This window comes from Oncorhynchus nerka, linkage group LG28 (assembly GCF_034236695.1).
Source record: "Oncorhynchus nerka isolate Pitt River linkage group LG28, Oner_Uvic_2.0, whole genome shotgun sequence".
Classification (NCBI taxonomy): Eukaryota; Metazoa; Chordata; class Actinopteri; order Salmoniformes; family Salmonidae; genus Oncorhynchus; species Oncorhynchus nerka.
In genome coordinates this window covers 66,934,624-67,221,395 of record NC_088423.1, presented here as the reverse complement: position 1 = coordinate 67,221,395, position 286,772 = coordinate 66,934,624, and the positions used below count along the sequence as shown (strand labels likewise).

At 45.6% G+C, this 286,772-nt stretch overlaps 11 protein-coding genes and 2 long non-coding RNA genes across 19 annotated transcripts; 7 read left to right on the top strand and 6 right to left on the bottom strand.

Moving 5' to 3' along the window:
* Positions 1–52,013: 52,013 nt before the first annotated feature.
* Positions 52,014–111,199, top strand: LOC115113575 (protein CBFA2T3-like). The gene is given in 14 exon segments (XM_065013027.1): positions 52,014–52,849; positions 81,827–81,969; positions 92,575–92,825; positions 93,006–93,095; positions 95,071–95,252; positions 95,779–95,800; positions 97,252–97,513; positions 97,853–97,938; positions 99,359–99,511; positions 99,514–99,598; positions 99,960–100,028; positions 100,779–100,832; positions 102,658–102,848; positions 105,338–111,199. Coding segments are annotated over 14 exon segments (2,166 nt in total). The 5' UTR covers positions 52,014–52,622; the 3' UTR covers positions 105,689–111,199.
* A 2,253-nt stretch (positions 111,200–113,452) lies between these two features.
* LOC115113576 (embryonic polyadenylate-binding protein 2-B-like) lies at positions 113,453–116,496 on the top strand. 3 transcript variants are annotated; one of them, XM_029641363.2, is made up of 7 exons: positions 113,453–113,526; positions 113,647–113,840; positions 114,377–114,470; positions 114,809–114,879; positions 115,029–115,135; positions 115,301–115,388; positions 115,543–116,496. In XM_029641363.2, the coding sequence occupies exons 2-7, from the start codon at positions 113,772–113,774 to the stop codon at positions 115,861–115,863; spliced, it is 750 nt and encodes a 249-aa protein (XP_029497223.1). In that variant the 5' UTR covers positions 113,453–113,526; positions 113,647–113,771; the 3' UTR covers positions 115,864–116,496. The 3 variants fall into 3 exon arrangements, with proteins under 3 accessions (XP_029497223.1, XP_029497224.1, XP_029497222.1); XM_029641364.1 differs by lacking the exon at positions 113,453–113,526 and having other exon boundaries at positions 113,533–113,840; positions 114,812–114,879; XM_029641362.1 differs by lacking the exon at positions 113,453–113,526 and having other exon boundaries at positions 113,533–113,840.
* A 32-nt stretch (positions 116,497–116,528) lies between these two features.
* Positions 116,529–117,998, bottom strand: LOC115113577 (trafficking protein particle complex subunit 2-like protein). The gene is made up of 5 exons (XM_029641365.2): positions 117,898–117,998; positions 117,117–117,289; positions 116,939–117,026; positions 116,741–116,820; positions 116,529–116,652 (listed from the first exon to the last, which is right to left on the bottom strand). Exons 1-5 carry the CDS (start codon positions 117,928–117,930, stop codon positions 116,607–116,609), a joined length of 420 nt encoding a protein of 139 aa, XP_029497225.1. The 5' UTR covers positions 117,931–117,998; the 3' UTR covers positions 116,529–116,606.
* A 3,712-nt stretch (positions 117,999–121,710) lies between these two features.
* LOC135565596 (uncharacterized) lies at positions 121,711–124,982 on the top strand. Its single transcript, XR_010461727.1, has 4 exons — positions 121,711–121,808; positions 121,908–122,051; positions 122,761–122,898; positions 124,744–124,982. It is a non-coding gene; the product is annotated as an uncharacterized LOC135565596 (long non-coding RNA).
* A 930-nt stretch (positions 124,983–125,912) lies between these two features.
* On the top strand, positions 125,913–143,949 carry LOC135565516 (N-acetylgalactosamine-6-sulfatase-like). The gene is made up of 7 exons (XM_065012563.1): positions 125,913–126,014; positions 126,264–126,395; positions 132,791–132,927; positions 133,187–133,289; positions 135,508–135,629; positions 142,217–142,339; positions 142,984–143,949. Coding segments are annotated over exons 1-7 (720 nt in total). The 3' UTR covers positions 142,985–143,949.
* Positions 143,950–144,427: 478 nt separating this feature from the next.
* Positions 144,428–147,325, top strand: LOC115113572 (adenine phosphoribosyltransferase-like). Its single transcript, XM_029641358.2, has 5 exons — positions 144,428–144,564; positions 144,816–144,919; positions 145,283–145,416; positions 145,564–145,642; positions 145,838–147,325. The coding sequence occupies exons 1-5, from the start codon at positions 144,473–144,475 to the stop codon at positions 145,975–145,977; spliced, it is 549 nt and encodes a 182-aa protein (XP_029497218.1). The 5' UTR covers positions 144,428–144,472; the 3' UTR covers positions 145,978–147,325.
* Positions 146,465–152,428, bottom strand: LOC115113569 (DNA replication factor Cdt1-like). Its single transcript, XM_029641354.2, has 10 exons — positions 150,851–152,428; positions 150,222–150,374; positions 149,781–150,013; positions 149,404–149,598; positions 149,170–149,315; positions 148,970–149,064; positions 148,691–148,882; positions 148,258–148,401; positions 147,953–148,154; positions 146,465–147,847 (listed from the first exon to the last, which is right to left on the bottom strand). The coding sequence occupies exons 1-10, from the start codon at positions 151,463–151,465 to the stop codon at positions 147,684–147,686; spliced, it is 2,139 nt and encodes a 712-aa protein (XP_029497214.2). The 5' UTR covers positions 151,466–152,428; the 3' UTR covers positions 146,465–147,683.
* An 843-nt stretch (positions 152,429–153,271) lies between these two features.
* On the top strand, positions 153,272–232,197 carry LOC115113573 (piezo-type mechanosensitive ion channel component 1-like). Of its 3 annotated transcripts, XM_065013022.1 has the most exons (50): positions 153,272–154,165; positions 176,530–176,625; positions 194,927–195,049; positions 195,899–195,941; positions 196,248–196,404; positions 206,777–206,975; positions 207,818–208,031; positions 208,906–209,080; positions 209,173–209,277; positions 209,403–209,579; positions 209,786–210,046; positions 210,452–210,557; positions 210,845–211,026; positions 211,374–211,522; positions 211,802–211,960; positions 212,178–212,284; positions 212,473–212,636; positions 213,190–213,366; positions 213,969–214,094; positions 214,414–214,614; positions 214,733–214,937; positions 216,025–216,129; positions 216,331–216,487; positions 216,709–216,952; positions 217,085–217,181; positions 217,327–217,492; positions 219,184–219,273; positions 219,614–219,693; positions 219,907–219,978; positions 220,955–221,055; positions 221,201–221,330; positions 221,415–221,498; positions 221,632–221,804; positions 221,907–222,028; positions 224,957–225,130; positions 225,296–225,554; positions 225,988–226,176; positions 226,306–226,621; positions 226,747–226,870; positions 227,088–227,235; positions 227,509–227,723; positions 227,905–228,063; positions 228,202–228,349; positions 228,457–228,645; positions 228,844–228,936; positions 229,167–229,339; positions 229,474–229,596; positions 229,706–229,785; positions 230,295–230,493; positions 230,655–232,197. In XM_065013022.1, the coding sequence occupies exons 1-50, from the start codon at positions 154,102–154,104 to the stop codon at positions 230,917–230,919; spliced, it is 7,665 nt and encodes a 2,554-aa protein (XP_064869094.1). In that variant the 5' UTR covers positions 153,272–154,101; the 3' UTR covers positions 230,920–232,197. The 3 variants fall into 3 exon arrangements, with proteins under 3 accessions (XP_064869094.1, XP_064869095.1, XP_064869096.1); XM_065013023.1 differs by lacking the exon at positions 209,173–209,277; XM_065013024.1 differs by lacking the exon at positions 213,190–213,366.
* LOC115113574 (uncharacterized) lies at positions 169,251–171,158 on the bottom strand. Its single transcript, XR_003861119.2, has 2 exons — positions 170,946–171,158; positions 169,251–169,651 (listed from the first exon to the last, which is right to left on the bottom strand). It is a non-coding gene; the product is annotated as an uncharacterized LOC115113574 (long non-coding RNA).
* Positions 232,198–232,281: 84 nt separating the features above from the next.
* On the bottom strand, positions 232,282–238,992 carry LOC115113570 (cytoplasmic tRNA 2-thiolation protein 2-like). Of its 2 annotated transcripts, XM_029641355.2 has the most exons (15): positions 238,621–238,992; positions 238,407–238,481; positions 238,120–238,198; positions 237,979–238,038; positions 237,748–237,808; positions 237,515–237,624; positions 235,634–235,923; positions 235,359–235,494; positions 235,054–235,185; positions 234,849–234,940; positions 234,044–234,144; positions 233,655–233,853; positions 232,865–232,931; positions 232,707–232,759; positions 232,282–232,547 (listed from the first exon to the last, which is right to left on the bottom strand). In XM_029641355.2, the coding sequence occupies exons 1-15, from the start codon at positions 238,674–238,676 to the stop codon at positions 232,466–232,468; spliced, it is 1,593 nt and encodes a 530-aa protein (XP_029497215.1). In that variant the 5' UTR covers positions 238,677–238,992; the 3' UTR covers positions 232,282–232,465. The 2 variants fall into 2 exon arrangements, 1 of the variants encoding a protein (XP_029497215.1); XR_010461726.1 differs by lacking the exon at positions 232,282–232,547 and having other exon boundaries at positions 232,728–232,759; positions 232,865–233,853.
* Positions 238,993–239,240: 248 nt separating this feature from the next.
* Positions 239,241–256,975, top strand: LOC115113571 (E3 ubiquitin-protein ligase RNF166-like). Of its 2 annotated transcripts, none has more exons than XM_029641357.2 (6): positions 239,241–239,787; positions 248,624–248,780; positions 250,145–250,257; positions 251,405–251,519; positions 251,774–251,881; positions 253,128–256,975. In XM_029641357.2, exons 1-6 carry the CDS (start codon positions 239,540–239,542, stop codon positions 253,191–253,193), a joined length of 807 nt encoding a protein of 268 aa, XP_029497217.1. In that variant the 5' UTR covers positions 239,241–239,539; the 3' UTR covers positions 253,194–256,975. The 2 variants fall into 2 exon arrangements, with proteins under 2 accessions (XP_029497217.1, XP_029497216.1); XM_029641356.2 differs by having other exon boundaries at positions 253,028–256,975.
* Positions 256,976–262,405: 5,430 nt separating this feature from the next.
* Positions 262,406–264,927, bottom strand: LOC115112806 (zinc finger protein SNAI2-like). The gene is made up of 3 exons (XM_029639805.2): positions 264,728–264,927; positions 263,211–263,822; positions 262,406–263,077 (listed from the first exon to the last, which is right to left on the bottom strand). The coding sequence occupies exons 1-3, from the start codon at positions 264,924–264,926 to the stop codon at positions 262,896–262,898; spliced, it is 993 nt and encodes a 330-aa protein (XP_029495665.1). The 5' UTR covers position 264,927; the 3' UTR covers positions 262,406–262,895.
* A 4,493-nt stretch (positions 264,928–269,420) lies between these two features.
* Positions 269,421–283,439, bottom strand: LOC115113568 (B-cadherin-like). The gene is made up of 16 exons (XM_029641353.2): positions 283,210–283,439; positions 282,672–282,786; positions 276,065–276,303; positions 275,727–275,867; positions 275,473–275,628; positions 275,237–275,381; positions 274,963–275,135; positions 274,731–274,859; positions 274,439–274,624; positions 272,808–273,052; positions 272,543–272,685; positions 272,203–272,427; positions 271,898–272,116; positions 271,637–271,767; positions 270,449–270,589; positions 269,421–270,261 (listed from the first exon to the last, which is right to left on the bottom strand). The coding sequence occupies exons 1-16, from the start codon at positions 283,258–283,260 to the stop codon at positions 270,055–270,057; spliced, it is 2,646 nt and encodes an 881-aa protein (XP_029497213.2). The 5' UTR covers positions 283,261–283,439; the 3' UTR covers positions 269,421–270,054.
* Positions 283,440–286,772: the final 3,333 nt, after the last annotated feature.

The window sequence follows — 286,772 nt, the reverse complement described above, 5'->3', positions numbered from 1 at the left end:
AAGCCTGGTGAGGAACACTTGCAGTGATGTTTATAGTAAGCCTGGTGAGGAACACTGCAGTGATGTTTTAAAGTAAGCCTGGTGAGGAACACTGCAGTTGATGTTTTACTGTAGTTTTTTTCTTTTTTTGTAGCTAATTATTTTTGCTTTGATTCAAGGAAACCTATGTTGTGATTTTATTGTATTCCATCAATAAATGTCATATTTTGTCCAATGATTCCACTGTGTCTGTAGTATTCTCTCTACTAGTCCTTTTACAGTGATGTATTTACGTGTGGTAGCATAATGAAACATGTATCACATATTTTGTACTACAATATTTAATGATTGTACGAACAACGACACAGTGAAACTATCGGTATCTTGTGTGTGGGTGATCTAAATGAATGTTCCGATGGTATTTCATGATAAATGATTTGAACCAATGATTCTGCAAATGCAAGGTTTCTTTAAAGATATGAATGCACAATGCAATGTTTTGAACATTGGACAGCCTGTGTGTGATGACCGTTTTGAGTTTTGTGTCGAGAGTTTTGAAAAATGACCACAAGGTTCTGAAATTAGTGCCAAAGTGATTGTAAAAAACTGTACTTACCGTACCCCTTTGTGAACACACCCCTACAAAACTGCCTACACACCCCCCTACAAAACTGCCTACACACACCTCTACAAAACTGCCTACACACCCCCCTACAAAACTGCCTACACACCCCCCTACAAAACTGCCTACACACCCCCCTAAAAAACTGCCTACACACCCCCCTAAAAAACTGCCTACACACCCCCTACAAAACTGCCTACAAAACTGCCTACACACCCCCCTACAAAACTGCCTATACACCCCCCTAAAAAACTGCCTACACACCCCCCTACAAAACTGCCTACACAGTCACGAAAGTGAAAGAAGTGAAAGTCACGAAAGTGATTGGTCCAGCCAAAGAGACTGCCTGTCCAAGTCCACTTTCCAGAAGACCTAGCTGTTACATCCACTCATCCATCTTTATGTCAGCCGTTTCATCATCTAAGGGAGGCAAAGTGCCAATAATACAAGAGTACTACCTGTCTGTAGTGGAGGAACGCATGTTTCTTACAAGGTTGTGAAGCACCTTTGAATAACACATCGCCAACAGAAGTCTGGGGAGGAAAATAATGTGTGTGAATGCTGTCTGCTCGCTGTTATGTTCACTCAATAAAATGTTGGGTTAAAAACAACCCAATTTGAGCTATTTGGTAACCCAGCGCTGGGTAAATATTGGACAGAACACACACTGGGTTATTTTGACCCAGTCAGTTGGGCTGTATGAATAACCCAACATGTTGGGTTGATGGAATTCCTTTAACCATCAGTTGGGTTGTTATGTACTTTCATGCTGGGTTGACCTAGCAGCTGGGTCTTTTTGAATGTAATCCTTAGGCGTGCCTTATTAGGGACTTAGCTTTCAGGTAGTTATTTTTGCCCACCCGTGAGAGTAAATGTAATTCCTATTCATCATGTTAAGTTTGTGCATTACAAATTTAAAAAAATATTGCATTTTTCTACACATCACATATTCTAATATAATTCTAACATTATTATTTACATATTGTAACAAAGTGTTAATTATCCCAACATTGGGATTTACACATGTTTTCAAGGAACTCAAACACTTGAGTAAGCCTCATTGAAGCTTCAAAACTGTCAGTGTTCAAACTTAACATATGTTAACAATACAACAGAACAGGTGAACAGGAATGACACTGAAGGATCTGAACTATCTAGAGATAGAGAGAGAGAGACGTGGGTGGTTTGGTTCATCTACTGTATGTGAAGGTCTCAGGTGGAGAGTGTGTGTGTATGTGTGTATGTGTGTTAGTGTGTGTGTGTGTGTGTGTGTGTGTGTGTGTGTGTGTGTGTGTGTGTGTGTGTGTGTGTGTGCGTGCGTGCTTGCGTGCGCGCGCGCGTGTGTGTGTGTGCGTGTGTGTGTGTGCATGGAGGGAGGTTGGATGATGGATGGAGTGATCTCATGTGGTCTCTCACCACAGATTCTCAAATACCTTATCCATCGCTGTGTTTTACAGCAGGGGATTCTTACACACGGATCAATTTCTCTGTACAGTACAGATCAGCATGCTCTACTGAGTCCTCTTACATAGACCAAATATCTCATCTACATCGAAATAACTAAAACAGCTAATGCATTCAAACACACAGCTAGAAATTGCTGTTATATACTCACAAGCAGCTGTTTCAGGGAGACCCTCGGATGCATGGTATTGTCTGTATTAGGAGCTCTTTAAACACACACAGGTGTCAGCTACTTATAGATGCCTGCCAATGAATTCACACCGAGTCCCTGAAAAACCTGGCAATAGCGTGACACCGGGAGAGATACCCACACATTACACATCTCATGTTGCAGCTGCGTCTGCTGAATTGGGTCTCCCAGAGTCACGTCCGTACACATCAACCGCCTACCGTTTTATCAGAGGACGCCGAATAATGTTTTCAGTGAAACACAGACTGCATAAATGAGCGTTTGGATTAGCGGGACGGGATATGACACGAGAGTGAAATGGAAAAGGAATGTTGTCGTTCTTACAGATAGTGTGTCTGTGTGTGTTGCTATATGACAAACTGCTTTAGAATCAGCATTGTGCATAGGGACCAAGCTACATCCAGAGGGACTATTGGGTAGGTGCACGCGTGTGCACTCAACTGTGCCTGTGCCTGTGCCTGTGCCTGTGCCCGTGCCCGTGCCCGTGCCCGTGCCTGTGCCTGTGCACATTGCCTCCAGAGGAGCTGGGCTCTGTGTTCAGCGTGGATGACGGATGGGCAGCAGCTGTGTGGAGGAGAGAAGAGGAGAGTGGTGCTCAGGTGGTGGGTAGTGCAGGCTGATCATCACACCGTTGGGTCTGCCTAATGAGGGGACCTCTGTGAGCACACATGCAGGACAGGCTGCCCTGACCTCCCATGCCCAAAGCAATCCTTACCCCAGGCTTTCAGCAGCACCTAGGCCCCTCTAGCACAGACAGAGCAACCAGGGCAGTCTAAGTGAGAGATTGGCTAGCCACGGTAAGATCCATTTTATGGACATAGATGACCCCACTGAACTCAGAAAATAGCCCCAAATACTGCACCACTACCTCTGTCACTTTATATAATATACTCACAAACAGGGCTATTACTCTTCATATAAAGATTGTACTGTATCATTTTCCATGGACACCAATTAACCAATCTAGATAAAACATCTTCCACTTTATGAAAGCATTCCCCAAGAGTACAATGTTGCCAACTTTGTTTTAACATGAATCATGACATTATTGTGTTATTTGGCGGGGAAAGTGGCTGACTGAAGCGTACTGCAGGCCTTGAGATGCTACTTACAACACAAGAAGGGCTCCGTTTAAAAGCTCTCTGACACAAACCTCACAAGGCTTGAAGATCTGTGCAGAAATGGGTGTGCAGAACGGGTGTGCAGAAATGGGTGTGCAGAACGGGTGTGCAGAAATGGGTGTGCAGAACGGGTGTGCAGAACGGGTGTGCAGAAATGGGTGTGCAGAACGGGTGTGCAGAAATGGGTGTGCAGAACGGGTGTGCAGAAATGGGTGTGCAGAACGGGTGTGCAGAAATGGGTGTGCAGAACGGGTGTGCAGAAATGGGTGTGCAGAACGGGTGTGCAGAAATGGGTGTGCAGAACGGGTGTGCAGAAATGGGTGTGCAGAAATGGGTGTGCAGAAATGGGTGTGCAGAACGGGTGTGCAGAAATGGGTGAAGACAAGAACAAAATGGGTGAAGACAAGAACAAAAAACAATTGGTCTTTGAAGAACAGAAGAATTCCACTGACAGGAGAAGACAAAACATCATTTGCTTAAGCAAATCCAATGCTTTTTAATGAGAGTGTAAAAAAATATTTGGAAATAGCCCCACAAAAACACTTTCTCCGATCCTCAAGCGGAAAACATTTTAAATAAACATTTCACCAAGTCAGACTAATTGCACATGCCCGCCGGCTGTATCTCAGTGTTTCAAAACAACCCTCTCTCCTGCTCCTATGAAGTTTATCTAAACTAACAAGCATCCCAACAACAGAACATGTTTGCATATGCTATCCCAACTCAAAGACTGTGCCAAGAAAGAAAGGGAAAGGCAATGATATTTGGTCAGCCTCCCATATGTAACATTCAGGCATTCAAATTAACATTAGACCAAATATCTTTTGCAATTTCAATCTATCGGAAATAATGAGAGATAGGTAGAGAGAGAAAGAGAGAGAGATAGAGAGAGGGAGGGAGGGAGGGAGGGAGGGAGGGGGGAGGGAGGGAGGGAGGGAGGGAGGGAGGGAGGGAGGGAGGGAGGGAGGGAGGGGTAGGCACTGACAGCTGTGTGATTCTCATCCCTTGGCTCTTGGCAAATAGAAGGTCATAGATTGAGGTGGCCAGGGAGCCACTCCACACGCCCTCCATACACAAACAGCTCCATGCCTATATAACAATATCCCACTCTACATCTGTGCTGTCACCAGTCAACAGGATGGGAGGGGTGAACAAGGAGTGAGAGTGAGAGAGGGAAAAAGAGAGAGACAGCAGTGCAGAAACAAAGAGAGGTGGAGGGAAATAGAAAATAAAAGATGCTTGGTTAGATTATGGTATGGGAGAAACAGAGAAGATGATTGGTTAGATTATGGTATGGAGAAAGAGAGAAGATGATTGGTTAGATTATGGTATGGGAAAAACAGAGAAGATGATTGGTTAGATTATGGTATGGGAGAAACAGAGAAGATGATTGGTTAGATTATGGTATGGAGAAACAGAGAAGATGATTGGTTAGATGATGGTATGGGAGAAACAGAGAAGATGATTGGTTAGATGATGGTATGGGAGAAACAAAGAAGATGATTGGTTAGATTATGGTATGGGAGAAACAGAGAAGATGATTGGTTAGATTATGGTATGGAGAAACAAAGAAGATGATTGGTTAGATTAAGGTATGGGAGAAACAGAGAAGATGATTGGTTAGATTATGGTATGGGAGAAACAGAGAAGATGATTGGTTAGATTATGGTATGGAGAAACAGAGAAGATGATTGGTTAGATGATGGTATGGGAGAAACAGAGAAGATGATTGGTTAGATTATGCTATGGGAGAAACAGAGAAGATGATTGGTTAGATTATGCTATGGGAGAAACAGAGAAGATGATTGGTTAGATTATGGTATGGGAGAAACAGAGAAGATGATTGGTTAGATTATGGTATGGAGAAACAGAGAAGATGATTGGTTAGATGATGGTATGGGAGAAACAGAGAAGATGATTGGTTAGATGATGGTATGGGAGAAACAAAGAAGATGATTGGTTAGATGATGGTATGGGAGAAACAGAGAAGATGATTGGTTAGATGATGGTATGGGAGAAACAGAGACAGAACGAATGCAACATATAAGGGTGCAGGTTTTTTGAGAAGAGTGTCCTTCCATCGTGTTGACAGGGAACAAAATTCTAGTACTGACGGAAAAACTGCTGCTGTACCTTTTTCTGATCATTACAGCTCCATCCATTTGTTTAACAAGGTAGTCACGCTCTTATTGATCAAATCAAATGGAAATCAATAGCCTCAACGACTACCATTGTGCTCTCTGATTCTGCCCATGGCTGTGTTGTGCGTGAGATTGAAACATCAGAAGACACCATCCACAAAGTCAACCTCTTCCTCACCTCATATCCCTCCTTTTATCTCCCACTTTAAAGATGAAGACTTTGCCGGGATATAGGTGTGCTGTTCAGAGCATTTTGTCTTTAAATGGATGACCCTTGACTTCTGTCATCAATAGCCTGAGTTGCACCCACCCCTCTGAAACAGTCATTGAACCTTGACACATTACTCCAATACAGGTGAACATGATGACGCCAGCTGGTCAGAAACTCAATGGCCAACGACCAATAAATGTCCAGTCAGACCCCGGGGTCCCAATTTAATCAGAGACAGAATGTTGAGATAATAGAAGCAGAATGAATTGATACTGTAAAATGTAGATTTTGTTGCAGAGGTAGACTATTTGCTGGCTGAACGAAGTACCTGAATACTGAGCACAGTTCTACCTTTTAGTGATTATTAGGGCCCCCTTAAACGTTCCACCTCGAGTCATAGAAATGTAGGGAGAGTGCTCTCAGCATGCAATACAGTGTACAGCATCTGAAAGCAAGTAGTGTTGACTAAAAAATGAAGCAAAAAAGGACACATCTTCTTCACCTTGATGCACTCTGTCCCACTGATGGGTACTCAGATAAATGAGAAATCTTTCATGATCCAGTGCAATTATTCCATACTGCAGTGACGTGTATTCATGGATGCCAAGGGAATCCAGGCTTCTCCCAAAAATGTACAAACAGAAAAACATACAAAATGATATATCTTTCGTCTCTCTGGGTTTCGTAAATTTCCTTCAATTCGCACGAGGCTGAATGTAAATGTATCTCCCTGAAGAAAACATCAGAGCGAATGAAACAGCGCCCCTCTGTCTCAGTATGTGTAGCGTATCTATCTGATGCTGTCTGGTCAGAAAGAGTATGACATTGTTGCCGCCCTAGCATTGAATGCAAGGGAAGCCAGCAAGCATTTGACCTCCCTTGACACATTTTTTTTTTAATAATAGCCCATCAGCGTTGAGATAAACTGAGTCAACTTAGCTGTGAATGGTCCTGAATGGTCCTGGCGCACCAACAAAAAAAGTGTCACCGGAAGCCAGTTTGTATTAGGCTTCAGACCAATCACATCAATAGCCAAACGTCATTATTGACAGAAAATATCTCGTTGTGTTGTTGTCTTCTGGTGGCTAGCTAGCTAGCTAAAATCGTCCCTTTCCTAAATTAGCCATCGATGGAGATAAGATTTGGACTTGTGGTTTTACTTCATTCTCCAAACTGGCCAATGATTATAACAGCGGTCCAACCGTAAATTCATAGATTATGCCCCTGGCCTGAGAGGATGGAAGTTCAACATGTAGCTAGATGTAGTATGCTAATGTTAACTAGCTGGCCTGGCGTATCGTTTCCCATGAAAGGAAGTTAGGCTAGCGTGCAAGTATTTTAGCCAGGTAGCCTAGGACGACAAAAACAAAAAGCGTGTACTGTATGACAACATGTTTTGGTGTTTCTCTACAAGTAGGGTGAGTCAACATGTAAGAGGAGGATGGCATTGGTGTTTCTCTACAAGTAGGGTGAGTCAACATGTAAGAGGAGGATGGCATTGGTGTTTCTCTACAAGTAGGGTGAGGTAACATGTAAGAGGAGGATGGCATTGGTGTTTCTCTACAAGTAGGGTGAGTCAACATGTAAGAGGAGGATGGCATTGGTGTTTCTCTACAAGTAGGGTGAGTCAACATGTAAGAGTAGGATGGCATTGGTGTTTCTCTACAAGTAGGGTGAGTCAACATGTAAGAGTAGGATGGCATTGGTGTTTCTCTACAAGTAGGGTGAGGTAACATGTAAGAGGAGGATGGCATTGGTGTTTCTCTACAAGTAGGGTGAGTCAACATGTAAGAGGAGGATGGCATTGGTGTTTCTCTACAAGTAGGGTGAGTCAACATGTAAGAGGAGGATGGCATTGGTGTTTCTCTACAAGTAGGGTGAGGTAACATGTAAGAGTAGGATGGCATTGGTGTTTCTCTACAAGTAGGGTGAGTCAACATGTAAGAGGAGGATGGCGTTGGTGTTTCTCTACAAGTAGGGTGAGGTAACATGTAAGAGGAGGATGGCATTGGTGTTTCTCTACAAGTAGGGTGAGGTAACATGTAAGAGGATGATGGCATTGGTGTTTCTCTACAAGTAGGGTGAGTCAACATGTAAGAGGAGGATGGCATTGGTGTTTCTCTACAAGTAGGGTGAGGTAACATGTAAGAGGAGGATGGCATTGGTGTTTCTCTACAAGTAGGGTGAGTCAACATGTAAGAGGAGGATGGCATTGGTGTTTCTCTACAAGTAGGGTGAGTCAACATGTAAGAGGAGGATGGCATTGGTGTTTCTCTACAAGTAGGGTGAGGTAACATGTAAGAGGAGGATGGCATTGGTGTTTCTCTACAAGTAGGGTGAGTCAACATGTAAGAGGAGGATGGCATTGGTGTTTCTCTACAAGTAGGGTGAGTCAACATGTAAGAGGAGGATGGCATTGGTGTTTCTCTACAAGTAGGGTAAGTCAACATGTAAGAGGAGGATGGCATTGGTGTTTCTCTACAAGTAGGGTGAGTCAACATGTAAGAGGAGGATGGCATTGGTGTTTCTCTACAAGTAGGGTGAGTCAACATGTAAGAGGAGGATGGCATTGGTGTTTCTCTACAAGTAGGGTGAGTCAGCATGTAAGAGGAGGATGGCATTGGTGTTTCTCTACAAGTAGGGTGAGGTAACATGTAAGAGTAGGATGGCATTGGTGTTTCTCTACAAGTAGGGTGAGTCAACATGTAAGAGTAGGATGGCATTGGTGTTTCTCTACAAGTAGGGTGAGGTAACATGTAAGAGGAGGATGGCATTGGTGTTTCTCTACAAGTAGGGTGAGGTAACATGTAAGAGGAGGATGGCATTGGTGTTTCTCTACAAGTAGTGTGAGTCAACATGTAAGAGTAGGATGGCATTGGTGTTTCTCTACAAGTAGGGTGAGTCAACATGTAAGAGTAGGATGGCATTGGTGTTTCTCTACAAGTAGGGTGAGTCAACATGTAAGAGGAGGATGGCATTGGTGTTTCTCTACAAGTAGGGTGAGTCAACATGTAAGAGGAGGATGGCATTGGTGTTTCTCTACAAGTAGGGTGAGTCAACATGTCTTTTCTACTTGCACTGGTGCTGGAATAGTGGAGGCAGCTCCTGTTTTCTTTGCGACTTGCGGTAACTCTGGTTCTAAGTCAATAGTTGTTTAGTAGTCTGACAATGTACGAAACATTACCTTGCTTGACCATGCTGTAAGTCGTGTAACTGTTTGTTACGTGCAATATGCTTTGTGTAGTTCACCGGACAGAGGTTGCTCTCGGGTTTTGTAATGAAACAAAGGTGTGGTTGAATTTGTCCTGCCACTGTGTCTTCTTATTGTCTCGGCCTTAGGCCTATATTTCACGGTGCCAAGGCATATGAACTAACAGGTTATAGAGCAAACAACGCAATTATCACAACACAGGTTATAATATAGGTTTTTGTTTCTGGGTTGGCTAACCCAGTGATTTTACCCAAGCACCACTACTGACTATAGTAAGTGTGAATATGTCCCTGCAGTGTGCATGTGTAAGCTTTAGTGTGAGATGGGAAGGGGTGTGTCTTTTGGTTCAATCACACCCTGCTTTAAAGCTCCAGGGCTTGGCACTGGCCGGTTACAATGGGCCAGGTCTGTCTCCACACAGTAGCAGAAGCACAAGGCCGCTGTCATTGTACACCGGTGCACTCTGCTGCATTCTGCCACCATCATTATGCTGATGACAGTCCCATTCTTACCCTTCTCTCCCTTTCACTGTCTCTTTCTCTCCCTTTCTCTCTCTTTCTCCCACTTTCTCTGCTAACAGCGCTCCTCACACCTGAGTCAAGGCTATTGAGCTCCCTCATCGCAGTTTCGACACTGCCATCTCGGTCTCCCACACAAACTCTGTGGAGGTGGACAATAAAGCCATTCAGCCATGGACTCCCATTACTCATACACTCATTCAATATGCCCATTCAATATGGCCCCTTGAGAAAGGCGGCAAAAACTCAATAAACCATTAAATAGGCACCTTACGACTCCACACTTAAACCAGAAATGTAAACCTACTTCTCAAAAACACCAATAATATGATTACGAAGCTGATTTTAAAGAAGTAATGAAGCCCACACAAAATGTTTTACCTCGTCAAAAATGTACCAACACATACCTAAATAACAATAGCATCCGTCGTTTTTATCAGCTTTTATCGTGGCTAGTGGTGTTAAAATCAAATTAGCAAAACAAATCAGCCATATGATGCAAAGGTCTGCTCATAGTTCTTTTTATTGGCAGTTTTCTTCTCCCGAAGTTGAAGCTTTCTCGCCACAAGGGTCCCTGTGGACCACACCAGATGTTCCAGGCAGCACACTTCCCCACTCGCCTCCTAATGTAATATTCATGGGCAACCAGGCACTGACTTATTTATTTATTTTGTCATTCTGCACAACAACAGGCCACGTACAAAGCATTTTCTCTCCCTCCTCTCACTTCCTCCTCTCTCTCTCACCCTCTTTGCATCCCCATCTATTTTTTTCCCTGACATTATCCTAGCTTTTTTTTTCTAATTTCTTATTCCGTATCTGTAGCCTAGCCATCTCTCTCTCTCTCTCTCTCCTCTCTGTTTTCCTCAGTGTTTTATTAGAAAGATGGGTGGGGAGTGAATGGGAGTGTTGACTAACTGATTTCTGTCTGTGAAACTTAATGGTGGCTCTTAAATACATTGAGGCATAATTTACTACCTTCTCTAATGCATTGGAACACTTCACATTCTTTGTTTGGTCTTGATAATTGGGCTGGATGTTGTAATGCATTTCTACACACATCCTGTTTGGGTGCCAGCATTTCTATGACAGATTGGCTTGTTGTTTTGTTTAGTGTTGAAGCCTATTTCTTCTCAGACACAGTCTGGAATGGGGCGGTATAGTATGTGTCAGTTGATAGGTCAGACCCTTTCCTACTCACCCACTCAAACCCCTCAGGGTTCCACGTGTCTTCCTCTCGCTCTGTCCATAAATGGATCAAATACGGCCAAGGAAGCACAGACCCTCATGTTAGTGCCTGGCAAGAGCGAGGAGGTAGTATGTAAATGACATTTCTCAAACATAACATCCTTGATGACGCTCTACCACGACAGATCTATAGGTAAACAAGAGCACCTTGTAAGTCCTCAGGGGGGTCGAGGGCTGACAGTGAGATTATGTCACGTTGTCTCTGAGCAGAGACCCGACCCAGCCTGGCTGTCTACTCCACAGAGAGAAGAGGGCCGGTCCCCCTACGGACACACAGAGCCCTGCAGGGAGCTGAAACAAACAGCGTTGGCACTGAGGGAAACACACAGGGAAACACGGAGGCACAGAGCCACGCTGCTCTCCTGCTCCACTTGACAACGGTCCAAGCCGACAGCTGATGGCAGCGGCGCTGAGCTCACATCGTGGAAGCAGATGTGGGGGCAGCTTTCCAAGTGCAGCAGCACCGCCATCCGCCACCACTCGCTTCCTCCCTCCACTTTGTAAACTATCTCCATACCATCGCCATTCACTCTGTACAGGGTTGGAGTCCATTTGGAATATCTGAAGTGACTGAAATTCAAACAATTAACTGAAATTTCATTTGAATTGGCCACACCCCACGGGAAGCAGAATTTGAAATTCATTTGAGTTGAAGGAAGTAGAATTTAATTCAAACCAATTCAACTGAGACATGAAACATTAGAGTCTCATTCATTTGAAAATGACTTTATTTAAATTATGTGCCAATTATTAATGCAAAGAATACACACATTTCAAAATGAGTTTGATTATCACTCAAATATGTCAAACAGTATTTTTCTTCGTTGTGAAACGTTAGATCAGATGTTCCCACACTTTTATTGCACACGACCCTAAATTGAATATGCAGGGGACCCAACTTGTAAAAATGAAATCCCCTTGTTAATGCTGTGCTCATATTCACAACATTTTAGGTCCCGCCGGCTGTCCAGACACATAATAATGACATGAAAGCGCATTCGAATATTGTAAGAGGTCCTTAGTTGACACTAAAAGGTTGTATTCTATACCCATTTGAAAAGAAACAAGTTCTTCATTTGTTTCATATGATTTTACAGATTTTCACAAGTTTGGGAACCACTGCGTTAGATTGTTCCCTTCCATACTGCAGTGTTTGATCGAATGCTTTCTGGGACATGTCTTTTTTCAGATATTTAGAAACATTAAGGGAATCATGAAATATTAACAATATTGACAACCTACAACCTGATCTTAGAATATTTCCAGACCACTATAATTATTACTATAATTATTACAAATTATTTTAGGAGAATGAATTTAAAAATGTAATGATTCAACCTCATGCTATTGGTTATTGGTAACCAAACATTTCTATGGTGATGTTGAGAATAAATAATCCATTTGAATTTTGTTGAATTTAATTTGACTTCCTTTCATTCAAATGCAATTCAAATTCAAATGACATTGGAATTAAAGAGCAATTTGCAACACAATTCAGAATTGACCCCAACACTAACACTATACTTACATGACTCTCTCGTATTCTCCTTTCAACCAACCCTGTTCCTGTCTCACCACCTTCCTCCTCTCACCTTGCCACTCTCCACTCCGTACACTACTTCCTCCATCACTTCCTACCTCACTTCCTACCTCACTCGTTCCCTTCTACCCTCCAGTATCTGTGTCAGTGTTCCTTCCAAAATATGGCTTATATTTGGCTCAGAGACGGTCTCCTCCCTGTCTCTCTCTCCCCTCCACCTGCTGCAGTACAGTGCCTCCTCTCCTCAGCCAGCCAGACAGTCTTCCAGTCTTCTCCCACCTGAGAAGCACCTGATTACACTGTAGTCCACATCCCACTCTAATCCTCTCTAATCACATTCACTTTAAATTACCAGCTAATTAGAAACTAATAAGTAATTACTCCTCATACGGATTGGGAATTGTGGGGTCCTGGTTGTCTCATTTTTTATCTTGGCACCAACCTCCTATCTGGATAGTTTATAGTTATGGCGGTATGCTCATTCTGTATGAGTGTATTGAATGTGCATACCCGAGTAGAGTATGTACATGAAAAAAAGAATGCACACAATTTACAGTGTGTGTGTGTGTGTGTGTGTGCGTGTGCGTGTGTGTGTGTGTGTGTGTGTGTGTGTGTGTGTGTGTGTGTGTGTGTGTGTGTGTGTGTGTGTGTGTGTGTGTGTGTGTGTGTGTGTGTGTGTGTGTGTATGCATGCATGTCGTGTCTGAGTGAGTGCTGCATTCCCATCACACTCTGTTTGTCCTTAGCTGTAACCCTGGAGACAGTAATCTCCATACAGGCAGGGGGGGAGGGAGGACTCTCAGTGGGACGAGTATATCAGGTGTCTAGGTCAACTGGGCCAGTTAATATGGCTGTTATCTGAGCTGGAGGGTGGAGGAGGGAGGAGAAATCAGCTGGTGGTACAAAGGGAGCTCTGCCCAGAGAGAGTGAGTCCTGTTGGGCCTGCAGCGGAAAGGCCAGGTGGTGCTGCCAGGTGGAGGGGAGGAGGTGGTGGTGGGGGCAGACTGATATCTGTCTCACTCCTACCTCCCCCTTGCCCAACACAACAACACAGCTATGCAAGGCCTGCCATCTTCAATATTCCAGTCAGCCAACTGCAAGAATACCAAAACAACCTGTCTGGGAGGCTGCAGATGCTCCTCTCCTCCTCTCCTCTCGCTGCTGCGTTCATCCCTCTTCTATTCTCTCACATATGCTCCTGTGTCTTTACTCCTCTCCTCCTCTCCTCTCGCTGCTGTGTTCATCCCTCTTCTATTCTCTCACATATGCTCCTGTGTCTTTACTCCTCTCCATCTGATCCCAAAACAAAACAGATTTTTTTCCCAATGTGAATTTGATGGCTTATAAAATATTTAGTTTTCATATTTAGTTTTCATGGTGCTCTGGTCATTGTGTGCTCGGGCAGATTTACCTGAGCCTACTCCATTGTACAGCGTCAGTTTTGCTAATTCAAGTATAATGTCTAAGCAGGTTCTACACTGTAGTTGAAAGAATTTTGGCAAATAGCTTCCGCATTGGATCCTTGAAAGGGCCAGTAAACAGAGGAGAGAGATACCATAGGATATACAGTAGCTACAGGCACTACTGTACCTTGCACAGACAAAAGAAATGGGGACTGCACCATTTAAAAAGGAAAGAAATTCAAATCGCCTAACTCAATTTGAAATATTTTTCAGGCTGCGGATAGAGCTCATGTCTTTTCATTTTCCGTTTGTTTCTTCTTCCCTTTCTCACATTTAGACAAACATCAAGCAATAAGATATGCGTGTAGTGTTGAGAAGAAGGCATGCTCCGCAGAACAAATGGTGTTAATTTGCCGCACGTCTCTGAAGCTGCACATTAGAGAGAAGCCTTCAGGGAGAGAGAAAGGGAGGGAGGGAGGGAGGAAGGGAGAGAGATGGAGGAGGGGGATGGGGAGGAGAGAGAGGAGGCAGCAGCTGTGCTGGAATTAATGTCTGCATGCCAAATTAGAAACACCATGCATCTCCGTCAGAACCACCGGGGGAAAAGATACGAGAAGGGGGGGAAGGAGGGAGAAGCTCAGACAGAGAGACAGACGGACAGAGATACAGACAGACAGAGATACAGACAGACAGAGATACAGAGATACAGACAGACAGACAGACAGACAGACAGACAGACAGACAGACAGACAGACAGACAGACAGACAGACAGACAGACAGACAGATAGATAGATAGATAGATAGATAGATAGATAGATAGATAGATAGATAGATAGATAGATACTCTAGTAGATACAGGGACGTTGATAGATAGAGCTAAATATTCAGTCAACCTTGTGAACAATAAATACTTGCTACTAGGAAACCATTTCCTTATCAGTGGCGTGTATTCATGGGTGCAAAGAGAAGGCTTGTTGTTGAATGTATCTCACCAGAGAAAACATCAGAGGGAATGAAACAGTGCCTCTCCGTTGAATTCAATAGCAAGGGAAGCCAGCAAGCATTTGGCATACCTTGATATTTTTTTGTTGTAAAGAATAGCCAATCAGCGTTGAACTAAACTGAACGAGGTCAACTGCAAATGGTCCTGGTGCACCAAAAAAAGGTCAAGGGAAGCCAGTTTGGATTTGGCTTCACACCAATCACATCACATCAAAAGCAAAATGTCATTGACAAAAGCAAAATGTCATTGACAGAAAAAACGTGAATTGTTGCATCTCATTGTATCATTGTCCTCCTATTGCTAGCTAATTAGCTAAAATCATCCCTTTCCTAAATTAGCCTTGGATGGAGATAGGGATTTAGACTGCCGGCCAATGATTGTAAAGGCGATTCTGATCCAACCATAAATTCATACATTGTGCCCCTGGCCTGAGAGGATGGAAGTTCAACATGTAGCTAGATGTAGTAGGCTAACATTAACTAGCTAGCTGGCTTCTTGTTGTCCATGAAAGCAAGTTAGGCTAGTTAGTCTAGTCTAGGACAACAAAAACTAAAAGCTGGTAGGCAACATGAAAGAGAGGATGGTATTGGCGTTCCTCCACAAGTAGGGGGAGTCAACATGTTTTTTCTACTTGCGCACGTGCGCGCGCGCACACACACACACACACACACACACACACACACACACACACACACACACACACACACACACACACACACACACACACACACACACACACACACACACACACACACACACACAAATAAATCAGTACCATAGACAGCCACATGATCCTTAGCTTACATTGATTGAACTAAATTGTCCTTGGTTGGTATCTTTAAGTTGCCACTGTATTAGACTAAGGCACAGGTGATTTTATGATGTTGAAGTGTTGAAGTGTAAATGGTGCTGGAATGAAGTTAGTGGAGGAAGCTCCTGTTTTCTTTGCAACTTGCGTTTAACTCTCCGTGGTTATAAATCAATAGTTGTTTAGTAGTTCGAAAATGTCGGAAACATTAACTTGCTTGACCTTGCTGTAGGTCATGTAACTGTTTGTTACAGGCGATATGCTTTGTCCACTGTGTGACTGTCGTCTTCTCGTTGTCTCGGTCTTATATATCAACGTTATAGAGAAAACAACGCAATTATCACAACACATGTAATATGGCTTTTTGCCTGGCTTGGCTTCCCCATTGATTCTACCCACACACCGTTACTTTAATCTTGCCCGCCCTCTCTCTCGTTCTCTCTCTCTCCCTCCCTCTCCCTCCCTCCCTCCCTCCCTCCCTCCCTCCTCTCTCTCTCTCTCTCTCTCTCTCTCTCTCTCTCTCTCTCTCTCTCTCTCTCTCTCTCTCTCCCTACCTCTCCCTCCCTCCCTCCCTCCCTCTCTCTCTCCCTCCCTCCCTCCCTCCCTCCCTCCCCTCCCTCTCCCTCTCCCTCTCTCTCTCTCTCTCTCTCTCTCTCTCTCTCTCTCTCTCTCTCTCTCTCTCTCTCTCCCTCCTCCCTCCCTCCCTCCCTCCCTCCCTCCCCCTCCCTCCCTCCCTCCCTCCCTCCCTCCCTCCCTCCCTCTCCCTCCCCTGTCTCTGTGTCTCTGTCTCTGTCTCTGTCTCTCTGTCTCTGTCTGTCTCTCTCTCTCTCTCTCTCTCTCTCTCTCTCTCTCTCTCTCTCTCTCTCTCTCTCTCGAGCGTGGACCGCTCCTTTATGAGTGATGAAAGTTCTGATGCGCTCAATCAACAAGCCTCATCCCTCTTTCTCACCACTCCGTTCCACGGCTCATCCTGCTATTACTTTAGGGAGGAAGAGAGGGGCCATGTCTCATGTCTGTAGGGTGGCTTTAAGTTTAGGTATGTGCGGCGCAGAGGAGGCTGGTGGGAGGAGCTATAGGAGGAAGGGCTCATTGTAATGGCTGGAATGGTATTAATGGAACAGAGTTTAACGCATGGTTTTGATGTGTTTGATACAATTGATTCCAATCCAGCCATTACAATGAGCCCATCCTCCTTTTGCTCCTCCTACAAGCCTTCTCTGCGTGGCACATTCCTTAACTTAAAGCCACCCCACAGACATGAGACATGGGCAAAGTTCCTATAGCTCCTCCCACCAGCCTCCTCTGGTGCGACGTCACACGGCTGTAGTAGCCCGTGGGGAGGCATGATGTGACACAGTGATGGAACACCCTCATTGCAGAGGTGCAGGGGCCACCAGCCTCAGCCCCGCCCCCTGGGGACGGTCACGCATAACATTAGCAGGCAGGGGATCAATAATGACTTTACAGGCCCACTGTGATGATACCTGCAGGGCAGGAGGGCAGGGGCCTGGGGGCATGGAGCTGGGAGTACAGCACTCATGAATACACAATGAGACAGTGTGTGTGTGTGTGTGTGTGTGTGTGTGTGTGTGTGTGTGTGTGTGTGTGTGTGTGTGTGTGTGTGTGTGTGTGTGTGTGTGTGTGTGTGTGTGCGCATGCGTGCGTGTGTGTTTGTAGGCCTATGTGTATCTATCTGCATATATTTGTGTGTATATATGATTCAGTATGTGTGTGTATGTGTGCGTGCGTGCATGTGTGCTTGTATTTGAGGGAGTATGTGTGTATGTGAGCGTGTGTGAATGTGAATGTGCATGCCTGTGTTTTTGCATGCATGTGTGTGTGTGAGTCAGTGTGTGTGTGTGTGTGTGTGTTCTTCCACTCATGTGTGAGTGAGCTTGTATATGTATGTGTAAGTGAGCTTGTATATGTATGTGTGAGTGTGTGCTGGGAGGACAGAGCAGAGCGGGTGAGGAGGATGTCAGATGAAGGACACAGAGCAGATGGTGGAGCGGGTTCATCTGAATGCCTTGCAGTGTTTCTGCTTCTCCAGGCCGTTGTTTTTCCACTGCAGCAGGGCCAGCCAGACAGCAAGGCAGGATCCCTCACAGCTCGGCTCCCTGACACAAACCTCCACAGGACCACGAACCACAGTAAGATCCAGTCAGCTTACATACCGTAGTGCCAGAAGCCTCTAGTCATATGTAGATTCATACAGCTATGTTCCACACAGACATAAACACTAGGAAGAATCGCGGTGGCTGCTATCATTTAATCTGTAGCTGCTATCTATTTAGGCCATGCAAGTAAACAGCTGAACACATGCTATCATCATATATAACACTGGTATAATGAGCAAATGTGTAGCTCTGCAGACGATCTCAACCCAATTACACACAATCCTTGCACACAAATACTCACATTGTTTCCTGCAGTTCACAGTAAACACACCCCTACAGACACACAGAGTAGTCATACATAACTGGTGTCTGATGGTGGATGACTGTAGACACATGCTGTAGCAGGTCACAGCGTTAGAATACCCATTGACTCCATAGAGAGGAAAAACAAAAATGTTCTGTTCATTAGCCGTTTAATCTTCCATCTTTTTTCCCCTGCAAAGCTAAATTAGGCGTGCCATTCTTTGTGTCCTCTGCAGAGACAAAGCACTGCCCCCCCTCCTCTCCTCCCTCCTTCCTGTCATTGTGAGGTGTGCATCTCCTGTCTGACCAACGGACCCCCTCCCTCGCTGCGCCCCCTTCCCTACACCCCCCCCGGGAGGTGACATCTGCCGGGACGCGCTCCGCTGGTTCCAGATGCACTGCCGCCAACACCGGAGCGCTCATTTCAATTCCATCATCCTCTCCCAATCATCTCCACTCTCCCCTGTGCAACATTAACGAGCCTCTTTCATTTGAATACATAATTAGCCGCCCGAGCACTCTGCTTCACTAATTTTGAGACAAAAGGATCGAGGAGACGAGAGAGTGAGGGAGAGAGTGGGGGTGTAGGGTGGGGAGAGAGTGAGGGAGGGAGAGAGAGGGGGTGTAGGGTGGGGAGAGAGTGAGTGAGGGAGGGAGATAGAGGGGGTGTAGGGTGGGGAGAGAGTGAGGGAGGGAGATAGAGGGGGTGTAGGGTGGGGAGAGAGTGAGGGAGGGAGATAGAGGGGGTGTATGGAGGGGATGAGGCAAAGAAAAAAGAAAAAATTTGCATTCTAATTCGGAGGAGAGGGGACAGAGGGAGGAGAGGGGACAGAGGGAGGAGAGGGGACAGAGGGAGGAGAGGGGACAGAGGGAGGAGAGGGAGGAGAGGGGACAGAGGGAGGAGAGGGGACAGAGGGAGGATTTTCCATGTGCAGTTTGGTGCATCTCCTCCTCTCCTTTGTCTCCCCTCTTTCTTCTTCTGTTCTATTCTCTTTCTGTCTTTCTTTCTGTTTTCAGGCACATACTGTAGCTAACTGTGTCAAGGAGGAGATGTGAGTAGGGTTGTCCAGGCCTTTTCTGGTCAACACACCCGGGCCTCTCATCTCAGATTGTGTGTTTAGTGGATCTGTACTGCAGCCCTTGGGGGCATTTGTGCACCCCAGCCAAAATAAAACACTTCAGGACAATAAATCACTACTCTCAATGAGCTGCAGCCAGCTGAGACACTGCACTTACCACACACACACACACACACACACACACACACACACACACACACACACACACACACACACACACACACACACACACACACACACACACACACACACACACACACACACACACACGTACACACGTACACACACACACACACACACACACACACACACACACACACAAACACACACACACACACACAGTACAGCACACACAGACAAAGGCAGCAGTTCATAGTACTTTAATATCTATAAATCGGCTCTTCAATATTACTTTGCCATTTCATATTTGAATGTGTTTATTATACTTTAAAAAATGAATAATTATATGGTTGCACATCATTTTACAGATGACAAGGATTGAAAGGTTATTTTTATTTGTAGCACCTGAAAGCATCTTGTCATCTCTAGTGTTTACTTATTTCATATGAATATGAGGAATGACTGCAGTCGGTAGCTGTCACATACACAACTCTAACGTTTTATGGAAACACTTTCTACCAGTTCTGACTCATTTTGATTAGAAGGTTTATATGGAGCCCTCACACAGTATATGGATCAGCATGTTCAAGAGAAACATAGAATCAAGTACTGTCCATGTGTCTTCAGCACCGCATTCCTGTATCCTAAAGATGTGGTATATCTAATGAAGTACTTCTGTGTTAAAGAGTGAGAACCTCTGCTGTGTAAGTATTTCCACCAACTGTGTGTGTGTGTGTGTGTGTGTGTGTGTGTGTGTGTGTGTGTGTGTGTGTGTGTGTGTGTGTGTGTGTGTGTGTGTGTGTGTGTGTGTGTGTGTGTGTGTGTATGCATGCATGTCGTGTCTGAGTGAGTGCTGCATTCCCATCACACTCTGTGTGTGTAGGTGTGTGTGTGGGTGTGTCTGTGTGCTCGTCTCACTTCCTCTCTGGTCTCCTGCCAACCCTACACCGCTGTCAGTCAGCCGGGAGCCAATTGGGCGCTTTGATCCTATTAGGGCGCGTGCCAAATCAACACTTTCCTTCATTAAGGTGCCGCACACTATAGCTAAACACGTGCCCGCCCGCCCAGCTCAGAGCTGTGCCAGTCAAGCCCTACAGGTGCCCACCTCACTTGCCACTATCCCCAAGTGGCACCTCTGCCCTCTGTGTGATATGGGGCGGATCCAGCATCAACATTACCAAGTCCTATAGGCCCTCTCTCTCAGTGATAACAGTATAATTACAACAACATGCACAGTGTAATCCACAACCCCCATGAAACATGATTACATGTCCTAACCCCCACTCCCATCACATCACGTCTCAGGCCTCATTCCACTGCACAGTATGTACAGTAATGAGCATGACTGTCGCATTCTGTACATTGGCAACGTAGACACCAATCACAGTCAGACATGCTGATGAGTTGAATACTGTGGGTAGGTAGAGCCACCTTGATGTGTGGGGAATGTTCAACATGAATATAGTACTACCAGAAAGTCCAGCAGTGTTTCTCATTGTTTCTCAATGATTGAGTTGAGCAGGGTTTCAGGGAGGATCGGCCGTTACCATTCCAGCTCATTTATCATGTATTGATTGGGTGGTATCTACGGAGCATAGTATTCTGACAGTTTTGACTCTGCCCTGTGTATGAATGCAAAAGCCCTGTCTACATTGGCAGGTCACAGGGGTCGGCAGGGGTCGGCAGGGGTCACCGGGTCAGGGCCGTGGCTCAGGCGGAAGGTCCTCCTGGGATAAGTCAGCACAGAGAGGAGATCAAAGCTCAGCTCCATCTTATTTACTGCACCTACATGACCTCTCCACATGACCCCTGACCCCTAGTCTGTGGATGGCTATGGATCTACAGGAAGCCAGTTTCACTACACTGCACTGTCTGGCTTATTGAGCTGTGGACATCACTGCCAAACGAGGGATTCTCAATGGCTTAGTTCACTTCACATTCACCCATCCATGCACACTGATTGTTAGCTGTCATTCAAATGTTGTTTTTGTTTGCTTGTTGTCGTCGTGGTCTCAACTTAGTGTTGCATATTCGAACAGTAGAATACACAAGGTGAAATGTCTAAATGTGGTTGTGCATCAGCAGTTTTTATCTTGTTATGTCAGTCACTGTTAGTCACTCAATTAGCCCAGATCAGATTTTTGGGGGAGGGATTGGTAAATTAGTCTAGCAGCAGATGTAGATACGCAGATTCACGAGAAACTTCAGCTCCTCATGATGACTTCAGATCCCTATGAAAGTTGCCCATCCCTGCTATGGTTGGTAAGACTGGGTCATTATGAATCCGTATAACAGTAAACTACTAAGTGGCATTTAAGAGTTCGGTCATATGGTGAGATACTCCCGTTTAAAACAAAATGTGCTTTTCTGCAAATAATAAAAGACCTGAACAAATTCAGTCATGGAAATCAGCAGGGAATGTCAAAGGCATCCGTTTTTCAGACAGTAGACATAGTCCACTTATCAACAAACAGGCTATTCCACGTATTCCATGTTGCTTTGGCTTCTTTGTTCTTATTTAATGATGCCAGGCTTTGAGGAGGCAGACACAACACAATAAAGTCACAGAGGTGGAAGTTAATTCAGCATGCCAAATCACCAGAGAGGCCTAGCAGTGACATATCAGTTCCATCTCTCAGATGATCTCCGGCATCAAGCAGAGCTAAGCAACTGGATGATGTTATTGTAGATTTGATGAACAGCGCCTTTTCCATATTGTGGTTGTGTAGACCGTCAGGCAGACCTTTTTATTTACACAACATTGGCTCGGTTTCTCCCTCAGTCAGGGAAGGGTTAAGTCCTCTTCCGGTGTGATGTCTCCGCATCGATGTACATTATGTACTCCTCATTTGCATACTGCAGCGCGAGCTCAATTAAAATGAACTTTTAATTTCTTACAAGTAAATTAGTTTTGCATGTGATGCGTGCAAATGTCGGGATAATGGGTGCATTTTAATGAGCTCCGAAGCTGAGCGCATCCGATAAACTCCCGGGGAAGAGGAGGGAAGGGGGAGTGGCACGGCACAGCACAGAGCGACCAGGGACACAGCACCCTGCCAGCCAGCCTCTCGCTCTCACCCCTTCACTCCCTCCAGCTCTCTCCCCCTCTGTCCTCTGTCTACGCCTCTCTCTCTCGACATCTCTCTACCTCCCTCTTTCTCTCCCTCTATCCCTCCATCCTCCTCCACTCCAGGGGCCAGAGGTGGTCTTTGTGTAGTGTGTCTGTGTGTGCTGGTGATGTCAGGGACTGGGAACAGGTGTGCTGACAGAAAGAGGCCCGTTGTTGTAAGGCAGCGGCTGCGTAAACAAACTCACCGGTGGCTGGTCGCCTGCGCCACCATCGTCACCCCCCTGACAAACGCAGGTTAGAGATGCTCAGCACTACATAGGGCGGATCACAGGAGTCACACACACACACGCTGTACAGACACACACACACATACAGCTGGCTAACGTCTCTATTCTGAGTGCGTAGGGGCAGAGCAGTGTGTGAGGTGGTGGAGGACGTGGCATGCTGGACCCCCATGACAAACAGACAGTCAGACACAGACACACACACCATTAGAGCAGAAACCCACGTTCACTCTGCTGCAGGTGTTCCCAGCATGAGTTGCCATGGGCCAGGGAGCCAGGGAAGGATTATCTGAGGGAGAGATGGGGCCACTGCCGCACTCTAGTCCTTACTACCACCCACACACAAACAACACACAATACAGTCAAACTCACATATTACCTACTATATGGCTGTTTGTGGGGTTTTTCTGCATGTTTCGCTATCTTAGTACTGTGTGTGTGATTGTATTTACGTGGTGCCATATGCTAGTTCCTGTTGTGTTGTGTGTGTGTGTAGGAGGGCCGCTGCCATGGTGAAGGGCTGGTCATGGGGACTGACATCTCTTTCGCTCTCTCTTTCCTCCTCTTCTCTCCACCTCTCCCTAACCCCTCTCCCAACACAGCTGCACAGCCCCAGATTAACGTGGCTGTACCTGAGAGGCAGAGAGAGGCACGGCAAGCTGCATGCTAAAACCCAATCAGCTAATGTTGATAAAGGAGGCGGGGTGCGGACATCTGTTCACACAACACAAAACTCATTTGAATCACAAGATTAAATGACTCACATCTGGTGAATTGGGAAATATCTTTTTGGCCTCCTCATTTTAATTTGGGTGGTGGAGGTGGGCAGGCAGACTCCAGATGTCCAGACCTTACGAGTGGTGGGGTCTTGTAGCGAGAGAGGGAGGTATGTGGGCGAGGCTGATGTTAACCTGAGCCACTGTCTGTGATTCTCAGCCATTAGTTTAACAGACGGAAGCAGGATCAACTGGATTTAGCCCAAGCCTTGGCGTAAATGAAACAGTCCCTGGTTGTAACCCTCCGAGCCACCTGCTTCCTCTCCCATGAACAGGGAATGGCAGCAGCTGCTGGAAGGAAACAGGCAGCCGCTCTGATAAAGGTGCCCACTGACATGCCATGACCGTGTTATGGCTCCACTAACAACACAAACACACTCTTGACACTTAACCTACGACCTGAAAACCACTAGGAGACACTCAACAGCGACGTTGATTGAACCAGGAAAGGGGGACAACTGAATGCATTCAACTTAAATGTGTCCACACTTCCACATTTAACCCAACCCCTTTTAATCAGAGAGGTGCAGAGTAGCTGTTCGGGTTAACTGCCTTGCTCAAGGGCAGAACGGCAAATATTTCCACCTTAACGGCTCGTGGATTCAAACCAGCAACCTTTTGGTTACTGGCTCAACACTCTTAACCACTAGGCTACCTGCCACCAGGTAGTGATGAGGAGAATGAATACAAGTCTGACTTATTCATTAGAACTTTAGAGAACTAGAGATAAAGGACCAAGATTCCAGTAGTTTTAGACATGATGACCTATTTCATGTTCCATCATTGAGCACCTCAAACATTTAAAAATGCTTTGTCCTTTTGTTGTGACAGTAGAATAGAAATTGGCTGAGGGAGAGAGACTGGGCAGAAGGGGTCAAGGCCCTGAAGGCAAGAAGCTGAGAATTCTATTGTGCTGCCATTTTTTCTGCTTCCAAAACACATGCACGCACGCACACACACACACACACACACACACACACACACACACACACACACACACACACACACGCCAAGCCCTCTGCTCTCTTTTGCTTGAGTGAGTTTGGAGCAGGGTTGCTGGGGGGGCTGTGAGAGGCATGACAGCCGTGTTCAGGGCGGCAGAGGGCTATGGCCACGCTGGAGTAATCAACCACTATACCGCTACTGGGCTACAACCACAGTGAAGGAGACACTTACTGTACCGTACACACAACAAGGCTGCCCCACTCCACTCCCTCAACAACACTGATTCAATTCATTTCTATCAACAACAGGAAAAACGAAACAAAACCAGGTTCAATAATGACCCCGTTGTGTTGTTTCTCATTGCCATTTCTTTTTGTACATCCAGTATATAAACAGTAGTCCTGGTGTGGTGTGGCTTTCTCTTCTCTCACCACGTTATGTGGACATACATACAGGACATCATGTATGTACCTAATGCTGTATGTGTCTGTGGGGATTCCATATGTGCTGAGCCAGTGAAGTGGACAGGAACTCAGGTAAAGGGACAGGTGTGTACTGTAGCAGGAAGGATCTCTCTATCCTTCCCCAGGCTGTTCTGTTTCTGCCTCCCTGGGTGGACTACTTCCCTACTACTGCTCCTGTGATGATCCGAGCTCCTATGTGGAAGGAGGCTTTATGAATTATGAATGGCCCAGGCAGGCAAGCTCTGTTTTAGTTTTAAAACAACTCTCTTCTCCCTCCCCCTCCCCCCTCCTATCTTCTCCTCCTCTCCTCCTCCTCCTTTCCTCGGGCGGCAGATCTGGGCAGCCCAGTATAATTGCATCCTGGACAGCTGGTGTGTGGTGCAAGAGGGAGTTTGTCTCCATCTGTGACGACGGGACTACTGGGTACATGTGCGAGGATGCTCAGCTGAGGAGAGAGGTGTGTGGAAGGGTGGTGCTATAGGAACACACACAAATATACAATTTACACACTAATATATGCACACATTTACACTGAGTGTACAAAACATTAGGAACTGCTCTGACAACGACATAGACTGACCAGGTGAAAGCTATGATCCCTTATTGATGTTACTTGTTCAATCCACTTCAATCAGTGTAGATGAAGGGGAGGAGACAGGTTAAAGAAGAGTCCACGCCCTGACGAATTGAGGCTGTTCTGAGGGCAGAAGGTGTTCCTAATGTTTGGTATGCTCAGTGTACATACGCATGCCGTGCCAAAGAACAGCATTATGTCAGGATTGGAAGATGGCTACGGGGAATTAAAATAGCATGTTTGTCTGAACATGGTTATTTATGTACGGAACTGATATATAAACAACCTATTCGGCCACCGCTGGGGATCTGTGGGTTTAAATAAGCGGAATATGGATTCATGTTATCTTAGAATTGATTTTATACTATGTGCTTGTATGGTTAGTGCTGGTGTTAAAATGGCACTGTTTTACAAGTAGGTGTTTGTGAATGCGACTGTCAGTGTCAGTGCACCTGGTAACTGTGTGTCTGTTGACTGTATGTGTACGTGTCAGTAAGTGTGTGTGTGCGAGGCTGCATGTGTGTGTTTGTGTGTGTGTTAGTGTGTGTGCATGCTCGGGGCATGCATATTTTCTTTGTACATGAGTGGTGATTAGCACAGCTCTGCCAATCACTGAAATTTACATTAAACCTGAAATTAATTTCAGACTTTTTTCCTCTCTTTAATTATGCCAACATCTGCTGTGAAGCCGAGCTGCACACATGAATTTTAATAACTCTGTTTTTTTTTCTTATTCCCTCTGAACTCTGGGGAAAAACAGCTTTGTGGCAATTTTTTTCTCTCCCATAAACCACAAAGAATTGTTGGTGGAGAGAATAGACTTGATCAATTAGTGTCCTCTGGCTCTATTTCTCACTGCTGTTGTCACAGCCCCTCAAATGAATACATTACCCAGAAACACTGTGCCCTTCCTCTTTGTTAGAGAGCACACAGACACAAAGTCAATCTTAATGTCTGGGAGGGCTCCATTTTATGATTAGAAATGATACATAAATCCTCAACCAAACCAATGAAGCTAATAATAAAAGGACTACATGTGCCCAGTGCAGTTCAATAACACCCTTCAGGATTATTGCACCAATTACCCCATTTAAAATCACTGCGATACAATAACAGCTCGTAATATCTTTAACTCCATTGTAAACACTCAGCCGGCATGTCATATCATTTATCATCATGGTGCGTCAAGCAGAGAGCGGAGGCTTTGCCGACTGCTGTCTGTGATGTTTTCCTCTTTATATCCATGTCATCTCCTAACAAGTGTTTAAAGGGGGCACCTGCCAGTCCAGCCGCTGCAGTGTTTTAACAAACCTCCTCCAACCAGCAGTGGCCCTCCATGAGACCTCCACCCCCGCTGGGTAGGTAGTCATTCATCAAAGGCCCAGAGAGGGAGCAGGGCCTGGGGTCAGGGCTGGGCCAATAGAGCAGCCGCCTGCCGACTCTACTCCACACAGCAGGACACTGAGCCATCAGCCCTCACACACTGGAGCACGAGCCCTGCAATTACACAGCCATTCAGACCCAGTCCACAGCCCTAGTAACCACCAGCAATCAATGAGCAGGCACAAGTGCACAATATCAACACTGATAAATAGTGATTGTTGAAATGACTTTCAAATATCTCGTATGTCACACTCCTGACATTCCCAATGAATTAAAAAATGCAAAGTCTGGTAACTCAAGACTCCTTTCTGAGAGACTCATCAAAGACAACTGGTGTGAGTGCACATCCACTATGCAGCCTGAGGTGGCGCTGTGTGCTGTGCTGTGGTGTGATGGAGGGATGGGGATAGGGATGCCATGAGACAGCACTATGTAATGTCTCCTCAATAAGAGGCTCAAGACTGAGGGGTCCCACCACACACTGGTCCTGCGGTGTGTGAAGTCTATGGGCTCACCTGGATGTGTGCTGTCTGCATGCTGTGGGATGGGCGAGGGGTGGAGGGGGAGGGAAGGAGGGACAGAGTGGGAGGGGAGAGAGAAGAGGGGGGGCAGTGGTAGCAGTAATTGGGATTTGCGAGAGGTAGAGTGGGAGTGTGTGTGTGTGTGGCAGGGGGTATGGAGGGAAAGAGAGAGGGGTTGTAGGGCTGCTTGTCAGTGGGGTGTCTGTAAATACGTTTCAGTTCACGGTGGGGAGCTCTGGATGAGCTACACCCCCCCCCCCCCCACCCTTCCACCCCAACAACACACTATAATTAATCCCTCTGAAGACAGATGAAAGAATCGACTGCACAAAAAGAATAGCAGCCCTGGTACCGCACGGCAAAACAATCTTATCTCACCTCAGACTGTGGCGGTGGCTCAACTCAGAGAGCAGGGAGGGACAGATAGAGAGACAGTGGAGCAGAGAGAGAGAGAGAGCGAGAGCAGGGTAGAGCAGGTCTCAATGGTCCCAACTAGACCCTCTCAGATTGGTGTGTTTTAAAAGACTCGTCCTAAAAGGATGATGCAGAGAGGGAGGGAGAGAGGGAGGAGGGAGATGCTTGCGTGCATGTGTGTGTGTGTGTGTGTGTGTGTGTGTGTGTGTGTGTGTGTGTGTGTGTGTGTGTGTGTGTGTGTGTGTGTGTGTGTGTGTGTGTGTGTGTGTGAGAGAGAGAAAGCTGGTGATGGGGGGGGTTGATGGGAGTTTGATGATGAATTCAGCAGGTCCCCACAGCGTGAGCCTGCCTGCCTACCGCTGACGGCTCAATCGTATCCAATCACACAAAGGATCTATTGATTAGTGGGGTAAGAAAATGAGCTCTCCCCTGTGCACGTCGGGCTCGGCAGGCCGCCTCATGTGGACTAAGCCCAGGTGATAATGAGTGGCCCTGCTCTCTCCTCTCTCACTTTATTCAAATTTCCCCTGGCTCTATCGTCTCGTTGTCTCCCCCCCCATGCCCTTCCTCCCCCACCATGCTCCCCCACACTGCAGCCTCTCTACCGCGCACCTCCCCCACCACCCTCCCCCACACTGCTTTCGGCCGCCCTCCTCCCCCTCCCCCCATTAGTTACACTTATTTTCACAGAAATAATGCATCAAGAACAATGATGTGTTCCCATTTATAGCAGGGTGCTTGTTTTCTGACAATAGACAAATCATGTTGCCAGCCAAGTGCAGGAGCAGGGAAGACTCTGTATAGCTGATCTCCATGTGTAATTGTTGCCATATAAAGGGTATCGTTGAAGAGTGCAATGGAGGTGAAAGGAATGGAGCTCCAGGGATGCTTTTGTTAGATGGTGTTTATAGCGTCTAAAAGCACCTCTTAGCTAATTCTCCAAGTTTGATGTGCATTTGAATGAGATACCGCATAAAAAGACAAAAAAAACACAAATACCCAAGGACAATCTGACCAGAACATTACCTGCGCCATCTCCTCAATAGCTCCTTATGACAAGAAACACTTTTCCTTTCTCTAGAAAGGGACTATGAAATACTCTGCATTTTGAACACAGGGTAGTGTTGCCAGGATTATAACCTCCCTGTCAATGTCAACAAAATGAAGGAGCTGATCTTGGACTTCAGGAGACAACAGAGAGAGCACACCCCCATCCACATCAATGGGGCCACAGTGGAGACGGTGAAAATATTTAGGTTCCTCGGCGTGAACATCACTGACAACCTGAAATGGTCCAGCCACACAGACAATGTGGTGAAGAAAGTGCAACAGCGCCTCTTCAATCTCAGGAGGCTGAAGTCATTCGGCTTGGCACCTAAGACCCTCACAAACATCTACAGATGCACCAATGAGAGCATCCTGTCAGGCTGTATCACTGCATAGTATGGAAATTGCACCGTCCTCAACTGCTGGGCTTTGTAATCTATCACCGGGAGCACAATGCCTGCCCTACAGGACATCTACAGCACCCGGTGTCCCAGGAAGGCCAAGAAGATCATCAAGGCCCTCAGCCACCTGAGCATCGGCCTGTTCACCCCACAACCATCTAGAGGGCGGGGACAGTACATGTGAATCAAAGCTGGGACCGAGAGAAAAACAGGCCATCAAACTGTTAAATAGTCACCACTAGCCGGCCTCCGCCCAGTACCCTGCTCTGAACTTAGTCACTGTTACTAGCCGGCTACCACCCGGTACTCCCTGCACCTTAGAGACTGCTGCCCTATCTATGTACTATACATAGTCATTGAACACGGATCACTTGAATAATGTTTACATACTGTTCTACCCACTTCATGTAAATACCGTATTCTAGTCCAGGCTCATTCACAATAACTACCACTGTACAGACGTTTTCCATTCATATACTGTCTATACACACCATCCTACACATATATCATTCTGATATTTCTTCATTTCTTTCTTTTTCTTTTTGGGATTTGTGTGTATTGTGTGTTTTGTTAGCTATTACTGCACTGTTGGAGCTAGAAACACCAGGATTTACCTGCACCTGCGATAACATCTGCAAAATATGTCTCTGCGACAAATAACATTTGAACATTTTTAAATAAATAAATATCATAGATTTAAATACCATAGATTTAAAATAGATTTTCTTTTTAAAGCAATATTTATGTCATAGAATCTAAGCAGTATTATGACTGTAGGTCAAATAACAATGTAGATGGCAGTACCACATAGGTATTCACAGACAGGACACTCGTGGTTCATCAATTCAGTACAGCTGGTTTTCTTGGAGATGGACTTCTTGAGTACTGGCATTTTCCATTACCTTATTTGCAACAAAAGCCTTTGCTTGTAACTGTCAGTCCCTCAAAGACATATGGGCCTCTACATGGATGGAATCACTTTCTACAAGTTTAAGGGGTTGTTGGAATGCTTTTAGAGGTACTTTTGGAAAGAGGGATGTAGTGTTGGTTAAAAGCTATTTTACGAATTGATGTAGGCATGCACATCACACTGTCTCTGTGTGGTGCTCCGAATGTAATGGCGTCAAAATAACCGACAAGATACTTAAATTCACCCCTTAGAGTGGGTATATACGTACTCGCACACATACGCACGCACGGAGAGAGAGATGGGAAGAGAGAGAGAGGCACGAGCTTCATTTTCTCATTAGCTCATTCAGGCGAAATCCCTCGCTGCTCGCTGGCCTTTTCACATCCACCTGTCTCCATTGTGAGTCCCTGTGCCCCCCCCCCCCCCTCCCTCCTCTTTCCCAGAGCCCCAGACACTCTGCAGGCCACCTGATCCTAAGGTTGTCAGCATTCCGCCACACACAATTAAACCCATTCCTGCTCTCCATACGCCGTCACTACACACACACACACACACACACACACACACGCACACACACACACACACACACTCACACTCACTCACACTCAATCACACACATTCACACACGCACGCCCACAAGGACACACGCACACAGACAAACGCTGCACACAGACACACACAGGGCTTAGACTAGGGGTGAGACATCAGCCCTGCAGGTAGCCAGATGAGGGGGTTCAAATACCACTCAACCTCACAGGGGAGCATGACGACCTTTAACACAGTACCGTCACTCCTCCTCTTCCCTCCATCCCTCCCTCCCTTCCTCCCTCTCTCCAGGCTGCCCGTCACACAGACATAGGGGCCTTTATCTGCGCATCCGTCTGTGTCTCTCTCTCAGATCAGCAGGAGATTATGGGGCCGTGTCACCAGGCCTGATGGATCCTCTAGCACACAGCAGGGACCAGTTCTGTCTGTCAGGGGACGCCCAACGCTCCTCCTCTCGATCTGGGGATGGGAGAGCTTCAAACACAACCATTCCTCATCCAATCTAACGCGAGTATCAAGTGCTGCTTTTGTCTCCAACACCATCAAACCAAAACATCACACCCCAACACCCCGGACACTATATTATATTATAATTTATTCATAAAGATGACACAATGGAATCTGTTTCCTAAAGACCCAGGGAGACCTGAGAGGAGCAGTGTGATAAACCCCATACGGGTGTTTCTCAGTGTGAGCTCCAGTCAGATAATAACCCTGGCCCTCCTGAAGCCTAAAACACACACACACACTATTCATGAGCTGAAGAGGGGCGAAGCCAGGGGAGGTGAGAGAGGGAGAGTTCCACCTGGTGTACTTTACAACCAAGTAGGGGGGAAAAAACGACAAAATAATCATAAAACGTAGTCGCACTGCCTTCTGTTCCTGACAGGAGCTGTGTCTGTGCCCTCCGTGTGCGAGTGTGTGTGATGAATAATGCATGGGTGTTCATTAAGCTGAGTGTGTGTGGTGTGTGTGTGCTCCCCTCCTCGCGCTGTGCCGCGCCGCCTGCCTTGTGGCTGCCATCTGGATTCACGCCATCGACTGCCAGCCTTCAGAGCCCCAGCTCCAGCAAACATGGGGGGAGAGGGGAGAGAGAGAGGAGAGAGAGAGAGGGGAGAGAGAGAGAGGGGAGACGTCAACTAAACCATTTCCAAGTGACGCGGTGTGAAGACATCCACAGAGTACTGTGTAGAGTTAAGAGGTGGAATGAGGGGAATCAAGAGGATGCACTAAACTGGATTGAACATCGTTCATTAAACCACATTCGGAATATTTCTAATATACTAAATGACTTGCCAGTTATCCCATATGTAAAGCAGTACTTAAGCACCGGTCGTACACACTCCTCCACAAATGAAGGAGCCACGTGACTTGGAACATCTCCTGTGTGTATCCGCAGTGTCCACCGCTGCAGAGATGTCTACTAGCACAGCATGAACTATCCCACCGCCTGAGGTCTGGGTGGGATGCATTCAAATAGAGCACTGTACCATAACATGTGTAGAGGTTATATGTAGTAGTAACTATATGCAGGGCAGGGGACTTACTGGATGGGGGGGGGGGTCTTCGTTTGATGGGCCTTCGTTTGGGGGCCTTCGTTTGATGGCTTCAGCATGAAGACATTTTGACAACATGACACAATATGTTATGAATTGCAACAATGCTTTAAATAGCGACAAACACCCACTACATCACACTATAGACTATTATAGCAAATACAGTGCATCCGTTTCAATGGGCCTTGATAAACGTGTGATCTTCGGAGAAACACATTACAAGTGTGTTGCTTTCCAACCAGTCCTGTTCCATGATGTCATTTCTCTTTCTCGCTTTCCAACCAGTCAGCTTCCCCCGGTCATGACGACAGTCTATGGTAGTAGATTACCCATGACCGCCAAACCAGAGAATGGCTATAAAACATTAACGGTGGAGAGTGGGCACACCAATAAATCTCCCACATCACTCGTCAGCTTCATGGTGCTCGCTGTGCCCGCACTGCATGCGCTCACTCTGTAAACCGCTCCTCTGAGGAGGTCCGCTAGCATTGGACCATGCAGAACCGCGGTCGGTCACCATGCAGACGTTCCGCCACCGGTCTCATCTGAGACTATACTGAGGTGCAGAGGAGAAATGGAAAGGGCGGCTGTTATTCCCTGGCTAACGCTTTCTATTTATGGGACACAATCGGATTATTTCGCTTTTGTCAGCATTTTGTGTTTCACTGAGGATTCGAGGCCTTTGTATATCTGTGTTTCTCTTCATCTCCAGAGTTGTAAGCATGTCAAGTTGAACCTCCAGCTCCATCTCTCTGGGACAAAAACACACTTGCTTCATTTCGATTATCGAGCCCTTTGTATGAATCAACCACAGAGGTTGAATCTTGACAGTTATTTTGCCTGTGGGCACTTTTACCCATTAACCTTTTACTGCAGTGGGCTAAATCAGAGTCACACAGAGTGTTCCTTGGTAGTCTTAAACAAATCTACTTTGAAACAAAAGTATACACCTCACACACATGGTTATGCGCTTAAAAAAAAGAAGAGCTCTGTACCATGTCAGATATAGAGTTTACATCTCAATATTACACTTTATATACATGACTGAAATATATATCACTGAAATATAACAAAACCGTTTGACATAGAAACACCGGATTCTCAGAATATTTTTTTGAAATAATGTTTATTCATTATATGAATAACATTCCAAGGGGCTACACTATCTGCCTGCCTGTAGCACAGCCAGCTCTGAGACACATAGCAGGGAGTGAGTCAGAGTGACAGAGCCGGTTGGCAGGGTGGGTGGCTGGCAGAGACAGTGTGAGGGGTAAATGAGTGGGTGGGTTGTGTGTGGGCCGCTTCATTAACACCCCTGCTGTTGAAGGTACAGCTACACACACATTCCTCTAGTGAAATGTTCACCTCCTGCTCCCCCTCCAGCTGTCTACTGCTGCTGCAGCTCCCCCCCACGCACTGCCCCCTCTCCTCCCTACTGCCTCCTCTGAGATGGCAAAGGAGATAGGCACAAAGGAATGTGTGCGTGTGCGTGTGCGTGTGCGTGTGCGTGTGTGTGTGTGTGTGTGTGTGTGTGTGTGTGTGTGTGTGTGTGTGTGTGTGCGCGTTGTGTGTACATCCCTGTGTGTGTATAACCTAACCAAAGAGCGGCATGGTAATAATGAAGCTCCTTAAAAGGAGTTAGCCGGCTGGGAGAGTGTCCATCTGGAGGGGGGCTGCAGGTCACAGTAATCTGGCACCGCCCGTTCCCACCATAACGATCTCACCGCTGAGCAGGTAGGCTGCAGGGAGAAAAGTTTGAATACATTTTCAACTTTCCAGGAGGAGGCTACTGATCCATAGAGTTATATGAACAGTGTTGGTACGTAGATGGAGAAAGGGATTTATTCTACACATGTATCTACATTCCTTAACACTTGTTTACGGTTAAGTAGATCAACACGGCAGACATGATTTGGCTGAATGAGTGACTGTGGAACTGTACTCACATCCTGTTGACACGTTAGTCACCACTAGTACATCGAGTTTCAGTGTCAACAAGATCTCACAGTCTCGGGTCTTGACGTCCTTGGACAAACGTCTATTTTTGACTAGTAAACTGACTTCCTCTCCAGACGTCCTGTATTTAGACACACGGCTCTCCCACATGAGCTCCAGACGATTTAGGCTCACAGAAACAACTCTACGGTTAAGGCATTCACTCTGACTGGGTTAAGGTTTGGGATAGGGTTATAACACAAAGGGTTTAGTTCAGGCATTCATTCCGATTGGTTATCAGTTCAGGCATTAATTGCGATTGGTTAAGTTAAGGAGTAAGGTTTAGGATAGGGTTAATTAAGTTTGGGCATTCATTCTGATTGGTTAAGTTATGTATTCTCCCTGGTTCCTGTTTCTACTACAGGGAAGTAGTATCCAGAGCTCAATAGCATGGCTATTTTAAGAAATCTAGCTCTTATCATTCCACAGATGGATAATGAACTTGTAGATTGTATGCATGTGTGTGTGCATTTGTATGTGTGTGTGTGTGTGTGTGTGTGTGTGCATTTGTATGTATGTGTGTGTGTGTGTGTGTGTGTGTGTGTGTGTGCATTTGTATGTATGTATGTGTGTGTGTGTGTGTGCATTTGTATGTATGTGTGTGTGTGTGTGTGCATTTGTATGTATGTATGTATGTGTGTGTGTGTGTGTGTGTGTGTGTGTGTGTGTGTGTGTGTGTGTGTGTGTGCGAATGCGAGTGCGTGTGTGTTCCTGTTTTAACTCAAGAGGACAGGCTGTACTTGGCTCCATAGTGACGAAGGATGTTTGGCTATCTCTACCTGGCACCTTTATCACATCAGCACATGTGACACCTTTCAATAACCCCCTCTCCATCTCCCTCTCTTCATCACCAGGGTTCAGACAGTCCGTGTGTGTGTGTGTGTGTGTGTGTGTGTGTGTGTGTGTGTGTGTGTGTGTGTGTGTGTGTGTGTGTGTGTGTGTGTGTGTGTGTGTGTGTGTGTGTGTGTGTGTGTGTGTGTGTGTGTGTTTGTGTGTGTGTGTGACAGTAAAGAAGAGAAGGGAGTGCAATGTTAAAAGAAAAAGTCAGGAGAGGGGAGAAAGGGAGACAGGAAGGCTAAAGAGATAAAAATAGAGAGAGAGAAAGAGAGTTAGAGAGATAGGGAGAAGGGTGTGAATGCAGGAGAGAGCGATAGAGCACGGGTGGGAGAGAGAGAAAGGGGAACAGAAGTGTGAATGGGCATCAGGGCTGGCAGGCCTCCTGGCCAAGAGCCAGTGGAGGATTGTGGGTGTCCCTCTGCCAGCTGGCAAGCCGTTCCTCCCATCTGTGGAGGTGCGGAGAGTGTGCAGTAATCTCAATAAGAGCGTGGCTCAGCCCTGGACAGATTTAAAGAGATATGGCCAGCTGGCCGGGCAGGTCTGAGCCAGGCAGAGCAGGAAAGGACTGGGCCGAGTGCGGCTAACCTGCCAGCCTTAGCAGTCCATACCACCACCTCCACCACAGATCCTCTCAGCTACTGCCACAGCTGACTAACCTGCTGCCAGCTACAGCTGGAGGCAGCTAATGCCATGCCAACACTCTTCTGGATCATCATAAAACAAAAGCAGAGCTTGGGAGATTCTTTTGTCAAGGTATGGGGAAAAAGCAGTTTGTACTCGGCTTCTGTTAACCCTGTAGACTCACACAGTTCTATAATACGAAAAAAACTGCAACTATCCTGAACCATTTTAGATCCCTCCCTCCCTCTCCAAGAGTGAGCCTGGGATCGAGAGAATCAGCACAATGAATAGGTTTAGCTCACCTCAGCCACAGAGATGAGCTGGCCTTCAGGCAGGGGTTAGAGAGCTGTCTGTCCTCAGGGTGGCTCCTGCTGCTGCAGATGGCCAGTAATCAGAGGCCAGGCTGGCCCAGGCAGGCCACACACAGCTGGTCAGCAGCAGCAGCATCAGCAGCCAGGAGGCCTGGGGAGCCAGGTGAGAGAGGAGGGGATGTTGGGGAGAGAGAAAGAGAGGGATTCAGGTTAACAGCTGTGGCCTGCCCCTGGTGCACACACACACACACACACACACACACACACACACACACACACACACACACACACACACACACACACACACACACACACACACACACATATATATTTAGAGACATACTGTACATATATTCACACAAGCACCCCCCCCCCCCCTCGCACCCTCAGCAGACAGGGGGGAGGAGAGGGGGGAGGAGAGGGGGTATGAGGCTGGAGGGGGGGCAGGGGGAGCAGGAGGAAAAGAGGGGGGTGTTTACCGCTGTTTAAAAGGCAGTGGATGCTGGGAGATTAATAAACAGGAGGTAATAGCAGAAGGATTCTATATTTATTTTTTATCTTAAATGGTGCTTGTTTGTCAGGCTGGATGAATATTGACTGTGAAATTGGGATCAGGGGCGACACATGCCAGTGCTCTGCCTTATCTCTGGGATGCAGGCAGCCAGAGGGGCGTTATCGCGCCGCCACAGGAGCGTGCCAGCACTCCAGCGCTCTCAAAGCCGCCACATTCCCTTTGTATCAGTCTGGAGAAGCCTGTTTACCTTTCAGTGGCTTGATATTCCTATTAGAGCTGCTTCTATTTACTTGTTTCCTCTCTACCATGTGCAGCCCCTCATCTCTCATCCCTCTCTCTCTTTCTGACCTTCCCTCGTACCACGGGGTGGCTTATTTCTCTCTCTCTCTCTCTCTGTCTCTCTCTCTCTCTCTCTCTCTCTCGCTCTCTCTCTCTCTGTCTCTGTCTCTGTCTCTGTCTCTGTCTCTGTCTCTCTGTCTCTCTCTCTCTCTCTGTCTCTCTCTCTCTAGCTCAAACAGCAATGTGACTTTAAAAACTCATAGTCACCGCCGTTCATCAACCTCCACCTCCTCCCTTTGTCAAAGCCTGTTAGAATCTATTAGAAAACAACACAATTCACAACCTCTCTCCTTTGTTATCGTTTTCAATTAACTCCAGAGAGCTGTGCAGCACATCCAGGCCAAACCAACATAATCAGAGGTGACATTTTAAAGGGAAGCTTTACTTCCCAACAGATTTGAGGATTTCAACCCTATAAAAGTGATCTTATCTCCAAAGAGATGAGACTAGTGCAAAACACACAACACAGTGCTCTCTCCCCAGAGAATGGACCAGGCTCTTTCAACACAGTGCCCTCTCCAGAGAATGGACCGGGCCCTTTCATGGGCCAACCCCAGGCCCCAGGCCCCCAGAGAGTGACCACAGAGCACACAGCCCCAGGACAGGCTCACCAGGGGGGCTTTGAGCATCTCTCTCTGTCTCGCCATCACTACATTCCCCTGCCCTTTGAACCAAAAGAGAGAGGGAGGAAGAGAGAGAGAGAGGGAGGAAGAGAGAGAGGGGGAGGAAGAGAGAGAGAGGGATACAGAGGCAAAAAAAGATAAAGAGCATGATAGAAAACAAGAGAAAAGGAGGGAGAAAGAGCGCTCAATAAAATATCTATCAGGGAGAGGATGAAAAAGCAACACTTGTCTTTTAGTTCATTTTTGCCTGTAATTGAATAAGGCGGATGGGACTGGGACTGCCTTTAAATGTGCATCAAAAAAAGGTGTGCTGTGTGTGTGTTGCACTCTCTTGCCCTCTACAGTTCCCCTTCAAGTCCCCAGAGGGAAGGGCACTCAGATTCCTTGGGCGACATTTCCTCTCCTCTCACTGCCAACTCTGTAGCTGTTGTTTTTTATCAGCCTCCTTCACAGGGCTTGGCTCAGGGCACAGGGGATAAGGCAAACAAACACATGGGCAGCGCATAGCAACCCAGATCAGAGTGCCTGTGAGGGGTCTGATAACCAGAAAGGCACAAGTGGGGGCGCCGTGCAGGGGCTCCGGAGGGGCAAAGCTGCCACTGGAGTGCTGCCTGACAGAAGAGGAACTGGGACTGGAGGAAGGAGCCATGGAGACCCTGTTGGACTGGACTGTCATCCAGGAGATACTCTGACCCCAAACCCGGACCCGTAGGGTCTCGCAGCACAACGGTCCAATATCATTCCATGCTGCAGTAAGCTACAGGGTTGGAGTCAATTCCATTTAAATTCAGGAGGTAAACTGAGTGTAAATGGAATTGACCCCAACACTTGTACAGTAGGTCACATACCGCACATCCTCAGTCCAGATGTTTTGCTCTTCACACCCATCCGTCATCTCTGCAGGTGGCACCAGACAGACGGTGTGAACTTCCTTCAGGCCAGGAGACACCATTATCTGCTGAAGTGGCATTGTTGCCGTGCAGAGTGTGCTGCACATGTGCAGTATCACCTGCCAAGACACGGCCATCTGATAGGCTTGGCCGGGGAACAGTGCCAGAGTGTTGCCCTGAGAGGAAAAGAGAAACACATAGGCATATATGTGAGATGAACCTCAGGAAGATTACATAGGTACTGTATATTAACCCTACTGTCTGCTGTTAATCATCCCCCCCCCCCCCCCCCCGTTCCTCAATACTGTCTGTCACACTAAGTATCATGATCTCAAAATGTTTATGAAACCTATGCACAGACTAGGCAGGCAGAGGAGGTCAACTTAACCGCTCATACTAAAGCCCATTAGGATTTAACCTTTGTCTACAAGAGACAACCTCATCACTGGGTACATCGTGTGCCTTGATTTGTCTGCCTGCTTGCCTGCCTGTCTCTGCCTGTCTGTCTCTGTCTCTGCCCGTCTGCCAGGCATAGGGGGCATGTTGTCCCAGCTTGTGTCCTCTGCTGGGCGGGCAGAGCGGGGAGGTCCCTGGCACAGCTGGTCCTGGCCAGGGGGAGAGAGAGAGAGGAGGGAGAGAGAGAGGAGGGAGAGAGAGAGAGGAGGGAGAGCCCCTTGAACAGGTGGCCATTTCTACAAGGCAGGACCTGGGAGAGGAGAGCAGCCCCAGATCTACTTCCTGCTTGGCGGCTTGGCTGGCCGTGGGGCTACAGCAGACGGCCCCACAGAACTCTCTCTCTCTATCTCTTTCCTTGACAGTACACCACATCATGCAGGCACAGAGAAGAGTGGAAGAGAAAATAGAAAGAATGAGAGGATGGATGTGAAGGGGAAGGCTGAGGGAGGTTATGGTGAAATGCAATCTTCTGTCATAGAGCTACTACTGGGGCAAGGGGAGTCTTTTGACCCCATAGTTCACCATCATACCTCTGTGCAACTACTTTAATAAGAAACAAAGCCATTTACTATAATGAATGTGCTTCATCTCTGTTAAGCCTTTCAACTAAAGCACTTTACCCCTCCTTTATCATAGTGTTATTAATGAGATCAAGGTCTCATCTCTCCCTTCCTCATAGTGTTGTTGTTTACAGATAGGATCCCCTTCCTTCTAATTGCCCTTGTCGGCTCCACTTCAAGGCTCTCACAGAAGGAGACACAGTGTGCAGTGCACATTATGGACCTCCGGCTCATATATCCCACACTGCAATATTTAGACCTCCTCTCCAAAAATCAATTCAATGAGATGGTCTTTGGCTTCATTTCTTATTTCAGTATTGATTAGTGTTACAGTTATGTGCGCAAAGTCAGGCCAATTAAGGAGAGTTAATAGATTTTTTTTCGTCACAAAGGATGGATTGAATTGGATTATGCAAAGCAGATCAAATAAAAGGACTCCCTAGCCTCACCTCTATGTCTAAAATACTGTTTTTAATGAGAAGGAGGGTACTACAAAGGAAATACACACACCGCCACTCCTGCTACTGTAGTCCAATGTGGTATTATTGCCTCTGATTTAAATGTAATGCTTATAAATAATATCCACAGAGAGGTCCCAATACAAATCTAAAACACTGGCTTTCATGTGTGGTAATAATGTTAAATAGAAAACACATAGTAACATAGCATATTTCAATAGACATACTGTATGTAAGACTAGAAATAGTAGCCTTTAGAAAACTCCTACTGTGTGTGCAGCTGAGTTCCTAGTGGATAAAAGTAATTTGTCAAATACTTTTAGAATACTTGAATCAAAAGGTAGGGTTGCAATGCTAGCGGTAAATTACCAAAGTTACCAGACCATTCAGTAATTTTGGTCAGTCAATCTATGGCAATCTATTGTAACTTTGGTCATTTAGACTCAGCAAATCTTCCAACTATTGACTTTTCTTCATAACTACCACCAGTTTGACACCAAAACATTGACAACAAATACATAGACGTAGTAAAATAAATATTAAGGATATTATTAAAGACAGTACAGTATGAAGGCTATAAATGCTTCTCCAATAGAAATCCCCGATCACACTTATAGGCAATGTTATGGCGACGTTGGCTAGCTAAGCTCATGCGTAGAATCACATCATCAGGTTTAACATGCTGACCACACCGCTCTCGTCGCGTGCTCGAGCGTTGCAAAATACGTGTACACATGTTATTCAATCATTGCACCCGCCAACCAGTATCTGCGTTGCCAAGCTTTAAAATAGAAGTCAGGGCTATTTGTGACGCTGAACGCGGTGCAAGTCCTGCCTCTCCCATCTACTTATTGGTATATAGAAGCATATATCCACGTGCCATCTCCTCATTGGTTATACACACGTAGGTGATTGAAAGATGAACTGAGGTCGGTCGGTCGGTTGTGGTAATACACCTTATTATGAAAGTTAAGATGCCAGTCGCCATATAAAGTCCAAAGAAGAAAAAGCCTGGAAGGAGGAGAGATGACTAGAAACGACTCGGTTGACTGTTTTATGTGTGGATTAATTGTGGGAGTAGAGGACCATGTGCATTTCAGGTAAAAAAAGAACTCAGTGTTTATATCCCAGGACAAATTAGGTAGCAACAGCAAGCTAGCTAAATAGGACAAATTAAATAGCAACAGCAAGCTAGCTAAATAGGACAAATTAGCTAGCAAGTGCAAGCTAGCTAGCCAAATTACCATAAATGTTTAATGCTTTTCGACCTGTAACCAAATTAATATAATTGGTTATATTTGGTTCAGAGTATATTAGGTATATTAGGTTCAGAGTTTGTTTTGATATTTCAACCTGCGTGTCGTGATCGCGTTTGGTGTGGGGGGACAAAATCAACTTGCGAACGATGGCGCACGCAGATACATGTGCCCGGTTTGGGCATGGTGTAAAACTGCTTCTCCAATAGAAATCCCCGATCACACTTGTAGGCGATGTCATGGCGACGTTGGCTAGCTAAGCTCATGCATAGAATCAAGTCATCGGGTCTAATAGTCGCCAAACTGCACATGTGCAGGCCATCAAATCAAAGCCACTCCTTCAATATGAAGTTGTTTTTTGACAAAAATGAAAACGTGTCAAACTTTAACAAGGTTGGAGTAATAACATGTTCATTAGTTCAAATCTTGGTTATGCCTTTAGATTTTTCAAAAATGAAGAACTAAGGAAGAATTTCAATGACTTCAATGACTTCTCAAAGCCCAAACCCTGGCCCCAACTCTGTATCGCAAAGTTGTGCCTCTAGGTTTAGAAACTGTGATAAACAGTGCACTTGGAAAGTATTCAGACACCTTGACATTTTCGACATTTTCTTACGTTACAGCCTTATTCTAAAATGTATTAAATAGTCAATCTACAAACAATACACCATAATGACAAAGCAAAAACAAATACGTGTTCAGACCCTTTAATCAGTACTTTGTTGAAGCACCTTTGGCAGCAATTATAGTCTCAAGTCTTCTTGGGTACCTGTATTTGGAGAGATTCTCCCATTCTTCTCTGCAGATCCTCTCAAGCTCTGTCAGGTTGGATGGGGGGTATTGCTGCACAGCTATTTTCAGGTCTCTCCAGAGATGTTCAATCGGGTTCAAGTCCGGGCTCTGGCTGGGCCACTCAGGGACATTAAGAGATTTGTCCACGAAGCCACTCCTGCGTTGTCTTGGCTGTGCTTAGGGTTGTTGTCCTGTTGAAAGATGAACCTTTGCCCCAGTCTGAGGTCCTGAGCACCCGGATCTCTCTCTACTTTGCTCCGTTCATCTTTGCCTCAATCCTGACTAGTCTTCCAGTCCCTGCCGCTGAAAAACATACCCACAGCATGATGCTGCCACCACCATGCTTCACAGTAGGGATGGTGCCAGGTTTTCTCCAGATGTGACGCTCGGCATTCAGGCCAAATAGTTTAATCTTGGTTTCATCAGACCAGAGAATCTTGTTTCTCATGGTCTGAGAGTCTTTCAGTTACTTATGGCAAACTCTAAGCGGGCTGTCATGTGCCTTTTACTGAGGAGTAGCTTCCGTCTGGTCACTCTACCATAAAGGCCTGATTGGTGGAGTGCTATCGAGCATGGTGGTCCTTCTGGAAGGTTCTCCTGTCTCCACAGAGGAACTCTAGATCTATGTCACAGTGACCATTGGGTTCTTGGTCACCTCCCTGACCAAGACCCTTCTCCACTGATTGCTCAGTTTGGCCGGACAGCCAGCTCAAGGAAGAGTCTTGGTGGTTCCAAACTTCTTCCATTTAAGAATGAGGGAGGCCACTGTGTTCTTGGGGACCTTCAATGCTGCAGAAATGTTTTGGTACCCTTCCCCAGATCTGTGCCTCGACACAATTCGGTCTCTGAGCTCTGCGGACAATTCGTTTGACCTCAAGGATTGTTTTTTTTGCTCTGACATGCACTGTCAACTGTGGGACCTTAAATAGACAGGTGTGTGCCTTTCCAAATCATGGAAACAGGATGCACCTGAGCTCAATTTCGAGTCTCATAGCAAAAAAACTATTTTTGCTTCTTCACTCTGGGGTATTGCATTCTACAGATTGCTGAGGATTTCCTTTTTTAAAATCCATTTTAGAGTAAGGCTGTAACGTAACAAAAAGTCAAGGGGTCTGAATACTTTCCAAAGGCACTATATGCTGAAACTCTCCTAGTGAACACCAATGGTATTCACTAAGTTGATTACTTGTATTTAGGATCATGTTTAACAGCTTTGTCATTCTATTTTAAAATCATCTTCTTTAATTATTTCATATATTTTACATTTAAAATACCCAAATGCGGGACAACGGGATGATTTTGTGGGACAGTGTAGCCTACTTTAATAAAAATCCCCCTCCTGCTGCACCGTACAAGCTAATTGAAGCGTGCCTATAGGCTACGCAATTGCCTTGACAACATTGGGTCATGCAGAAAACAGATCAAATGGGTGTCTGTTTTCTGAAAATCTGGGAATACTTGGCCAAGGAAACATTTCTGGTTGGTAAAACAATTAAGGAATGTACAACCATTAAGAAAGGAGAATTTGGAAACCGGATTGAGTGAAGTAGCAGCAAATATGTTAGGTGAGCCACTAATGAGCATGGAGGGCCTTACAAGTTTGACAAAATCACCTTACATCTTTTCAGTTTGATCAACTTATATACACTGAACAAAAATATAAACACAACATGCAACAATTTCAAAGGTTTTACTGAGTTACAGTTCATTTATGGTAATCTGTCAATTTAAATCAATTCATTAGGCCCTAATCTATGGATTTCAGAAAACCAGTCAGTATCTGGTGTGACCACCATTTTCCTCATGCAGTGCGACACATCTCCTTCACATTGAGTTGATCAGGCTGTTGATTGTGGCCTGTGGAATGTTGTCCCACTCCTCTTCAATGGCTGTGTACAGTTTCTGGATATTGGTGGAACTGAAACACACTGTCGTACAAGTCGATCCAGAGCATCCCATCAGCTTCCAGGAATTGTGTACAGATCCTTGCAACATGGGGTTGTGCATTATCGTGCAGAAACATGAGGCGATGGCGTCGGATGAATGGCATGACAATGGGCCTCACGATCTCGTCACAGTATCTCTGTGCATTCAAATTGTCATTGATAAAATGCAATTGTGTTCGTGGTGCGTAGCTTATGCCTGCCCATACCATAACCCCACTGCCACCATGGGGCACTCTGTTCACAACGTTAACATTAGCAAACTTCTCGCCTACACGATGCGAAACAAGCTGGCTGCTTTCTGCCCGGTACAGTTGAAACCGGGATTAATCCGTGAAGAGCACACTTCTCCAGTGAACCAGTGGCCATTGAAGGTGAGCATTTGCCCACAGAACTGAAGTCAGTTACGACGCCGAACTGCAGTCACGTCAAGACTCTTGTGAGGATGATGAGCACGCAGATGAGCATCCCTGAGATGGTTTCTGACAGTTTGTGCAGAAATTCTTTGGTTGTGCAAACCCACAATTTCATCAGCTGTCCGGGTGGCTGGTCTCAGACGATCCTGCAGGTGAAGATGCCGGATGTGGAGGTCCTGGACTGGCACGCTTACACATGGTCTGCGGTTGTGGTGTCGGCTGGACGTACTGCCAAATTCTGCCAAGCAACGTTGGAGGCGGTTTATGGTAGAGAAATGAACATTAAATTATCTGGCAACAGCTCTAGTAGACATTCCAGCAGTCAGCCAGCCAATTGCACGTTCCCTCAAAACTTGCAACATCTGTGGCTTTGAGTTGTATGACAAAACTGCACATTTTAGAGTGGCCTTTTATTGTCCCCAGCACAAGGTGCACCTGTGTAATGATCATGCCGTTTAATCAGCTTCTTGATATGCCACACCTGTCAGGTGGATGGATTATCTTGGCAAAGAAGAAATGCTCACAAACAGGGATGAAAACTAATTTGTGAGAGATATAATATTTTTGTGCGTATGGAACATTTTGTGGATCTTTTATTTCAGCTCATTAAACATGGGACCAACACTTTACATGTAGTGATTATATTTTTGTTCAGTGTACTTACTTTTGTAGCTCTTGATAAGAAGTTCACGTTCAGTTGGAAGTTAGACCGAAAGGATTTGACAAATGTGATTGGTTGACAATATGACATTAGCCCTGCTCTGCACAGAATATCAGATCTCAACAACGGTTGGAGAAGTGTTTAACATCACCAGTACCACATCCTAATGATATACATCTTGTCAAAAGCGCACCGTGACTGCAAACAGAGATCTGTATATAATGACGAGATGCTTATGTCTCCACCCTAACAATGGGAGTCAGGCAAAAAGCTTAGATCCCGCATTGGGCTTATTTTGGACAGATTTTGGCGAGTGAAACCTCTCGCTTCACCTCTTCCTCTCTGCTGCAAAATTGACAGGTTGGAATGCCTGACTGAAATACGGAACAAATCAACCTTTTTAGTAAATTACTTGTGTTAGAATTTCTTTTAGAAAATGAGGGACATGATTGTTTGGTTGCGGGACAAAGGGCCATGTGGTCACCCTAGTGATAAGGCCAGACGGTGGTCCAGAGATGATTACAGACACCTGTGATAATCTGAAGTACCCAAAAGGGCCACTAGATGTCTGATAGATTACATAAAATCCCTGAGAGATACCAACATTCTTGTGGTTTACTGGTAAAATGAGAAGGTTTCCAGTAATATACCCTCCCTTTGCAACCCTAATTAATAGGCTGTCAGACTTTGAGGGAAGACTTTCATACCAGTAACCTGAATGTGAAAGTGTTAATACCTGGGCAACGAGAAAGAGAGAGAGGGCATAATTCATTCAGCCCTGTCTTTAAAATAAAAACAGGTGTCTCTCTGTTTGGAAATACTACAATGACCTTTATGGAGAATCTCCTCTGATGAAATATTCATGGAGCCGGTACACAATATGTCATAGAGGCTAGCGGCCTAATTGGCTGCAGTTACATTCTGACTGGGGGTGTCTCTTTTCTCTCTGTCTCATTGTCTGCCGTCTGCACCGAGCTGGGTCCTGCTCTCCTGTCTAAGTGGTCTGGTCTCTGTGAAAAGCACATCTGAGGACTAGCGTGGGTTTATATCCTGCAGACAGACAGATTCTCTCTTTTAATGACAGCCACGTAAGAAAAAATTATCAAAAGTAAGTCTTTCAAGCGTCTGGTCATGTCATGACAACCAAGTCCAAATAAATGAATGTGACAATGAGTGTGTAAATATATGTATCCATGTTTCATTTTCATGTTTCATTTGTTTCACAGGTATACATTGTGATGGGTGCCGTAGTCAAAATGTTCTCTTGCCCGACCCAAGCCTCTGTGTCCCTGTAGGGCGTTGTTCGGGGATCAAATCAAATCAAATGTTATTTGTCACATGCCCCGAATACAACAGGTGTACACTTACAGTGAAATGCTTACTTACAAACCCTTAACCAACAATGCAGTTATATGAAAAATAAGTGTTAAGAAAGTATTTACAAAATAATTTTAAAAAATAAAGAAAAGAAAAAATAGAAAAAGAAAATAGAAAAATGACAAATAATTAAATATCAGCAGTAAATAACAGTAGCGGGGCTATATGCAGGGGGTACCCGTACAGAGTCAATGTACGGGGGCACAGGTTAGTCCAGATAATTGAGGTAATATGTACATGTACGTAGGTGGAGGTATAGTGACTATGCATAGATAATAATCAGAGAGTAGTAGCAGTGTAAAAATTTGGGGGTGGGGCGGGGGTCAATGCAAATAGTCCGGGTAGCCATTTCATTAGCTGTTCAGAAGTCTCATGGCTTGGGGGTAGAAACTGTTGGCGCTCCGGTACCGCTGGCCGTGCGGTAGCAGAGAGAACAGTCTATGACTAGGGTGGCTTTTTAGGGCCTTCCTGACACCGCCTGGTATATAGATCCTAGATGGTAGCTTGGCCCCAGTGATGTATTCATCCGTACACACCACCCTCTGTAGTGTCTTGCGGTCAGAGGCCGAGCAGTTTCCATATCAGGCGGTGATGCAACCAGTCAGCTCTCGATGGTGCAGCTGTAGAACTTTTTGAGGATCTGAGGACCCATGACAAATCTTTTCAGTCTCCTGAGGGGGAACAGGCATTGTCGTGCCCTCTTCACGACTGTCTTGCTGTGTTTGGACCACGATAGTTTGTTGGTGATGTGGACACCAAGGAACTTGAAGCTCTCAACCTGCTCCACTACAGCCCCGTCTATGAGAATGGGGGCGTGCTTGGCCCTCCTTTTCCTGTAGTCCACGATCATCTCCTTGATCACGTTGAGGGAAATTTGTTATCCTTACACCACACTGCCAGGTCTCTGACCACCTCCCTATAGGCTGTCGGAGTCGTGCTTGGCCATACAGTCATGGGTGAACAGAGTACAAGAAGGGACTGAGCACGCACCCCTGAGGGGCCCCTGTGTTGAGGATCAGTGTGGCAGATGTGTTGTTACCTACCCTTACCACCTGGGGATGGCCCGTCTGGAAGTTCAGGATCCAGTTGCAGAGGGAGGTGTTTAGTCCTAGGGTCCATAGCTTAGTGATGAGCTTGGAGGGCACGATGGTGTTGAATACTGAGCTGTAGTCAATGAATAGCAATCTCACATAGGTGTCCAGGTGGGAAAGGGCCGTGTGGAGTGCAATAGAGATTGTGTCATTTGTGGATCTGTGGGGGCGGTATGCAAATTGGAGTGGGTCTAGGGTTTCTGGGATAATGGTGTTGATGTGAGCCATGACCAGCATTTCAAAGCACTTCATGGCTACAGATGTTAGTGCTTGGTGGTCTTGGGCACAGGGACTTTGGTGGTCTGCTTGAAACATTTTGTTATTACAGACTTGGTCAGGGACAGGTTGAAAATGTCAGTGAAGACACTTGCCAGTTGATCAGCGCATGCTCGGAGTACAGGTCCTGGTAATCCCGTCTGTGAATGTTGACCTGTTTAAAGGTCTTACTCATATTGGCTACCTTTAAACAGGTCAACATTCACAAGGGGTTAACCTACCTCCTCCTCCCTCCCTGCCAGTCGTTCCTGGCATTGTGAGTGAGCGTGATGGCACACAGAACGTGTGTCTCCGTGTGTCTCTATGCCCCTTGGTGGGCTGTCATCACTCCCTGGCATTGGGAACACAGCACAGCTGCAGGGGAACCGCTCAGCGGGGGACCTTCGTTTCCATCTGTCTCCTATTCAGGGTGGCACCTATTTAGAGCAGCTCAGCGGCTGTGCATGCCATGAGCCATGAGAGGCAGGGAGGGAGGGAGCGCTCAAGAGTGATGGAGAGAGAGACAGGGAGAGAGGGAGAAAGGAGGAGAAAAGAGGGGAAGGAACTATGGGAGACTACACCTGTGGTAGTTGTGGTTTTACTCCCACCGCATGTCAGGTTGTCTATAAAAGCAACACTATGAAGTTGTCAGTACTGTTAGATGTCAGGTTGTCTATAAAAGCAACACTATGAAGTTGTTTGCCAACTGGGGCACTTGGTTTATGGCAAACAGACATAATGAGCAAAATAAAAACACTGAACATTGAATCGAAATGTTTCCTCTGCACATTACACTCTTAGAAAAAAAGGTGCCATCTAGAACCTAAAACGGTTCTTCGGCTGTCCCCATAGGAGAACCCTTTGAAGAACCCTCGTTGGTTCCAGGTAGAACCGTTTTGGGTTCCATGAATAACCCTGTCCACAGAGGGTTCTATATGTAACCCAAAATGGTTCTACCTGGAACCAAAAAGGGATCTACCTGGAACCTAAAGGGTTATCCTATGGGTACAGCAGAAGAACCCCTTTGGAACCCTTTTTTTCTAAGAGTGTAGGCTAGAATAAGTAAATGCCAATATCACAGTTTAATTGCTATTTGTCTTGTAGTGCTGCTTTTTTTATGGAAATTGTCACTCAGAAAATAGTATATGGGATAAACATCTGTTATCTATAACATGTTAACATTTACGGTATGTTTGCATATAATAACATGGTCACCATAACATTCTCTGCAAATATACATCAGTGGCTGCATGTGCTTGTGTGGTGAGTGGGTATGTGTGTATGAGAACGCGCTTAATTTAGCAGGTGCTCTTTGACAGTTCTTGAATGTGCGCCAAGTCTGCTGTAAGAAAAATAAAAAAAACTCAGCATGCATCTGTGTGGGGCTGCGCTGTGACAGATGGGGACGGTTTAACTTATAGAGTTCGGTTAAGATCCGGAGGTTTCTGGGGCTGTCTGTGCCAAGCAGGTGCACATAAACACACCACAGAGAGGATGGAGGAGCCTCAGCTGCCATATTTCGAGGGGCTATTTAGGAGATGTCCATAGACTACTGTATATACACTGCCAAGGCTATAAGCTCAGGGAAATCCTTTTCTATCGCTCTCTGTGTCCCCGACAAACACTCTCACAATATCCTCCCATACTGTACAAGACAGAAAGATATGCCATCATAGTGGAATCATACCTCCAAGCTGACAATTAACTGACGAGAACTAATATGCACCATCTGTCAAACCTACAGAGAACATAAAATAGAGAAAATTATTTTGCTGTATGTTTACGTTATACGGACCTTGAAAAAATCTGGGGAATCCCTAACCTTTCACCAACAGTGTCACGGATATGAACACCTAAAAACAAACATTGTGACGTAGTACAGAAACAGAATCAGTGTTCCCAGAGTCCCCAGCCAGCCACAGTGTTCCGTACAGTGTGTACCTGCGGCAGGAAAAACCCAAGTAAGGACTTGGTAAAGGTGAGCGATTCATCCACTCTGAAGTGACCAGGTGTCTGGCAGGAGGACTTTCCACCATCTGGCTGCTTCCCTCTCTCTTTATCTCTCTCTCCCTGCAGTCATGAGGCTTGTTAGACTTTCTCCTGATGCAAAAGGTGAAAAGTTCCTCTCGGCTTGTCTATATTTTATTTTACCCCATTTTCTCCCCAATTGGTAGTTACAGTCTTGTCCCATCGCTGCAACTCCCTTATGGACTCGGGAGAGGCTAAGGTCGAGAGCCATGCGTCCTCCGAAACACAACCCTGCCAAGCAGCACTGCTTCTTGACACACTTCTTGCTGGTGGCCAAAGTCAGCGTGCATGCGTCCTGCCCGCCACAAGAAGTCGCTAGAGCGTGATGGGACAAGGACATCCCGGCCGGCCAAACCCTGCCCTAACCCGGGCGACGCTGGGCCAATTGTGCGCTGCCCCATGGGTCTCCCGGTCGCAGCCGGCTGCGACACAGCCCGGGATCAAACCCAGCTCTGTAGTGGCGCCTTAGACTGCTGCGCCACTCAGGAGGGCCCCTCTCTGCCTCTTTTTAAAGCGACAGGACAGATTTTTGAGGATGAGCACGCATTACCAGAGATGAGACCACAACTCCGGTTTCAGAAAATGAGAAGGGAAATGTAAACAAAAATAGAAAGAGAGAATCTTTCATCTGAAATAAGGCTGGTATATTTAATGACTTTCCACCAGATTTGTTATCAAAAGTCCTACTTTACCCTTCTGATGATTCATGGGTAAAGTGATAATTAGGGCTTGTCCGTCCTCCTGCTGTGTTTTAATTTGGGGAGAGAGGCCTGCGTGTCGCTGATAGAAGGATCTATCTGACACGGCTAGTCTAGCCTGCTACATCTGTGAGCTGCGAGCAACAGCCGCTGCGGAAGATAAGGCCAGACTAGCCGCTCGCCCAACACTCCACGCAGCGCTCCACCATCTCCTCGCTCCGGTCCCCTCCCCAGTCCCATGACCTTATCTGCGGAGAGAAAGCACCGCTCGGTCACGATAGCACCTGCCAGGGCCAGAACTGGGCCAAAGTGATTATGTGGGAATCATTATCTCACTCCCCCCCCAAAAAAATATTTTATACCTGCCAACATCTGAGAGTAGGGGAGGCAGGCAGGGGCCTCCTCAGCTTAACACACAGGAGCATGCACATACACACTAATCCAATTGGGGCCATCTTCTCCTTCTCAGAAGGCAATCCCAGGGTTTGATTTGAGGACATACTATTACTCAGCGATTTCCTTTGGTCTTCACATGTTAACTCGCTGCACTGACATGTAGCCATGGAGAGGGTCAGTATGATGAGAGGTTTAGGAGCGAGAAATGCTGGACACACCTACATACAGTACCTATAAGCAAGAAACAATTCCAACTTCGGTACATGTATTCATTCCACTGAATACTACATGGAGGCAGATTCGATCAGATTGGATGATGTCATTGGGAGAAGCTTGAATATTCTAACAAATTATTTTTGATGCTGTATTTTTACCCCAAATAATCTTCAATCTTAGTGCACAGTTGAGGCAGGGAAGGCTCTCTAACATAGAAAGCACCTAGAATACAAAAAGGAAATGAAACCAACTGACTGTCAAGCTATAATTTCATAGTTTCCAAAGTCCCAAATGTGTCACATGATTGAACACTGCCCTTCACCCCACACACCCGTTACTCTCACATCCACTCTGCTGTCCACCATCTGTGTGCTGGTTTCACTCTGACAGACAGATGGACGGCACATCTGTGTGCTCACATCCCCTCTCACTTCTGTCCCAACTACAACACCCCGTGTGATCTGCTCTGTGGGTCAGAGGGGTCCCAGCTGTACCCTCTCTGTCGTTTCACAGAGGAACCCCTGTTACTGATTTTACCTCACCCGGCCCTGCTGGAGCACACACACACACACACACGCACGCACGCACACACACACACACACACACACACACGCACGAACGCGTACACACGCACGCACGCACGCACACACACAGACAGACAGACAGACAGACGCACGCACGCACACACACACACACACACGCACGCACGCACGCACACACACACACCACTGGGACACCAGAGCTGAGAGGGCAGGGCAGGGGGACACTTGACGTCTGGACTGACAGAACCACAGTAAGGGAGGACAGGACCCTCGGTATCTAACCAGGGGGTGAAACAACACCCCTAAGGACAGCGTCAGGGGGGCAGAGCTATCCATAGGGTTCAAAGTTGGGGGTAGGGCTGGCTGGGCGGAGGGAAGGAGAGGTGGAGTGAAGGGTGTAGGGAGGAAGTGTTAGGAACAGGAGGAGCCCTGTCTGTGTCCGGAGGGAAAGGGAAGACAGCGCTGCCCGGCCCGGCCACAGACACAGCTGGTTCCTGCCAGAGGAAGCCCCAACGGAGGCCGAGGCCTGGTGTCTACCGCTATCACAACCCAGCAGCACTGTTTACCTTCCCCTGGGGAACCACCCCTTTCACACGGCGGGGTCAGGACACACAGACACACACCCAGACTGTTACAGTTGCACTCAGTCCCGGCTCACACGGGCGCCACTGCTCTGCTTTCACTGTGTGGACTAGAGGAGGGTTCAGGCCAGTGCACTGCCCCTCAGCCGGAACAACGAGGAAACGAGGAGCCACGAGGCTAGCTGCCACTCCCACACACACACACACACACACACACACACACACACACACACACACACACACTGTTACCTCACACACTCCTGTTGAGTGAGTCGGAGAAAGAGAAGGGGAGAGAGAGACTACTGGGTGGAGAGAAAGAGTATCGGACACAGATAATTACACAAGTCTGGTGGCGCTGCGATCCATCTGATGTGACGTGTCGTGGACGGGAAGAAAGTACGAGGTAAAGGAAGAGTCATTTGAAGACTGTTAGCTGCATAAAGTAAAAAGGAAGGGGAACTTTAAAGAAAGTCTTGTTCGAGTGGGAGGAAGAAGAAGTCGAGTACAAAAAGAAAATCTCTCTGTCTGGCAGCCATGTGATCTGGGCTCATGTTCTAATCATGAGAGCAAGAGGACTCACTCTGTGATCTCCCCAGGCCTGGACGAGTCAGTCAGTCTGTCAGTCAGTCTGTCAGTCGGTAAGCACCCTAAGCACACAGGAGAAAGGACATCAACCCTCCGGTCTACACACAGAGAAAGTGACTTGTGTGGTTTAGTGTGTCCCCTGTCCAGTCGAGAGTTCTAGAAACAGACAGAGGACAGGACAACGTTGTGGATTACTGCTGTGGGGAGGGGGGATGCAGAGTATGGCCGCCGAGGTCCACCTGGAGCGGCAGAGGAGGTCTGACCTACGGAGAGCCTCAACCTCAGCCTCCACCTCGGCCAATTTGACCGCTCCTCCCAGGGTTCCCACGGTGATGCTGACCAGTCACAGGGGGACGCTGTGCAGACGGAACCCTCACATGCTGGAATCTGGCAACCCCAACCTGGCAACCAGGAGCCACCGCACAGCCAACCAAGGTAGGTGGGGATCCTTTTCTGTGTTATGAGAAGTACTACAGGCTGTGCCTCTGTTGGCAGCATGCTACAGTGACGAGTGATTGTGGAGAAACTCCTGCTGTCACTTCTCCTCATTACGTTGGAGTGATTGATGTGTAATCAGGTTGCGTTGAGTTAGCGCCACATGCTCCAGACAAGACATGGAAATTATCTTCCTACTGTAGCTCCTGTAACTATGGTGAAACGTATAAAAAGAAATTGTCATTTGATTTTCAAGGTCAAAGCAGACCCCAACTTGTTTTCATTACTGAAAGCATAGTTTGCTGTCAAAACCCTACACTGTAAAGACATTAGAAGTCAGTGGCACGTGTCCAAGTGGACAGGGGAGGGAAAGGGGTTCAGGCTGGTGAGGACCTGAGGATGGGGACTTCCCTCTGGGCTTCCCCTGGTAGTTGGAGGAGCACACTTCCCTTTATTGTGTTTCTGAGGGGCTAGGGGGAGGGTGGAAGGGTAGGGGAGGGTGGAAGGAGAGGGGGAGGATGGAAGGGTAGGGGGGGAGGGTGGAAGGGGAGGATGGAAGGGTAGGGGGAGGGGGAGGGTGGAAGTAGGGGGAGGATGGAAGGGGGAGGGTGGAAGGGTAGGGGGAGGATGGAAGGGTAGGTGGAGGGTGGAAGGGTAGGGGGAGGTTGGAAGGGTAGGGGGAGGATGGAAGGGTAGGGGGAGGGTGGAGGGGGAGGGTAGGGGGAGGATGGAAGGGTAGGGGGAGGATGGAAGGGGGAGGGTGGAGGGTGGAAGGGGAGGGGGAGGGTGGGGGTAGGGGGAGGGTGGAAGGAGGGGGAGGATGGAAGGGTAGGGGAGGGTGGAAGGGGAGGATGGAAGGGAGGGGAGGGTGGAAGGGTAGGGGAGGGTGGAAGGGGAGGGGAGGGTGGAGGGGAGGGGGAAGGGTAGGGGGAGGGTGGAAGGGGGGGGAGGGTGGAAGGGTAGGGGGAGGGTGGAAGGAGAGGAGGAGGATGGAAGGGTAGGGGGAGGGTGGAAGGGAGGGGGTGGAAGGGTAGGGGGGGTGGAAGGGTAGCATAGTTTGCTGTCAAAACCCTACACTGTAAAGACATTAGAAGTCAGTGGCACGTGTCCATGTGGACAGGGGAGGGAAAGGGGTTCAGGCTGGTGAGGACCTGAGGATGGGGACTTCCCTCTGTGCTTCCCCTGGTAGTTGGAGGAGCACACTTCCCTTTATTGTGTTTCTGAGGGGCTAGGGGGAGGGTGGAAGGGTAGGGGGAGGGTGGAAGGGTAGGGGGAGGGTGGAAGGGGGGGAGGATGGAAGGGTAGGGGGAGGGTGGGGGAGGGGGATGGAAGGGTAGGGGGAGGGTGGAAGGGTAGGGGGAGGGTGGAAGGGGAGGGGAGGGTAGGGGGAGGGTGGAAGGGGGGGGAGGATGGAAGGGTAGGGGGAGGGTGGAAGGGTAGGGGGTGGAAGGGTAGGGAGGGTGGAAGGGTAGAGGGGGTGGAAGGGGAGGGGGAGGATGGAAGGGTAGGGGGAGGGTGGAAGGGGGGGGAGGATGGGAAGGGTAGGGGGAGGGTGGAAGGGTGGGGGGGGGGGAAGGGTGGAAGGGTAGGGGGAGGGTGGAAGGGGAGGGGGAGGGTGGAAGGGGAGGGGGAGGATGGAAGGGAGGGGAGGGTGGAAGGGTAGGGGAGGGTGGAAGGGGAGGGGGAGGATGGAAGGGTAGGGGGAGGGTGGAAGGGTAGGGGGAGGGTGGAAGGGTAGGGGGAGGGTGGAAGGTGGAGGGTTGAGCGAGGCTCATTCATTGTCAAGACCAGGTCAGGACCCCGAGAAACACTACTGACCCTATCAGGGCTGTTAGTTAGGTTACTGGGGTCCCCTCCCTTCCCCATCCCTCTCCTGTCTGTTAGCTTCTTGCCATCTGACCAGCACACTCAACAGCATCACTGGCTAAGGGAGAAATATGGTATAACACTAAGGAAATGGGAGTGTCCTTGTTATCTTAGTCTCATACTTTCTTCCTTTCTCAAATCCCCTCTTTCAACACTGAGAGGACTGTTTTCAAGCACACGCTGTCAACAATGAAAATCTGGTAACTGATTCTTAAAGTGGTGTAAAAACTGGAGTAGTATCTTTAGGTAAAAACTTCACAAATCAGTGAGGCCAGTAGCAGAGAAACACATGAAAAGCATCAGACATTAAAGCTGTACTTTATAGACTCTAAATATTTAAAAGGGGTGCCGTCTTAGAGGAGGACTAATACCCAACATAGTGAATTACCTGCGGCAGCTCCCATTTCATGGCAGTAATGAGCTTTGTGGACATTTCAGTGATAAGCACTCTATAATTAGGCTTAGTCATAAGCGTCCCCTGTAATTCTCTGATAAAAACTCAGCAGAACTGAGGTAAACGCTGGCCCCATCCGTCAGGCTTGCCTCATGTTCCAGGGAGGAACCCATGTCCCTATAAACAACACTCTTTGTCTGATCAGGTAGTTTACCTATTGGGGGGGTACCGTTCAGGCATCATAATGATAATGGCCTTGTGATATTTTCTATGTGTGTGTGTGTCTGTGTTAGTCTGTGTGTGTGTGTGTGTGTGTCTGTCTGTGTGTGTGTGTGTGTGTGTGTGTGTGTGTGTGTGTGTGTGTGTGTGTGTGTGTGTGTGTGTGTGTGTGTGAGGCGTTATGAGACGCGGCGCAGGCTTCCTGTGAGGGAGCAGATGTCGCAGGGCTCAGGCACAGCTGCGGCGGCTGATAACCGCAGTGGCAGGGATATGTCGGCACGCTGGCTCCTCTCCCTGTGTCTTATCACCGCGCACACAGCACACAGCACACAGCACACCACAATGAGGAACTGCCGCCCGCCAACACCAGCACACCCTCACAGCCGGCCCTGAGAGAGGGGAGGGCAGGGGAAGAGGGGGGGGGGATGGAAGGGTGGACGGAATCTAGACAGAGACTTTGAGGGAAAAGGTGGAATGAAATCACAACGAAGCTTTGGATTATTCCTATCATAGGTTTCATAAAAGCTCAGCTCTTCCTAATCCTCCATGGCTAGAGAAAGGCATATGCTTTATGTGCATGAGAGACATTTATGTATTTACAGTGCACACGCTTCAATGGCAACTCCTGTGTTGAGGACATCTGGCTCGAAGGTTGACATATATTCTCCTCTACCTCTCTGTCTTCATCAACAACCTTATCATCCTCCGTCACACAACTGGATTGTAGTACATGTTAGTTCTCTTAACAGAGAGGGGTATAAAACAAGGATGATGGGGGATGGGTCTGTGAGGGATATCATCATGAGAAAGAGAGAATTAGAGGGAGCGAGAGAATGTGAGAGAGAAAGGAGGGGGAGATGGGGGATAGAGAGAGAGACAGGGGAAAGAGAGAGACAGGGGATAGAGAGAGACGGGGTAGAGAGAGACAGGGGTAGAGAGACAGGGGATAGAGAGAGACAGTGGTAGAGAGAGACAGTGGTAGAGAGAGACAGGGGTAGAGAGAGACAGGGGTAGAGAGAGACAGGGGTAGAGAGAGACAGGGGATAGAGAGAGACAGGGGTTGAGAGAGACAGTGGATAGAGAGAGACAGGGATAGAGAGAGACAAGGGAAAGAGAGACGGTGGATAGAGACAGACAGGGATAGAAAGAGACAGGGATAGAGAGAGACAGGGGATAGAGAGAGACAGTGGATAGAGACAGACAGGGGTAGAGAGAGACAGGGGTAGAGAGAGACAGGTGTAGAGAGAGACAGGGGTAGAGAGAGACAGGGGTGGAGAGAGACAGTGGTAGAGAGAAACAGGGATAGAGAGAGACAGGGATAGAAAGAGACAGGGGACAAAGAGAGACAGGGGTTGAGAGAGACAGGGGTGGAGAGAGACAGTGGTAGAGAGAAACAGGGGTAGAGAGAGACAGGGGTAGAGAGAGACAGTGGGAGAGAGAGACAGGGGACAAAGAGAGACAGGGGTTGAGAGAGACAGGGATAGAGAGAGACAGTGGATAGAGAGAGACAGCGGATAGAGAGAGACAGGGGTTGAGAGAGACAGTGGATAGAGAGAGACAGGGATAGAGAGAGACAGGGGACAGAGAGACGGTGGATAGAGACAGACAGGGGTAGAGAGAGACAGGGATAGAGAGAGACAGGGGATAGAGACAGACTGGGATAGAGAGAGACAGGAGATAGAGAGAGACAGGGATAGAGACAGACAGGGATAGAGAGAGACAGGGGATAGAGAGAGACAGGGGATAGAGAGAGACAGGGGTAGAGAGAGACAGGGGTAGAGAGAGACAGGGACAGAGAGAGACAGGGGTAGAGAGAGACAGTGGATAGAGAGAGATAGGGGATAGAGAGAGACAGTGGATAGAGACAGACAGGGGTAGAGAGAGACAGGGAGCAGTTATCCTCTCTATTTCATCTGCACCAGCTTTGCGGTTTCTGTGAAGAACAGATGTTCGCTACTTGATACAGTGCACCATGCCCCTCTCCTTGCTATCTTCAGTCCCAGCACTACCAACTGTCTGCACACACACACATTCTCCCTCTCTTTCTCTTGCATGCCAATGTGGACACAATTGCTTGCCTGAATACATGCGGATGTATTCAGGTGAAAACAGGGTAAATGGAGAACTTTCTACTGCTGCCCAATTGACTTTCTCTCCTGCTCCTACATCCCGCTCTTTAGTAAACATTTCACTTTTAACGAGGTGCTATTTCCTGATCCTTTAGCAGGGCTGGTCACCAGCCACCGCTGACCTCGGGGTCTCCTCTTTCACAGACGCTGAGCTAAACAGTGTGTGTGTGTGTGTGTGTGTGTGTGTGTGTGTGTGTGTGTGTCCTTTGGCCCTGCTACGAATATAAAAATCATGTAAGAGAATTACTGTTTAAAACGAAGAGAGCGTCATTTTGAGTTCAAATTCCCATCGTGCTTCAGAACGGCCACTTTACTGCACGACTGCAGATAGAATGTCAGAAGGTCTATATGGATGCAATTTGTAAAACCAGCGTCAAACGTGTGCTTGACTAGACGGAGCAATGATCCGTTGCTACATTATAGCAGAGGAGCTCTCTGTCCGTCTCTCTCTCATCCTGTGTTTTATATTCCTTGGCATCGTCTGGTGACTTTAAAGATGTTCACGACGCTGATATGAAAGCTGTCAGATAGCACACGGCTTCCACGGTCATACCACCTCAAAATAGCAAACTTCAACGTGAGTGTCAAAAACAACCATGGGAATGTTTCTATAGCGACAAGCTTTCGCTACACCCGCGGTAACATCTGCGAAATATGTGTATGTGGCCCATTCAAATTGAATCTGATTTGATTTCGCGTTTACTTTGCCGCACCAGTGCCGTGGGTTGCATCAGAAAGTGTAGCAACGAACACACAGTATAATCCTGAGCACGATACGTTTTCCATTTAGAGAGAAAGAGATGATTTTGTGTTAACCGCTTCTCCCCCAAAATAATGTACTTTTACACTGCTGCCTTTAATGGCAACTCAATAACAGCGTCCACTGAATGTGGATCCAAGCAGCAGAGCACAATGGAGCTGCGTTCCTTTCAGACGAGAGGCACAGCGGCCCTTATCTCTTTTCAACACGCCAGCCAGCCTGCGACTGGAGCGAGAGGAAAGGATTTACAATGTGTGAGTGGAGGAAATGCTCCAGTCCAGACCTCGGTGAGTTCTCTCCCCGTAGAGCCACCACTGTCCCGTGTGTCCCCGGTCTGTCACAGAGACCTTCATTACCATACCTACACAATGATCAGCCCCTCAATCTACCCCTGCGCATCTCAGACCAGTCCTCCACCACCATCAGATACAGGCAACGCAACGAGGTGGAGAGAACAAAAGAAAGACAGGGAAGAAAGAAAGAGAGAAAGAGAGAGAGAGAGGAGACAAAGCCAGGTCATTTGTGTTCATTAATGCCATCAAAGGGAAGTCAGGGTCTGAGGATGAGTGTCGGGAAAGGAGGGAGTTTCAGTTCATTGAGGGAGATCAATTTAGTTCCCACCTTGTGTTTCTGTTGTGGGGAGGAGTTATCAGACGCGCCACATGGAGGGTCATCTCATCCAACACATCACCCGACAAAAGACAAAATTAAGAAAAGAATGAGGGGCTGTCATTTGGGGAACTGACAAGCCGCCTGCCCGTATTCCCAGAGGAGAATAGCACGCCGTCAATCATAATGCTATCATGGTGACAGGAATCCTTTTTGGTTTCACCCCATGCCCCACACACTGTCACTCACGGTCCCCCTTACCCACCCATCACCTCTCCAACATCCAGTATTATTTACTCTAATTAAACCAAAGGACCCAGGTAAACATAAAACATAAGGATATTCAATCTAAAACATACCTTTACGTTCAGTTTTACACACACACACACACACAAACACACACACACACACGCAGTGTGTGTGGCTCTCAGATGGACCTGCAGGGCCAGGACATGCAAGGCTATAACTCCCCAGCAGGAGAGAGAGGGGCTTTTACCACTCCATCAAGTCCTGGGACGATCCACCATCCATCTCTCTGACAACCCAAATCCCAGGATGCCACATGGAAACCCTGATAGGATGGGTTACTTGCATTGGGGAGTGTGTGAGGGTGTGTACGCGTGTCTGGGTGTGTCTTTAATTCTCCCACCATTCTAAGCCCAATGCAGCACAGTAGCCAGTTATAGTGTTGGTGTCTGAATAATTAAAACAGCCACGGTAAGTATGGAGAAATTGTTTATCTTCGGAAATGCATGGATTGGTGTGTAAACAACACACAACTAGCTCTCTTTCTCGAGAAAACTCTGAGTGAGGCAGACAGAGCTGTAGAATATCTGATTCATCTTGCGACTGCTCACTGGATGGATCAGACTTTGATATGGTAGAGAGAGAATTGTGGCAGCTGTCATAAAGAGAAGAACAAATTGCAATGGCAGGTACAACACAATATACCTTATCAGTTCTCCCTCCAACTGAGAGCAATAATTTTAGGCCACAACTCACTCACTCCAGTTCCGTATGCTTGGTTATAATGGCGGATAGAGATCCCTGTTCCTACTGGTTTGCTTATGGGTCTGTGGCCATTCACTAATCATATCAATAATCATACAGATTATAAATATGATGGATTACCTCCAAACTGCATAACCTGTTTGACATCTGAGATGGTCAGTAATACACAGAAACAACTCATCCCCTTTAAACAGTTCCCCTTACCTGTATCTGAGAGAACACCTCACACCCCAGACACCTGACTGGTGAGACAGGACACACTGGATAGCAGCTGTCTCTGTGTACTCTTGACTGACTTTGTTAGTTCTATAGACACAGTAGAGGTGAGGAGGAGAGTGTTTGTTTTGTCTTCAGTAGGCTACCCCTTTTCCTCCGTGTCTGCAACAAAGCGTAAAGGGCACACGGGTGTAGAATTCTCAGCTAGTGAAACCAGATGAACAGTGGTGCGCGACGGTTCAATGCATCAATAAATGAGCACCGTTTACTTTTAGAATTTTTTAAATTTCCGGCGTCTAATGCAAACAGTCACACACACACACACAGCGCGCACACGCAGCATTCACTCAAACACATACACACACTATGAGGATGTAGGATGGAATAACGGTAGAACAGTCGCACTATGGTGTTTGCCTGCAGATTCTGGAGGTGCAAATCCAACCACTATATTGTTTACAGACACCTTTCAGCCAAAATCACCTTTTGTGATAGCTACTGCACACCGGTATTTTTAAAAACATATGATTTCATCTATATTGTTGCCTATCACTTGTTTTCTTTGGTGCAGATAAATAAATGCGCCTTGACCATGGGCGAAAGTGTCAGGTGAACAAGATTAGGCCTCCCTAGGCTAAAGCAGACATTGTGTATTTATTTTCTACCATTGTCTATTGAGAAGTAAGAGGAAAATGTTCACTGATTGTCAAGTGTCTGAACGAGCAGTTAATTGGGTGGCCATTGGTAGAAATGATGAGATGATGTTGAGGGCATTGCACTGGGAGATTGCCTAGGCGACGAGTGAGGTGGTTTTCGAGCTGCTGTCTGCTGATGTGAGGAAACAGCGGCCCCCATGGGTAGACTTTGGGAAATGATTCTCTATGGGGAAAATGTCAGACAATACAGAATGCATAGAGAATGGTATTAATACTAGAGAATGGTATTATAGCTACTGTAGACGCCCGTATTTACACTTTATCAACCCCCTCTGACCATTTGATGTCGGCTATATATCCTAAACTAAATTATGGAATTAGGCTCATTTAACACTAGGCTACAAATATTCGTTGTTTCTTTGCACATAAAATAGGCCTAAACCAGTGAAGAGAGTTAATAAATCCAATCGGGCTGAAGAAGTAAAAACCTCACCTGGGTGAAAACATTGCATTTCTAGAATTTACTGAGGAACATGATGTAAACTTCTGTACTTGTTTCAAGTATAAATCAATATCCTAGATTTGTGCACAGTGTGTGTCTGTGTGTGTGTGCGTGAGGTCATAGTTTCATGAGTTTTATTATGCGAGAAAAAAAAATGGACAATATGGAGATTAGACGCGTGCTGTCAATTGTCAATGCTATTGCAGAATCGAGCAGCAAGGAGGCTGTCAACTCGTAGATCTGATGAGGAGAGAGGAGGAGAGGGAGAGAGAGAGAGAGAGAGAGAGAGAGAGGTTAGGAGCTCCGTACGCATCCTGCTCCAGATGGCGATTTAAACGCAGACAGACGGCTACAGAGGGATAGAGAGAATCACAAGACTGCACACAAGACCCGCGAGCTCAAAAATAATCGAAAACTACAAAAATGAACCAAAACACGAAATGAGCGACAACAAAGATAACCATTTAAGCGCTCGAAATATGATGAATGTTTTTTATTGACTGGAATTGACAGCATCTCAAGCCAATTGTTTCAGTGGAATGAGCGGTCCTCGATGCCTGAACAGTTGGATTCGGTGGACAAATGACGGTCTGAGAAGCGCGGTGTCTGCTGAGCAAAAACCGAGTGTTTTCACTCAGCTTCGACATTATCAAACAAAGGGAGACTCATTTTACGGATGTATAAAGACTTGATATTGTAAACTAATTTGCACGATTGTTTCAAAGTCGTCTACCGAGGAGTAGCATTTGGAACAAGAGGATCCATATGCCCAGATGAATTTCATATTTTTACATTGGATGTAAACCCACGGCGCGCATCGGACACGGATTTGTGAAGTAGCCTATTTTCTCTTGACAATTTTAAGATTACACAAAATATTGATATTTTGTATCGGTTTGCTGACGGTGAGCACAAATGTTAATACTTAGCTAAATCAACTATCTATGTGGTTTCTGTACTGTATTATCCTATCCTTGCTAACAGAACATGAGATCTAAAGAAACAGCTCACATTTAGATAACGGAGAGAAGTTGTGATTTTTCCCCCCATCTAAATCCAGATAAACTGTTGTTTTTTACCATCATAAACGGGACCGTAAACCAAAGACGTCTATGTACTAAAGAATCGCACAGCTCTGTCTAGCTTTGCGAAATAGTTTTCAATTTATATATAAGAAGTGAATTACCTCATCATTTATTGAACCCGAAAAGTCAACAACACCGCTTTGAATCCAAAGGAAACAAAAACATTTTTTTGTTTGACTGTAAAAGTGTCGAATTTATCTTTTTTTTCTCCTCTCTCTCTCTCTCAATACCTTTCATTATCAGAGAGAAGGAATAACACCTTAATGAATGGTGTTCAATATATCCGAAGGCTTTATCCTTTCTTCCAAATAATGAGGATCGGGGCGTTATAATCGTCATTCTTTGGTCTGGATTATTTTCGCTGCAATTACCTGAACCTGAACCCGACCTTCACAAAGTAAGTCACACTATTAGGCTACATGTTTATTGCAAATGATAAATTATAGCCTACTGATTGTGTGCTTGTTCGATGCGAGAGAGACGTTTGGACACGGTTGCTTCTGGCATAAAGCACAAATTGCATTTTATTGTGTAGCCTATTTTGTACCCTTGAATTTGTACACCTATTTTATGAACTATAGGCGAGGCTAGATGGTGAGGTTGGGTGATAATCACTATTTAGCTAGGTAGCATAGCATAGTAAAGACGTGATTGTACATGTCCCTGGTGTTAATATAACTGCAGACATTATTATGCAGATCTTAAATTACAACCAATGCTCTTCCTATATTATGTCAAATAGCATGTCAAAAGTTGTATTTTCAAGGGCAATAAAATAATTCCCTTAATTCGATTAGAAATCACGTGTTATTATACCGTTTTTCTTGACTTGTTGTTGTTGTTGCCTAAAGCCTGTCAGCTATTTTTTACGGGAACTTTCATTCATGTTCTTAAACTGTAAACATTAGTGTTCAGTATAGTTTCAGTGCTTCCCCATTGATGGCGTTGAATCAAATTGTTCCCCTATTAATGGTTTCATTTTGACACAGACACACTGGAGTCGCAGTGGATGATGGTTCTCTTATTTGGAGAGAAAAAAAACATACAATTACAGGTTAAAACAATTGTGCTGATGTAGAATTTGTGATGAAGAGGCAACAATGTATCAGCCAAATTGAAAGCATTTGTAGCTTCGATAAGCCATATCAGACACTTGACAAGACAACTTTTCATTGGCCTGTAATATTAATGGTAGACTAGTATCAATAACTAGTAGGCCTTTTTCATCGCAAACAACAGAGAAGATAATACATCTTTACGTCGACATAAATATGTATTTGACCACTTTTCCCAGCAATGTTTGTTCATAGCAATTGTGGGGGGCCATAAGGCATCTGCCTTCCTCTGGATACAGGTGGTCTTAATATAAATGCGCTCTTCTAGGTATAGTTGGCCCACACAAATGAAGCTAACGGCACGTGATGTGGTGTCTCTGCTGGTGGAGAGCTCCTTGTGTGATGGAACATGGAGGCGTAAATATACAGTTGTTCGGTCAAGGTTGTGGTTTCTAGGGCTTTGTGTGCTCTCGCATCTGTCGTGTCTTCCTTCCTGTGGCGGTACCTGTACCTCACCACAACTCCCACATCAAAGTATCGACTGAAAGTAGTCCCACATCTAGAGGCCTTGGTTTTGTTTTGATATCTTGTGGCCGCCGTCCTTGAGTGATACGTGATTGAAGGAAGGATGCATGTTCAAAGTATTCAGACCAGGCTCTGCCCTGTTGTCACAAATCTGTTATATATATTTACAAGATATCATCATGTGTTACAGAGGCATGGTAGATGATGTATTTCGCACACCAACTGAACGGGCCAAACTGTTTCTAGAAGCCTAGGCTAACATGTGCACATAACCTGGAATAACCTGATCATCTCCCATGGTGTGAACTTCTGGAATAGGTGGCCTGGAATTGAAAGGCCTCTCTCACCTCTCTTTTCCCCTTTAGCGGTGTACAGGTGAAAGACAGCTGCCCGCCCGTGAACCCCCCCCCCCCCTCCCATGCACTTACTCCGATCTCTCATCTCATGGGTGTGATGATCAGACTCCACAGTGGGTCAATTGCCAGATATTCAATTCACAAAACGGCGCCTCTCAGTTTCAAGGCCAGAAAATGCAATATGGAGCTGGTGTCTGTGCCAGCCAGGATAATGAGTGAGCAGAGCTGTATTGGGCGTCAGAGAGTAGAAGAAGAAGCACATCGGTGAGACAGCCTATTGGCATCGCTGCCAGACAGACAAAGTAACAACGTTGCTCTAGCCTAGTGAAAGACAGAAGGAATTGGGTTGGAAGCAATAGTATTTAATGAAACATCTCAAACTAAATAGGATTAGAAGACATTCTAAACTAGATACACACTCGGTATGCCGAACATTAGGAACACCTTCCTAATATTCGAGTTGCACCCCTCCCCTTTTTGCCCTCAGAACAGCCTCAATTCGTCGGGGCATGGACTCTACAAGGTGTCGAAAGCGTTCCACAGGGATACTGGCCCGTGTTGACTGCAATGCTTCCCACAGTTGTGTCAAGTTGGCCGGATGTCCTTTGAGTGGTGGACCATTCTTGATAAACACGGGAAACTGTTGGGCGTGAAAACCCAGCAGAGTTGCAGTTCTTGACACAAACCGGTGTGGCTTGCACCTACTACCATACCCCGTTCAAAGGCTCTTAAATCCTTCGTCTTGCCCATACACCCATTCAATTGAAACGTACACAATCCATGTCTCAATTTTCTCCTACCGTTCATCTACAGTGGTTGAAGTGGATTTAATGAATTGCATCAAGAAGGGAGCATAGCTTTCACCTGGATTCACCTGGTCAGTCTATGCCATGGAAAGAGCAGGTGTTCCTAATGTTTTGTATACACCGTGTATAAAAGACAAATAAATGTAACTTAAAGAAAGATTACTCTGTGTGGATGACTCATCATGGCCAAAAAGTCACTCACTTGAGCCTCCACGAACTCTGATATCCGTCAGTGGATTCTTCTCTAAATGCATCTGTAAAAACTGAGGACATTTTCTCTGCAGGACATCACATGAATTGACTATTCAATTGGCCCTGGTGGTAAAGATCAGCTGATAATAGACAGACAATAGATGGAGAGATCCAAAGGTGAAACCACACTACAGCCGTTCAGCATTACCGCACATTACCACCAAACATCCCCACCGCCCGCCACTCTTCTCCAAAGGCAGATGTCCCCTCTTAAAGAAAACCATTCATTACCCCACTGGAGTTTATTCCATCTCTGCTACTAACACACTCATATGGATGTCTCCCTCCCGTTTAATGGGCAGACAGAAAAATACCACAGGAGAAGGACTGTGGCCAAAGCCACATGCCAATAGAGAGATGTTATAGTGCAGGGATGGAGTCTCACCGGCCTCCTCTGTGGAAAGAAGCAGAGAGGCAGACCATGCAGTGCGTAGCTCGCAGGCTGCTGCCTGACAAACACCAGTCCTCATAGACACTAAGAGCCCCACTTTGAGGCGTCATAACTCAGCCCACAGTGGTAGCAGAAACATACTGAAGGTATGACCAGGGGGTTGTATACTATTGTAAACTGGGTGGTTCGAGCCCTGAATGCCGATTGGCTGAAAGCCGTGGTATATCAGACAGTATATCACAGGTATGACAAAACATTTTGTTTTTACTGATTTAATTACGTTGGTAACCAGTAGGAGAGTGTCCTTATTGGTCACTCATGGCAGGGTAGGCCATGCTGTTGGTTGAAGGTGATAGTGTCTGTTGCCTGGTCCCCCTGCTGGTTGGTTCGCCAGGTGACAATGTCACAGCACAGTGACCTGCAGCCGGAGTGTGCTGGGCAGCGGGGTGGGGAGCGGGGTGGCGGGCTTGTGCATGTGAGAGGTAATTATTGTAATTTGAGTGCGGGCGGTGCAGGTGAAGTTGGCCATCTTCTAATTAATGAGAGGAGCAGATGGCAGTGGGCGGGAGCACGCAGCCGGCCAGCCGGCAGAGTGTGTGTATGTGTGTGTGTGTGTTTGTGCAGAGGAGAGGAGAGGAGAGAAGGTCAGCTGGTCAGCAGAACACACAGACACCTGGACACACAGGCCAAACGACAATTGCCGGAGCCATCATCCCTGGATATGGCATATACTGTACTGTGCACCATAGCAACACTCACTACCATGACAACAGGATGACTAGATTCTCATCTGTGTAAAAAATAATGCATTTCATATGCGTGTATGTAAATATAGTATAATGTAGTTCTGAGTAACCTATTATAGACAGTAGAGACAATAGTGTATACTAAAAGCAAGTAGGAGATTGGTCAGCATAAGTATATGGGAGGCATTGAGTATAGCAGTGTACTAAGAACACAGCAACTCTGCGTGGGCTGATTAGCCCAGTGCGCAGAGGCTGCGGTTTGTAAGCCATCTGTGTGTTGTGTGCAACAGTGGACTTACCGTGAATGTTCCACTGTCCTGGAATCCCAACCTGTAAGCAGCCGGCAGATTACCCTGTGAACCTAATTCCTATAATGCATTAATACTATTGTGCAATTACATGACCAGGGTTCCACCCGGAGAAGCTACGCACCAAGAGACTGCACACAGGTCAGAGCTGTCAGGGTGTGAGCACCCAACTGTTTCCATGTATCTGTCTGGTATCTCACGCACAGCTCCAGGGTTCTGTCCTCTCCCATGATTTGAACATTAGCAGCCAAAGAGCGCGTTCAAGGGCCAGTTACGTTCCCAGGGAGACCAACTTCATCTCAAACAGAGAAATGCTTTCTTTGGATGAGCTTTTTTTCTCTTTTGTTTATCTGGCAGCGTCTGGCCGTGATGAAAAGTGCAGCAGCTGAGAAATCCATAATCTTAGATAACGTGTGTGTGTGTGTGGGGGGGGGGTGAGTGTGTGTGTGGGTGTGTGGGTGAAGAGAGGTGCAGACCGAGACATTGACACGGAGATAGTGTTTTGGACAGGATCATATCTCAAATCACTGGGTTCTGAGATTGACAGTGAAGTCTTGTTCTCTGGTAACAGTGATAATGGAGAAGCCCATTGTTCACATATTTGTTGATCACCTCACATGTTTATTAAATGACACTGTACATATAGTTCTGCAATGTGTATGGAATCATTTCAAAACCCCATGGAGGCATGCCGAGACATGTTTGCGGGCCTCTGTGGGTATCTCTTATTGCCCATTGAAGTGGCCAGGCTCCAGCCCATTGAAGGGGGCAGACTCCAGCCCATTGAAGGGGGCAGGCTCCAGCCCATTGAAGGGGGCAGACTCCAGCCCATTAAAGGGGGCAGACTCCAGCCCATTGAAGGGGGCAGGCTCCAGCCCATTGAAGGGGGCAGACTCCAGCCCATTGAAGGGGGCAGACTCCAGCCCATTGAAGGGGGCAGGCTCCAGCCCATTGAAGGGGGCAGACTCCAGCCCATTGAAGGGGGCAGACTCCAGCCCATTGAAGGGGGCAGGCTCCAGCCCATTGAAGGGGGCAGGCTCCAGCCCATTGAAGGGGGCAGGCTCCAGCCCATTGAAGGGGGCAGGCTCCAGCCCATTGAAGGGGGCAGGCTCCAGCCTTGGGAACCCAAGCTGCCTGTTGGGGTGCCAGTGAGCCCATAGTGATGGGTTCAGGCGCAGGCAGACCAGTGGTCGATCGCTATGGTTCCCTCCCTGTTTATCCGTCCAAACAGTGGGAAAGACTTTGGCGTTGGGAGCCCCAGTGTGCTCCACATGTGTTTGACATTACTGTGACATGGCCGCCTCTCAGGGGAGAATGAGAATGTCAGAGAGCAGAGGAGCCGTCCAGCTCCCAAACATCTGGAGTAACGACGAACACATTGGCACCGCAGTGTGGGAGCGGAGAGTTACATCTAAACCACATGCACACACACTATACACACACTATACACACACTATACACACACTATACACCCACTATACACACACTATACACACACTATACACACACTATACACACACTATACACACACTATACACACACTATACACACACCATACACACACCATACACACACTATACACACATCATACACACACCATACACACACCATACACACACTATACACACACTATACACACACACTATACACACACTATACACACACCATACACACACCATACACACACTATACACACACTATACACACACCATACACACACTATACACACACCATACACACACTATACACACACTATACACACACCATACACACACTATACACACACTATACACAGACTATACACACACTATACACACACTATACACACACCATACACACACTATACACACACCATGGACACACACACACACACACATATATATATATATATATATACACACACAGACACACACCATGGACACACACACACACACACATATATATATATATACACACATATATATATATACACACACACACATATATATATATATATATACACACACATATATATATATATATATATATATACACACGCATATATATATATATATACACAGCACCCACATGCACGCACACTATACACACACTATGGACACACACACATATATATATATATACACACACATATATATATATATACACACACACATATATATACACACACACACAGCACCCACATGCACGCACACTATACACACACCATGGACACACACATATATATATATATATACACACACACACACAGCACCCACATGGACACACACTCTCACTTGTTACAGAACAAACATATGCTGTACTATACTGCACTTTCACTCAAAACAAGATCTTCTGTGCTTACATTTCCTTTGTGTTGTTATTACACAGAAAAGTGGCCTCTCTTATTTCCCAGGGTACGGAGTGCAGCGCTACAAGACCCATATCACATTTTCTAAGAATTGTTTTACTTTGAGAGAAGATATAAATCTAATCTTACACGTATTATTTGAACCTGTCATGTCTCCGCAGGATAAACGCTTGCAGTAAATTGCCCTCTGATTGTTTTGCTGGTCTCAGGTGTCAGAGCTGAGACTTCCTGTTTTTGAAGAGGACTCAATCAAAAGTGATTATTGTTGTGTTTTCTATGAAATTAGCACTCAACAACATTAGTAAAATAGAGAACACATTAACAACCCATTGACTTAAACCTTGCACCTCAGACACAATATTCTCTTTTGTGACATTGAATAACCAAGGGGTGCAGTCTGTGGACGCATTGTGTCACTGACACCGACTTCATTATGAGAACTGAGCCTGTGAACTGGCGAAAGCTACAACCAAAACACTCATGACAGAGAGAGAGAGAGAGAGAGAGAGAGAGACACTTCATGTTAACCCTCCCTCCCTCCCACTTCCCAACTTCCCATGGGATATGCAGATTAGAGACAGACACAGGAAACACGCTGGAATAATCTGCTGTAGCACTGAACAATTTTTAATCAAACGTACAGCGGGGAAGTTCATATCGCTGCTCCTCACTCGGATATAATGAGTTCCTCCCTTTTCTCCCACCTCGCCCTCAGCCAGCCCCTTATCACACAGAGAGAGAGAGAGAGAGAAACGCTGACTGGAGATAGAGTTATTAAGTGTTCACACACACTCCTCTCCACAATGACTTCTGAGGCGTCTGGAAGGGGGCTGATGGGGGCTGTGGGCTCAGGCTGGGATTGGGGAAGGAAGGCAAGACAGACGATCAGGGGGGTATGGCCTCCTCACATATTTGTGAAATTAGAAAGCTGTTATCTCGTGGAAACAGAAGCTTTGCCACAGATGGTTCCGTCACTCTTCAAGTGGGTTTGAGCCGAGTGCTAAGGATGTGAGGTACTGTATTGTAACTATACTGTTCCCACACAGATCAGGGATTTAATATGAAAAGGGGAGAGATTTCATTGATGTCAGAATTTTTGGAGAAAAAAAACAAAAGTGCTTTGAGGAGGGCCTATCTTCCCAGGGAAACTTTAGGGCTGAATCCCTGTAGGGCGACTTTGATTTGGGGGCGGCTAAAGTTTTCCAGCAGTCTCTGAAATATCCGGAGAGAGTACAGACGACAAGGTGGTGATGCCAGTGAACAAAGGAGGTAGATGGGCAGAAGGGGGGGGGATAACAAAGCGAGAGCGGAAGTGAGGAAGACATTTACAAGTTGGAGAGAGAGCCAGAGAGACTGGGGGATAAACAAAGACATATGAGGACACTTTCCTCAGAGCAGAGGGACAGCGTTCTGAAGGAGCAGAGGGACAGCGTTCTGAAGGAGCAGAGGGACAGCGTTCTGAAGGAGCAGAGGAGACAGCGTTCTGAAGGAGCAGAGGGACAGCGTTCTGAAGGAGCAGAGGAGACAGCGTTCTGGAGGAGCAGAGGGACAGCGTTCTGAAGGAGCAGAGGGACAGCGTTCTGAAGGAGCAGAGGGACAGCGTTCTGAAGGAGCAGAGGGACAGCGTTCTGAAGGAGCAGAGGGACAGCGTTCTGAAGGAGCAGAGGGACAGCGTTCTGAAGGAGCAGATGAGACAGCGTTCTGAAGGAGCAGAGGGACAGCGTTCTGAAGGAGCAGAGGGACAGCGTTCTGAAGGAGCAGAGGGACAGCGTTCTGAAGGAGCAGAGGAGACAGCGTTCTGAAGGAGCAGAGGGACAGCGTTCTGAAGGAGCAGAGGGACAGCGTTCTGAAGGAGCAGAGGGACATCGTTCTGAAGGAGCAGAGGGACAGCGTTCTGAAGGACAGCGTTCTGAAGGAGCAGAGGGACAGCGTTCTGAAGGAGCAGAGGGACAGCGTTCTGAAGGAGCAGAGGGACAGCGTTCTGAAGGAGCAGAGGGACAGCGTTCTGAAGGAGCAGAGGGACAGCGTTCTGAAGGAGCAGAGGAGACAGCGTTCTGAAGGAGCAGAGGGACAGTGGTGAGGGAAACCTGGACAGACACCGACAGACAGAGTCAGGAGTTAACCCTGCAGTTGCCGTAGACTAGAAGATACACCGGCACGAGGATCATGTCTGTGTGGATTCTCTGTCTGTACATGACGGTCAGCTAGGGGCTAGGCCTGTTTAACCACTGTGTGAATGGCAGCAGGCTACTTTAATTAGCCTATTAGCAAACACTATTACCCTGCCAATTATAGGGCCATCTATATGACTGCTCCCTCTCACTGTTTTTTTGGGGGGGGGATAGGCCCTAGTTTGAATGGTGGATTCCAGCCGTCAGTCTGGTCCCAGAGGAAACGCGGGTATTTATTTCAGCAGCTTCCAGTGCTGCAGGCTTCGTGCTAAATGGAGATTTGCAGGGGGAGAAGCCGTCAAAGCTTCTGTTTAACTGGTCACATGACTCCCCTGATTGGAGTCCCTACGCAGGCGGGTTGCGGCCTATGGGGTGCTGGGGATGGAGAATAGCAGAGACACATCACCCACTATGTGACTGCCTCCTCGCTAATGTCATGAGCTATTGTGCATGTGCCTGGGGCATGTGAAGGGGTATGAGATAGGGAGTCACAGCCCGGGGGAGCCGTTAACAGGGATGCAGATGGTGTCAGTGGTGACAGACAGAACAGCTGTTTAACGCTGTGTGAAATACATGGTTCCAGTTCTCAACATTGCCGACTGAGAGGAGGTGAGAACAGCAAGACTCGGTGTTGTTTAATTTGGTCACTTCGGTGCAGGTGTCAATTGGCTGTTTGTGCTCGCCGGTCACAGACACAGAATGAGAGAGAGGAAAGAGACAATAGGCCTTCACACATCCACTGATTCAAAAACGGTCCAACATTTCAAAAAACACACACACATTGTGTTCGAGGGAGATGGACAGGCGATGTGTGGTCAGTCAGGAGGTGTGTGTGTCAGGGGGGGTTAGGTTGAAGTCAGTTTGTGCTCCATAAATCAGGAGTAATGATGTAAGAGGCAGAGCAAACACAGCAGGTCTGGGCTGCAGCTGGCCGTGGGGCTGATCTGGCCAGAGAGAGAGGAGAGAGAGAAACACACAGAGAGCAGAGACGGCAGCTGTCAGACCCCGGTCCCCGTCCTCCTTCCCATCGCACACCTGTCACACAGGAAGTCCGGGCCTGCCACTGTTTCCTGGATACGCCTCCTCAGCCAAACACACTCTCCTGCCTCCTGCTGCAGCCTCTAGACTCTAGAGTCTAGAGCCTCTAACACAGAGATTGAGCTGGGAGCTGAGAGAGAGAGAGAGAGAGAGAGAGAGAGAGAGCATTGTGACGGCTCTGAATGCATCATTCATAACAGGCAAACAAAGTAAATAAGGCCCAGGGAAAACAGATCTATATTTGTGTCTGGCGCAAACGTTTCCCATGTACTCTCAGTGACATGGCTCTGATGTTTATGCTAGTGCTCTATGACAGACAGAGAACAGATCACTGGACAGTTTGGACTTCTTCTCTAACTCTCCCACAGAGACAATGGCCCACATGCCCACACTCATGTGAGGAATATTCCCACGCTTACTCACCCTTCCCCTTCCCCTTCCCATGACCAATCTGAACTAATCCAGATGTACAGCTCGCAGATGGACTCACACTCTCACTACATGCCTCTCTCTCTCTCTCTCTCTCTCTCTCTCTCTCTCGCTCTCTCTATCTCTCTCTCTCTCTTTCTCTCTCTCTCTCTGCTCCCAGTTTGGCTCAGTCAGAAATGCTAGAGTGCTGTACAGGAAGTGATGTCACACAGCCCTGTGGCAGACGGTTGATGGGCGATGACGATGAGGCAGCCAGGCTGTTAACAGCAGCCGGAGCATCAATGTTGTCATTGGCAAAGTTCTTCTTTGTTTTTGTCAGGATTGTCAAGGCGGGCCCTCAGGAGGGCTCCTCGCCCTATTCCCAAGCCGCCCTTCATGCTGCCTGTATGCAATTAACAGAGTAATTAAAAGCCTGATGAGCTAATTGGTGTTTGGTGAAGCTGCAGGTGTTTTGATAGGGGAGCTTGTTTGTGTAAGTGCACAGTATAAACAGATTCCGATCGAGGGTAATTTTTGGCACGGTTTCCCCCCATAATTTGAATAATATGGGTGTTTAGGGGAAAGCAGGTCCATTACCGTTACTGTTAAATAGGCCAAAGTTAATCCAATTGTCATAAATCTTAATCATAAGAGAAATAAACACTTTTATTCAAAGTTGTTCTGGAAAGGTATTAAGTATAAACTCAATTTGGGGAGAAATGACATCATGTGAGGTCAGGTCTGATGGGGTCTTGTTGAACTGTGACCTCATTGTTGTCCAGAGAAGGTGGAAGAGAGAAATGACTTTCATTTAAACTTTTTTCAAGCTCAAATTAAATGTTGTTGTACCCTGAGGCAGAGCTCTCAGCTGGCAGGAGAGAGAGAGAGCGAGAGACAGAGAGAGGCTGAGGCTGCCTCTGTGAGAAGGAGCAAAGGAAGAGAATTGCTCTGAGGAACTGGGCCAAATAAGTCCCCCTCTCCTCCCTGCACCCCCCTCTCCTCCCTGCACCCCCCTCTACTCCCTGCATCTCTCTCTCTTGTTCCATGTCTTCTTTTTTGCTTCCCCTCCCTCTACCCAACCCTTTCCTCTCCACCTCTCTTCATCTCTCTCTCTTTCTATGTCTTTATAGTGTACTTTATATATCCCTGTACCTTCCCCCACTCTCTTCTCTCTCTACCCGCCATGTTTGAGTGTTTTCTCTGTTCTGTTCTGCTCTGTGCCCTCCCTCCCTCCCTCTCTCAGCGTTGGCAGATGTGCTGGTGACGGCTGTGTGCCCATGGCGCTGGCGGTCCCCAGGTGGCAGAGATGACAGTTATTGATGTTCAGGTGTGAGCTTTTTACAGTGGGCCTGGAGCCTCTAGCCAGCCAGCTCCACGCACTCTGAGCACGCTCTCCTGCTGAATGGGTCTGATAGAACAGCAGCAGCAAGAACACAAACAACACAGCAACAAGTCCACCTGAGAATTAGGGCTTTAGCTGCTTGTGAGCACACAGCTGTGGACTTGTCTGATACGATTGGAAGTCCAGCTTTTCTTCCCTTTGGTTGTGTTGCCAGTATGAGTAGAATCTTGGTGCAAACTGCAGAGGCCATATTTTCTTTGCTGAAATTAGGATGTTGACGGATCCAAACAACGGGCCAGTTAGTTCTTGTTGGTATGTGTATGTGTGTGAGATCCCCAGAGTGGCCGCACACTCGTCTCTGTGTCTCGGCCGGTGCCAGTGCCCAGTGCCAGTGCCCAGTGCCGTCCTAACACACTCCAGATGTGCCAGGCCGGGGAGTTGTTCTTGGCACGGCCCGCCTCGGCAGAATGTCACAAATACTTTCCTTTATTTAGGAATGGCTCTGGGTTAGCGGCTGGGGAGAACGGTAGGGGAGGAGGGGAAGGAGAGAGGAAGGGAGCAGAAGGAGAGAGGAAGGGAGGAAAAAGAGAGCTAGAGGGAGGGTGGGAGCAAAAGGAGAAAGGGGGGGGGGGGGTGGAGGAGAAACAGAGCTCCATGGAACATCTGGATTTTATTAGCAGCCATTGGGAAAATGTGAAAAGGACGTTTTTTTTTCTGTGAGTAGCGATATGCTCCATGTAACCACTTCACTGCCGAGCGACGCCCTCCCTGAAGAGAACAGATGGCCGCTAGACTTCAATACAATTATATCAATAACAGTCATCACAGCCGTCAGCGCCACATGACAAGCACACTAAAGTACAGAGAAGCAGGGAACCGAAACTTGTCTCACAAGTGCTGTTGTGTTGGGTGGGGAAGGAAGCCGACACTGAAACGCAGGTCCCTCGTCAGGGCGTTTTCGTCACCATCACCATGAAGTCTCCCTCTCCCTCACAGCTCAAATCAAGAGCTGGCTTTTCCACCAGCCCGCCACTAACATTACCCAGAAACAGCAAACAGAGGGGGGATGGAGAGAGGTGGAGGAATAAACTGTTATGTAGTCGGTAAATGAATAAACACAAAGACGTAAGGGAATACACACTGCTGCACTGAACAACGCAGAGACTGAGAGTCCTATTTAAACATAAACAGAGAAGTAGAGAGTAGAGAGTAGGGAGTAGAGAGTAGAGAGAGAGTAGGGAGTAGAGAGTAGAGAGTAGGGAGTAGGGAGTAGAGAGTAGAGAGTAGCAGTATTGGTTCCTTGTTTTCCATGTTGTTCTACCTTTCTCCCTGGCCATGCCTCATGTCTCAGACATCTGAGTACTGTATCCGCTGTCTCTGACTGGTGCAGACGAGGAGAGAGCTGATCTCTCCTGTGTATTAGACCGTTTTACACTGACCTTGTCCTGGTCTGTCCTGGTCAGCTCGTGTCCTCTGCCCAGTAACTCAGTGGTAACTAGGTCAGCCCAGGAACCAGTGTGTCTGGCCTCATCCCTCTCTCCTCCTCCTCAAATGGATGGAGTGTCTGAGGACCCCCTCCTCCTCCTCCTCCACACAGCTGGGGTCTCAGCAGTTACACACCACATGGGTCACCGCTGCACTGCCGCCACACCCTAAATGGTTTTAACATATATTCTGTGAGTTATTACTGTATGTGCTGTGAGGCTCCTGCTGCGCCCAGTCTAACTTTCCCTATGTTGTCTATCTTTCATTCTACACACACACACACACACACACACACACACAGACACGTTCACACACATGCATTTTCTCCCTGGGCCTTTCAGTTCTCCATTATTAAACAGAAATGTATTCCCCACTGAATGTTTGTTTTCACTAAACATATTTGTTCAACCCAGTCTGTGTAGTATCGCAGTGATTCTCAAGTAACAGGGTAACGTGTATATTTGTTTCTGCTTGTTCCGTGCTTGTACATTTCTGTGGAGGGAGCTGGGGGTGCTCTCTCTCCAAGGCTCTCTCACACCCTGTCATTAGTGAACCTAAAGCTGAACTCTAAATCAGCTCAAGATGATCCCCAGTCTGGTTTCTAACACAAAGAGAGATAAAGACAGAGAGAGACAGAGAGACACAGAGAGAGAGAGACCGGGAGAGTGACCGAGAGACAAAGAGAGAGACACAGGGAGAGAGAGAGAGAGAGAGAGAGAGACCGAGAGACAAAGAGAGAGACACAGGGAGAGAGAGAGAGGCACAGAGAGAGAGAGTGAGACACAGAGAGAGGAGAGAGAGAGTCTGCCATTCAGACAGGTTGACTGAGTTCTCCCAGGCAGGAGGACCTTTACATCATCATCAATGCCAGGTTCATCCATCCAGCATGTCTGATCACTATCTAACCCACTATCCCTCTGCTCCAACATCTCCCTCCCGTCAGACCTAGTCTATTCTTTATGGTGCCTCCACCCACTCCCATGCTAAGGGGTCTCTGTCAATCCCTGGGTCAGGAGAGGGGCGATGGGGATGGGGAGTCAGGGAGTCTGGAGGGGGCTAGGGAGAGGGGTGCGGGGGTCCCTGGGTGCGGGGTCCTGGGGCCGAGGCGCAGGGCTCTAATCCCCATGTTTTGATGTGAGGCCTGTGTTTGTGTGGACTACTCGGCGGCCTGATGGGGAGCAGATGTGGGAAGGCAGGCGGGCGGGCACCGAGCCAGAGCAGCTGGGAGAAATTAAAAACAACAGCATTCCTGGAGACTGGGGGAATTACAGAGAGAGGGAGAGAGAGAGAGACAGGGAGAGAGGGAACGCGCTAGAGACAGGGAGAGATTTAGGGGTATGTGTCCCAGAGAGGAGCCCATTTGGAGAGAGGGAGAGCGACAGAGGTGCAAGAGAAGATCTCTAGAGACCACCTCAGAGTCTGTCTGCGTCTAAGGCACAGTTACAGTAGCTCTGTTATAATGTGAAGGATAGGCCATGTGATAACAGAGACACTACCAGCAGCCAACCAGCCTCTTAATGGCCTGTCATTACATGATGGTTTCTTGTGTGTTTGGTGGTTTTAGTGAAAGCGTATGTCCTGAAATCTATCAAGAGACCCAGAAATAGCTCCAGAATAACAAACTGGAGTGTGATCTCGCACGGAATAGTTTTTCATCTTATTTGTAGCACAATAGGACTGAACTGAAACCCTTTTTAGAACACAGATTGCTGACTGACCGTTCCTTCCCTGAAAGCCATTTTTAGGCGTGATTACGGGAAACATACAGCTGTGTACAGGAGAGACTGACAGCAGTGTAATCAGCAAAAGCTTTTGACTGCATACTGTGGGCTGCAGCTAAGGCCAGAGCCAGCGCCGGGCTCCCAAATCCTCAGGGAGTCTATGAGGCAGCATTGTATCCTGGGTAAGAATCTATTTTCTGTATTGATTACTGTGTAGATCCACTTCGAGTGGGAGATAAAAGGGCTGCGTGGAAGGAAGAAGAGGAAGGCTCAGAACGTCCTGTACCACTCCCCTGAACAGGATCCACTGTGGTGCTCCGGTGCCATGGTTCCTTAATTAGACAGAGGAAACACAGTGAAAGCAACAGGACACACGCTGTGGTCAGATGGACATGCTGGGGGATTGACAGCTCTACCCAGGAAGTCTGTTGAGGTGTGGACCATCAACTCTGTTTCTCTCTCTCTCTCTCTTACCAGTCTCTCCATCTCACTCTGTCTTTCCCTCTCTGTTTTTCCCTTGGCACGAGTCCTTCCTGTCCTTCAGCACAATGGGAGCACAGATGGCCACAGATGGGGGGGGGGGGGTTTGGACAGAGCAGACTTTCTAATGTATTAAAAATGAAATCCAGAGTTGTGTGTGAGTGTGTGTGTGTGTGTGCATCCTTTAGCTGGTCAGATTAAACAGCTGTGAGTAATCCCACAGCAGTTGCAGACAGGCCAGGAGGGCAGGACTCCTCTCCTCCTCTCTCCCCCTCGCCCCAGGAGTCTCGGCCCTCCCAGCCAGGCCGTCCCAGAACCCCTCGGGAGCCCTAGCAGCAGTTGCCATGTGAAGGAACTCTCCCCGAGGAGTAAATTAACAGCCCTGATTGAGGCATGCTTTCTGTCAAAATGGTCACTGTTTCAATCAAATCACAGTCAGAGGGTGGGTCAAGATTGTTCAGTCGTCATGGAAATAGAGTGCGTGTACATTATGGGATTCGAGTGAAATGACCAATCAGGTCAGTCAGTCTGCCTGCATTTTTTTAAACCAAAAAAGTGACAAGAACCCAGGCCTCAAAGAGTGTGTGTGCGGTCCTCTTTAGTTGTTTTGTTGTTGTCGAAGTCAGTCAGTATAGCTACAATAGCTCCTGAACAGGAATACTCTTTGTTGATTGTGGTGACTGATGGACGAGCCCTGCCCTGCCTGCCTCCTCTTCTCTCTGACAGACAGACACCCAGGCAGACCAGAGAGGAGAGCAGCCCAGCCATGCAGCACAGGGCCAGGCAGGGTACCTGTCTACATTTGTCCATGGCTGGGAGCGGGGACATTGCAGTCCTACTAGCAGGAGCCACCAGCTCAATATACCAGTATTGATGCAGGGACTGGTTTGCGTTTTTACTTTACCTTCTATACCGGTATTTGCATGTTTGGTTTGTTAAATGTGATACGCCATGTGTAATGTCACTTTTTATAGTTGACTTCGCTACTTGAGTCATCTCTCTCCGCACTTTCTCTCCGTGACACTTTCCACACAGACCTAGCCACGCCCCCTGTCACTCAAGGAGCGCATTTAATGTTCCTCGACCACAAGACACTTGCGTTCAGTCGGCATGGTCAATGTAGCATATACAACAACGATACTGATGACAACAATGCTGTTTTCACTTTGCTTCTTAACATAAATCCACTAGCGTTCTATAGTGACACTATTAGTTTGTGTTTCTTACATCAGCAAACAGCTAGTTTGTCTTTTCTTAGCAAGTTGCCCTAAATCTTGTTAGCCGCTAAAGCTAATAGCTAGCTAATAAGTGTACTGAGTAAGAGCAAACGTAGCTGATGGTGTGGACCTAAATCAGCATGTTGTTTGTGCAATAGTATCTTCTAAATCAGAGAAATATGCGAAGCAAGAATATGTTGGCTACATGAAGTAGCTAAGAGAAAACATTCAATGTAGCCAAAGCTGATAGGGTCCCCTAGAAAACACTTATCAACACTAGTTCCTACCCTGTCAAAATAACTCCTCCCTGGCGTTTTAATTCGTTGTCATCTCAAACAACACTGTATTCAAAGTGCCCACTATTATATTCTAACTATAGAATTAGAATAGTCTTTATATTTATGATACTGCCCAATCCTTTCACTGGTTATTTTGTCTTACCCTGTCCATAGATTCGTTTTATATTTCCATGATTCCATTTTTTTTGCTCTAATTCGCAATTCAAATCGCAATTGCAACATTTGGTTAAAAATAAATCCTAGATTATATGCCCACATCATGCAGCACTGTGGAAATGATCTCCAAAACAAAAAATACCATCCAATTTTTTTAAAAATACAGTGGTATAATATTTTGGCCATATCGCCCAGCCTTAGCAGGGTTTCAATACTAACACCTTGTGTTTAGGGGGATCGGAGTGGTGTCCTGGCGAGCGCCCCTTGTGTTTGAGAGGACCACAGTCAGATTTTCAATGGCCATTGTAGCTTCTAGAATCTAGAATAACACTCTTGAAAATCAGAGCCTAACTTTTTGGGAGTTCTACATGCAAATATGGAAATAGCCCAGAGAAGAGAAGAGTTTAAAAGAGAATGTTAACTGTGGCAGGAATTACTGTGGAAGGGTTCCATTCATTAACCATTGCTCTGGAACACAGTGTGCCCTGCATATTTTTTTCATAGTCAGAAGCAGAGGATCTGAGTTTAGTAGTTCAGTAGTAGAGAGAAGAGCAGTAAAGGAGCTGCGCCTGTCCGTCCTGGCTGCAGAGGTGACTTCTCCCTGCCACCCCAGAAACACTTTAACCCTGAGGACCGCGGCACCCTCCTGCAGCTGCTCTCCCTGGAGGTCAAGACCTAATTATCCTCCTGTTGCTTGTGTGGCAGTGACCCGATGTGTTTGGTTATTTTTGCACTTGACAGTGGAGGCGGCAGCGGCTGCAGCTTAGCGGGTGGGTTGGGGTGGAGGTCTGTTCCAAACATGGCCAGGAGTACTAGTACTACATGCTAGTGGGGTGCCTGTAGGTCTATGAGGCTCCCTGCGTGGCCGACATGATCCTGCTGTCCGAGTGGAGTGAACTCCGAGACAGCTGATAGAGAGGCCTGGCTTAAACCTTCCTCCTCAGCACATGCCTCTGTACTGGTCTAATGCAGATACTGGGTTCAGGGCTTGCAGGGTATAAACACTATATAAGAGTGGTAGGTACACACACACATGGTCTCACACACTGTAAAGCTATCTTCTCTGTGGCTGTGAAAGACATCACACTCGGCAGCTCATGTTTTTGTAGGAGAAGGATCTCATTCCACCCACATCCCTCTGACGGCTGCAGCTTCCCGTTACACTCAGTGTTTACCATGGAGCATTTAATACTGAATACTCCAACACTGAGCCAGGGCTGATTACTCTCACTGGATAATGTGTATGCATGGCCCCCGAAAAATATATTAGAAAGATTAATACATTTTATCCACATTATTTCAAAGAACAAAATATTATTTTGAATGAAAAATGATGTGATTATGTGTAAACAATGTAGTTGAGATTGCAATCGATAGACCTTTTAATACATCAAAAAGAAACCGACATTTACAGCCTTCTCTCTGCAGCTTTGCATAAGAAACTACAAGAGTTGTGGTCGTAGTAGGAGGCAGAAAGAATGCCAGTGTGGAGACTGGGCAGTGACAAGCCAGTGTGTCCCGGTGTATGTGGAAGGCGGCAGGGCACGGCAGAGGAATAGCAGCCCTTGTCCTATCTCCTGGTAAAGGCGATGCCACCTGACCGCTCCAGGCCGTCCCGTCCCTCCTGTCCCCGACTGGAGCAGCCCTGCCTTTCCTTGTTTGGTCCCAGCTGGGGGCCTCATTCCAGCCTCGTAGAAGTGTCTCTGTGATGGACAGCGGCAGATCCAGCTGCACTTGTCACTGACTGTCACGCGCCTGTCCATATGGAGGACAAGAAGGGACAGGCGGGGAGTATCAGTGGGACTGGGGCGGAGGGGTGGGAAGGGAGAGTGGGGGGTGGGGGGGGTGGAGGACACTGATAGGGATGTCAGTACTACGGGGGCGTTGGTGTGTGGGGGGGGTCCCGTCAACAGCAGCTGAGCGGACCAGCAGGTGTTACTTTATGTCTCCAAGAGCTCTAATATTTTGCATGTTGTTCCAAGCCCCCATCTCTCTATCTCTCTGCTGTAGTACAACATCGTTCACAGAGTCTCTGCAGCAGAAACAAGACCTCACAGCCAGGCCATCAATACATTCTCTCTCATATCAAATCAGTGGGTCATGAGTGGGTTTCAGATAATGGAAGCAACACTGATCAATAAATACAACTAGCTATTAAGATTTTTTTCTGAGAAGTAAATTGCTTGTTTGGATCAGATTTTTATCGTGTGCATTCTGTACCTGGATGTTTGCATCTGGGTGTGTTGGTGTCTGATGTGTCTTCATGTTTGTCTCTTTGTAACTGTCTCTCTCTCTTTCTCTTTTTCTCTCTTTCTCTCTCTCCTTCGCTTTCTTTCTTTATTTCTCTCTCCTCTCTCTCTCTCTCTCTCTCTCTCTCTCTCTCTCTCTCTCTCTCTCTCTCTCTCTCTCTCTCTCTCTCTCCTGCAGGTAGCACAGAACAGAAGGTTGGAACGATGCCCGATTCACCTGCTGATGTCAAAACCCAGCCCAGGTTGACTCCACCCACAATGCCACCTCCACCCCCGGCCGTCAGCCAGGCACCCAATCGCAACGCTTCATTCACACCCACCACCAGTAGGTCAAGTAAGGCATTTTTTAAATTCCTTATTTCTCTGTTTGCACTCTAAAACATGTATGCATGCTATCTTTCAATTAAAAAAAATACTTATATCATATCTTACCTGGCATAAAATACTATTCTGTATTGCTACCATGTCTGTGTTCTCCCTTGAATGCCTGAATCCTCTTTGTACCTTTATAAAGAACCTTGTAAATTCCCTGAGGTAGTACTATGTATCTATCTTGAAGGTGTTTTGTGCAGCATTGGGCCGGGCAGGATGTGAACAGAATAGTGAGCTGGTAGGAGTGCTGCATCAGCTCTTCTCTGTCATTGGCACGGCTCTACCTCTGCGGCTGTTAGGCTGTTAGGAAGGGAACCTGCCTGGGCTTCAGGGAAACGGGCTGCTACAGGCGGCTGCTGGGCTCCATAGGCCTGGCTGTGTGTTTCTGATGATACTGTAGCTTCAACATGAAGACTTGACTTCAGTCAGTTGTGTGTGTAGAATTCCCTGGTGGATCAAGTGTCTTGGAGTATGTGTGAGAATGGCTGTGGCACTGTCTCTGTGTGTGTGTGTGTGTGTGTGTGTGTGTGTGTGTGTGTGTGTGTGTGTGTGTGTGTGTGTGTGTGTGTGTGTGTGTGTGTGTGTGTGTGTGTGTGTGTGTATATGTGGGGGGCTTGTTTACCGGCTGTAGTTGCACAGGGGGCATTGCTGGGCTCGCCGGGCTACAGACCACTTTCTTCCCTATATAGCAATGACAGTCCGTGTTGTTTCACCTGTTGTGGTGGTCACCAGTGTAGCTCGCTCTCCCCTCTAAAACCAGAACACAAGTGGCGGGTCACATGGTTAGCCCACATGTGTGCCGACCGGCCTGGCTCCAATGGAGAGATTAGAGTCAAGGGTAGAAATGAGAGGAACTGTGTACAGAACATATATTCAAACACTACCATCTAACACACACTGTTGGCATACTGCCATATGCACTCCGACAAACTGGGGGAGAAATTAAACACCCTGCAGATTGAAATGTTTTCAAACATTGGATGGGTGGTGGTATCCAGATCGTCATACCATCATTCTCTCATCTCCGCCCTTCTCTCATATCGGGATATACGGTCATACCACCCTTCTCTCATACCGGGATATACGGTCATACCATCCTTCTCTCATACCGGGATATACGGTCATACCGTCCTTCTCTCATACCGGGATATACGGTCATACCGTCCTTCTCTCATACCGGGATATACGGTCATACCATCCTTCTCTCATACCGGGATATACGGTCATACCGTCCTTCTCTCATACCGGGATATACGGTCATACCATCCTTCTCTCATACCGGGATATACGGTCATACCATCCTTCTCTCATACCGGGATATACGGTCATACCGTCCTTCTCTCATATCCACCCTTCTCTCATACCGGGATATACGGTCATACCATCCTTCTCTCATATCCACCCTTCTCTCATACCGGGATATACGGTCATACCGTCCTTCTCTCATATCCACCTTTCTCTCATACCGGGATATACGGTCATACCGTCCTTCTCTCATATCCACCCTTCTCTCATACCGGGATATACGGTCATACCGTCCTTCTCTCATATCCACCTTTCTCTCATACCGGGATATACGGTCATACCGTCTTTCTCTCATATCCACCTTTCTCTCATACCGGGATATACGGTCATACCATCCTTCTCTCATATCCACCCTTCTCTCATACCGGGATATACGGTCATACCGTCCTTCTCTCCTACTGGTATATACGGTCATACCGTCCTTCTCTCATACCGGGATATATGGTCATACCATCCTTCTCTCATATCCACCCTTCTCTCCTACCGGGATATATGGTCATACCACCCTTCTCTCATACCGGGATATACGGTCATACCATCCTTCTCTCATATCCACCCTTCTCTCATACCGGGATATACGGTATTACTGGCTTAGTACACAAGGTGGCTCCAAAAAAAACACAAAAAAAGCCCATTGGGCATCTATTACCAGAATGCTAACAAAATTAGCACAGATATTAGCGAATTTCGATGGAGGCTGCTAGCTAAATACGCTAATGAGCACAAAACAAAAATAAACTAATTGCAGAGACAGGCAATTCTGCTACGAAATGTATACATATCTAGGTAGGCACTACCGAATGTCATTTTTGGTGAGTTTGGACATTTACAAGCGAATGTGGACGAGAGACATTGTCCAAATGAACAAAGTTCCAGACGCATGCTTGTCTTAAGGAAGTACAGCACTGGCTCTGGATCAGCATTTATAGGCTACACTTGTGTCTGTGTGGAGTCTGGAGTTGCTAGGGAAACAGGCATGCCTGCTCTGCTCAGAGAAGAGGGGAGAGGAGAAGACAGACCAAGAACTGAGAGGAGAAAAAATGCAAGGAAATCAAGATCGTGTAAGCTGTACAGGTAACTCATCCAAAGAGCTTTGACTTCTCAAACATGGTAGAAAGCTAACACAATATGATGCCCCGTCATCCTATTAGTTCAGCCACTTACTTTCATTAACTTGCAAGTTAACTTAGGGGTCGAGTTAATGCAGATTTCTGCGTGTTTCACTCAGGAAAGAAAGATAAAATGCTTCAGAAATATCTTGCTGTGTTTTGTAAACGCAGATGTAAAATGCTTGTTATTGTAATTTCTGGTCGGCATCAGGCTAATTTCATACTTCAGTTGCACTTCTCCCCTCAGATGAGAATTCATGAATGGGCATTCTATCAACAGACAGCGCTCTGACTGATGTGTAGCTACCTTTTCTCCTGTACTTTTATCGGTGTAGCCTACTTTTCTCTGGTAAAATGCAAGATTAACTTTAAGCCCAACATTAGGAAATGTAACGGGCTACATTCTTTCTATGATAAACATTAGAAATATGATGGCCATGCAGCTTATTTTTTCATTGGAAGCTCATTTACTTGTGTAGCTAGCTAACAGCCAAGTAGCGTTGCACTTCTGTTGTCATCTGATGAAAATGAAGCTGTTTTCTGCCGAATGTGTTGCACTAATGTCTTTTCTGTGAAGGAAAAACTATAGTTGCATCTCCCTGATCAGTCTATTGAAGCAAAATAACATGGTTGACTTTCGATATAAAACGTGAGCTCTGTCAATACACAGCTGGCCTCACCTGCTCCTGCTTTCTCCTGTTGTGCTATTTCAAACAAACATGACTGGCTCCACTGTCCTGGGGGAACTACGGTTAGCTTCATAATGTCAAATAATGTGACAGGTGAAATGAAGAATGCGATCTGCTTTATCTCCTAACGTATTGCACAAGTTAACTAAAGGTATTTCATTAAAGAGTAGCTACAAATATGAAAGTGTATTGAAAAACCTCAAATCAATAGTTTCAATATATCAAAATACCCTGCTATACAGTATATACGGAGTACCGCCCACCAAGCTTAAAACATATCATATTAAACTCACACATGCATACATCCTTTAACATCTCAATAATTCAGCCGCATACACCCAAGACTAAGAATAAACAAAACATAAAAACATCAGATTTATATACATTATACAGTATAAAAACAAGCCATATCAGAAATATCAGAGGAAACAATAGTATACTATATGATAAGTTACAAATGAGTGAATTGAATATGATTTCATTCTGAATGAGACGTACATCTTGTTGTGACAGTCACTGAAGACAATTATGGAGTGTAAGAATATCCCACCAATATTGGGTAATGTACCATTCAGTAGATGAAGCAGGGGAAAGGTGGAGCTTGGAACAGAGGGAGTAGTGGAGGGGTGTGGAGCAGGAGTGTGGCAGCCAGGCAGGGTGGGGAGGTGGGGTGGGGGTGCCCTGAACCTGAAAGCTGCAAATCTACTTTCAGCTGGTGGACATGTGCAAGGACTGATTTAGCAACACACCTGCTATTGGAATAAACTAACACAGGCCACAGGCCTATTTTTGGCACCTCTTTAACACGTTCCTCTTATAGTTGTGTCCTACTGAGTGAGTGGGTGAGCGAAAGTTAGAAACAGACTGGTGAAGGGGAGGAGGGGCAGTGGGAAAGAGGGGGGGTCAAACGGTCCCACTTGTGAAAGGCAGCTGAAGTTACTGCACACAGAGCCTTCACTCAAACTGGTATGAGCCGAGGCAGAGCACGAGCAGCAGAGTACGGGTTAGCAGGCAACAGTGTCTTTACCCAGCCTTAGTGTGTTCCCTGGCCTCAGCTTTAGTGTGTTCCCTGGCCTCAGCCTTAGTGTGTTCCCTGGCCTCAGCTTTAGTGTGTTCCCTGGCCTCAGCCTTAGTGTGTTCCCTGGCCTCAGCTGTAGTGTGTTCCCTGGCCTCAGCCTTAGTGTGTTCCCTGGCCTCAGCCTTAGTGTGTTCCCTGGCCTCAGCCTTAGTGTGTTCCCTGGCCTCAGCTTTAGTGTGTTCCCTGGCCTCAGCTTTAGTGTGTTCCCTGGCCTCAGCTTTAGTGCGTTCCCTGGCCTCAGCCTTAGTGTGTTCCCTGGCCTCAGCTTTAGTGTGTTCCCTGGCCTCAGCTTTAGTGTGTTCCCTGGCCTCAGCTTTAGTGTGTTCCCTGGCCTCAGCCTTAGTGTGTTCCCTGGCCTCAGCTTTAGTGTGTTCCCTGGCCTCAGCTTTAGTGTGTTCCCTGGCCTCAGCCTTAGTCTGTTCCCTGGCCTCAGCCTTAGTGTGTTCCCTGGCCTCAGCTTTAGTGTGTTCCCTGGCCTCAGCCTTAGTGTGTTCCCTGGCCTCAGCTTTAGTGTGTTCCCTGGCCTCAGCCTTAGTGTGTTCCCTGGCCTCAGCTGTAGTGTGTTCCTGGCCTCAGCCTTAGTGTGTTCCCTGGCCTCAGCCTTAGTGTGTTCCTGGCCTCAGCCTTAGTGTGTTCCCTGGCCTCAGCTTTAGTGTGTTCCCTGGCCTCAGCTTTAGTGTGTTCCCTGGCCTCAGCTTTAGTGCGTTCCCTGGCCTCAGCCTTAGTGTGTTCCCTGGCCTCAGCTTTAGTGTGTTCCCTGGCCTCAGCTTTAGTGTGTTCCCTGGCCTCAGCTTTAGTGTGTTCCTGGCCTCAGCCTTAGTGTGTTCCCTGGCCTCAGCTTTAGTGTGTTCCCTGGCCTCAGCTTTAGTGTGTTCCCTGGCCTCAGCCTTAGTGTGTTCCCTGGCCTCAGCCTTAGTGTGTTCCCTGGCCTCAGCTTTAGTGTGTTCCCTGGCCTCAGCTTTAGTGTGTTCCCTGGCCTCAGCCTTAGTGTGTTCCCTGGCCTCAGCTTTAGTGTGTTCCCTGGCCTCAGCCTTAGTGTGTTTCCTGGCCTCAGCTTTAGTGTGTTCCCTGGCCTCAGGCTTAGTGTGTTCCCTGGCCTCAGCCTTAGTGTGTTCCCTGGCCTCAGCTTTAGTGCGTTCCCTGGCCTCAGCTTTAGTGTGTTTCCTGGCCTCAGCTTTAGTGCGTTCCCTGGCCTCAGCTTTAGTGTGTTCCCTGGCCTCAGCTTTAGTGTGTTCCCTGGCCTCAGCTTTAGTGTGTTTCCTGGCCTCAGCCTTAGTGCATTCCCTGGCCTCAGCTTTAGTGTGTTTCCTGGCCTCGGCCTTAGTGTGTTCCCTGGCCTCAGCCGTAGTGTGTTCCCTGGCCTCAGCTTTAGTGTGTTCCCTGGCCTCAGCTTTAGTGTGTTCCCTGGCCTCAGCTTTAGTGTGTTTCCTGGCCTCAGCCTTAGTGCATTCCCTGGCCTTAGCTTTAGTGTGTTCCCTGGCCTCAGCTTTAGTGTGTTCCCTGGCCTCAGCTTTAGTGTGTTTCCTGGCCTCAGACTTAGTGCATTCCCTGGCCTCAGCTTTAGTGTGTTCCCTGGCCTCAGCTTTAGTGTGTTCCCTGGCCTCAGTCTTAGTGTGTTCCCTGGCCTCAGCCTTAGTGTGTTCCCTGGCCTCAGCCTTAGTGTGTTCCCTGGCCTCAGCCTTAGTGTGTTTCCTGGCCTCAGCCTTAGTGTGTTCCCTGGCCTCAGCCTTAGTGTGTGCCCTGGCCTCAGCCTTAGTGTGTTTCCTGGCCTCAGCCTTAGTGTGTGCCCTGGCCTCAGCCTTAGTGCGTTCCCTGGCTTCAGCCTTAGTGCATTCCCTGGCCTCTGCTTTAGTGTGTTCCCTGGCCTCAGCCTTAGTGTGTTTCCTGGCCTCAGCTTTAGTGCATTCCCTGGCCTCAGCTTTAGTGTGTTCCCTGGCCTCAGCTTTAGTGTGTTTCCTGGCCTCAGCCTTAGTGCATTCCCTGGCCTCAGCTTTAGTGTGTTCCCTGGCCTCAGCTTTAGTGTGTTCCCTGGCCTCCGCTTTAGTGTGTTTCCTGGCCTCCGCTTTAGTGTGTTCCCTTGCCTCAGACTTAGTGTGTTCCCTGGCCTCAGCTTTAGTGTGTTCCCTGGCCTCAGCTTTAGTGTGTTCCCTGGCCTCAGCTTTAGTGTGTTTCCTGGCCTCAGCCTTAGTGCATTCCCTGGCCTCAGCTTTAGTGCATTCCCTGGCCTCAGCTTTAGTGTGTTCCCTGGCCTCAGCTTTAGTGTGTTTCCTGGCCTCAGCCTTAATGCATTCCCTGGCCTCAGCCTTAGTGTGTGCCCTGGCCTCAGCCTTAGTGTGTGCCCTGGACTCAGCCTTAGTGCATTCCCTGGCTTCAGCCTTAGTGCATTCCCTGGCCTCAGCTTTAGTGTGTTCCCTGGCCTCAGCCTTAGTGTGTTTCCTGGCCTCAGCTTTAGTGTGTTCCCTGGCCTCAGCTTTAGTGTGTTCCCTGGCCTCAGCTTTAGTGTGTTCCCTGGCCTCAGCTTTAGTGTGTTTCCTGGCCTCAGCTTTAGTTTGTTCCCTGGACTCAGCTTTAGTGTGTTCCCTAGCATCAGCTTTAGTGTGTTCCCTGGCCTCAGCCTTAGTGTGTTTCCTGGCCTCAGCCTTAATGCATTCCCTGGCCTCAGCCTTAGTGTGTTCCCTGGCCTCAGCCTTAGTGTGTGCCCTGGCCTCAGCCTTAGTGCATTCCCTGGCTTCAGCCTTAGTGCATTCCCTGGCCTCAGCTTTAGTGTGTTCCCTGGCCTCAGCCTTAGTGTGTTCCCTGGCCTCAGCCTTAGTGTGTTCCCTGGCCTCAGCCTTAGTGTGTGCCCTGGCCTCAGCTTTAGTGTGTTCCCTGGCCTCAGCTTTCGTGTGTTCCCTGGCCTCAGCCTTAGTGTGTTCCCTGGCCTCAGCCTTAGTGTGTTCCCTGGCCTCAGCCTTAGTGTGTTCCCTGGCCTCAGCCTTAGTGTGTTTCCTGGCCTCAGCCTTAGTGTGTTTCCTGGCCTCAGTCTTAGTGTGTTTCCTGGCCTCAGTCTTAGTGTGTTTCCTGGCCTCAGCTTTAGTGTGTTTCCTGGCCTCAGCCTTAGTGTGTTTCCTGTCCCCAGCCTTCGTGTGTTCCCTGGCCTCAGCCTTAGTGTGTTCCCTGGCCTCAGCTTTAGTGTGTTTCCTGGCCTCAGCCTTAGTGTGTTTCCTGGCCTCAGCCTTAGTGTGTTTCCTGGCCTCCGCTTTAGTGTGTTTCCTGGCCTCCACTTTAGTGTGTTCCCTGGCCTCAGCTTTAGTGTGTTCCCTGGCCTCAGCTTTAGTGTGTTCCCTGGCCTCAGCTTTAGTGTGTTCCCTGGCCTCAGCTTTAGTGTGTTTCCTGGCCTCAGCTTTAGTGTGTTTCCTGGCCTCAGCCTTAATGCATTCCCTGGCCTCAGCCTTAGTGTGTGCCCTGGCCTCAGCCTTAGTGTGTGCCCTGGCCTCAGCCTTAGTGCATTCCCTGGCTTCAGCCTTAGTGCATTCCCTGGCCTCAGCTTTAGTGTGTTCCCTGGCCTCAGCCTTAGTGTGTTTCCTGGCCTCAGCTTTAGTGTGTTCCCTGGCCTCAGCTTTAGTGTGTTTCCTGGCCTCAGTCTTAGTGTGTTTCCTGGCCTCAGTCTTAGTGTGTTTCCTGGCCTCAGCCTTAGTGTGTTTCCTGGCTTTAGCCTTAGTGTGTTTCCTGGCCTCAGCTTTAGTGTGTTTCCTGGCCTCAGCTTTAGTGTGTTTCCTGGCCTCAGCTTTAGTGTGATTCCTGGGCTCATCCTTAGTGTGTTCCTGGCCCCAGCCTTAGTGTGTTCCCTGGCCTCAGCCTTAGTGTGTTCCCTGGCCTCAGCTTTAGTGTGTTTCCTGGCCTCAGCCTTAGTGTGTTTCCTGGCCTCAGTCTTAGTGTGTTTCCTGGCCTCAGCCTTAGTGTGTTTCCTGGCCTTAGCCTTAGTGTGTTTCCTGGCCTCAGCTTTAGTGTGTTTCCTGGCCTCAGCTTTAGTGTGTTTCCTGGCCTCAGCTTTAGTGTGATTCCTGGGCTCAGCCTTAGTGTGTGCCCTGGCCTCAGCCTTAGTGTGTTTCCTGGCCCCAGCCTTAGTGTGTTCCCTGGCCTCAGCCTTAGTGTGTTCCCTGGCCTCAGCTTTAGTGTGTTCCCTGGCCTCAGCCTTAGTGTGTTTCCTGGCCTCAGCTTTAGTGTGTTCCCTGGCCTCAGCTTTAGTGTGTTCCCTGGCCTCAGCTTTAGTGTGTTCCCTTGCCTCAGCTTTAGTGTGTTCCCTGGCCTCAGATTTAGTGCATTTCCTGGCCGCAGCCTTAGTGCATTCCCTGGCCTCAGCTTTAATGTGTTCCCTGGCCTCAGCCTTAGTGTGTTCCCTGGCCTCAGCCTTAGTGTGTTCCCTGGCCTCAGCCTTAGTGTGTTCCCTGGCCTCAGCCTTAGTGCGTTCCCTGGCCTCAGCTTTAGTGTGTTTCATGGCCTCAGCCTTAGTGTGTGCCCTGGCCTCAGCTTTAGTGTGTTTCCTGGCCTCAGCTTTAGTGTGTGCCCTGGCCTCAGCCTTAGTGTGTTCCCTGGCCTCAGCTTTAGTGTGTTTCCTGGCCTCAGCTTTAGTGTGTTTCCTGGCCTCAGCTTTAGTGTGATTCCTGGGCTCATCCTTAGTGTGTTCCCTGGCCTCAGCCTTAGTGTGTTTCCTGGCCCCAGCCTTAGTGTGTTCCCTGGCCTCAGCCTTAGTGTGTTCCCTTGCCTCAGCTTTAGTGTGTTTCCTGGCCTCAGCTTTAGTGTGTTTCCTGGCCTCAGCTTTAGTGTGTTTCCTGGCCTCAGCTTTAGTGTGATTCCTGGGCTCATCCTTAGAGTGTTCCCTGGCCTCAGCCTTAGTGTGTTTCCTGGCCTCAGCCTTAGTGTGTTTCCTGGCCCCAGCCTTAGTGTGTTCCCTGGCCTCAGCCTTAGTGTGTTCCCTGGCCTCAGCTTTAGTGTGTTTCCTGGCCGCAGCCTTAGTGTGTTTCCTGGCCTCAGTCTTAGTGTGTTTCCTGGCCTCAGTCTTAGTGTGTTTCCTGGCCTCAGTCTTAGTGTGTTTCCTGGCCTCAGCTTTAGTGTGTTTCCTGGCCTCAGCCTTAGTGTGTTCCCTGGCCTCAGCCTTAGTGTGTTCCCTGGCCTCAGCCTTAGTGTGTTCCCTGGCCTCAGCCTTAGTGTGTTCCCTGGCCTCAGCCTTAGTGCGTTACCTGGCCTCAGCTTTAGTGTGTTTCATGGCCTCAGCCTTAGTGTGTGCCCTGGCCTCAGCTTTAGTGTGTTTCCTGGCCTCAGCTTTAGTGTGTGCCCTGGCCTCAGCCTTAGTGTGTTCCCTGGCCTCAGCTTTAGTGTGTTTCCTGGCCTCAGCTTTAGTGTGTTTCCTGGCCTCAGCTTTAGTGTGATTCCTGGGCTCATCCTTAGTGTGTTCCCTGGCCTCAGCCTTAGTGTGTTTCCTGGCCCCAGCCTTAGTGTGTTCCCTGGCCTCAGCCTTAGTGTGTTCCCTTGCCTCAGCTTTAGTGTGTTTCCTGGCCTCAGCTTTAGTGTGTTTCCTGGCCTCAGCTTTAGTGTGTTTCCTGGCCTCAGCTTTAGTGTGATTCCTGGGCTCATCCTTAGAGTGTTCCCTGGCCTCAGCCTTAGTGTGTTTCCTGGCCTCAGCCTTAGTGTGTTTCCTGGCCCCAGCCTTAGTGTGTTCCCTGGCCTCAGCCTTAGTGTGTTCCCTGGCCTCAGCTTTAGTGTGTTTCCTGGCCTCAGCCTTAGTGTGTTTCCTGGCCTCAGTCTTAGTGTGTTTCCTGGCCTCAGTCTTAGTGTGTTTCCTGGCCTCAGTCTTAGTGTGTTTCCTGGCCTCAGCTTTAGTGTGTTTCCTGGCCTCAGCCTTAGTGTGTTTCCTGGCCTCAGTCTTAGTGTGTTTCCTGGCCTCAGCTTTAGTGTGATTCCTGGGCTCATCCTTAGTGTGTTCCCTGGCCTCAGCCTTAGTGTGTTTCCTGGCCTCAGTCTTAGTGTGTTTCCTGGCCTCAGCCTTAGTGTGTTTCCTGGCCTCATCCTTAGTGTGTTACCTGGCCTCAGCCTTAGTGTGTTTCCTGGCCTCAGTCTTAGTGTGTTTCCTGGCCTCAGTCTTAGTGTGTTTCCTGGCCTCAGTCTTAGTGTGTTCCCTGGCCTCAGCCTTAGTGTGTTACCTGGCCTCAGCCTTAGTGTGGAGCTCTCCGCACCAACCTTAAGGATGCCTGTGCCATCACCACCCTCCTCGACCCTGTCCTCCGGCTCCCTCACACCGCATGACGTCTGGGGGGAGGAGGTAGAGGGACAGGTGGAGGATGGAGGAGGACAACAGACTGGTACTGACGGATGGCCTCTCTCCCTCTCTCTCCCTGCAGTGCTGAACGGGAGCAGTCACTCGAGTCACTCGCCCACTTCGCTCAACGGGGCGCCCTCTACACCCAACGGCTTCAGCAACGGCCCCGCCATGTCGTCCACCGCCTCCCTGTCCAATCAGCAGCTGCCGCCAGCCTGTGGGGCCCGCCAGCTCTGCAAGCTCAAGCGCTTCCTCACCACGCTGCAGCAGTTCGGCAACGACATCTCGCCCGAGATCGGAGAGCGAGTCCGCAGTCTGGTGCTGGGCCTGGTGGTAAGTCCTCTTCTCTATCCCTCTCCCCTGTCTGTCTATCTCGCCCACTCGTTCTTCTACTTTTCTGGAGTTACAGTACTTACTTAGTTGTGTCCAATATCTCTTTCTGTCTCTCCATGTTTTACTGTGAAGCTTCTTTCCCAAGTGTTCCAATCTCTCCCTTCCTCTGGTTTTTGACAGAATTCCACCCTGACCATAGAAGAGTTCCACTCCAAACTCCAGGAGGCTACCAACTTCCCGCTGCGTCCCTTTGTCATTCCGTTCCTCAAGGTAAGCACATCAAAACCCAACGTAGACACACCCTCCCTTTTTCCAATAGGCTGCCTAGGAATCCCCAGGTTATATTCCCCAGTATGTCCCTTTGAGCAGCTTCCGCTTCTGATATTAGCTTGCATATGGAGATGGAAGGAAGGGCTTTCGAGAACAAAACCCACCCAAACAAACAAAGAATATTCTCCGGATGGCTGGCCAGTGTAGAAAGCGACCTGGTTTCTGTGCCTGAGCCGTGTGTGATTCCTCCATTAGTGTGTGGGTGTGGAGCTGATTGAAGCTCGGTATATAAAGGGAGTAGGACCCTGCAGATTTCCAACCCAGTCTGCTGCCGCCTGCCTGGCGCTGGGCTGATCCGCTGGTCCATATGGCCATCGTTTGCGATTCATTAAAACTGGCACACGAGTGTTTACCCTGAGTGGTGCGGCGTGGAGCGGAGGGAGGGAGGGAGGGGAGGGTAAATAAGGCTCCCTGACAGATGTTGCCGGCCCGGGGCGGCTACCACGCAGAGCTTTTTACTCTGGCTGATGTCTTTGGCCTGATCCTGTTACCTGCATTGTCAAACCCACAGTCACGGAGACGAGAGCAAGGCGAGAGAGAGAGAGAGAGAGAGAGAGAGACAAAATCCATCTTTCCGAACGACTGTCATTATGAATAACACATTACTCTGCTGTGGTCCAGAAGTCACAATGCCAGCTGTTCAATACATAACACATGTAACAAATGTGACAGTAGGGAATGGGCCTTCAGGGACACTGCTGACGGTTCTGATGGAGGGAGGGGCAGTCATGCTGACACTGCGTGTGCGTGTCTGTGTGCGCGCGTGCCTGTGTCTGTCTGTGTGTCGGTGCTGGGTGCTGGCCGTGCTGCTTGGTGGTGACTAGGGCACACATTCCTGTCTGTCCCACACACTCTGTCTCTCTGTCCCTCCTGTTTATTCCCAGAGCAGAGGGACATATGGGGGACAACAGGGGGGCGGGCCAAGCTGGAGTCATGCCTGGTTATTAACTATAATTGCAGACATGATGGTGGCTTGTACGGTTGTGGATGGAATGTATTCCACACACCACATACCAACACAAATACATTCACATACATACAATACATTCACTATGGAGATCTTGGTTAGCTCAGTGAGGGAAAGATGAACAAGCAAACAGTATCTGCTCTATAGGAAGGTGTTAACTAGCAACCAGGCAGCATTCCCACAGTGTGCTAGATAGATAGATAGATAGATAGATAGATAGATAGATAGATAGATAGATAGATAGATAGATAGATAGATAGATAGATAGATAGATAGATAGATAGATAGATAGATAGATAGATAGATAGATAGATAGATAGATAGATAGATAGATAGATAGGCCAGTGTCTGATGGGCGCTAGCTGTCTCATTAGGGGAGATTATTATTATTGTGAGAGTGGCATGGCGTGCCTCTAGCAGCATCCAGAGGATGGCTCAGGACCTTGTGTCAAGAGGACAGTTTTCCAGCCGGCCTGGTGTGCCATGAGGTTACACATCTGTGACATGGCAGCTAGCGCTGTGCTTTGTCAAAGTGACGGCCTGACTGAGCTCTCTGACAGCACCCACTTACCCCTCCTCTCTCCCCTCTTCCTCCCCCTGAGGGAGACAGACACTGGGGAGGAATGTGTGGTGGTGGGTCTGTGTTATCTCACCCTCCCTGTCTCATCCTCTCTCTTTCTCTCTCAATCTCTCTCGCTCTCTCACTTTCTCTCTAAATCGCTCTCACTTTCTCTCTCAATCTCTCTCTCTGTCTTTGTCTTTCCCTCCCACATGCTCTGGCTCTTAATTCTAAAACTATTTTATTTTTATGCCCTGTCTCTCCTCTCTCATCCTCCACCTCCCACCTTGACCCTCCTCCTTGTCTTGCCTTTTTCCACTTACCATATCTTCTCCTTTCATTCCTCCTGTCCCTCCTCCCTTCTCTCCCCCTTCCCTCTCCTCTCCCAGGCGAACCTGCCCCTGCTTCAGAGGGAGCTCCTCCACTGTGCACGGATGGCCAAGCAGACACCCGCCCAGTATCTGGCCCAGCATGAGCAGCTGCTGCTGGACGCCAACGCCAGCTCGCCCCTGGACTCCTCTGAGATCATGATGGAGATCAACGAGCATGGCAAGAGGAGGACCCCCGACAGGTACTGAGTGACCAGCACACACACACACACACACACTCAAAATACACACACACACTCAAAATACACACAAACTCAAAATACACACACACACACACACACTCAAAATACACACACACTCAAAATACACACACACACACTCAAAATACACACACACACACACTCAAAATACACACACACACACTCACACACACTCAAAATACACACACACTCTCAAAATACACACACACACTCAAAATACACACACTATGCAGACACGTCACATGCCACAGCTGGAAAACAACTTATCACTCCTCTCCCTCCATCTTACAGCAGAAACACAACTGAAAAAACACACACAGGCTTACACACACAAATAATTGAATTATTTCTGGGTATTTGGAAATGCCAAGCCACAAGGGGGAGGTTATAAATCCTCTGTGCGGGAGGCGGAAGTCTGGGCAGCCCTGATGCCAGGCGGGTAGGGAGGGTGATTCAGGCTGTGCCAGCTGTCTGCGAGGGGAGGAGGAGGAGGAGGAGGGAGGAGGAGGACAAGTCCAGATGCTGTGGACGTCACGCTATAACCACAGCAGCAGCAGTGGCTCTGTGTCAGCGGCCCCAGTACAGTATGAGGAGATGTCCTAAGTCCAACCCACAGACAATGCCCTCACTGTCCTATACACTTCCCTGCCCTCCCCACAGCAGCCTGCTGCCATATCCGCCCCACATAGTGGGCCGTATGAAGGGGCTGGTGGAGACACATCTGGAATTTAAGACAGACAAAACCACAGCACTACTCTCCACCTCCCCATCTCTCTCACTCCCCATCCCTTTATCTTTGGCTTCCTCTCCTCTCCTCACCTCTCCTCTCCTCTCTCCTTTCTCTTCTCTCCTGTCCTTTCCTTCAGTCAGCTAGTCAGTATGTCAGAGATGTGTCCAGATCCTGCTGAACCCCTGCTTGAGCTTATAGTGACGGGGAGGGAGGGAGGGGGGGGAGGGGGAGAGAGAGAGAGGGTGGAGGAACGGGCAATCCCTCTGTAATCTGCACACCTCCGCCTCCCAACCCCTGGCTTACAGTGTCACGGTGGGCTGGGCCAGCTGTTGCTTAGATATGTGAGATATCGGTGGCGGGCTAGAGCACTGACAGAGACAGACACATCCCCCCACAGTCTCACCCCACGACCCACAGCCTGCCAGAGGTGGAGAGGGTCTGCAGAGGGGATTGGGGGTAGAGGGTGGGAGGGGATTCATCACGTAAACAAAGAGGGGACAAATACCCATATACACACACACACACACAGAGACAGACAGTAATATACACACACACGGACTCGTAAACAGAAACACACTCGCATCCACATGGCACTGAAATTCCTTTCATTTGCCTTTGATCCCGGGGAAGATAGAGAGCGATTTACCTCCGAATGCCTGGCTGTTTCACCAAGCTAAACAGATGAATATCAACACCGGCGTTTAAACTGTCCAGATGGCTCCCAAAACAGGGCCGCCACTGAACATCTGCCAAACACAGACTCACAACGGCCCCGTAGGTCTGTGGGAGAGACTACACTTGCAAGTTACGAGAGTGAGATGAGGGACGTTAGGATTAAGAGTTTGGATCCCAGCTCGAGACACAGAATATACCGAGTGTATTTCTTACGTATGGCGTACAGCTGTGCACACACTCTGGAGTAGATTCTGTCTGAAGTGAACAGTGAGCTTCTCAGCAGGGGGGATTCCTGAAACACTGTCAGATTTACTGCTCATGTCTTCTAGTAACAACAACAGGTTAGCGGCCCAGTAAATCCAGAATGCGTGGACGTCCTGAATATAACACATCTCATTCCTGTTCCCTTGTAACTTCCTCAGTGTGGCATAGTAAAACAATAATGGATTTTCCTCATATTCTAGGAGATGTTAACAATTCTAAAGTGAGTGAAAGTGTCCGATTTGGTGGTGACACGTATAAAGGGAATGTAACCGTGTTGACCTGTGCTCTCTTCCTTCAGGACCAAAGACTCAGAGAGACGGACACCACCCGGAGCACCTGGCCAAGCGGCCCTGCACCATCAGCCCCAGCCAGCGCTTCAGCCCCAGCACTGGCCTGCCAGCCCACCCGCCCCCCAACGGCCTGCCCACGCACCCCCCCAACGGTCTGTCTCACCCCAACCCCCCTGCCCCCCAACACTACCGGCTGGAGGACATGGCCCTGGCCCACCACTACCGCGACGCCTACCGCCACACAGCAGAGCACCGCGAGGCTCGGGACAGGCACCGGCAGACAGGTGAGAGGGGGAGGGAATGAGAAAGGGGCGAGGGAGGGATGAGGGAGAGAGAGAGAGAGGGCCTCATGGCGTCTCTAAAGAACAATGACAGGTTGTCACAGTTTGGTGTTAAATTCCCATGGTAGTGCATCTATAAAAGCCTATAGTGACACATGCTTGGGTATGTCCCCCTAGGAATCCAAATATGTCTTCCCTCGGTTAGAGCCGTAATGGCTCACACTGTATAAGGAAGTGTTGGAGCCCTAATGTCCTGTATGTGGAGGAGACTGGAGCCAGAATGGCTCATATATGGTGATGGTGCTTAAGTGCTGAACGCAGGACTGTGTGTTTGTGTTTCAGCCGTGCATGGAGCACGTCAGGAGGAAGTGATCGATCACCGCCTGACAGATCGGGAGTGGGCCGAGGAGTGGAAGCACCTCGATAATGTACGTGTTGCTGGGGTAGGGCTCCCCGGTTTTATCCTAATATCTCCCTAATATCTCCCAAATATCTCCCATCCTACAGAGAAGTGTGTAGTAGAAATCTTTCAACCTCTCGGTGCTGTAGATGATATGAAGGGAGGTGGGACAAGGGGAGACAGGGTGCTGCTGACAGATTTAAGAACTGAAACCTCAGCAGAGTTTGCATTTGATGGACAGCTGACCTTAGGGGGACTGTAGAGGCTTGTGTCCATGTCAGGAATGGACAGCCGAGGCCTCTCTGGCCAGCATACTAATACTGGAGCAAGCACTCTGAGCTCCCCTTACCTTTACCAAGGTTGGAACACTCACTCACACACACACACACACACACTCACTCAGGCACTAAAAAAGGGCCACAGATGGAGCGAGGGACCCAGTAGAGGACAGCTCCAGCTGGGGAGAGCAGCTGAGACAAGGGCTGTAGTCATGGAGGGAACCGGCCTGTGCTGGGCCTCTGCCAAATTAGAAACACTCTACTGAAATAAATATAGCTAACAGAGAGGGAGGGAGAGAGAGAGAGAGAGAGAGAGAGAGAGAGAGAGAGAGAGAGAGAGAGAGAGAGAGAGAGAGGGAGAGAGGAGAGAGAGAGAGGGGGGGAGAGAGAGAGGGGGAGAGAGAGAGAGGGGGAGAGAGAGAGAGAGAGAGAGAGAGAGAAAATATATGGAAGGGGGCATTTTGCAGACCGGGGGTTAGAGGAGGCATAGGGCAAAGGCAGAAAGAGAAACAATGTTGAGAGAGAGAAAAGAGAGTTAGTGAAGAAAAATATCAAGAGGAAGGCAAGGGGAGGAGGTGTGGGTGAAAGGCTTTAGCAGACAGGGTCTTGGAGGGAGCACAGGGGTGGAATGAATTGGTTAGGCCTTTTCAATCGGTAGCACAGATGTTACAGCCATTTTTACTTCACTGCTCTGTATAATGACTCAACCTCATTCACACACACACACACACACACATACTCAGCACCGCTGGCTCTCGCTGCTAAAACGGTGACAGGGTCACACGCTCCTGAGTGCTCCTTAGAAAGTATTGTTGCACCTAAACAGCAAGAACTGATTCTAGAGACACTGGATTACTCCCCAAAAAATCACTCAAATTACCATCAATGAAAATGTTCTCATACAATTTGACATCTTGATGAAGGTTAGGCCTGATTGTGTTTTTCATAGACTAAATTCAGAATGCACACTATACAGTACTTCCGAATAAAACTATGCGACCCTGATTTATCGGTACACTTTTAGGTGCAGAGGCTCCGCCATCCTTTAGCACCACCGAGAGCAGCTGCCTGTTGTCAGAGTCTGAACTGTAGGAGAAGAGCGGCGCTCTGATCATGTCTCCCCCTCCCTCCCTCCCTCCCTCCCTCCTTCCCTCCTCCTCCCCCCTGCAGCTGCTCAACTGCATCATGGACATGGTGGAGAAGACACGGCGGTCTCTCACGGTGCTGCGGCGTTGCCAGGAGGCCGACCGCGAGGAGATGAACCACTGGATCCGACGTTACAGCGACGTGGAAGATATGAAAAAGGTGGGAGCAACGGCCAGCCACGCCCTCCTCCTCCTCCTGTACCTCTACCTCCTCACAACTCCTCCTCCAACACTCCTAACAACGTCGAGACACAGCAGCCCATAGGTACTTCCACTGCTGCAGACACCAGCACCAGGCTGTCACTCCTCACTCCACACCGTCACTCACTCTGTGTGTTCTGTCTGCTCTGAGGAAAGAGGGGAGCATGCTGGGGGATTAAATGAAATGTTACAAAGCAAAATGAAGCTCAAGTTTGAGTGTGTTCATGAGGTTGGGACGCAGAGGGCTGAATCCTAACTCGAGATCTATGCACGTAGCTTGGGCTTTTGGTTAAACCATGCACTGACGTTCGTGGGAAATCTGTGCAAAATATTGAGTTATTTCCGTTTAGGATTTGGCCCATAACGTGTGTATGTGTGGAGAGCGCGGTAGACTGACTGATGTTCTGGTCTGGATTGTGTTTCAGAGATTCATAGGGACTTCCTGCACAGACCTGCGTCTGGCTACCTACCTGAGGAGATCTGGAGGAAGGTTGGTGAGTAACCACACGTCCGCCCTAACTGAACTGTCTCTGTCCCACCACCCTCACCGCAACCGCCACTGCAGATAGCCCTGAAGAGGGCCCTGCCTGTCCTGTTGCCATAGTTACATAAGGACAGGGATGGGATTGGAGGGCCTGTGACTGTCATGTGTGTCATTAGTGCTAAGTGCTTTCCACCTTTAACCTGCTATGAACGGCGACTGCAGTTCAGCTGCAGTGAAAATGCACTAACCAACCTGGCGCTGTCCAGAGCAGCGCATGCAGCAGAGGTGGGGCCTGCAGCTTAACTGGGGAGAGGGAGGAGGAGGAGGGATTTCCTCTGCTTAGGAGTAGTAAAGCTTAGTTCATATAATACTGCTTTTCAATGTGACAGCTTTTAACTTATTGTTTTAAGTATACTTGAACCAGCCAGACCAATTCTATCCTAATTACTGTTGGCAATCTGGGACCAAGCCCCTTATTCAGACTAAGGACTGTCACTATCATACGCAGAGCAGACTGATTCAGTTAGATGTAGCAGGGGTGGGTTAGCGTGTTGCAGTGCCTGGGCCTTATATAGCTAGCATATAGCTAGCATATAAGAGGAGTCAGTTATGACGTAGCCTTGGTCCCACTGAGTACCGACACAATTATGCTGCAGTCATATTTAAATACTGCGGGGGGAAAGATGCTGCTGTCTGAGATAATGTGCTGCATTTTCACCAGCGGAAGAACTATTTTAATTTACAGTTGTTTTTCATACAGGTGCTACAAGTATCCCACTCTCCCCAGCACTGAAGCAACTCCAAAACAAGCAGGGTGAGTATGACAGCTCCCATCTCTGTGTGTGTGTGTGTGTGTGTGTGTGTGAGAGAGAGACCCCTCCTATGGTATTCACTACTGCACCACCTCTGTCCTATTACCACTGCTCCCTCAGCAAACAGCATAACTGCAGTCCATCTCTTTCATTAGAAAAAGACACGTATTCTCTGGTGTCGGTCGGGTTGAGAGACTCTGCCGCCTTTGAAAAACAAGATCTGAAGTGTGAAAAAGGAAAAACCTGCCGAATCCCTCCGGAATTAAAACGTTAATATTGCTGCCCCTCCGTGTTTTGCATTAAGTGCTAATTGTCCTAGCATCTGCTCTGCAGGCTCCTTGATAAGAATTAATTACATTTGTAAACTAATCTTAGTGATGCATGCATTAAGCCTGATAATTGAGCAGCAGAGGACTGTACCGATAGTTAGGAAAAGGCACGAATAAGGAGGGAAAACATGTATTAATTAAATGATGGATGAAGGTAGAGATGGGCAGGGTGAAAAAAGCCAGGGAAGGCTTGTGAGGGAGGTGTTGAGAGGATAAACGGAATACAAACTACTTCTCCAGATTCTGAGCAGAGGAGACCGACTCACACACACAAAGACATGCAGGCACGCACACACACGTCCTCATATTCAGCACATACACACGGGACTAGCCGCCCAGCCCCCGTGCCCCAGCACAGCAGCCCCCGTGCCCCAGCTCAGCACAGCAGCCCCAGGCCCTGTGCCCCAGCTCAGCACAGCAGCCCCCGTGCCCCAGCCCCAGCTCAGCACAGCAGCCCCAGGCCCTGTGCCCCAGCTCAGCACAGCAGCCCCCGTGCCCCAGCCCCAGCTCAGCACAGCAGCCCCAGACACCTGGACCAGAGGGGGAGCAGAGGGAGAAATATGACAGTTATTTATGACTCCTTTCCCTTACACCAACTGACTGGAAGAATCAGGGAGGGAGAATAGACCACAGTATGGCTCTCACATCCAGTCTGCCCAGAGGAGGCTCACTCACCTGGGGGACCATCTGACTATGTCTGTGTGTAGAACGGAGGGGAATCTGGTAATACAACTTCCCCTCCTTTTGGTTGTACAATACATTTACTTATCCCATATACTGTACCAGTTGGCAGTTTGATATGATATTTTTCATGGCCATAAAATATAAATTTGGTGGTTGAACATGAGGATTTAATTAGTTGTATTATGTGGGGCAGCTGTTTTCTTTAGATGGACTTGTGCAAGAGCTAAAGCAAAATGAATCTCCGATGTTGTATTTTGTTCTCCTTGTAACATGAAGAAAATAATGAGCGGCATTGTGATTCCTTCCTAACCGGATAACCACTGTCTTCTAATGAGAACCAGCCTTAGCGTCTATTTTTTTCTAAAAACACTGCCTATTCGCTCACATGAGTTGGCATTTGTAGAACAAAGGCCATAGGACCTCTAACACAGTTAACCCCTGTTAGCAAAGTTATGCATCAATGATATGGAAAGCATTTTCACTCCTCAGTTCTTACGTCTGTTTCTTCTCTGTTCATTCACTCAGAATAAAAAACAAATCGAAAGCAGAGAGTCACAGGATAATGGGTTAATAGGCAAGTTTATGAACAAAGTTTGAAGACATCTGCTGTTGTCAGCGCTGGAAATGATTGTTACCAGACGTCTTTTAATTAATTATTAACAGGCTTCTTTTTCTGACAGAATGTTTTAAATCTTGGATGATGTACATCTGTTTGCCGAGATAAAACAAATGGAGATCTTAGAGTGCCTCAATAAAGGATGACAGAGTAGGAGCGGTCATGGGGACTGACGCCTCTCTCTCGCTCTCTCCACAGAGGAGGCAGTGAACGAGGTGAAGAGGCAGGCGATGTCGGAGCTACAGAAGGCTGTGTCAGACGCTGAGAGGAAGGCCCATGAGATGATCTCCGCTGAGAGGTCCAAGATGGAGAGAGCGCTGGCCGAGGCCAGGAAACAGGCCTCTGAGGATGCACTGACCGTCATCAACCAGCAGGAGGACTCCAGCGAAGTGAGCATCACAGCCTTATCACCCACCCCATGCCCCCACACTCTTAAGGTTTCCACACACTTAACATGCATATAGCTACATGCGTGCACATTTTTTTTTGAGCAACGTGCACTATTTTGGTAAAATGTTACCTCATCAAGGTTTTCTTGTTCTCTTCTCATTTGTTGTGAAAGCAGAAGAAGAGTGTCTCTTCCCTTGCTAGCAAGTTGTCTAAACACTGCAAGCTAGCTAGCCTTTTAGCAAAAAAAAATTATAACTAAACCAAGATAGACCACAGCCTGTCGTTTCAAATGTAAACAAATGAGTTATAGTGGGTAGAACAGGCATGGAGGTAGGCAGAGCCAAGCACGAGCTAGCGAGGTCCTATTGGCGCGTTCTAGCATACAGGTGCATATTTCCGTTAGGGAGCGCCTACTCTGTGAAGTGTGCGTATGCAATAACTCAATTCGCCTTTGCACTCCTTCTAAACAACGCAATTTTTTCAAACTTTGACAAAGTCTATAAAACTTTGTCCACTCTGTTCGTAACAGATTGTAGTTTTGGGAACAGAAAACTATTGATATCAAATGTTTCATCGATGAGAACATTTGCAGAATGTCTGCCAGATCCATCTTTTTCCATCCACTGCCGGACACTGGGCTTCCTCTCAATACCATATTTGGAAGTGAGTGGAAACGCCAAGCAGATGCTTCACATTTATACATCAGGAGAAATATCTGTCTCATTGTTTAATCTGTGTTTTTAGCTTCCCACATCGCCATGTGAAATGATCAGATTTATAATTCAATTATAAGCACTGGCAAAAATTCTTATACTTGCCTCTGTAACCTGCAAAATTATCCCAATTTCATATACTGCTTCAATATATTCACTCCCATATCAGCTAAAAATAGAATGTCATCATGTTTTGGTCACAGAAAAAAAGCTAAAATCCCTCAGCTGTTTTTAACAATAGCCTGGAATCAATAGTTAAATTATTACTTCTAAACACAATACATTGGGGGGGTTCTAATAAGGCTATAATGTTGTTTGGTTTATTGTTTGAACAGTCGCTGAGATTATACAAATGTATCCATGCTACTTTGATATATAGCCTATAGATCAAATCAAGGAACCAAGCAAGCTTCATTGCCTATTGCCCCCATGACTACACAGGGAATGATACAGCGCGTTGCAATTTTCAAGGAGCCACCTCTTTTCGTCTACGCAGAGTATAAATAGCCCTTATGAAAAATAGTAATCCCTCTCACCCCTTAAAAGATTTAGATGCACTACTGTTCCACTGGATGTCATAAGGTGAATGCACCAATTTGTAAGTCGCTCTGGATAAGAGCGTCTGCTAAATGACTTAAATGTAATGTAAATGTAAATCTAGAACCCTAAAAGTGTTCTTCGGCCGTCCCCATTTTAGGAACCCTTTTTGGTTCCAGGTAGAACACAGAGGGTTCTACATGGAACCAAAAAGGGTTCTACCTGGAACAAAAAAATTGATCTCTTATGGGGACAGCCGAATAACCCTTTTGGAACCCTTTTTCCCAAGAGTGGACCCCATGCCCCACACCCTATGCCCTCTAACATACCACAGCACAGCAGCAGGCATAAAGAGAGATACACTCCTCACCCTACTGTCAGTAAACAAGGCACACACTGCTGCACTGCATCACAAAGCACACTGTCACATTCCAAACCTCAAACTCACAATCAATCGTGTCTCCTCAACCCACCAACCACCCGTTTTACATAACAAACTGTCACACAGCTAACTCACTTCTTTTAGACCGCACAGTAACACTTCCTCAAAATAGTCCTGTCACACACACCTTCTCTTCACATGACTTACAGTCACACACACTTCATAACATGTCCCCCACCCCACCACCATCAACATTTGCTTCTCAGTAACAGCTCATTCACCAGTTCTATACAAGCCAGAGTCCTCAATGTAATGTATGTGTGTGTTCGGCCACCCAGACAGATTCTGCACAGAGCAACAGATTTTCACAGTGCCTGGAGCAGTGTTCAACCTATCAATTCTCTATCAAAATCCCATATTCTGCACAGAATGTGTATATCTTAAACAGGACACTGTCTGGTCGTGGTGTTAATGTGAGCCACAGCTGGCTGCACCTGGTCTGTGTCAACACCATGTTTTCATTTCATTATTAAAGAGTGACTCCAGACGCTTGTTTGAATAACAGCAGCCACAAGCGGATGGTTGGAGCAACAGTGTCAGGGCCAGGCCAGGACAAGACAAGACAGGACAGCACAGGACAAGACAGGACATGACAGTCCACCTAGTGGTTTGGGGCATTTGTAGCCCCAGAAAATAAATGTGGGAATTTGTTGCCCAGAACATGAAACACTTCAGCTGTGGATAGCATGACATTATTTGAAAAGTGGTAACAATGATATTTGTATAATAATATAACAGGTTGACGACCAGAGATTTATTTTATCAACTCTATGCCTTCTTCCCACTGTCTCTCCAGAGCTGCTGGAACTGTGGACGCAAGGCCAGTGAGACGTGCAGTGGCTGCAACACGGCACGCTACTGCGGCTCCTTCTGCCAGCACAAAGACTGGGAGAAGCACCACCACGTCTGTGGCCAGGGTCTACAGGGCCTCCCCGGGGGCAGCAGTGTTCCTCTGGGCACCCCCTCCTCCAGCGCACCCCCTACACACTCAGAGAGCACCCCCCCTGGTCCACTCTCCCTGCCCGGCCAGACCAGCGGTGGTGGGGGAGGCAGTCTCTCCGGGAGTCCTAAGGAGGCTAGCTCCAGCAGTGCCTCACGCTCCACTACCCCAGCGACCCCTGCACTGCTGGACGCCACCTCTCGCTGACCCCGCCCTGCCACGCCCAGTCACTCCCACTGACGCTACAGTACAGCTGCCATCCATCCTTAACAAACAGAGGAATCTCCATCGATCTGCGCCCTTTCCTTCTTCTGTACTGCATCTGTAGTGGTCCATGAATACTGCACCGCCGACTACTTCTTAGCTACCTGAAGGCCTTGTTTTCTCAACTCCTCAACCTCCCCCCAAAACACGTTCTGACTGTCTCTCAGCCGCACAGACTTTCTCCCTGTCAAACTCGAAAACTGGTCAAGGGGTCCACTGTTGTGTTTAGCATGGCTAGGGCTTACTTTACTGTATGCTCAAAATAAACCAATGCAGAGGCAGAACTCCCTCTCTTAAAGTCAAATTACAACAACAAAAAACACCATACTTGGTTATTGAACTCTGATAATGTCGTGTGAAGATAAGCTTTGTTATATGCCAGACCAACACGTGGCCTCAGTAACATAAGCCCAGTCAACGCCTGTGTATGTCGGGGGCTTGCATCGCATGGGACTCGTTATGGTACCACACGTATTGTGAAGAAGAGATATCTAAATTTAGCACTTGGAGAGGATTTCCCTTTAACGCAGCAGGAGTGGGATGACTCTTAACCCCCAGCATGTGCACTAACAGCCCAGACCTAGATAGATAGATGCGTCTATAGAACAGGCTCCTCTGTGTACTGGGCCATGGACATGTCCTGATTGAGGTCCCCTATCTAAGAAGCCAGACACCAGTCCGGAAACCCCTCTTCTGATGGAGGAGAGGGGATAAGATACACTCATGGTGCGATTTATTCCTCAGAAGCTCTTCCATAATACGGCTAATTATTTATCCAATGATTTATTTTGGGGCTTTTAGGAAGACAAAGAAAAGTCCAAATATTCAAAACAAATAATAATGATTTTTAAAAAGTTAACTACCTTGCTAGCGAGCCAAGAAAATGACACCGGACTCACCTCTCTGTACCGATTTGAACCCAAATCAATTCAAAGAGGAAGGGAAAAAACGTGATCCAAACCTTTTTATTACACTGCCAAAGTTACTAAGAGACAAGGAGAAGCACTCATCTTGTAACCAAACGCAAGCAACTTCACCTCCTCAAGCAGCAAAGCCCTGGGAGATAAAGGCTATAGAGCAACAAGTCACACAAAAACTCTATATTGAGTGTACACAAAAACTCTATATTGAGTGTACACAAAAACTCTATATTGAGTGTACTGGCCTCTGTCAGCCTGAAAATACCCACAGTGATCCACAGAGAGAGAAATCCAGAGCAAACATTTGAAACGCCTGCCACAAAAGACAATTGAAATGGAAGGACCAACCACTGAATGTGACAGTGATTTATGTGAATGGCAACGGAATGGACAAAGAAGCAGCTACTCAAAAAGAAGATGAAAGGCATTGGAACTGCCAAAAATAACCTAAATAAACTGAGAACCTGTCCAAGCAAGCATTGTACAGTATGGATGAGACTTTTGTTCCTAATTATGTTTTTTAGCTCTATCAAGAGGATACATTTCAGTGAGTCGTACCTTTTCACCCTCCTTTTCCAAAGCATGACAAACAGACTAACGAGCCTCATAAGTGGTGTAGACTCAGTTCTCTTCTCTCTTTCTACCTCCCCCCCCCCACTTTCCTGTATGTTCCTCCCTAAAACTCTCTTGTCCCTCAGTCAACCCTACCCCCTTTGGACATAACCTCTGAGCAGATATCTGGGAAGGGATCAAACCTGCTTGTAGATATTCCTTTCTTTGTTTCTCGCAACAACAAAAAATGGTCTCTGTATCTGGTGTCCACCTGTGCTGCCCTTGTGCGTTTTCAGAAAGAGGGACTTTTCTTCTTTTTAAGTTTGGGCTGAACATTGAAGCAGGAGCTAAGACACTCTAGGACAGAAAACCCCATGTTGTACTTATTGTTCAATTTGTTGTATCTTTATCAATGAAAAGAAAATCCTCTTGTAGAATATTTTATATTGCTCGCATTGTAAGACAGTGAGAGGACAGAGGTGCAATATGAAGAGAATTCAGCTACTGAATGAAACCTCAGCAACTACCCATAGGGGTCATATAATATAGATACATATAAATATATTTAAAATAACATCAGTAACTTAATGTGAATGTACATAGTATTTAAAGAGGTCCAAAAATGTGTTTGCCAAATAACAGAAACCTTTAAAGTAATGTACAATGTCCAGAATATGATTTCTTTCCAGTTCATTTTTTAATCAAAGGCATTTTCATTTCTCATAAATCCTTATTTTCTACCAGATTAGCAAAGTCTGCTGAGTGAGTAATCTCAAAAAGATGTTATGAGGAGGGATGTTGGCAGCGATAGTGGTTTTCTTCTGGAGTCACAGTTCTTATAGCTCCCCCACTAATTGATGGCAGCGTACACCTCTGACTCCCTTCAGGAGGAGCCAGCTATAGCTCTCATGACAGGCCCAAGAGGATGGTTTTAAAGAGGAGAAAGAGAGGCTTATCACACATGGATTCTAAAAGCGTCCTAGCATGAGGCTAAATTACTCCACTACTCTGGATATTGGATTTAAAACGCAAGAATTTATGCCCAAAAAGTTATCTGTGAAACATTGCCATCCATTGGGCTGAAGTGCCACTGCAGTGGGCCACCTTTTACACTAAAAACCGTATGGGCTGCCCCCAAAACAAAGCCTACACACTGGTCTGGAAGTCTGAAGCTTAACCTAACCGTGATACTGCCCAATCCTTTCACTGGTTATTTTTTCTCACCCTGTCCATAGATTCGTTTGTGAAGATGCAGTCTCAGTCATTTATCCTCATGTAGGGTTAGGATCCTAGCAAGGCAAAAAGGACTCAGAACCTGGGAGAGTTGGAACAGATCTCTTCACAATCACAGACTAACAGGGAGGAATGCCATCTCATACAGTAATGTCATCACAAGCTATATTGAAGTTTAAACATCATTAAGTTATAATTACACACTCAAATGGCTTTCAAACATAGCATTAAATAAGGACTGTACCTGCCATGTTCATATGAATGATATAATAATCCTGAACCAATTGGCCACATAACTCTAAAATGGACCAAACTCGAAGGAGCTTTTGTGTTGTTTTATCGTGTACTGTTAAAAGTATGGTCTGCCAGGCTCTTTCGCATTTAAAACATAGAGTGACATATTGACGGAGAAACGATTGGACGTCTATTAGCGTTCACAGTGTGTTTAATTTATCACATGATCTATTTTCCTATATGTCAGTATCGAAAAGTAATATATAAATCGTTCCAAGTGTGATAAGCTGCGAGGTACCCTGCATCTGCGTGTATATGTGTGTCATATGTTATTACCGGTGTATTGAAATGACTTCAGCCTGTTTGTGTTTCTAAACCCTTCAGCCCTCTGCTCTTTAACCCCCACCTGAACATCCCTCCTGTCTCCTGACCCACCACAAGCTACCTCCTGTGACCCTGCAGCACATGACTGGGAGAGGTCACTGAGCTTTGGGAGCAGGGCTGCGAGCAGACATGCAAACTCACACAAACATCAGAGCAAATAGGAAACAAACCCGAAAGATCTAATACTGATAACTTTATGATGTGTATATTTTCGCACCTCAACTCTGTCAGTCAGAAATAGTGATCAAAGGAGGAACACTCAGATGCTTTTGATTCTAGACTCTCTACGTATACTACACTGTCCAGGGTTCGATATACAGTAATTCCTTCCATACCCAAGCTGAACGTTAAACCATTACATTTGTAGTCCAAAACAAATAAAGCACAGACCAAAGTATTTCTGCACGGCGGTGGATTTTGAAATTGTGTCGAGTAAGACCAGAAATAAGGAGGCTTGAGGCCAACTATACCTGTTAACCAAAGTGTCTGAAATAAACACATGCTCAAAGCACAAGACAAAAACAAACAACCAACGCATCTGTGAAGGTGGAGATTTGTAGATTATTTATTCAAGCAATCAAAGCGCTTGTTTCTACATATCTAATGCCTCAGATAAGACTACAGAAACATCTCCGGAATGCGTAATCATTGCTTTGAGTTTTCTTCCTAAGCCTTGCTTACAGACGTAATAATTGCATGGTGTGTGTGTGTGTTTGTACTTGTTTTTCTCTTTTCACAGTTTCTCTGTACAAACTACTTGAACCTTCAGAGCTTTAATGAAACATCTCAGTCAGAATAATGGCAGAGAATTCTAAAGATGTAGCAGTGCACTGAGAGGGAAAGACAGAGTGAACTCACCCACCATATTATCCACAACATTACTGTAGGTTTTGATGACATTTCAATACACATTATCCTTTAATGCTCTCTGTGTGCTTTGCTTGTCTGCGAATCAACCCTGAAACACAATAACTCTTTAATTTGTCACAACTTGTGGCAAATACTATTTTTATTGACCAAAAAAAAATTGTGTTTGTAATATCAATCACACCATCTCTCTCTTTCTCCGCTGTCCCTTTTTAAGCCCAGCATTGGGGCACATGTTATTTGGCCAGGTCTGTACAGTGGTTGGTGCTGTCGAACATTTGGCCATGTAAGCTGTCACTGAAAGGACATCTGAAGTAGAGTTAGCATGCTGAACTCCTGTTCTGTGTGACCCACTGGAGAGAAGGTTTAACTAATTCTCTTTTTCTATGACCAGACAAGAGAAACAAGGTTCCTAAAGTGGTATGAGCTCTGAGGAAAGGATTCATGTTCTGGACATGGAATAATGGAAGACCAACTGTGTGTGGAGCGTTCTATTTCATTCATGCCCTGTGATGTCATAATGGGGTAATAGGAGGACTGTTCCTGCCTCTGATGTGAAATCTACAAAGCCTGGAGGTCTCCACCGCTTATATATAGATAAAGACTGTCATTTATTCACATATACAGACCACTTTCTTATCTCTTTAGGTTTTTAATACGGCATACATGAAGAGGGCAAATTCTGTGTTTTCGATGGCAAATACTAGCATGTTGGCATCAGCCTCTCCCTAACCATTTACCACCAATCTATCAATGGAGTTTCTTGGCTCATCTGATTTCAGTGATTGATTGCCCTGTGAAGCCCGCACTGATACTAAGCTGAGATGGCAAAAGTTGATACAGCACTTGGTCTCCCCAAGTTATGGTAGGGATGAAAGTGTTTTTATTAGTTTTTTTTTTACATTATTATTTCAAGACAAACAAAGACTTGGTTTTATATGTGTAGGGAAGCATTATATACTGTATTGTGCAATACATTATTACAGAAAAAAAAGAAGTTTCTGTTCGAAAGGTTGGCGCTTTGAAGAAAAAATTATTTTCCTCTTTAAGAGTCCTATTATCATTCTTTAGATGAAGTGAACTGTGCCAGAATAATTTAATTCTGATTTTTATTTATTTATTGCATGCTTTCCTTCCCTTTTTGCTATTCCCCTTCTTTAACTGTGCGCTATGTTGGATGTGTGAAGCTGTAAACATTCTAATTCAGGTTATCGTCTGTGTTGAGCTATGTAACTGCGTAATTAAAAATGAAATGAAATATCAATCATGTTTCCTGATTTTCTGAAACAAAAATCCTTATTTCAGCATCATAATGAAATAGTGCTGCACGGGTAAGTTGGAAAATCATATTTTGGTGTAGTGGTATTAAAAGTCGGGGGCGCGACCGGGAACTGCAGTGGGGTCAACAAAATGTAAATACACTGGACAAAAATATGAAGGCAACATGTAAAGTGTTGGTCCCATGTTTTATGAGCCGAAATAAAAGATCCCAGAAATGTTCCTTACCCACAATAAGCTTATTTCTCTCAAATGTTGTGCAATTTTGTTTACATTCCTGTTAGTGAGCATTTCTCCTTTGCCAAGATAATCCATCCACCTGACAGGTGGTTATATCAAGAAGCTGATTAAACAGCACGATCATTACACAGGTGCACCTTGTGCTGGGGGACAATAAAAGGCCACTCTAAAATGTGCAGTTTTGTCACACAATCAATGCCATAGATGTTTCAAGTTTGCAATTGTGCAATTGGCATGCTGACTGCAGGAATGTCCACCAGAGCTGTTGCCCGAGAATGTAATGTTCATTTCTCTACCATAAGCCAATGTTGTTTTAGAGAATTTGGCGGTATGTCCAACCGGCCTCACAACCGCAGCCCAGGACCTCCACACCCGGCTTCTTCACCTGTGAGATCGTCTGAGACCAGCCACAATGAAACTGTGGGTTTGCACAATCAAAGATTTCTGGATAAACTGTCAGAAACCGTCTCAGGGAAACTCATCTGTGTGCTTGTCGTCCTCACCGGGGTCTTGACCTGACTGGAGTTTGGCCACGTAACCGACTTCAGTGGGAAAATGCTCACCTTCGATGGCCACTGGCACGCTGGAGAAGTGTGCTCTTCACAGATTAATCAAGGTTTCAACTGTACCGGGCAGATGACAGACAGCGAGTATGGCGTTGTGTGGGCGAGCGGTTTGCTGATGTCAACGTTGTGAACAGAGTGCCTTATGGTGGCGGTGGAGTTATGGTATGGGCAGGCATAAGCTACGGACAACAAACACGATTGCATTTTATCGTGATACCGTGATGAGATCCTGAGGCCCATTGCCGTGCCATTCATCCGCTGCCATCACCTCATGTTTCAGCATGATAATGCATGGCCCCATGTTGCAAGGATCTGTACACAATTCCTGGAAGCTGAAAATGTCCCAGTTCCTCCATGGCCTGCATACTCACCAGACATGTCACCCATTGAGCAGGTTTGGGATGCTCTGGATCAACATGTATGACAGCGTGTTCAAGTTCCCGCCAATATCCAGCAACTATGCACAGCTATTGAAGTGGAGTGGGACTACATTCCACAGACCACCATCAACAGCCTGATCAACTCTATGCAAAGGAGATGTGTCGTGCTGCATGAGGCAAATGGTGGTCACACCAAATACTGACTGGGTTTCTGATCCACACCCCTACTTTTTGTTGTTGTTGGTATCTGTGATGCATATCTGTATTTCCAGTCATGTGAGATCCATAGATTAGGGTATAATTAACATTTTTTGAATTGTTGTATGTTGCATTTATATCTTTGTTCAGTGTACTGTGTGTGTACATATGTAACATTTAAGAGTACAGATCATTGTATGGGACAATAAACCTATACAAACGTTTTTGAGAAAGATCATTTGATAAATATTTTTTTTTTAGTAAATGTATTTATTGGTTTCTTTTCGTTTTGATAAGAAATGAAATTGCAATGAATTTGTTGATGTAAAAATCGAAATTTACCCAATTTTATGTTGTGTCATTATTATTTTTGGGGTGGGTGGGGTCGCGAGAAATTATTGGGGAAAAAATGGGGTCTCAGCTGAGTTTGAATGCCACTATAATCTGATAGATTTTAAAATGGCATTTGTAAAGGTAACTGTATATGTACCAGCAGAATCATTGAAGTACACAGGTGACTGAGTCCAATAGGATTAGGCTACTTCAGACACCCTCTGTGGGACGGAAACAAATGTTAGGTTAACATTAAGGTCAATCGTAGATAAAGTCCACAACAAGCGTTTTACTGTTATTTTCATTATATTTTACATAGTCCATAGAGGGGGATTATTCACAGCGTGTTCCAGCATGAGGTAGGGCAGCATTTGGACAAGTCACTTTATCCTGACATTATAATCAATAGCAGTTCTCATTGAAACCACACGATAATTACATGGTGACATTTATGAAAATAAAATGATACCTTATAGATTCATTTTTATTTTTTATAAAATGCCCATTCAACAACTGATGGGGCGAGCCCACAAACATGTGATGCACAGACAGGTGACAATTAATTGACATTCCCCCTCGTCATATTGGACAGACAGGTAAGCAACCAGTATTGACAAGGCGTGGGTAGATTCCGTCCGCGAGAAGATATTTTTATTTAATCCAAACAACCTTCTGTATATAGGCTACATTTATTAACCATATCAAAATCGGATTAGTGATTAAAGAAAACATCGATTGCATTGGAGTCTCCTACACTGGACTGGCTACAAGAGAGCGACGTCGCGGGCATTGAAGTGGCGTCCGCGGGCATGGGTTTGGTGTCTGCTGTTGACCACTGAATATGGCGGAGCAAAGGCAAGACATGTACATAGAAGGCGAGCTCGCGGGAGATCATTACATGGAGGACCCGGTATGTAAGAACATAAGATAATTGCATTCGGCCTTGCGTGATACAATTTGCAGGCTAGCCTACTGTTTTTTTTCTTCTTGAATGCGCAAATGATTGTAGGCTACGTAATGTAGGGTTTAGGGATATTCCAGGTAGCCTATTGTATTATTACTGCAGCACATATGCTATGTCCCACCTATGTTACCTGATTGATATGGCAGTTTTGTATGTTTTAAACTGCATTATCTTGCCACAATCTATCCATCCACTGGGGCGCGCCTGCGTAATGTGGCAGCAGCATGTGTAGTTCTGAACAATATAATTGCATCCTCAAACTAACGTTACTTAAGACAGCTGCTCATATAGGCCACTGAGATGCTAGGCATATGTGGGCCCTCAAGGCACTTGCTCATCTGATGCGTTTCAGACATGTTTTCATGTGTAAATGTAAATGTCTGAAAGTTTATTTTTATTTTTTATTGTCTCCTACTGCATAGTCGCATAGTTGTTATGATACTGCATGTTTCAGATGTTTTGGCATTTCCCTTTCCATATAGGAGTTTGAAGCCATCAAGGCACGGGTGCAAGAGATGGAGGCGGAGCGGCTGAGAGCAGTGCATTATGAGGCAACAGAAAGCCAGATCCAGGCAGGTGAGCTTCTGTTCAGCCTAGCCAGCTGGCCCACACCTGAGCCCATCTACTGGGCTGGCCTGCCACGGTGTGGCTCACATCATTGCCCAATGAGATGAGCAGTGAGCCGCAGCGTTCCAGAAGGGTATCCTCATTGCCCAAGGCCCGGCAGCCTCTATTTCAGGTTATCCCTTCCTCTGATGGAATGGGGCTTAGTGTCTTCTTGCAAACACCTCTTGATAAATATATCTAACTAGTCCACAGTTCCTCTAGGTGTTGTAATTAGTTGCTTTGTGTTTGCTGTCTTTTGATTTCTGTCATGTGCAATATGCTCCAGTGTTCTCTTCTGTTCAAAACAGCAGGAATGTTCTATACAATGACCCATGAGGAAAGGATAGATGCTGACAACAGATCTGTCTATGTGGGGAATGTAAGGTTTACTTTAAAAAAAAAATGAATGTCTACATTTACTTTTAGCATTCATGTCAAGTTATACACAATTCATATTTGATACGATATCCACAAGGTAACTGAGGGTCCTCATGCATAGACTAATGATATTTTATGGACATTAAACAGGTGGAGTATGGTGCCACTGCAGATGAGTTGGAGATCCATTTCAATGGCTGTGGTCCTGTCAACAGAGTAACCATCCTTTGTGACAAATTCTCTGGCCATCCCAAGGGGTGAGTTTAACTATCCATCCCATCACGTGGGACATCTAGTTTTAATGCAAAGTCCAAATACAAATAGTTTATGCACCATTTTATTTGTTTCTTGGACATTTTGTATGTTCTGATTATAATTTGAGTATGTTATTGTGTATAAGTTGACAACTTTCTTTCTCCCAGTTTTGCATATATTGAGTTCCATGACAGGGACTCAGTGCAGACTGCCATGAGCCTGGATGAGACTGTATTCAGAGACCGAGTCATAAAGGTTAGTAGGAATGGAAACCTGAATTCTAAACTCAAAACACACTTGATTTGATGAAGTTGCACATTCATTAATAAATTGAGCTGAATGAAGTGTTCCTGTTAACTGTAAATGATTCCAGGTCTTTTAGGTTGTTTCTGTGGCCTTTGCATTGCAGGTATTGCCTAAAAGGACCAACATGCCAGGAATCAGCACCACGGACAGGGGGATTCACAGAGGTGCTCGATCCAGGGGACGAGGTTTCCACCCACCCAGATACAATGGGTATCAACAAGGCAGGTTCCGATACAACATTGGCCCCGCCAGGTCAGTCTCACCACACCCCTACGGGCCCCCAGCTGGGAAGAGACACTGGGGTGTTCCTGAGCACCGTGAGCAGGGCCCTAAACGGCACCCATGCCTTCTCCTCATAACCCCACCCACTGACCACTCGAGGCCAGGGCACACTGGACACATGCACCCGCAGCAACACTACTGAATCACGTCTGGATTCAAGTGATTGTTTAATAAACATGGAATGTGAATTTCAGGAAATTGTGACTTGCTCGTTTCTACTCATTTGCAAAATATTTTCCATGCATGTTAATGGGCAGAAATTGAGACAAGCACAGATTTCAACCTCATTGAATTAAGTCATATGGCATCTTTTGTTAACAGCCTCCATAAAAAGTTATTGCAACTTAATCCTAACAAGTCAGACTTTGCAACAGCCATTTTGTCCTATTGTAGGGGGAATGGGAGGCCAGCCTTGGTTTGCTGCTTATTACTGTAAAAGATTGTGCCTATGGTGGTTTATTTTAGTTGAGCACAGTTTCTTTTAATTATTTACCCAAAGAACTGTTTGACTGCACAGCCATTTGCCATGTCAGATACTTTTTTTTTGTAAGGATGTTTTGATCAGATCACTTATTTTGTTGGTGTGGCTATTGAGCTTGTAAGTATAGTTGTTAAAACAACACAAATGATACAATTTGCATTGTGATTGGCTTTCTTTTGGCTTAACTATATTGACATGCAATTGGCAGTTTGCTTCAAGTACATAGCTCAATGTTTATCACTGTATATGTCAAACAATTTTTGCTTTAGAAATTAATAAATGAATTACACTTGATAGTGCTTCTTTGAAATGGTGTAAATGAGAGGTTCAGATGGACATAGTTTATTATGAGGCAACACAAAAAGGTTTCAGGAAATTATGTACAGATGTTCAGGAGGACAATATCAGCTAGCTTGCACCATCATTGCAGACACCATGCTGTCAAAGGCCCTGGAGAAGAAAAAAAATGTCAATCAGACAATAGCAATTTTGATAGATACACCATTGCATAACTGACACTGTGGTAGGGATAACTTACTTGGACTGAATGGTGTCCCCAGGATTGTAGAATGGGTTGCACATCACATCAGTAAATGAGTTGTGTAGCTTTCTGAACATCTGAAGGAAACAACTGTGTCAAGTAGTTTCAAAATGACCATAAACTGAAGCAATCAGATTCCCCTGAAAGCCATTAAGATAACATAAGAGAACCATACAGGGTCAGGGGTTGACTTACACTTCTAATCTCATTGTCCCGCAGAGATGTGTTTGACGAGTCCGCAACAATGACAAACTTCACCTTGGAGTTTGTCACATAGCCATATCTGGTATGTCGGTAAAGGAGAATATTTTCAATTAGGAGAAAAAACATGCAGACAGGAGTGTAATATACAATTATCATATGAGAAGGATACACTTTGTAGTCCTCAGTTGGGTACAGCAACCCAAGGTAAAGCTCTCTCTGGTCTGCCATAGCTTTGCCGACTGCTGAAATCTTCTCCTCCACCACATCCAGAGAGGTATGCACCGTGTAGTGGAACTTCAGTTCATTCTGTACGGGTACACTTCGGATGTACAGAGGATAATTCTAACAGAATAGGAAATTAATTAGTGCAACCTTCCATAAAGCCTAAATTCACCACAAAAGATCATGTATATAACTGGCCAAATACTTGCAGATAGAATGTCTATGGTACTGGACCACAGGTTGAGGGTGCGCAAGCTTTTTGTTCCAGCCCAATACAAATACACCTGAGGGCTTAATGATGAGCTAGTTTGTTGACATTGGGTGTGTTTGGCTAGAAAAAAGCTTAAACCTTCTGTGGTTTGGACCAAGATTGAAGAACAGCAGTGATCTGCTAGCTATCTGCATATTAATTGAATAATAGCTAGCTACGTCCAGACCTTTCACGTGAAGTCTGACTTGAGTTATTATTGCATGCTTGTCTCTCAAATGAATTCTACGATAAACCATACTCATATCTAGTTAGCCCAGTTGGCTAGCTACTAACGTTACCTAGCCTTATAGCATCACAGTCAACACTCAGGTTCGTAGAGGGGTTGGGTTAAATGCGGAAGACTCAATTCAGTTGAATGCATTCAGGTGTACAACTGACTATGTATCCCCTTATAGGCTAGTACATACAATAACGAAATTCAAATGTCGATGTAAATAGCGTTCTTGTTTCATTTTACCTCTTTAGCGATGACAGCAATACAGACCGCCATCTTGGAATTATGTCTGCTGTGCCTGCCAAGACGTATCACGTGACTGTGTGATAGATAAAGGCAAGTAGATAACTTAACTTTGATTTTGTGTAACAGTTTATGTAAAATAACGGGACTTATTATAAATATTTTAATCGATACAAAAATGTGTTTTCAAGCTTGACTACATCGGGCAGTAAAGTCAGCTTCGCCATTTGAATATGCGCAAGTGTTGCGCTAAAATCGCACGTGAAAGCAAACAATGAGAAATCGTCATGTGCTTCCTGAATGTGTTATCATGTGATCACTGCAATAGATGTCTGTCCAATTCAAACTGATATTGTTTTGTAGTTTAATATGTGGTATTTGGGCAGATAATCCTTCAAACAAGTCGACTCCGAGCATTGTCATCATTCTTATGGATGACGTACGATGTTGATGTAGGTTTAGTTTGAGGAGTGATACTTTTTCAAAATTATTTCTAAAACCTGTGGCATGATTACTCAAATGGAAAGGCTGTGTCTGCTCTGATTATATGCCACGTATACTTGACACATATTGACATACAATACTACACAGCATGCAAACATGTGCTTGGTATTTGGTCTCTGTCAGGAAATGGCAACCATTTCTCTGATCCACTGTCATTTGACAGCTTGTTCCTCTAATGTTTAGATGGGCTGGGGGTGTTTGGCCAGCCCTCTGAGACCCCAAACTTTGACTCCATGGTTGCCCAGGGGATGCTGTTCCCCAACTTCTACACAGCTAACCCCCTCTGCTCTCCATGTCAGTGTCAGCTACATACATGGGGAGGCAGGGTAGCCTAGTGGTTAGAGCGTTGGACTAGTAACCGGAAGGTTGCAAGTTCAAACCCCCGAGCTGACAAGGTACACATCTGTCGTTCTGCCCCTGAACAGGCAGTTAACCCACTGTTCCTAGGCCGTCATTGAAAATAAGAATTTGTTCTTAACTGACTTGCCTAGTTAAATAAAGGTTAAAAATCCCAATCCCCTTGAATTCATAGTCTGGAAAGCTGGTGCATAAGAACCTGACTGTCAGTGCCACACTCAATGATGACAATTCAATAATATTGTCATTGGAGAGGAATAGTTGCAGTGATGATAACGTCACTGTGATGAAGTGGGATTTGGGTGAGAGGTTGGTGGTAGGTGCAGCCAGGAATCCTTCAAAAGCCTTTTGAAACAATGTGATGCATACATCAGAAGCCTAAGCTGTGTGTGCCTGGGTGATAGAGGGGAGAAGACTCATTATGCTAATAGGGATAATACACTATTGAAATATGCTAATGATACCTAATTTGGGAATTTGAATGAACGTGTTATGCTAAATAGATCGACCCTTTTCTTTTTTTCTAATGAATATTTAAGCAAATAAGACCTAATCAATTGCTTATCTCATATGTGTGTGTGTGATGTGAGTGCCTGAAGGAAGCCAAGTGCATCATACCTGGCTATTTGTATTAACGCCACGGAGAGGGTATTAAAGGATTCAGCCACTGAATGTTAATTATAAATGTAATCATATACTGAAATGGTACGTGGCTTAATCACAATATCCAGGGTGAGCTCCCATTATATATACACTGCTCAAAAAAATAAAGGGAACACTTAAACAACACAATGTAACTCCAAGTCAATCACACTTCTGTGAAATCAAACTGTCCACTTAGGAAGCAACACTGATTGACAATAACTTTCACATGCTGTTGTGCAAATGGAATAGACAACAGGTGGAAATTATAGGCAATTAGCAAGACACCCCCAATAAAGGAGTGGTTCTGCAGGTGGGGACCAAGAAGGTTTGCTGTGTCTGTCAATGTAGTGTCCAGAGCATGGAGGCGCTACCAGGAGACAGGCCAGTACATCAGGAGACGTGGAGGAGGCCAACAACCCAGCAGCAGGACCGCTACCTCCGCCTTTGTGCAAGGAGGACCAGGAGGAGCACTCCCAGAGCCCTGCAAAAAGACCTCCAGCAGGCCACAAATGTGCATGTGTCTGCTCAAACGGTCAGAAACAGACTCCATGAGGGTCCGATGTCCACAGGTGGGGGTTGTGCTTACAGCCCAACGCCGTGCAGGACGTTTGGCATTTACCAGAGAACACCAAGATCTGCAAATTTGCCACTGGGGCCCTGTGCTCTTCACAGATGAAAGCAGGTTCACACTGAGCACATGTGACAAACATGACAGAGTCTGGAGACACCGTGGAGAACGTTCTGCTGCCTGCAACATCCTCCAGCATGACCGGTTTGGCGGTGGGTCAGTCATGGTGTGGGGTGACATTTCTTTGGGGGGCCGCACAGCCCTCCATGTGCTCGCCAGAGGTAGCCTGACTGCCATTAGGTACTGAGATGAGATCCTCAGACCCCTTGTGAGACCATATGCTGGTGCGGTTGGCCCTGGGTTCCTCCTAATGAAAGACAATGCTAGACCTCATGTGGATGGAGTGTGTCAGCAGTTCCTGCAAGAGGAAGGCATTGATGCTATTGACTGGCCCGCCTGTTCCCCAGACCTGAATCCAATTGAGCACATCTGGAACATCATGTCTCGCTCCATCCACCGCCACGTTGCACCACAGACTGTCCAGGAGTTGGCGGATGCTTTAGTCCAGGTCTGGGAGGAGATCCCTCAGTAGACCATCCGCCACCTCATCAGGAGCATGCCCAGGCGTTGTAGGGAGGTCATACAGGCACGTGGAGGCCACACACTACTGAGCCTCATTTTGACTTGTTTGAAGGACATTACATCAAAGTTGGATCAGCCTCTAGTGTGGTTTTCCACTTTAATTTTGAGTGTGACTCCAAATCCAGACCTCCATGGGTTGATAAATTTGATTTCCATTGATAATTTTTGTGTGATTTTGTTGTCAGCACATTCAACTATGTAAAGAAAAAAGTATTTAATAAGAATATTTCATTCATTCAGATCTAGGATGTTATTTTCTAGTGTTCCCTTTATTTTTTTGAGCAGTGTATATATTTGTATTTGAAAATCTAGCCTGACGCAAAACCCAAATGCAAAGCTCAACTCGGTTCATACATACTGTACCAGTTAAAAGTTTGGACACACCTACTCATTTAAGGGTTTTTCTTAATTTATACTATTTTCTACATTGTAGAGTAATTAAAGACATTAAAACTATGAAATAACACATATAGAATCATGTAGTAACCAAAAAATTATTAAATGAATCAAAATAGCCACCCTTTGCCTTGATGACAGCGTTGCACACATTTTTTTTTATTAGTCTTTTTTTATATATATATATATATATATTTTTATTTCTTTATTATTATTTCTTTATTTTCTACCCCCTTTTTTTCCCCTGATTCCGTGATATCCAATTGGTAGTTACAGTCTTGTCCCATCGCTGCAACTCCCGTATGGACTCGGGAGAGGCTAAGGTCGAGAGCCGTGTGTCCTCTGAAACACGACCCCGCCAAGCTGCACTGCTTCTTGAGAAAATGCTCGCTTAACCCGGATCTGACTAGTTATATACTGTGGAACTTTATGTAAAATCACATGCAACCTCTCCCACATTAACTACGCATTCAGCTGATCATTTAAATAGTTTATCAAAACATGATGTTGACGTCTCTTATTCTATTACTCCTTAGCCAGAGCTTCACTTCTGACAGGACGATTACCAGTTAGAAATGCATTCTATACCACCAATGCCTATGCCAGGAATGGTGAGCTCTCACTCTGTCTCTCTTTTGAGTTATATTTTCCTTGCTGCTTTGCCCCACAAATTAATGTAACCCCTGACCTTTACAGCCTACACACCCCAGGAGATAGTAGGAGGGATCTCAAAGGATAAAATTCTATTACCACAGGTACTGAAGAAGGAGGGTTACGTCAACAAGATCATCGGCAAGTGGTGGGCACCATTAATTTTTATCTCATTTGAAGTGGTAACAATAGTGACAATTCTAATTCTGTGTTTCTCCTTCCCCCATCTTTTTTTTCCTGGCCTAAGGCATCTTGGTCACAGAGCTCATCACCTACCTCTGGAGCATGGTTTTGATGAATGGTTTGGTGCTCCAAACTGCCACTTCGGTCCCTACAACAGCAGCGACAGGCCTAATGTCCCGGTCTACAACAACTCTCAGATGGTGGGAAGGTATACACACACACACACACCCCACACACACACACACACATCCCACACACACACACACACCCCACACACACTCCAACACTCATTCCCTCACTCACACAGAACTGAAAACATAAAAATCCTCTCTCCCGGACTCTTTCAGTGTTTGGCTCGGCTGGTTGCTCCTCTGAATGAGGATAATTTTTTTTACTCCTCTTCTCTGTACCAGCTGCGCTTGTGTATTCCATTTTCCGCCCATTTGTTTTCCCCAAAACAGCCATATGTGTATTCAGGGTCATTGGCGCTAGCAGGCGGGCGCTTTTTGCGCTTAGCCGTGGGTTTAATCAGCATAGCGTACCTGAGCCTGGACAGACGCACACACACGCACCCAGGAGACGGCAGGTTGCGTTGGCGGCGTGTGAGGACACCTGGAACAGCCCGAGCATGAGAGAGACGGCGGGCGCTGCTGCGTCTACCGTTCCACGCTTCAGTACTATCTCATAACAGTTCCCCTGCTCTTCAGAGACTTCTCAAATCTGCTTCTCTAAACTTCCCTCTAATCACAGCCTGGGAGGACGGGCTTCTCAAAGTCTGCTGCTGGGTTTTTGGAATAAAACAAATAGTTTATTAAATAGCCACGTCGTGAGTGTTGTGTATGAGTCCTATTTATAACTAATAACTATTGTACTTATGTAGATGACATGGAAACTAATGAACCACGTTTGTTTTCCAGATACTATGGGGAGTTTGGGATCGATAAGAAAATTGGAGAATCTAACCTTCCTCAAATCTACTTGGAATTAAGTGATTGAGTGGCAGACGTCCGTCTCAGTTCTTCCTTACAAATACTGATTGTAATAGGAATTTCCAGGTGAACAAAAAGGAGAGCAGTCATTGATGAAGTCAATCAAAACCAATCCAGTTTAATTACAAGTTACAACAGGGAGACACCACCACAGAAGCAGAGAAAATGTCTAACTGGCCTTTTCAAAGCAAGCCCTTATATTCTAATCTCACAGCACCAATGTTCTGTAAACACCTGCTGAGAGGCAGGTAAGGAAGTCACAACATCAACTGCTACAGAATCGCACACTGTCACGGAAAATAATAACAATCAATGTCCTCGGTCTTTGTACCTCCAGTCTAGCGTCAATCACTATCAACAGCAGTGGCTGTTCTAGCTTGTATGGCCCCCTGGGCGAACCCCCACTTCAGAGCATCGTAGCACCATTAGGTGTAAAAACTTTACTTATCCAGTTGCGGCCCACTTCTTGGAGGCAGGCCACTCGATTTCGTCTCTGCGTTATATTGGCATCGAACATGTCACCCTCCCTAGGAGAGGGGGTGACCTTGATAATTTATTGTTAAAACGAGAGGCTGCCTGGATCTTTCCTTTAAAGACCCTTGCGCCCTTCGGTCTCAACGTAGACTTTGATCTGAAGCCATTCTTGTGATTATTGTGACTTTGCCATTGTAATTGTGTGTAAACTTGTATAGTCAAATTAATCTATGATCGTATGCTATCCATTTGTTTGTATGCTGTTCTTTGTATGACATTTTAATATTTGATTATTAACCAATGATATTAGGCCACTCCTGGCCATGATTACACACACCTGTGTCTTTTGACACTATATAAACGAGTCATCCCGCAGTGTTTGTGATAATACCCTGATGAAGACAGCTTGGCTGTCGAAACGTTGGTATTACATTTTTGCATCTGAGCTCCAAGAGTGTGCGGCTTTCTTTTATTTTCAAGTTTCTACTGCGCTAGCCAGCACCTCGTCTTAATAGGTGTGCCTTTCTTTTTCTTCTAGAACAACCACAAATAGAAACAAACTTGTAGATTTGGCACTCGAGCGTCAATGCATTACCCATCTCCCAACACTGTCAACCAAGAGTCAAGACCAAACCAATTCACCTTGGTGGTGTGCAGACAGGTTTAATATTATTTCTAACGATTTCACACAAACCAGAAAAAAATGCAACAATATGTCTGAAACTATATATTCACAGTATTAAGAATGAATTGTGGTTTATTTGGTAGCATTTCGTGGTGTGACTGATTTGACTAATTAGTACTGTTCAACGTTAGATGTGCGCTATTTGATAGATTCCCCCACTCCCCCTACCTCGGGCTTCCAGTGGGGAGACCTGAGGTCAACCTACCCCCGCCCCCTCCCCATCTCGTACTTCTGAGTGGGAGACCTTCCCAGGCAGTAGCCTGCCTAGCTCACAAACTAGAATCAGGGCGCCCACTCCGACAAGGTTAATTGACCCACAGTCCCACACGGTGACATGATATCAATGACGTGACATGCAAATGAGCGATGGAAAACTGATTGAGCAAATGTCACCATTCCCCCCCCCAAAATTTTGCAGGCGCCCTGTTCAGGATGCTGCCCATGTTGCCTATACCTAAATCAGCCACTGATCAACAGATATGAGAACAATCCATAATACCCAGTATCAAGTCTAGTTACCATCAACCCATACACAAATGAGTGTCCCAAATAGAACACTGGAAATCATGTGTATTATATAAAGGGAAAAGTTATACTATGCTAAGCATTGTGTTAATTACTTTTAACTGAATATTAACTTTATTCATCTTAAATGTTCCTATTGCACTACTGTTCTCTGTCAGATTTGTAGTGAAGTTTTTGGATGGTGTCTGGTCTGATAGCAGACTATGATCAAATTTCTTTCCTTTCAGGAGGGCCTTGATGTCATATTTCACCAAAACATGGCCCAGTGGCCATTTCTTCTTTACCGGGCAGCAGACCCTACGCACGCTTCAAAACGGTTCCTGGGGAAGAGCCAGAGGGGGCGGTAGGATCACAACACTTGAATCTACAATTATAATATGTCAATAATAATGTCATATATAGAAACTGACACTGCAAAGTCTTACACAGAGACATGTGATGTGTTGCTGACAAATCACGGAGCGTTTCTCCCCGAACAGAGGGTTTGGACACCATCTTGGTTATTAACCTGTATCATTGTTGGCTTTGCTGATCTGGCTATTAAAGGCCATAATCAGTACATGTCTCTTGATGATTTTCTACCCCGGTACAGTATTTCTGTTTTCGAACAATGTTTACAAAACTGGCTTGTTGTTTTAAAACTCTGCTTGGATCTCTGTGTCTTAGGCCATTGATGTAGGGTCTTTGTGAATGTGTGAAGTGGATTTTCTGTGCCTGCAGCAGTGCTACAGCGTGGGGAAAGTCATTAGCATGAGGCACTGCGTATTCTACTAGGTGATCTATTGCCCATCTCACACCTGGAAACGTGAGCGGAATTCGATGCCACTTGAGGTTTTTGAAGATTCAAAATCGAAAATCAGAAAAATATTGTAATAATGAAGAGAAGAAAAAACCTCTTTCCTGCTCTGAGGATATTTGACAGTTAAATGTAGATTTTTCACGCCCCTTTGCCCCTCTGTCATTGTGGTGAGGGTGAATGGATGTGTTGCTCATCTGGGCTCAGGTCACTTAGTATTCCTCTCAGTCTCTGTGAATACTCAGGCCTCACTAAGCAGGCATTTCTTCAGAATGCCAAATGAGGTTTTTGTTGACAGAGAAATGGATCAGAGATGAAAAGTATTAGCCAGGTGCTTGGGATAGGTGGCTCACACTGAGATGGAACACTTTTCTATTTTTTCCAACAGGCTTTTAGTCCATGTTTTTTTGTATGAAAACCCTTGTTGCTAAATACCAAATGTTTGATAGTAAATACCTAATTTACCTCCCTGTTTTCTAGGATATTGCAGCTTGGTTGTCTGTCTCTATGGTGAGTTGGGATTGGGCATTTGAAGTTCCTGAGATACTGTAGTTTGAATGGCTTGTGTGTGTACTGCAGGTACAGTACGGTGATTCAGTGATGGAGCTGGACTACGTTGTTGGACAGACCCTGGCCTGGCTGCGTGCTCTGGGCATCGAAAAGGACACCTTTGTGTTCTTCACCTCAGACAACGGGGCCGCAGTGATGTCCGGCCCCAAGCAAAGTAAGCGCTACACGCCATGATTTAGTCTCTCAACTCATCCCCTGATACCAACAAATGCAATTCCATGCTGTTTTCTTACAGTTCTTGTATACATGCCTGTATGGATAGATGTGAGTAATGTACTCAATCTCTATGAGTAGTATGTGTGAGTATTTTCTTTGTTTGGGGCTCCTTTCAGTTGTGTATAAAGTAAGTTGTTTTAGTAATCTCTTTATCATGGTGCTTAGCGTGTGAGTGATGTTCCTGTCCCCGGAGGTGGCAGTAACGGCCCGTTTCTCTGTGGGAAAGAAACTACATTTGAAGGGGGCATGAGGGAACCTGCCGTCACCTGGTGGCCTGAACACATCCCAGCAGGCACGGTGAGAACTATTTCTTTCTCTCTGTTCTACCTGTCCGGAACATCTCCAGGTTCCAGGTGTTCTAGATATGTTCTTGGTGTTCTACTTGTCTGGAGTTAGGGAACATCTCCTGGTATTTACACACAGCTGTGAGTCACTGTAGTGCTATCTGTTTGTAAGCAGCTGGGTTTTCAAGCAGGTACCACATTAGAAAGTAATTACAATTCGTCCTTTCAGTAATTGTCTCTCTCATATCATTGTAGTTCTTTGTTTCGATTGTGTATCAATGTCCTCAACATCATCACAACTCAACTCTCCTCAGGTGCTTGCGTGTGTGTGTGTGTGTGTGTGTGTGTGTGTGTGTGTGTGTGTGTGTGTGTGCAGACTTTTTTCAAATACTTTTTGAGGTGGCAAGGTTCATCTTCATAACCCCCCCCCCCCCCTTTCCTGTCTTCCTCCTCTGTGAGCCTGTGAGGAGGACTTTCCCCCTGATCCGCTAAGCCTGTGCGTTTTGCAAATGACTTTTAATTGTATTAGGGGCAGCTGTGACACGGGGCTGTGGCGCAGAGGGATTTTTGGAGGAGCGAGCGGAGGAAGTAGTCTGTAGGCTGAAGTAAGCCCTGCCCCCGGCTCATATCGGAGGGGTGTGCTGTGGCCTGATAGCGCTGCAGAGTGGCGAGGGAGAGGGGGATTGGGAGCGTGTTAAGCGGCTAATCTGTTTGTGTGTTTGCTGAGGTTGGATTGAGCTGTAATGAGGACTTCTGTATCTGAATATGCCAGGCGCACAGGATAAAGGACAGGAAAAAAGAGAAGTAAAGGGGTGGTTGGGAGAAGAGAGGGAAGGGTGCACCCGGTGCAGTGCTCTACAGGGTTGCTTCTGGAAAAGATGGCAGTGCCAGGGAGCTAGGGAGGGTTTTGTATGCAGGGTCTTTGGTGTGCTGGTGCAGTGCCATGACAGCTCAACCTCTGTGTGTACGTTTGTCTGTTGCACCTGCTGGTGGGTTAACTAGAGAAATTACTGCAGATGAAACACTTCTGAGAATGGAGTATTTTGAATGAGGCACCACTGTTATGCTGAAGAACAGGGATCATCAACTAGATTTAGCCGCTAAATGTTTTTGTCTTGAGTGGATGGTCAGCTGGCCGGAACATAATTACAAATAATTTATAGACGGCAAATTGACCGCAAGAAGCCCAAACAGATATAATATTTGACTAAAAGATAACAATTTCAAACCTCGCTTACATTTGTATACGATCTCAGACATCTCTCTATTATACGTGGGAATACTTGGGAACAGATTTCCAAAATTAAAATCACTTGGAGCTGATTTGTTGTGGTTTTTACAGTCTTTTTTATTTACTTTTTACAAATGTATAATTTATAATAATACATTTGGCCCGTGGGACTGCCAGTTGGGGAACCCTGCTGAAAGCCATCTGTGGTTTTAGTCTGTGGATCGGGCAGGAATACATGGGACTAGCTCCTCCGTGAGTCTATGACAAAGCAGATTTGTCGTATGGGTTTCGTTTCATCTCCCTGCTGTTGGGGGCCAAAAATATGATTTCCCTCTCTGTTGCTTTGTACGGCGCTGAAATCTCTCTGTTCGTTCATCTGCACATTGAACAGTTTCATAAAGCCCTGGACATAAACGCTGCGCATAATGAACAGCCACACGTGCCACGTCGCTTTTGTTAGGAGGATTGCTGGTACAGAGGCCAGCAAACATTAACAAAGCCTACCCTAAAATCGTTTCAGATTAAAAACTACAGCTAGGTTTGGTTGGTCCAGTTTCAGGTTAGGCTCGGTAAAGTTATCTTCTAACATTCTCAAACTCATTACAAGAATCGTCGACAGAGGATAAAGACTCCATTACAATCTATGTGATCGCCACAGTCTTACTGCACAGTGATTTGATAGATTAAAGTAACAAAAAAAGTTCATCAGTGTGTAGGTAAACCTAGCATGCCATCGTGAATGTACTGTACATACAGTTGAAGTCGGAAGTTTACTTCCTGACTGATGTCTTGAGATGTTGCTTCAATATATCCACGTAATTTTCCTGCCTCATGATGCCATCTATTTTGTGAAGTGCACCAGTCTCTCCTGCAGCAAGGCACCCCCACAACATAATGCTGCCACCTCTGTGCTTCACGGTTGGGATGGTATTCTCCGGCTTGCAAGCATCCCCCTTTTTCCTCCAAACATAACGATGGTCATTATGGCGAAACAGTTCTATTTTTGTTTCATCAGACCAGAGGACATTTCTCCAAAAAGTACGATCTTTGTCCCCATGTGCAGTTGCAAACCGTAGTCTGGCTTTTTATGGCGGTTTTGGAGTATTGGCATCTTCCTTGCTGAGCGGCCTTTCAGGTTATATCGATATAGGACTCGTTTTACTGTGGATATACACTGCTCAAAAAAATAAAGGGAACACTAAAATAACACATCCTAGATCTGAATGAATGAAATATTCTTAATAAATACTTTTTTCTTTACATAGTTGAATGTGCTGACAACGAAATCACACAAAAATTATCAATGGAAATCAAATTTATCAACCCATGGAGGTCTGGATTTGGAGTCACACTCAAAATTAAAGTGGAAAACCACACTACAGGCTGATCCAACTTTGATGTAATGTCCTTAAAACAAGTCAAAATTAGGCTCAGTAGTGTGTGTGGCCTCCACGTGCCTGTATGACCTCCCTACAATGCCTGGGCATGCTCCTGATGAGGTGGCGGATGGTCTCCTGAGGGATCTCCTCCCAGACCTGGACTAAAGCATCCGCCAACTCCTGGACAGTCTGTTGGTGGATGGAGCGAGACATGATGTCTCAGATGTGCTCAATTGGATTCAGGTCTGGGGAACGGGCGGGCCAGTCAATAGCATCAATGCCTTCCTCTTGCAGGAACTGCTGACACACTCCAGCCACATGAGGTCTAGCATTGTCTTGTATTAGGAGGAACCCAGGGCCAACCGCACAAGCAAATGGTCTCACAAGGGGTCTGAGGATCTCATCTCGGTACCTAATGGCAGTCAGGCTACCTCTGGCGAGCACATGGAGGCCCCCCAAAGAAATGCCACCCCACACCATGACTGACCCACCGCCAAACCGGTCATGCTGGAGGATGTTGCAGGCAGCAGAACGTTCTCCACGGCGTCTCCAGACTCTCGGCGGCAGGGTAGCCTAGTGGTTAGAGCGTTGGACTAGGAACCGAAAGGTTGCAAGTTCGAATCCCCGAGCTGTTAAGGTACAAATCTGTCGTTCTGCCCCTGAACGGGCAGTTAACCCACTGTTCCTAGGCCGTCATTGAAAATAAGAATTTGTTCTTAACTGATTTGCCTAGTAAAATAAAGGTAAAGTAAAAAAAAAATAATGAAACATGTGCTCAGTGTGAACCTGCTTTCATGTGTGAAGAGCACAGGGCGCCAGTGGCGAATTTGCCAATCTTGGTGTTCTCTGGCAAATGCCAAACGTCCTGCACGGTGTTGGGCTGTAAGCACAACCCCCACCTGTGGACGTCGGTCCCTCATACCACCCTCATGGAGTCTGTTTCTGACCGTTTGAGCAGACACATGCACATTTGTGGCCTGCTGGAGGTCATTTTGCAGGGCTCTGGCAGTGCTGCTCCTCCTTACACAAAGGCGGAGGTAGCGATCCTGCTGCTGGGTTGTTGCCCTCCTACGACCTCCTCCACGTCTCCTGATGTACTGGCCTGTCTCCTGGTAGCGCCTCTATGCTCTGGACACCACGCTGACAGAAACAGCAAACCTTGCCACAGCTCGCATTGATGCACCATGAGCTGCACTACCTGAGCCACTTGTGTGGGTTGTTGACGCCGTCTCATGCTACCACTAGAGTGAAAGCAACGCCAGCATTCAAAAGTGACCAAAACATCAGCCAGGAAGCATAGGAACTGAGAAGTGGTCTGTGGTTACCACCTGCAGAACCACTCCTTTATTGGGAGTGTCTTGCTAATTGCCTATAATTTCCACCTGTTGTCTATTCCATTTGCACAACAGCATGTGAAATGTTTTGTCAATCAGTGTTGCTTCCTAAGTGGACAGTTTGATTTCACTGAAGTGTGATTGACTTGGAGTTACATTGTGTTGTTTAAGTGTTCCCTTTATTTTTTTGAGCAGTGTAGATACTTTCGTACCGGTTTCCTCCAGCATCTTGACAAGGTCCTTTGCTGCTGTTCTGGGATTTGATTTGCATTTTTTGCACCAAAGTATGTTCATCTCTAGGAGACAGAACGCATCTCCTTCCTGAGCGGTATAATGGCTGCCTGGTCCCATAGTGTTTATACTTGAGTACTATTGTTTGTACAGATGAATGTGGTACCTTCAGGCAGTTGGAAATTGCTCCCAAGGATGAACCAGACTTGTGGAGGTCTACAAAAAAAAAATCTGAGATCTTGGCTGATTTCTTTCGATTTTCCCATGATGTCAAGCAAAGAGGCACTGAGTTTGAAGGTAGGCCTTGAAATACATCCACAGGTACACCTCCAATTGACTCAAATATGTCAATTAGCCTATCAGAAGCTTCTAAAGCCATGACATAATTCTCTGGAATCTTCCAAGCTGTTTAAAGGCACAGTCAACTTAGTGTATATAAACTTCTGACCCACTGGAATTGTGATACAGTGAATTATAAGTGAAATGATCCGTCTGTAAACAATTGTTGGAAAAATTACTTGTCATGCACAAAGTAGATGTCCTAACCAACTTGCCAAAACTATAGTTTGTTAACAAGAAATTTGTGGAGTGGTTGAAAAACAAGTTTTAATGACTCCCACCTAAGTGTATGTAAAACCTCCGACTTCAACTGTAGCTCTAATGAAAGTGTTACTTGTTAGTATTGAGTGACAGAGAGAGTTTTGGGAGATGTGTTGGAATGAGAGAGATGAGGTTGACGGCGGGAGCCGGGCACAGGTTCAAATTCCCCCGGTGACTGAGGGGCTGCGGTGGGATGAGGCTTGCTGGCTGGGATGGTGGGGGAAAGGGGGGCTTTCCCCCCAAAACGCTGCTGCTGCTGCCACTGTCACAATCCCCTTTGTTGTGTTTATCAGCTGGGCGACACGGAGCCTGAGTGCATTAGACAGGGATAGCAAGTCTGCCACGTCAGATAACTACCATCAGGGTTTAACCAAGAACCACATAGACAAAAGGCTGGCAAAAAGAGAAAATACAGAAAGAAATGTACCGAATGGAGAGAAAAGTGAAATGGAAATAAATGGGAGATAATGAAATGGTCTCTTTCAAATATTTAGATTTTTTTTAAATGGTTTGCATTTTTTGGTGGAGAATTTAGGGTTACCTAAATGCTACCTGGTAGTCAACTTCATTAATTGTCCTTTTTCTTTTTTTATGCCGTGTGTGTGTGTGTGTGTGTGTGTGTGTTAAGAGTCAGAGTGCAGATAATGGAATGTGTTGCAGGGCCCTTTCTGGCTGGTGCAGTGGCTGCGGGAGAAAAAGGAATTCATTTTGGTGGTGTGTGTGCAGGCAGCTGATAGGAGCATGGAGGCACATGGCGGCGCAGCTGCTCTGGGCTGATAGCACTATCTGATTGTGAGCGTGCCGTCTCCCTCAAAGGGCTGCTCAGGAGAGAATGGAATGGAAGATCAAGGATGACAGTGAAAAAAATTGCATTTTATCTGAAAATAGTTCAGTTTATAAATAAAATAAAGCTCTTCACAGGGACTGGGGAAGGGAGATAAAACAGCTAGCGCTAGCCCGGGCCTCATCTTCTCTCTTTTTCCTCATTCCCCTTTTTCTCCTAATTTACAGAGGCGTTTGTGAGGTTTATAATAAACCTGCGAGCGCAGATTATAGAGGAGACTGAAGAAATGCATCATCAGGACTCACCCCCCCCCCACTCCATCCCACCCGCTGTAATGGTGGACTTTCATAGGGGGCGCGTGCACGCTGTTTGCCATTGTGCTGTCGTGTTGGGTTTCATGCATGGAGAGGGATCCCTTGGATCAGGCTGCTGGTGTATCACAGCCTCCCAGTAGTGTGAATCACTGTGCTCTAAGGAGAGGTTCTCTCTGCTCCCTAGCCCTGCTCTGATCACGGCGCTTCACAAGGCTGCCGCGCTGCGCTGTTCAGGATCCTAACATGGACACTCACTGCGGCTTTGGAGGAGACGCTCATGCATTTTGACAGGATATTCATTGATTAAAGCAAATAAAGTGTTGTAATTTGGGAACAAAGTTTTTAAGATTTGTAATTAAATTGATCCGTTTGTACATTGTTCTGGCGCATATGGATGCCCATGCAAGCTATCTAACTTCCTACAACAATCGCTGTTAAACTTTCATGTCAGCACCCCTTAGACAATGAGATTCTATCTGGGTTTGAATTCCAGTGTGTTACGGTTCAATACCAGGACTCTTTCTCCCATCTCCAGGTGAGCCAGCAGCTGGGGACTGTGATGGATCTGTTCAGCACCAGTCTGTCTGTGGCTGGCTTCAGCGTTCCAGACGACAGGCTCATAGATGGACTGGACCTCAGCCCTGTCCTCCATAACAACACACTCATCAACAGGTTAGAACTCGCAGCTGGGAGAGGCGGTAGCGGTGCCCCCTGTAGGGAGGCTGCTGGCTGGGGCCCAGGGAGAGGGACCACCCTGGTGGATAAGGTGTTCCACCAAGCACATAATGGGATGAGCCATGGCAGCGTGGTGGTGGGGCACGGGGAGGCGAGGGAGGGCCAGGCAGTGCAGCACGGGGGGGGGCTGGAGCTGAGGGGGCTGCTGCTTATCACAGGAATCCAGCAGTCACCAATCCCATTTCACACCCAACAGGCCCATCTTCTATTACCGCGGCAATGGAATTATGGCAGTCAGGGTTGGGCTTTACAAGGCCCACTATTGGACGTGGAGCAACTCGTGGGAGGAGTTTAACCAAGTGAGTCACTGTAGTGTGTATTTCACTCTCTTGCTGTCTCTCTGACTGTAGTTTATCTGTCATTGTCTCTCTCGCTGTCTCTCTGACTGCAGTTTATCTCTCATTGTCTCTCTCTCTCCCCCACACCCTCAACCAGCCATCCACAGTGCTCTCCAAAAACACACATTTGGTAGTCAGTGTTATCTTGAAAACAGCTCATCAAGTGGCTGTTGTGTACATCAGTGGCTAATGAATATTAATGAGGACACCCCACTTCACCAAAGTACTATCATTCATCAGCACTGGCTGTCGCTGGTGGAGCATTCTCCCCTCCTGCTGAGTATCCCACTCCTCCCTCCTATGCCCTGAGGAGTGAGAATGTGTTCTCTCCTCCTCTTGGCCCCTTTAAAATGTGTCCTGCTCCTCTCCCTCAGAAACCTCTGTTTCAAACGTGCAAGTTTGCATTATGCCCCATCGGTTGCTTAAATTGCTCTCTCCTAGAGGGCCGCTGAATCAATAGCAGCCTCCTTTATCAGCTCATGTGAACTGGAGTGGAACTTCACAAATAATGGCGTCTGATTGCCAGTGTGTTGCCTATCGATTGGTGTGTGCGTGAGCGTGTTTGTAAATGTGTGTGTCTGCGAGCAAAGGATGGTTTGAAGGGGAGGCTCTGGGTCTCCAAAGCTGACTCTGAGAGTTAATGTGTCGGTTCTTCACCAGAATGGGCAGCAGGCATTCAGAGCTTTACAATGACGCTTGACCCTCACATCTCACCCGAGAGCATCCATCACACAGAAAAACCACTCTTTATTTCAAGCGGTTTTAAACGGGTCTGAATATTGTGCTGAAACGTTGATCCATCATTCAAGCTTACTATTTTCTTACCAGTTGTAAGTAATGTGGTGTATTTACTGTTTATGTTCAATTTAAGATAAAACAAGGATGGTGTGTCTTTCCTGAACTTGAAATTCAATCATGGCTTAATAGCCATGAGCTCTACTGTGATTTTTCTGGTGAAATCCAGGAGATTCAGTGATGTGCAAAATTAGACATTTCACAGGGTTAAGTGGTTTTCATTAGAAGCTCTTGTTGGATGGTGTGGTAATGGTGTGAGGTATTATATTGCGTTGGGAATGGGAACGGTCTGTATCTGATGTTATCTGCTCGGACTTGTCTTTGGTGGGTAGCATACGTTTAATATGACTCTTTCTAGAATAGTTTTCTTTGAGGAAAATATGAAACCAAAATTCTACTTTTGCATTCCATGTTATGTCCCTTGATTCTTCTTATAATGTTGGCTACTTTACTCCATCTTTAAAAGAACATTGCTGTAAGATCTGCTATCTTAATACCATGAGAGATATGGAGTTCTGCTGTGTCTTTTTCTTGGATAGAGATTAAAAGGGCTTTCTCACAGTTCAAAGGGATTTAGGCTCTTTTACATTTCAAAGACCAAAGCACAGAGACTGCTTCAGGACACTATGTGGGCAAGTCTGGATCATAGTGGGCTATGCAGTGTACTGAGGTGAGGTGTGTGTGTGTGCGCTCGTGCCTGTGCTCCTTTGAGCGTGACTGCTTGTGGTCCCAGAGGGGGGTAGGTAGAGTGCCTTACAGATGAGTGCTCTCTCAATATTAGTCGTGTTGCTCACAAGGGCACCTGAGAGGTATCCCCAGGGGGTCTGGAGGGGGCTGTGACTCAATCAGCCTCTGTCAGAGCCAGGCTGCTACCCCAGAGGAGGGGTGGAGGGGAGGAAGGTATAGAGGAGCAAGCCTGCACACTTTTGGGGGTCGACAGGACAATCGTAAAGGCCATGGCCCCACATTCTGACTGGCAGATAGAGTAGCCACATAGGTAACAGCCACAGGCATACCGTAACCCCAGGGCAGAGAGAACATGTTGACAGGTTTGAAGTGAGGAAGACATGATATTATATACCAAACAGATATAGTCACACACATTATACACCATGTACTGTACACATCTACACTCCGCTTCCTTGGACAGATTCCTCCATATCCTCAAACAGAGAGACGGCATCAGGTTCAGGTGTGCAGTGAGAGTGTCGGTCTGTAGGTGGACATCATTGACAGTCTTTTTAATTGAATTTTCTTTTCAAGGGCACTTTCTCAGGGTCAGTTGAAATAGGTTATCTGTTACCACAACAGTCTCCATTGTCCTCTGTGAAGTGGGCGTTAGAAGCTAAAGATCAATTGTGTGTATGTGTGTCTACTCTAACAGGGCATTAACTTCTGTCCAGGCCAAGAGGTGGCAGGCGTGACCACCCACACCCAACAGGAGCACACAATGCAGCCACTCATCTTCCACCTGGGGTGGGGCCCCTGGGAGAAATACCCTATCAGGTGAGTGCTCACTAAAACATACAAAGATTCCCTGGTGTACTGTTAGATTGTACTGAACGTAAAGTGAAAAGCAAGGGAAATATAGACAGGGCTTGGGGTTGGTCAGCCAATCTCCACACAACTCAACAAACAGCAGGCCTCTGGTTAAATAAGAGAAGACAAGTGAGGAGGAGGAGGAGGAGGAGGAGGAGGGGGTTGTAGGATGTTGGTGGACAGGATCTATGAGATCAATACTGATCCAGTTGTGGGAAAGAGGCGCGGTGAGGACTGAAGATTGATCTTTGCAGCCCCAGACTGGCTGATTAAACACTATTCTTTGTGATTGCAAATAGCTCTTTAAATCTCGCTGTCTTGCCTCAGACCCACTGCTATAAGTTAAAATGGCAAGACAAATTGTTCTCATATAAATCGAGAGGGAGGGCTGTGTCATGGACTTTTGTGTGCCTTCGAACATGACCCCTTAGTGGTATAAAAAACAGTTGGGTGTTTTATTTAGAAGACCTTTTAATTTTTCTCTATACATTAAATGTAATTGTGATGGTGTAAAAATGTGGACAAAAATGGCCTTAATTGTACAAAAGAACCATTATTCGGCGGCAGGGAGCCTAGTGGTTAGAGCATTGGACCAGTAACCGAAAGGTTGCTGGATCGAATCCCCTAGCTGACAAGGTAAAAATCTGTCATTCTGCCCCTGAACAAGGCAGTTAACCCACTGATCCTCGGTAGACCGCCATTGTAAATAAGAATTTGTTCTTAACTGACTTTCCTAGTCAAATAAATGTTAAATAAATATATACAGTGGGGAGAACAAGTATTTGATACACTGCAGATTTTGCAGGTTTTCATACTTACAAAGCATGTAGAGATCTGTAATTTTTATCATAGGTACACTTCAACTGTGAGAGACAGAATCTAAAACAAAAATCCAGAAAATCACATTGTATGATTTTTAAGTCATTCATTTGAATTTTATTGCATGACATAAGTATTTGATCACCTACCAAACAGTAAGAATTCCAGCTCTCACAGACCTGTTAGTTGTTCTTTAAGAAGCCCTCCTGTTCTCCACTCATTACCTGTATTAACTGCACCTGTTTGAACTTGTTACCTGTATAAAAGACACCTATCCACACACTCAATCAAACAGACTCCAACCTCTCCACAATGGCCAAGACCAGAGAGCTGTGTAAGGACATCAGGGATACAATTGTAGATCTGAACAAGGCTGGGATGGGCTACAGGACAATAGGCAAGCAGCTTGGTGAGAAGGCAACAACTGTTGGCGCAATTATTAGAAAATGGAAGTAGTTCAAGATGACAGTCAATCACCCTCGGTCTGGGGCTCCATGCAAGATCTCACCTTGTGGGGCATCAATGATCATGAGGATGGTGAGGGATCTGCCCAGAACTACACGGCAGGACCTGGTCAATGACCTGAAGAGAGCTGGGACCACAGTCTCAAAGAAAACCATTAGTAACACAGCATGCCGTCATGGATTAAAATCCTGCAGGACACGCAAGGTCCCCCTGCTCAAGCCAGCGCATGTCCAGGCCCGTCTGAAGTTTGCCAATGACCATCTGGATGATCCAGAGGAGGAATGGGAGAAGGTCATGTGGTCTGATGAGACAAAAATAGAGCTTTTTGGTCTAAACTCCACTCGCCGTGTTTGGAGGAAGAAGAAGGATGAGTTCAACCCCAAGAACACCATCCCAACCGTGAAGCATGGATGTGGAAACATCATTCTTTGGGGATGCTTTTCTGCAAAGGGGACAGGACGACTGCACCGTATTGAGGGGAGGGTGGATGTGGAAACATCATTCTTTGGGGATGCTTTTCTGCAAAGGGGACAGGACGACTGTACCGTATTGAGGGGAGGGTGGATGTGGAAACATCATTCTTTGGGGATGCTTTTCTGCAAAGGGGACAGGACGACTGCACCGTATTGAGGGGAGGGTGGATGTGGAAACATCATTCTTTGGGGATGCTTTTCTGCAAAGGGGACAGGACGACTGCACCGTATTGAGGGGAGGGTGGATGTGGAAACATCATTCTTTGGGGATGCTTTTTGCAAAGGGGACAGGACGACTGCACCGTATTGAGGGGAGGGTGGATGTGGAAACATCATTCTTTGGGGATGCTTTTCTGCAAAGGGGACAGGACGACTGCACCGTATTGAGGGGAGGGTGGATGTGGAAACATCATTCTTTGGGGATGCTTTTCTGCAAAGGGGACAGGACGACTGCACCGTATTGAGGGGAGGGTGGATGAGGCCATGTATCGCGAGATCTTGGCCAACAACCTCCTTCCCTCAGTAAGAGCATTGAAGATGGGTCTTGGCTGGGTCTTCCAGCATGACAACGACCCGAAACACACAGCCAGGGCAACTAAGGAGTGGCTCCGTAAGAAGCATCTCAAGGTCCTGGAGTGGCCTAGCCAGTCTCCAGATCTCAACCCAATAGAAAATCTTTGGAAGGAGCTGAAAGTCAGTATTGCCCAGCGACAGCACCAAACCCTGAAGGATCTGGAGAAGGTCTGTATGGAGAAGGGGGCCAAAATCCCTGCTGCAGTGTGTGCAAACCTGGTCAAGAACTACAGGAAACGTATGATCTCTGTAATTGCAAACAAAGGTTTCTGTACCAAATATTAAGTTCTGCTTTTCTGATGTATCAAATACTTATGTCATGCAATAAAATGCAAATGAATGACTTAAAAATCATACAATGTGATTTTCTGGATTTTTGTTTTAGATTCCGTCTCTCACAGTTGAAGTGTACCTATGATAAAAAATTACAGACCTCTACATGCTTTGTAAGTAGGAAAATCTGCAAAATCGGCAGTGTATCAAATACTTGTTCTGTGTATATATATATATTTTATTAAATTTTTTTATTCACTTTTTTTATTGGCAAAGACACGCAGAGATGAACAAAAGCATGACACACATTCATATAGTTTCCATAATGATTTGATGGGGGAATACAATTTCCTATTATCTAGCTTTCTCTCTGATCCGTCTTCATTCTCCTTAATGTTTTCTTCAGTCGGATTAGCTCCTGTCCCCCAGGCTGTTTCCCACCCTCTGGCTCCCTCCCTCACCATCTCTCTATACGTCTCTCTTTCTTCCTCTCTCACTTTATCACTCTCTCCTCTCTTAATCTCCCCTTACTCCTTTTCTCACTTGAAGGGAGATGGAATAATTAAACATTCATGTTGTTTTTGATCAGCCCATCTCATCTCTGCTCTCTTCCATTCAAGACGCATAATTAAAAACAGAAAAATCTATAGCAGTGTTGTGTTGGAGAGTTAATTTGGCCGTGTCCCAGACTTATGGAGAGGAGGAGCTGGTTTGGGACCTGGAGAGAGGACCCTGTGTCCCCTCTCCCCACTCCAAGTGGGTGGGTGTCATTGGGGTGGACCGTGAGGTCACAATATTCCAGCCCCATCTCTCCAGCCCCAGTGATGACACCCAGCCACCATCCACCCCCACTGCCATCCCTCCCATCCCCTCCCTCTCTCTGTTTCCCTCTCTCCTGTCTGTGTGTCAGGCAGGCTGCTGGCCATGTGCTCCTTGGGCACCCAGCTGGACCGGCTGGCCGTCATTAATCTCTGTCTGCACCTAAAGAGCCACTTAAGATGATGTAGGGCCTGTCTGCACGCATACCTTCAGTTGTGTGGCAGGCTGATACTACAGCAGTAACACACGCTGCCCAGGCAGTCGCTCCACTGTCCCAGCCTCTTAGGATACATGGACACACTCACTAGAGACCTGCTGCTTGAATCCAGGGGGATATAGAAGATGCTTTTCCATTCATATCTGAGTTAGGATATTTCATATTTAGTCTTTATCTCATTGATATACAATAACAAGACAATCGCAAGCACACAGAGATCAGCATTCTACCGCTGTGAGATTTAGACAAAACGTTTATTCAGATTGTCAGTGAATTTACGGTTAAGCGTTTTCAGACTGAACATGAGCACATGACATTTTTCTTATTGGTCCTCTTCTATTGGTGTGGTACATGACTCCTGTGGTTAATAGATCAGTGGGAAGGTGTGGCTGACTGGGTCCAGTGTATAGTAAGACAGCCCAGTTCTCCCTGCCTGTGTCCCAGTGGGACTGAGACTTAGCCCTGCCTCCTGCTGCTCCGGCTCACTTCCCCTGGGCCCTTGTCACCCTGTGCTGAGCACTTAAGTCCCAGCCAGCCTCGGGCTAATGTAGCAGGCAGCCCTGCACACTCTGGCCTCATCTGCTGCCGACTAGCACTTCAGCCCCCAATCAATAGTCTTCACCGATTCGCTCAATTTCCACAGGAGGAGGAGAAAGGGCAGAGGTATTTGATTGTCTCTTCAATTCCCTCTGCTTGATGCCTGCTGCTGTGTGCGTGCGTGTGCGCACGCGTGTGTATGTGTGTGTGTGTTCGCTCTACCAGTGGGGTTATGAATCACTAATCAGAGTGTAGTGACACACCTGAGCAATGCCGCCTTCCCCCTGGGTGTCATGCATTATAAATCAAAAGAGTTCATTTGCATGCAGCGTTATTATTATTCCAGTTTTTGCTTTAACACCAGTGGGCTAAGGGTTCTAGTAATGATAATGAGGCTGTGCTGACTGGAGTTTTCTTTGTTTATTTGTGGAGAGGGAGGAGAGAAATACATATGTTTTTATTTATATATTTTTAGGGTTAGGGTGCTCAATGCATAGACAAAGAATAGTCTGTTGACACAAAAAGGGCTGAGTGTACACTTTGCACACCACACGAAGCTGCTGAGAGGAGGACGGCTCATAATAATGGCTGGAATGGAGTTAATGGAATGTTGTCAAACACATGGAAATCACCACGTGTTTGATGAGTTTAATACCATTACATGATTCCGTTCCAGCCATTACTATTAGCCTTTCCTCCCCAAATAAGGTGCCACCAGCCGCCTGTGTTGGTACACTGTGTTTGGTCTGGCTCTGATGTATGGTTCTAATATTTAGTGAGATAAAGCAGCTTCAGAAGTTATCTGAAAACGAATCACAGTGATCAATACAGAGCAGAGAACAGATAGGATGGTAATGAAATCTCCATCATTTTGATCAAGATATTGTCTTTGGTCCAGGAAGCTGAGTTTGTGATTTCAAATACATACATAGTCAAATTTAATCTGAAATGAAACACTTGTTTCTATAGAAACCTTTACTCATTAAAGATATGATCAAGGCCGTGGTATGTTGTGATTCTGGGTCATTGCACAGTGTTGCGGCACCACGCAACCATAAGAAATAACCACCAAGCCAAGGCAGAGAGCAGATGGTAAGTTTAGACCGCCATGGCCTTGTTAAGGACCTAAAGGATGAGTTGTGGTGGGGAACACTGGGGCAGTAGAGTAGTGAAGGTGGGAGAGCAGAGGGTGTGAATATAGGAGTAGCACATGGCTGAGGAATAGGGGAGCAGGTGCTATTGTGTGTCAGAAGCCCCACTGCCCTCTGGGAGGTTGAGAGGAGGTGGAGAAGGAGGAGGGGAGATGGAGGGGATAGGCGGTGTGAGCCGGACAGGGCCTGGGGTTATTACACTAATTGACACTTCACCTCACGCACACCCTCCCCAGGGGCCAATCAGAGAGCTGGCTTTGGGTAGGGGCGGGGGGGACGGAGCTGGCACAGGTGCTGCTTGCGACTGTATTATGGGTGTAATTGCACTGGTGATATTTGTCTATCCACGTGTCGCGCCACCAACCGCCCACTCCCCCCAAACACAGAGAGCCCATTAACCCTACAGGTCCTATTGAGAGCAGACAGAGCAGTGTTCCTTTGAAACACTTCAGGGCCTCTGCGTTTTACACACTGAATATAATAATGCACAGAGGTGCTCCGCCGTGTCCAACAAGAATAATTGAGAGACAGGGGATGGGGAACATGGCCAATCCTGCTGAGAGGGCTCCCCAAAGGGTGTGTGTGTGTGTGTGTGCGTGCGTGTGCGTGCGCGCATGCTTTCAAAAGGCTCTCGTATGAGTTAAGCTTGTCGGCTTTAAACTGTTTCAGTTATTAGTGTGTACATTCGCTATGGATTACATCAGTTGTTTAAAGGCAGGCAGGTGTCATACAATGATAATAGTCATTTTAGGCTGTACAGCACATGGAAGACTAAGCTGCAGATTTATGAAACTGATTTATGAAAAATGTTTTACTAATCATACAGAGATTGTTTTACACTGGTCTATATTGTAGGCCTGCTGTGTTTGTGTGTGAATGTGCATTTGTGTGAGCAGTGACCTTCTGTGTATGTGCTGTGACTGACATCTATTCTCTATGTTAAATTGTATAACCACACTATTGGTGTGTTGTGTGTTTGGGAGAAGGTGAAAACCTGAGTGTTTGTCCTTGACCAAGCTCTGATTGGAGAGCCTCATGCCTGTTCAGACATTTTAGGTGAATCTGTGCATCTGTGTTAGTGTGTGAATACAAGATGTAGCCGTATGCCTTTACTGCGCTGTTGTAATTCTGGATGGTGTGACCACATGCCAATATTGACTGAATGTTATGTTTGTATGTGTGGTGAGTGTTTTGCACAACTACTTACGTCTGTGTGTTTCTCTGCAGTGCTGTGACTACGGAGTACCAGGATGCACTGAGTCGGATCACAGCAGTGGTAGAGAAGCATAAGAAGGGTCTGGTACCAGGTGTGCCCCAGCTCAATATGTGTGACATGACATGGCTGTCATGGTAAGATCAATACTACACAGAATGTCCATTCCTCATGTAGCCTCATTTAACTTGTTTGATATAATACATTTTGTTTCATAGTATTGTTCTGTGGCTTTTGTTTTCAGCGTTAACATCTCTGACTTGTGTGTTCTTTCTCAAAGAAAATGATTTTAGAAAAGAAATTGATTAAGATCTTGCTGTAGTGACTCCTTTTGTCATTTCCTTTATCTTTTTATAATGCTGAATGCTTTCAGTAAACTATGTGGGCACAATTTCAGATCTGTTTACCAGAGTTATTTTCCTTCCCTTTGTTCGTAAAATAATAGACTATCTTATTGTTATTTGTGGAAAAACACAGCAGTGTGATTCTTGGACCTTTTGTCTCAGCAACTGTTCCTGTGGGTTTTAGCTGCTTTTGGAAAAAAAAAATAGGGAGTGTCTGTCTCATTGGTTTTGGTTTTTACAAAACAGCTAAAAATGAACATTGCTTTCTTTGTAATGCTCATTGCTGAAGCAGTTTGTCCATGATTCTGAGATCTGTGTATCGCGAGTGTAGCAGCAGCTCCCCCATGTGGTTTCCTTTGAGAACATCATTTTAATCATGTTCAGCTCAGGTGCATGAATGTGTAAGAATGTTTTCTTGTGGTTTCTTTCACTGACAGAACTGAGCACCTCCAGGATGTGAAAAGTTAGGAAAATGCCTTAAAGCCCCCAAGTCACAGTCGTGGAAGTGTGACTGGCCGCATTAGCTATCTGTTTCAGCGAAATCCTGATGTCAGCGAAGATGCTGCCTTGATGAAGAGCCATTTTCAGGAATTCAACTTGAATTTCTATTCGTTTTTAACTTGTAATGTTGAAACAGAACAACATATGGTTTGAATGGAGGACGTTAAAATGGGATGAATGCTTTCTCGGGACCATATGATTATTAATTGAATGAAGCTGATTTGCAATAGCTTTTTTTAATGATGCCATCTCTGTAGATGTTTTCTCTCTCTTTACTTACTTATACACTATTGTGGAAGACATTGAAATAGGGCAACAACAACAAACCGTTTTAACTAGAATAAAACAATGTTTCATTTTTATGCAACGTTGTTTTTCAAAATGTTCTTAATCTTAACAGATGTTTTCTAGTGGGCGGCAGATTGAAGATTTCTGCGTGAATCGATGGGTCGTCACTTGCTTCCACTGTCACAAAGTCATATCAATAATAATTTATTAAACTTCGAGCGCTTTTTATGATAGAAATCGCTTCGTAAACAAACAAATAAACAAGCAATATATCATGACAGATCAACCAATAGAGGCCAAGTCTTTGCTTCATGCTTTTGCAGATGGAGAGGGTCATCAGTTCGTGGCTTGAGCGGAGGGAACTCGTCAGACGATGGTAAATGATGGTGATGAAGTCTGCTGATGATCTTGTACAGGGCAAGTCTGAACCAGCCCGAGTTTTATAGCCACTGGAATTCTCTTCCACTCTGTGAAGCATCTACTTGGGTGACGCCTCGGCATTCCTCACACTATTATGAGAGGAATAATAATATAATTATTATTGATGACAATTATATTATAGCTAAATCCCGCCTATTTCTACAGTGTGTGTATATATATTTAAACGTAACCTTAAGCACACTGCTAACCCTAAATTAGCTCATTTTTGTTGTCATATATTTTTTCGATAAAAGGCAGTTTATTCTGACTTTGTGGCTGGTGAACACCCAATTTTATTATTAGACCTTTATTTAACTAGGCAAGTTAGTTAAGAACAAATTCTTATTTTCAATGACGGCCTAGGAACAGAACGACAGATTTGTACCTTGTCAGCTCAGGATTTGAACTTGCAACCTTTCCGCTGCTAGTCCAACGCTCTGACCACTAGGCTACCGCCCCAATTGATGTCTCGAAGTCAACGAACAGCACGGGTTTGGAGTTTCCACCTAGATAGCATATCTATCTCATTTAAGGTTAGGCATACGATCAGCAGTGTAGTTAGGTTCAACGTCTGATTTTAAAAATATACATTGTACAAACAGGCTGAGTTTCTGACTTTGTGGCTGTGGTAACTAGTCACGACCCGGATGTTGCATCTGACCTTTTGCCTCAAAGTCCACACAGACGTTTCCACAGGAAGTTAACGCTCAGTTAGCCATGGCAGTCCACACGAGAGAAGCTAAATTAGATCTGGTCACCAAACACATAAAACCTTTTCCTGATTTCCCAAGCAAAGGAATACTTTTCAGGTAACTATTAGGTAGTGAATGATAGATTATCGCGATAAACCTAGCTGACGTTACGTTCATGTGCTGAGTTAGATAGCTAGCCATCTCTGCAATGCTAGCTTTCTATTCTAAATAACGTGCATGCGTGTAATACTATTTTGTAGTAGCTAACTAGCTGTGTTGAAATGCTCGATAGAAGATACATTTTACAAGAGAACTAGTTCGAATATTTATTTCAACAGCTAATGTGAATGTGTTTTTGTGTGTCACAGAGACATCTGTCCAATTCTCAAAGACCCGGGTGCATTGACCGCAGTCATCGATCTTTTTGAGGAACATGTGAGGCAGACTCATCCCCAAGTAGAACTGATTGTCGGTGAGTCATCCCCATGTCTGCGTTTAGACAGGCAGCCCAATTTGGTCTTTTGGCCAATCAGATCAGTTCTGAGAAAGATCTGATGTGATTGGTCAAAGGACCAATTGGTGGATAAAATATCAGAATTGGGCTGCCTGTGTAAAAGCAGTCACTGTCATGCAGCTCCTGAGGAACATTAACATGAGAAGCAATGGGGCTGGCGCATGTGTCACAGAGGGCACCATGCAGCTCCCCAGTTCTCTTGCTGTCTGGGAATTGGGCAATTCTGAGGTCATTGAAGGTTGCAGCTGTCATTTAACCACATATTTCCTTCAACACCATGGATGGTCACTGTGTTCTAACAGCGGGATCTATGTCCTGTAGGTCTGGATGCTCGGGGATTTCTCTTCGGACCCCTTCTAGCCCAGAGGTTAGGAGTGGGATTTGTGCTGGTCCGGAAGAAGGGGAAGCTCCCAGGGCCTACAGTGTCTGTGGCATACAAACTGGAGTATGGAGAGGTGAAATTGGCTGATGATGACCGCTGTAATACCTCCTACACCCTTCTGTCCTTTCATATCACAGCTCCAAGCCTCTGAAAAGTACATATGTATTGGAACCTGCTATTTTTTTATAACATTCCTTTTCAATTAATATTCCTTCAACAGGCCGAGGTTGAGGTCCAGGAGGATGCAGTGGCTCCAGGAGAGAAAGTGCTGCTCATCGATGATCTACTAGCCACTGGAGGTGAGGCATTTCACTGTTCATGGGATGTATTTTGTACAAATAAATGGACAGTATGGCAGATAAAAATGTATATTGATTTAACTAAGGGAACTGTGTTTCATTGGCATTACCGTCTTTGTTTCGAGACCAGTGTCGATGACAATGCCTCCATATTACTCAGTAGTAGTCTACCTAACTTTCTCTACTGTTTGTCAGGAACCCTGTGTGCTGCCTGTGAGCTCATGAAGAAACAGAATGCAGAGGTAATGGGCTGCATGGTGATCATTGAGCTCAAAGAGCTCAACGGGGTTGAAAAGCTGAAGCCAAATACCCTCTTCTCCCTGGTGCAGTATTGAGGTCAAAACAATTCCAAGTGTTCCATTCAGTATGGTTTAGAACACACCACTTTGATGCAGTTTACTGTCTTACAGTTCCTACCCAACTGTAATGAATTGTGATGGACTTTTTTGGGGGGTTACATTTTTGTTACAGGTAAACTTTCCAAAGCATTTCTATGAACTATAAAGCAAATGCCATTCAATTTACAAGTATACATAGTACGTCTGTGACGGTTATGGAATTTTGGAAGACTATTTGGCCATCCAAATGACCACGGTCACTGTAATAACTGTTCGAATAGCAGCAACAACAAAAAACATTTTTACACACTTTTCTCCTCTCCTCCACGTGCCGTCATATGAATAGAACGGGCGGCCCCATTCAAGTCAATGATGGCATAATTGGTGGACTGGCGAAAGCAGGAAGCGTACCATAGAGAAAGGGGCGAGGGGATTCTCTTCCCAAAACCGGTTCATGTGAGATTAACCCTTTTTTGTACGGAACTCTTGTCAAATTACGTGAGGCTTCTTTGATAACAATGTGCAATTGAAAAGCCACTTATTCTTACATTGGTTCAAAATATTGACCCTCAACAAGGTGTAGATGAGAGAAATAACAAAAAATTGCCAAAAGGAAGTGCCAGCTGGCTGGCTTGCCTCTGAAACTAAGCAGAGTTGTCCCTGGATGGGTGACTAGATGCTGCTGGAAGTGGTATTGGAGGGCCAGGAGGCACTTTTTCCTCTGGTCTTAAAAAATGCCCCAGGGCAGTGATTGGGGACATTGCCCTGTGTAGGGTGTCATCTTTTGTATGGGATGTTAAACAGGTGTCCTGACTCTGGTCACTATAAAGAGCACATGGCACTTATCGTTAATTGGGTGTTAACCCCGGTGGCCTGGCTAAATTCCCAATCTGGCCCTCACACCATGATCACCTAATCATTCACCTCTCCTCTTAGTCGGTGCTGTACATGAGAATGTGTTCTCAGCCAATTTAACTGGTAGAATAAGGGTTAAATTATTTAAATGTGGCATTCTGAGAAACTTAATGTTGCACGCGTATCTTCCTTATTGGCATTTCTATTGTTTGAGCAGTCACAGCTTTGTCAATATAGACCATCTGCGTGTACCCATCAATGTGCTGTTATTTTCATTACTGTCTTCATCTATAACCATTAGTTGTGCTAGCCCTCATTTATATGCAATAAGTATCCATGTCTAAAGATGCCTTCTGTTATGTACTGGTGCAATTATGAGTCATTTTTGTCAGTATACTTGTTTCACCATGACTGGCTAATTGTTTCAAACTTCTGCAGAATAAAAATGAACTGTTCACATTGGAGAAACATGTGCACTACAGAATAAGAACCTGCTTGTTGGAAATCTGTGCAAGCAAAAAAGGCAGTTTTGACAAGGGTAACTAGAAAGGTTTTTGTTTCAGAATTAAGACAACGGTGTCATACTACCTAATCAACCAGAAACAGTCTCCCACAACTGTAAAACCACCCACAAAACGAGTCCGTGTTAAAATTGACAAAATCATTGCAGTGTTAATCTATACAAAAATTACACATTGTTATTGAATTGGTACAAGTTATTTTACTTGCTTAAAACCAGCCATGCATTGTGCAATAATCAAAGACTTGAAGTCACATATATATATATGCGTAAGCAGGACAATATGTCTCTATTCAAATTACACATTGAAAATCATAGCTTTTAAGCTTCACAGGCTTTCTTCCTCTTTGGTCTTCTGCTTCAGCTTCTCCAGTACCACATTCAGGTCCATGGTCTTGTTCAACTTGAGATAGAAGTCCTTTCTAATTGTGTGAATTGTAAGCCATTCAGAAGTCAGTTCTGCCAGCAGGCGAAGGTGCAGCTCCATATCACCTTAAAAAAAATGTTGGCCAATGTCAAAACGAATACACTGAAAACCAATGGATGTTTTTAAAAGTTAATATAGGATTTCATCAGGCATTTCTTCAGATGACTCACCCATGCTCATGGCAGAGCGGTAACTAGAGACCATCCGGTTACAGGCCACCTCCATGATCAGTGCGGGTTTCTTCTCTGCCACAAAGACGTTACGCAGGATCCGAGCCAGTTCCTCCAGCCGTGACATCATCACAAGGCGCTCCTCCTGCTGAGGGTTCCGGGTCAAGGCAGCTTGGAGCTTCTGAGCCTGCTTTGCTCGGATCTACAACAAAAGAGAGGGGTCAGTCCCAGTCCTCACTGCATAGGGCATAAAGTACTACATACACACATTTATGTGTCCTAAGTCAAACAGGAAGGTGACCTACCCTCTCCAGCAGGGACTGAGACACCCCTTTGAGGGCACTGTGAGTTTCAGCAGGAGCTACGGGAGTTTGTGGAACAGGCTCTTGCTCTTTTACACAGACCATCTCTGCGGTCTTCAGAACCACGTTGGCCAGTGCTTTCTCCACCTGGAAAGAGCAAAATGAATACCAAACAATGCCATTGAAATGAATGCCCATCAAAGTAAAGCCCAATCCAATCAAGGTTTATTCAGCATGTACAGAGTTTACAGCAAGTATAATATATGCAGTGAAATGCTTACTTGCAAGCTCCTGCAACAGTGCAATAAAATGGAAGTACACAATATAAAGTGGCTAGTGTCTTCGTCATACAGTTATATAGATAAAACAACAGCATTGACTGTTTTAAGGGTTGGATGTGTAAAGGAGATTTTAGGACCGACGGGTCAGTAAGTACCTTGGGGGTCATCGTGGAGCGGGCCTTGTCCAGAACCTCCTGGGCAGTGGTTAGCTTCTCAGCTCCCCGTGGGGGCTGGGGTAGCTCACCGGGCAGGACATTGGGCACCTCATCCACATTGAAGCGAGGGTGCCAGCGAGTAAGCTTGTCATCTGGGACTCTAATAGGAGGATTCAACTTGGCAAGGAACGCCTAAAGACAACATATACAGATTGGTTCCCAAGTCAGGTCAACTCAAAGTATACAGTTACAAAATATTATCTTATAAATGGTGCCTACCTTGTGATGCCCTTTCACAATGTTGATTAGGTTTTGGTGGAAGATACGTCGCCTCTCTAACAGGCGGGAAGCTGCCAGCACTGCCTTGCTCTTATCTGAGGAACAAAAACAGACATCAAGAGAGACTCAGATCAGCAGTTATTTAAGATACACTCATCTGTGTTGAAAGAATACAAAGCATCATGAGACCATCCCCTCACCAGCTTCAATGACAGGCTCCACTGTGAGCTGGTAGCTAGACTTCTTCACTGTAGCACTGAAGGTAGGAATGTTTCTCTCCTGACGGAAATGGTAGGCAGTAGGAAAGACCGTCTTAATCTGGCCCACATGGGTCTCTTCAAAACGCCTGTGAAATAAAAAGTGATTAATATTTCTGCTGCTCTTTCCCATGGAATTCTACTAATCCAATTAGACAAGTATAGTTTGCTCCATACTTGTGCATCATGTCCTGGACACCCTGCTTCACTTTGGCAAAGGTAACAGTCTCTGAGCGGTTGAAAAGCATTCCCACTATGGTGTCCATGCTACGGAACATTCCAGCAAGCAATTTGTACTTGAAGGGCAGGGTGAGGCCAGGGGGAACATCCTGGGCAAGAGCATGGTACCGCTGATAGGCTGGGAGCTTATCTCTGAAAAAGAGCATATTACAGATCAGGACAATGGATGAGTTATAGTCAAAGCCACTAAAGCAGCCTCTTTTCAAATAACACTTTCCCAACAAAGACCCGCATCAAATGTCACTATTTTGAGCTTCACCCACCCTGGCCGAATTTAAGATTGTCTATAATTTAAATAATTGTTTCATCCTCACCCATCCTCGGTTATTGGGCAATTATTTTCCTCAGTAGATCTGGCCTCTGCCAACCTCTCCGCCTTCCGATGTTGTGCCTTAGCAGCAAGCTCTTTGACACGGGCTAGCTTTGTCTTCAGGTCTGGGGCAGTAGACCCTGTGGCCGTAGAGGGCAGGTTCTCAGCTTTCCGTGTCTGGTCCTTGATCTTCTGAAGTTGGAACTTGAGTGCTGCAACATCCTCTTTGGAGAAAGTCTGATGTAGTAGGGGAAAAAACATTTAAAAAAATTTAAAAAATCAATACCATTGAAACATGTGAGGATGCTGTCCATTATGGTATGACTAAGGAGTAACTTGAGGGGATAAAATGAAACATTCTCCCATAGAATTGAATTGTGGCCAGGTGTGTAGACTTAACAGCGAAGAGCAGAGGTGAAAGCATATGCCACCAACAATACTGTACCTTGTGCCCCTCTTTTGGTTTTGAGCTGCCCTGAACATGTGGTTTGCCCGTTGGAGAATGGTTGGCACTGCAATTGACTAAATTCTTTGATTCTTTATCAACAGGTAGTGAATAGGGTACCTGCAGGACATCTTTAGCCAGAGGCTGGGTTGCCTAAAAAATAAAAGATTAAGTAGTGACTTGTACATTTTCAGCCCCCTTCAATGTCTTCAAATGATTTAGCTACTAGTAGCCAAACTAGGAAAATAAAAATGAATTGTTGTGAGGTCTGTTGTGTCTAGCTTATGATAAATAGCTAGTTAACCATTCTGGACCAGGCTTGCTAGGTTGTTATTTCTAGAAATAGGTCGCCAGTTTGTTGCCCTAAAAGCTGTAAATGGTGTTAGCTTATGACTATAATATCAGTCAGTTAACATGACCTTTATTACGCCGTTATACTTGTTTTGATTAGCCTACGTAGAAGTGACGTTGTTTTGATGAAGATTGTCTTAGAACAACACGTAGTTATGAGATCTTTAAGCCTGTGTTTACCACACACACACCTTAATTTACGCAGTTTATCAAAATAAAAACATTAAAATGACACCATGGCGGCCTACGAAAATATGCCATTATTAAGCCAACATTACCTTTTCGTCGTCTTCGAAGAGAATCAATTTCTTCCTGACCGCCTTCTTCACAACTTTAACCGGCCCAGGACTTGTCCCTGCAGCGATGCCATGTTTTCTTGCCTCGATCCGAAGACGCTTCTTTGCGATTTTATGGTCAGCAGTGGCTGAAAATACAGCTGATCCAAGATCGAACTCAGCATCTGTAGAGGTCCTCTTGGGAGTACGAGGGCTGGAGAAAAGGGTTTGTTTTTCCGAGTTAGTCCTCGCCAGCACAGGAGACACGCTCTCCACCTTATTGACCGAAGTCGCCTCGTCAATAACCCTCCAAAACTCCTCTTGTACACTGTTTTCAGAACATGTGGATTTTGAAGTCTTTATCATAACATTTGTTGTAGATGCTGCATTCTTGCTTTTCGACCGAGTTGATATTGTGCTGGGATGACTTGTTACAGTGTCCACAACTTGGGTTATATTGCCATCACCATGCGCAGCCCCACTAGCATCTTTCTTTCTCTGGACGTAAAAATCGGTGACCCGCGCCTGAGACATAATGATGTCAAATCTAGAACCACACAATTCTCTTCTGGTCAGGAAAGACGAACGATAAAATTCCAACTCAGCAGCTTCAGCCATCGAGGTATATATGCAGGCTTGATCAAAGTCGCTATGACCAGAACATCAACACACTTTCGCGCGAAATGGACACGTGACCTTCACAAAGCCTCCTCCCGCCCCGTTTCAAATAGATTTGTTTAATGATTGGTCAGTACCTCACCTTTTTTGAACGAATCAGTTGTGATAAGGCTGTCTCAAAGGACAGTACAGTATGTAGTTAAGAAAATGTTGTGTGATTGATGGGATTATATTCATGATTAGCGTTGATTGCGTTAGAGTTGAGCCGTAGCAGGTTTAGGATCATTTACGCAGTATGTTAGGAGCATTAAAGTAGGTTTGGAGATTTAGGTTAAAGGTTAGGAAAAGAGTTGGGATTAGCAAAAATTCGAAAACATTTTTTTTTATACATCAATTTGACTAAAGCTGTATCGCATCTGGACATTACCGCGCGAGCCAGTTGCTCTGTTCTCCCGGATGACAACGTGAAGTAGTGAGTAGGATTCTGTTTTCATGTGCAACGGTGGTTGCTTTTTTCCCCTTCTTTTTACTAGTTTCCCTCATGTAATAATTTGTATTTGCATGCAGTGAAAATATGTAGTTTTTATTGTACGGTAGGTCAATGCTATGTTATTTCTATATTTTGAGTTTGAGTTGGTGATGGTTTCCTATCTGGCCATGTAATTTGAGATTATTGTAGGTCATGCATTCTGGATGTCTATGAGTTAAGTAGTGTGATTATCTGACTGCTTCCTCTTTTTTATGGAAATTATTTGAAGAGGGTTTTCTTTTTGTGTGTGTGAGAGAGAGAGAGAGAGAGAGACAAACACACCCCATAGAGCCCCAGGACAGCAGCACAATTAGACCCAATCAAATCATGAGAAAACAAAAAGGTAATTACTTGACACATTGGAAACAATTGACAAAAAAACCAGAGAAAACTAGAATGCTATTTGGCCCTAAACAGAGAGTACACAGTGGCAGAATACCTGACCACTGAGACTGACCCAAACTTAAGGAAAGCTTTGACTATGTACAGACTCAGTGAGCATAGCCTTGCCATTGAGAAAGGCCGCCGTAGATAGACATGGCTCTCAAGAGAAGACAGGCTATGTGCACACTGCCCACAAAATGAGGTGGAAACTGAGCTGCACTTCCTAACCTCCTGTCCAATGTATGACCATATTAGAGACACATATTTCCCTCAGACTACACAGATCCACAAAGAATTTGAAAACAAACCCAATTTTGATAAACTCCCATATCTACTGGGTGAAATTCCACAGTGTGCCATCACAGCAGCAAGATTTGTGACCTGTTGCCACAAGAAAAGGGCAACCAGTGAAGAACAAACACCATTGTAAATACAACCCATATTTATGCTTATTTATTTCAACCTTGTGTACCCTTAACCGTTTGTACATCGTTGCAACACTGTATATATACGTAATATGACATTTGTAATGTCTTTATTGTTTTGAAACTTCTGTATGTGTAACGCTTACTGTTAATTTTGATTGTTTATTTCACTTTTGTATATTATCTACCTCACTTGCTTTGGCAATGTTAACACATGTTTCCCATGCCAATAAAGCCTTTTGAATTGAATTGAGGGAGTGATGAGTTGGGCTTGGCGTACCGCTAGATGACGCTAATGATTTACCAGAAAATATTTATTTAGAAGAATGTAGAGTCAATTTCAAGCAGGTTACAGCAGTGTGAAACTTCTTCAAAAGATTACCGAGTACGAGTTTTCGGGTGTATAATCTCAAAATTCATAGGCTACTGGTTTTACTACGCGGTTAAGGTAGGGTTATTCATTAGCATGTTGTTGTAGGAGTGTCACATAGCAATATTTCACCTATAATTTCCTACCATAGGCTAAAGTTTGTAAGTGTCATGTGTCAACGCAAAACGACGATGTGCTCAAGTAGGAAAATCGCAGGCGATGGTGCTGTCAGTGAGAGATTTTCAAACATGCGTTAACTATGATATAGAATAGCTGAATAGGTTGAAAATGAATTCGTTTCTTTCGAAATTACCATACATTAATTGGGTATGCTTGTGGGATAGTCTTCCACGTGGACAGGTTGCTTTCGAAAACACACATTAAAATTGTTAGTTAGGTTATGAAGAGAGAAAAAAATTCAGAGGAAGTACCAACCCAGTGAGAGTGAATTGGATTTACAGCGACTGAAAGAACAGTTCATCTGTTGCAGTAGGCCTACTGGTGAATCACTTTTTCCTGGAAGATATTGCTTTACAGGGAATGTTCAGTCCAAGGGGCGGCAAGAGAGGAGAGTTGTTTCAATACGGGAGAGCTAGTAGTTAGTTTTGTTTACAATTTCGTGAGAATACATTTTATACCCCCGCAATGTGAGGAGGTGAAGATGTCTTGCGGATTTACAGAACAAGAACTGCAATAGTCCGCATTGGTCCATCACTCTGGAAACTTGAAAAAGTTGAAAAATACTTTTGGAAGTCATATGTCTGTCTAGTGGAATGACCGCACCGCTTTATTTTCTCGGTTTTAAAACCATGAACAATTATTGCGGACTGGGTTTATTAAAATTGATTGGGTGGAATGTAACGTTCCGTCGAGGAATGTCAGCGAGGCTGTAGACTGGAGTTAAGCAGTGCATTTGGGACGTGCTCTCATGGAGCTTCAGGTGGTATGTGGACTGCTCTACTGCTTCCTTTTGCCGACGTTCTTGTTAGCAGGTAAATTGTCAGTGTTTCCATTGTGAATTGAATTAAGACAGAATTCAATGTTTGTGCTCAATAGGTCTAAATTATTGATATTATGTTATTTTTCTACATATTCAATTTGCATGTCATGCTATATTATTTATTGTTGTCTACCTTTTTGTATTTTTGTTCATGTCATTTCTGTATGAATAGGATTATTATGGGTTAAGTATACCATATATATATATAAAGGGTTCTTTGGCTGTCCCCATAGCATAACCCATATTGCTTCCAGGTAGAACCCTTTTGAGTTCCATGTAAAACTCTGTGGAAAGGTTTCTACATGGAAGTCTAAAGGGTTCTACCTGGAACCAAAACGGGTTCTTCAAAGGGTTATCCTAGGGGGACAGCCGAAGAATGCTTTTAGGTTTTAGATTTAGTGCCCATTCAAAGAGTGCACACCATTGTTCATACTTCATTCTTGGCCTATATAATGGTAGGATGCTGTGCCACAGGACAACGCAAGTGTAAATGGTAGTTTAAATGAAAAGTTGGTTTGTATTTGAAGCTTCAAGTGTAGTAGGCCTATGACTTGGTAAATGAACTGAGGACTATTAGTATCATGTAAGTGTTTTAACAGGAAACCGTCCTCAGTTGTGTCATCTCCAAAGATTATTTTCTATCTCAGCCTTCTTGTCCCTGAAACTTTCCATTCCACCAGCCAACTTTAAGGCACTAAAATCCAGATTTTCTCCTACTGGTCTTACTAAGAGCTCTGTGGCGGTTATAGATATGGTTCAGACTGTTGACAGGATACTGCTAGAAGATGTGGCATCTCTTGTCACATGGGTTCTCCGGGGCTCGCAGGAAACAGAAAGTGTCTCGCGAGCCTCCTTACCCATTACACGTGGCCAACCAATCTCCACTCATTTCCACTCATTGGCTCCAATCTCCACTCATTGGCTGCAACTGTTTCAATTTAAGGTCTATGTCTCACCCACACGCCTGATTTCCCTTTTGTGACCGCATAATGTTGCTCTTCACATGTGGTTTAGAAGTTGCAGGCCTCATCATACATGTCCTCTGTTTTTTTTGTCAGCAAGATCTGTTGGTGCTCATCTGGATGCAGATGTAACCCTGCCATCTTTGTGGTCAATCCAAGGCTGGACGGTGCACATCACTGAGGGCAATAAAAATGCTCCAGACAGTGGGTCATCCTGACCAGTGCATTGTTCCACATGAGGCCACATAGGACCTGATTAATCAAGACCACATGGTTGGCTTGTGTGTTTACTACTACCGTTTGAAAGTGAGACAATGAGAAGATAATGAACCTGTATCTTAGTGGAATAAAGATTTTAGAACAGGGTGGAGTATGTGAAGAGCGGACAAACACAATACATCAAATTAAATCAAATGTTATTTGTCACATGCGCCAAATACAACAGTTGCAGACCTTGCCGTAAAATGCAACAAGGCAGTTCAAGAAATAGAGTTAGGCAAATATTTACAAAATAAAATAAAGTGAAAAAATAAATCAAATCAAAAAGTAAGACAAGAAAATTACATTAACGAGGCTATTTACACGGGGTACCGGTACCGAGACAATTTGAGGGGGTAAAGGTTAGTTGAGGTATTTGTAAAGTGACTATGACTTGGGTGACTGGAGTCTCTAATAAGTCTTTGGGCCTTCCTCTGACACCATATAGAATTATTAGAGACTCCAGTCCTGATAGGTCCTGGATGTCAGGAAGCTTCCACTATATTCAATTGGAAATTTGGAGAAAACCTGGACTTGTTCGATGCATGAAATCAAATATAGTTCAAATAATGACCTACTGCATCAATGATATTTTATACTCACACAAACACACACTTGTGTGATAACAAACACACACTTGTGTGATATGAACTCTTTCATTTTGGAACACGTCTGTTCCGTGCTGGCGTCGCCTACCAATACTGTGGTGTAACCTCCTTTTATAAATGGACATGTCTCATTTGTACATATATTTCCATTGGCAATGTGAATATAAATCATTTCTCATACAAAACCCCATTTAAATGACCAGTGAGTGCCCTTTCCTCCAATGATGCAACACTGTCTTTGACAAACAATACTAGGCAATCAGTGCTCATTTAACGACAATACAAACCCAACCCACTCTCCAATCAAGCAGCTATCAAATCAAATTGTATTTGTCACATGCGCTGAATACAACTGGGGTAGGTAGACCTTACAGTGAAATGCTGACGTACAAGCCCATAACCAACAATGCCGTTTTCAGAAAAATAAATGTTAAGTAAAAAATATAAAAATAACAAATAGTTAAAGAGCAGCAGTAAAGTAACAGTAGCGAGGCTACATACAGGGGGGTACCGGTACAGAGTCAATGTGCGAAGGCATAGGTTAGTCGAGGTAATTGAGGTAATATGTACTTGTAGGTAGAGTTAAAGTGACTATGCATAGATAATAACCAGAGAGTAGCACCGGAGTAAAAGAGGAGAATGGAACATGGGCCCTGTGCTGTGTGAGGACAGTTGTGTGTGAGGTTAAGCTCATGGGGCGCGCAGTGAGTCTGCTGCATAGGTCTGATAAACCGTGCGTTTGAGTCTCCAGCTGCGGTACATAGTGAAAACACCTGTAGCCTGTCGCTCCAGCACAGCTTAAATACACCCATTAGCTAGAACGATGCTCCAAACACTGTTAACATTACACAGCCAGGAGACAGCTAATGTATAGAGAGGGGTTTAACACATTCTTTTCAATCTCTACCTTTTGATTTTGATTCAACTGGTTGAAGTGTAAATCACAGCCTTGAAGTGCTATTCTGTTGAAGAGCTGTTTGAGAACGTAAGATAGCATCGATCTATGCTAGTTCTCCTTTTGTCCGGTGCCAAGGATAGATCTCTGTTTTATTTGGTCACTCACTGCCAAAAAGATGAGTTAGTGTCAGTGAGATGTAAACCTGCAAGAGGCCTATTCTAGGGCCTACTCTGGGCTGAGACTGCTTCTATAAGAAGAGAATGTGAGAGGGACATGACTGGCAAAGTGGGCGAGGAAAATAGTTCACCCTTAAGTCCTGGCTTGCTGCTCATTACCTCATGTTCAAAGCTATAAACAGTATGGTTGGCCTGCTCGCTAAATTGTGTGAGTACATTGCATTACCTCGGTTAATCCCATTTGTTTTTATACCTAATAAGAGACAATTATGCCCATTCCCAAGAATGAATGGGGGTGGGCTTACTGGGCTAAACTAAATCGCAGATGTGTCTGGTGTGTTTTAGTGTTTAGAGATTCACAGTGGTCTCACAGCAAGTTGGGGAATAAAAGGTATATGCTTGGTTTTACTTACTTAATCCTCCGTACTGGCCTTTGATTATCACGGCAATTCTGATCCAACCATTCATTTATACATTGTGCCCCTGGCCTGAGAGGATGGCAGTTCAATATGTAGCTAGATGTAGAAGGCTAATGTTAACTAGCTAACTTTGCCCATGAAAGCAAGCATTTTAGCCAGGTAGCCAAGGACAACAAAACTAGAAGCGTGTATAGTATGACAGAGTGATATACAGTTTCGTCAACATGAAGGAGAGGAGGATGGCATCGGTGTTTCACTACAAGTAGGGTGGGTCAACATGTTTTTTCTTCTGACACTGTTTGTTTCCTAATGTTTCGGCCTTTAGGCCTATATATCACGGACGCAAGGCATATGAACTATCTGGTTTTTTTTTCTAGCATCCCCAGCAATTTTCCCCACAGATTTTTTTTCTAGCATCCCCAGCGATTTTACCCACACACTGCTACACATGTGTGTGTATGTGTGTGTGTTTCAGTCTGAGTGAGTCAGAACTAGTTGAGACTGTTCACAGTCTAGTCTGAAATGTGACACAGGCCTTGTGGGGAGGGCAGGGCTCTATCCCCGGCTCATCTAGCTCCGCATTAGTAACGACCCACAGGAGGCACGCCTGTTTACAGGAGCCGGCAAGCAGAACCACTGCCCTTAAATTACCTTTAACACCCACACATTGATTGCGTAGCCCAAAGCCGAGTGTTTGTTTTACTATGTCCTGGACACAGGCCCACAGTCAATGGTACCACAGACCCCCCCCCCCCTTACACACAAAAACAGGAAGGAGGTCGAGCCAGGTGAGCCCAGCTAGCAGCCCCAATGTTCCACCAACAATGGAAAGGCTTTGTTATACACTTAACAAAAATATAAATGCAACATGCAACAATTTCAAAGATTTTACTGAGTAAGAGCTCATATAAAGGAAATCAGTCAATTGAAATAAATTCATTACCCCCTAATCTATGGATTTCACATGACTGGGAATACAGATATGCATCTGTTGGTCACAGATACCTCAGTCAGTATCTGGTGTGACCATCATTTGCCTCATGCAGCATGACACATCTCCTTCGCGAAGAGTTGATCAGGCTGTTGATTGTGCATTATCATACTGAAACATGAGGCGATGGTGGCAGAGGAATGGCACAAAAATTGGCCTCAGGATCTCGTCACGGTATGTCTGTGCATTCAAATTGTCATCAATTAAAAGGCAATTGTGTTGTTGTCTGTAGCTTATTCCTACCCATACCATAACCCCACTGCCACCATGGTGCACTCTGTTCACAACGTTAACATCCCACAGGTGAAGAAGCCGGATGTAGAGGTCCTGGGCTGTGGTTGTGAGGCTGGTTGGACTTACCGCCAAATTCTCTGAAACAACATTGGAGATGGCTTATGGTAGAGAAATGAACATTACATTCTCTGGCAACAGCTCTGGTGGACATTCCTGCAGTCAGCATGCCAACTGCACAATTGAGACATCTATGGCATTGATTTGTGTGACAAAACTGCACATTTTATAGTGGCCTTTTATTGTCCCCAGCACAAGGTGCACTTGTGTAATGATCATGCTGTTTAATCAGCTTCTTGATATGCCGCACCTGTTAGGTGGATTGATTACCTTGGCAAAGGTGAAATGCTCACTAACAGGGATGTAAACAAATTTGGGTACAACATTTGAGAGAAATCAACTTTTTGTACATATGGAGAATTTCTGGAATCTTTCATTTCAGCTCATGAAACATGGGACCAACACTTTACATGTTGCGTTTATATTTGTGTTCAGTATACATGAAGTCAGTTACATGTTCATGTATGGTAGTTTGAAAGTTGAATCCAAGCATGTAATGGTTTTCCGTTACTCAGTGAAGTTTATTTTGTGAATAAACTGAGTGTTGTCATTTCCACTAGCTGTAGCTACGGCCCTCAGTGTGTCTCAACCTCACCCAGACGTTCAGATTGTTTACCATGGTAAAGATGAGTGCCATGGCAACATCCTGAGATGAATCTCGTGCTCCCACTTTTAGACTGGCAAGTCAACTTCTCTACAAGTTAATGTCACCAGTACAACTAAATACAAAGTCCTATGTGTCTTCTTGCATTTACACAACTTTGAGTTTGATGATTCATAAAGTGAAGGAAGGACAATATTCACGTGAAAGTTGAGTAATGTGCAATAGTCTCACTGCTGCTAAAAGGAGGAAGTAAGACTTTGGCCAAGTGCAGTACAGACATCAAATAACGCCTTTAGAGAACGCACAACCTGCCATAGATGCCACGGTTCAGTGTGCTTATTACTCCCAAGTGCAGAAATGTGTCCCACACACACAGTCCTGAGTGTAAATGCCCTTTCCATCCCATGTATGTTAACCATGAAGAAGAAAATGGATGATAGGGAAAGGGGATACATAGTCAGTTGCGCAACTGAATGCATTCAACTGAAATGTGTCTTCCACGTTTAACACAACCCTCTGAATCAGAGAGGTGCGAGGGGCTGCCTTAATCAACGTCCACCTCATCGGCGCCCGGGGAGCAGTTGTTGTTGGGGGTTAACTGCCTTGCTACTGAGTGTTCCGTGCACTGTGCATGGTGTCTGTCTTTGGGGCAGTGATGATAATGGCAGATGGGTCACGCTTTGAATGTGTATCAGCTGTGTTTTTTGTATTTTTATTTAACCAAGGTCTCTTTCTCAGATGAGCCCTGTATACACACCAAACACATCAATATACACTATATCCATTAATATTCACACCAATACACTAAAAGCAAAACACAATCATCAGTTAAAAGGTCCTCAATCAGCCTTTTGAATTGCCATAGAGGCACCAATTCATCCAAGTTTAGAGAGCCTTGGAGATCATTCCACAAGGCAGGTGCCAAAATGAAAAGCAGATTTACCTAACTCAGTGGAGATAGCCATTTCTGAGACCAGATCTGGTATACTGTACGTCTAGTGCAGTACTCACAGCAAAGACTGAGGAAAACCCCCTGTATTATTTAAGATACTCTAGTATTTGAAGATAGGAAAATACAAATATTTTTACCATTCAACCTCACACAATGTTGACGTTTTCTTATTTTTAAAAACTCATAGTGAGTGAAAATGGAAGCATTTTCAACCAGAAACGGGTGTGTATCAGTTTTTGGATGATGGCCATGGATGTGAATGGCGGGCCTCCATGTGTTCCCTTCCTCTGGACGTTCACATTGATATTCAGTGTGTCACATCCTGTTTGTTAGAGTGCTCATTGCTTACGCTGCAGGTTTAACACACAAAACCTGTGTGTCACCGTGGGCACAATGACCTGAGGAACCACAATGATCTCATAGCTGCTCTACTAATGAGAAGTTGACGTAGATCACTGATATACTTGGCAGGGTTAAAGGGTTATCAGGCTGTGCCAGAACTGTGGTGGAGTCTATTGACTGACTCTCTTCCCGGTGCACATATGTACACTATATATACAAAAGTATGTGACATGTAAAATTGAGCACACAGCTATGCAATCTCCATAGACAAACATTGGCAGTAGAATAGCCTTACTGAAGAGCTTGGTAACTTTCAATGTGGCACCGTCCATAGGATGCTACCTTTCCAAGCAGTCAGTTCGTCAAATTTCTGCCGTGCTAGAGCTGCCCCGGGTCAACTTTAAGTGTTGTTATTGTGACATGGAAAGGTCTAGGAGCAACAACGGCTCAGCTGCAAAGTGGTATCCGAATCCACTAATTTGAAGGGGTGTCCACATACTTTTGTACATATAGTGTATGTCACGGTTTCCCAAACATCACAAACTGACAGTTAAACTGATAATCACATATCACACACACATCCTGGATTACTGCAACTCGCTGTTGGCTGGGCTCCCTGCCTGTGCCATTAAACCCCTACAACTCATCCAGAACGCCGCAGCCCGTCTGGTGTTCAACCTTCCCAAGTTCTCTCACGTCACCCCGCTCCTCCGCTCTCTCCACTGGCTTCCAGTTGAAGCTCGCATCCGCTACAAGACCATGGTGCTTGCCTACGGAGCTGTGAGGGGAACGGCACCTCAGTACCTCCAGGCTCTGATCAGGCCCTACACCCAAACAAGGGCACTGCGTTCATCCACCTCTGGCCTGCTCGCCTCCCTACCACTGAGGAAGTACAGTTCCCGCGCAGCCCAGTCAAAACTGTTCGCTGCTCTGGCCCCCCAATGGTGGAACAAACTCCCTCACGACGCCAGGACAGCGGAGTCAATCACCACCTTCCGGAGACACCTGAAGCCCCACCTCTTTCAGGAATACCTAGGATAGGATAAAGTAATCCTTCTCACCCCCCCCCCTTAAAAGATTTAGATGCACTATTGTAAAGTGGCAGTTCCACTGGATGTCTTAAGGTGAACGCACCAATTTGTAAGTCGCTCTGGATAAGAGCGTCTGCTAAATGACTTAAATGTAAATGTAAATCCTGGTTAGTGCTCTCAACTGTTTGGCAGTGTCGAAGTTTGATTGGGATCCAAGTGTCTAGAGAAGAAAATAAGGCCATGGCTTTTCTGTTGCCTTTAATTTAGGGCTAAGATGCTTATGATATGTTTGTAAACCTAACTCTGACTTAAAACTCACTTAGACACAGCAGCATTCTGGAAAGTTACACGCTTTTGGTTGCTGTGCTTTGTGAAAATTAAATATAGACTTGAAGAAATGCTGCTCAGCCAGAAATACCTAAGTCAGTTCTAGCTACATATGTATTTAGGTTAAATCTACCCTCAAATTCCATGGAGAAAATACTGAAAATTTCCGTCCCATACAGATGAACTGCCCCAGTAGAGTTACTGAATCATGAAGGGGACAGACAGTTCATTATATCTGAAGATCCACTTTCCCGTCGTCTTCTTGCAGACGAACCCAAAACACTTCTCACGACTATAAAACCAAATGAATGATGAAAAACGTCTGAAATTTGAATGACCTTGATCATATATTTTTTATCTGTGGGTCGTTAACATCTGTATGATGTGATCAGTAGCATTGGAAGACCAAAGTTCAAATTGGCCCCAAGCAAGTGTATGTTGATCTGTGCTATTGCCTTAATCAATTACCAAAATGTATTCAAACAATGCCGGAGATACATCATCAGTATTGTTTGCCACTGACTTTTGTTCACTATGAGCAATTGATCAAGTATTTTATAAGTGAGACACATTCTGGCCAGTGTAGGTATTCGGGAAACACTGTATTAGCAGAGATTTCAAACCCAGAGGCGCAACATCGGGATAATTCCAGGAACGCATTGCCAAGCAGACTAGACAGACCAGACTTGGGGTTTGGTAAGTCAATGGGAGAGGTTATGCATCCTTAGTTGTTAATTTTCTCAAATTCTAGATTCGAGCCGATGATTTAGCCATTACTAAAGCACGTGAGTGACAAACTGACACGCGTTTAATTATGTCAAGTACAGGCGGTTTGGTTTCTGCGCATGAGCTATGCTAGCTAACGTAGCAATAACATCGCCTACAAGTGTGATCGGGAATTTCTATTGGATAATCATATTTTTTTTAATCCTCTTTTTTCTCCATGATTTCGTGGTATCCAATTGGTAGTAGTTACAGTATTACAGTTACAGTATTGTCTCATCGCTGCAACTCCCGTACGGACTTGGGAGAGAAGAAGGTTGAGAGCCATGCATCCTCCGAAACACAACCCAACCAAGCCGCACTGCTTCTTGACACAATGCCCATCCAACCCGGAAGCCAGCCGCACCAATGTGTCGGAGGAAACACCTGTGGCGGGCCTGGGCCGCTAGTGCGCGATGAGACAAGGATATCCCTGCCGGCCAAACCCTCCCTAACCCGGACGACACTGGGTCAATTGTTTGCCACTCCATGGGCCTCCCGGTCGCGGCCGCCTGCGACAGAGCCTGGACTCGAACCCAGAATCTCTGGTGGCACATGCAGTGCCTTAGACCACTGCGCCACCCGGGAGGCCCCGGATAATTCGTTTCTGCTGATCTTCATTAGGGCAGCGGTTTACCTCACTATTTTCTTTCACACACACATACACACACACAGCTGTGAAGGTGCTGTCATGAGTGTCCTTTGAATGAACTTGGACATAATTCTCCATGTAGGTGCTGCTTCTGTCAGCGTAATTGGATTGAGATGAGTAGGAGGAAGTTGAATGTTGAACTTCAACAAGACATAGTTCCATAATGATAAACTTACTGCTTGAACGCTCAATTAAATGCTATTACTCACGCATCTATCTACAGTACAGTACTTGGGACTCAGTCTGGGAAGTCTAGCTTCTCTGTTAGGCCCCAGAACCACTCAGTTTGTATGTTAGATCCGGAATCTGACAACAGCCAGCGCCATCCAAAGTCATTATTGGAGAATTAACAGTGAGCCAAGGACAGGTGTGGGACTGGCCCGGCTTCAGAGCTTTGTCTTTCAGGCTGCAGTAAAACATGATACAGATGGAGGTTACTCATTAAATGAGAATTTGACTGCCTCTGGCTGACCTGTAACCAGATAACAGACCGCCACCGCACTGGCCTCATGCTGGCCAGTCACCACAGACACAGACAGGAGTGCTAATGCGGTTTTTAATGAGGAGCATGGAGCTCCAATGCCCAACACCTGTTGCGGGGCACACATTTAGATGTGCTGAACTAGCTGACTGCCTGGGGCTGAGGCTGGCTGACCACGGCCAGAGAAAACCCTCTCGGATATCTAGGGCATTGGGCAGAGCTGGGCCTGCAGCCAGGCCAACTGCCCATAGGCCCAGTGGTCCAGTCCCTCCAAGCAAAAGGATATGGCACAGCATGAGTGAGTAAGGGAGAGGAAGTTGAGCTTCCTCACCTCACTGAGTTATTTTATGAAGAGATTAATTAGAGATTGAAAATGGATCTTAAGCACTTACAAATTCATAACATATTGTACAAATTGGAATTCGTAACATATCATGTGAATTGCATGAAGAACATATACAGTACCAGTCAAAAGTTTGGACACACCTACTCATTCAAGGGTTTTTCTTTATTTAGACTATTTTCTACATTGTAGAATAAATGTGAAGACATCAAAATTATGAAATAACACATGGAATCATGTAGTAAGCCAAAAGTGTTAAACAAATAAAATAATATTTTAGATTTTAGATTCTTCAAAGTAACCACCCTTTGCCTTGATGACAGCTTTGCACACTCTTTCCATTCTCTCACCCAGCGTCATGATGTAGTCACCTGGAATGCATTTCAATTAACAGGTGTGCTTTGTTAAAAGTAACTTTGTGGAATTTCTTTCCTTAAAGAGTTTGAACCAATCAGTTGACAAGGTAGGGGTGGTATACAGAAGATAGCCCTATTTGGTAAAAGACCAAGTCCATATTATGGCAAGAACAGCTCAAATAAGCAAAGAGAAACAACAGTCCACCATTACTTTAAGACATGAAGGTCAGTCAATCCGGAAAATTTCAAGAACTTTGAAAGTTTCTTCAAGTGCAGTTGCAAAAACCATCAAGTGCTATGAGGACATGAAAGGAAGACCCAGAGTTACCTCTGCTGCAGAGGATAAATTCGTTAGAGTTAACTGCACCCCAGAAATTGCAGGCCAAATAAATGCTTCACAGAGTTCAAGTAACAGACACATCTCAACATCAACCGTTCAGAGGAGACTGCGTGAATCAGGCCTTCATGGTCGAATTGCTGCAAAGAAACCACTACTAAAGGACACCAATAAGAAGAAGAGACTTGCTTGTGCCAAGAAACACGAACAATGAACATTAGAACGGTGGAAATCTGTCCTTTGGTGTGATGGTACCAACCGCCATATATTTGCGAGATGCAGAGTAGGTGAACGGATGATGTCTGCATGTGTGGGTCCCACCGTAAAGCATGGAGGAGGAGGTTTGGGGGTGTTTTGCTGGTGACACTGTCTGTGATTTATTTAGAATCCAAGGCACACTTAACCAGCATGGTTACCACAGCATTCTGCAGCGATACACCATCCCATCTGGTTTGGGCTTAGTGGGACTATCATTTGGTTTTCAACAGGACAATGACCCAACACACCTCTAGGCTGTGTAAGGGCTGTTTGACCAAGAAAGAGAGTGATGGAGTGCTGCATCAGATGGCCTGGCCTCCACAATCACCTAACCTCAACCCAATTCAGATGGTTTGGGATGAGTTGGACCGCAGAGTGGAGGAAATGCAGCCAACAAGTGCTCAGCATATGTGGGAACTCCTTCAAGACTGTTGGAAAATCATTCCAGGTGAAGCTGGTTGAGAGTGCCATGAGTGTGCAAGGCTGTCATCAAGGCAAAGGGTGCCTACTTTCTAAAGGCAAAAAGTCTAAAATATATTTGGATTTGTTTAACACTTTTTTGGTTACTACATGATTATTTCATAGTTGTGATGTCTTCACTATTATTATACTATTCTCATGGCATATAATTATTTTTTTGCAGAGCGTAACATATCGTGCGAAATGGATGACTGTACACAATTGTGCACCATTTTCAGGGACCTATTTTTGGCTCGTGAGCGCTACTTTCAAGACTACTGGCTGAAATGATACAACACCTTTTATAATACATCTTTAAGCAAGATGATATTACAGCTGGTTAATGTATCTGCTTGGCAGGCAGGCATCTCTTTTTTAGCTTCTATTCTATTCTAGGATATAGCTCATAAAAACCTGATTTGATTAATTGAAACTGTTTTGATTAAGTTGCGATTTTGTGATATGAGAGACATTTGTGACACTGCCGGTCTACATAGTTATGAATATTGGACATTGTGTTACAACTTGCTGCTGAGTCTGAGCCATATGACAGCTGTCTCTTATCTCTGGCACTAATAATAACAGTAACTGCTATATTGCCGAGGGGCCTAGACCCATGGATAGATGACGCATTTGAAGGGTCTTCTCACTGTAACTCAGCCCACTCTCTGGTTTCCAATGACATGTAAGTGAGTGATGCACTTATGGGGTTTTAAGGTCTCGCCATGATCTTCCACTCCTCATCTAATCTTCATGGGAATGAATGATGAGCATTTCACCAGCTCTAAATGCAATTCAATGTTAAGCTATTTTTGAGCTGTCAAGCCAAGTATTACGAGGTCTGTTGCAATGGAAAGGATTTGTCTCTCTCTGAAAATGTAAATCGCAAAAATCTATATATTTCTTTTGAAATGAATACCTTGACTTACGTTGGGTTTCAAAGGTGAAAGCTCAGAGGTTAAGGGCACTAGATTGGATAATATGTAGTGTAGGTGCTCCTATGTTTGTGTGGTGTTGTATGTCTGTTCCAAACGGTATGGGTCATACCAATAGTATTAATTGTGTTCTGTCCAGTCATGCTTATTCTGCATTCATGGTTTTGAACCTGATTGAGGCTAGTCTGTAAGTCAACACTGTAGGGAAGTGTAGTTCTTCCGAATTTCAAAATAATTGCACTTCAAACTATATCATCGCTTCTTGCAACTGTAACTAGGCCATATGGCCTAGCAAACTCCCGAAGCAGAAATGACAGCCAAGTGGGAGCTACAAGCTAAAAGTCTCACCATTCAGTGTTAGATTATTCCTCTCTGTAAGCATTCCTCACACACTTGCCCTGACAAGTCTTGTGCTTTTTACTTTCCATTCCTCCAGTAACTGGATTACAAAATGACCCTGATCTCCCTGCTTGTTAGGGGAGGCAGGCAAGCATCAGATGATGATGATGATGATGATGAGTGGGCAGACTGAGTCAGGGAGAGGGCTGTGAAGTGTTGAAGAGCAGGCTGAGGTGAGAACTGGGCATATCAAAAGTCTTTCTGACTTTTATGACAGGGTCCACATTCTGTTCTTCACGCTGAATGCTACTTCTGTTATGGGCCGTTTTATGGGAAATTGCTTCCTCGTGCCGTCGTCTGACTGCGCCGCTTTGGTTCTGGATTTGAATTGAGGTGGTGGTGCAATATCCTCCCCACACATGTTCTCAGAGCCTCCGCTGCCTTTACTGGTCAAAGCGAGAAAGAGGGAGGGAGTGAAGGGTAAGAGTGCAGTCTGTTCAGGTTGCTTGGCTAGCGCGGTTATCTTCTCGGGCCACATGGCACACGCCTTTGCTCTCTGTGTCCGTCGGGTGGAGAAGTCTCCCACCAATAGGTGGAGAGTGGTGTTCATTTTTATCCTTTAGAACAGGGTGATAGATGGGTTATTATGTATGCAGAAATAGTAATAACCCCATTGAGCACAGCATGGCCATTCAGACCTCCAAAGGGCAGACATTGCTGTTTGTGACAAGATACTGCATTCATACTAATGGAAATATTCATAGGGTTTGAAAGGGGCACGTATTAGGTGCTTATTTTCTATTTTAAGGGCAAAACTTCTCTCACAGAGCTGTTTCCTCCCCTGGCACCCAAGTGGTTTCCTCCCCTGGCACCCAAGAGCATTTCGTATTATTCTGTACATAAATCCGAGACAGTCCGTTTAGTATGATATGTTACGGATGATGGAGATCCACAAATTAATACATACCAAACGTATGGTATGTATTAATTTGTGGATCTCCATCATCCGTTTCGTATGATATGTTACAAATTACAATTCACATGATATATTATGAATTACAATTCATACGATATGTTACGAATAGCAATTCGTACAATATGTTACGGATTTGCAAAACTGGTATGTTAGGAATTCCAATTTGTTGTTGCTAACGTTAGCTAGGTGGCTAACGTTAGCTAGCTCTAGTGTGAGGGTTAAAGTTAGGAGTTAGGTTAAGGGGTTAGCTAAAAGGTTTAAGGTTTGGGCAAGTGTTAGCTGAAAGGGTTAGCTAACATGCTAAGTACTGTAGTTGCAAAGCAGCTAAAAAATAGTAAGTAGCTAAAGTTGTCCATGATGAGATTCAAACACACAACCTTTAGGCTGCTAGATGTTTGCGTTCTACGCTCACTCATCCACCCCGACCAACTGCCCTACTTTCATTTTTGTTTGAAGTAACCTGTCTTATGTAACCGTACCAAAAGTAACATATTATACTAATTTCAGTGTCTCGGATTTACATTTACTATGTCTAATCTATGAGACCAGGCTGCTGGCACAGAAGTAGAACAGTTTCACCCATCACGGAGGGAAGGGAAACCAAAGGGGAAGTGATTGTTTAGAGGATTGAAGAATGAGCATTGTTTCATAGAGCTGCAATGTGCTTGGACAAATGGATAGAGATTGACTTGGCAGCATGCACTTCTTGCCATGCCAGCTAGTTTGTTAGGAGTTGACTCAGATTTGTTGAACATTTTTCTCAGGTTTCAGTAGGTTATATGAGTGAATTCTCTCCATATTATCTCCATATCCAAGTTCCCCATTTCTTATTCACACACCACACATACTTAATGGCGCTTGCAAATCTTTCATTCCTGCGGCAAGGTGTCTTTCAGAGAGCGATTCTAGTTAACGAAGTTCCCCTCCGTTGCTCTGGCTTGTTTAGTTTTGTCTAGTTGTCTCTGTTTAGGCCCTACTATTGTCCTGCGGATCACACATGAATGGCTTGTATCCTTTTTAAATTGCTACCCTTAAGGGCATGATTCTTGACTTTCTCTCTCTCTCTCTCTCTGAAATGATAACAGTAATAAAATGATAACAGTAATAGCATGCAGAAACGGGAAAGTTTGAGAGTGAAGTAAATTAACTCTTGTTTGTCGAAAGGAATTCCTCTGTTTGGAAACATGAAAATGAGCGAGAATGGAGGTCACAGTGGCCGCTAATTCTCCAGGAACAGACACTGACAGGAGGGCTGGTTGCTTTCAGATTCTCAGTTCTCCTCGCTTTTTATTTTCCAATTCCTCGCGGGCACACAAGCAGATTTTTGCGGGAAGCTCAGTATTTGAGCAAACAGTATGTGCAGTGTGTGTGTGGGAAAGACAGAGGAAGGGGGATTGTCTCTGGCTTTAGGCCTCATGCAGGGCCTGCCAGATCTATAGGCTTTAGCAGCTGGCAATGGGATTCATCATCCCGGAAGCCATTCACGGCCTGCGCTCCAGGGAGGGGTTGTCTTTCTCCACTCACCCCAATAACCCAGCTCTGTGTCTGGCTGGGAGAGCTGCCCTGACTCTGGATCCTCACCATCTCCTCTCTCCGTCAGAACAGAAGAGCTGGGATCAGGCTCCCTGGGCCGGCCTCAGTCCAGGAACAACCCATTCGCCCTAGTAGATATGAATGGATTAGAATGATAGGCTATCCCGCAATATGGCAATCTAGAGCTGCTATCATATGGTTTTAAGCCGTGGATCCACAACTGTAGACGTGTCTTTTTCTCCACTGTACCGGAGAGTTGCAGTAGAGCATGCATGTAAAACTGTCAGAGCCCTGTCACATCCAGACTGGCCATTTTATTTTAATTATCACATAAAGCCGTCCTCATTAGTTGATCGCTCCACTGTCCACATGGAGATTGGGTCATATTTAAACACGCAGTTGATTACTTAATGGCTTCCATGAGCCATTGTTTCTCTCCCTGAGCTCAGCTGACATCATGGAACACTGGGGGCGTCTATGGAAAACGGCTCCCTACATTTCCCCTTAAGCCCCTCTCTCTTCAGCTACGCAGGCTCCAGCAGAATAATAATGATAGACTGATAGACTGTAGTGAGCCTAGTTAGGGTACTTTCCACTGGTGAGTTGAATAGGAGGGTCCTTTCAGCTGTATAGTAGTGAAAACACAAGACATGTTGAAGACGGCAGATCTGGGACCGCTGCAATGGAAGACCTCTGTGTGACTCATTCTAACCAGAGCCAAAGAGTCAGGAGGAATCACAGGGATCCATAGAGACCCATTGAACACACACCGCTGTATGAGAGAGACGTACATAATCCACTCAACTTCTGTGAGGGATCTACATGTCATTCAACTATCCATATTAAAGATCTGACCTTGTGTTATGTAAGCAGAACATTTTAAGACTACAATTACGCCCAGTATTAACCAGGCCATCGTGATGAATTTGAAAGAAACATAAGATTGCGCTCAGGATCATTGTGTGCTTTAACAAACTTTAACATGTAGACATTGATCTAGTGTTGTCTTCTTTGAGCGTCATAGTTAGTCCAGTTACAGCGCCAATTATAGTGCAGGATTACTCATAGCCACTGTTGACGAGGACGGTTACGCAGTTGCCAGTTTAGACTTTCCCAGATGTTTTGCTTGACATCAGCACCCTGCTGTTCATTCCGAAGTTGTTTCCATGTTCCAGTATCTGTCCCTCCTCTCACTACCCTTTACCCACTTGGCTCATCCAAGACGCTTACTCACCCACTCCTCTCCCATATCATCTCTCTCACTCCCCCACCTCTCCCTCTCTTTATATCCTCCTTTTCTCCTTGCTCTTCCTTTCCATCTCTCTTTTTTTCCTCTCTCTCCTCCCCTCCCCCTCTGTCCCTCTCCAGCCGTCTCTCTTCCTGTCTCTGTGACCCATGCCGGACTGAGCTGTGTTCACATACCTGTAGGCTGAGGTCACTGTGAGGGCCAGCTGTGGGCCCCTGGAGTCATGTAGCTGTTGGCTTCACTGGGCCTGGCAGGCAGACACACTTGCTCACAGACCCAAACGAGTGATCGCAGTTGGCCTTGCTTCTTATGTTTTCCCTCCGCTCTCTCAACTTCCTCCCTCCGTTTTCTGCTGCTAAAGGTTATTTGTCATTTTCAATTGCCTTTGATGTGACTGCCATGAACCATCTGGGGTGTGTGTAGTGTTTCTGCGGTGGGGTAGCTCTATTCTGTATGCACATGTGAGCTGCAGTCACATGGCACTTTCTGTTGACAGTGTTCTGTGGTGTGCCTGCCTTTTGGCAGGACATGCCTTAGGTATTTGATTTTCTTTCTCTCACGTTACATGTGGTGACACGGTCATGTTGCCGTGCCTCCGCTATGATTCAGCTAGCTCCAGGGAGATGCTAAGATGTGATTGAGGAGCTGCTGTCACGACCAAGGTGAGGTCCCTGAAAACTGGGCGTCTGCCCATCTGATAAACAGGCATTTGGCCGCGCTACCGGAGAAGGAAAGCTGCAGCGGACTGCAGAGATCATATTGGCGCCACTGCCTCTTAGTATTTGTCAAAGCACTGCTTTGTCTGAGAGAGAGGAGCCTTTAACTGACTGGGTTGGTTTCACTGGGACACTGCTTGTCACAGTCACTGTCTTGCCACGTGTTCTCACCACGACACTACACTGAAAACACTGTAAATGCCTGGAGGGTGGAGAGTATTGCGATCCGTTAGCTCTGATATTAGACAGATCCACTGTGAGTGTGTTGCTCATGACCTGTGGCAATTACGCACATTGGAAATGTATTTGAATCAGATTTGGCTCTGGCAGTAAACACTGAAAACTGTGATCTGAGATGATTCACTGCTGATCTGTGTCACGTCTGCTCCCGCTCCCTGGCGCTCGAGTGCCAGGCTGCCCTGCATCACTCACTCCTATCATCTATTACGCACACCTGCCTTCCCTCATCACGCGCATCAGCGATATTGGACTCACCTAGACTCACTCATCATCTGTTTATTTCCTCCCCTATATTTGTCAGTTCCCTTGTTCTGTTCCCCGCTGCCTCATTCATTGTTTTTTTGTCTGTATTATTAGTTTGCTGACGCTGTTCCTGTCTCTTTCCATGTCCGTTCTTTATTAAATGTTTGTCATCCCACGTGACAATCTGCTTTACAGACAGGCCCATACAGTTCAAAAAATTCAATCACCACTATCTACTGAAGCCTATTTTAGAAACGATACAAATTTGTTTTTCTTAACATAATCTTAAAGTAGCAGAAAGGCGATCAGATCAGCAGCTTGGACTCTCCCAATAGTCTTTGGCTCATGGAGATGATGACATTTTGAGTGTCCACCAGAAAATGACAACCATTTTGAGTGTAAAAGGTCATCTCCCTCTTCAGTGTTCTTCCATTGCAGGTTCATGTTCAGTCAGCTTAGCAGGATTACTCTGTGGAGACCTTTCTATTTGCGTACAGTAAACAACCTCAAGTTTAGGAAAAACTGCCAAAGCCCTGGAAAGATTGGCAAGAACATTTCAATACAGGAGAGTCCCTGACTGTAAGTCAGTGGAGATAAGGAGTCACATCTCCTCCCTCAGTCAACACAGGAGCTATAAAACAATAACGTGCTAGATGGGAAACATAGAGCCTCTCTGGCCAGGAGTTGGACGAGGTGGAGTTGGAGTTGGACTAGGTGGAGTTGGGGTGGAGTTGGACTGGGTGGAGTTGGACTAGGTGAAGTTGGACTGGGTGGAGTTGGACTAGGTGGAGTTGGACTGGGTGGAGTTGGACTGGGTGGAGTTGGACTGGGTGGAGTTGGACTAGGTGAAGTTGGACTGGGTGGAGTTGGACTGGGTGGAGTTGGACTAGGTGGAGTTGGAGTTGGACTGGGTGAAGTTGGACTAGGTGAAGTTGGACTGGGTGGAGTTGGAGTTGGACTGGGTGGAGTTGGACTGGGTGGAGTTGGAGTTGGACTGGGTGAAGTTGGACTAGGTGGAGTTGGACTGGGTGGAGTTGGACTGGGTGGAGTTGGGCTAGGTGGAGTTGGACTGGGTGGAGTTGGACTGGGTGGAGTTGGGCTAGGTGGAGTTGGACTAGGTGGAGTTGGACTAGGTGTTGTATATATGAAGTGTGACTGTCTATTGACATTAAGGATTAGACTACTGTTGAGTCAACAACTATGTAATGGTTAGATATTTGAGAGAGTAACATGTAAAAAGCTTGTTAGCCTTTGCAGTTTGCAATGCCTCATGTTGTCAGTAGTTTGGTCCATGGTTTGGTTTGGTGGTGAGATGTGTTCCAGAGACACACAGGTATCCATTTGTAAACTATTCCCAGAAATAGTTAGGCAACTCTAAAGGACAAACATTGGCAGATTTATTATTGACAAATTAGAGCTTGAGACTTAATTCAGTGTGATGTCTGCGGAGTATAAATGGTACCTCTAAATGAGCCAGCTACAGTAAGTGGAATCCAAAGGTGTTTTACCATAGAGCATAAGAAGGCCCTGGGCATAAGAGAACAGCTTTTCACCACTTTTGACTCTGCACAGGGCACAGACCAAGCTGGGACACACACACACACACTCACACACCCCGAGTGTGTTCCTCAGAGATGCATCACGACCCCAGCTCTGCGGCATGCTGTTGATTTTTCCAATCTCGATTACCATAATTTCCTGAATCTATCCGATGCATAGTTTGAGAGTCTATGGGCTCTGCTATTTAAAGTCGTTGGTGGTGGGAGTCTAGGCTGGGATGTTAGGGCTTTGACCCTATAGGAACAACCGAGTGAGGTAGTGCTGTTTTTTGAGAGGAGGAACCCACTCCTCTCTCTGGATGGCTAATTGCCCCCTTGATCACATGGCCTTTCTCTCTTTTTCTGCACCACATGATCTCTGATCTCAGTACTCTGTCTGTCCCACTCACGCCACACCTGATTGACAGATGTTTGGTGTGTGTGAAAGCGTGTGTTTGTTTGAGAACATCTAATACTGCTACTCATCCGAGCCGCTCATCTCTCATTGGTTGTTAATAAGGAGATTCTTCAGTAATTGAACAGTGGACATTGTTCATACAGTATTAAAGCCCCTGACTTACAGTAATCCTGATTTGCTGACCTCTACATTCCTAGCCGGGTGCAGTAGTAGTAGTGTAGTGTAGCTGCTCAAGCAGTCAGGCAGCCAGGCAGGCTGGGGAATGGAAACACCGGGGTTATGCTACAGAGGAGGTAAACAGACGGCCAGCCAGTCAGAGAGATGGATGAAGTGCGATGGAAAGGAAGAAGGAAACACAGGATGAACTCCTCACACTGTTGAACTTTTCCTTGCTTCAGTTGAGTTGCGGCCCATTTTTCGGCACTGTGTCACAGACTGGTTTAGTGCGTGGGTATGAGTGCGTGTGTGGGTATGAATGCATGTGTGCACATGCGAGCTGAGGGTGCTTGGGATTCAATGCCAGGGAGAGAGATTGATAGAAAGGGAAAACTGCCTATTAGCAGCACATATTTACAGTATAATAAGAGCAGACTAGGGGCATTCCCCCCCTCTCTGCTCTCTGTCGAAACCTGTTGATTGTGGGATGAGAAGCTGATGACCTCACTCTCTGATCCAGAACCAGCTGATTAGAGACAGACACAAGGCTGCTGGTCTTTGACCATAGAACCTCCCTGCAGCAGTCTGTGGTCAGTGTTGAAAAGATGAACTCGAATCACACACATTCTGAGGTAGACCTCACCCTTGGCTGGGCGGGGACTAGAGACCCAATAAACTAGAGTCGACATTGTCACTTTTATCAGCCCATCTAATGCTGCCCCCCCACTCCCTCCTATGGGCATGTTTTGTTTATTGCCCTAAATCTACATCAGCTGATTCAAATAGCCAATTAATCATCAAGCTTTGATTCAGTTGTGTAGTGCTATGGCAGGAAATTAAACGTGCACGCGGGGGGGGGGCAGGACCGAGTTAGCTCATGTCACATTACATCATGCGTGGGTGAGGTAACCATGGGAATATGTACATTAAGTCAAAACAGTAAGTCGTAGTGACTCGCCCCTCAGCCAATGTTGTCAGCCAGCTGGTCCATCCAGCCACTGTGAGTTTGCTAAAGACATTACACTGCACATGACACTTGACATTTTGCACGCGTGTTATATATAAAAATATATATATATTGTCCCTATATGATCCACATGAAAGAAGGAGAGAGTGGGAGCTGTTGAAGTTTTGCTAACAATTAAGCCAGAATTAGTAGAAAGGCTCCCTGGAGTGGGCCGGTGAAATCCTTAGAACAAACAGCGCTGTGGGCCACACGCTAGCTAGCTCATTGACTCTCACTTATAGGACAAAGCCTGTCTTTGTTCTCCCATTCTGGTTGTGTTAATTATAGATCTGTAGCAGACTGTAGGCCGGGGCGGAGCGCCTGCGGGGCTGGGACACAGTACTGTACTGGGTGACTGACTGCCGGGCATTATTATGGTGGATATGTTGTGATGTGTAGGGTGGGCTCTCTGCCGTCAGCTGTGGACACTGTGCGGTGCATTGCTGCGTTTCCCTGCTGGGTCTCTGTGGGTCCACCCTCAGTGGGGTCGGTGGAAACCGGAAGCATCCGGTTTTCAGAGGTAAAGCAGAGAAGAGGTGAAGCCTGAACTGGATGCTTATTGGTTCTTCCGACCCTGCTCAGCCGTTTCTTTTACGCCTGCTACTTTAGGTTACTGAGGGGCAAACCCAGAGGGCCAGAGGAGAGTTGGTTGTGTGAGGATGAAACGCTGTGAGACGGATGGTTGTGGCAGGACTCTTAACAGGCCTGGATCCAGAGCCCAAGGGGCAGAACACAGCATAGGGGATTTAGAGCGCTGGGCTCCCAGCTCCCCCTTCCAGTCTTAGAGCTCAGCCAGGGAGCAGAGAGAGAAGAGGAGCGGGGGTGTGAAGGCAGCCCTCCCAGGGCCCCAGCAGGCGGTCTGGAAAGCCCTTGTGTCCCCTGGCAGACTCTCAAATGACCAGCAGCTAGCTAGTTCACTGAACACAGGCTGAGTAACCAGCTTTATGCCTGGACAGTCACAGGGTCTGCTATATTATCAGCATAATAATCATCATCATCATTATTAAAGGAATGTTTAGTGCAGAGCCACTGTTGGCTTGCCATCCAGCTCTGTGTTACTGGTAACACAGTCCAGCGCTGCTGCTTTCACAGGGACCTGAGAGAGCCCTGCTTGTATGTAGACTCATTAGATGTTCCACTGTTTTCCAGTAGGGGAGGTGTGTGGATGTGTGAGGCATGCGGTTACAAACCAAGAGGGTGTCAGCGAGGCCTGGTGATGTAAGGCAGAGGCGTTCATTCTCAAGCAATTCAACCCCAGTCTCAGCCCTCACCCTTTCTCCTCTCTCTGGTTAATTGAAAAGTCCACACATCATTGTGACCTCAATTCACAGATTTGTACCCAGATCATTCAACCACTCAGAATAATTGCTGTGTATTAGTCATTGACTAATGTTTGTCTGTGTCGTGCCTCTCCTCTGACCTCTGACCTCTGTGTGTCCCCAGCCTGCCTGTTTCGCTACAATGCCCTGTCTCTGGTCTACCTGCTTTACCTGCTGCTACTGCCATGGTTCCTGTGGCCCAACAAACACACACTACGAGGTAAGACAACACGCCAGTCCTTCCCTTCATTTGGCAACTCCTGCTTGTTTTAATAGTTTCAGGCGTGGGTGGGTAGGTGTGGTTGTAAGTGGGAACGCCGAGGTCTCTCACCACAGCCTTGAGATTGACGTTGATCAAATGGTGCGGTGTTTGGAAGTTGTGCAATATAACAGAAAAGCCCGACAAAACATTTGTAATATGATCCAAAATTAATTGTGGTTTAATTTTTTTTTTAAAAGGATGAAACAATGAAACAGGTTCTCAGAGCATGGTTCACATCCTTATACATACCACAGCGTCTGTGTTATAGTTGCTTTCAGACAGACCGCTTCTGAAGATTACATGGCAAAATCTTAACCACTAACTTCTATCTATATTTTACCTCCAAACCTATGAGGACTGGGCTGCAAATCTGATACACTTCAGTAAATACAGGATCTTTGGGGGTTTATAAGTGATTGTTTTTTTCCTCTTAGCTATTTAAGCAATAAGGCCCGAGGGGGTGTGGTATATGGCCAATATACCACGGCTAAGGGTTGTGCTTCGCACGACGCAACGCGGAGTGCCTGGATACAGCCCTTAGTTAGCCGTGTTATATTGGCCATGTACCACTAATACAGAATTCGGTGTCTTATTGCTTTTATAAAAACCGGTTGCCGTCAGAGTAAGGCAAGGAACTACACATCTAAATTGAAAATGTTGCTTTAATAAATGAATTCATAATAAAAAGATTCTGCCCAAAAAGTCCTAATGTCACGTATACTCCCTCTCCGGCCTCTAGGTCATTAGGCTGCTGATTATCCCACACACCTGTCACCATCGTCTCGTGCACCTGCGCCTCGTGACACTCACCTGGACTCCATCACCTCCTTGATTATCTTCCTTATATCTGTCACTCCCCTTGGTTCTTTCCTCTGGTGTTATTGACTCTGTTTCATGTCAGTGCGTTGTTTGTGTTTCGTGTTTATTTATTAAACAGTCACTCCCTGAACTTGCTTCCCGACTCTCAGCGCACTCATTACATCGGACAAAAGTCTCGTTCAAAATCAAATCAAATCAAATGTATTTATATAGCCCTTCGTTCATCAGCTGATATCTCAAAGTGCTGTACAGAAACCCAGCCTAAAACCCCAAACAGCAAGCAATGCAGGTGTAGAAGCACGGTGGCTAGGAAAAACTCCCTAGAAAGGCCAAAACCTTGGAAGAAACCTGGAGAGGAACCAGGCTATGTGGGGTGGCCAGTCCTCTTCTGGCTGTGCCGGGTGGAGATTATAACAGAACATGGCCAAGATGTTCAAATGTTCATAAATGACCAGCATGGTCAAATAATAATAATCACAGGCAGAACAGTTGAAACTGGAGCAGCAGCATGGTTAGGTGGACTGGGGACAGCAAGAAATCATCATGCCAGGTAGTCCTGAGGCATGGTCCTAGGGCTCAGGTCCTCCGAGAGAGAGAAAGAAAGAGAGAAAGAGAGAATTAGAGAGAGCATACTTAAATTCACACAGGACACCGGATAGGACAGGAGAAGTACTCCAGATATAACAAACTAACCCTAGCCCCCGACACATAAACTACTGCAGCATAAATACTAGAGGCTGAGACAGGAGGGGATGACACTGTGGCGCCATCCGATGATACCCCCGGACAGGGCCAAACAGGAAGGATATAACCCCACCCACTTTGCCAAAGCACAGCCCCCACACCACTAGAGGGATATCTTCAACCACCAACTTACCATCCTGAGACAAGGCCGAGTATAGCCCACAAAGATCTCCGCCACGGCTCAACCCAAGGGGGGGCGCCACCCCAAACAGGAAGATCACATCAGTGACTCAACCCACTCAAGTGACGCACCCCTCCTAGGGACGGCATGAAAGAGCACCGGTAACCCAGTGACTCAGCCCCTGTAATAGGGTTAGAGGCAGAGAATCCCAGTGGAAAGAGGGGAACCGGCCTGGTAGAGACAGCAAGGGCGGTTCGTTGCTCCAGAGCCTTTCCGTTCACCTTCACACTCCTGGGCCAGATTACACTCAATCATATGACCCACTGAAGAGATGAGTCTTCAGTAAAGACTTAAAGGCTGAGACCGAGTTTGCGTCTCTCACATGAGTAGGCAGACCATTCCATAAAAATGGAGCTCTATAGGAGAAAGCCCTGCCTCCAGCTGTTTGCTTAGAAATTCTAGGGACAATTAGGAGGCCTGCGTCTTGTACATGTAGGTATGTACGGCAGGACCAAATCAGAGAGATAGGTAGGAGCAAGCCCATGTAATGCTTTGTAGGTTAGCAGTAAAACCTTGAAATCAGCCCTTGCCTTGACAGGAAGCCAGTGTAGGGAGGCTAGCACTGGAGTAATATGATCACATTTTTGGGTTCTAGTCAGGATTCTAGCAGCCGTATTTAGCACTAACTGAAGTTTATTTAGTGCTTTATCCGGGTAGCCGGAAAGTAGAGCATTGCAGTAGTCTAACCTAGAAATAACAAAAGCATGGATACATTTTTCTGCATCATTTTTGGACAGAAAGTTTCTGATTTTTGCAATGTTACGAAGATGGAAAAAAGCTGTCCTTGAAACAGTCTTGATATGTTCGTCAAAAGAGAGATCAGGGTCCAGAGTAACGCCGAGGTCCTTCACAGTTTTATTTGAGACGACTGTACATCCATTAAGATTAATTGTCAGATTCAACAGAATATCTCTTTGTTTCTTGGGACCTAGAACAAGCATCTCTGTTTTTTCTAAGTTTAAAAGTAGAAAGTTTGCAGCCATCCACTTCCTTATGTCTGAAACACAGGCTTCCAGCGAGGGCAATTTTGGGGCTTCACCATATTACATTGAAATGTACAGCTGTGTGTCATCCGCATAGCAGTGAAAGTTAACATTATGTTTTCGAATGACATCCCAAGAGGTAAAATATATAGTGAAAACAATAGTGGTCCTAAAACGGAACCGAAATTTACATTTGTCAGAGACAAACTGATATCTTTCCGACAAATAAGATTTAAACCAGGCCAGAACTTGTCCGTGTAGACCAATTTGGGTTTCCAATCTCTCCAAAAGAATGTGGTGATCGATGGTATCAAAAGCAGCACTAAGGTCTAGGAGCACAAGGACAGATGCAGAGCCTCGGTCTGATGCCATTAAAAGGTAATTTACCACCTTCACAAGTGCAGTCTCAGTGCTATGATGGGGTCTAAAACCAGACTGAAGCATTTCGTATACATTGTTGGTCTTCAGAAAGGCAGTGAGTTGCTGCGCAACAACCTTTTCTAAAATATTTGAGAGGAATGGAAGATTCGATGTAGGCCGATAGTTTTTTATATTTTCTGGGTCAAGGTTTGGCTTTTTCAAGAGAGGCTTTATTACTGCCACTTTTAGTGAGTTTGGTACACATCTGGTGGATAGTATGCCGTTTATTATGTTCAACATAGGAGGGCCAAGCACAGGAAGCAGCTCTTTCAGTAATTTAGTTGGAATAGGGTCCAGTATGCAGCTTGAAGGTTTAGAGGCCATGATTATTTTCATCATTGTGTCAAGAGATATAGTACTAAAACACTTAAGTGTATCTCTTGATCCTAGGTCCTGGCAGAGTTGTGCAGACTCAGGACAACTGAGCTTTGAAGGAATACGCAGATTTAAAGAGGAGTCCGTAATTTGCTTTCTAATAATCATGATCTTTTCCTCAAAGAAGTTCATGAATTTATTACTGCTGAAGTGAAAATCATCCTCTCTTGGGGAATGCTGCTTTTTAGTTAGCTTTGCGACAGTATCAAAAAGGAATTTTGGATTGTTCTTATTTTCCTCAATTAAGTTGGAAAAATAGGATGATCGAGCAGCAGTAAGGGCTCTTCGATACTGCACTGTACTGTCTTTCCAAGCTAGTCGGAAGACTTCCAGTTTGGTGTGGCGCCATTTCCGTTCCAATTTTCTGGAAGCTTGCTTCAAGAGCTCGGGTATTTTCTGTATACCAGGGAGCTAGTTTCTTATGAGAAATGTTTTTAGTTTTTAGGGGTGCAACTGCATCTAGGGTAATGCACAAGGTTAAATTGAGTTCCTCAGTTAGGTGGTTAACTGATTTTTGTCCTCTGACATCCTTGGGTAGACAGAGGGAGTCTGGAAGGACATCAAGGAATCTTTGTGTTGTCTGTGAATTTATTTATAGAATTTTGGAGTGGGTCTGTGGACTTTTCCATGTGAATATTAAAGTCACCAAAGATTAGAATATTATCTGCTATGACTACAAGGTCCGATAGGAATTCAGGGAACTCAATGAGGAACGCTGTATATGGCCCAGGAGGCCTGTAAACAGTAGCTATAAAAAGTGATTGAGTAGGCTGCATAGATTTCATGACTAGAAGCTCAAAAGACGAAAACGTAATTTGTTTTTGGTAAATTGAAATTTGCTATTGTAAATGTTAGCAACACCTCCGCCTTTGCGGGATGCACGGGGGATATGGTCACTAGTGTAGCCAGGAGGTGAGGCCTCATTTAACACAGTAAATTCATCAGGCTTAAGCCATGTTTCAGTCAGGCCAATCACATCAAGATTATGATCAGTGATTAGTTCATTGACTATAATTGCCTTTGAAGTAAGGGATCTAACATTAAGTAGCCCTATTTTGAGATGTGAGGTATCACGATCTCTTTCAATAATGACAGGAATGGAGGAGGTCTTTATCCTAGTGAGATTGCTAAGGCGAACACAGCCATGTTTAGTTTTGCCCAACCTAGGTCGAGGCACAGACACGGTCTCAATGGGGATAGCTGAGCTGACTACACTGACTGTGCTAGTGGCAGACTCCACTATGCTGGCAGGCTGGCTAACAGCCTGCTGCCTGGCCTGCACCCTATTTCATTGTGGAGCTAGAGGAGTTAAAGCCCTGTCTATGTTGGTAGATAAGATGAGAGCACCCCTCCAGCTAGGAAGGAGTCCGTCACTCCTCAGCAGGTCAGGCTTGGTCCTGTTTGTGGGTGAGTCCCAGAAAGAGGGCCAATTATCTACAAATTCTATCTTTTGGGAGGGGCAGAAAACGGTTTTCAACCAGCGATTGAGTTGTGAGACTCTGCAGTAGAGCTCATCACTCCCCCTAACTGGGAGGGGGCCAGAGACAATTACTCAATGCCGACACATCTTTCTAGCTGATTTACACGCTGAAGCTATGTTGCGCTTGGTGATCTCTGACTGTTTCATCCTAACATCGTTGGTGCCAACGTGGATAACAATATCTCTATACTCTCTACACTCACCAGTTTTAGCTTTAGCCAGCACCATCTTCAGATTAGCCTTAACGTCGGTAGCCCTGCCCCCTGGTAAACAGTGTATGATCGCTGGATGATTCGTTTTAAGTCTAATACTATGGGTAATGGAGTAGCCAATGACTAGGGTGTTCAATTTGTCAGAGCTGATGGTGGGAGGCTTCGGCGTATCAGACCCCGTAACGGGAGGAGTAGAGACAAGAGAAGGCTCAGCCTCTGACTCCGACTCGTTGCTTAATGGGGAAAACCGGTTGAAAGTTTCTGTCGGCTGAATGAGCGACACCGGTTGAGCATTCCTACAGCATTTCCCTCCAGAAACCGTGAGAAAGTTGTCCGGCTGCGGGGACTGTGCGAGGGGATTTATACTAACATTACTATCTGTACTGTAAATCGCTGAAGTTGGAGACTTTTATCTCCCTCGCCAACTTTAAACATCTGCTATCTGAGCAGCTAACCGATCGCTGCAGCTGTACATAGTCTATCGGTAAATAGCCCACCCAATTTTACCTACCTCATCCCCACACTGTTTTTATTTATTTACTTTTCTGCTCTTTTGCACACCAATATCTCTACCTGTACATGACCATCTGATCATTTATCACTCCAGTGTTAATCTGCTAAATTGTAATTATTCGCCTACCTCCTCATGCCTTTTGCACACAATGTATATAGACTCTCTTTTTTTCTACTGTGTTATTGACTTGTTAATTGTTTACTCCATGTGTAACTCTGTGTTGTCTGTTCACACTGCTATGCTTTATCTTGGCCAGGTCGCAGTTGCAAATTAGAACTTGTTCTCAACTAGCCTACCTGGTTAAATAAAGGTGAAATAAATAAAAAATAAATAAACTTACTGGTGGCACAGACGCTGTTTCATCCTTTCCTACACTTAAATGACCCTTGCCTAACGTTTGCGTCTGAAGCTGGGCTAGCAGCACAGCTATCCTCGCCGTAAAGCGATTGTTCTCCTGTATATTATGAGTACAGCGACTGCAATTAGAAGGCCTCATGTTAATGTTACAACTTAGCTTCGGCTGTTGGAGGTCATGTAGAACCATGTCCAGATAAAGCATCCGAAGTGAAAAAAAAGTTGAGGGAAAAACCAAAAACATAAACTGTAATTAAAAAGTAAAAACCGTAAAGTTGTCAGGTAGCAAAGTAAGGTTGGCAACAAAACGCACAACAACACGTAAACAAGTCTGCTATCCTCGGTCGTTGCTAGACTGTTGCTATGCAACAACCACAGGCTAGCGAGCAAGCTTACATTAAATGTATGCAAGAACCGAGCGTTAGTGCCAGCCACTTCAGAGTGACTAACACATTATTTATTAATGTTGATCTGAATGTTGCCATTTATTGTGAACAAATGGAAAAATTGTCCCATGTTATTGTTGGTTTGCCCATGTTGTCGTTTGGTGGCTCCATGCTGCTGGAAATGGATGCCATTCTTTTAACTGGGGGAGCTGCTGCAGTTTTGTGTGACCTGAAATGTAAGACAATAGCGTTAGCTAATCAGTTAAATCTATTTATAAAGCCCTGTTTACATCAGCCAATGTCACAAAGCACTATACAGAAACCCAGCCTAAAACCCCAAACAGCAAGCAATGCAGATGTGGAAGCACGGTGGCTAGGAAAAACTCCCTAGAAAGGCTGGAACCTAGGAAGAAACCTAGAGAGCCAAACTCTGAGGGGTGGCCAGTCCTCTTCTGGCTGTGCCGGGTGGAGATTATAACAGAACATGGCCAAGATGTTCAAACGTTCATATTTGACCAGCAGGGTCAGATAATAATAATCACAGTAGTTGTAGAGGGTGCAACAGGTCAGCACCTCAGGAGTCAATGTCAGTTGGCTTTTCATAGCCGATCATTCAGAGTTAGATACAGCAGGTACGGTAGAGCGAGAGAGTTGAAAAACAGCAGGTCTGGGACAAGGTAGCATGTCCGGTGAACAGGTCAGGGTTCCATAGCCGCAGGCAGAACAGTTGAAACTGGAGCAGCAGCATGACCAGGTGGACTGAGGACAACAAGGAGGCATCAGGCCAGGTAGTCCTGAGGCATGGTCCTAGGGCTTAGGTCCTCCGAGAGAAGAGAAAAGAGAAAGATAATTAGAGGGAGCATACTTAAATTCACACGACACTGGATAAGACATGAGAAATACTCCAGATATAACAGACTGACCGACTGACCGACAGACGTGTTTTTCTATATTAAAGATGTATCGAACTAACCACGCTGCATTTTGGTCCGACTCTCCTTCGACGGAAGTAAGCCATTACAGTTATATTGTCAGGTTACATTAAAACCGAGCCAGTCACCTGCATTGCTTGCTGTTTGGGGTTTTAGGCTGGGTTTCTGTACAGCACTTTGGGACATCAGCTGATGTAAGAAGGGCTTTATAAAGAAATATTTATTGATTAGAATGATTTAGCTAGCTAACAGTTACATACCATATGTTCTGGATAAGAGCGTCTGCTAAATGACTTAAATGTAAATGTAAATATGTAGCCATTCACTGGTGGGCAGCTTTGTCACGCCCCTCTTCCCTCAACTTTTTAATTACGCCGACAGACACATTGTTGCTCGTTGTGAATTCGGTGTCCTTCTGTACGCTCCATGCCAAACTGAGAGGGGGTCGTTGATATGTCGGTTCAAACCTGCATAGCTGCTCATCCCATATTCTTCACCATTCATGTTTCTCACTGAACCATACAAGTCCCATAGAATGATGTTCAGCTCCGTTTTTGTTGTTTTCCCAAACTTACAATGTCTGCACACCAGTCAGTGAAGCAGGTAGGTGCCCACTTTGTTTCGCAATATTATTTTCGGTTTCTCTCAAATTAATCTAAACGCTTACTTTGGGACATCAGCTGATGTAAGAAGGGCTGTTGATGTAGCCATTTTATTGAGGTGAAAAGGCGCAATGATATAAAGGGGGAAAGGCTAAACGTCATAGTCATGGTATACGGTCTCACATACACACGGCTGAATGCTGCTTTAGCCAATCAGCATCCCGTATACAAACTACCTGGTTTGTAATCTCTTTTTTATTTTATTTATTTATTTATTTTACCCCTTTTTTCTCCCCAATTTCGTGGTATCCAATTGTTGTAGTAGCTACTATCTTGTCTCATGCCAAACTCCTGAGGCGGGCTCGGGAGAGACAAAGGTTGAAAGTCATAGCTGCTCATCCCACAATTCAACCAGCAATTCATGTTTCTTAACACTGCGCATCCAACCAAGTCCCATAGAATGATGTTCAGCTCCGTTTTTGCACTGTTTGCCCGGCCCTCACAGGAGTGACATCCCTGCACACATTGTAACCCGGACGTACGTAGGCCACTTTGTTTCGCCCCATTATTTTCCCGGTTTCTCTCAAATGAAGCCTAAACCCATTTTCTGATGGCACAGCTGGTGAAAAGCACCCTTAACCACTGCACCACCCGGGAGACCCTCGGTTTGTAATCTCAATTAGACAGCTGGAGGAGATGTTTGTGGGTGTTATGCAATATTAAGCCATGGATTAGATTCAGGTGTGTGGCTTTGCCCTCTCTTAGTTCCTCTGTGGAGGCTGGCAGCTGTGTGCCCGCTTGGCTGGGCTGTTTCGGGATGATGCAAGGTTAGCCAGGCAGGTAGACGGGCACTTACAGAGGGCATCCAGCTTTGTATGGGTCTTGAGTGAGAGCCTGGGGCCTGCCAAAACACACAGCAGGTGACTAAACCAGCTCCCTTTTGATATTGCCCAAATGATGCACTTCCGCTGAATAGAGGTGTTGAATTTGATGAATATTTCATGTCAAATGTATGGACTGACAAACGGACAAACTGACAGTCTTTAAAAGGCATTCAGCAGCTGCCAGTCCTCAACTGGCAGATTCATTAAATAGTACCCGCAAAACACCAGTCTCAACATCAACAGTGAAGAGGCGACTCCGGGATGCTGGTCTTCGAGGCAGGGTTCTTCTGTCCAGAGTCTGTGTTCTTTTGCCCATCTTAATCTTTTATTTTTATTGGCCAGTCTGAGATATGGCTTTTTCATTGCAACTCTGCCTAGAAGGCAGGCATCCCGGAGTCACCTCTTCACTGTTGATGTTGAGACTGGTGTTTTGCGGGTACTATTTAATGAAGCTGCCAGTTGAGGACTTGTGAGGCGTGTTTGTTTCTCTAACTAGACACTCTAATGTACTTATCCTCTTGCTCAGTTGTGCACCAGGGCCTCCCACTCCTATTTCTATTCTGGTTAGAGCCAGTTTGCGCTGTTCTGTGAAGGGAATAGTACACATGGAATAGCCTTCATTTCTCAGAACAAGAAAAGACTGATGAGTTTCAGGAGAAAGTTCTTTGTTTCTGGCCATTTTAAGCCTGTAATCGAACCCACAAATGCTGATGCTCCAGATACTCAACTAGTCTAAAGAAAGCTATTTTTAACAGTTTTCGGCTGTGCTAACATAATTGCAAAAGGGTTTTCTAATTAGCCTTTTAAAATCAATTAGCCTTTTAAAATGATAAACTTGGATTAGCTAATACAACGTCCCATTGGAACACAGGAGTGATGGTTGCTGATAATGGGCCTCTGTACGCCTATGTAGATATTCCATTAAAAATCCAGCTACAATAGTCATCTACAACATTAACAATATCAACACTGTATTTCTGATAAATTTGATGTTATTTTAATGAACAAAAATGTTTCTTTTTTTTTTCAAAAACAAGGACATTTCTAAGTGACCCCAAACTTTTGAACGGTAGTGTATCTTATAACTGCCTCGAGCTTAGTTCGACTGTCATACCCATCAGAACCCAAAATATAAGCTTTTTTACACCAATGTTTGGAAACAAAGTCAATGTAAACAAGCATGGTTAAAATATTTTTTCTTATCTCATAGATGGTCAGGTCAGTCCTGGCATTCATAACTCTGTCTATTCATTTGAGAGTGGTTTCTATTTCTCAAGCACCATCCCTCAGCTGTTTACCAAAACAAGTGGTGGGGTACCCGCTTTGTCATTTTTTTGAACTCCAGATTACCCCTTTAAAGAGTGATTGAATTTGGGCCTTTTGACTATAACACACAGGGCCACCCAAGCTCTAGTTCTATTTCCTGGTTACTTTTATGTGTACAAATGTGTGGTCTGGTTAGGAATAAAAACTCATTTGCAGAGAAATAGCTATGATATTAATGTAGGAAGTGAAAAACCTTAATGGTCAGTAATCTGCGATGGCAACGAGACAGGAATTAATCTGAAAAGTACAGAAACCTATTATTCTTGACTCTGCTCTGGAAGCCGAACTTCATTACCACAATACACTCAGAGTTTTTCCATCTCTAGCTTCTCATGATTTGATGGTACGGTATTTTCCCTCAGCCTTCCCTCGGTATAAAGTTCAGATTTCACCGTACTTAGTTGCAGTCTGTGTTAATCTCCTGCGGACATGATAAAAACACAGCAGATGTTGTTTTTCAGAACTGTACAAAGAAAGATTCTGTCAGCAGCACAAACCTACGGCTCAACGACGTCCTTATTCTATAGTAAAGAGGGTGTACAGAAGTATAGAGCTAACCTCATGACAGCTCTATTCTTTTTTTGCCGACGCTGCTCTTGCTCAGCAAAACCCAAGTGGTTTCATTGATTTACTCGACATAAATATTGCTCTATTTTAGACAGACAAATCTCCTGGTGTGCTCTTAAAACCTCTACAGGATCGGTGGGTCCCCCGCGGGACGGTTGAGCTAACGTAGGCTAATGTGATTAGCATGAGGCTCTTAATCAAATAGCAATAAACAGTGGATAGGATTTCAGGTCTGGAAAATCCGCTCTTTCCACATCCTGCCTCTATCCTCCACCCACATCCCTGTCTGTGGTAGCAGTTTAATGGTCTATGGTGGCTGTAGAGCGAACAATAGAAATGGGACTCATTTTTAACAGCACAGATAAGCACACACACCCTGCACCCAGCCTTAACCCCCAGAGGCTTGTTTATCCAACATATCAACTGGCTCACGCTCCTGAGAGCCAATAGGCATTATCAGTTCCTGTACTGGTCTACAGTGAACCAGACCCCGTTCCTGCCGCCTCTGGGAAAATATACACAGAACCGGAAGCACGCTTATTATAGATCATTAAAACAGTTGAATTCTCCCATTCTCTCTCTTTTGTTCTTTTTTTCCCCCCATCGATGAAAGGATGGGAGATTATATCAACAAGCTGCGTTTAATACTATTCTGTCTCCGTGTTGTTAGGGTCAAAAACCCATGTTTCTTTTAGAGGGGAAAAGGAGGGAAATCTGAGCATGATAAACTGTGCGGGGTCACATGACTGTTCCTGGGGGAACTGAATATGTGTAAATGGTGAGAGGTTTATTTCAGTGGAACTCACTGGTGGAGATGATTCCATGTAGGAAAATCCCAGAGCCTGCCAGCCTCTATAAAATAAAGCCTGACAGAGAATAGGATTAACAGTTTTAATGAAAACCATATTGAATCGTTCCCTGCCTCCAATTATCAGCACATTTCTTGGTCCGGGCCGCCATGGGAGAACCAGATGCATTTAAGAAAGGGGGCAGATGGCTGAACCAGGAGGATTCTGGAGACGTCAAGCAGAAACGAGCCCTTCGCCTCACCTCCACATGCTCCTCCTTTCCGGGGAAAATGTTATCTCACCCTCCGTGAATGTGGTGGACCATGGGGGCATGTTAGGGTTGAGAGTAGCCGTGGTCACAATTTCCTCTGTGGTTAAAGGAGCCGTCTTATGTCATACTGCCCTGAGAGCTGACCTGGTTACAGACGCTCTGGCCTGTCTAGAAGGAAACTATGACTGTTACCGGGGACTGAGAGGAAGACCGAGAGGAAGCTTATTCCATATGCGTTACAATTAATACAGGCTACCACATGCATGTGCGCTCTTGCGTTCCCCAATTGTGTCATTGAATCGATCCCATATCGTTGTCATTCATTCAGTAACGTAAGCTAAGACTCAATTAAGTGGATCTCACCAACTGTATTGCCCATAAGGGATGGTATCATTGGATTCATTGAGGCCACTGACAGAGAGGACCGTGATAAGCCTTAATAGTCCCTTTCAGCTCCTCCGCAGCCCAAATACACATCACCTGATACACCGTGTTTGACATTCCCTTCAAAAGACTGTTTTCCATTGCTTGCTCCCTATTATCTAAATCCCCCATATTGTACAATCTGGAGAGCTGATAAGTAAAAGGACAAATATTGAACACCTGTCTGGAGCCTGCTGGGTTACACTGTTCCCAACATAGGAAACATATAGGGGATTTATTCGCTGATATTCAGGTCTGACGCTCGCAGGGTGTTGCGTCAAATCTCCTCCCCTGTGTATTCTATTCACACCTGCTGGGGCTTTACAACGTCCCTTCCTGAGGCACCGCTGTCGAGACATCGCCCATATCCACAGCTTTCATGTCGCCGGGGTAACAGCAGTTTGAGACATGGAGGGTTGAATGTCCCCCCTGGTTTTTGTTTTGTGTGTCATTTGTTGAGGAAGGCATAATGTGGCTTTCAAAGGCCCAAAAGTCCAACTGTCACAGACTGTCATGCTGATAAATGAGAGGGTGTGAGGGAAATGCACACCAGGCCAGGCCTCCCTAAATGAATACTCAAAGCCGACCACAGCTTAAACTGGGCAGATAAAAAATGTAGGGAAGGGCCGTAAATGCCGTTGACAACTAGTTTGCAGGTGATTTCAGATGATTTCTGTTCCAATTCTGATATATTGGACAGGACAGCTGTCTGTTCTCAGACAAATATGAGTCCACTATTTGTAATTTTCCCCTATGGAGAAATGGAGCAGGTTTAGCCATTGAAAATAGAGTCCAGCATTTTGAATAATGAGAGAGAACTAGCATCAGTATGTAAGGTATCTGTCCACTGCCACATGGGACAAAATGATCTACTGCTAGTGTGCACTGAAAAGAGACTGCATATTTCATCACAAACCATGTCAACCTGTAAATCATTTTAATAATGAAAACAAATGACAACACTATCTTCATTAATTGGCATGTAAAGTACACCTACAAACATATTGGCTATATTATGGATATTTGCCCAGCTTGACCCTTCCTTTCCTTTACCGGCTAGCCAGTGGAGGCTGCTGAGGGGAGGACGGCTCATAATAATGACTGGAATGGAATGGTATCAAATGGTTTTCATCTGTTTAATACTATTCCATTCACTTCATTCCAGCCATTACACTCGATTCAAGACATTATTATGAGCTGTCCTCCCCTCAGCAGCCTCTGCTGCTGGGAGTTATGTGGGAGGCAGGGTTGCGGTAAATTCCATTTCAATTCCAGTTGTCTTTGATGCTTTTCAATGAGGAACATTTGGAATGTAAATTGAATTGACCCCAACCCTGGTGGGAGGAGTGAGGGCCGGTGGACCCCTGTTTGGTTATTTCTCCTGGTTTGATTAGTGCCCTGAGAGTGAGAGGCCATGGGGCCAGAGAGGAGCTTTTCCCAGAGGCAGGCCTGCTATGTGCCCTCCGCTCCTCTGCCCCCGACAGGAACTGGGATTCCACACACCACTGTTATTTCAGCAGTCTTCTTACGCAAACGCCAGCTTTTCTCACACCAACGCAACACTGCGACAGGACAGGATGCCAGAGAACAGCCCAGATAAGCATAGGCAGCAGGACATGGTGTAAGATCCAAACACGCAATGCAAACAACAAAACAGAAATGTCGGTGTTGTCAGTCATTTTTAGCTGTTTCTTCGGGTAGCTGATTATTGTTGCTGATTGGTAGAGGTTTTTAAACTAATGTAGCTTAGTGTAATGAGTTTACACACATAGAACATGTGAATGAGATCCCTCTAGTAAGCAGATCAACTAGCAGGGTGAGTGTGTTGTCTCACTCTAATATTTTAGCAGTACAGTACAGGTGGTGTAGGCCAGAGATGCAGTGTGTACCGTACGGGTGGTGTAGGCCAGAGATGCAGTGTGTACCGTACGGGTGGTGTAGGCCAGAGATGCAGTGTGTACCGTACGGGTGGTGTAGGCCAGAGATGCAGTGTGTACCGTACGGGTGGTGTAGGCCAGAGATGCAGTGTGTACCGTACGGGTGGTGTAGGCCAGAGATGCAGTGTGTGTGCTTCCAGTCAGTGGATGGTGTTAGGAATTGAAAACCGGTCAAGGTGTGGAGAAATGCACGAAGCAAAATACAAGGCGAACAACTTCTATGTTTAAAGGTTTAATAGACAGACAACCGGACGGACGGACGGACAGAGACAAATAGACATGCATAGATATAGGAAGTCATTACTTTGAGAGTTTCACAGCAAATCTCTCCCCTCCAGAGAGTAGGGCAGACCTAAATACTCTTGCCTTATCTCTGCGTTGTTTCACCCTTCCGTGCCTGGTGCCAAAGCATTAAATCAAGGCTGAGACCTTGGGGTTGAATAGACTATACATTTGAAACGTCTTAATCGCTTAAGGACACCTATGGCTGATTTTATGGCTCAAGGGCCCAGATAGCAGTTACTTAGTCCTGCTTTACGGTGACCTCTAGCATTAGAGAGGGTACCTAAAGGCCAAATTCCATTAGGGAATAATCATCAGAAAAGAACAGGCCCACAGTGCCCTCATTTAAACCACAACGCCCTCTGTACCCTGAACTGTTGTGTCCGGAGGCTGGCCCCGCAGACTTCTCTACACAACAGCCCTGTTTACACTGGTCATCTAAAAACCAGCTTTTTACGATGTGCTGGAAAAAAATAAGCCATTATGTCTGAGGTCCTCTTTTTTGAAATCTCCCCCTTTTACAAATGAGTTCAATGCAATTAAAGAAAATACATCGTTTTTTTTGTGTGAATTAAAACAAACACAGCACAGTATTACTCAGAGTGCCTGGCAGGAGGCGGCTCATTTCTCAGGGATGAAACTCAATTAGGTTCTGTTTTTCGACTTGTAACTATTATTCCCATCTCCCTTCAGTCTAAATCGTGTACAGGAATAAATAAACCCAACAGCTGCAGGATAACCTCCAGACCAAACTGTGAAAGTTGTGTGGCTGTTTAGCGGCCTGAGAATTAAACATAATAGCCTGCTCTTTTAACATGCACAGTTTTTCTTTCCACTCTAACCCGGGCCCAGGAACCCTGCTGCACCCCTCCATGTTAGGTGCACTACAGTCACAAGACTTGATAGAACAATGTTCAGAGTTACTCTCGTAAATGTTAGAATTCCTCCAAATGACCCTGTTTCATGGAAAATCCAGTAATGTCACCCCAGATTGCAGGTTTTAGTTGAGGTTATGACGCATACAGCACCAGGGCGAGTGGGGAAGGAGGGCGTCCGCTGAAACCGTTTTTTAAAAAGAAGTCACCAGAGCAAATTTCTGCCTGTCTCTGAAAATATTATCTAGAAAAGGCGAACATGGGCTAGAAAAGGTCCTGCAATTCACTGAGTTTGGGTTTGATCTCCCTGTAGTGAACTACACTACCCAGTGGCCTCTGCTCACCTCTGACTTTCACCTAGAACGCTGCTGCCCCCACTCAGATCCAAAACCAGACCTTCTCAGATAGTTCACTATCTGATGAGGCCATGATTGCAATGGCTGTCACGTCATGCTCCCGAGTGGTGCAGCGGTCTAAGACAATGCATCTTAGTGCAAGAGGCGACACTACAGTCCCTGGTTTGAATCCAGGCTGAAACACATCCAGCCGTGATTGGGAGTCCCATAGGGAAGCACACAATTGGCCCAGCGTCATCCGGATTTGGCCGGTGTAGGCCTTCATTGTAAATTAGAATTTGTTCTTGACTGACTTGCCTAGTTAAATAAAGGTTATATAAATAAAATACATTTAAAAAATCCCTGGTGTGAAGGTGGCTGTGATTTTAATATAATGTTTGTGTTATGTGTTGGTAGTACTTAGGCATAGCGATTGCAGGTCTCAGATGTCGTTTCCACATTGGTGGCTATGCTGGTCTCTCCTCAGAGAGATCTCCATCATATCAAACCTGCTCTGGAAAGAACATTACATACCATGCTCTGGTTCCCTGTGAGGAGCTGTCTCCCTCTGGCCTTGTATTAAAACACTGGAATGCACCTCCACATTCCATTCCTACTTTATCTCTTGGAATAGGAAACTATCCCAAAACTTTGATTACGGCGCAGATTACATAGTGTTGTGCAATGACAGTGTAAATACAGGTAGGTGGGTCTAGGCGTGCATATTTTAGAGACGTTTTAGAGGTCATGTTACTCTAGCTGACGGTCCTGAGTAATGTAACGTAGGAATGTAGTAGATGGACAGCTTCATGACGACCCTGGAAAGAACGATGATAGGTTATGCTTATAGCCCTTCAGGTCCTACAGGAGAGGGAAGGACTCAATAGCCTTCAACTATACTGTGACACAGGACACATGCTGGCGATTAGCAAGGCAGTTACAGAATTTGTTTTGGAGTTGAGTTTTAAAGTTACTGTCCATGTAATGGCAATGACATCATGCTTTTCCAGTAGCAGGGGTAGAGAGCCAGGGGATTGAAGAGAGGGAAGATGGTGCAGTGAACTTAACTTAAACACACACACACACACACACACACACACACACACACACTTGGGGACAGATGAGCTTATGTGCAGGGGTTTGGGTTGCAGCGGTTGAGTAGAGCTGTCTGCAGTAAGTCAGGATGACCTCGTCCTCAACAGATGGTCTTGGTTGTGTACAACGCCTCCCATATTATTTTACTCCTCTCTTGGAAGGGTCCCTTCTTTTCCAAAACACACACTGAGATGTTATTAGCATGTGTGGTTACAGTAGGCAGGCTGTGTGTGTGACATTTGATCATCTCTGCCATGTCTCTCTCTTTTTCTTTCCATCTCATACATGGAAAGATAAACATGTCCAACACAGAGAGTGGCTGTGATGGATCTTGATCCAGCACAATTGGAAAGGGGGGGGGACATCTTAACCTTTTCACAAAGTTCACATCACTGAGTGGTGTGCTTGAAATCAAACGTGAATGGTTGACTGTGCGTGAAATTATTTAAAAGGATGAGGCTCAGAAAGCAGGACCATGAATAATACGCTCTCACTGCTCTGGTGTGCTACCTCTAGCTAGCAATGCCACGTTGAATATGATTTAATCTTCAGGTCTAGTATTAGTCATAAATGTAAATTGGTGTTCGTGGAATAAACTTAAATCTGGGATCAGGGATAGGCCTGTAAATGCAGTACCTAGCCTCCTGTCTGCTGTAATTGAGGGGGTGGTAGAGCAGCACTGAGCCGTTAAACTGCCCTTCGCCCTGCAGGCCACAGAGAAAAACAGCCCTATAAAACACAATCAAAGCCCTAAGCTCGTCCCTTAACACTGACTTGTAGCTGCTAATTTTCTTGAGCCAGTCAACGCCTGTAAAGGAAAATCCCCCAGGATTCCACAGGGACCTGCAGCTTTCGTTCACTACACTGGGAGTTTGTGCCTGTCTTAACTGTGGCCTGTTTTACACCAGCGATGGGAGCTGACAGCTTTATGAGGAGACCAATCAAAGCTGCCGCACACAAACCTTTGGCGAGGAGGGGATTCGGGGCTAGAGCGGGCAGGGGGGCATTTTATGGTCAGCAGCACAGTTCGGCACGGACAGTACCTCCATGCCATCCACAGGCTTGATAATAGTCCAATGTTCCCATTTAGTTTAAAAACGGGCAATTAACTGTTACAAGCAATTCCTGCTTAGACTATAAACGTACTGCTGTGATTACCAGTGCCTCCATGGTCTCAGTATGTGTTCTGACTGGTGGAAAATGAAGCATCATTGGAAGGTGGGATGATGTTGAGGATGTTTAGTTCAGTCCGATCAGGACAGGTCCTTGGAAAACACTTCAACCCACACCCTCTATAATGACCCGCTGTCCTGTTCATGCTCGGTTAGTACTGTGCACCTTGCTATTTCCTGAACCTATTTAACCTGAGGGATGGGAGGAACTGATTGTTATGTTATCCTCCCTTTCATATTCTACATGGTCCCCCTCCCCCATTCCCCTCCTCTATAAATCTCCACATCTCTCTTTTCTCCAGGACATACTGGACGCTTCATCAAGGCTCTGTTCTGCACCAGTCTCCTCTTCCTGCTAGCCCATGTCTCCTTCCAGATCTGCCTGTACACTATCCCTGACCTGGACCATGCGCTGGGAAACAACTGTGAGTTAATATGGACGTCTTTGACACAGGCCGTTCCATTGCCATGTTTTCAGTCAGCATTTCTTAACAATGGCTCGTGCCATACATAAGGGGCTTGTTTAGGTTCAATCAATCACTTAGACCTCGTGTCAAACTCATCCCACGGAGGGCCGAGTGTCTGCGGGTTTTCGCTCCTCCCTTGCACTTGACTGATGAATTAAGGCCAGTGATTAGTAAGGAACTCCCCTCACCTGTTTGTCTAGGTCTTAAAAACAAAACAAAAACAGCAGTCACTAGGCCCGCCTTGGAATGAGTTTGACACCCCTGACTTAGTCGAAAGAAACTCCATGAAATCATAGCCTCCACCTCTGATTTATTTTGACACGTTAAGTCCAGCTCTCTTCACGCTCAGTCGACTGCTCTGTCATTAGCCACCAGCGTGGAATGCTATAAGGGATGCTTGTGAATGCTCCATGCTTTCAACCGTCCGACTGTAGAATATGTGGATTTTGTTTTGTGGTCTGCGCTTATTTTGGCCAACCCAAATAAATGTGTCCTCAAGGAGCTTTAATAGCTAAAGCAGTGTTCTTTGATGTCATATTATTTGCTTCTCTGTGAGCTAGTCCACCATGCTGACTCCAGCTTCAGTCTGTCCATGCCTCACAAACCCGTTCAAATACCGACACGGTGGCTTACTCCCAGAGATACTGGGGGCTCATGGGAACATCTATGGCAGCTGTACGCTATGTTGTAGTTTTTCTGTAGAGTCTTTGCCTTGTATGACATTCCCCCCCCCCTAAACAACACTCCGTGGCAGAGACAGAGTGGCCTGGGGAGAGCTGGTAGTCTTAACACTCTCTGTCTTTACAGGTAGTTTGTGGGAGACGCTATCGAGGCATGTCGGTGTATCCAGGTATGTGAGGAATATTTGGAAACAGCACATTGGGTCTGTGTATCTTGTCACTGAGGATCATGCCTCCCTGAACTGTGTGTGGAGATCATTTACTGTTATTTGCAGAATTTAGCCAATGTTCACTCTTACATCTCTTTTTGTTCTTTCTGTTTGTTCTTTGATCTTATGACTCACTGGTTGTGGTACATGTTATTGTTTATGTACCCTCTTTACTGTCTTTGTGTAAGTGTGTGAGAATGTACACGTTGTAGTTCCTCGTTAGGTCTTTGATGACCTTTGACCTCTGCATGTGTCTCTTTCTTCTAGGCTGCCCCTGGATGACCCGTGGGGTGTGGTGCGTCTGCTGAGTCCTGACCTGGGGGTGTTTGTGATCTCCCTGGTTACCCTAGTGGTGTGTAACCGGCTGGTCAAGAAGAGAGATGACATCACCTTCCTGTCCGTAGCCTCAGACTCCACACAGGGGGTGAGTGGTTATCTACTCTATAGACACAGACTGGGCCTCACCGCTATGCTGCTAATAATATGGGACATATGTGGGACATGCACACCCCCACACATTTCTCATGCAAGTGCAAAAAATACCCCAGGAACACTTATATCCAGTGCTACATTTCTCTCCATTTTGGACTGATTTGTTCCGGAACCTATTTGGCCAGATCTGGTATCTTTCGTGTCATGAAAAATAATTGTCACTTTATGCAATATAAAAATTTGAATAAAAGCCATCAAAGTTTATTCAAATTGCTTATTTGTTCATTCTCCTGCGCCCAGATAAAATGTGAAAAAGTAGATTAAGAGTTGATTTGGGTTGGGCCGGGTCAGGTTTATGGTTTGCGCAACACAGTAACCTCTGTTTGAGACCAACGCATGGCCGTGGCTGTGTGAGAAACACGCCAGTATCTCTCACATAACTAGAATGAGATTCACTTTCCATGATCTCTCTCTGCTCTGATAGGCATGAACCTGCAACTGTCATCTCTCCAGCGTTGCACTTCATGTATTTCCTTATTTAAAAAATATATATTTCACCTTTTTTTAACCAGGTAGGCAAGTTGAGAACAAGTTCTCATTTGCAACTGTGACCTGGCCAAGATAAAGCAAAGCAGTGCGACACAAACAACAACACAGAGTTACACATGGAATAAACAAACATACAGCCAATAATACAATAGAAAAAAAGAAAGTCTATATACAGTGTGTGCAACGTGAGGAGGTAAGGCAATAAATAGGTCAGAGTAGCGAAGTAATTACAATTTAGCAGATGAACACTGGAGTGATACATGAGCAGATGATGATGTGCAAGTAGAGATACTGGTGTGCAAAAGACCAGAAAAGTAAATAAAAACAATATGGGGGTGAGGTAGGTAGATTGGGTGGACTATTTACAGATGGACTATGTACAGCTGCAGCGATCGGTTAGCTACTCAGATAGCTGATGTTTAAAGTTAGTGAGGGAAATATAAGTCTCCAGCTTCAGTGATTTTTGCAATTCGCTCCAGTCACTGGCAGCAGAGAACTGGAAGGAAAGGCGGCCAAAGGAGGTGTTGGCTTTGGGGATGACCAGTGAGATATACCTGCTGGAGCGCGTGCTACGGGTGGGTGTTGTTATCGTGACCAGTGAGCTGAGATAAGGCGGAGCTTTACCTAGCATAGATTTATAGATGACCTGGAGCCAGTGGGGCTGGTGACGAATATGTAGTGAGGGCCAGACGACTAGAGCATACAGGTCGCAGTGGTGGGTGGTATAAGGGGCTTTGGTGACAAAACGGATGGCACTGTGATAGACTGCATCCAGTTTGCTGAGTAGAGTATTGGAAGCTATTTTGTAGATGACATCGCCAAAGTCGAGGATAGGTAGGATAGTCAGTTTTACTAGGGTAAGTTTGGCAGCGTGAGTGAAGGAGGCTTTGTTGTGAAATAGAAAGCCGATTCTAGATTTGATTTTGGATTGGAGATGCTTAATATGAGTCTGGAAGGAGAGTTTACAGTCTAGCCAGACACCTAGGTATTTATAGTTGTCCACATATTCTAGGTCAGAACCATCCAGGGTAGTGATGCTAGTCGGGCAGGCGGGTGCCGGCAGCGAATGGTTGAAAAGCATGCATTTGGTTATACTAGAGTTTTACAGCAGTTGGAGGCCACGGAAGGAGTGTTGCATGGCATTGAAGCTCGTTTAGAGGTTAGTTAACACCGTGTCCAAAGAAGAGCCAGATGTATACAGAATGGTGTCGTTTGCGTAGAGGTAGATCAGGGAATCACCCGCAGCAAGAGCGACATCATTGATATCTACAGAGAAAAGAGTCGGCCCGAGAATTGAACCCTGTGGTACCCCCATAGAGACTGCCAGAGGTCAGGACAACAGGCCCTCCGATAGAATCATAGCCAACCGAAGGGTTCTGAAGGAACTGCAGCACCCCTGGTAAATTGAAATACATTTGACAAAGTACTAGAATTAATGCTGTCTGTTCAGAAATAAATGAAATCATTCAGAATAGCCTACTACACCATGAGAAGGCCTATCATTTAGCCACAGATGATCAATAGCTTCTTTTTAAAAATAGCCTAGCTGTGGATTGTAGTCCAATAACCTAACAAGGAATAACCTACAGTCGGGAACGCGCGGCAAATATGTCAGTGACAAAACAGCATGCAGATTAAACAGGCCTTTTGCAATATTTCAAATACAATCGAGGGAAAATACAGGTTGGAAAGCAAATTCCTCCTGCTGAGAAGAGAAGACTCTCTGCTGTATTCTACCAAAAGATTTGATCAACTTCCAAATATTGTTTAACAAAAGAGAAAGAGATGCTTTTGGCACGACTGCATCAGCCATCACCAGTGAGTGAGTTCCGCATCATTGGGTGAGTCAGTGAAAGTGGGAACCATTTTAAGGACTATAATTTCCTCCTCGATCTGTCTCCACACCTAGACCTAGGCTATTGCTGGATTCAAGACAAGGTCGTTTTTATTTATCTCAGTTTGTCCGTATCAAAGTAGCCTGCCATTTCGATAATTTGTGCAGTATTAAAAAATATTCTGCCAAAGTCTCCAGTCATGTAAAATGACGTAGAATTGCATGAAATGCATTTATAAAAGTCCCCCCAAAATGTCCCATGTGTGCAACTTCTGTAAGTGCCTCTACTCTACTGCTCGATGCCACTATGCAAATGCAATGATATGCATGCAATGCTTTATTATAAGTGTGATTTCTTTTCATACGTTCCGGTATCTCGTCACACCCCTCTCGCGCTCACTTTTTGGTCCGGCACCTCCCGATTGACAAATTAAGCACTCCTTATATGGTAATACTCCGAGCCATATATAGAGTAGTGGTAATGGTCTTGCGCTGCGAATCAGTGAGTAACAAATAATAGGCAGTGTTCCTGGCTTCCACCACTCAGGAAATGGAAGTGGTTGAGTCACTGCTGCCTGGGCTGCTATATATAATGGAACTTTAGAACGGTACATTCTAATGGAACGTTATGGCACCCAATGTCTTGTCTCTGATTATAGAGGAGGGTTATGGCTGAGGTCAGTGCTGGAATGAATGTCTGAGCTGGGCTGGCCATGTCCGCGCTTGCCTCAAGCCCTTCCACACTGTTCATATTTAATTTCATGTTTTGTGCACAACCGTTTCTTAAATGAAAGAATTCTTGAGTAACAAACAAATTTGTGTTTAATTACTTCCCTTTAAACATATTTCAAAATTGCAGATTATATAGGACATCACATTCAGAATATTCACAGAAGACGCACAGCGGTAGGCTGATAGCACTGTTGCGCAATCACTGCTGGTAAGAGAGAGATTATTATTCTCTGTATCTTGTGGTGAAACAGTGTTGTGGTATGCTACAGTAGTTTAGTGTTACTGCTCTCTGGTGTGTTGGTGTTTGTTGTGGTGTTACTGGAGCAGAGAGAGACACAGGGAGGTAATGGGGAGTTTCCCTCAGACCTGGTGCTGGTGACAGAGGTAGGTAATTGTTCCACCAGCTGAGTTGGTTTCCTGCTCTGCTCCACAGTGTGGGAGGCTAACCCATCCTCAGCCTGCCTGGGAAAGAGAGGTGCTCCCCAGACGTAATGCTGCCTCCAACGCATGGGCCTCTCTCACTCTCTCTCTCTCTCTCTCTCTCTCTCTCTCTCTCTCTCTCTCTCTCTCTCTCTCTCTCTCTCTCTCTCTCTCTCTCTCTCTCTCTCTCTCTCTCTCTCTCTCTCTCTCTCTCTCTCACACACACACACACTCACTGACGTTTCACCAGCCAGTCTATTAGTGGAAGCTTTTCTCTTCCATTTTCATTGTCGCCGACAGTCTCGGCTGCTCTTCACTCTCCAGACTACGTTCTTCTTTCAATCTAGTTTTTTTCTCTCCCTCTTTTCGTTCTTTCTGTTGCCTTGTGCCATCCGAACACACTCCCTGTACAGCTGCCCGGAGCAACAGTTTTCTACTCCTGTCGTAGCCAGGGCAACCATCCAAACAAACACAGCCTGCCCTAATCTGTGTCATAAAATGAAAAAAGGGCCATGACTCGATCAATGATCAAACGCAACCAAACTGCTGTTGAGCCTCTTGTCCACTCTCTATTACATTGCTTCAGAAGTGCTGTGCTGATTGAGGGACCACTCTGAAGATTGATTGTCATGTGTTGACTGGGTGACAGGGGTTGCCCCTCTGCTCTGCTCAGACAATACGTCGTTCAGACAGACGACCACTAGAGCCCTGCCATCGGGTGCACTGCAGTTCTCCCTGACTGTGCAGTACACTCAACACCAGTTGAGCAGCACTCTCTTCTCCCACCCGCCCACTTTCAGACCTGCACACACATCAAAAACAACATTCTCACAACATCTCTGTGATGTTGCTGTAACGTTACGACCGCAACATTCTGCGTCTGTTCCTGTGTTTGGGAATGAGCGGCTGCCTCTAGTCAGAGAGGCTTAGACAATGGTCTTTAATGTGGCCGGGAAACGGGAGACTGTGTTTGTGAAGTGGGCAGTTTAGTCACATCCTTTAACACATACAGTATACCTCACCTCACCCTCTCATCATACAGCGTTCACTCTCCCTCTGGCTCCCATGGTTTCACTCAGAACTACATCTAAGGGAGGACAGGGGAGTCAGCAGTGGTTTGTCAGTAACATAAACATTCCTGTCTTATTTTGTAGAGGAGGATTAGTCTTCATGAAAACTCCATGTGCAGCTCCAGAAACAGAATCACATTTGGTTGTGCACGTGGCTAACCCATAACCCTGTCCCCCCTGCTGATCCAGGGTGTATGGGAGGGATGTCGTGCGGGTGACAGGTTGTGCACGTGGCTAACCCTTGACCCTGTCCCCCCTGTTGATCCAGGGTGTATGGGAGGGATGTCGTGCGGGTGACAGGTTGTGCACGTGGCTAACCCTTGACCCTGTCCCCCCTGTTGATCCAGGGTGTATGGGAGGGATGTCGTGCGGGTGACAGGTTGTGCACGCGTGGGTGACAGTTGATCCAGGGTGTATGGGAGGGATGTCGTGCGGGTGACAGGTTGTGCATGTGTATGAGGGATGGTGTAGTTAAGGGATGATGTACTGTATGTGTGAGGAATGCCACCCCTCTTAGCCCACCCTAAGCAGGATTCCTCAGTGATGAGATTCCCGTGGTCAGCGGTTGACTTCACTCGCTGGGGGTGTCAACGACTCCCCTGGAACAGGTCACACTGAGAGGAGGCTGGAGTCATGAAGGCCAGGCAGTCATCAGAGCAGCAGTTTAGACCGCAGAGGAGCCACTGGACAGTCAGGAGAAGAGAGGGGACATGATGGAGGGAAATAGGGAGGGATGTGAGGGAAAGAGAGGGAGAGTATAACAGACGGAGAGGGTGTATTAGGGAGATGGAGCGTGATGAGAGTGATGTTGATGATGGTCTCTTGGGAGGAATCCTAGATGAAGGAATGTTCTGGGTGCTTGACCGTTCTGCCTCCTAGCAATACTTCTCTCACAAGTCCTCATTAGAAGGTTAGAGAGGCGCCTGAAAGAAGAGAATAGTTAGTGAGAGGCAAGCATCTGTCTAGAGATACTTCTGGTCATAGGATGAGATAGGAAAAGCGGTATTAATGAAACATGAGGGAGAGTGGGGAGAGAGAGGCCTACTTTCCTTGTCTGTCTTTTGATCATTCTACCACTGAACAGTCAGCAGCACACAGACTAACCCAAACACTCTCGGTTAAACAGAAGACTACAGGGACTCCGGGTAGTTGGAATCCCACACACACAGACACACACACCACACACTCTGCCTCTTATACAGTATTCCATCATTGAGAATAATGTTGCTGATGCTTACGATAATGCATTTTTGGTCATGGAAAGTTGTAGATAGCTATCTAGTGTACTATCTAGAACCTTAAACGGTTCTTCAGCTGTCCCCATAGGAGAACCCTTAGTAGAACCCTTTTTGGTTCCACGTTAAACCCTTTCCAAAAATGGTTCTACGTGGAACCAAAAATGTTTCTCCTCTGGGTACAGCCGAATAAGCCTTTTTTCTAAGAGTGTATGGGCACACTGGGTAACTGGTAGTTGAGATGTGTTTTGGTGCAGGTGTTTGTCAGGGAGTTTCCCCTTTCCTTTATTCCACACATCAATAGTTATCTTCCTCTTGCCAGACTCAAACAGACACATAAAACAGCATTATAAACTCTCTCCCACTGCTTGTTATTCTATTCGGGAGTGTAACGGGGTGAGACGGCCAGCCGGTGGCTAGTTGTCACATGCCAGCCAAGTTAACCAGTGAGAACCTTAGATAGCAGCATTTAATGAAACCAAACACAACAACCCAGCACAGAGTCTAAGGGGGATAATTACCAATTGTATTAGGACTTTACATTTAATTCATTCGGAGAAAGAAAGAAAATCAGGTTATGAAGCATTTAAAAAAATATTCAAATACTCATTCAAGGGTTTTTCTTTATTTTGACTATTTTCTACATTGCAGAATAATAGTGAAGACATCAAAACTATGAAATAACACATATGGAACCATGTAGTAACCAAAAAATTGTTAAACAAATCAAAATACATTTTATATTTGAGATTTTTCAAATAGCCATCCTTTGCCTTAATGCCCAGCTTTGCACACTCTTGGCATTCTCTCAACCAGCTTCACCTGGAATGCTTCTCCAACAGTCTTGAAGGAGTTCCCACATATGTTGAGCACTTGTTGGCTGCTTTTCCTTCACTCTGCAGTTCGACTCCTCCCAAACCATCTCAATTTGGTTGAGGTCGGAGGATTGCGGAGGCCAGGTCATCTGATGCAGCACTCCATCACTCTCCTTCTTGGTAAAATAGCCCTTACACAGCCTGGAGGTGTGTTGTGTCATTGTCTTGTTAAAAAACAAATAATAGTCACACTAAGCCCAAACCAGATGGGATGGCGTATCGCTGCAGAATGCTGTGGTAGCCATGCTGGTTAAGTGTGCCTTGAAATCTAAATAAATCACAGACAGTGACACCAGAAAAACACTCCTACACCACAACACCTCCTCCTCCATGCTTCACGGTGGGAAATACACATGCGAGATCATCCATTCACCCACACTGCGTCTCACAAAGACACGGCAGTTGGAACCAAAAATCTCCAATTTGGACTCCAGACCAAAGGACAAATTTCCACCGGTCTAATGTCCATTGCTCATGCTTCTTGGCCCAAGCAAGCCTCTTCTTCTTATTGGTGTCCTTTAGTAGTGGTTTCTTTGCAGCAATTCGTCCATGAAGGCCTGATTCACACAGTCTCCTCTGAACAGTTGATGTTGCGATGTGTCTGTTACTTGAACTCTGTGAAGCATTTATTTGGGCTGCAACTTCTGAGGCTGGTAACTCTAATGAACTTATCCTCTGCAGCAGAGGTAACTCTGGGTCTTCCTTTCCTGTGGCGGTCCTCATGAGAGCCAGTTTCATCATAGCGCTTGATGGGTTTTTGCAACTGCACTTGAAGAAACTTTCAAAGTTCTTGAAATGTTTTGTATTGACTGACCTTCATGTCTTAAAGTAATGATGGACTGTCATTTCTCTTTGCTTATTTGAGCTGTTCTTGCCATAATATGGACTTGGTATTTTACCAAATAGGGCTATCTTCTGGACCCCTACTTTGTCACAACACAACTTATTGGCTCAAATGAATTAAGAAAGAAAGAAATACCACAAATGAACTTTTAAGAATTAAATTCAACTACCTCATGAAGCTGGTTGAGAGAATGCCAAGAGTATGCAAAGCTGTCATCAAGGCGAAGGGTGGCTATTTGAAGAATCTCAAAAAGAAAATATAATTTGATTTGTTTAACACTTTTTTGGTTACTACAGGATTCCACATGTGTTATTTCATAGTTTTGATGTCTGCACTATTATTCAACAATGTGGAAAATGGTAAAAAATAAAGAAAAACCCTTGAATGAGTAGGTGTTCTAAAACTTTTGTCCGGTAGCGTATTTTCTTTGTGTCTTTAAAAACAATTGTAGCCCTTTTTCATGATATCCAATTGGTAGTTACAGTCCTGTCGCATCGCTGCAACTCCCGTATGGACTCGGGAGAGACTAAGGTCGAGAGCCGTGTGTCCTCTGAAACACAACCCAGCCAAGCCGCACTGCTTCTTGACACAACGCCCGCTAAACCCAGAAGCCAGCCGCACCAATGTGTCGGAGGAAACACTGTACACCTGGCAACCTTGACAGCGTGCATTGTGCCCGGCCCGCCACAGGAGTCACTAGTGCTCAATGGGACAGGCCAAACCTTCCCCTAACCCAGAATACGCTGGGCCAATGGCTGGCAGCAGCAGAGCCTGGACTCGAACCAGCTAGCACTGTGATGCAATGCCTTAGACCACTGCACCACTCGGGAGGCTGGAAAAATCTTTTTCATTTATCTTTTCAAGTGTCTTTCTAACCTTTTTATAGTGTCACGTTACCCCAACCTCTTGTGACCTATGAAATAAGTCCTGGTGTCCTGAACTGTAGTCAATGACACAGAATCTTATGGAGCAGATAGATACCATGTTTGAGACTCTTCCCTCTGGTTGGTTGGTTGGTTGGTTGGTTGGTTGGTGGGTGGGTGGGTTTTTGTATTGCATCTGTTCATGACCCTCATGATAATCAATGTCACACATGTACTTAGAGTACAGTACAAACACAAATACACTCTTACACATCAAGGTTAGGAGCAGTGAACAGACAGGATACCAGCTCCAGTGTATTTACGAGGGGAAACACAGTGGAATTAGTTATATGCGCAACAGGACGTGACTACTCAGGCCAAGGGATAACCAGGGTGACAATGTGGCAACAGATGCCACCTGTTGGTGGCACGTTAATGTGCTGTGACAGATGAGATGCTGGGTATATTTGTAAAGCTATAAGTTATAAAAACCCTATCACAGTATTAGTTCACCCAGGCCCGGTGTTTGTGTTGTCTCCTTGTGGCTGGGGTGCTGAGCAGGGAGGGATTTGAATGATGCTGTGACCTCAGTATCATGTGACTAATGTCCCGGTTACATCTGGCCCTCTGACACACTCCTGTCAGTGATGCAAATACATTTACCACATCATTCAGTGTCAGAGGGAAATGACTGCTATGAGTGCTACAGCACCCTTAGGGCGTGCTCTTAGCAGTTTGTGGAAGGAACTATGAATGCTCCCCCTCTCGTTCTCTCACGTTGGTACAGTGTGCCAATCTAACACCTGTGATTGACAGGTGGTTTCCTCCACACCCCATTAGATCTTGGTCCCTCCTGATAACCTGGGGTTAGAGTGACAGGATAGCCACTCTGTTGTGCTCAGGGCCACTCTGTCGTCTCATTTGTGTACTCATCCTCTCAGTGGGAACATTCTCCGTCATGGTAGCAGCCGCCGGTCTAGGTCAAGATGCCTCTGGCCCGCTACTGAGAATGCCTCTGGCCCGCTACAAGCACTGCCAAAAAGAAGAAAAGACAGACAGTACATGAGTCACCATGGTAACAACACAGAACCTGGTAAACAGTCTCACTGGTTAGTTTTATAAAACTTCTCATGACACACCTGATTTCTACAGAATCGTCACAAAGGTCACATCATCGTTGTGTTTTTGAGGGGTTTGCTTGGCAGGTCTCTCCATAAAATTTAATGTTGTAAAATTGAAAACACTTTTATTAAGTATTGCATCGTAAAAGCATAACATTGTTATGCCTGGACAGGCATATTACGTTTGTAACTGAGCTCTAAGTTGAGAGCATGTTTTTATCTCAGATTCAACACTCCCTATGCGCTCCCTATGTTATCATTTCTGTAATTCGCGTTTATTATCTTATCCGTGGTGCCAGTTTCTGTGCAAGTCTTTTTCCCTAAGCTGGAACAGACGCTCTATGCTTTCCCTGGCCACTCTGGGACTCTAGTGTGTACAGGATTGTAATGAACTTAGTGCCCGAGTCAGAAAGTGATCTCTATGAGTGTGTAATGTGCCATGTCAGTTTTACCTTTTACAATGTTGACCTACTGGATGCACGTAACTATAGATGACAAGAATAGTATTGCATATCTATGTCTGATGGTTATGCTTTGTGCCAGGTTCTTGTCATGGAAGTTAAGTGCTTTTGATAACGGGGATACAGATAGCGTTGGATCTGAGATTTACCGCTCTGTTGACATTGCACTTTATTGAAGTATTTGTTCTCTTATGTTTTATTGTTCAATTGCTGCTGGCCTTGTGCAATAGGGCTCCCTTGCAAAAGAGACCTCGGTCTCAATGGGACTCTCTGCCTAAATAAAGGTTCAATTTTTTAAAAAGTATGAATTCCATTTACGAATATCTGTTTACTTTTGGCTCATGCTTTGGTTCTTTCCAGACCGAGGATGAGTCAGAGACACAGGAGGGTGAAGAGGAGGAAGAGGAGGGAGATGAGGAAGGCATGTCGTCTCCCAGTGACCCCGTGGTTTCTGCAGCAACTCGTGCCAAGCAGCTGGCGGCCCGGCTCCGAGCCACAGCCCAGAAGGTCCTGAGGGACCTGGGCAGGATCCTGGCCATCACCCTGCTGGCCCTGGCTGGTGAGAACTGGAGGGAGGAGAGGGTAGAGTGGAGTCAAGGGAATAACCCCTGTAATACTGCTTAATTATAAAAGGAAATTAATATACTGGTTTAAATAAATGATGATTTAAATAAATCATGGAGGCATTAAAGCAGGGATGGGCAACTTTGATGGAGGTGGGGGCCACAAAAATTCTGAACTCATCATGACGGTCCGCAGTTGTAGAGATAATTTTTTTGTTTGTTTTAGAGTTCATTTCGTGCAATTCTACCCATTTTGCCATAGGGCAGAAGAGAAAATGAGCTGTTTTCAGCTAGTTTCCTGCAATTCTACACATTTTCACATAGGGTGGAGAGAAATGTTTGCAGTTTTTAATATGATATCTGAGTGAGACTGACTAACAAAATCAATGCCCGCCCCCCCCAGGCTCTAATTCGACCTTGATTACTACATGTTTAGTTAGCTGGCCTCCTGACTAACTTACCATTCCAAAACATTTTTGCTGATATGGGCTAACTGAGTGACTAACAGTGACTGACATAACAAGATATAAACAGTTGATGCACAACCACATTTCTAAATTGCACCTTTTGTATTCTACCTCGCAACAGTAAGCTGAGACCCTGACTGAGTTCCCCCCAAAAATGTAATGTATTTACATTTTTAATTTTGGTGGGAAATTTATTAGAGGGTCTTCAAAAGGGGGGCAGCCCAATGGCCGGCAGTTACCCATCCCTGCATTGAAGTAGGGGGGAACTGCTTTAAGATGTCCATGTATGATTTGTTGTATATGAGAGACGACGTGCAACGTATTGTTGTATTGTGTTGATTAAGTCCCTCGTCTGTATCTCTGTTCCCCAGGCATCACCTTACCCTCGGCCTTCTCTGCAATCTACTTCCTGCTTTTCATCGGCGTGTGCACGTGGTGGGCCTGCCACTTTCCCATCAGCCACCTAGGCTTCAACGTGCTGTGTGTGATGGTGGGCTTTTTCACGGCGGGCCACCTGGTGTGTCTCTACCTGTACCAGTGCCCCATTGCCCAGGGCATCTTCCCCCCTGCCAGCCTGTGGGCCAGGTTAGTGCCCCACCCCACCTCGACCCAAATAAGTCATTCTATTCTGTTTTAGTCATTGTTTTCCATGTCTCTAGTACCTACACAGCTTTACTTCTCACAGAGACTGGCCGCAGCCATAGCGATGCTCCTAGTTGGCACACTAGCTCAAGATTGTGATTCAAACATATTGATTCAGAAGTGATTTGTACGCAATGACTCCTTGGCTCACATGGTTCTGATAACCTTAAACATATCATCTTTTTGGGGTTGTGATCTTGTTGAGACAGTTGCAGACTGCACTATTACCTAACAGCAGATGAATGGAAATGAGACACTTCTCAGTTTTGTGTCATAGTTCTAAGTATCAATGGAGGGAAGGAGGGGGAAGAAGAGGAATGGAGTGAAATGAGAGGGGAGGAGTGGAGGGAGAGTGTGAAAGCTATGTGAGGAAATACTGGCAAGTTGTTTTTGGAATATTACCAAATGGGGTGGGTGTGATGAAGCCGTCCTGTAGCATTCTATCTCGGTGCCTCTGGGTTTTGGCATAGGATGCTAAAAGAGAGATAGAGGGAGAGAGATATGTACTGCTGTTATCAAGGCCTCCCAGGTGGAAACACCTGTGATCTTTCCTTCTATCTCTCCTTCTCTATCTTCACCTCTCTACCTCTGGCTCTCAGCCACACTCAGCCATCAACATCAGAAGTCAGTTCCAGCCCACAAATCTAACCAGACATTTCCCCTGCCTTGAAACTATAACCAATGGGTGTCACGGCAGGGTGAACCCAGGGCTAAACTGTGCGTTAATGTTTGATGACGTTTCACAGAGAAACCATGTTTCCTCAACTCCATATACAGGCTTTTGTTACATTCCCTCTCACCTCTTCTCAACCCCCAGACTCTTTGGCCTCAAGGATATCATCAAACCTGGCAACTGCTCCGCCTCCTACGACCTCATCCTTAACACGGAGCATGATTGGCCGGTGTATGTCAACCCCGGGATCCTGCTTCTCCTGTACATCACCGTGGCGACGGTCCTGAAGATCAGCAGCCACCGTGGATCGGCTGACAAGGTACTGACATCAGCACTCCGAGGCATGAAACACACCTGTCTGTCTTGATTGACATGTGCTGCTTACTGAATCAGTACTTGCTTATATGACAGGGTGAGGAGGGGGCCCAGCTAGTCAAAGGAACAGAGGCTGGAGGAGGAGAGGTGGAACTGAAGCCCTGGTCCGCTCAGAGACGACCCAGCCAGGGCGACACTGAGGTGGGCATGAGATACCTGATAGTATCCCTGCCCTGCTCCATGCAGTTCAATGTACTACTGTCCGCCATTCTCTGACTGTGCGTTGGTGGCGTTATTTATAAAGGTGTGTTGTGTATGTGTTCCAGAACACGCTTCAGTCTATAGAGAGCACAGTAGACGGCGTCACCAATGGCTCCAGTCATCAGGACTTGGGCCCAGGGCTCAGTAGCGCCCCTGATGGACAGCACGGGGACCACCCTCTGCACCTGCTGGGTAGAGTGGTCATGCAGCAGAGCTACGTGTGTGCTCTCATCGCCATGATGGTAACACTGTAATCTTATTCACATTCTAAATGTATCCTCTCTGTGAGCCCTATGGGTACATTAGGCTATGTTCCAATATCCACACTAGAATACCACTAAGAATGCATGGGATATTGGAACCAAGCCTTAGTTCTGTGACCGCAGTTCTCAGTGAGGGTATGTCATGTCTTTACCTGAACTCCATCTCCCATGATGCCCCTCTGCAGGTGTGGAGCATCACCTACCACAGCTGGCTGACGTTCGTGCTGCTGCTGTGGGCGTGTCTGATCTGGATGCTGCGTGCGAGGCGCCACTTCGCCATGCTGTGCTCTCCCTTCATCCTGCTCTATGTCCTGGCCCTCTGCTTCCTGCAGTACGTCTGGGCCATGGACCTGCAGCCGGAGCTGCCCCGCACCGTGGGCACCATGAGCCTCAGGCAGCTGGGTCTGGACCGAGCCCAGTACCCCTGCCTCCGCCTGGGGGCCATGGTGAGGAGAGAGGGGGTAGGGGCGGAGGGGACAGGGTCAGCAGTGGGACAGAGGCGCTGGGAAATGTCAATGAATGCAGCCTGTTAAGTGCCTACAGGAAATTGACAGTGCAGTAGTCTGTATTCTGAAGACTCAAGTGGTGTAGGAAACATGTCTACAAGGTATCATTAAGTGCGTACCTGAAAAGTTCAACCACTCAACAAATCTTTTATGTGTAAAACATGCCTGTCACATATGCTGAATAGGCTATTTAACAGTATATGCTCCTGCACTTTCTTAAAGGTGTAGAACCACTTAAAAGTGCGGTCCTGCAGTCAATCTCCCGAACAGTGTCAAGACTCCGATGGTGTCTCATCTCTCTCCTCCGCTCCTCTCTCCCTCTGTCTGTTTTGTTGATCCTGTCAGCTGCTGTACACGCTGACGTTCTGGCTGCTCCTGCGCCAGTCAGTGAAGGACAACTTCAGCAGGAAGAAGGGCGGGTCTGCCCCTCTACAGGAGGTCACCACTGGAGGTGAGAGGGTACACTTCCGATTCACACTCTCTCTACAAAATGAAGTACTTCACGAAAGTTGTGAAGTTCCCAGGTGTGTGCTTTAGTATGGTCTGGCCCAGTAACATTCTCTCCCACTATCTACATTTTACATTTGAGTCATTTAGCAGACGCTCTCATCCAGAGCGACCTTACAGTAGTGAGAGCATAAATTTTCGCACTGACTGCGAATCATGTGCGCTGTGCACTATGGCAGTGTCTTCAGTTTGGTTAGTAATAAGGTGCTCCTTCTCCCTTTGGGTCCACAGAGGGGAGCGGGCAGAACGAGTCGGTTCTGAAGGTTGTGGGCAGACTGGTGATGAGCTGCTATGCCAAGTACTGGATCTACGTGTGTGGAGGCATGTTCATCATGGTCAGCTTCGCTGGCAAGCTGGTGGGCTACAAGATCATCTACATGCTGCTCTTCCTGCTTTGCCTCTGTCTCTACCAGGTAGGTAGACACCATTAGTCCAGGGGGGGTCACACTCTGAAGTCCTTTAAACTATGACCCCCATCATCAACTCCTTGTGATTTCCATATTACAACACTACTTTATTGGTCCAACTGCTACTTCGTACGTGTGTTTTCTGCTTCTGCTCTCAACCCTCCACACAGAAACAAACATGAGTGTAACACAGGGTCAGCTTCAGTGCAGCACACAACAAACTGCTTTTATGCGGCAAATTGCCTCTGGTCGCACTGGGGATAACTCAGTTACCTCGATTGGTCATTGACATGTTAAGGAATGTTGTTGTTCTCCACCCCCACCTTGACTGTCACTGTAACCTATATCGTCAGGTGTACTACTCTCTGTGGAGGAGGCTGCTCAAGGTTTTCTGGTGGCTGGTGGTGGCCTACACCATGCTGGTCCTTATCACCATCTATACCTTCCAGTTTGAGGACTTCCCTGCCTACTGGAAGAACTTCACCGGCTTCACTGAAGAGCAGTACGTTCCTCCCCACTCACTGTGTGGTCAAGACTAATACACACTTTCTTATTAGGTTTGTCATTATGTTTGATGATGAAGTGGCCTATAATAACATCGATCTGGGTTCATGGATGTGGTTTTTCCAGATTAAACAGGAATTCCTAATTGTCATCAATTTCCGCACCAATATCCAGTTTTTCCATGTTCTATGGTGTCCTGATCACTCCCATCTGGGTTTGAGGTGTACAATGAGTATAATAGAAACCTCTGGTGTCCTGCTCCTCTGTCTCCCTGCAGGCTGGCTGACATCGGCCTGGAGACCTTTAAGCTGACCGAGCTGTTCACCAGCATCCTGATCCCAGGCTTCTTCCTGCTGGCCTGCATCCTGCAGCTGCACTACTTCCACAAACCCTTTATGAGGATCACAGACCTGGACCACATCACGCCCATACACAGGTACGCTCCTCTCGGGCTCCTCCCACACGGTATGACTCACTGCCAGACAGAGGATGATCGAGAATATGCTCCTCAAATGCCCACGTAATAGAGTCCATAGTGAATGAGAGTTCAGTCGTGTGCCGTCCATCTCATTTAACATCACTGCCGGACAGAGCCGTTGTCCACCTCTGCAGAAAAGAATATCCTATATGATGACATTATTTTGATCCCACAGGAAGAGGAACAGGCACAGACCAGAGGTCCACCGCTGTGATGATGGGGCTGTGTTTGAGGAGGATGACCTGGTGATGGATCTGGGGGATGACGAATCAGAGGATGATGGTGAGCACAGGTGTTGTTGAGCTTCATGCAGTCAACCCTTTATACATTGACTGCATGATTTGTATGGTGCTTCTCTAGGACCCAAAGACCGCTTACAATTGTACAAACAAAAACAGTACAAGGCAAGTGTCTCTTCATATGTGGCGTGTCTATAATGGTGTCTCGCTCTCTTTCTCTCTGCTGTACAGAGATGATGCCCAGTAAGTGGGGTTTGGTGGTGAACAGGCTGGTAGTTCTGTTCAGGAAGTTATCTGACACGCTGACCCAGATCCAAGTGTTAATCTGGAGGGTCCTGGAGCTGCACATCCTCAAGATGGTGGCCTTTTTCGTGGTCTGGGTGGCTCTGGGTGAGGTCAGTAGCCCACAGCCGTCATCTGTTAAAGTCTATTATGCACCGTGTGAATTTGGAAGCAAGCCCTTATCCCCCCTCTTTTTCTAAACTGCCTCTTTGTCTGTCTCTCTCGCACTCTCTCTCTCTTTCTTTCTGTCTTATTCTCGCTCTCTCGTTCTTTCTTTCTCTTTCTTTCTTTCTTTCTTTCTGTCTGTCTGTCTGTCTGTCTGTCTGTCTGTCTGTCTGTCTGTCTGTCTGTCTGTCTGTCTGTCTGTCTGTCTGTCTGTCTGCCTGCCTGTTGTCTGTCTGTCTGTCTGCCTGCCTGTTGTCTGTCTGTCTGTCTGCCTGCCTGCCTGTTGTCTGTCTGTCTGTCTGTCTGTCTGCCTGCCTGTTGTCTGTCTGTCTGTCTGCCTGTTGTCTGTCTGTCTGCCTGTTGTCTGTCTGTCTGTCTGTCTGCCTGTCTGTCTGTCTGTCTGTCTGTCTGTCTGTCTGTCTGTCTGTCTGTCTGTCTGTCTGTCTGTCTGTCTGTCTGTCTGTCTGTCTGTCTGTCTGTCTGTCTGTCTGTCTATCTCAGCCGTCTGTGATGAACCTGGTTCTGGTGGTGCTCTGGGCGTTTGCCATGCCCTACTCCCGCTTCCGTCACATGGCTTGCTGTCTGTCCACCGTCTGGGTCTGCATCATCATCGTCTGCAAGATGCTCTACCAGCTCAGCATCGTCAACCCTGTCGAATACTCCAACAACTGCACTGTGGTGAGACACCAGTCTGGAAAGACACACAGACAGTGGAGTACAGATGAAAGTGTACAGAGCTATGCTCTCTGTTTATATTGATAGCATTTTCACACTCCTGCTGCCAGCGTTCTGCTGAGTGCACGCTATGCTAGTATTTACCCCTGGTGAGAAGCTAATACCTTGGTGCTAACTACAGGCAGTTTCATGTGCGAATTCTGTTGACGTGTTTAGTCGACCTGCTTTATGGCCGTTTAGAGGAGAACAGCCTTTTGTTTATTTTTCTGTGATTTGCAGAGACGTTTGGCTGCAGTTCCTCAGTCTCATATATACTCGCTCTCTCCCTCTCCCTCTCTCCCTCTCCCTCTCTCTATCTCTCTCTCCCTCTCCCTCTCTCCCTATCTCCCTCTCTCCCTCTCTCTCTCTCTCTCTCTCTCTCTCTCTCCCTCTCTCCCTCTCTCCCTCTCTCCCTCTCTCTCTCTCTCTCTCTCTCTCCCTATCTCCCTCTCTCCCTCTCTCTCTCTCTCTCTCTCTCTCTCTCTCTCTCTCTCTCTCTCCCTTTCTTTCTTTTTCCTTCTTTCTCTCTCTCGCTCCATCTCCATTTCTCTTTCTTTCCATCATAGCCCTTGGCGAATGAAACCAATCTGAAAGATGCTGAGGTCCTGAACTCCACTCTGTACAGAGAGCCTGTAGACCCAGCCAACTGGTTTGGCTTCAGGAAGGATGCCACCGTGCTGGGCTATAGCAAGGTGAGATCAATGCTCTTCGGGACAGTTTTTTGACTATGATTATAAGGAAATGTCATTGAGCTATGTTCGTCTTCATGATTCATTTGTTTAAATATGTGTACTAGGCAGGGTTGGGGTCCATTTCAATTCCAGTCAATTCAGGAAGAGCACTGAAATTCCAATTCTTCATTGCTTTTCAATGAGGAACATTTTTTTATTAGAATTTTGTTTACCTTCTAAATTGACTGGAATTGAAATTGAATTGACCCCAACTTTGGTACTAGGTCAAATAACAAGTGTACTGGACCTGACTCATGCTGTCGTGTTTGTGTCCTTCTAGAACCACCTGCTGGTGCTGATGCTGCTGGTGTTTGAGGCCACAGTGAACCGCCACCAGGACCACCACTACAGGCAGCAGCAGAGGTCCCCTCCCCTCATCCCAGCCATCTTCCCCCAGGCCACCAGAGACACCCTGGACCAGGGCCTGCTGGCCTGCATCAAGTACCTACTCAACTACAGCTTCTACAAATTTGGCCTGGAGGTAGGCCTCTTGCTGCTGTTTGGAGTTACTATTCAAAAGCATGTTGATGTATCTCTCGATGCTTTTGGATTCCTCTCATATCTTACCATGTCTTTTTCTGTCCATGTATCATTCCAAGATCTGCTTCATGATGACGGTGAATGTGATTGGCCAGCGGATGAACTTCCTAGTCATAATCCATAGCTGTTGGTTAGTGGCCATCGTGGTACGGCGTCGCCGGGCGGCCATCGCTCAGATCTGGCCCAAGTACTGCCTGTTCCTCAGCATCTTCATGATCTACCAGTACATACTGTGTGTGGGCATTCCCCCTGCACTCTGTATAGGTGAGTGGGGTTCATTAATCTCCACGTATCACCATTGTTGCCAGCATCCCAGTAGCTGTACAAGAACATCACCTTCTTTACCTACAGTTCCTGACAGTGTATGTCCCTCCCTCTATAGATTACCCCTGGTACCTACAGTACCTGACAGTGTATGTCCCTCCCTCTATAGATTACCCCTGGTACCTACAGTACCTGACAGTGTATGTCCCTCCCTCTACAGACTACCCCTGGTACCTACAGTACCTGACAGTGTATGTCCCACCCTCTACAGACTACCCCTGGTACCTACAGTACCTGACAGTGTATGTCCCACCCTCTATAGACTACCCCTGGTACCTACAGTACCTGACAGTGTATGTCCCTCCCTCTATAGACTACTCCTGGTACCTACAGTACCTGACAGTGTATGTCCCTCCCTCTATAGACTACTCCTGGTACCTACAGTACCTGACAGTGTATGTCCCTCCCTCTATATACTACCCCTGGTACCTACAGTACCTGACAGTGTATGTCCCACCCTCTACAGACTACCCCTGGTACCTACAGTACCTGACAGTGTATGTCCCTCCCTCTACAGACTACCCCTGGTACCTACAGTACCTGACAGTGTATGTCCCACCCTCTATAGACTACCCCTGGTACCTACAGTACCTGACAGTGTATGTCCCACCCTCTACAGACTACCCCTGGTACCTACAGTACCTGACAGTGTATGTCCCACCCTCTATAGACTACCCCTGGTACCTACAGTACCTGACAGTGTATGTCCCTCCCTCTACAGACTACCCCTGGTACCTACAGTACCTGACAGTGTATGTCCCACCCTCTACAGACTACCCCTGGTACCTACAGTACCTGACAGTGTATGTCCCTCCCTCTACAGACTACCCCTGGTACCTACAGTACCTGACAGTGTATGTCCCTCCCTCTATAGACTACTCCTGGTACCTACAGTACCTGACAGTGTATGTCCCTCCCTCTATAGACTACTCCTGGTACCTACAGTACCTGACAGTGTATGTCCCTCCCTCTATAGACTACCCCTGGTACCTACAGTACCTGACAGTGTATGTCCCTCCCTCTATAGACTACCCATGGCGATGGAACACCCCCGTCATAATCAACTCAGCACTCATCAAATGGATCTACCTCCCAGACTTCTACACCATCCCCAACTCCAAGAACCTCATTGGTGAGTCTCCTGTCTCATCTGACCCCTGACCTCAGTGATATTGTGGCCTACTAACGCTATGACCTGTGTTTGTTTGACCTCAAAATATCCTGGTCATAGATGCATAATCTAAAAAATGGTTAATTAGCAAATTGCTGATGTTCTACTGTAGCGTTCCTCCTGTCTGATGCTGATGGTTGTGTCTGTATCTGGTCCCTCCAGCGGACTTTGTCCTCCTGATGTGTGCCTCTCAGCAGTGGAAGGTGTTTGAGGATGAGAAGAGGGAGGAGTGGATGGTTCTGGCTGGGGAGAACACAGACGACCCTAACCCCATGGACGAGCGACCTTTCAACCCTGCCCCCAACTTCATCAACTGCAGGTACTGTATGACCAGACACCGATAACAACTGACCTAACAGCAGCTATAACCACACTCCTCCTCTTTATACCCTTCAGGCATTATTATGAGGGGTGGGAGTTTTTCCTGACCATGCGACCTGACCAGGAAAACTCTGCACTAATTATTATACATCCTCAACTACACCTACCAGTATACAGTATCAACATTAACTCTCGTCTCTCTCTCCCCCTCTCCTCCAGGTGTTACCTGGACATGGCCAAGGTGCTGGTGTTCCGTCACATGTTCTGGTTTGTCTTGTCGGTGGTGTTTGTGACGGGGGCTACCAGGATCAGTGTGTTCGGCCTTGGCTACCTGCTGGCCTGCTTCTTCTTTCTGCTCTTCGGCACCAAGCTGCTCAGGAAGCCCTCCCGCACGCGCCTGGTCATGTGGGACTGCCTCATCATCTACAACGTGGCCGTAATCATCTCCAAGAACATGTTGTCTGTGAGTGGCTATGCACCTCGCTGTGGACAACCACATACTGTAACCATACGCCTATACAGGGTGGAAATGAACCTGGTTAGGTGAACTGCTAGGCTTGCATACATTTTAAGTGAGAGTGTGTGTTGTCCCCAGATCTTGGCCTGTGTGTTTGTGGTGGAGATGCAGAGAGGTTTCTGCTGGGTGATCCAACTCTTCAGTCTGGTCTGCACAGTGAAGGGTTACTATGACCGTGAGTACTCAACACATACAGATGGATACAGTTCTTTTATCTCTACGAGTGAACACACGTCACCCTCCAAATTGGCAGGTAAACAATGATATTATAGAATACCCAAAGCGGACTTTGTATGCTTGTGTGTGTGTGTGTTCTACAGCTAAGAGTGTGAGCGATAAGGCGTGTACTCTGCCTGTAGAGGAGGCAGGGATAATCTGGGACAGTATCTGCTTCTTCTTCCTCCTGCTGCAAAGGAGAGTGTTCCTCAGCTGCTACTTCCTGCACGTGACAGCCGACCTGCAGGCCTCTGCCCGCCAAGCCTCCCGGTGAGCACTGGTCTCCACAGCACCCCCTGGAGGGCACACTAAAAGCCACGACATTCATTTACATTTACATTTAAGTCATTTAGCAGACGCTCTTATCCAGAGCGACTTACAAATTGGTGCATTCACCTTATGACATCCAGTGGAACAGTAGTGCATCTAAATCTTTTAGGGGGGAGAGGGATTACTTTATCCTATCCTAGGTATTCCTTAAAGAGGTGGGGTTTCAGGTGTCTCCGGAAGGTGGTGATTGACTCCGCTGTCCTGGCGTCGTGAGGGAGTTTGTTCCACCATTGGGGGGCCAGAGCAGCGAACAGTTTTGACTGGGCTGAGCGGGAACTGTACTTCCTCAGTGGTAGGGAGGCGAGCAGGCCAGAGGTGGATGAACGCAGTGCCCTTGTTTGGGTGTAGGGCCTGATCAGAGCCTGGAGGTACTGAGGTGCCGTTCCCCTCACAGCTCCGTAGGCAAGCACCATGGTCTTGTAGCGGATGCGAGCTTCAACTGGAAGCCAGTGGAGAGAGCGGAGGAGCGGGGTGACGTGAGAGAACTTGGGAAGGTTGAACACCAGACGGGCTGCGGCGTTCTGGATGAGTTGTAGGGGTTTAATGGCACAGGCAGGGAGCCCAGCCAACAGCGAGTTGCAGTAATCCAGACGGGAGATGACAAGTGCCTGGATTAGGACCTGCGCCGCTTCCTGTGTGAGGCAGGGTCGTACTCTGCGGATGTTGTAGAGCATGAACCTACAGGAACGGGCCACCGCCTTGATGTTAGTTGAGAACGACAGGGTGTTGTCCAGGATCACGCCAAGGTTCTTAGCGCTCTGGGAGGAGGACACAATGGAGTTATCAACCGTGATGGCGAGATCATGGAACGGGCAGTCCTTCCCGGGAGGAAGAGCAGCTCCGTCTTGCCGAGGTTCAGCTTGAGGTGGTGATCCGTCATCCACACTGATATGTCTGCCAGACATGCAGAGATGCGATTCGCCACCTGGTCATCAGAAGGGGGAAAGGAGAAGATTAATTGTGTGTCGTCTGCATAGCAATGATAGGAGAGACCATGTGAGGTTATGACAGAGCCAAGTGACTTGGTGTATAGCGAGAATAGGAGAGGGCCTAGAACAGAGCCCTGGGGACACCAGTGGTGAGAGCACGTGGTGTGGAGACGGATTCTCGCCACGCCACCTGGTAGGAGCGACCTGTCAGGTAGGACGCAATCCAAGCGTGGGCCGCGCCGGAGATGCCCAACTCGGAGAGGGTGGAGAGGAGGATCTGATGGTTCACAGTATCGAAGGCAGCCGATAGGTCTAGAAGGATGAGAGCAGAGGAGAGAGAGTTAGCTTTAGCAGTGCGGAGCGCCTCCGTGATACAGAGAAGAGCAGTCTCAGTTGAATGACTAGTCTTGAAACCTGACTGATTTGGATCAAGAAGGTCATTCTGAGAGAGATAGCGGGAGAGCTGGCCAAGGACGGCACGTTCAAGAGTTTTGGAGAGAAAAGAAAGAAGGGATACTGGTCTGTAGTTGTTGACATCGGAGGGATCGAGTGTAGGTTTTTTCAGAAGGGGTGCAACTCTCGCTCCCCTGCAACTGCCCCAGAGTTTTGATGGACTCACTCTGATACTGTTTTGCTGTGTGTTCAGTCTGTATGTACTGTATGGAAACATGTTATGTTGACCTGATGTTTTGATTGGGACAGGGGCTTTGAGCTGTTCAGGGCCAGCATTGTGAAGAACATGCGCTTCCACCAGGAAGTAGAGAAGAAGTCCCTCTCGCAGCTCAAGAGATCGTGAGTAGCCATAGAAACGACCGCTTTCCATGTTCTCAACACATTGAGCCATTCCTCATGTATCACGCTAAGACAGGCCAATGAGAGAGCCAGCTCCCTCTGAATATGTCTGATGAATGTGACAGCAGATGAACGATCCCTGGAAAACACATGTCCAAAACCAAGATTGTAGTGTGGTCAAGTGCCATATATGACCGCTTAATTATATACAAGTAATGTAGAAAAACTGAGAGAGGAATGAGAGAGAGAGAGAGAGAGAGAGAGAGAGAGAGAGAGCGAGAGGGTAAAGTAGTCAGTGCTCGTCATGATGACATCAGAATATGCCTGCCCTTCCCCTCAGGATGGAACGGATCCGCTCCAAACAGGAGAAGTGTAAAGAGGGCCATCGGAAGTTGGACACCAAGGCGGATCCGGCATCAGGTACTCAACTCCATTACTCTGTACTTATCCAGCAGGCATGAAATGAGCTTTGGTTTGGACTTGTGCTCTCGCTGTCATGAATCATCCTATTAACCGTTAATCCATTTTTTTGAAGAAATTCAACAACCCACCGCTACAGATTATGGTTTGAGGGTGGTTGTGTTGTATGTTTGCTGTTTGGTAAAGCCTGAGGCCCTTCATCTCACCCCACAGAGCCACAGAGGGAAAAGAGAAGCCACAAGCGTGGCAAGAAGTGGCAGGAGCCCTGGCTGGACCATGCTAAAGGTTTGCTCCATACCCCACCACTATATAGCCCTCTGTCTGTGTATATGTCAGTGCCAGACTGACTCTCTCCACATCCCTCCATCTCCACAGTATCTGACCCTGCATTTATCTCACACCAAGTTCTTAAGTGGATGTGTTTGTGCATGTGTTTGTGCATGCAGCTGCTTGTCCTGTGCCTGTATGTGCATGTTCCGGGTGTGTCTATGAGCATCCATGTATATAAAATTATATATGTTTATGTGACTGTGCACTCTCTATCCTCTGTTATGCAACTGTGTCTGAGAGACTTCTTCTGGAAGATCATGCAGTCAGTTAGAATCACGTCATTACTCGAGGCTGGGATGTGTCCCAAGATGCCCTAAGCTCAAATAAAATACCTTCCATCTGTCTGCCTCAGGAGGCCCGGAAATTAGATTTGTCTGTTCTTTGATATTGAAATAGGAGTATTTTTCTCCTGCGGTGAGCGGCATCTGCATCTGATGTCTTCTGTCAGTGATGGGGAAATGGTTGGCTGAGCCGGCCTGCACTGTTTACATGCACAGTCAGAAATCTGGAAGAGTTTGCCTTAGGACAGAACCAATCAGAGTTTGTCACAGTTTATTAGCAGACCTATAGTGTTTCATAATGGAATAGGTCTTACACATGGGGGTAGTACACATATTTCTCTATACTCTTCGAATTGCAGCTGCAGACCAGTAGAGGATTGTAATCTCCCGGTCTATTTGGCCTGTCTTTCCCCACATCTGTTTTCATTATTTCCTTCCTCAGACAGAACGGCATTGTCCAATGCTGCTAGTCAGTTTCCTTAGTTTCAGTTTTGTTTGAAAATCAGGCACTAAACACTCCTGGGTTTGAAGTGGTCTCGGTGTATATGAGTTATGACTAGGTGTACTACCGGAGAATGCATTCACTACCCATGGTCTGTCCTGTCCCCGTGTATTGATATCATCTGGATGGTTTCTGTTTACCTCTGCAGTGTTGCATTCTGGGGATTACTACTTGTTTGAGTCAGACAGTGAGGAGGAAGAAGAACTATTTTCAGAAGAAAAAAAGCCTCAGAAACAGACTGCCTTTCAGGTGAGTTCACCTTAGACAGTAAACACAGCCTCTGCCACCACAGCATTGTCACAGTGTTAAATTGCACTGAAATGTGCAAAAACAACAATATTACTCAAGATACTCCAAAGCTTGCTTTTCACAATGCAGTATTGTGCCCTCACAGCTGGCGTACCGGGCGTGGGTGACCAGCGCCAAGGCAACACTGAGGGAACGCCAGGAGAGACAGAAAGAACAGAGGAGGCTGGAAAGAGAGGAGAGACGGCAGAGGGAACAGGACAGCTCTCCAGCATCAGGTCAGAGATCACACACACACACACACACACACATACACACACACACACACAGTGTTTAACTTTTTGTTGTTTTTTCTGTTACAGGTCATGAAGGTAGTCTTGAATTTGAAGAAAGTATCTCACACGAAGAAATAGAAGACAATGACGAACTTGAAGGAGAGGGCTCAGGTATTTTGGGGGTTTATTTCATATTTTGCCCACTATATTCCCAGTGTTTTATATAGTGCCATTTATTCATTAAGTTTCACACATTTTTTTGTCTGTATGACCTAGTGCAATGTAATCTCATGCTGTGCTCCAGGGAAGGCAGACATTGTGCAGAGGATCCTGGACGTCCTCATGTTGCTGTGGGTCGTGTTCCTGGCCATGGTGGATGGCCTAACAGAGTGGCTCAACCTCATCACCAAGCAGTACGTGGACACCTCCACCGTGCTGTGCAACGAACGCTACCACCTCATACACAACATCAGCCAGGTCAGTTATAAAGTACCTCCCACAACCAGAAGTCATCTACTTCTAGTGGGCCACTGTCCCAGTATGACCAGTGATGGACCCTAACCCTGTAGTGTTTTACAGGGATCTCTGAGGGAGCCCATGGAGGATCAGCTGTCCCAGGACAGCGAGAGCCCCACTATGGAGACCTGTCTGGGAGACATAGAGGGAGGCACGGACCACGCGAATAGAACCAGTGCCACCAGGTTGGTGAAGGTGATAGCCCATTTAACCTATTGGGCACATTAATATTGAATATCTCTTTCGAGGGAGGAACAGAATAGAATTGAACAGAATTTATATGTCCTTTTCTTACTAGTTTGTAATCATCTACACCAGTGGTTCCCAAACTTTTATAGTCCCGTACCCCTTCAAACATTCAACCTCCAGCTGCATAGCACCAGGGTCAGCGCACTCTCAAATGTTGTTTTTTTGCCATCATTGTAAGCCTGCCACACACACACTATACGATACATTTACTAAACATAAGAATGAGTTTTTGTCACAACCCGGCTCGTGGGAAGTGACAAAGAGCTTTAGTAGGACCTGGGCATAAATAATAATATAATAATCAATCATTTTGCTATTTATTTAACCATCTTACATATAAAACCTTATTTGTTTCTTCGAAAATTGTGAATAACTCAGCACAGGTTAATGAGAAGGGTGTGCTTGAAAGGATGCACATAACTCTGCAATGTTGGGTTGTATTGGAGAGAGGCTCAGTCTTAAATCCTTTTTCACACAGTCTGTGCCTGTATTCAGTTGTCATGCTATTGAGGGCCGAGAATCCACTGTCACATAGGTACATGGTTGCAAAGGGCATCAGTGTCTTAACAGCGCGATTTGCCAAGGCAGGATACTCTGAGCGCAGCCCAATCCAGAAATCTGGCAGTGGCTTCTGATTAAATAAAATTTTCACAGAACCGCTTGATGCAATTTCAATGAGGCTCTCTTGTTCAGATATCGGTAAGTGGACTGGAGGCAGGGCATGAAACAAATCCAGTTGTTTGTGTCATCTGTTTTGGGAAAGAACCTGCGTAATTGCGCACCCAACTCACTCAGGTGCTTCGCTATATCACATTTCACATTGTCCGTAAGCTTGAGTTCATTTGCACACAAGAAATCATACAATGCTGGAAAGACCTGTTTGTTGTCCTTGTTAATGCAGACAGATAAGAGCTCCAACTTCTTAATCATAGCCTCAATTTTATCCGCACATTGAATATAGTTGCGGAGAGTCCCTGTAATCCTAGATTCAGATAGTTTAGGCGAGAAAAAACATCACCCAGATAGGTCAGCTCGTCTCTCAATTCAAAACATCGTGTCAATACTTTCCCCCTTAATAACCAGCACACTTCTGTATGTTGTAAAAGCGTTACATGGTCGCTGCCCATATCATTGCATATTGCAGAAAATACACGAGAGTTCAGGGGCCTTACTTTAACTAAGTTAACCATTTTCACTGTAGTGTCCAAAACGTCTTCAAGCTGTCAGGCATTCCCTTGGCGGCAAGAGCCTCTCGGTGGATGCTGCAGTGTACCCAAGTAGTATCGGGAGCAACTGCTTGCACGCGTGTTACCACTCCACTATGTCTCCCTGTCATGGCTTTTGCGCCATCAGTACAGATACCAACACATATTGATCACCAAAGTCCATTTGATGTCACAAAGCTGTCCAGTACTTTAAAAATATCCTCTCCAGTTGTCCTGGTTACCAGTGGTTTGCAGAAGAGGATGTCTTCCTTAATTGACCCCCATAAACATAACGGACGAATACCAGGAGCTGTGCCAGGCCCGCCACATCTGTTGACTCATCCAGTTATAACGCATGGAATTCACTGGCTTGTATGTGAAGCAGTAATTGTTTCATAACATCTACAGCCACTGATGTCACTGATGAGTCATGAAAGTTTTGTTTGATGAAGGCATTGTCTATATAGTTATTTTTTTGCCTTTTCCCCCGACATTGTCCCAGCCATATCCATGGCAGCAGGAAGAATAGTCCTCCACAAAAGTATTGCCTGTCCTAGCCACTCAGTAGCTCACCATATAAGACGCTTCTAGCCCCTTCTTATTAATGGTATCTCTTCGGCTGCATCAGATTCACAACTGTCAGTGTCCATGCTAGCTGGTCTAACAACAAATGTAGAATTACTGATGCTAGCATTGGATGTGCTCGTGGAAGCAGAACAACTTGTGTTGTCGACAGGTGCAGGCGTAGTACTGCTGGTAGCAGCAGTACTACCAGTAGAGCTGGTATGTGTCTCTATGGACGTGGGCCTTACTTTTTAAAACTATTTCTGAGCAAACGAAATGAGCAGCTGCAACGTTTGGCTACATACAGACCGTTAGTGGAATTCCCGCGAGAGAGTTACGGTTAATGTGATTGGATGTTAATTATTTGACTAGGCTACCTGTATTTGACATTGTGTCGTTATTTCGCTGAACAGTAGATGGTTTCATTTTATTTTTGGCAGTGAAACGAGGCTACTCAGGCGAGAGAAAAAACCTCACCCAAATGTATAACCCTGTTGGAAAATATACATGGACTGTTTGAAACTGTGAAGAAAATAAACATTTAATTATTAATATTATTTTTTATTCTTTAATGTTAATCACATTTTTATTTGGCGTAGCCCCGAAGGCTTTGCGCGTACCCCAGTTTGGGAATACCTGATCTACACTGAACAAAAGTTTAAACGCAAAGTGTAAAATGTTGGTCCCGTGTTTCATGAGCTGAAATAAAAGATCCCAGAAATGTTCCATGAGCACAAAAAGCTTATTTCCCTCAAGGTTTGTGCACAAATTAGTTTACATCCCTGTCAGTGAGCATTTCTCCTTTGACAAGATAATCCATCCACATGACAGGTGTGGCATATCAAGAAGCTGATTAAACAGCATGGTCATTACACAGGTGCAACTTGTGCAGGGGACAATAAAATTAGCAGTTTTGTCACACAACACAATGCCACAAATTAGGGCCTAATACATTTATTTCAATTGACTGATTTCCTCATATGAACTGTAACTCTGTAAAATCTTTGAAATTGTTGCATGTTGCATTTATATATTTGTTCAGTATATAATTCAGTCAGTGTTAAGTGTTTTGCTTACCTGTGTGTTATGTTGTAGTGGGTTGGAGCTGGAGGAGCTGAGCGAGCGTGAGCTGAGCGAGCGTGAGCGTCACAGCGGCACCACCCTGTGTTGTTCAGAGCCCACTTTGGAGCTGCTGGGGGTGGAGCCAGAACCACAGCGCATGAGCCGCTACCGCCACTCCAGGACTGCCAGCGAGATGCTCACTGACCGGTACTGACATACACCTTACAATGTTCCCAGAAGATCTCTACAGTTGACATGCTACAGACTCCAGCTTCAAGCCTGATCGACTCAAGACTGCCAACTGTCCCCACGTGTGTATGTCCTGCGTGTATGAACTGTACTGACCCCAATGTCTCTATACCTCTAACTCAGGCAGTTCTTTGTGGAGGAGCTGGTCCAGTGTAGAGAGTTCTACTCCTCTCAGAACCGTCTGCTGAAACTGCAGTTTGCCCTGTACAACCTCCTGGCTGCCAACTCAGAGCTGGTGTGCTACTTCATCATCGTGCTCAACAACATGGTGACGGCCTCTGTCATCTCAGTGGTGCTGCCCATCCTCATCTTCCTCTGGGCCATGCTGGCCGTGCCACGCCCCACCAAGAAGTTCTGGATGACCGCTATTGTCTACACTGAGGTGGGTCGTTGTTGGTTTGAAAATGTTTATGTTTTATGGATTGTTATTGTTGCACCGATGTAGTATGGTAGTACACACCTATGCAAGCCTGTTGAGACATGGTGAGCATCTGCGCCTGTGCAATGCTATCTTCTCCCTCCTCTTGCCTTCGTTGGCTGAAGTGGTGCAAACATGCGTAAGATGTGAAGTATGTCATGTGTAAGACTGTTTTTTATTGAACACCTGGTGTAAACCAACAGTAGAAACCAAATTGCATTCCAGATTTCCATGCCTAATTTAGGGCTTTATTCCACTCTGTTCCCGTTCCAGGCTGTTAGCTTTTACAAAAATAAATACAAATAACATTTAACAGATGGTCATGTATTAGATACGTTTCTTTATGTTAAACTATGTTTCCCTCTGCATTGTTCTGGTTGGTTCCGGTTCTACTCAGGTCATGGTGGTGGTAAAGTACCTGTTCCAGTTTGGTTTCTTCCCGTGGAACAGTGTATATGAGCTCACGCTGAACGAGGACAAGCCTTTCTTCCCACCTCGTATCCTGGGCCTGGAGAAGACTGATAACTACATCCGCTATGACCTGCTGCAGCTGCTGGCGCTCTTCTTCCATCGCTCACTGCTACAGGTATACCAGCCCACCATTGAACTCTCCGCCGTGACTCTGTTGGCCTTGGCATTCATAATCATACGTTTTTACCACCAGATTTGGATTCAATACTCATAACGGTTTTGTTTCTTCACTGTCTCTCACCAGCGGTATGGCCTGTGGGACCAGGAATGTGCTCTGGAGGAGAAGCCCTCGCGGCCATCAAAGGAGGCCAACAAGAAGGAGGGAGGAGAAGGGGTGGAGGTCCTTGTCCATCCCAGCCCAGGACCCAGCCTCATGGACCTGGAGGATCTCAAACCGGACAAGAACCAGAAGGACGAACCAGAGCCTGAACCAGAGCCTGAACCAGAGCCCAGCACCAGCGTAGCCCCTACCCCAGAGCCGCCCCCCAGCCTGCCTGTGGAGGGACCCAAGAAGAAAGGCAGCATCATGCGCTTCCGCAAGAAAAAACAACTAAGCAAAGGTGAGTTAAAGAAACTAGCAGTAGAAGGGAGAATGAAGACGTTCATGAATTAAGGGCTTGTGTGTCCTTATGACTGCCCTCCTCCGAGTTACAGTGAAATGATTTGTATTCTGCTTGTATCCTAGAAGCCTTAGATATCAAGGCTGAGAAGAAGGAGCAGAAGAAGAAACAGAAGGGTAAGCGTAGAGAGGCAGCCAGTAAGAAGCTGATAGCAGTGGGAGAGAAGATCAAGCACCTCACCATCACAGCGTAAGTACACAGGAGTTACTCACTAGAGAGACAATTACATAACAAGTGGATTCTATAATGTTATTATTGTTTCTAAATCATTCTGTGGGGTTTGATTTGCATTTAGAAGTGTAGTTGGTTGTGACACGATTACTGTGCTGTACGAATCAGTGGACCTCTATAATCTTGCCGTATTTGGGCATGAGACGGTGATTTGATTCCCCAATCCTCTTTGTAGTGTGCGGGATGTCTACAAGCCTTGTCACGAATTCTTCAGCGACATCTTACATGCGCCGTACCGTGCTGCCACTGATGTCTACGCCCTCATGTTCCTCACTGACGTGGTGGATTTCATCATCATTGTCTTCGGTTTCTGGGCCTTTGGAGTGAGTACTGTTTACATGACTGCAATTAAATTCACTTTGTGTACGAGGCCACTCTTGGCCCACAACCTATTACTATACCTGCGCCTGCAAAATCTCTTAAACTTTTCGAACCTCTCAAAACAATTCCGATATTGTATTACTCGTTGTTGCGTCACCACCTACATGTTATTCCGATTTAAACCATCAACACGCCATCTTTAGAAGCTCTGTGCTTGGTCACAGGACACTATAACAGCATTCTGTGGACTTAACGGTTCGCCCGTTGTGCCTCAGAAACACTCGGCCGCAGCAGACATTGCCTCCACGCTGTCAGAGGACCAGGTGCCCGAGGCCTTCCTGGTGATGCTGCTCATCCAGTTCAGCACCATGATCATCGACCGAGCCCTCTACCTCCGCAAGACCGTCCTGGGCAAGCTCATCTTCCAGATCATCCTGGTGTTCGGCATCCACCTCTGGATGTTCTTCATCCTGCCTGCTGTCACTGAGAGGTGAGGAAGAGGAAGGGGTGTCCGCAGAGTGATGCACCTCATTACATCTGGTCTATTTAATCACCCGTAGGACGATATGTTTGTCTATCTTCGTGATGTTCGACAGTCCTTAAGCGGTGTGCCTATTGCATCATTTCTCTGAGGTGTGTACTGAGGTGTCTCCCTCTCTCTGTCCTCTCAGGATGTTCAGTCAAAACTCTGTGGCTCAGCTCTGGTACTTCTTCAAGTGTATCTACTTTGCCCTGTCGGCCTATCAGATCCGCTGTGGCTACCCCACCCGGATCCTGGGCAACTTCCTCACTAAGAAGTTCAACCACCTCAACCTCTTCCTCTTCCAAGGGTGAGTCTGTCCATTCATAATCTCCTACTCTGCCACACCATATCATATGTTTGTGTCAGGGAGTCTCCCTGTTCAGGGAGGTGATGGGATGAGGTTGGGTATTGGTACAGGGTGATATTGTCTGTCTGTCTGTCTCAGGTTCCGCTTGGTGCCTTTCCTGGTGGAGCTCCGGGCAGTGATGGACTGGGTATGGACTGACACCACTCTGTCCCTCTCCAACTGGATGTGTGTGGAAGACATCTACGCCAACATCTTCATCATCAAGTGCAGCCGTGAGACAGAGAAGGTACAAAGACCTCTAGGTTACAAATGCAGTTGATAAAATCCCTTGCCGTCTGTTGCAGTATGTGATTAGGCCAGCGGTTCTTACAGCTGGTTCCTCTTCATCCGCAGAAATACCCTCAGCCCAAAGGCCAGAAGAAGAAGAAGATAGTGAAGTATGGGATGGGAGGACTCATCATCTTCTTCCTCATCTGCATCATCTGGTTCCCGCTGCTCTTCATCTCATTGGTCAGATCGGTTGTGGGCGTGGTCAATCACCCTGTGGATGTCACAGTGACCGTCAAGCTAGGAGGATATGAGGTAATTACTGGGGGGAATTATAGTGAGCACAGTTTACACTCTAAGGGCACCGGACCCATACTGCCCATGGTCATGTTCAACAGCAAGTCTAGTCCAGCACTAAAAAGCAAGCAATGGAGAATCTATGGAAGATACATTTGATATGTGCTCATGTTAGAGTTGTTGTACCGAAACGTGAACCGTTGTCCCTCTCCACAGCCCTTGTTCACCATGAGTGTCCAGCAGCAGTCCATTCAGTCCTTCACTGAGGAGGACTACAACAAACTCACCACCAACTTCTATGACAATGCTGTACGTAATAATACCTCCAACTCTACTATAAAGAGCTCAACTAATTTCCTTCCCTCGGGCGCCCTGTTTTAGAGTATAATTAAACAAATTGTGTACAACTGTGTGACTGTGAGTAAGTGATCCCTGTTGGATGATGAATACTGCAAACATGGACTTGAGCTCTGCTGCTCTCTATTTGCCTCCGCGGTAGGCAGTTGTAACTTCTGACTGTCTGCGTGTGTCCCCTGCAGAGGGCTATGCAGTTCATCACCCTCTACAGCTATGAGGACATAGTGACAGCTAAGATCGAGGGCAGCTCAGGGTCAGTGTGGAGGATCAGCCCACCCAGTCGACAGGAGGTGGTCAAGGAGCTGCTGGGTAGCCCTGTGGACATGACCCTACGCCTGGCCTGGACCTTCCAGAGGTCAGCTGGGTGTGGTGTGTGTGTGCATGGGTGTGTGTGCACCTGTATGTGTATGCTGCTGTTTGTGTGTGGTTTCAAGTAGTTGCCCTGTGGTTTTCTATATTTCAGATATTTTTGTCTGTCTCTTTCTTCAGGGACCTTGGCAAGGGCGGCACTGTGGAGCACTCATCTGACAAGTACTCCATCGATCTGGATCCAGGCAACCCGGTCAGAGCAGACCTGGCTTCACTGCTAGTGGGGAACCGCACAGACCCTGTGTATGTTCTGCTCTCTGTTCAAAGTCAAATGTAGTATTTACATTTCTGTTGTTTGAAATCCTGTCCTGAATTCTGTTTGACATGATCTGCACTGTTTTTTTTAAATCAGACGTGTGCCTCACATGTTCCCCAACTATATCCGAGCACCGAACGGAGCCGAGGCCAAACCAGTCGACCAGCTGTATGAAGGTCAGAGCGGCTTTTATGTATAAACATCCTTCTTGCCATATAGACGGGTTAGCTGACAACGTCACGAAAACCATGCACACGCTTCAAAGGGGCAGAAGGCAGTGTGTTGTTGTGGTTCTGGATGGCCAGATACCTAGCAACAATGACAAGAAACTGCCCTGTGGTGAATCGTAAGTGGCTCGTTTCAGCTTGTTTGATATTGTTCTTGATACCATGTCATGTTTTGTCTGATGTCAACTAATATGGCAAAACTTTGCTAGCTGTGACGACTTATTTGACAGACAAGTGTTCAGTGTTCAGCTTTCTTTCTTTTTTCAATAAACATTGGAGGCGATATATATAGTTGACATGTTGTCAACAATCTAAGCCAACTCCGTCTGTTTTGCCCCATAGTTGCGCACGCATCGGTTTTGTTGCTAGACAACCAACCCGTCTATAAGGAAGCTCAAAGCTGAAACATAGGCAGTCAGTCTGTGTTACTGTCTCTCTGACACCATGTTATGTTGCAGGTGACGAGGAGGGCTACCAGGATGTAACACTGTCTCTGATGAGGGACCGCTCTCTGAACAGCACCCGTGGGGCCCAGGAGTGGTGGGACATCAGCATCGCCGACTGTCCTCCGTCCACAGGGGCCTGCGGCGTCCTGCCCATGGTCATCTTCAACGACAAAGTCAGCCCCCCCAGCCTAGGTTTCCTGGCAGGATATGGGTAAGGATCTGTGCCTACCGGTCTCCTCAATGGTAGCCAAGTCCAGCTAATCTAATACACTAGATTTACATTCAAACTATTGAGTGGGAAATTACTGTATTTTGAATAGAAGAGAGGTCTATGTTTAATTATGCTCATTCTACACTTGTTCTCTGTTGCAGGATCATGGGGCTGTACGTGTCTGTGGTGCTGGTGATTGGGAAGTTTGTGAGGGGCTTCTTCAGTGAGATCTCACACTCCATTATGTTTGAGGAGCTGCCCTGTGTTAACCGTATCCTCAAGCTGTGCACAGACATCTTCCTGGTCAGGGAGACAGGAGAGCTAGAGCTGGAAGAGGAGCTCTACTCCAAACTCATCTTCCTCTACCGCTCACCAGAGACTATGATTAAGTGGACAAGAGACAAGCTATCAAGTGACAATCGCTAGCCCCCCCCCCCAGCTGTCCTGTCCCATCCAGAGCACCCCTGGTTGGGGCTGTCTCACACACAGGGGTGCCTCTACCTGGTCTTCTTCTAAAAGACCCAATGCTAGCTCCAGTGGGTCTAGTTTCACTGTGCACTAACCCCTTCTCTTAACCAGGGGGAAAGGGATGTTTTGTCTGTTTCTGTACACTAAAGAGTGCTATTTGCCTCTGCTGGTGGGCTGTACTGAGAAGACAGTGAGCCAGAGGCTGTGTGACGGCCAAGGGTCTGCTCCAGTGCCTGTCCCCTGGTTATGGAAGGATTGGCTAGGCCTCTCCAATCAGAAGGGCAGGTTAGATGCTTTGCACTTTGCCCACAGACAAAAGCCAGGCTCCTCTTGTCTTATTGCCTGTGTTCAAACAGAAAGATCGGCTTCTGAATGAGGTGTGATGGCCGGCTCGACCTACAGACACTACCCATTAATGAAGAGCCAGGCCACCAGACAGGTCAGAGGCTGGATCCTCACTACGCTGACCAGCACAGTGTGGACTAATGCAGCGCCAAAGGGGCCAATTTGAGAGAAAAATGACCCAAAGTAGGGTGTTTGTATCTAATCAAAACATTATTAGATCATATTCAGCCAAATCTCAGAATCTTACTCAAACTGTTTACAAATTGAAACACTTCAGTTGGGAGGAAAGCTAACTTTGTACATTGCAACAAGTTACAGGCTTATTGATGGCAAGACTTGAATCTTACATTTTTTTACAAGTGTAAAATATATTGTGGTTAAATGAGAGTATAGCGACACTGTACAGAGTAAAGACTGAAGCATACAAAAGGTCTCCATGCTGGACTAACGCATAAGGCAACATTAGCCCCATTTCTAGAAAACGTTGTGCTAGAGTAGTTCGACAAATTGTGCCACTATACAGGAAACACATCTACCATTGTGCCTTAAATCTTTTTTTCTGAATTGTTACAATATGGTTCAACCATTGCTTGAGTAGTTGCCAATATGCATAAATCTATATGCAAAAACGTAAAACCAAAACCTTTCCTAACTTTAATAAACATGTGTTTTACTTTATTGCCATATGTTTGCTCTCATTTTCAGAGAACCTGTGTGATGCTGATGGGAGTTCTAATGTAGAACCATGTAGGTTGTTGCTATGGGATCTCTGTTGTGGAAGAATAATCATTTCTATTTCCAATATAATGTGATTCAGCTCCTAAACCAATGAAAATATTGTTCAGCTGTACAAATAAATGATCCTTCTCATTCCTGACATGGAAAAACAAATTGTTTCAGCATCATATATTCAATTCATTAGTTAGACCTGAATCAATGTTAGATTCACCACCAAGCAATGCCTTGTACAAATAATTTTGGGTGCAGTTAAGATTTATTTAAACTGTCTATAGTTATCTTATAGACAAATAATTAATAAACTGACTGAAAATAAATAAGAAAAGCAATTGGTATTAGTTTATATTGTGACAAACAGCCTTGGCTGTAGAGTTGCCAAGGGAACAGTGTCACTGCAGTGCCGATGGACAGTGTCCAGTCACTATGACCCATTGACCCTCGGGATGGCTTCATCCTCTTCCTCATCTAGAAGGAACTCACTGATCTCCTCCCTCATCTGAGACCTAGACAAGTCCATAAAGAGAAGTAACAAGGTAAATAGAAGGATGTGCAATTCTACTGGTAATAACTCAATATTCTATGCAGACATTATGGGGAAATGAAAAATAGCTATTTCACAAGTTTTTCTTATTTTTGAGTAAAGAATGTAGTTTTAATCTCACCGTCTCCTCTCAGCCTCTGATAGTATGTACTGGGGAAGGGCATCTAATGCAGTCTGTAGAACAGAGAAAGGCCATGGTTCACATTGTCCTGCTGTAGTCTTTGTAAAGATGATCTTGGTCATGTTTAGGAGTAATGTGAAGTGATGGATGTCCCTTACCATGTCTTTGATGGTCAGTCTACAACTGTAACACAACAGGCTTTTAAGATCCGCTGTCTCTGGCTCCCTGAAAGAACACACACAGTATTCTATTCATTCAATAGGATCAACATCCCAAATTAAACACAGCCTCTTATTGTACAAGCTGTTGCTTAACACTTCACCCTAAAATGTAAACACGTGAATATACAGAGTGTTCAAAAGATGAACAACACCTGCTCTTTCCATGACTGACTGAGCAGGTGAAAGCTACGACCCCTTAATGGTGTCACTTGTTAAATCCACTTCAATCAGTGGAGATGAAGGGGAGGAGACAGGTTAAATAAGGATTTTTAAGCCTTGAGACAATTTAGACGTGTGTTGTGTATGTGTGCCATTCAAAGGCTGAATGGGCACGACTAGATTTCAGTGCCTTTGAACGGGGTATGGTAGTAGGTGCCAGGCGCAACGGTTTGTGTCAAGAACTGCACCGCTGCTGGGTTCTAACTGAACAGTTCCCCGTGTGTATCAAGAATGGTCCACCACCCAAAGGACATCCAGGCAACTTGACAACTGTGGGAAGCATTGGAGTCAACATGGGCCAGCATCCCTGTGGAACGCTTTCGACACCTTGTAGAGTCCATGCCCCCAACGAAGTGAGGCTGTTCTGAGGGCAAAAGGGGGAGGGGTGCAATGCAATATTAGGAAGGTGTTATTGTTTTGTACACTCAGTGTACATAATCCGGCTGTACAGTAATGCAAACATTGGAGACGTATACATTGGGGACAGGAGACATGAATGCCTACTGACTTAGCAGAGGAGCAGCAGCCCCCCTCTCCAGTCTCACAGCCCTGACTCTGGCCCCCTCCAGAGGAGTGGCCCTGGCCTGCCGAGGAGGCTGGAGGCGACCCTGGAGCTGCTGCAGTACCAGGGGTGAACTCAGGGCCTGGGCCCCGCCTCTGAGACAGCTGCTCGGAGATCAGTGTGGCCTGGTAGGCAGAGAACTCCTCTACAGTACAGGGGGAGGCAGAGAGAGAGGGGGATAGGTAGAGATAAGAGATATTCACGTGATTAGGGTATTACAATTTAAATGAAAAATACAACTCGTTTCAGTACAAAATGACATGTATTTTTATTTAGTGAATACAGTACATTTCCGTGATGTGATGCCATCTTAGCACATTGGCAGTGTGACTCACCTAGTTTAGTGTCCAAGGCACAGACACACAGTAGGCACTTAGCAGAGAGTTGTGTGTTGGTGTTCTGAGGGGGACATGCTGTGTGGAGCTTCTCACTGGTCCTGGAGGACAACCATCACAGGTGTTCAATACCAAAACCCTCAAACATTATCAACAGCTTTCTTCACACGGGTCTAGATACATAACAGGCTCACTTAAGATTGATATAGTATCCTTCTTTTAACAAAATCGCCTTTCAACTGTTGGTTCCACTTTTCTGGTCTCTGTTATTTACTTAACAATTAAGGAACACTCAAAACGTGCACTTATAAATCCTAACAATTTTGATCAAAATACAGCTGTAGACAGAAGTCACAAAGATCAAACATACAACTGGTGTCTCTCCTGAGTTCTGCCCCGAACAAAAGGATCTCCTATGTCAAACCCTGCATGTGCAGCTAAAAGAACAAGATATTCTCAACACAAGGTTTCTGAGAACCTGTCTCAGCAGTATGCAAATCTGCCCTTGTTTCAGAGAAAAACAGACGCGGTCTCTCTGTGTCTCGCCATCACCCTCGGTCCCTTCTCTCACAGACGCCGGGCTGCGGGTTTTGGCAGAGAGCTAGACACAGACCGAGGCCTCAATATTCAGCTATACAGTGAGCATAAGTACAATGGCACGTAAGCAAATTAATAACAATCAATGGTGGGGGTCTTCTAAAATCAACTTTAACACAACCACTATTTTCTTTACAAATACTGCACCATATAGAAGTCGCTCTTACAACTGGTTCCTAGTGTGCCTTCTTGTGCTACCCATCCTCACCTGTAGATTGTGCTGACAGAAGAGGGGAAGTCCGTCTGGAGTTTGGTGACAAAGCTCTCTGTCAAGCGCTGGATGCTGGCCTTGTCTTGTGCCTGGAAGAGGCGGTGAGGAAAACTCTTAAAATACTCTTGAGAAGAATACTGGCTGGGCACACAGTGCCACCCTGGATAACAATGGTAGTAATCAGAACACAGTCGACTCTCACCTTAGAGTCCAGGCCAGGGATGAAGACCGAGGGGATGTCAAACATTCTGTTGTAATAGGCTATTTCTTTAGAGGAGTAGTCCCTCATGGGTCTGACAATGACCACGTCTCCGTGGCGAGGATCTGAGAAGCCCTGTGAACATAGCAACATTTCAAAATGACACAGCTGCTGCTGCCAGAGCTCGATACACAATGTATGCCTATGTGGGGTAATGCTACGTTGCTGCTTTCGAACGGTACTTTAAACATTGCAACGGAGGGGCATAAACATCATGTTCACTATTTTACAGGTCTTTTTCCCCTCACCGTGTCCGTTGCCAGCGATGCCCCTCGCCCCAGAGAGATGTTGCTGAGCAGTTTGATGGCCAGGCGGGAGCAGCTGTCCCCCATCATCACCTTGGTGTAGCCCTGCGTCCTCGCTGTGTGGAGAATCAGGTGCTGCCTGGACAAAGGCACACGTTACACCTGTCAGAAATGGCCTTTCCACAAACTAGACCTTCAGAAGCATTTCATACATGTTCATCCCCCATATGCTTGGATATGTAAAATGCATGTCTCAGAGATACGGTCTAATCTCTCACCTCAGTGTATGTAGCAAATCCTCTTTGGCTGTCGGCGTCCTCACAGAGGCAAACAGTCTCTGAAGGGCTTGGGTGTGTTCAGGGGTGATGGGGCTGGTTACTCCATTCTGAACCTCCTGCATGCTCAGATTGGACAGGTGACTCTGGGCATTCTCCACAGAGAGGTCTGGGTGCTGGTTCTTCCTGGTCAGGATGAAGTGGTCCACAGCAGCTTTATAACTCGACCCAGTCGGAGGTTTTCCCGTTGCCGAGGATCCTGCCTCTAGCACGGAGCTGGGGAGACTGAGTACCTGAAACACCATGGGAAGAGAAAGACAATAAGACATGATGGTGCAACCATGTTCTAAATCAGTGGTTCCCAAACTTTTTATAGTCCCGTACCCCTTCAAAACATTCAACCTCCAGCTGCGTACCCCCTCTAGCACCAGGGTCAGCGCACTCTCAAATCATTGTACGCCTCCCACACACAAACTATACGATACATTTATTATACATAAGAGTGAGCATGAGTTTGTCACAACCCGGTTCGTGGGAAGTGACAAAGAGCTCTTACAACTGCTTGCACGCTCGTTACCTCTCCACTATGTGTCATGGCTTTTGCACCATCAGTACAGATACCAACATGAGCAGCAGCTACGTTTGTCTACATACGGACCGTTAGTGGAATTCCCGTGAGAGAGTTATGGTTAATGTGATTGGATGTTAATTATTTGACTAGGCTACCTGTATTTGACATTGTGTTGTTATTTCACTGAACACTAGATGGTTTAATTTGATTTTTGGAAGTGAAACGAGGCTACTCAGGCGAGGGGGGAAAAAAACACCCAAATGTATAGCCCCGTTGGAAAATATACATGGACTGTTTGAAAATGAAGATGAAGTTTTTACAAAACAGAAAACTTGGGGAATACCTGCTCTAAATAATGACAAGCTATAATACAGTGCCTTTTGAAAGTATTCAGCCCCCTTGACTTTTTATGTTACAGCCTTAATCTAAAATTGATTAAATCGTTTTTTCTTTTCTTCTCATCAATCTACACACAATACCCCATAATATGACAAAGCGAAAATAGGCTTTACATTTTTTGCAAATGTATATATATATTAAAAAAACTGAAATATTACATTTACATAAGTATTTAGACCCTTTACTCAGTACTTTGTTTAAGCACCTTTGGCAGTGATTTACAGCAGAGTCTTCCTGGGTATGATGCTACAAGCTTGGCACACCTGTATTTGGGGAGTTTCTCCCATTCTTCTCTGCAGATCCTCTCAAGCTCTGTCAGGTTGGATGGGGAGCGTCGCTACACAGCTATTTTCAAGTCTCTCCAGAGATGTTAGATCGGGTTCAAGTCTGGGCTCTGGCTCGGCCACCTAAGGACATTCAGAGACTTGTCCCGAAACCACTCCTGTGTTGTCTTGGCTGTGCGCTTAGGGTCATTGTTCTGTTGGAAGGTGAACCTTCACCCTAGTCTGAGGCCCTGAGCAGGTTTTCATCAAGGATCTCCGTACTTTGCTCCGTTCATCTTTTTTTATTTTACCATTATATAACTAGGCAAGTCAGTTAAATTCTTATTTACAATGACGGCCTCGATTATGTAAATAAAGTACCTGTTTTTTTACATTTGCAAAAATATCTAAAAACCTGTTTTTGCTTTGTCATTATGGGATATTGTGTGTAGATTGCTGAGGATTTTTTATTTTTATTTTACACATTTTTGAATAAGGCTCTAACGTAACAAAATGTGGAAAACGTCAAGGGGTCTGAATACTTTCCGAAGGCACTGTACATATTTAATTCCGGTACATATTTAATTCCAATGATCAAAGCTCAGTCTCACATCCTAGACAGAAGTACTGACCCATCTTTTGGCAGCTCACCTGCTCCAGGTGGACTATGTGGTAATGGTAATTAGTGGCTCTGAAAACTGACTCCAGTTGAGCCACTGCCCTCTTCCGCTCTTCCATGCTTTGACCACTGGCACCGCCCTCTGTCAAGATACAGTAATAGACAATCATCACACATGAGCTAGTCTAATGGGCCAAAACCACCTGCTAAGTGACAAAATAAAAAAAGAATTGCCAAAGAGCAGCGATGATCATCTGTGCATTACCATCTATGTAGATAATTCCGGGGACAAATCTCAACTTCTTGGGTGCGTCTCGACTCAAACCCTGAGAGAAGAAAATAGTTAATTTTCACTCAAAAAACAAAAACCGTTTGAAACCCTTAATAATTTGAAGACACTGTTAATGAGTTACATCTAAAATGTCAGCCCTGTGATATTTCAGTAATTGCAACATACAGTGTCACTACACATCTAGGAAGACATTGACCCAACTACCTCTTGAACCTGTGACAGCATGGAGCTAGAGGCTGGCCCTCCAGACACTGCAAGAAGAACCTACAATAGAGAAACAATGCCAACTCAGTTGTTTGATTTATGTAAGACGTTACAAACATGTTAGAGATGGATATTCAATACCTTCTCTCCAGGGAAAATGACCCGGTTCTTTCCCAGCATGGCCCGGAACTTGTGTATGAAGTACTCCTTGAAGCAGCCCCTGGCCAGAAGACATACCCAAATAAATGCATTACTTTTCAGCTTGGGTAGCTTAGCTACAAAGAGCATATGTGCTGACAATGAGAGCAGAAAATGCACAACTAAGTATAAATTAGCACTAATTTTTGCAGTACATTCTGTGGGATCAGTTCTTGAGACAAATACATCTAGTTTGTGATAATTCAACTTATTTTTGCAAGTAACGTTACCTGCAAAATGCATCTCCAGCTCGGATGATCAATACAGTTGTATTTTCTTTGCATTTGACACACTTCTTGGAGACACTGCGATAAAAAAATATATATTGTGAGCAGTTGATACAGCAGACAAAACTTTAAGTAGCTACGCTAAGGTTAGCTACATTAGCTTGACTGCAGCTAAAGCAACTGGGTAATCTAGCTGTTAAATGGGCAAATAGTTTACCGTGGGGTCACTCTGTGATCTAGCTGTCCATTGTATTCCTCATCAACCTGGCACATGGTCAAGTTGAGCGAGTTAGCAAGCTATGTGGAGCTCTAATTTATTGTAGCTTGCTAGCTAACAATTGCAGAATGTGGTTGTAACAGAGTTTTCGGTTCAAGCTTGCCTGCGAGCCAGTTAAAACTATGTGAGCAGATACCAGAGTTTTTCGAAACTCTATTTAGCAAGAGAAATTCATTAGATTCGTTTGGCTATTTCGAGATGTATTTAATTCAGCCTATTTCTTATAGCTGTTAAAAGGCTCGTGCTGGAATAACAACATAGCGCATTTTGATGACGTAATAGATTATTTCCATAGTCATGTGAAGAGCGTTTTGTGGTTGGATCACTGTTCTTTTTGTGGATGTATCACATTAATCAATGTTGCAACACATATTTAAAAGAGAAAATTATAACTCTAATAACGTAAACATTTTACAACACAATGAAACAATGTATTCTGGGACTGTAGTTTGAAGCAGCTGTAAACTGAATTGGTGACATCGCGAACGAGACTTCAATGCCCAGAAACATAATCTTTTTGTTGTAGCTGTACGGCTTGTTCGTGAGAGTCGCACTGAACTTGCAGTTGTGCAAATTCCCCGATCTTTTAATAATCTGGATATATTTTGGTCCGTTGTATGTAAATCAAAAGTATTTGAAGATCGAATAATCTGCTCCGCGCCCGGCTCGGGTCCTCTCGACAACCAGCACTGTCTTGTAATGTTTACTTCTTTCGTGCTTCGGCGTGTCCTCTCGAGCGCTTGTGTAGCGGACTGATGTAGTGTCTGTTTGCTCAATTATTTGACACAAACAGTTCATAGGTTGGGTAGCTTTATTCATACGCTTTATTCACACGAAGGATGTCCATCGTGCACAATCGATGAAAATACTCGATGTGAATACACCCAGGTTAGTTGCATCCATAGTCGAGAACGAAGTGCGAGCAAGATCCTCGTTCATGATGGCGATGTTTCGCAGTTTTGTGTCGGCTACTCATCAGCTCAGGCAGCATCAACAAAACGGGGCAGCCGCGGCTGCCACTGGCGAGAGTCTCGAGAGCCAGTTCTCCTGCCCAATTTGCCTGGAGGTGTATCATAAACCTGTCACCATTGGAAGATGTGCCCACACGTAAGTTGACGGATTTGTGATCTCTTGCTTCTCAGACAAGTCTCTCACTTAAACAACAACAACGTGCTATTGTATATAGCATATAGTCTCTCGTATTTGTATTAGTTGTTGTCACTTATCAGTCTGCAGATACTGAGCTGTAGATCTTATTTTTGCTTGTCAATTAAAGTAACGGTTTTGTTATAAAATGCTTATGATTCACAGCAAAAAATGGCACATCTATGATAGAAAAAACGTCACTGATACTGGGATAGGGATAATGTTATTGTTTTTCTTGGGATGCCAACTTGCCAAAGGGAATGCAAGGGAGCTCAGACAGTAGAACAAAGCGGGCTAGGTGGTAGTTCAGTGCCTCTCGAAACGCAATATCGACGTAAAATATTAACTAAGCTATTATAGCGGATTTGATGAGAAATGTTGGACAACAGCTTTTTCACAATAAAGACATAGCTACAGACAGAGGAAAATTCGTGGCTAACTCAACACAAATTAGATTAGCCGAGGCAGCCGATAGTGGGCACTAGATGGTGCCCATGATCGGCTGCCTAGGCTAAAATGAGACGTGTTGTCGAAAAGAGGAAGACCGTTTTGTATACTTTAAGCCAAGCACTAGGATATGTGAAAACAACAATATTCAAATGTTGAATGGGATGTTTTGGATCCTGCTCATTGCATTGTTTGATCTATCATGTTTCTGTAGCGTTTTAGCACTCAGTCAGAGAATAAGCCGAATTATTCATGTTTTATTTTCATGTTTGTTTCCCACCACGGCATAAGCTTGCCACAATGTCCTTGACTAGTCCTCGGGAACGTGGGTAATGTAACCTCAGTGTGGCACATGAGAGTTGCCTTTGATCTGTGAGGTGCTGCCTCTGGAACACTGAGCAGAGCTGGAACACTGAGCAGAGCTGGAACACTGAGCAGAGCTTCTGCCTGCACCATTCTCTCACTGTGATCAATTCACATTTCACATGTACACAAAGACTGCAGCTGTGAAAGGAAGCTCGCTGAATAGTGGTTGTAAAAGTTAGGTTGAGAACATGGCATTAATTTTCCTCAATAAGACACATTTTTACAATCGTTAGGCCACACTTGTTTTGGTAGGAACACACGCCACAAGGTTGAAAACCAAGGGGTCTGAATGCTCCAGTTTTACAAGCCATTTGAATGAGTTTAAAAAAGCTATTTGGAGGAGCCACATCTTCACCCGTTATTGACCAATTGTGCCTAGTTCCCCTAATGTGAACATGAATGAACATCTGTGTAGGGCTGTAGCCGAACTAACACCGCCTGTGGTTTTTTGCCTCCTGTGAATTTCATCACTAACAGTTACACAGAAAAGGTCTAGATGTAGTCTACTCTAAAATGTTATTTTTTGAGGGCAACTTGATGCCCATTCTTGTGCTGTCAACACTAAAGATGACTGGCGTTTTGAAAACAGAAAACAGCTCCCTTCTATTCTTCCTTTTTGACACCTTCTGTGTGTCTACAGGAATGAATGTGTAAGGTTGACTTGAAGCTGACTGCATTGTCACTCGCCAAACAAACCGTTCCCCCTGCCCTTTTGAGGATTGCATTTGTCTGACAGTGGGAGCGCTAATATGGCCGCTCATTTAAAGACGTGAGTCAGACAGACCTCAGAGCCTCATCTTTTTTTTCTTTTCTTTTTTGGTCTGTCTTGTAGGACGTGGTGTAATGTGGGTCTGGTGGGTGGATTGAATAGTCTGCTCAAGATGTTGTTTGCTGTGTGGCTGTCTGTTAGCCTGTCCCACCAGCAGTACTGAGTTTGCTGATGACATTTGGGTGAGGCACTCAGAGCAACTCCTCTCTGTGGCTCACTTCTATCTGACATGCATGTAGGCTAGTCCGATCTGTGTGAGGTCGGCTCTGTGGATGTCAACATCTCACATCACACACACTGCTGAGGTTAACACTTACGCGAGCCATCCTCTTCCTCGTCAGGAGTTGTCCAAGCAGATATCAACACCCATGAAAGTGTGTAGAAAACATGACATTGTGTAATATGGGCTAATGCTGTACATTTTTATTTGTGTTTAACGTTAATTCAACTAGGAGTGGTCATGTCGTTGTCTCTTAAGTACAAAAAATGTTCTCTGCTCTGTATCCATACAGCATTGTGCCAGTGAGGGACATATAACTCTCATTTGGGGACATATGCATGCAGTCAGTCTAATTATAGAAATAACCACAGGGAGAATTAATGTATTTTCTATTAAACCTCATTATTGAGGTCAGTAATTCTGGTTGAACCCAGAACTAAAGGTCCTGTCTGTGCTATTATCCTGACAATAACACTTGAAGCATGGAATGTACATGGATGTAATCCAGCGGGAGAAACAGGGCTGGGGATGATGGAATTACACCCTGTTGTCATGATTGCACTACCACACACGCAGAGCTGAGTAGAAAAGTACACTTGCACGCACATGTCCTCATTGTCATGGTGACGCTAAAGGCCTACTCACGGCATAATAATGGCTGGAATGGAGTCAATGGAATGGTATCAACCACATGAAACCAGGTGTTTGATACCTTTCCATTGGCTCAATTCCAGCCATTATTATGAGCCGTCCTCTCCTCTGAAGCCTCCAGTGACTCACAGGCTTGTATCCATGTGGACAACTCATTTTTAGCCATTGATCTTGGTATGAGGTATGAGGTGTCTGTATTACCTTGCCCTGGACAAAACTGAGAGACTCCGGTCTATCAGCATTATAGACAATATTATGAATAAGATCAAGTCATCTGATCAAATGGCCACCCAGACTATTTGCATTGCCCCCCTCCCCCCCTTTACACCACTGCTACTCTCTGTTGTTATCATCTATGCATAGTCACTTTAATAACTCTACCTACATGTACATATTACCTAAAATAACCGGTGCCCCCGCACATTGACTCTGTACCGGTACCCTCTGTATATAGTTTCGCTATTGTTATTTCACTGCTTTTACTGCTTTTATTTCTTATTCTTATCCGGATTTTTTTTAACTACATTGTTGTTAAGGGGCTCGTAAGTAAGCATTTCACTGTAAGGTCTACCTATACCTGTCCTATTTGGCGCATGTGACTAATAACATTTGATTTGAGATAGGAACCGTATATCATTTAGTCAATTCCAACTCCCTCCCCCCAAAGGGCCGCTCCACAATCCCAACGTTATCTCACTCAGACTCTCCAGAGCACGTTAGTCTTCATCGCAAACCCCAATCTGTTGAAACCTCAGAGGCCAGACCTAATCCGTATCCCACTCAGTGGTAAAGTCTCCATCTGGCTGTTTCAACCCCTTACCCCAATCTTCTCTCGAACGTAAGACAAAAGCTTCAATGGAGAAATGGGTGCGTCTCATACAGTGTGCATCAGCATAACCGTCCAGTAACACACCTGCTCAAAGCCTTTACCTAAGCTTCGTCCCTCGCCTACTCTCTCTTTTTTGTATCTCTCTCCCTCCATCCCTCTCTTCCCCACGTGGTGTTGTTAGTGGGCTGAACCCAAGGCAGCCTGACTCCTACCCCACCTCCCTCCTTGTCTGGGGTGATTTGATGAAGTTTGCCCGTTGAGAGAGGGAGGAAAGGAGCAAAACAGGAGATTTTATTCCTTCAAGGTTGTTCTGCATTCTCACGTTCTCACTCAGCTATGCAGTGTGGCGGCATACATTTCGCTGTCTCTCGTTCCATTCTTTCTCTCTCCCCTGCTCTAGCCCAGCTGCTGCTGGGGAGATTGAACAAAGATCTCACATGAGAGCCTCTTACTGCTCCCCCAGGCCATGGAGGAGACTACTCACTACCTTCTACACTACTGTGTGCATGCATTGCTTAAGCATGCAGTCTCACTTGCACACAATCACATACACACGGACTCGTGCACCTGCTTTGCCTCCTGTGGCGTTGGCATGGATCCCACTGTTGGATTTGAAGTCTGTTTCCTCTGGCCAATATGGCTTTCTAATCAGCTCTCCACTCTGCTAAATGGGTCTGTGGGAAAGGCAATGCACTGTTTAACTATTGTAGCAACAACAACAAAAAACAGTAGACTACTAAAGACTGTTGCCAAGCACGATTGGCATTGCAACCTGGCAGAAAACTGATCGTGCACTTTGTGTGGTCTGATGTTGCATCAGGATACCTTTAGCTGAACCTTCCTTCCTGGGTGGGCGGCAGCCTGAAAGGCTGACTTAAGTGTCTTTCATTTAGTTGTCTCAGTACAGTGTCAGAATTGAAGGGTTTCTTTTGCCTCTCATGCAGATGATAATTTGCAGAAACAGTCCTTAAATGTCCTCAGATCTATTTTGGTTCTTCTACAAAGAGCAGGTGGATATTTTTAAGCCATTACTGAAACTGTTCTTGGCTTCCTCTCTGTAACGATGTGTGCTGAATGTCGGGAAGCAAGTTCAGGGAGTGTTTTAATAAGTAAACGCAACATAATACAAAACAAGAAACAGAAACAATGACTCCCATGGAAGGAACCAAAGGGAGTGACATATATAGGGAAGGTAATCAGGGACGTGATTGAGTCCAGGTGAGTCTGATGGTGCGCGTAACGATGGTGACAGGTGTGCGTCATAACGAGCAGCCTGGTGACCTAGAGGCCGGGGAGGGAGCACACGTGACGGTACCCCCTCCCCGACGCGTGGCTTCAGCCGCAGGACGCCAACCAAAGGGACGATCCCGGGGATCAGGAGCGGACAGGTCACCCCTGCTAAGGCAGGGGAGCCTGGCAATCCAGCTGAGGCATGAGCCAGCGGAAGCAGGGCAGCCTGGCGAACCAGTGAAGGCATGACGAGCCGGCTATGGCAGGGGAGCCTGGCGAGCCGGCGGAGGAATGAAAGCCTGTAGCGGCTCCCGAACCCGACGTCATTTCACCTGACACAAAAAATATATAAAATCCCTTATACTTCCCTTAAGCGAGGCGTTATTTTGTAACGATGTGCGCTGAGGTGTCCAGGTGAGTCTGATGACGTGCAGGTGCGCGTAACGATGGTGACAGGTGTGCGCCATAATGAGCAGCCTGGTGACCTAGAGGCCGGAGAGGGAGGACACGTGACACTCGCTGTGAAAAATGTTTGTTTCACAACCTAGCCTACTGCTGGATTTTCATTCCTAGTGCTCACAATGATGTACATTCCACTACAGTCTTCTAGGCTATACTGTTGAGATCCATGGGAGCGATTCTCTTGCACATTGAAGCTTTTCCTTCTGCGTTGAGATACAGTGACTTTGGTGTTATGGTGCATTCAGAGGATGTCCAGCTGAGGGAACCTTGAGGTGTGTCATGTCAAAACGAACTGTCCTCGCCCCCACCCCCTCTAACAGTGGAGTGTCACGTAAGCCATGTGTTTCAATGGGCTGGCAGGGGATGTATAAGCAAGGGGTTGTCTGGAATGGGCAGTAGTCTCCTCTGATACTGCAGGAGGTTATACAGGCTAGCTCTATGGTTTCCCTCATTTCTGCTGCTGGTTTTCTGTGATGTCACGCCTTTAATTCTGTACTGTGACGTTACAGTGACAAGCCCATCTGACGGCGTGTGAGAAGAGCCTCATTTCAGCGGAGAACGAAGCTTCTGAAAGTCACACGTAAAGATGTTCTGGCATGTCAAACTTGCTGAACGTGTGAAAGGCCCTTCGCAAACTCATACCCTCTCTGCTCTGTTAAATCCGATTGTTTTAAGGTGGAAGCCTGTGTCTGTTCAGGGGGAGAAACACCCATGAGTTCCTACTCCTACTCTATGCTCTGCAGTGTCTACTTTCCTGTAGTTCTGAGAAGTAGATTGAACTGAGCTGAGGTGCAGATGGCGTGGAGCCGACCCCGAGGCTTCTGTGTTCTAGTAGCACCTGGCTTCATTTGCTCTCATTAGTCTACCTCTGCAGCTCCTGAATTGGCAGCAAGTCTCTCCACGAAGGCTTCCTCTCCATTCTCTGCACAGGAAATATGGTCAGCTCGCCTCATTCCTTCAGGGAGGGAGGTGGAGAGGGGAGATCAAACAATACACAGTTATGGAGCTTCTCACCTTATAACACCATACGTCATCATATAATCCATATGCATCAGCAAGTCATCCCGGTATCCTTGGGCCAGGTGTGTGCTGCGCTGTGGCGGCAGGCGAGGCCAATGGCTCTCTCGCTATCGCTCTCTAATGGGGAGATGGCACTATTTTTACACATAGCTAGGCCTCTTTGGTGACTCTCTTTGACTCCTGGGGGAATAGGCCGTTCCTCACCCTCTCCTTTAACACCTCCCTTAGGTAGCCCAATAATCACATTCCCGTGTCATATTCTAAATATTAAGCAACTGCCTATCTTTTATCTATGGATGAGAATTTCATGTAAATACTCAGGAAGCATATTGGGCATGGCCAAAATGTGTACAACTAGGCAGTACAGAACAGTATTTCAACAATGCCATTTTCACCCTTGAGTCTTTGTCATTCCCATGTCACCACACACTTGACCACAACTCTTTCTTTAGCCCCTTCTCAGTTAGACGTGTGTGTGTGTGTGTGTGTGTGTGTGTGTGTGTGTGTGTGTGTGTGTGTGTGTGTGTGTGTGTGTGTGTGTGAGAGCCTGCAGGTGGTGGCGTTCTGCTGTCTGAATGTTAAATACAGTGGCTGTGATTTAAGTGTCTAATAGCAGTCTGCTAAACCCAGGCATCTTTCAAGTGATGACAGACGAGGCTAGAAGATAAGTTGGCTTACAAGCCGTTCAGGATGCTTACTTTGAAAGACCTCTGCTGCCGCTGGGGTACTTGGGACAGATTTGTATTTCATTGATATGGAGATAAGTTTCCCCACAGACGTTTATGTGGAGGAGTTGTACTCTCCAGGAGAGGAAGATGAGCACTTTGAAGGGGCTCGTGTTGCTCGCTGCATGTTCTGCAGACCGTTGTAGTTCGACACTGTCGCGGCTCTGCCTGTCCTGTACTCTGTCTTTACGTCTGTCTGTCTGTCAGTGTGACGGGCCAAAATGATGGTGTTTCAGCACTGTGGGCTCTTAGTATTCATCAGTGCCGTTTGAATATGTGCTTTGTTCAGTGCTGCTCCTCTCAAGTTGATCTCTCTAGTCTCTGAGACGGTATCAACCCGAGACAGTCCTTCATCACTGTCCAGACGGAGAGCTTCACTACATCTCAGATGATCAAACGGGTCCCCAAACGATCTGTTTGGGAGCTGCAGAAAAGTTTGAGTCCCTTCCTCCCACCTATGTGTTTTTATTGATCTATAAATAGGTTTTTGGGATCGTTTTCTGGAGTGTCTGGGAACGTGAATAGGCATGAGGACAGACTGCAAACGTTATTTTGATCTAACCTGATAGACACCACACTTTGCAGGGTAGACACAGGCCCGCACTTCGAACAACACCTCACGGAGCAACTGACTCTGACATGAGGTTCAGAAAGCAATGTGCTCCAGGGACATTTATGCTAGCTGAGTCACACACACACACACACACACACACACACACACACACACAAACAGTAACGTGTTATGTTGTTGGATCCTCGTGTCAGCATTGTAGCAATAATTTGGCCAGCGTCTTTCATGATGCTATTGGTTTAGCATGGTAGTAGAAAAGGACGGCAAACGACTTGTACTGCTCTGATATTGAGATGTGCTGCAGTTCTATAGCCTAGGCTAGCTGAGTATACCTTTGAATATGAGGCAATGATAGCCCCAGAGAATATTATTACCAGCCTCCGTACTCATGTATAATTTCTCAAACAAATGTCTTTCCAAGTATTGTGGACTCTTGAGAATTGGTCTGGGCCTACTCACGAGGCCTAATTTATTAGCATATTTTGAATGTTAATGTAGGCACATAGGCTGTGCTTCATCCACTTCTCAGCTCAACAGTGTTGTTGGGCGGATGGAAAACAACAGAGTTTGTGGATATTATGAACATGTTTTGACAAGATTGCATTTTGACTGAAAGACTGGCAGTGTTTCGGGGTTTCCTGTGTGACTGGGAAGAAGGAAGTGACTCCAGAGGAGGTCACATGGGTCATGTAGCTGGTTGAGTATGGATGGAGTGAAGTGAGAGATATGCTAATGAAAGCTATGAAAACTAGGCCCATGCTAATGTGATAACTAAGGTGCTTAAACACAGGGCCATTACTTTAATAGACTGACGCTATGTAGCGCTCCTCTGTGTTGAGTTTATTAGCCACTTGGTTAGCCTGCCTGAGGGCAGACTGCACGGCTTCTTCCACAAGCGGTGAGTTCTGGTCACCAGCCGAAAGAGAAGAACAGTGGTAGACCCGCAAAGTTAGAACCAAGACTGGTTTGTGGCTATGCAGCGAGATCTGAATTCTGAAGTGCAACATGGCTCCTTACATATCTGACCCCTCCCTACCCTACCCGCTCGCCATCAGGCTGACAGGGCCATAAAGCATCCAGCAGCGCTGTAAAAATCCGCAATGATTCAGTACTCTGGCAGTATAAACCCCTGGCTCATTTGTCAGGGGAGGTTTCGCGGCCAGCCCTGGACCAGCTCTCTGGGCCCTCTGTTTGCTGATGTCTCCCTCCCTGCATTATGCTATCCCCCCCCACCTCCCGCCCCTAGGTCCCCCTGGCAGTGCTGACTGCTGACTCATGTCATCATGGGAGGTGACTGCCCATCACTCAGCCTGTTTGCATGCCACCACAGGGGCATTTCGAAGCCCAACCTTGGCCCAGCACCCAGCGGTGCCCACGTTGCACACATTTTTCGGGGACACTCGCTCCGAATAATCGCTCTGATTCACTTTGTGTTTAGACTTTACGTATCATTCAACGACTGACTGCCACTCGGTCTCTCTGTGTGTGTGTGTGTGTGTGTGTGCAGGTTCTGTGGGGAGTGTCTGCAGCCTTGTCTCCAGGTCACCTCTCCCCTCTGCCCTCTGTGCCGCATGCCTTTTGACCCAAAGAAGGTGGACAAGTCCTCCAGTGTGGAGAAACAGCTGTCCAACTACAAGGCCCCCTGTCGGGGCTGCAGCAAGAAGGTGAACTACACTACTATGTCCTGCCACTCTGTCCAACACACATACTGTACAGACGCACACTTGATCATACACACTACCACTCACACACACTCTCAAAACATCTCCCTGCCCATTTATTCACTTAATAGCATGTCTTGCTCTCTCTCTCCTGTTCCTCTACCTCTGTTTCTCTCGCCCTCTCCTGTTCCTCTCTCTCTCCTGTTCCTGTCTCTCTCTCCTGTTTCTCTACCTCTGTTTCTCTCGCTCTCTCCTGTTCCTGTCTTTCTCTCCTGTTCCTCTACCTCTGTTTCTCTCGCCCTCTCCTGTTCCTCTCTCTCTCCTGTTCCTGTCTCTCTCTCCTGTTTCTCTACCTCTGTTTCTCTCGCTCTCTCCTGTTCCTGTCTTTCTCTCCTGTTCCTCTACCTCTGTTTCTCTCGCTCTCTCCTGTTCCTGTCTTTCTCTCCTGTTCCTCTACCTCTGTTTCTCTCACTCTCTCCTGTTCCTGTCTCTCTCTCCTGTTCCTCTACCTCTGTTTCTCTCGCTCTCTCCTGTTCCTGTCTCTCTCTCCTGTTCCTCTACCTCTGTTTCTCTCTCTCTACTGTTCCTGTCTCTCTCTCCTGTTCCTCTACCTCTGTTTCTCTCGCTCTCTGCTGTTCCTCTGTCTCGCTCTCTGCTGTTCCTCTGTCTCGCTCCCCTGTTCCTCTGTCTCGCTCTCCTGTTCCTCTGTCTCGCTCTCCTGTTCCTCTGTCTCGCTCTCCTGTTCCTCTGTCTCGCTCTCCTGTTCCTCTACCTCTGTCTCTCTCCTGTTCCTCTACCTCTGTTTCTCTCGCTCTCCTGTTCCCCTGTTTCTCTCTCCTGTTCCTCTACCTCTTTTTCTCTCGCTCTCTGCTGTTCCTCTGTCTCGCTCTCTGCTGTTCCTCTGTCTCGCTCTCCTGTTCCTCTACCTCTGTCTCTCTCCTGTTCCTCTACCTCTGTCTCTCTCCTGTTCCTCTACCTCTGTTTCTCTCGCTCTCCTGTTCCCCTGTCTCTCTCTCCTGTTCCTCTACCTCGGTTTCTCTCGCTCTCCTGTTCCCCTGTTTCTCTCTCCTGTTCCTCTACCTCTCTCTCCTGTTCCTCTGTCTCTCTGCTGTTCCTCTGTCTCTCTCGCTCTCCTCTTCCTCTGTTTCTCTCTCCTCTTCCTCTGTTTCTCTCGCTCTCCTGTTCCTCTGTCGCTCTCCTGTTCCTCTGTCGCTCTCCTGTTCCTCGATCTCTGTCTCTCTCGCTCTCCTGTTCCTCGACCTCTGTCTCTCTCTCCTGTTCCTCTGTTTCTCTCGCTCTCCTGTTCCTCTGTCTCGCTCTCTTTCTATGCCCCCCCCTCTCCTCCTCTCTCCACTGGCGGGCTCCAGGTGTCTCTGGTCAAAATGAGGTCACACATCTCCTCTTGCACAAAGGTCCAGGAACAGATGGCCAACTGCCCAAAGTTTGTGCCTGTGGTCCCCACTTCACAGCCCATTCCCAGGTAATCTCTGTCTGCCTCGCTCTATTTAATTCTAATTAATGGTATCTTGCTTTTATATATGTCTTACTACTCGAAGGTTATCTTAATTCTCGCTCCAAAAACCTCCCGTGGCTTATTAATGGACAATTTGAAAATGTGAAGAGAAATTTAAAAAATGATTAAAATATGAATCACACTTTTACATACCCCAGTTTGGGAATACCTGGGATAGGGTCTTTCTGTCTGGAGGGTCTGTGAACAACTCAGCCAGAGGAGGTCCCACTCCCAACGTGTGCTAGAAGCACTGAGCTACTAGTCTGAGGAAGAGTACTGTGATCAGGTTCTGTGACGTCCATAGTGACCATCTGGAACTCACGAGTGAACACAGAACAGCTTATCTGTGTCTTTTCAAGGTTGTTGTTTTTACCACATTCCAAAACACAATTTAATTGGGCGATGTTGCCAGCACCACAAAGGCAGAGTCTCATCTAGTCGAAGGCCCAGGAAACACAGTGGACCATCTGCTGGTGTTTTCTACTTGTCAGAAAGTCATTATTCTGACTAAATTGTCACTCTTTTTTTTTAGCCCAAGGCTGCAATTATGGTTGGTTGGTATATTTTGTGGAGTTTTTCTGAGGACATTGCTGTTCCATTAAGTCTACAGTATAGTGTGCACCCTTATTGGCTTATCAAATAGACGTCTGTCAAATGGACGTTTCCCATTAGCTAGTAGACTGTGTCCTACCTGAGAGACCTGTCAACCTTAAGTCTGATGGGACTCTAATGGGCTGCCCCTGGTCAGCTGTGGAGGGTAGTGTGTGAATAGGCCCTGTTGTCTTGGTGTGGTGCTGATGAAGCAGTGAGTTAATTAACACATTGTTAAGGACCCTATTCTATGTGTGTGTGTGGCTCGGCTAGCGTAAATGTCACTGCAGCACATTGCTCTCTGACCCTCATGTCCACGCAGACCAGCTGTCCTTCCAGGTGTGCTGCTGGACATGATTGGCATCCTGCTAATGTCTGGAAACTGGGCCTCAGACTTTGGGGTTATATTCACACAGACAACAACACACCATCAGTGTGTGTCTGGCAACGTTTGTGTGTGATGCGTACCCATGTTGTATCCATTATGGCTCCTACTAAACGTGTGTTTTCTCCCTGCCTGCAGCAATGTTCCAAACCGTTCCACCTTTTCATGCCCGTTCTGTGGAGCCCGCAATCTGGACCAACAGGAGCTGGTCAAACACTGTATGGAGAACCACCGCAACGATCCCAACAAAGTGGTCAGTCTGCTATGTTATACCCTGAACTATGGACACTGTCCTAGTCTGAGCTATGGACACTGTCCTAGTCTGAACTATGGACACTGTCCTAGTCTGAACATGGATACTGTCCTAGTCTGAATTTCCTTAAGCATTTATGTGCTGATATGAAGTGTTACGTGACATTGATGTCACTGCAAGAGATTCTACTGCATTCTGGTTTGGTGTACTGGTGAGGTAATGACAGGGTTGTTGATTGGTTGGTGTGCCTCCAGGTGTGTCCTGTATGTTCAGCCATGCCCTGGGGGGACCCCAGCTACAAGAGCTCCAACTTCCTCCAGCACCTCCTCCACCGGCACAAGTTCTCCTACGACACGTTTGTGGTGAGGATAAGGGTTGGGGTCTGGGCTCTGTGTCGTCTGTTCTTTACATAGGACTAGAGCAGTTCTGTTGTCAATAATGTCAGTGTGATATCCTAGTACTGTCACTGTGATATCCTAGTACTGTCACTGTGATATCCTAGTACTGTCACTGTGATATCCTAGTACTGTCACTGTAATATCCTAGTACTGTCACTGTGATATCCTAGTACTGTCACTGTAATATCCTAGTACTGTCACTGTGATATCCTAGTACTGTCACTGTGATATCCTAGTACTGTCACTGTGATATCCTAGTACTGTCACTGTGATATCCTAGTACTGTCACTGTAATATCCTAGTACTGTCACTGTGATATCCTAGTACTGTCACTGTGATATCCTAGTACTGTCACTGTGATATCCTAGTACTGTCACTGTGATATCCTAGTACTGTCACTGTGATATCCTAGTACTGTCACTGTGATATCCTAGTACTGTCACTGTGATATCCTAGTGCTGTCACTGTGATATCCTAGTGCTGTCACTGTGATATCCTAGTACTGTCACTGTGATATCCTAGTGCTGTCACTGTGATATCCTAGTGCTGTCACTGTGATATCCTAGTACTGTCTCTGTGATATCCTAGTACTGTCACTGTGATATCCTAGTACTGTCACTGTGATGTCCTAGTACTGTCACTGTGATGTCCTAGTACTGTCACTGTGATGTCCTAGTACTGTCACTGTGATGTCCTAGTACTGTCTCTGTGATATCCTAGTACTGTCTCTGTGATATCCTAGTACTGTCTCTGTGATATCCTAGTACTGTCACTGTGATATACTAGTACTGTCACTGTGATATCCTAGTGCTGTCACTGTGATATCCTAGTGCTGTCACTGTGATATCCTAGTACTGTCACTGTGATATCCTAGTGCTGTCACTGTGATATCCTAGTACTGTCACTGTGATATCCTAGTACTGTCACTGTGATATCCTAGTACTGTCACTGTGATATCCTAGTACTGTCTCTGTGATATCCTAGTACTGTCTCTGTGATATCCTAGTACTGTAACATGAATGCACTGCATATCTCAAAGCAGTCTGCTTTATTTATTTGGTGTCAGGCATTATTTGCTCAGTGGTTGACTGTGTGACTTTGTGTTTGCAGGACTACAGCATTGACGAGGAGTCATCACTGCAGGCAGCCATGGCCCTGTCCTGTCAAATCAAATGTTAAAGTGAGTGACTGTCTGACTCTGTGTTTACAGGACTACAGTATCGATGAAGAGGCGGCACTACAGGCAGCCCTGGCTCTCTCCATGGCAGAGAACTGAGAGTCCTCTGAGTCCCCCATTCTGCTGTCTGGGGACTCACTTCCATCCCGACACCCCACTAGCTCTCTTCCTTTTTCTGGATCCACCCCATATCCAGCCCCCTCCACTGTCTCCTCACAGGGAACGTTTGGAAGGACCTGGCCAAGACCCCCACTCTGGGAGAGCTACAGAGAGATTATCTCCTAACCCTGTCCCTGATCCTCTGCCTGGCCCTGGCCAAGACCCCCACTCTGGGAGAGATTATCTCCTAACCCTGTCCCTGATCCTCTGCCTGGCCCTGGCCAAGACCCCACTCTGGGAGAGCTACAGAGAGATTATCTCCTAACCCTGTCCCTGATCCTCTGCCTGGCCCTGGCCAAGACCCCCACTCTGGGAGAGATTATCTCCTAACCCTGTCCCTGATCCTCTGCCTGGCCCTGGCCAAGACCCCCACTCTGGGAGAGCTACAGAGAGATTATCTCCTAACCCTGTCCCTGATCCTCTGCCTGGCCCTGGCCAAGACCCCCACTCTGGGAGAGATTATCTCCTAACCCTGTCCCTGATCCTCTGCCTGGCCCTGGCCAAGACCCCCACTCTGGGAGAGCTACAGAGAGATTATCTCCTAACCCTGTCCCTGATCCTCTGCCTGGCCCTTCATCCACTCTGCTCACCTGCTTAACTCGTCCCATTACATCATACTCTCAGCCGGCAGCAGCCCCTTCACTTCCTGTATACTGGGGAGGAGGGGAGCTTGGCCTCCCAATAAATGTTGCAATTTAAAACCACTGCAATGTAAACCAGTGAGTACAGCATGGACATTGTTGTTATTCTGCAGTAAGTATGAAGGTTCCCAAAAGTAATGATTTAAGGTATTTTCTTTTACTCTTTGTTTTTCACTGTTCAAATGAAACTTTTTCAAACTCCAGGAAAATGCCATCACTTGACACACGTTCTGGTAAAAGTACCACAGATTAGTTCTGTTCAAGTTTATTCTCAAGTTTGATGGCTTTTTGATTGAGGGACTACAGTTGAATGGCTTGACCCCATTCTCAGTGTGATAATCTTACCGCTGGGTGACAGTCTAGACATGACCAGTTGAACACAGAGAGTGAGGACATTCTTACATCCCCATCACGACAACAACACACCCTTAACATTTGCAACGCGAATCAAAACAAACTCTCAAACTATCCCCTTTTGTATTCAGAGTTCGTGTGAATACTTGCACTTGTCACATTTTTCTACATAATTGAACTATAGATTGTTCTTATTTCACAGTTGAGAAACAGAATTGTAGTACTCCATTCATTCTTCACTCTGCTGATATTTTTATGAAGCACCAGACAAGATAAAAAATATATTTTTGGAAAATGTCCCAGTTTCAAATGGTGTACTAACAATAAGAAACGTGTTTATTGGAAATGTGTTCATTGTTTTACCACCTTTTTCTAAGTACCGTTGGGACTGTACTGCTGGCATCAGTTGTTAGCAGGAGCTTAGAGCCCATGTGTAATACGCTCTCAAACACAAGAGGGCGCCCCAGTCTCAAAATAGACCTGGCAATAGTCATTCAAAGCCATCCATCCATGTTCTTCAGTCAGTGTTACTCCAAGTCATCATGTTTATACCCATTCACAGTATTGTGAAGAATGCCCATGTGTTGCCTAAATATATGACCTGTTTGGTTTAGTGCCCACTAGGAGAAGTGCAATATTATGACGTGAGTACTGTTGGATAAGTCTATCCTTGTGGTTGAGTTGGATGCTGTCCCATAAGAGTCCAGTTTTATGTTAATTATTGTCTTGAACACCAATGTTCCTAGGCCATTTACCTTTCAGGATCCGCACTGCTCCAATCTCAGTGGGGTCTCCCCAAAACCCATTGGTCATCAGAGCTGTGAAAATCTGTTTGTAACAGGCCTGGAATGTGTACGGCATATTGAATCATTATGTTCCAATGGTTTGTTAAAGACGTCCACTTTCTGATAGCGCAGTAATTATTCAAGTTGGATTGAAGCAGAACTGTTCAGAACAGCTGCATATTCAATCTTATGAGATCAATTTCTCTAACGGCACAATGCTTCAAAGGGATACAATTATAAAAGTACGTTGCCCCGAAGTAAATGTCCAATTATATGTTTGAGTAGTAGTGTACCCGTTGAGCTAGCATTGATCTATGGAGGTTTAAGAGAATGCTTAGGTTCACTCTGATGAAGGATGCATTATGGGAAACTGGTTTGATTGTTCTTTATATAGCAAGCAATGGAGGAAGATATTGTGTATTGTGATTAGTTGTTACTAGACTGACTAGTAGAAGTATAATGGTCTGTCCATTTGTGTTTTTCCTTGCTTCCGAAGGGAATTGTACATACGGTAGAGAATGCAACATTTAGGTTTACGTCTAACGTTTCACAAGTTATATCTTTTTCCCAGAGCAATGCATTGAAATATTGCACTTTAATTCCGAAATATATTTTGACGGGTAGGAATTTTGTGTCATTTATTTTCTCTTTTACTTTAATTCGTTCCAATGTGTCCCATTTCATGGTGGATGATAATGTAAGTTGTGGCTGTTTTTGTGTAAGAGCAGAGGGAAGGTTAAGTATGATCTCAGTCATAACATGTTGTTTTGGAGTACTGGGCTGGTATAAAATGTATTTGTCTGTTGTGTCATTTAATATTTTATAGATGGGTATAGATTGCAAAATCAACTGAGAAAAAACCATCCCAGATGCACAATATTGTGGCAAATCAAAATGGACTCTCGGCTTAGTCGGAAGTGTTCCTGGAGATAATGCATCCTTATTTGAAAGACATCGACATGTTATATTTTCGTTGTTTTAAATGTAATGTACCGGTTGGTGGCACAGTATTGACAGCTGTAGCCATTGGAGAAAAACTGTCGTCACCATGAGAAGTCCTGAGTTTCTTCTGGGGCACCAAGGAATTGTCACGCATCTTTAATGTAATCATTTACTCAGCCTTTTTTACTTCCTAATAATGATGCTATTTTAGAAATGTAAGTTAAAAGGTATTGTGTGTTTAGATCAGTGTTCACGTGCACAGCTGTAGCCTAATGTAGATTTTCTATGGAGTTTACCTGAAATGTATACTTTTCACTCTTTGTGTACTGTTGCATCCATGCATAATGCCACTGTACTGTGCATCATCATCCCAAATGTCCTGCTTGTGGTCAAAACCAGCCCAATCTCTGTCAAATAAACTCAATGTTGCAGGTCACACACTGATAGACCACCTGCAACAAAGACATACACCAAAAACCCCAAAAACAGGACGTTGAAATTGAAAGGGTCATTTGTTGGGTCATTTTTGTCAAGAGGGCCTTACTGAGACTGTCTGTTCTAATCTTGGTAAGGCTGACAGGAAATAGACTGCCATATAGACCCGTATCACAGCAATCAGAGAAGACAGAGCCTGTGTCTCTGACTGTGTGTGTGTCCCCCCCCCCCCCCCCCCCAGGACTTGGCTGCCCTGAGAGTGTATGTAATGTCACTCAGTATAGGCACAGGCTGATGTTGTCCTCCCCAGGAGGGTCTGCGCTACAGTCACTTGAAGCAGGACGTTTCCTTCAGGGCCACTCTACCCTAAAGACCCAGCCTGGGGTTTTGGCCCTACTGTCAGGGCCTGTGTGTGTTAAATGTGATTTATGCATTCTTGAAAAAAAGTAATAATACCAGTAATAACAATGTGGATATTCAAGTTATAACACTGTTTGAAGTTTAATAAGATATTGTATTTGTAGCAGATTTTTCTTTCCCTCAATAAAAACACTGACCCATCCCACTCTCTCTTTTTCCTTCCTGATATGTTGTCGCTAGATTTTTGAATTTGATACCCCCACGACTAACTTCACATTGAATGGGTAACATATTTACTGTGTTGTGATCTTTGAACTGAAATTAGAGATGTAATTTTAATCAGGAGTAGTGTCAGGAGAAGATCCCGGTTTTCTGCTGGTATGTAACAAGTAGAGTACACAGGGTGGTGTGAGACTTTGGGGACAACGTGTAATTACTGGCAGTGAATAGAGGCCTTACAATCTCCTTTAGTGGGGGCCTTTTTCAACTGGAGAATGGGGGACCCAGAGCTCACTGTGAACCCAAGAGGCCTGTAAACAACCACTGGTTGCCAGGGAGATGCCTGTCTTTGGAGGTGCTCTAAAATGGATGGCGACAGAGGCCTTTGTGACAACACTGCAGCGTGGAGGTGACTGAAGACAGGCGGCTGAGCATGCAGAGCCTCCAAACCGGTGTGGTGTCTGCAGACCGGGGCGGCATCTGAAGCAAAACTGCTCTCGCACTCAGACCTTTACTCTGTGGTGGGGCCTGGACTGGTGTCAGAACTTTAAACGCTTCACCCAACAATAAGTTCTCTCTGTTTGCTTGTGATTAGCCCCCTGGCACTATTAATAATGTCATTGTCTACCTTTCTACATGGGACAGAAGCTGGGTGCCAGGTGAATGGATATGGCCTTGTCCAGTTGTTAAGTTTAGGCATTTGTGTTTTGAGCAAGTGTGGAGGTGTTGCTATAGTCTGGGATAGGTTATAGGACGACACGAGGGTCCTACACATTAGTTACTCAAGGTGAAGTGGTCCAATTAACCACAGTGTAAACAGAGCAGAGGGCAGCCCCTGTGACCTGGGCCACACTGGAGGATGTTTTGATTGAGCTGTGGATTGGTGGCATTGGTTGTGTTATGTTAATATAACTGAGGCTTGGTTATAAAGACCTTTCAAACTCCACACACACTATTCAGACCGGTTGACAAAACGTTCTCCTCATTACCCGTTTGTTATCGCTAAGATCCTCTGTTTGTGTTTCACCTCTATGCAGGTTTTAATGATGACTGGTGTCACAGAGTGTGAAAACAGTCAAGAAAATACACTCACCCCGAGAGAAAGAAATGACAAGTGACACTACAATGACCTTTCTTATAACGAAGAAAGAAGGCTTTGGCGTTTTTTCATAATCAACCTATCTAATTATTTAATATTGAAATAATATGTTGTGAAAATAATGAGTTTATCATCTTGCCGCTTGTCATTAAATATGGGATTATTCATTTTGAGTGCATCAGCCGACAATCTTCCACCCTTGAGAGTGACCACCATTGTAGCCCAGTGCTCTGCTGTCCCCAAAACACCTGGCCCTTGAACCCCCTTCCCTCCCTATCCACCCTCGTACTGGGGCCTGGGAACCAGGCATGGGTCAGCCACTGATGAGGTGCAGGCCTCTGCCATTATATCAGAGAGAAAGTGTGTTATTGAATGGCAGTGCACACATACAGGCAAAGAGACTAAATCGAAAAGATAGTGAGGGATCATGCAGAAATACCCTTCTGTCTGTTGAGCTTTCATATGAAACAATGTTGTTGAACAAAGCTGCATCTGATTATCATCAAAAGTGCACACACATATTCATAATCTTTACCAATGATACTATACTTCAGATCATGATCATTTATCATTTTCAAGCACAATTATTTTCTTTTTTTTCTTGATAAATACAATGTTTTGTAAGTAGAACATAATTAGCATGGCAAACCAAATCATTTTGGAACATCAGGATCTTTACTGTTGGCTGGTCATTAATCAAATGTTGAAAATGATATAGGTGTTTCACAGTTACTATCGCTATGCACTCTGAAGATGGACTCCTTTGAATAATGGGACAACTTGAACTTTGGGGTTAAAGGTCAGGCCATGGAAAACGAATGTGGTGAGCAAGCAGGAGCCCTTGGACGAAAACAATCTCAGATATCAGATGGAAAATAGGGCGGGGGCGTTGGCTGATTTCGACGGGCCGCTAAATGTTACCAAGCAGCACCTGTTCAGGCCTGCAGGACATTTTTTTCCACAACAAGTGGACAGATATAACTACCCCCCTGAATCCTCCCATCCCCAGTCCACAGCAGCATAGTGGCAGGGTTTTGGTAACAAGCGCAACACATAGCATTAATATGCAGTGTGTCAGGGAGCTACAGGAGTGAGATATATTTATAAATGCCCAACACTCACTGTGGAAAATATTCTGAATCGGTGCAAGGCTGTGCTGAGGTCGTTCACAAAAATATCCCAGCAGGCCAGATAGCATCCGCTGGATAGACTAAAAATAGCCCCACTTTGTCTTCACAGAGGCTATAAGTGGCAACTGGGATGGTATTACTATGATACTAGCAATAGAGTAGTGGCATGCTTATTCTAAACAAGTTATCCAGTATTTATAGGCCTAACATTTGTATTAATATCCAAATAGACACGACCCGGCTGGATATCCCCTGAAGTCAAGTTGAGCTTGCAGGCGTTCATGCTTTGACAATGTTGCCATGGCAACAGGTCAGTGTAGGTAGAGGCGTCAACTTTGATCCACTCGCTAATCACAAATCTTAAACCTGGTGCAGATACAGGATTCTTCTTTTGTCTAAAGGCTGTAGTCACTATCCCTAATTTACAGTGCTATTCTAAATGGATCTATTACCAGATGGTATTTTCATGGTCTTTTCATGGTCTTTTCTTTGATTCAGATTTTCCAATAGACTAATACTGTATGACCCCATGTCACGTTGGCCTATTGGAAACCAGTTTGAAATAGGGTTACTTGTCATTGGACTACAACGGACAATTTAATCCGTTTGAATCCCACTTTGTAAAACAATAAAATGTGAATAAATCTAAGGGGCCACAATACTTTTGCAAGAGCTTTTATCAAGACCATGATATTCAAATACAACACGGATGTATTTTCATTTGTGTCTGTTGGCGGCAACACAGACTAATTTTCGACAGTCAACAAACATTTTACAGACAAATAATTGATTTATCTTCCTTCACTCTCTTCTCTAGAGTACATGTGCTTTTCATGATTTCTGTGATGTTTTGGGTCTGTGACATGAGCTAATCGTGAGATAGCTGTCACTAGTTTTATCCAAAGCACATAAATACTATCTAACCACTAATCTACAGTAGATTCCCATCACTACTGCCAACTGATCAACATAAACCCTCAAGACAGATATATCAAAGCACCTTCTCTACCTCGATGGACGGGAACTCGTTGACCTTTATGCTATCAAATCATCGCAGGAGCGTGGCTGTATCCAGCAGAGTAGCAGGGGGGGGGGTTACTGGCAGGCGAATCCCTGGATCAGGCCCAGGGATTGTTCCAAAGGGAAACAGACAGGCACAGCTCTATGGAATTGGAGAAAGCTAACTGACTCACGCAGAGCATTGGAAACTCTCTAGGTTCCACTCTTCCACCCAACCCAGGAGCTAGAGTTTGACCAGGCCCAATTCACACTGGGTCAGAAATAGCCACACTGCCTCTATTTTTGACCCGTCTGCTGCTGTAAGGGTATCAGGTCCATGCCTCTCTTACCCTGGCTACAGGGTATTTATAGGGCGAGAGGGGTCTTTTGTGGAGTCACAGTGGCTATAGTTAGGAGCTGCTGCTGTGTCAGCTGATGCACACTTCATGGAGAATGGTGACAGAGGTCAAGATCACGTCTGGAGCCCGGAACCTTGTGTTTGTCTTACCATCCTCATCCTCTGGGTCTTTCTAGTAAGGCTGGTCAACATTTTTACCAGACCTCTGAAACGGTAACATTCATATTGATCTCCACAATTTTAGTAGTAGTAGAAGTTGTCCATGGTTGACCGGGTCCATGGTATCCTGCAGCTAAAGAATAATGTTGGTATAAATTTAGTGCGTCAGAAAGGTGAAGGATGGGCCGAGACGGCTCCAGCCAGGATATGCTGAGGAATGCCATGTCAGTCTCCACTAAAATCCCCCCAGCAACACCCCAGGGAGCTGTGACCGTGGTGCCAGAGCCCTGCCCCATGGGATCTAGCATCCTGAAAACACTGGCCTGGCTCGATGAGCTCTGCTCTGCGTGGGCTTCCTGCTAAGTTATGGGTTTTGTGGCCCAAGATACCCTTTCTCTCCCAACTTAGAAACGTCCAGGTGTCTCTTTATTTCCACAACTATATCACCTACTGTGTATATTAACATTTTGGTAATTTAGCACAGGATTTTGCCCAAGTACTACACAGCTGATTCAAATAACCAACTCATCATCAAGCTTTGATTGTTTGAATTAGCTGTGTAGGGCAAAAACCAAAACGAGTTTGGGGAACCCTGATTTGTCAGACAATTCACAATATGTGCAATCAATGTACATTTTAACATTTAGCACATAGATATTTTAATTTGTTCACCCTTTATGGATTTCTTAATTTGTGATTGTTATTAAATGAGTGGTGGTTATAACAACAACAACAAAAACAACCTTTTTATTGTTCAAAAGGGGTTGACCATCTCCAGTTGCAGCTACTGTACACAGCTGGCTATTGCTGCCGTGGCCGAATATGTGAAACAGTGTACAAGTAAAACAGTTGACAAACATTTAATTGCCGGCCAGTGCCAACACAGCACCCAATCCCCATTCATCCTTCTACTCTACAAATCATCTAACAGACAGCCAAGTTGCACCAACCTGCGCGTGTTTGGAGTGCCTTGGGACATGCCAGACATGTTTTGGATTCTGCTGAAGAAAAGCAGCGTTTCTCCCGGCCGGCAGTGACTGGCCATGTGTTTAGGGAGCTCTCTCCACTCAGCTGCTCCACTTGTGCTGAGCAACTGGAAAGAGTCGACCAAGCCCCCACCGTCTCCCCTCCCGCGATGCTTGGCATGGCGCCACAGCGGCATGCAGCTGGCCTCCCTCCACCTGCCAATAAACCGATATATTTAATAAGAATTTTCCATGCACCATTACAAATGGGAAACATCACGGTTTTATTTAGACTCTTAAAATATCCACCTTCAACAGCTGCCGTCCAAAAAGACATTAATTCGCTGAGGAAAAATGGGGGACTGTGATTTAAATGATCCCGTCTCAGAGACCCCTGAGAGACCCTGCCTGGGGATAGGGGTGTCACAAGAACACTACCAGAATGTCACCCACACTATCTGTTTTCTGTTTATCCTAATCACTTTATTCTCCAGTTTCCTGTGTGCCCATGAGGATATTTACAGTATGCCAGTGATCTCACAATGCCAAGAAATGGTCGTAAAGTAGGAACGTGCCGGGTCACTGATAGGAAAGCGCTAGCATTTAGTTCTAATACTCTACTTGTGCACTCTTCAGCAGTCACTCAGTCTTTGTTTAGATTTTTAGAAAAGTGAGTTTCTTCAATATTTCTTGACTTAGACAAGGGCTTGTGCTTTCATCTCAGTGGTTCATGTCTCCCATGATGATGCATGTTTTCATATTTAGGCATATTGTACAAAAGTAGGTATTTATTGTTTTTAAACAAACAAAGTTCATACAAAATGGTATACTCCCGCTATACATTTCCTCAAAAGGCACAGGTAATCATCAATAACACAATCAAAACTTCAAGGCTTTTCAATTTCAAGTATTTTTGGCAGCATGCGATAACTTTTCTCATTTTTTTTTGTCAAACAACTACTTCATATATCAAATATATGACATAAGAACGTCTTTGGACACAGTCCATTGTGCTTATTTCATGAGCTTGAAATGTCAGAGACCAAAAACATACAGTAGTCAGAGCTCCATGTCACTAATAGCAGTCTTTCTCCAGTGCGTTGTGAGGGCACAGCAGTCTGATGTTAGTAGAACCAGGCGTAGCCTAGGCAAGTAGGCAACAGGTTCAGAGTGGGCAGCACAGGCAGTAAATGGCATCAGGACTGTGGGCAGCAGCCAGACTCTTCATGCTTGGAGAGCAGAGATATCCTGGAGAAGGTTTTGGAGCAGCTCTTGCACTGGTATTTCTTGATGTCAGAGTGTGTCTGCAGGTGTGCTCGGAGGTTGGAGCGGTCAGCAAACGCCCGGCTGCAGTGTGGGCAGGAGAAGGGCTTCTCACCTGAAAAAAGGGAATTGATCAACTCAGAGCCCTAGTGGGTAACTGAATATGGGATAGTGTGAAGTCAAGCTCAATTCATGAAACAGGTGAATAAAGGTGAAAAGTGTTGCCGGCTGTACATTACTGTCCGTACCTGTATGTGTGCGAATGTGTCCCTGGAGCAGCCAAGGCCTGGAGAAGGCCTTCCCACAGAGCTTGCAGACGCAGGGCAGTGTGTGTGTTCGGATGTGCATCTTCAGAGCTCCCAGACTCACGTACTCCTTGTCACAGTACTTGCAGCTGAAGTACTTGTGACACTGCCACTCACAGTGCAACTGCCTGTGCTTGGCCAGCCCAGAAAAGGTGAAGTAGGCTTTGTGGCAGTCGAAGCATTCAAAGCGCTCCTGACTAACACTAGAGTGAACAAGGCCCATGAGGGGATTAGGCATGCTGCCCCTCTCCTCCAGGTGTCTGAAGTCCTGTGAGAGCAGGAAGGTCTGGGGTTCCATGGTTCCCAGGGGCTCAAGTCCGGAGTGTGAGTCTCTTAGCAGATTGTTGTGAGACACTGACAGGGGGTAGAGGATTTCCTGTGTTGAGCTATGCAGTGACAAGCTGGTGTCCCTTGAAGGCAGCCTGTCTACCTGTGGAAAGTGCATGGAGGCTGGTGTGGGGATGAGACTTGGCCCTGGCAGCCAACCCTCCAGGGGCTGAGGAGTGCTGGGGATGTAACAGGCTACCTCAGGCTGGACCAGGCTGGTGTAGAGATCTGTAATGACACAAACACCATTTTATGTTAAAACTGTTTTACAAGTACACTCAAATGTTGTAACAATGCTCTATGAGAATAATTAGGTTGAATTCAGTAATGAGTTAAAACATATAGTTAAATATTTGACATTAATTTACAATATTAGGAGCAGTCTCAAAGTAACAGAGGGACTGTAATTGTGCATATCGATTTGCATAACATCCAAAGTTCCAATGCATTCACATAGCATAGCCAACTGGCACGGTTCTAATTTCCTTACAAAAAAAATAACCATAATCATAATCTGATTTTAGTCACATATATTTTATTTCCCTCTATAATGGTAATCTTTGACAGTTCAATACGGGAGGGTGAGAGGCTAGCTCGCTTTAAGGGGTGAATTGGAACAAAAACACAGACTTAAGGCACATTTTGGGGTAAAAGGAGCCTCGGAGGGCACTACATTAGCCTTTTGAACGCGTTTAATAGGACCCTTCAGATCCCATGAGGGACTAATAATAAACTCTTCTTTTGTGTGACAGATTTTGCACCTGCTAAAACTCCAAAAACGCATTTGTCGTATCCTCTTCCAAGGTATCAGTTAAATCCATCATTATTTACTTTCTTATAACTAACATAATTTTAGGCTATGCTCTTATCATATTGTTTGAGTTATAGGCCTACTGTGTTCAATTACTCACGGAAAGAATAAAATGGGCTATGAATGGAATAAAATAAATACAATTATGTTTGTTTTTTTCTGAAATAATGCTATATAGCCAACAGACAAAGTTATAGCCAACAGACAAAATAGCAAAGGTATTCACATTGGTATTTTTTTTTTATAGAACTACTGTAGATGAGAATATACAACACAACGATAGAAACATATAATTGAAGTAGATAAAAAAAATTAACTGTACCGTCTGCTTTTGAATCCAGAATTCCATAGTTTGGCTTCTTATTAGTGAGATGTTTCTTCACCAGAAACGACCTTGGCATCTTTATCATATAGCTCTGAGTTATTGATGAGTCTGCAGCGCCGCAATAATGTAACAAGTGAGTGCTAGTAGGATGACCTGTTGAATAAATAGCTCTTGGAGGCTGTCTTTTGCCTTGCATTCTTCAGTGGAGTGGAGAGTCAGGTGCAGGGGTCGCTAAAAATTTGCATACACACCCTGTCGGACCAATTAGAATGAAAGGACAAGTGCACCGGGGCGGACCTCTGCGTCGATCTGCATACCCCAACAAAACAGGTGCATCGCAAAACACTGTATAAAGTAGTCTGCAAGCCCGTAGACAGGCGATCTGAATTTGCCCTGCCTGACTGGCTTTATTAGTTGAAAAAAATACCGACCTACCGGTATTTTACTTTATACTACAGACGTTCGCACTATCACATGGTATAGCAAAAAATGCCAAATAAATGGTTTTTTTGTTGGTTGAACTAGCCGTCAAAAAAGTTATTCACCTCCATCCTAAAAATGTGCTCAAAGTCCAGACCTATGATTAGGCCAACTATAGGTGTTTATTTGAATGAATGAATGCACTTTTGTATCCTATGCTTACTTGTATAGAAAGACAGATTTGAAGTGTTTCGAGAGAGGTTCCTCGTCTATTATTCTCAGTTTCTTTCCATGTCTCATTTGAAAGCTTAGGAAACAAAGCGCATTCCCAGACCTGTCATTTTCCATTCCGTGAAGTGCGTCCTATTGAAGCAGCCGAACTACCGGTCAAGGAGGGGAGGTCATTGGTGTGGAGGACTGAAAGCTTTTTTTTACGATGGTGTGTAACTATTCATTTCCTTGAGCAGTTCATTGTGTAGAAAAACAAATTAAGAATATACTGACCTTAACCACCTACTTCTAAAGTGTAAGACAAAACAAATATTTTTATTTAACATGTTTTAAAAAAGCGTATGTAAGCAATAATGTGGTATATGGCCAATGGCTAAGGGGTTCTTATGCACAACGAGTGCCTGGATACAGGCCATATACCACAAACGCCCGAGGTGCCTTATTGCTATTATTTTATTTTATTTATTTTATTTTTATTTCACCTTTATTTAACCAGGTAGGCAAGTTGAGAACAAGTTCTCATTTACAATTGCGACATGGCCAAGATAAAGCAAAGCAGTTCGACACATACAACAACACAGAGTTACACATGGAGTAAAACAAACATACAGTCAATAATACAGAAGAAACAAGTCTATATAAGATGTGAGCAAATGAGGTGAGATAAGCGAGGTAAAGGCAAAAAAAAGGCCATGGTGGCAAAGTAAATACAATATAGCAAGTAAAACACTGGAATAGTAGATTTGCAGTGGAAGAATGTGCAAAGTAGAAATACAAATAATGGGGTGCAAAGGAGCAAAATAAATAAAATAAATACAGTAGGGAAAGAGGTAGTTGTTTGGGCTAAATTATAGATGGGTGATGTACAGGTGCAGTAATCTGTGAGCTGCTCTGACAGCTGGTGCTTAAAGCTAGTGAGGGAGATAAGTGTTTCCAGTTTCAGAGATTTTTGTAGTTCGTTCCAGCCATTGGCAGCAGAGAACTGGAAGGAGAGGCGGCCAAAGAAAGAATTGGTTTTGGGGGTGACCAGAGAGATAAACCTGCTGGAGCGCGTGCTACAGGTGGGTGATGCTATGGTGACCAGTGAGCTGAGATAAGGGGGGACTTTACCTAGCAGCATCTTGTAGATGACCTGGAGCCAGTGGGTTTGGCGACGAGTATGAAGCGAGGGCCAGCCAACGAGAGCGTACAGGTCGCAATGGTGGGTAGTATATGGGGCTTTGGTGACAAAACGGATGGCACTGTGATAGACTGCATCCAATTTGTTGAGTAGGGTATTGGAGGCTATTTTGTAAATGACATCGCCAAAGTCGAGGATTGGTAGGATGGTCAGTTTTACAAGGGTATGTTTGGCAGCATGAGTGAAGGATGCTTTGTTGCGAAATAGGAAGCCAATTCTAGATTTAACTTTGGATTGGAGATGTTTGATGTGGGTCTGGAAGGAGAGTTTACAGTCTAACCAGACACCTAGGTATTTGTAGTTGTCTACGTATTCTAAGTCAGAGCCGTCCAGAGTAGTGATGTTGAACAGGCGGGCAGGTGCAGGCAGCGATCGGTTGAAGAGCATGCATTTAGTTTTACTTGTATTTAAGAGTAATTGGAGGCCACGGAAGGAGAGTTGTATGACATTGAAGCTTGCCTGGAAGGTTGTTAACACAGTGTCCAAAGAAGGGCCGGAAGTATACAGAATGGTGTCTTCTGCATAGAGGTGGATTAGAGACTCACCAGCAGCAAGAGTGACATCATTGATGCATACAGAAAAGAGAGTCGGTCCAAGAATTGAACCCTGTGGCACCCCCATCGAGACTGCCAGAGGTGCGGACAACAGACCTTCCGATTTGACACACTGAACTCTATCAGAGAAGTAGTTGGTGAACCAGGCGAGGCAATCATTTGAGAAACCAAGGCTGTCGAGTCTGCCGATGAGGATGTGGTGATTGACAGAGTCGAAAGCCTTGGCCAGATCAATGAATACGGCTGCACAGTAATGTTTCTTATCGATGGCGGTTAAGATATCGGAGAAGGAGAAATGGGGAAGGCTTGGGCGAGTTGCTGTGGGGGGTGCAGTGCTGTTGACCGGGGTAGGGGTAGCCAGGTGGAAAGCATGGCCAGCCGTAGAAAAATGCTTATTGAAATTCTCAATTATAGTGGATTTATCAGTGGTGACAGTGTTTCCTATCTTCAGTGCAGTGGGCAGCTGGGAGGAGGTGTTCTTATTCTCCATGGACTTTACAGTGTCCCAGAACTTTTTTGAGTTAGTGTTGCAGGAAGCAAATTTCTGTTTGAAAAAGCTAACCTTGGCTTTTCTAACTGCCTGTGTATATTGGTATCTAGCTTCCCTGAAAAGCTGCATATCACGGGGGCTGTTTGATGCTAATGCAGAACGCCATAGGATGTTTTTGTGTTGGTTAAGGGCAGTCAGGTCTGGGGAGAACCAAGGGCTATATCTGTTCCTGGTTCTACATTTCTTGAATGGGGCATGCTTATTTAAGATGGTTAGGAAGGCATTTAAAAAAAATAACCAGGCATCCTCTACTGACGGGATGAGATCAATATCCTTCCAGGTTACCCCGGCCAGGTTGATTAGAAAGGCCTGCTCGCTGAAGTGTTTGAGGGAGCGTTTGACAGTGATGAGTGGAGGTCGTTTGACCGCTGACCCATTACGGATGCAGGCAATGACGCAGTGATCGCTGAGATCTTGGTTGAAGACAGCAGAGGTGTATTTAGAGGGCAAGTTGGTTAGGATGATATCTATGAGGGTGCCCGTGTTTACGGCTTTGGGGTGGTACCTGGTAGGTTCATTGATCATTTGTGTGAGATTGAGGGCATCAAGCTTAGATTGTAGGATGGCTGGGGTGTTAAGCATGTTCCAGTTTAGGTCGCCTAGCAGCACGAGCTCTGAAGATAAATGGGGGGCAATCGGTTCACATATGGCATTCAGAGCACAGCTGGGGGCAGAGGGTGGTCTACAGCAGGCGGCAACAGTGAGAGATTTGTTTTTAGAGAGGTGGATTTTTAAAAGTAGTTCAAATTGTTTGGGTACAGACCTGGATAGTAGGACAGAACTCTGCAGGCTATCTTTGCAGTAGATTGCAACACTGCCCCCTTTGGCAGTTCTATCTTGTTTATAAACTGGTTACCAATGTAATTAGAGCAGTAAAAATACATATGGTCTTACCTATGGTATAGTCTGATAGACCATGGCTGTCAGCCAATCAGCATTCAGGGCTGGAACCACCCAGTTTCTAATGGAGATTACAGGCTACTTTAGCCACAGATTCTTGTACATGTGATTCTAGACAAATTATAAACTGGGTGGTTCAAGCCCTGCTGATTGGCTGATCAAATCAATTTATAAAGCCCTTCTTACATCAGCTGATATCTCATAGTGCTGTACAGAAACCCAGCCTAAAACACCAATCAATGCAGGTGTAGAAGCACGGTGGCTAGGAAAAACTCCCTAGAAAGCCCAGAACCTAGGAAGAAACCTAGAGGAACCAGGCTATGAGGGGTGGCCAGTCCTCTTCTGGCTGTGCCGGGTGGAGATAACAGAACATGGCCAAGATGCTCAAATGTTCATAGATGTCAAATAATAATCACAGTGGTTATCGAGGGTGCAACAGGTCAGCACCTCGGCAGTAAATGTCAGTTGGCTTTTCATAGCCGATCATTAAGAGTATCTCTGATAGCCCTAGTATATCAGTCCGTATACCACAGCCATGACAAAATATTTATTTTACTGCTCTAATTACATTGGTAACCAGTTTGTAATAGCAGTTAGGCACCTCTGGGGTTTGTGGTATATGGCCAGTATACCACGGTTAAAGGCTGTGTCCAGGCACTCAGCGTTGCATTGTGCTCAACAGCCCTTAGCCACGGTATATTATTGCTTAAATATAACTTGTACAATCTGTTCTGTGGCACAAGGAAATGCAATCATTCATTGACCCAGACCTGTTTCATTCAATCATTGCCATCTAGTGCCTCATCTGTGAATTTGAATAATTTAGCTAAAAAAAACAATAAAAAAAAACAGACATGTTGTAATTTATTTAATAACACTATTCACATGGCCATTAATGTACCAAAGGGATATCCTTTATAAAAAACAGAATTCACAAGTGTGCTTCTTCAGAAGCAAATACAAAGAAAAAAATAAACATTTAATATGATTAAAATGAAAAGGAAAACAAACACCCAAACTTACATGTTTTAAAAAGCATTTGAGCTTGATAATTCATCTCAGCTAACAAAATAAATCCTAAGGCTGATTTGGATTTCAAGTAACTTACATTTCATACCAAAGTATAGTCTTTATAGAAACTTTATGATACGACACCAACATGGAAGCAAGAACCAGCAAACAATGCATATTAAATTCAAGTACAATCTGGGGTTGTTAAGAGTCCATTAGAAAGCACTGCTGAATTGTGTAAAATCCATGTCAACATCTTGCCAGTGCAGAGCCAAGAGTGTGCCACCCTCCCCATGCTGAAGACGAGCATTGAAGACAATTCTCTAAAATGTTCCCACGTCTGCACAAATCAAACTGGAAATGTGCCCGAAACACACAAAAGGGGGAAATAAAGTAAGAAAGTGTCTTCAGCCTACAGACCCAAGTGTGGAGAACCGGACACTTTCCAAGCAAAAAGGTTGAGAGGCTGACTGACTTCTCAATCCTCTCCTCCTCCGTACATGTCAGACAGCTTTTTGAAGCGCGGGCCCCACTGTTGAAGGAGGTCGTAGTCCTGGTCGTCTCCTGAGCTGGAGGAGTTGAGGGAGCTGAGGGAGCCGGCCTCAGAGCCACCTCCTTCATAGTCAAACACCAGGAGGGAGTCGTAGGGAGGAGCAGTGGGGTCGTTGTCAGCTGCCTTCAGGTTCTGGTCAACAGAAAGGTTACATTTTACCACCTTGGTGAATATACAGCACAAATTCTAAACAAGCATAAACTGACATTATCCATGTCAAATCCAGTTACTTGAATGACAAATCATCCCCAGAAGACATTGATATGATCTTAACTGTGCATTCCACTCACATTATTAATCAGTTCAAGACTTTACTCACATCATCAATGAAGTTGCCAATGTCGGCTGGGTTGGCGGGTCGTGGGCGATACTCTGGCCGGGCCATGGTTGGAGCGATGTCATTACGGAAAACATCAGGACGGTTATCCAGACCTCTGTGCAGAACACTCAAGTCGAAATCCTGAAGGTGGAAAGATGTAGACACGCATTATATTACAAGATCATGCTGTATATAGATTTTCCTACTGTATTATTGACGGTGTGTTTGTTTATTCCATGTGTAACTGTGTTGCATGTCAAACTGCTTTGCTTTATCTTGGCCAAGTCGCAGTTGCAAATGAGAACTCTCAACTAGCCTACCTGGTTAAATCAAAAGACACAGAACCATAAACCTTAGATGTGTTATTGCATATCCCAATAATAAATTGACACTTGGGAGATGGGAGAGCCTAGTGGGCACGTTCTGAGCTAGGCTGCAGTCCAAACACTTAAGACACACACCCTAACCCCTCAAATTAAGTGGACACTTCTGATGACATCTGACGAGTGTACACCTGCAGGGCAAGGGTAGAAGGATTATTATTATTATTTTTTTAAATGGACCACCCTTGCCGGAAATTCATCACTCGTTCATCCCACGATGGTGTTTTTAGCCGCCGGTAGCTTTATATGCACTGCAGTCAATTATGAGTGCATGTCTACTCATTAAATATATCATTATTAATATACACCTACTGTATGAAAGCTAGCAAATTAATTAGATAACTAAACATTAGGCTGTCTAGCTGGAACTGGAAAATGTTTTATTTCTACAATTTCCAAAAGATAACCAAACCAAAAAAAAACATTTACGAGATGTTTTTGAGTCATCGTTTGCATTAGTAGCACAACTTATTTGCATTCGTTTTTACTTACACTTGTAGGTTGACTTCTCCATTGATGTTGTTTAAGTGTTCGCCGACTTTTCTTAGCAGATGTACAATCGTCACAAATTGAATTATGGGGAGTTTCAGGCCCCGGAGAGAACATAATTATACACTCGCAAACGCAACTAAAAACAAGGGCTGAGGGGCTTACATTGCAAACTTCCATTGCTTGGCTAGTCATTTGAACCGCCCTCCAAGACGGCGACGGGGATTACCCCAAGGGCATAAGGCGAATGTGAGTGGACGAGGGTGTGTCTTAGAAGGCTGAACCGCAGCCCTAGTCTGGTGTGCTCTTCCCTCACCTGGTCATCCTCGCCACCTCCCTCCTCGTCATAGTAGTAGATGTTGTCCCTGACATCGTCCTCCTGTAGCAGAGGCTCCTTCTTCTCACCACCTCTCTTCCTCAGGAACATGAGCAGCAGAAGAGACAACACTGTGGAGCACAACAAACACACAGGGCCTTAATACACAATGAAGTGCAAGTGTGTTATCTACACATGTAGGCTTCAAGGACAGCAATGACCAAACACTTCAGTGCCGGGTTAAACAAATGAACAACTTACATAGGAGTAGTAAAATGGCTCCTAGAATTCCCAGAATGCTAGAGAGGCCGAAGCCTGCCACAGCTTTATCGGTGCACTGGACATCAGCTCCTTTGCAGTCACACACAGAGGCCTGGATGGTGCTCTCCTGGTGCAGGCCCTGGATGTCAGACACTCTCAGGACAACCGTGTAATCTCCACTGTCCAACATAGTCTTCAGTGTCAGGATAATGCCCGTTTCTGAAATGGAAAACGTTAACGTCAAACAACGCAATTGTTTTAAAGGGGGGGGTAGTACTGTAGTTCTGGGAAAAATCAATGCATACTTGTGTCATTCATTCTGGCAGTCCAGTTCGAAAGGGACGACCCCTGAAGCTGTACTGTGTATGGAGCAGCGAAGCCCGCTCCGTCTATATCAGTGATTGACAGCAGCTGTGGGGAGGACTCCTTGTTGCAGACCTTAATCATCCTCTCGTCGATGGTTGGAGGGTTGTCATTCACATCCTCCAGCTCTATGATAAGGGTGCCAGTGCCAGTTGCTGGGATTTCATCTGCAAATCCAAATTAGAGCACTGTCACTCAAGAAGTCAAGTTTAGGTTGTGGTCCTCTTCTAAACTTGAAATATTATTAACAGTTAATATTAGAGAAAGGGCTAATTGAAATACCGTTGTCAGTGCCCAGAACAACAACAGAGTATTTGTTGTCTTGGACAAAAGTGGATTCTCTGTCCATGAGGCTCTTGACTTTGATCAGCCCAGTGTCTTTGTTGATACTGAGCCATCCAGCAAGATCATTGCGTATCTTGTATCTGTGTAGTAAATGTACAAAAATTAATATATGCATTGCTTACAACCTGTTGAGTTGTCAAAATTATACTCTTCAAATCTTACAAAAAAATATAATAAATTGTAAATGAAGTTCTAATCTTACGTGACTTTCTGATTCCTTGCAGTGTCTGGGTCTGTGGCGGTGTACAGAACCAGGTCACTGTCAATAGGGAGGTCCTCAGGTTTTTTGATCATCTTCTCCACTGGACTGAAGACTGGAGCTTCATTCACATCCTCCACATTCACTATAACAGTAGCAGTGGAGGTGGGCAGGGGGACGGCGAATGGGACTTCATTCGCCACAGTGACCAGCAGAGTGTACTTGTTGTTCTTCTCAAAGTCAAGCGGCTGAAAGAACAGAAAAGCCCATCAGAATAGGAATCCTTCAGACATTATAGAATCAGGATAATGGTGTTTATATCTACAAGCATACACTCCCCTACATATTTATTTGGACAGTGTAGCCCGAACATAATTTGGCTCTATACTCCAGCATTTTAGATCAAATGTTTCATATGAAGCAACGGTACATAACAGGTATTTTCATAAATATCCATTTATAAATAAAAGCACTTTATGTATCTAGTCACCCTCATTTGGACAAATTCACAGTGTATTAAAAGTAGTCAAAAGTTTAGTATTTGGTTTCATATTCCTAGCACGCAATGACTACATCAAGCTTGCGGCTACAAACTTCCTGGACGCATTTTCAATTTGTTTTCAGATCGTTGTGCCCAATAGAAATGAATGGTAAATAAGAATCACTTACTGTAAATAAGAATATGCTTCTGATGCATTTGACATTGATGTGGATGCTACCATGATTATGGATAATCCTGAATGAATCGTGAATAATGAGTAGTGAGAAAGATCATACCCCCAAAACATGCTAACCTCTCACCATTACCAATAAACATTTTTTGGGGGTATGATACTTATCCCTCGAACTCACTCATAGTGATTCAAGAGTCATTCATGATTATCCATAATAAAATGGTGGCATCCACATGAATGTAGGTGTTTAGAAACATTCTTATTTACTATAAAAGAGACTCCAAAATGACAATACATTATTTACCGACGCATTTTTGTGTTTGCAAACATTGCTGCACGAGAGCGATACGCGCAAGTTGGTGATACACACATGTTGCTTGTAGTGTACATGTAGACCTTAAATCATCCTCTCGTCGATGGTTGGAGGGTTGTGCATTTCACACTACTTGTGTATTATAATTGGATTTTACGCCTCTCATGAATGTGCTGCTTAATATAATGTTTCTGTCATTAGTGAATTTGTCCAAATACTTAAGACACCTTCAAAATAGGGGGACTAGAAACAAAGTACTTTAATTTCTAAACTGTATAAAAAAAAGTTTAAAAAAAAAATGCATTTAACTAGGCAAGACAGTTAAGCACAAATTCTTATTTACCATGATGGCCTACCAAAGGCAAAAGGCCTCCTGCGGGGGCGATATGTATGAAAATACTCTCTCAAAAAAAAGTGATAGTGTACTGTCGCCTCATATGAAACATTGAATCTCAAATAAAAAAAAAATGTATAGAGCCAAATTAAATTTCAGCTTCACTTTCCAAATAAATTACTAAGGGGAGTGCAAATAGCTTCCTACAGGATACCATTCTAGAGTAGAAGCTAAAAAGCTAGTGACAGGCTGCTTCTGCTACACCTCCAAAGTAGCAGCTCAAATACATCTAAAGGAGAGGATTTCAACATACCTTTGCTGTCATGATGATGCCTTCCAGCTTGCTAGGGCCTGTGCTCACATTGAAAAGGCCTTGAGGGTCCCCGTCAACTATCTTGTAGGTGGTGGCCCAGGCAGAGGAGTGAGGATCATCCCCATCAGTCACTGGCATTTTCACCACCAAGGCATCCACTTTATTCTCTGGGACTGACACGGTGTACTGCAAAGGAGAGAAGCATGATTATAAAGCAACAAAGGGCAATTCCATTATGCGTTAACACGGTTAAGGCTTCAATTTGAAATGTTGTCTTCACAAATGTGCTTACCGAAGGCATCACAAACTGTGGCGCATTGTCATTGCTGTCCGTTACTGTAATGATGGCTTTGCCAAAGCTGGTAAGGCCATTTCCCTCCAAATCGGCAGCTTGGATTTCCAAAGTATATTTAAGAATATTCTGAAACAAATTAAGTAGTAAACTAAATCACAAACGTAACACATGTAGAATGTACACAATGAATAAATGATCAACAAGACTACCGATTTGAAAAGAGACCAACCTCTCTGTCCAACCCAGCTGCGTTAACCCGAATCATTCCGGTCACAGGGTTGATGACAAACATCTTAGGGCTTGGTAGCGGAGGCTCCTGACTGAGAATGGTGTATCTGACATCAGAATGGGCAGAGCCCTCCTCATCAGCATCAGTGGCTGTTACCTGCATGACCTCATCACCTGAACAGAGTGAAAAAAATTGCAGAATCATCCTAGCATTATTTTCCTTAAACATCACATCATTAAGTATTGTAAATACTGAGTGTGTGTGAACAACATACCTGGTTTTGATGCTTCAGGAACTGTTCCCGTAAATGGATCTTGGGTAAATACAGGTTTGTTGTCATTCATGTCGATGACTTTCACAATGATATCCATGGGTGCCTCAGCCTTACCTTCACCCACTGCAACAGCATGGGCTAGGAGCTACAGAGAGGAGTAACAAATAGTTTAAAACTACATATAAATCAGTTTTCAATTAAGTCAAGGGAAGGAAATTAGGATACACAAAACGCACAACGTATTTGTCTTTTTTCTCCCTGTCCAAAGGCTGGGTCACATAGAGAAACCCCGAGTTTTTGTCCACAGTGAAGAGTCCCACAGGAGGTTGGTCAGCCCCAGCACCAGTGATGCTGTACAGGATCTTCACCTCTTTATCATTGTTGGACCTGATCTGGTTTACAAGGATGATAATGTTCACGTCAATTACAAAATGTCCAACACTGATATTGGAGTAATGTAAGAACAATCCTTAACCTACAAGACACTTACCTGCACCATATGTTTTGGGAAGGGGCCTCTGTCATTCTCTGGGAAGTTGATGGGAGGAATGACCCAGTCCCTCTTCCTTCTTTTCAGACCTCCTGAAGACTTGGGGAAGTTCAGAACAGGTAGAGACAGACTTGATCCGGGCTGTGGAATTGAAACAAAAACCATGAAATATCAAGTCTATGGTTTGATTTACAGGCACTAAAATAAAACAAATGTTTTTTACAAAAACTGCCAGCAAATGTCATCAATTGACCTGAAAAAAAAAAAAAAATCAGTTTCAATGCCCACCTATCCACTAGAGGACAGCATAGTCAATGTTAATTTGACCAGTCATATACCTGGGGCTGGGTGGTCATCTCATGGTGATGGTGGTGGCCGTGTCTGGCCTCATGCAGCACTCTGACTGGAACCGTGATCTTCTTGCCCTTGGACTGGGTAGAGACATAGAACTCCTTATGTCCATTATGCAGAGTCACCCCCCTCTTCAGTTTCAGCGTCCCGTCGCCATCTACTTTGAAGCGTGAATCCTCGGAGTGAAAGAGAAAGCTGGTGCGGCTGGTGCAGTCATCAAAAACCACTGAAAAGGTGGTCAGAAGATATAATTTAAAAAATATCACAACCATAATTCGTATGTGGTTGTGATTCAACAATAGGAGCATATTTAAAGCACTGTTGCTTTAATCTCAAATTCATAACAAAAAGCCCTATTCCATCAGTACTTTCTAGATACATTTACTGAGTGAGTCTGGTGGCAGTTTATGAATGGAATACTGTTCATAGTAACAAAGCAGTAAATGGCCTTCTAAAAAAAAAAAAAGCTAGGCCTAAATCACCTCATGAGCACAATTCTGATCTGCTGCAAAGACATTGTACAAATAATAAGCCCTGCATAATGTAAAAATCTCCAACATGTCTGACTTGCAAAGGAGTAAATTGACCCATATCCTCATGTAACGAACATTACATGTATAACTAGTACTGTGCAACTTAGAACAATATACCAGGTAGAGATGAAGCTGTCATTGTATACAAGTGGTCTACCATAATCATCCTGTGTGGACAGAGAAAGAGCAGAGTTGACAGGCCCTGGGTTAAGACTCAAGGATAGGTGGGCAGCAGCCCCTGGTTTCACATTACTACTTCTAAACATCCGGAGGCATAGACCTAGCTCTACAAAAGAGGTCTGAGTCACTCAGGTGTGAGTGGCTCATTATGCCCCTATTATGTTAAAATAGTATTTAAGGACCTACAATTCTGTTTTTCCCCTCACATCTTTCTGTAGTTTTCATTTAGGCCTAGACTGCCCATAAAACATATCCATTTAGAACCCTAATGAACTAGCTAGATGTTATGCCGAAACTCTGTAACTACACAAAAACAAGAAAAGGTGGGGTTGAGAAGTAAAACTGAATTGTAGTATGCCACAGTACACACACACTTCTGCTTATCCTATTGATAGTTAGGTACTAGAGAATCAGGTAGGTAGAGATACAGCAACTACCACTCTTTGGGCCAGAAGGCGGTTGTCAACAGTCTTGAACAAATTAAAGAAAGCTGTAGGTGGTAAAGATCAAGTGCAGAGCAATAAATAATCAGGCCACCTGTCACAAAAACATTTGTTTTACAACTAGCCGTCTCGTCATTGTTGGTAAATCAGGCCTAACACTGTTGTCGTCTGCAAACTCGATTCTGCTGTTGGAGACGTGTAGTCATGGTGAACAGGAAGTACAGGAGGGGGCTAAGTGGAGATTATCATGACTCAACGCTCCAGTCGCATTTCTAGTGCATACGGATGACATGTCTTTTTCCCCCTGCCAATTTGATAAACCATTCTAAATTAAAACTAATTGTACATATGAGTAAAGACAATATTAAATTGAGAATAATCTGATGGGTGAAAATATGATCACTTGAGAGAACATGTGCAGCCTGAGAAGCTATTTTGTGCAACTTTTTCAAATAATGATAGCCTTTAGTCGCATCAGGGGTCACTTTAGATTTCAGAAACTTGCATTTTCAAAACTCAGACCATCAAAACAAAAACACATTTTTTTGCTCCAATAGACTGAGCATGGGGCGTGCAACTATAGTTTTCCTTCACACAAGTGTCACGAGACAGAAAATTGCTTCATTTTGAACAGATGACAGAAGTGCAAATGAGCTTACAATGAAAAAGCAAGGACTTTTAGGCAAAAACAATGCACTGCCATCATATATTTCAAATGCATCACAGAAAGAATGCAGCCAGCTACATTTCATAATGTTTTGCTTGAAATTAAGCTTGCATTTTACCAGAGAAAAGTAGGTTTCACTGAGAAAAGTAGCTACACAGGCGGACCCCATTTTCCTCCAGAACAGCCTGAATTGTTTGGGGCATTCTACAAGGTGTCGGAAACATTCCACAGGGATATTGGTCCATACTGACGCAATGGCATCACACAGGTGCTGCCAACAGCCCGTTCCATCTCATCCCAAAGATGTTCTATTGGGTTGAGGTCTGGGGACTGTGCAGGCCACGCAAGTAAACGGAACTCTGTCATGTTCCATGGTTGTGGCCCGCCTGTTTGTCAAGAACGGTGCAAACTATCTCTTTCGACCCCTCTCATCAACGAACTGTTTGACCCACAGGACTGCAGCTGACTGATGTTTTTTTGTTTGTCGCACTAATCTCGTAAACCGTAGACACGTGTGTGTGTGTGTGTGAAAAGCCCAGGAGGGCGGCCGCTTCTGAGATACAGCGTACCTGACACCGACAATCTTACCATGCTCAGTCGCTTAGGTTAGCCACTTGAAATACATTTGACTGGTCATGCTTAATTTGTATAATTTAGAGGAATTATACTGAACAAAAATATTAAGAGCAACGGCTAAAGTATTGGTTTCATGAGCTGAAATAAAAGAGTCCAGAAATTTTACATAGACACAAAAAGCTTAATTTCCTTCAAATTCCACACAAATTTGTTTACATCCCTGTTAGTGAGGAATTCTCCTTTGCCAAGATAATCCATCCACCTGACAGGTGTGGCATATCAAGAAGTGGATTAATCAGCATGATCATTACACAAGTGCACCTTGTGCTGGGGACAATAGAAGTCCACTAAAATGTGACGTTGCGTAACAACCCAATGCCACAGATGTCTCAAGTTGAGAGTGCAATTGGCATGCTGACTGGAGGAATGACCACCAGAGCTGTTGGCAGTGAATTGAACGTTAATTTCTCATCCATAAGCCGCCTCCAATATAATTTTAGAGAATTTGGCAGTACGTCTAACTTGCTTCACAACCGCAGACCACGTGTAACCAAGCCAGCCCATGACCGCCACATCCGGCTTCTTCATCTGCGGGATCGTCTTAAGACCAGCCACCAGGATAGTTGATGAAACTGCGGGTTTACACAATTGAAGAATTTCTGCACAAATTGTCAGAAACCATCTCAGAAAAGCTCATCTATCCTTCAAAGTAGCACAGTGGTCTAAGGCACTGCGTAGTAGTTGCTAGCTATGCCACTATAGATCCTGGTTCGAGTCCAGGCTCTGTTACAGCCGGCCACAACCGGGAGACCCATGGGGCAGCACACAATCGGCCCAGCGTCGCCCGGGTTAGGGGAGGGTTTGGCCGGCAGAGATGTCCTTGTTCAATCGCGCACTAGTGACTACTGGGGCGGGCTGGGCGCAGTGCACGCCGACACGGTCGCCAGGTGTACGGTGTTTCCGCCGACACATTGTTGCGGCTGGTTTCCGGGTTAAGTGGGCACTGTGTCAAGAAGCAGTCCGGCTTGTTTGGGTTGTGTTTCGGAGGACGCACAGCTCTAGACCGTCGCCTCTCCCCAATCCGTATGGGAATTGCAGCAATGAGACAAGACTAACTACCAATTGGATACCACGAAATTGGGGGAAAAGTTGTAAAACAATGGTTTTAAAGTAAATAATTACCCCCCAAAAATGTGTAAAGTAAAAAAAATAAAATACAAATTCAAAAAAGAGAAGCGCATCTGTGTGCTCATGGCCCTCACTGGAGTCTTGACCTGACTGCAGTTCGCATTGTAACCGACTTCAGTGGGCAAATGCTCACCTTCGATGGCCACTGTCACGCTGGAGAAGTGTTCTCTTCACGGATTAATCCCGGTTTCAACTGTACCGGACAGATGGCAGGCCGTGTGTATGGCATCATGTGGACGAGCAGTTCAGTTCAACATTGTAAACAGAGTGCCCCATGGTGGCGGTGGGGTTATGTATGGGCAGGCATAAGCTACAGACAACAAACACAATTGCATTTTATCGATGGAAATTTGAAGGCACAGAGATACTGTGACAAGATCCTGAAGCCCCTAGTCGTGTCATTCATCCGCCGCCATCACCTCATGTTTCAGCATGATAACGCACAACCCCATGTCCCAAGGATCTGTACACAATTCCTGAATGCTGAAAATGTCCCAGTTCTTCGATGGCCAACATGTCACCCATTGAACATGTATGGGATGCTCTGGGTCGAGGTGTACGACAGCTTGTTCCAGTTCCCGCCAATATCGTACAGCCATTGAAGAAGAGTGGGACAACATTCCAAAGGCCACAATCAACAGCCTGATCATCTCTATGTGAAGGAGATGTCACACGCTGCATGACACAAATGGTGGTCACACTAGATACTGACTGGTTTTCTGATCCACGCCCCTACCTTCTTAGGTATCTGTGACCAGATGCATATCTGAGATCCATATATTAGGGACTATTTTTATTTATTTAACTAGGTGAGTCAGTTAAAAACAAATTCTTATTTACAATGAAGGCCTACCCCGGGCCAAACCCTAATCCGGACGATTCTGGGTCAATTGTGCGCTTCCCAATGGGACTCCCGGTTGTGATACAGCCTGGAATCGAACCAGGGTCTATAGTGACTCCTCTAGCACGGAGTTGCAGTGCCTTAAACCACTGTGCCACTCGGGAGCCCCTAATTAATTAATTTATTTTGACTGATTTCCTAATATGAACTGTAAAATCTTTGAAATTGTTTACATGTTGCATTTCTATTCTGTTCAGTGTAAATTGTTGCTGATGTTTTTAATTCATTAGTCATCATGCATCTTATTTATTACACATGCACAGCATAGAGCCTAGTTTGAGAGGAAATATCACCTGTCAGACGGCAATACAGCTGGATGCTGCTAGTCACTGCGCAACAATTATAAATGCAATTGTGTGATAAAAACATGGTTTTGGTGGCCACGATTAATAAGAGGATCCCAGCTTTCTATTGCCTTTGCAGCCGAGTGTATAGAAAAGGTAGGCAGGCTATCACATGTCTCAACCACTTTGCAATATGAGCTGGAGGCTGTAGGCCTATGCATTTTAATACTGATGTTTGAAACCCGAACATTTTACTCCATATTATGGGGCATGTCTTACCTTGCTTCAAAGCAGCCTCGCCAAAATTCCACCTTATAAACGTGGAGGCAATTATTTTATATAGACTTCCTCATATGCCATTGAAACCAGCATTTCTCTCCTGTTTTATTGGTTTTCATAAACTTTCTTTCATTGTCGAGAAGCCAAAAGGCACAATCTTAGTTATATTAGTGAACCCATCCTAGTTGTTGCATCTTTAGATTCCCACTTTAAGTTTAGAGATGATAATCTCGGTCCCATATGGAACCACACTGTTAAGAACTAAGTTAAGAACAGCACTTAGTTGCATGAAAATATCCACCTGACAATTTCATGATCCCCACAGGCCTAGCTATACCCACATAATATTGCCCAACAATAGCAAGACACTGACGTCAATCTTATGGGTTAGGAGTGAAACTAGAATGGATTCCTGACCTTGCCACAACATGTAGATGAAAGTACCAAACTTTCTGTATCACAAGAGACAAGTGTAGATTATACTGAGAGTCTGTAGACGTCTTCCCGTAACATATCCCAAAGGGAGGAGGAATAGTTGTAAAGCAATGACTAAGACTACCTCCTTATTACTGTAATATTGGGTACTAATCATGGAACATGATCATGGGAAATAGGTTGCTACACAAAGGGATTTCTCATTTCCTATTGATACTACAAATGAATAACGCATATGCTGTCAGTTGACGTGAATGACAATCAATGTCAGAAGTCACTCAGAGGAATCTAGGCCAGCCTAATGGTTGTTCCAGGAAGTCTAACCTGTTTTACTCTACTGATCAGATCTTGTGCCTACACGCCCAGTTAAACTACCAGATGTAGCATGTCTCATCAATTAGTTCACCCTGTCTAGTCAACCGTTTTACAAAGACAAAAACAGCCTTCAATTAGGTCATAACTTGATGAAAACATAATTAAAAGCCATAATGCAAATCTAGCCTACTAAATTGGTCACACAATTGTGACACGTTGCTTTCTTAGCAAAGCAAAGGTGTGAAAAACCCTCCATTAGTCCCAATGCTAGACTGACAACACACCACAATGTTATCGTAAACAAACTAACAAAACAGGGGAAGGTCAGTGGCATGCCATATTTGCAAAGTAATGGTTTGTCTGTACAATGTAGAACGGTGGCAGTTTGATTAGGAATCAGGGGAGACCAACCCAAATCTTGAAACACAAAATACTTCCAATTGAACAATGGATAAACATTTATCAATGTGTACTGAAATATTCAAAGCAGAAACTAAAATGTAATCTGAAGTGATGACACCAATTTTTTTTTAAATTGTTGGCTTTATGCAGCATTCAAAACTGCGACTCGGGAAAAAATACCGGTCAAATCATGACGCCATTGATCTTCAGGTCTGAGCTCTTGAAAGAGACCCGAGTTGGAATTCTTTGTTGGATGACAGTTCAAAATGTTTCTTTCAGTCGGAGATCATTTTTTCCCCCAGAGTTCCCAGTTGTTTTGAACGCGACGTTATACATGTTTTGCTCAGTCATATGCTAAGAGCGTTTAAGCTACCATTAAGTTAGTTCTTACCTTTTCCTAGTCTCCGGCCACTTTGTACGTGATTTCTTTCAACTTTGAAAATGTAAATTTCTGAATTGAAACCCGGCAGACATTTTGACTCCTCCGACGACCCTGGATTGAAAGCCTTACAAAAAGGAAAAAGCAAATAACTTATTATTTATAAATCAACTACACAAGGTCATGAAATCAATATTCACCAGATTACCTTAGAAATGCTATTATACTATCATAATTACCACTCATTACTATAGTTGTTGACCTTCTACAAATACCACATCACCCTACTGCGAAATGTGGAACAAGTGTAAATAAATAAAAGCTAAGAATAATACAAAACAAATATCCGGGTGCGTTAACCTGGTAACGTTAATTAAATAATCGACCAACGCTGGCTAAAACAAAATATACCCAACAAATCATGAAAAATTAATCAGTTAAATAAGACTAGTAACGTTAGGCTGAATCAGTATCTGTAAGTTAGTGTTACCAGGTAAATGGCGTAGCCTACATTGCATGTTACTTTCAGAGTAGAAACAAAAAATCTTACCTGGAGAAACAATGTTAATACCCCCAACTCCACGAACCAAAAGGCCCCCATTTGTTTTGAATTATTTCAGAATAGTTGTTCCACCAACAGTAAAAAGTAATCAGTTTACGCGTAGATGGGGAAAAGTCTCTCTTGTTCAAATGTGTGCCTTCTTGATTGTCGGTTAAATTGGAGGAATGAGTTTCAGCAGGTAGTTTCTGGTGAGTGCCGTGTGCAGGCAGGTGACCTCGCCCATACGCTCGCTCCAAATATGGTCATGGAGGAGAACGGCTCCTTATACCTGCACCTATGAAACACAGGTAAATTGTCATAATCCAGAAACCCACAGCAGGGTCCTATGTGCCAAATTATTTCACAATAATTTGAGAATTCCGATCGAGAGAAGCACTGATGAGGAAGAGTGGGTTCAGGATCAAACACGGATGTCAGTCATTCCATTTCATGATCAAAATAGTTTCAAACCAAACACAGTCAGCAAGAGTTGTCTATATTTGTCAAAAGCTATAATTTGTCAAAATAAACTTTACATTTTAACAAATGACTGATAAATACATTTATATTAATCATGGTAAAAAAAAAAAACATATACCATTACTCCATTTAGCCTAGTCGAAATAAATGCTGTAGATATTCTTCGCCATATGTTTCCTCAGCTTGTAGTAAAGTCTGTGTGTCAATGTGAGAGACCCTGTGCTATCCTACCACTACCACTTCTCTCAAAGGAAACATTCATTTTGCTAGTTTGACCACAGACTGCATGATCCCAAAGCCTGTCCAGTTGGGGAACGAGACACTTTATTAAAAACAACCCAATTTCATAAAACCATTATAGTACTTAAATACTATTTATGTTCAGCTCACTTTTACACCTCAACGCTCATACTGCTGTAGTTTACATGGCTGCCCTACACAACTGAGCTAAACATAAACACAATGAGTAGCCTAAACATCTCCAGTCAGCATAACATATCAGTACAAAAATGATGTATTGTAGATGGGCTTTACTCCGCTACCTGAGGTTTTCTGTGGACCTGATTGGCTACAAATACAGGAAAAATTGCAGCAGGAACTCCTCCATGCATCCTCTATCACATCTCCATTATCCTCACCCTAGACATGGTGGCAGATCAACATTACAGACCCTGCTTGCTTTGGATTCCCAGCAGCCTTGTGAAGCAATGGTTGAATGACGTGAGTTGACTCATAAGTCTATGGTGTCACCTTGTAGAACTAAATACGTCCTATAGACCTTGCCTTTGGTAGTAAGTAACCTATATAATAGCAATTAAATGATTAAGATATGGAGAGACTGGCCTGTTGGAGAAAATAAAAGTGCTTGAGGGTTCCAAAGGGAAGGGAAACTATGACATGCAAGATATTTCTTTATCCATTCAGTCAGTGACCTTACGAGTACAGATACTATTGTGGATCATGAGTTTCAAATGTAATCAGTTTGTGACCCACATCCAAACATCACTTCCTTCACTTTTATGGCTTCTACTCATGATTCACAATATTGGTATACATTGCAAGCTAGCATAATCATAAGCTCCAAATTGGTTTTAGCAGTCCCTCCCCTGTTTATCCATGATTGCCAATGGCATAAGTATAGGCACAAAACCTATGCACAAAACTACTGACTGCAATTGAACTGATGCTGTTTTCAATGGCGCCGAAAGTTCAAATATCAAAGCCAAACTGGATGTTAACCCTCCTGACTAGTCTTCACTAAAACAACAACACTGTAAGTGAATTTCCGTTTTATTCTCAATAAATGTTGAGTGATATCACAAAGAGTCAAACGACGAATGTCTGAGGCCGTTAAAAACGATGTATTTGGACATGAGAGCATGTTTTTCAAACGAGCTAACGTTAGCTAGCCACGATCTTTTGCATGCCATCCGGTGAGTTGGTAATGTGCGCGGCATAATGTTGCTAAATAGCCTACAGAAAGCTGCAATCCAACAAGTTGGTTGAGTGAATTGACGCTACCATTACATTTCCGACAACTGTTTTGAAAAGGTCAGAAGCATGCTGTAGTTGAGCTACTAGCTAGCTAACCTGTGGACCTGGCCCATTTGCCATGGGGCAACTAGCGTTAACTCGCTAACTACTAGCATTTACCCTGTAAAAAGTTACAAGTCAAGTCTGACAACAATGGATAATGTGGAAAAGATTGTTTTGGTTTGAAATTCACTTACCACTTGCTTAACACGTGCTCTACTATTCTTGTTCTTATTAACTATTATACTAGCTATAATTCCTGAATAGATAACTGCAAAGCATGACAGTAACGTTAGCAGCAGAATTTAGATTGGCGTGTGCGAATGTGATAAATTCGCGCTCTATATTAGAGCTCTTCAGATGATTAGTTACTGTATTTTTACATCTAATTATCTCTTTACCCCATGTCGTTTTTTGTCTGTTTCTATTTCCGCCATGTTTTGTAAGTCTCACTGACTAGACCTCGGTATGTCCCATAATTCAATTGACAAGTAATGCATTGCTTTATACTTGCTTTATAAGTAATATTGAGCAGTTTGTGATGTTTCGGAATAGGGCATTATCCTCACACAAAGTGGTGTTAAAAGAGGAAATGACACCATATGAAATATAATCCAGTTGTCTCCACTCAAACCATTTGACAGTTATCAGAACTTCTATTTAGAAATCATCTGATGCTCACAGCTCCACAGTCACTTGACATGAAAGTAGGAAATGGTGAGAAGCAATTTTATGATCTTATCTTCTCTCTTCCAGTTCCCTTCTTTGTGTTGTATAGATCCAATGAATAAACAGCAGCTGGTGTGGTATGATAAGTCAAATCGTGTCTGTGTTTTGTAAGTATGAACAGTGGTGGCCAATCAGAAATGACATGGTATGTAAGTCCATATCTAACAGCTGACTTAATCACATGCCTCACTTCATGACCCAGCAGATAGATACTGTGGCGTATTGTTTGATGGAATATATTTTTAGGCTTTTACATCCCATTTCTGACTCGGAACATCACAAATCATTTGAACTTCTTGCTCATAATGAATACATTAACACACTACAGGGTAATTTGCTACTGCAGTCCTAGATAGATGTATCATACACTTTTTATCCATTGTGTGAGACTCACGTCTCATATGAGACGTCCTTGTAAATGTTACCATGTTTTCGCCTCCACTGAAGGACAGTATTTACTTCAGTTTTCCTTATCTATGCTGGAATGTATAACAGATTCTCCAGAACTACACTCCCTAGCTGGACTTGACTTTGTGCTAATTAGGAGGAAGACTCCCAACTCTTTAGTCCAAGTGGAAAGGAGGCAACGGGAATCTAGTTAATCATTATTTGGTTGTGTGCCTATCTGTGCTTGTATATTAACCCCAAAGGACAAATACTCCAGTGAGTGTGGTAAAGTAAACTGTGATATAACACGTGACTGTGAGGATGCTCTAGGAGAGAGTTCCCAGACTCGGTACTGCATGTGTGTCACTGAATGCTCATTATATCATCATCACCAGTACATTGGACTTTAATGTTCCTCTTAATTGGATTGGCCATCCATTTTG

Coding starts and splice junctions, on each gene's coding strand:
- LOC115113576 (XM_029641363.2), top strand. CDS start 113,772: ATGGCGGAGCAAAGGCAAGACATGTACATAGAAGGCGAGCTCGCGGGA. Junction 114,471..114,808: donor AGAAAGCCAGATCCAGGCAG/GTGAGCTTCTGT, acceptor TGTTCAAAACAG/CAGGAATGTTCTATACAATG. Junction 115,389..115,542: donor TCAGAGACCGAGTCATAAAG/GTTAGTAGGAAT, acceptor TTTGCATTGCAG/GTATTGCCTAAAAGGACCAA.
- LOC115113577 (XM_029641365.2), bottom strand. CDS start 117,930: ATGGCGGTCTGTATTGCTGTCATCGCTAAAGAG. Junction 117,027..117,116: donor CCAACTGAGGACTACAAAGT/GTATCCTTCTCA, acceptor CCGACATACCAG/ATATGGCTATGTGACAAACT. Junction 116,653..116,740: donor GGGGACACCATTCAGTCCAA/GTAAGTTATCCC, acceptor TTTCTTCTCCAG/GGCCTTTGACAGCATGGTGT.
- LOC135565516 (XM_065012563.1), top strand. CDS start 125,913: ATGGAGCTGGACTACGTTGTTGGACAGACCCTGGCCTGGCTGCGTGCT. Junction 126,015..126,263: donor CCTCAGACAACGGGGCCGCA/GTGATGTCCGGC, acceptor CATGGTGCTTAG/CGTGTGAGTGATGTTCCTGT. Junction 133,290..135,507: donor CGTGGGAGGAGTTTAACCAA/GTGAGTCACTGT, acceptor CTACTCTAACAG/GGCATTAACTTCTGTCCAGG.
- LOC115113572 (XM_029641358.2), top strand. CDS start 144,473: ATGGCAGTCCACACGAGAGAAGCTAAATTAGATCTGGTCACCAAACAC. Junction 144,565..144,815: donor AGCAAAGGAATACTTTTCAG/GTAACTATTAGG, acceptor TGTGTGTCACAG/AGACATCTGTCCAATTCTCA. Junction 144,920..145,282: donor CCAAGTAGAACTGATTGTCG/GTGAGTCATCCC, acceptor TATGTCCTGTAG/GTCTGGATGCTCGGGGATTT.
- LOC115113569 (XM_029641354.2), bottom strand. CDS start 151,465: ATGGCTGAAGCTGCTGAGTTGGAATTTTATCGTTCGTCTTTCCTGACC. Junction 149,316..149,403: donor GTCCAGGACATGATGCACAA/GTATGGAGCAAA, acceptor TTTATTTCACAG/GCGTTTTGAAGAGACCCATG. Junction 147,848..147,952: donor CCGCTCTGCCATGAGCATGG/GTGAGTCATCTG, acceptor ATTTTTTTTAAG/GTGATATGGAGCTGCACCTT.
- LOC115113573 (XM_065013022.1), top strand. CDS start 154,102: ATGGAGCTTCAGGTGGTATGTGGACTGCTCTACTGCTTCCTTTTGCCG. Junction 221,499..221,631: donor ACTTGAAGGAGAGGGCTCAG/GTATTTTGGGGG, acceptor GCTGTGCTCCAG/GGAAGGCAGACATTGTGCAG. Junction 227,724..227,904: donor CTGCCTGCTGTCACTGAGAG/GTGAGGAAGAGG, acceptor CTGTCCTCTCAG/GATGTTCAGTCAAAACTCTG.
- LOC115113570 (XM_029641355.2), bottom strand. CDS start 238,676: ATGTGCCAGGTTGATGAGGAATACAATGGACAGCTAGATCACAGAGTG. Junction 238,039..238,119: donor TCATTTTCCCTGGAGAGAAG/GTATTGAATATC, acceptor TCTCTATTGTAG/GTTCTTCTTGCAGTGTCTGG. Junction 233,854..234,043: donor TGCCTTGGACACTAAACTAG/GTGAGTCACACT, acceptor CCTGTACTGTAG/AGGAGTTCTCTGCCTACCAG.
- LOC115113571 (XM_029641356.2), top strand. CDS start 239,540: ATGAAAATACTCGATGTGAATACACCCAGGTTAGTTGCATCCATAGTC. Junction 239,788..248,623: donor ATTGGAAGATGTGCCCACAC/GTAAGTTGACGG, acceptor GTGTGTGTGCAG/GTTCTGTGGGGAGTGTCTGC. Junction 251,882..253,027: donor TCTCCTACGACACGTTTGTG/GTGAGGATAAGG, acceptor TTGTGTTTGCAG/GACTACAGCATTGACGAGGA.
- LOC115112806 (XM_029639805.2), bottom strand. CDS start 264,926: ATGCAAGGCAAAAGACAGCCTCCAAGAGCTATTTATTCAACAGGTCAT. Junction 263,823..264,727: donor TCTGGATTCAAAAGCAGACG/GTACAGTTAATT, acceptor GTGTCATTACAG/ATCTCTACACCAGCCTGGTC. Junction 263,078..263,210: donor ACACATTCGCACACATACAG/GTACGGACAGTA, acceptor CCCTTTTTTCAG/GTGAGAAGCCCTTCTCCTGC.
- LOC115113568 (XM_029641353.2), bottom strand. CDS start 283,260: ATGGGGGCCTTTTGGTTCGTGGAGTTGGGGGTATTAACATTGTTTCTC. Junction 273,053..274,438: donor GCATCATCATGACAGCAAAG/GTATGTTGAAAT, acceptor CTGTTCTTTCAG/CCGCTTGACTTTGAGAAGAA. Junction 271,768..271,897: donor AGCCATTTTACTACTCCTAT/GTAAGTTGTTCA, acceptor TGTGCTCCACAG/TGTTGTCTCTTCTGCTGCTC.